The sequence below is a fragment of the Dendrobates tinctorius genome, unplaced genomic scaffold, assembly GCF_039654945.1.
Source record: "Dendrobates tinctorius isolate UK_male_01 unplaced genomic scaffold, ASM3965494v1 ptg000154l, whole genome shotgun sequence".
In the NCBI taxonomy this organism is placed as follows: Eukaryota; Metazoa; Chordata; class Amphibia; order Anura; family Dendrobatidae; genus Dendrobates; species Dendrobates tinctorius.
The window spans coordinates 20438248-20726605 of record NW_027361821.1 but is presented as its reverse complement, the minus strand read 5'-3'; the positions used below and the strand labels follow the sequence as shown (position 1 = coordinate 20726605).

The following is a 288358-nucleotide window of genomic DNA, read 5'->3' as shown; positions in this document are numbered from 1 at the left end:
TGGCAGAGGCAGACAAGGAGAAAACAGCATTTACCACTCCAATGGGTCTCTGTGAGTTCAATTATATGCCATTTGGGCTCTGCACTGCTCCAGGAACATTTCAACGGTTGATGGAGTGTTGCCTGGGACACATGAACTTTGAGACGGTCCTGTTGTACCTGGATGATGTCATTGTTTTCTCCAGGACCTATGGAGAGCATCTGGAACACCTGGCTGAAGTATTTGAAGCTTTGTCCAATTTTGGCCTGAAGGTGAAGCCTTCCAAATGCCACCTCCTGAAGCCTAAGGTACAGTACCTTGGTCACGTGGTCAGTGCAGAAGGTGTGGCTCCAGATCCTGACCAGGTCATGGTCATCCGGGACTGGAAGAAGCCAAGCAACCTCCATGAGGTACGCCAATTTCTTGGACTGGTAGGCTACTACCGGAGATTTATCAAAGGCTTTACTGAAATAGCTACCCCGATGCAAAACCTTCTGGTGGGGCAGTCCAAGAAAAGCAAGCAGAAGAATTCCACGTTTGAATGGACTGAAGACTTGGAGAAGTCCTTCACCAGATTGAAGATGGCCCTCACCGGTGACGAAGTTCTGGCTTACCCAGATTATGACAAACCCTTTGTGCTGTACACGGATGCCAGCAACGTGAGATTAGGAGCAGTACTGTCGCAGGTACAGAATGGAAAAGAGAGAGTGATCTCCTACGCCAGCAGGAAGCTGCGTCCCACTGAGAGGAACCCGGATAATTACAGTTCTTTCAAGCTGGAGTTCCTTGCCATAGTCTGGGCTGTCACCGAAAGGTTTAAGCATTACCTAGCTTCTGCCAAGTTTACAATCTTCACGGACAACAATCCGTTGACCCACTTGGACACTGCAAAACTGGGTGCCCTGGAGCAGCGGTGGATGGCTCGGCTGTCTAACTACGAATTTACTATCAAGTACCGAGCAGGGCACAAGAATGCCAATGCGGATGCGCTATCCAGGATGCCTAATCTGCCAGATGCAGGAGTAGATCCAGAGGCTCTGGAAGAGATAGAGTTGCCTCCCTTCCACCGACCACTGGCAGCCCAGCGTGCTCAGGGGGTGAGAGACAGGCGGTCTGGCTTAAAGGAGGTCACCCTGAATCCATTGCCCCATCATGACTGGGCCGAAGCGCAGGATAGTGACCCTGCAGTCCGCCAAGAGACAGTCCCTCCAGTACAGTCAGGACCGCTTCATCAACATGACGTGTCATCTACGGAGCCATCGTGGGATCACCCAGCCACTTCCCTCCAGACGTCAGAGTCGGAAAAGTTGAACCCTATATTTTTCCTTTCCGGGAGTTAGCTATGTTTTTGTTTACCGATGCTGACAGCTGCAGTCAAGCTGTCACCACGTTATACTGTACTTTCATATTTCTGCCTGCGCAATACTGCTGTGTGACTTGTACATATCAACTCCCTGTGTGGAGAAAACTTTGTCATTCTTTGCCTCTTGTTATATACAAATACGCCCATTAACACTTGCTCTGCCTCCTGCTCGTCACTGCATCCTACGCACCTGCTAGTATCTTACAATTGGCATAGTTTTGTTAGTTTTTGCCCCCGGTGGCCGCTGGGGTTATTACAACCTTGGTGGCTGCTAATGGGTTTTTGCCTCCGGTGGCCGCTGGGGTTATTACAACCTTGGTTGCTGCTAATGAGTTGCCAACGGTGGCCGTTGGGGTTATTACAACCTTGGTTGCTGCTAATGAGTTGCCCCCGGTGGCCGTTGGGGTTACTACATGTGTAAATTAGCCAGCAGGTGTTAACCCTCCCATCCTTCCTATAAAAGGGTGTCAGGTGCTCTGGATCACTGTTGATGATACTGGTCATTTCCTAACCAACCTTGGAGGAGAGAGGAGCTACTGGGAGCAGTGCTTTGCAGCTCATCTAGAGCTATGGTGTTTCAGCTGTTCAGTTGGAAGCTGGATCTGGGTGCCATACTCTGTTGCCTCAGGAGCATTGGGAACAGAGAAAGCTAAGTTGTTTGTTTTCCCTGTTTGTTGTTTTCCCTAATGTTATATTAGTACAGCGGTGGGACCAGTGTCCGCATTAGCCAGTTCCCTAGTAAGGGATAGGTGCAGGGCTAGCGAGGGATTCAGGTATCCTGGTCGGTGACAGGTGAAGAGCCTGTGTTACCTCCTCCGACGCCTCGCGCCGTCCCCTGTCTGGCTTTACAGGGTCACGGGACGTCAGAGGCCCGCGCATGTGCGCTTGCCCTTCCCCGGCCGCTGGGCATCCAGGGAGCACGTGACCCGGTGGCTCCGCCCCATCATGGCAGCGCCCACCGGGTATTTCTGCTTGGCATCTTGGAAGGTAAGACGCCTGTTTGTCTTTGTCTGTGGCGCTTGCTGTCCCTGCGCAGCGTCACCCCCGGCTCTCAGGTCCCTGCGCACCTCCGGTGCTGCGCTCTGCCCTCTGCCCTGTCCTGTTTCTCTGTGCTATTTGTTCCTTCTCCATTCTCCCGTCCTACCTTCCTCTCCTGGTTCCCTGTTCGCCATCCTGTATTCTCCGGTGCCTGCTTCCCGCCTGTACCACTGCCTCTGTACTTGTCTGCCTCCTGCATATTGTGCTTCTTCCCCCTATCTTGTTCTCTGCCAGAACCCTTAGGTCCAGTGTCTCCTAATCCCCTTGTGTCCTTCTTCCATTCCAGCTATTTGCTTCGGCTCTGTCCTGTTCCTTCCCGGTTCCACAGCCTGTTTCCTCCTGCCTTGTGTCTACTCAATCCCTCGTATACCCTCCCACGCTCTGATCTGCTCTCCTGTATACTCCCCGGGTAATCCCTTTTGGTTCCGGCTGTCGTGGTTCCATCTCCCTTGGGCCTGCCCCTATCACTCCCTGTATAGGGGGTGGTCATCACCTGGTCCGCTCGCCCTCGGGGGCTCTGGAGCCACAACCCAGAGGGTCCACTCTCGGGTTTCTACCTAGAACCCTAACAGCCTGTATAGGGAACGTTAGGAGTGTTCAGGGACACAGCCTCAGGAGAGTGCATGAGGTGTCCACGTCCCCGTTCCCTATTATAGGGCCCACTGTTGTAACTGTGTCCCCGGTGTTCCCTTGTTTGTCTTGTCGTTCTAGTTACTGACCTGCTGGTCACGTCACACAGGACAAGTCACTACATGACATTGGCAGGATGCAGTCCACCAGCACGGACGTGGCAGACCAAGGAGTTGGGTTCGGCCCAAGGCCCAGCATATCATTGGGGGCCATGTTGAATAATCTGCTAAAGTACACCGGCAGCAAACCATTCTGTGGAGCTGGACCGAGCGGATACGGTGCATGAAGAGAATGTACCCGATGACCCCTGCTTTAGAGACTGAGGTGGCCATTATAGCCTTAGATGGGGAAGCCCGTGACTCAGTAACGCTACGGACCCCTAGGGAATGCAATACCTTCAGCAAGGTTCTGCAGATCCTAGATGAGACTCATGGGGACCCGACTGATATAGGGGAACTGAGGACTCGCCTGTTCAGCCGTATGCAGAGGGAGGGTGAAACAGTGACCCAATATATGAACGATTTGCAAGAGCTACATACCACCATTGTTAGGAAGGACGGTGTGCATAGATGTAACGTGGTGAGACCTCTTAGTGACTGGACTGTGTGAAACCCTGACGAAGCAGGCCCTGCGGGAGCGCGTATGAGTGAATCCTCTCTTGACATTTTCTGAAATAGGGAGTGAGGCGCGCATGCTGGAGCAGGAGCAGGGGGTGGCAGTCCCGGTGGTGAAGGTTCAGTGCACCGAAGCATCTGTGAATGCGGTGGCTGAGCCCCAATGGGTTGAAGAGTTGAGGAAAGAATTGCAGGACATACACGGATAGTTGGCGGAAGTTAAGAGGCTGAAGCTCTGGCAAATCGCTCTGTGGCGGGGCCCCGCCTGATCCCAGAATGTACCGACAACAGCGACCCTTCAGCTTTTATGAATGTGGGGAAACAGGACACCTGGCACGAGAATGTCCATGGCGAAGGAGGAGCCAACCCCGCCGCCCGTTAAACTAGAGGGCTCTGAGGCGAGTGACGCCGCTTGGAGCCAGAACAGATACGGGCGAGTAGTGGAAGTGCCACAAATTTAGTGTCTACGTGCCCGATCTAGGCAGAATTCGAGGGGCATGCTGTGCAATGTTTGGTGGATACAGGCTCTCAACTACCATGCCTGAGGCCTATTTCCGACACCACTTCCCTGAAGCTAAGAGACCCGAATGGGGACCCATGATAAAATTGACGGTTGCCAATCATGGTTGCTTGGATGCAGGTATCTCTGTGGCAAAGACCTAGGATGGAGGGGTGTGGTCCTGACTCAAGGAGAGGTGAGCAGTGAACACACGGTCATGTTAGGGATGAATGTGCTACAAGAATTTGGAAGTCTCCTTTTTAATGAGCCCTCCCAAGAAAATCTGAAGCAATGGAGCTCCCACACCCCTCAGAGGAAAATCTTCCAACAGTTGCTGCGGGTAGCCCAAGCCCAGGAGTCATGCAGAGGGCAAATAATCCTGGAGCAGGTGCAGGCTGAGCTCACTCAGTCTCAGGTGCAGCAAGTGAAAACCCTCTTGGGATGATATAGAGAAGTGTGTGCCCATCACGAGGATGATTTCAGTTTTACCACAGCCATCACTCATGAAATTCCAACCATAAGAGAACGTTACCCGCAGATTCTCCCACAGCTGTATCAGGAGGTGAAGACTATGTTGGAAAACGGTGTTATTCGAGAAAGTCAAAGCCCATGGGCAGCTCCAATCGTATTAGTGAGGAAGAAGGACGGCACTCTGCGGTTCTGTGTGGATTATTGGAAGCTTAATGCCTGTACCGTAAGGGACTCATATCCGCTTCACCGCATTGAAGAGTCTGTTAGGTGTCGGGTTCCTGCAGCTGCACAGCGGGAATCCAAAGCCTTGCATTCAGTGGTTTCCCATTCTCCATGGACCTCTCAGGAGCCTGCACAGCAATCTCGGCGTCCCAGATGCTTTGCTCAGACCAGCTCTGTAGGACTGGTTGTTGCTGCCACCTCTGGGTCAGCAATAGCAGCGCAGGTTGTCCTGCAGCAAGCCACTCCAGAGGCTAAGTCCTCTCGTCCCGCTACTGGGCATGTTCGCGAGACGATCTCCCATTGGAGATCGGGAGACACGTGCTCAGGTCCTTCTCCTGATCTGACTGGTCCATCTCAGAGATCTGGAAGGTCCCGGCAGCGCACGGCTATAAAAGGCCCGCATGGCCGCTCGGCCATGCGCTAGTATAGACCCTTCTTGCTAGATGTGTGAATGGTGATGGATGTATGATTCTGGTGACTGACTTATTAAGATTCCCCTCCCTCTGATATTATGCATGTGGATAGGGAACTATAGAAAGAGTCAGCGCCAGTCAGTGGCAAATCTCAGGCCACTGTGCACACCGCACCTCTACACTAGCGTCCGGTGGTGTCTCGTCTCTCACGGCACTATCGCATAGCGGCTATGTCTGCCGCCATGCTGCATTCAGCAGCACTTACCGGCGTCCGCAGTAGCGACGCCCCATGCACGGTAGGTCTAGACGGACACCGTCCCCTGTCTTGGACCCTGTCCTGTGACCTGATACCGTGCATGCAATTACGCTGAGACCTGTGAGTCTAACAGGCTCGGTGTTTATGTTTGTTACAGCGCCTCTGTGAGTTAACAGAGTCTGCTCTGCGCACATCGGGTGATGTTGAACCCGTGAGCATTATACCGCCATATAGTGCGTCTGCCATTGTCTAGCAGCGGTTTTAACACCTACTGCACGGTGGACCCCGGGTGGCGAATGCACTTTCTATTTAATATTTAGTGCGTTCCGTCGTCCCTAACATTATACTAGCGCCAGGGTCTGGCTAGTAATGGCGGACCAACAGCAGCTGCGGCAGTACATTCGGCAGCTGGAGGGCAGGTTGGCGGCTCTCGAGAGTCCCACCTCAGCTGCGAAAGCTACTGCGGCCGCTGTTCAGGCAGTCGCAGAGACTGTCTCACGTATGTCCATGCTCACACCGGCACTGACATTATCCCGCCTCCCGCTGCCCGACAAGTTTTCAGGTGACAGCGCCACCTGTAGGGGATTCGTGAGCCAGTGCTCTATTCAGCTTGAGCTACTGGCCGCACGGTTCCCTACAGAGCGGGCTAAGGTGGGGTTTATTGTCTCCCTCCTGTCGGGCAGGGCGTTAGAGTGGGCTACGCCATTGTGGGAGCGTGATGACCCCGTGGTTCTGAGCGCCGCTCAGTTTCTCACATGCATTAAGCAGGTCTTTTTGGGACCATGGGTCACTCACGACACCTCTCTCCAACTATTAGCCCTAACATAGGGGTCCCTCGGTCAGTCATTACGCCGTCCGATTCTGGACATTGGCTTCCGAGCTGGAGTGGCCTGATAAGACATTCGTCCCTGTGTTTTGGAGAGGGTTAGTGGAGCATGTCAAGGATGCTCTAGCAACCAGAGAGGTCCCCACAACTCTGGAGGAGTTGATTGCCATTTCCACCCACATTGATCTCCAGTTTACGGAGCGCGGGCTGGAGCGTGTGCAATCCAGGCAAAGGGTTATGTTGGCTCCCACCTTCTCCGAACCGCTAAAATTTCCCGCTCATACCTTCTGAACCTATGGAGGTCTCTCGCGCCGGTTCCAAGCCGCGTCCAGTGCGGAGCTCCGCACGTTGCTACCAGTGCCGGCAGTTTGGTCACTCGGCTAACACGTGTTCACTGCATTTGAAAAAACGATCACGTCCAGTGGTCGTAGGTGGGAGTCTATCAGATATGAATCCTTTCTCTCCCAAACCGGTGTTCCGTGGGACCTTAGATAACGGAGCTTCCACCTGGGAGGCAGAGGTCACCGTGGATTCCGGGGCAGAAGGGAACTTTATGTCCTCGTCCTTCGCCCAAAAGCACACTATTCCGCTGGTGTTACTGCCCCAACCCTAGACCATCAGGGTGGTTAATGGTGCACCTTTACCATCTCAGGTCGCCCACCAGACAGCACCACTCGGGCTCTCAATCTCACCATCCCACCGTGAGATTTTGTCCCTGTTCATTTTGCCAGATGGCATCGACCAGGTGCTTCTCCGAGTTCCCTGGCTCCGTTGTCATTCCCCTCATATTGATTGGGCATCGGGAAATATACTGGGTTGGAGCAAGGACTGTGAGGGAAGATGCCTGAGGGGCAGTGTTCAGGTAGCCTCCACTGAAGTGCCGCTGATCTCTCCGCGCTTCCCAAACCATACCACCAGTACGCGGACGTCTTCTCTAAAAAAAAATCTGCGGAGACGCTTCCGCCGCACCATCCTTACGATTGTCCGATAGATCTATTGCCAGACACAGAACCTCCTAGAGGCTGCGTGTATCTATCACTCCCCGAGACGGAGGTTATGTCTCAATATATCCGGGAGAACCTGGCAAGAGGTTTTATCAGAAAGTCGGCGTCGCCGGCTGGTGCAGGGTTCTTCTTCATGCAGAAGAAGAGTGGAGAGTTACGTCCCTGCATTGACTACAGAGGTCTCAACGCCATAACAGTTAAAAACAAGTACCCTCTTCCATTGATCTCTGAGTTATTTGACAGGTTGCGAGGGGCCCGGATCTTTACAAAATTAGATCTGCGGGGGGCGTTTAACCTGATCAGCATTCGCGAAGGAGACGAGTGGAAGACAGCCTTTAATATCAGGGATGGTCACTATGAATATCTGGTCATGCCCTTCGGCCTCTGTAATGCGCCTGCTGTCTTCCAGAATTTTGTTAATGACGTCTTCCGCGATATGCTCTCTATCTCGGTGGTGGTCTATCTGGATGACATCCTCATCTTTTCGCCAGATTTGACCTCCCACTGGAGAGACATCTGCAGGGTCTTCGACCATCTGCGGGCGAACTATGTCTTTGCCAAGCTGGAGAAGTGCCAGTTTGAGCAGGAGTCCTTGCCGTTCCTGGGCTACATCATCTCGGCCCAGGGGTTGGGTATGGATCCTGCCAAATTGCAAGCGGTAATGGACTGGCAGGAGCCCTATTCACTCAAAACGATGCAGCACTTTTTGGGGTTCGTCAACTATTACCTCCAGTTCATTCCCCACTTCTCCACACTGGTAGCTCCTCTGGTTGCCCTCACTAAGAAAAGAGCTAATCCCAAGGCTTGGTCAGAACAGGTCTCCAAGGTCTTCTCGTCCCAGAAGACCTATTTTGCCAGCGCTCCCATCTTACACCGTCCCGATGTGGATAAACCTTTTATCCTAGAGGTGGATGCTTCTTCCGTCGGTGCAGGAGCAGTCCTTTTTCAGAAGGATGTTCAAGGTCGGAAGCATCCCTGCTTTTTTTCTCCAAAGACCTTCTCACCGGTGGAGAAGAACTACTCCATCGGGGACAGGGAGCTGCTAGCAATGAAGTTGGCTTTTTCCGAGTGGAGACATCTGTTGGAGGGAACCCGGTTTCCCTTCCAGGTGTATATGGACCATAAAAACCTGGTCTATTTACAAACGCCCCAGCGCTTGAACTCTCATCAAGCTAGGTGGTCGCTCTTCTTCTCCTGCTTCCACTTCACCTTGCACTATCTGTCTGGAGAGAAGAACGTCCGTGCGGATGCTCTCTCTCGCTCGGTGGTTTCAACGGAGGAAGCAGAGGCTGAGCCTCAGCTAATTCTCCCTACTGAGAGTTTCAGGACTGTGGCCCCAGTTGCTCTCGAGTCAGTGCCGCCGGGCAAGACCTTTGTCCCTGCTCAGCTACGGCCGGAGGTTCTCGCGTGGGCACATGCGTCCAGGGTGGGTGGTCACTTTGGCAATAAGCGGACCACAGAACTCCTGGCAAGGTATTATTGGTGGCCGCACATGGCCCGGGGCACGAAGGAATACATACAGGCATGCGTCTCGTGTGCGCGGAACAGGTCCTCTAGACAGAGGCTGGCTGGGTTACTGTATCCTCTGCCGGTGGCAGACAGACCTTGGGAGATGGTTGGCATGGATTTTGTGGTTGGCCTGCCCAAGTCTGGTGGCAGTACGGTCATCTGGGCGGTCACTGACCATTTTTCTAAAATGGTGCATCTGGTGCCACTCGCGCGGCTGCCTTCCGCTCGTGGTCTTGCCACACTGTTCATAAAACATGTATTCCGTTTGCATGGCATGCCGGACAAAATTGTTAGTGACCGAGGACCCCAATACGCGTCTCGGTTTTGGAGGGAGCTCTGCAGTCTACTCAGTATTGAGCTAAATCTGTCCTCCGCTTATCATCCCGAGACGAATGGGTTGGTTGAGAGAGCCAACCAAACTCTGGTCACGTACCTGCGACATTTTGTCTCTGCCAGGCAGGATGACTGGGCATCCTTACTACCATGGGCTGAATTTGCCCTGAATAATGCAGTGGCTGATTCCACTGGTCAGACGCCGTTCCTTCTTATTTACGGCCAGCATCTGCGCATCCCTGTCCCGATGCCAGTGTCCTCCACTGATTCCAGGGTGGCAGACTGGGCAGTGGAGGCTCGCGACATTTGGGATCGCACCCAGGTTGCTATTCGAGCCTCTAAAGAAAGAATGAGGGCGTCCGCCGACACACATCGGCACCCCGCTCCAACCTTTTCCCTCGGTTTCTTGGTGTGGCTCTCTGCACGAAATATCAAGCTGCGGGCCGAGTCCACCAACTTTGCCCCGCAATACATAGGACCTTTTAAGGTTCTCGAGCGAATCAGCTCGGTGGTCTACCGCCTGGCTCTTCCACCACATTTAGCCATCTCTGATGTCTTCCACGTGTCCCTTCTCAAACCAGTTCACATGGCCCGGTCCTCTGAGTCATCTGCCGGGTCATCAGACTTGTCTTCGGTTGAGTTTGAGGTTAACGCCACTGTGGGATGCCGGATTGTGCGTGGCAAAAAAATTTATTTGGTGGACTGGAAGGGTCGTGATCCAGAGGCCCGGACCTGGGAGCCAGTGGAGAACATCCACGCTCCGCTCCTGATCGCAGCCTTTGAGCATAGCGAGGCTCAGAGGGGGGGTAATGTTAGGCGTCGGGTTCCTGCAGCTGCACAGCGGGAATCCAGAGCCTTGCATCCAGTGGTCTCCCATTCTCCACCGACCGCTCAGGAGCCTGCACAGCAAACTCAGTGTCCCAGATGCTCTGCTCAGACCAGTTCTGTAGGACTGGTTGTTGCTGCCACCTCTGGGTGAGCAATAGCAGCGCAGGCTGTCCTGCAGCAAGCCACTCCAAAGGCTAAGTCCTCTCGTCCCACTTCTGGGCATGTTCGCGAGACAATCTCCCATTGGAGATCGGGAGTCACGTGCTCAGGTACTTCTCCTGATCTGATTGGTCTATCTCAGAGATCTGGAAGGGCCATGCGCTAGTATAGACTCTTCTTGCTAGATGTGTGAATGGTGATGGATGTATGATGGATGTATGATTCTGGTGACTGACTTATTAAGATTCCCCTCCCTCTGATATTATGCATGTGGATATGGAACTATAGAAAGAGTCAGCGCCAGTCAGTGGCAAACCTTAGGCCACTGTGCACACCGCACCTCTACACTAGCATCCGGTGGTGTCACATCTCTCACGGCACTATCGCATAGCGGCTGTGTCTGCCGCCACACTGTATTCAGCAGCACTTACCGGCATCCGCAGTAGCGACGCCGCACGCACGGTAGGTCTAGACGGACACCATCCCCTGTCATGGACCCTGTCCTGTGACCTGATACTGTGCGTGCAATTACGCTGAGACCTCTGAGTCTAACAGGCTCGGTGTTTATGTTTCAGCGCCTCTGTGAGTTAACAGAGTCCGCTCTGCGCACATCGGGTGACATTGAACCCGTGCACATTATACCGCCATATAGCGCGTCTGCCATTGTCTAGCAGCGGTTTTAACACCTACTGCACGGTGAACCCCGGGCGGCAAGCGCACTTTCTATTATTTAATATTTAGTGCGTTCCGCCATCCCTAATAGAGTCCCTGTCTGCTTTAGGAAGAGTGAAGTATCTCTCCACGCTGGATCTGACCAGCGGATAATGGCAGGTTCCCATGTCAGATTAGGATCGGGCAAAGCTTTCATACTAACCATGCAGTTATTTGAGTTCAATCGGGTGCCCTTTGGCTTGGCCAATGCCCCCGGGACGTTCCAATGGCTGATAGAGAGGTGCCTGGGCGACCTAAACTTTGAAGCCACCTTGATCTACCTGGATGACATCATTGTTTACGCGGCTTCGTTCGAAGAGCATCTATGGCGCCTAGAGCAGGTACTCAGTCATCTCCAGAAACACGGGTTGAAAGTGAAACTGCAGAAGTGCCATCTATTCCACACCCAGATCGAGTACATGGGGCATGTAGTCTCAGCAGAAGGCGTGAGGCCTTCTCGGGAAAAGATCATGGTCGTACAGGATTGGCCTACTCCGGAAACAGTGAAAGATATTCGTGCATTCTTGGGCCTGACAGGATACTACCATTAATTTGTAAAGAACTTTGCCCGCCGAGCCCGGCCACTGCTGGACTTATTGAAAGGAGCGCCGTCCAGTGCAAAGAGTTGGAAGATCCACTGGCAAGAACTGCAATAGAAGGCTTTTCAAGATCTCAAGAAGGCATTAACCGAAGCCCCTGTCTTGGCCTACGAGGATTTTACTCAGCCGTTTATTCTCCACACTATCGGGAGTTTGCACGGACTGGGAGCTGTGTTGTCTCAGGTGCAGGACGGAAGAGAGTGTGATCGCATACGCTAGTCGGTCCCTTCACGACTCCGAACATAATCCTGACAACTACAGCTCCTTTAAGTTAGAGCTGCTCACGTTGGTGTGGGCTATGATGGAGAGATTCGCGGAATATCTGTCGGGCTCCGAAGTCTTAGTACGCACGGACAACAACCCGTTGGCATATCTAGAAAACCCCAAATTAGGGGCCCTAGAACAGCGATGGGTGGCCAGAATGGTGAATTTCAGATATAGAATTACCTACAAGAGAGGAGCAGAGAACAGCCATGCCGGCGCCCTCTCCAGGATCCGCCAAGCTGCCCCCGGACTGAGCAGAGATGAGGAATTGGAGAATGAAGAAATTCAGCGTTTCAAAAAAGACAATGTATTTGAGGTTATGGTTCGCTGTTATCATACAGTGGTGTAGAGAGGTCTGGCCCAATCCAGCACTTGTTCATTTTTATAAGAGTCAGCCTGTCAGCATTGTCAGTTGACAGGCGGATGCGCTTATCTGTTATAATTCTACCAGCAGCACTAAAAAATTCAACCAAAGAGAGGGAAGCATATATCATTTAAGTAGAGCAGACATTTTATTAAAATAACCATTTTATTTGATACATCATAAAATTAGTACTCATAATAATAGTCAAAAACAGAGGATTTGTAGATGCAAAAAATAGCTACCAGGAGTGAAATAACTAGAGACTCAATTATGTGATGGAGGTACAATGGTTATGTGCACCAAATATATATCCTTATTCAGTAAAAAGTTACAGTAACTCATACATTATCTTAGGTAGATATCCTATAAAGTTAACTATATCTCCATACAGGAGATTGAAGTAGTCAAATGTATTGCCATGAGGCAAGCATAAGTTTAAAGCCCTGGTTAATGAAGCTCACGGACTCATAGGTGCATAAAGCAATGAATGCTAGATGTGCAGATTAAGACCAAATGGTCACAAAAGGATGGCAAGAATCTAAGTAAACATGGCAGCTAATTCAAGAATACCTGACCAGCTGGTGGCAGAGGCTCCCCGACGTGCGTTTCGCGTAGGCTTCTTCAATGGGGGCATGTGTAGATGTCGGGTATTGATGAGTGGTCAATTTATAGTCCTGTCTGATGTTAAGCTGGCGGTTTGTAATGGCGCTCGTTTCACATTGCCGGGGAGTGATGTCAGACGACTCAGTGTCCCATGTGACCAACCCACAATTCCCATGCCCGACGCATCAGAGTAGGGGGAGGAGTAGGCCAGGCTTAGGACGCGTTGTCATGGTGACACACTGGCCGGCCATGATGACGAGCGCACACCGCCAGGAGGAGTGTGGGAAAGGAGGGGGAAGGAACATATTAGCGTTACCGCTGTGATAAATAATACATAGAAAAAATACTCTCCTAAAGAGAAAGAAAAACACTGCCACATAGTACAAAATGTGATCTTAAATTATATCGCCTGTGAAAGAGATGCGATAAAATATAGTGATGTGCCTAAAGTGCATTGTGCCAATGTGACTGTATCTAGTGAAGATATGTTTTTGTTTTTTTAAGGAAAAAGCTACAAATTGACTGTTGTATTGTATAGTGTTAAGAGGCAAATATAGACCCCAACAATAAATGCATTAAATATTACAGTGCATAATAATTCAAGAGAATCTATGTGCAAAGAAGTATATTATCTCCTATATTCATGGTTTACAAAACCAAGTAATAGTGCATATTACATAAAATAATATAAAGTGCAGTTTACATTATTATCACAAACAGTTATTATCTCAAACTGAGCAGAGATGAGGAATTGGAAAATGAACAAATTCAGCGTTTCAAAAAAGACAATGTATTTGAGGTTATGGTTCGCTGTTATCATTCAGTGATGTAGAGAAGTCTGGCCCGATCCAGCCCTTGTTCATTTTTATAAGAGTCAGCCTGTCAGCATTGTCAGTTGACAGGCGGATGCGCTTATCTGTTATAATTCTACCAGCGGCACTAAAAACCCGCTCTGACAGAATGCTAGCAGCAGGGCAGGCCAGGACCTCCAAGGCATAGAGAGACAGTTCATGCCACATGTCCAGCTTGGATAGCCAATAATTAAAAGGCACAGAGGAATCCCGGAGGACGTTTGCATGATCTGCAAGGCACTCCCTCACCATCTTCCCAAACATTGCACTTCTTGTGACAGCACCCCTTGCTTCTGTGGCATCACGATGGGAGGGTCTGCCATTGTTCCCCTGCCTGAGCTGGTTGTACAACAAACTCTGACATCTGCTGCCAGCGTTCTCACATGGGAATTTTTTTTGTAATTCTGCAACAAGGGCCCTTTGGTACGGCAACATTTTTGTACACCTCTCTGCCTCTGGAAGAAGAGATTGAAAGTTCCCCTTGTAGTGTGGGTCTAGAAGTGTCACCAACCAGTAACCAAAAATTTTTATAATGCGAGGGTCATGGGAAACAGAGCGCAACATAAAGTCAGTCATGCGTGCCAGACTGCTAACAGGCAAGACTTCTGTGTCCTCACCAACAGGACTACTGACTATGCTGTCCTCCTTTTCCTCATCATCCTTATCCTCCTCCTCCTCCATGTCCTCAGGCCATCCCCGCTGAACAGATGATATGACAGCTGTGCTTGTAGTACTGTCTATAGCGCATGAAAGTAGCTCCTGTTCTTCCTCCTACTCATTGTCTACCAATCCACGTTGTGACGACATGAGCCTGGGATGAGTGTATGGTTCCTTGCTTCATGTCCTTGTGCTCTGCCTGCAATGCATCCTCTTTAATTGTGAGCAGAGTGGTTTTCAGAATGCTGAGAAGTGGGATGGTGACGCTAATTATGGCATCATCGCAGCTCACCATCTTGGTGCAGTCCTCAAAGTTCTGGAGGATGGTACATATGTCTGACATCCATGTCCACTCCTGTGGTCTTTTGTGTGGAGTCTCAACTGAATATCGACAGCCTTGATGATGCTGGTAGTCAACAACTGCCCTCTTCTGCTCACAAATCCTTTCCAACATATGCAGTGTAGAGTTCCAATGCGTGGGGACATCACACACCAGTTGATGAGCCAGAAGCTGCAAATGCTGCTGAAGCACGGCAAGGACGGCTGAAGCTGTAGCTGACTTTCTAAAATGGGCAGACAGATGGCGCACTTTCACTAGCAGATCCGGCAGCTCCGGGTAGCTTTTGCGAAAACTGTGAACCACGAGGTTAAGCACATGGGCCAGGCAAGGTCCGTGTGTGAGCTCACCTTGCCTCAGAGCTGCCACCAGGTTCCGGTCATTGAAAAATATATATCAAGTGGGCACCATCATTAAATAAGTTAAGAGAATATAATAATATGGGATCACTAGATGCATGAAACCTATACCAGAGCAATAAGATAAAAAGAGCATGCATATAATTAGGATCACCACACCAAATGACAAGAAAAATATCCAATTTTATTATGTACAAAACCAGAAGGACAGTACACAATTAAAAACACTTAAAAAATGCATTGAATCAGGACAACCATAATCCAGTCAATACAAGACATTAAACAACCACTGGCCGCAAGTATGGGTATAGTATAAAAACCATATAGCCTGTAAACATACTGCTGATATAGCCTCACAGGATGCCAAATGCTTTATACACGATAATGTGGAGAGATGGAAGCATTTAATGTTATAAGCCCACAGAGAATTAATCATAATGGGTCCCAAACTCCTCTATCCCTCATATAGGACAAAAACTTTTGTAAAAGGACGTCTCTGGGCTAGGTAGAATAAGGTGGACTAATACATCACCGCAGGTCAGTCAGTCAGGATAAAGGCAAAGTCACCCCGTCATATAGGAAGCAGTCGGGCAGCCAAAGTGGTGTGAGAATAACCCACGCGTTCCGACACCTAAAGTGTCTCTTTCAAGGTTAGCTGTATCTGGTTCTGTCAAGATCGACAATTTAACCCTGAGTCATTAGCTAAAAACAATTACCAGCTGGCAGCCGGCGGCAGGAGATAAGCGGGCGGCATTGTGATCACGCATATTCAGTCACCCGGAAGTGTTCATAGGCTGGCGGCCGGCGGCAGAATGTCAGCGGGCAGCATTCAAATCGCTCATATTCAATCACCCGGAAGTATTCATGGGCAGAGGTCCATACATGGACTGCGCCTGCGCGCCCACAACGTGAAAGCACTAAGCGTTTACAATGGCATGTGATGTAGAAACCGGAAGTATCCGGATCAGAGTCATACTTAATACTGCGCTTGCGCAAGTGATCATAAATTCATATTTATATATGCAATCGCTCATATTCAATCACCCGAAAGTATTCATGGGCAGAGGTCCATACATGGACTGTGCCTGCGCGCCCACCACTCCAGACCAGGAGGGGGAACTCTGAACCAGGATTCAGGGGAGGGGTGCCCTCTGAGGGCCAAGAGGAAGGAGTGGTGAGATAGTCTGCGGAGGGTGAAGTGTGCAGACGTGTGGAAAGAAGCTGGAGGTTAAGCTAGGAAGGAGAGCTCCCTCAGATGAGAGCGCACGAACTGGAGCCTGGTCTCCACGGCTGTACGGATACTAACGGTCCTACAGCAGATACCAGAGGAGTAGGAGGCTGTAAATGCCCTATTCCCATCTAAGGCTTGAGGCACAACAGCAGCTTTGATAGAGAGCCAGGACTAAAGAGGAGTCCCCGAGAGAGGCTACAGATGTCTGCTGTGCAAGTGAGGTTCTTGGGAACATCTGACAGGAGGAACTCTAGAGTAACTAAGTACTGGAGTGCTTCACACCACAAGGCGCTAGGAAGGAGACTGCACAGCTCATCTCTGAGAGAGAATCCCTGAGTTGCTTCCAGGCTAGCCTGCTCCGTTACCATCTGTAATCAGGACCCTGGACTGCAGTTATCAAGTAAAGGTACAGAAATTGCATCCCGTTGTGTCTTGTCTGCTTCCTACCCTTACGGCACTCCTACATCACCGTGCCATCCACCTCTACACTGCCCTGGGACATGCCTGTGGAGGGCTATACCATCACTGCTGCACCACACCATCTGTCCCAGCGGAGCTGTCTGCAGTGTCGGCTTAACATCTCCCTTGCCGAACACCACAGGTGGTGTCACAAACTATTCCATTCCATTAACTACAATCCCATTACTTGGGCGCCCAGGGCCACGGTCCGGGTCACCGCTGCTGTGACACATTCCCCTGACACCGGCTCAGTACCGAGTACCCCACAGCCCTGGGAGGGATTTGGCGTCACGAACAGGATACGGAGCCCGGTATCCCCGGGTCCGTGTGCCATAGACTGTGTTTGTGTAAAAGACTGTGTGAAATTGGCGCCAGTTGCCGCCATTGCCGCGCTGCTTGGCGCGCGCGGGAAGAAAGAGGCAGGCCTTCGTGGGTGGAGCCTGCCGCAGAGCGCGAAGAAGTGAAGTGCCGAGCGGGAAGAGAGGACAGCGCACAAGAGGAGGAGGAGCTGAGGCCTACAGCCCAGAGCGTCGGGCCTGTGAAGCGGCCGCCGGTGAGCTCACACAACCCCCGGCCCTGGCTAATGTTAACTAGGGGGGGGAGAAGATGTCCGCGCCAAACGGCGATGAAGCGGCAGGCGCCGTTGCCAACCCCGTGGTACCACCAGGAGAAGCGCCCGCCGCAGCGGTCCCCATAATGCCCTACATTCCGGGAACGGCCTGTCTACCGCAGTACTCAGGTGAGTCGCATACCCTGAGTGAATTTAAAGAGAGACTGTGCAGTTTGTTTAAAGTATACCCTCTGTCTGAGAGCCAGAAAGTGAATATCCTGATTGGACAGCTAACGGGTGCAGCACAGAGAGAGGTGAAAGCCTGGCAGGATACTGATAGAGACTGTTGCAAAGATCCTGGCCAAGCTGAGGAGCACCTTTGACATCCGCTGAAATCAAGATGAGGTTCTTTTGCTGTAAACAGAAGGCGCAGGACAGTATCAGGGACTATGCTCTCAACCTGCAGGAGGCGCTGCGAAAGTTGATCCTGACAGCGTAAAGGAAGAAGATAAACTGTTGAAGGAGCAGTTCATTGAAGGACTCCTATCCAGTACCAACAGAGGACAGTTGCGTATTATAACCTTGCAAAACCCTGATCTGAACTTTGCTGATTTTAAGGACAGGGCTATTCGGGTACTGCAGGAGTCCACTGACAGCCGTCCAGCGCCCCCTAGGTACCTAGCGATCATCTACCATTGGGAAGCAACCTCTTTTCCTTCCATCCCTGTGGAGGCTGATGCACAGACTCTGGATAAAGATCCAACTGAGGAGCTGCGTCTTCAAGTCCAGGAGCTGACCAAAGGGATGGCTGCACTTACCAAAACCGTGCAGTCCCTACAAGTGTCCTCCAAAGAAAAGGTCCAGCTTGCTTCCAGTCCAGAGGATGTCCCGTGGCTCCGGAGGAGGAGAACCCCACCACTTCGAAGAAGGAACAACGATCGCTATGACCAGGACGGACGTCCCATCTGTCGTCGCTGCTACAAGTCAGGTCATCTTGCCAGGTACTGTCCTTTAAACGAGCAATCCCTGGGGCAAAGGGCCAACCCCCAGGAGTAGGATCCCCAGGCCCAAAGAACTGGAGAGCCAAGCATGTGGGAGGGAGACCAATCCTTCCTGTGGTGATTGACGGCATCCCCATGAACGCTTTGCTGGACACTGGCTCCCAGGTGACCACTATGCCGTACATTCTGTACAAGAGATATTGGGCTGATTCAGAGCTTACCCGTGGCCCAACTGTTTAACAGACAGTAGTTGCTAGTAATGGTCAGTCTTTACCGCAGATAGGATGTAAAAAAATTACTGTCAAAGTGGGGCGGGTAGAGCTAAAGTCTTAAGGTTTAATAGTTGTTGATATTGACCGATATGAATGTAATCCCATGATGACTCTTGGTACAAATGTAATTGAAAACTGTCTGTCCGAGGTTATTGTCTTGTTGCAACAGGTGGCTGAGACTGCTGGTTCCGGAGAACGAGTCCTGCAGAAGGAGATCCGAGCCCTGATGCAAAGGCAACAGGTAGAACTCTCTGGCGGAGAGATTGGCAGCGTCAGAGTGAGTGATGCTTTTCCCATTGCAATACCCCCCAGATGTGAAATGTTGGTTTGGTGTCGGGCAGCTATAGGTCTTAGAGGGAGAGATTACCAGGCGTTGGTAGAACCAGTATACTCCGAGAGCAGGCCCACTGTCCTGACAGCCAGAGGGGTGGTTGACGTACGAAAGGGGATAGTACCTGTATGCCTTTTGAATTGTGGGGAAGAGGAAGCCACAATACCTCGGTACGCCACAGTTGCTAAGCTACTCACTGTTAATAACTCCTTGCAGGCAGCAGAACCCTTGGTCTCATCCGATCAGGTGGAGGGCAATGGCTCTGTGAAGCAACCAGATGAGTGGTGTCAGCAACTGCGGGTGGGAACTGACTCTACACCTTCAAACCAGAAAAATGGGGTTTACAGAGTGACACAAGAGTATGAGCGGGTATTCAGTAAACACCCACTAGATTTTGGGCAGGCAAAGGAGGATCAACATCATATCCCCACGGGAGACCATCCACCCATAAAGGAGAGGTACAGACCTATACCCCCAACACAATACCAGTATGCTAAGAGTATATTGAGGGAGGTGAAGGAGGCAGGGGTCATCATAGACAGTTGTAGCCCCTGGGCAGCTCCAATAGTGTTTGTAAAGAAAAAGGATGGTACCCTGAGAATGTGTGTTGATTACAGGAAAATTAACAGCATTACACATAAAGATGCCTACCCATTACCTAGAATTGAGGAATCATTAGCTGCACTTAAAACTGCTAATTACTTCTCCACCTTGGATCTCACCAGTGGGTATTGGCAGGTTCCCGTGGCAGAGACAGACAAGGAGAAGACAGCATTTACCACTCCAATGGGTCTCTGTGAGTTCAATTATATGCCATTTGGGCTCTGTAATGCTCCAGGAACATTTCAACGGCTGATGGAGTGCTGCCTGGGACACATGAACTTTGAGACGGTCCTGTTGTACCTGGATGATGTCATTGTTTTCTCCAAAACCTAGGAAGATCATCTGGAGCACCTGGCTGAAGTGTTTGAAGCTTTGTCCAATTTTGGCCTGAAGGTGAAGCCCTCCAAGTGCCACCTCCTGAAGCCCAAGGTGCAGTACCTCGGTCATGTGGCCAGTGCAGAAGGTGTGGCACCAGATCCTGATAAGGTCACAGTCATCCGGGACTGGCCGAAGCCCAGCAACCTTCATGAAGTACGCCAATTCCATGGACTGGTAGGCTACTACCGAAGATTCATCAAGGGCTTTACTGAAATAGCCACCCCTATGCAAAATCTCCTGGTGGGGCAGTCCAAGAAGACCAAACAGAAAAATTCCACCTTTGAATGGACTGAAGAGTTGGAAAGGTCCTTCACCAGATTGAAGATGGCTCTCACAGGTGATGAAGTTCTGGCCTACCCAGATTATGACAAACCCTTTGTGCTGTACACGGATGCCAGCAACGTGGGACTAGGAGCAGTACTGTCGCAGGTACAGAATGGAAAGGAAAGAGTGATCTCCTACGCCAGTAGGAAGCTGCGCCCCACTGAAAGGAACCCTGAATAATTACAGTTCTTTCAAGCTGGAGATCCTTGCCATAGTCTGGGCTGTCACCGAAAGGTTCAAACATTACCTAGCCTCTGCCAAGTTCACTATCTTCACGGACAACAACCCATTGACGCATTTGGATACTGCAAAACTGGGTGCACTGGAACAGCGATGGATGGCTCGGCTATCGAACTATGAGTTTACCATCAAGTACCGGGAAGGGCACAAGAATGCCAATGCTGATGCGCTGTCCAGAATGCCTAACCTACCAGATGCTGGAGAAGACCCTGAGGCTCTTGAAGAGATAGAGCTACCTCCCTTCCACCGGCCACTTGCGGCCCAGCGTGCTCAAGGAGTGAGAAACAGACGGTCTGGCTTGAAGGAGGTCACCCTGAACCCATTGCCCCATCATGATTGGGCAGAAACGCAAGATAGTGACCCTGCAGTCCGTCTGGTGAAAGAGCTGCTGACCCGAGCTGACTCACGTCCAGAGTCAGATGCTCCTGAAGAAACTCAGCAGTTGTGAAAGGAGAGAGGCCGGCTGTTCATTTATGAAGGGAAGATGTGTCAAAGGAGTATCAATGCCCGCACTTATGAGCTGGTTTGGCAGGTGGTAGTCCCAAAGAGAGAGGCATCAATGGTCCTGGAAGCATGCCACAATGGAGCTGGACACTTCGGATGGAAGAAGTTGGAAGTATTGCTCCAAGAGAGGTTCTACTGGGCTGGTATGAGGAAAGCCATTGAGAGGTGGTGCCGGGAGTGTGGACAATGTACCGTAACCTGCGCAGAAAGGATCGGGACAGCCAGAGAGCTCCTCTACAGCCAATCATCACCAAGCAGCCCCTTGATTTGGTAGCCCTGGACCATGTGAAGCTGGTTCCAAGCCGGTCAGGCTACATCTATTCAGTTACCATTGTGGACCACTACTCAAGATTCCTGGTAGTTGTGCCTGTCAAAGATCAAACTGCTAGGACAGCAGCCAGAGCATTCCAACAGCACTTCTGTAAACCACATGGGTATCCTGAAAGAGTGCTGACAGAGCAAGGTCCAGCTTTCGAGGCAGAAGTGTTCCTAGAATTCTGTAACCTGTATGGTTGTAAGAAGATCCGGACAACACCGTATCACCCACATACCAATGGCATGTGCAAGAAGATGAACCAGGTAGTGATTGACCTCCTGAAGACTTTGCCCTTGGAGGAGAGGAATCTGTGGCCAGAGAAGTTGCCTGATCTGGTGGACCTCTACAACCATATCCCGGTGAACTCCACCTACTGTACGCCAGCCTACTTAATGAGAGCAAGACCTGGTAAACTGCCTATTGATTGGACATGGAAGTCCTTACGCCCAAAGTAGCGTCACCAGATGCTGATTGGGATACAGAGAGGCAGCAACAGTATCGAAGAGTTTGGCCCAGGAAAGGGAAAAGCAGGAGAAGCTTTACAATCAAAATGCACCTGCGATCCCTTTGTCGCCGGGAGAGCAAGTCTTGAAAAGAAAGAGAAGGTTGCACAAATTGGATGATCAGTGGGAAGCTGAACCTTATACCATTCTGCCCTCGAATTTTGATAATACTAAGGTATGCCTTGTGAGTAAAGATGGAGGAGAGACCTCAGCAGCGATATCGAGAGATCACTTGAAGTTGTGTCCTGACCAGTTGAAGGAAAGAAAAGAAGAACCAGATAACATCCAGTCCATAGTGGAAGAAGAGAAGGTCAGTACCGTGCTTGGGGAATTCCCTGCAAATTGGACTAAAGTGAACGATGCTATAGTGGTGCCAGTGTTGATATTTCCTCAAGTGGTAGCACAAGAAGTGACTCAAGAAAATCAGGTAGCAGATGCCACACCAGCAGTGGAGCCAGAGAACCCTCGCCCTGCCAGTGGTGAATCTGCCATACCCCTGGTGAGCCTAAGAGTCGATAGGAGAATGCTACCCAGTTTGCCCACACTAGGGTTACGCAGTTCTACCCGCACCACACAAGGCATACTACCAGTTAGATACCGTATATAAAGTAATGTAATTGTTGAAATTGTGTAAATAACTGTTTTTCAAGTTTTGTGCCTACAGGTAATCTGTAAGAGTTCCCTTGGCGTTTTCTTGTTTTCTTTATGGACACTGAACCACAGGACTTGTGTGTGGTCAAAAACTTTCACCATTTGCCCAGGAATGGACCATGGACATTGATGCTGGACTTATCATCATAGGACCATTTTTGAGCTCTTGGTTTTTTGTACATTTTTTCCCTTTTTTCAAATCTTGTACAAATTATTATTGTTCAATTGTTTACATGTTCATGTTTTCTTTTGTTCAGCCCAGGAGTGCTGACTTGCACTAGGGGGGAATGTGGCGCCCCAGGAGTTTGGTCACCACAGTGGCTTTGCCTTCCTCCAGGGGAGGGTAATGCCAGGCTTGGAGGCAATGATGAGTCTCTCTCGCAGTCAATCCATACATGCAACACAGTTCCACTCCAGGCCAGCAGGGGGAACTCTGAACCAGGATTCAGGGGAGGGGTGCCCTCTGAGGGCCAAGAGGAAGGAGTGGTGAGATAGTCTGCGGAGGGTGAAGTGTGCAGATGTGTGGAAAGAAGCTGGAGGTTAAGCTAGGAAGGAGAGCTCCCTCAGATGAGAGCGCACGAACTGGAGCCTGGTCTCCACGGCTGTACGGATACTAACGGTCCTACAGCAGATACCAGAGGAGTTGGAGGCTGTAAATGCCCTTTTCCCATCTAAGACTTGAGGCACAACAGCAGCTTTGATAGAGAGCCAGGACTAAAGAGGAGTCCCCGAGAGAGGTCCGGGTCACCGCTGCTGTGACAAATTCCCCTGACACCGGCCCAGTACCAAGAACCCCACAGCCCTGGGAGGGCGACCCACTTTCACGTTGTTGGCGCGCAGGCGCAGTCCATGTATGGACCTCTGCCCATGAATACTTCCGGGTGATTGAATATGAGCGATAGCAATGCCGCTCGCTGACCTGCCGCCAGCCTATGAACACTTCCGGGTGACTGAATATGCGCGATCACAATGCCGCCCGCTGATCTCCTGCCACCGGCTGCCAGCTGGTAATTATTTTTAGCTAATGACTCAGGGTTAAATTGTCGATCTTGACAGAACCAGATACAGCTAACCTTGAAAAAGACACTTTAGGTGTCGGAATGAGTGGGTTATTCTCACACCACTTTGGCTGCCCGACTGCTTCCTATATGACGGGGTGACTTTGCCTTTATCCTGACTGACTGACCTGCGGTGATGTATTAGTCCACCTTATTCTACCTAGGCCAGAGATGTCCTTTTACAAAAGTTTTTGTCCTATATGAGGGATAGAGGAGTTTGGGACCCATTATGATTAATTCTCTTATCTTATACCCCTGATGATGCTGTGCGGCCAGCCAATCACTGCACGACCACAACAAAGATGACTGCGGCGTTCCATAGCCTGGCACACAATCCCAGAAATGCTCAGTGCTCACCGAGTACAGTGATACTCGGGTGAGTAACGAGTAGTGGCGAGCACGTTGGCTCATCACTAGTTGTCAGTAGTTTATAGAATAAAAGAGTAATTTACATTTTACTCAAAAATATACCTATAAAGAGAAAAATCAGACAAACTGAAAACTTTGCAGTGGTCTCTAAATTTTTGCCAGAGCTATACTGTATATACGTGTGTGTTTGTGTATATGTGAACATTTTTTTTGTTCTTGTTTGATACTGTAATTGTAAAGAGAAAAATCAATCAGGTTCTTTAAGGCTGAGTTCACACGTGGCGTTTTTTTCGCGTTTCCGCGGCGGTTTTAACTGCGCGATTTTGCCACGAAAACGCAAAAAATAAGCATCCCATGCATTCCTATGGGATTCTGCAATGCTGTGCTAGTGCTGCGGTTTTTACTGCGGCGGAATCGCTTCGCGGTGAAAAACGCAGCATGCTCATTAATTTTGTGGAATCGCGGCGATCCCGCACTCATAGGAATGCATTGTTCCACTTACTTCCCACATGTGGCTGTGCACACCATGCGAAAAGTAAGCAGAACAATTGCGGATGGTACCCACAGTCCGGAGGAGAGGAGACTGTCCTCCGGGCTTTGGGTACCATATCCCTGTAAAAAATAGAATTTAAAATAAAAAATGGTGTTATTCTTACCTTCCGACGTCCCGCGCTGCCTTTCCGCCTCTCTCCACGCTCTCGTTCCCAGTAATCCTTTGCGAAAATGCCCACGATGGCTTCCGTACCCGCGGGATCGCGAAGTCTCGCGGTCATTCGCGTGACGTCATCGCGAATGACCGCGAGACGTCGCGATCGCGTGAGAACGGACGTCATCGCGGGCATTTTCGCAAAGGATTACTGGGAACGAGAGCGTGGAGAGAGGCGGGAAGGCTGCGCGGGACGCCGGAAGGTAAGAATAACACCATTATTTATTTATTTGTATTATTTTTTACATTTTATCTTTTACTACTGATAGTGCATAGGCGGCCTCAGTAGTAAAAAGTTGGTCACACTCGTCAAACACTATGTTTGACGAGTGTGACCAACCTGTCAATCAGTTCTCCAAGCAATGCTACAGATCGTTTGGAAAACGCTAGCATTTTGCAAGCTAATTACGCTTGCAAAATGCTAGTTTTTCCGCGGGAAAATCGCAGGAATTTAAAATGCGATTTTCCCGCGGAATGGAATTCCGGAACTCTTGCGGTAATTTCCGCGAGAGTTCCGCTACATGTGAACTTAGCCTAAAGGGTTATTCTCCAAATAATCTATCTCTGATCCATAGGATTCAACTGTGGTAGGGGGCCAGGATTGGGGGGTGGTCCACTGCTTACCACGTCCGGGCGACAGACACCAGGCGAAGCAAGGACAAGATGGAGGCAGAGTTCAGTTGTAACAGTTCCGGATTTTATTCGTCGTCCTCCGGACGACCACAACCACGCACTGCAGCCTCTTTATAGTTCTCCGTCATCATGCCTGGGTACCTGCACCTTTCCTCCAGTCGAAGTAACGTCCCTCGCGGATCTTTCGCTGGGGGTGTCCTAGACCAATCTACCGCCAGCGCTTCACCTGCTCGAGGTCGTCGTCCAATCGGTACCCCCGGGCCTCGTCTGTCCTGCGGTTCTTGATGTCAGGGCCACCCCCCTGACTGTCTCTTCCCGTCAGTCCCCTGGTCGAGCTCTCCACCATTGTCAGTCTTCTGCTCCTGAGCTCCTCCCGGGACTAGATCTCTCTGGAACCCACTCCTGTTCGATTTATCTCCCTCCTTGGGAAATCCCCTCCTGGGTTCCTGTCTCCCCGCACCCCATGACCAAGCGGTTTCTATAGCCTTAAGCTGCTGTCAAGTCCTAAACTACGCTCCCCCTGCCATCTTGTGGTCAAATCCAGGTATTGCACTCCCTTTTCTATCTTCCCCAGTTGTTACCCTTCTGTCATTGCCAATCCCCATCTATAGTGCACAAACCATCCCTTCTCCCTCCAGTCAAGTCCATCCATCAAGTCACCTTCCCCACACATGGTTGGCCTCTGCTCTCTCCAATATCTATAGAGCTGCTGAGCACTGCGCTCGGCTGCTTCCATCAGTTCCATAGACAATGAAGTCAGGCATGTGCCTCTCCAATCTATTCATGGCTGAGCTGCAGTCCTGTTCTCAGTGGTCAGTCCCCCAAAAGCCAGTAAGTAATCCTTTATCATTGGGACTGGGGATAACTTGATTTATTTGGGGAGTAACCCTTTATCAGATACCAAGATGGTATAGATACCAGACTTATAATATATACATGGTTGGGCACAGCAGAACCGAATACTAATGGAGATGAATGTCTCCATCTCAGTAGCAAAATATAAATATACTAGATGTATGCCTGATGCTATCGCATCGGGAGGCCAGTCACATCATGATGGGGGCAGCTTCGTGGAGCTGGGGGTGGCGGTCGACCCACTTCCATGCAGGCACAACCGGCAGGAAAGACGGTGTTTTGCGGCCTGTGCTGGAGATGGTGTGCAGTGCCACCAGAGGGTGGCTGCACCCCATCTCCAGCACAGGCCTCAAGGCACGGTCTTTCCTGCCGGCTGTGACTGCACGGAGGTGGGTGGGCAGGCAGCGGCGGGATCCGGCACGTGTGGTCAGGCGGTGGGTTCTGGCGGGGGTCTGGCAGCAGCATCCCTCTCATTACTCCCCCCTCATTACACCCTCTCTTTATACCTCCTTCATTACACCCCTCTCATTATATCCCCTCATTACACCCCTTTCACAGCCTTGTGATTGCAGCGGCAGCCTGGATCCGAGCGGCCGCTGGGATCCCAGCGGCGGTCGGGATCGCAGCGGCGTTCGGGATCGCAGCGGCAGCTTGGATCCGAGCAGCATTTGGGATCCCAGCGGCGGTCGGGATCGCAGCAGTGGCCTGGATCCGAGCGGCCGCTGGGATCCCAGTGGTGGTCGGGATCGCAGCTGCGTCATGGATCCGAGCGGCATCACTTGGGTGTTCCAAAATGGCGGTCGGCGTACTTCTGGTGCGGCGCAGTGGATTGTGGGATTCAGGGACATCCAGATGGAAGTGGATGACAGACAATTTAAGGCAATTATATATATATACACTCACTGGCCACTTTATTAGGTACACCATGCTAGTAACGGGTTGGACCCCCTTTTGCCTTCAGAACTGCCTCAATTCTTCGTGGCAGAGATTCAACAAGGTGCTGGAAGCATTCCTCAGAGATTTTGGACCATATTGACATGATGGCATCACACAGTTGGCGCAGATTTGTCGGCTGCACATCCCTGATGCGAATCTCCCGTTCCACCACATCCCAAAGATGCTCTATTGGATTGAGATCTGGTGACTGAGGAGGCCATTTGAGTACAGTGAACTCATTGTCATGTTCAAGAAACCAATCTGAGATGATTCGAGCTTTATGACATGGCGCATTATCCTGCTGAAAGTAGCCATCAGATGTTGGGTACATTGTGGTCATAAAGGGATGGACATGGTCAGCAACAATACTCAGGTAGGCTGTGGCGTTGCAACGATGCTCAATTGGTACCAAGGGGCCCAAAGAGTGCCAAGAAAAAATTCCCCACACCATGACACCACCACCACCAGCCTGAACCGTTGATACAAGGCTGGATGGATCCATGCTTTCATGTTGTTTACGCCAAATTCTGACCCTACCATCCGAATGTCGCAGCAGAAATCGAGACTCATCAGACCAGGCAACGTTTTTCCAATCTTCTACTGTCCAATTTCGATGAGCTTGTGCAAATTGTAGCCTCAGTTTCCTGTTCTTAGCTGAGAGGAGTGGTACCCAGTGTGGTCTTCTGCTGCTGTAGCCCATCTGCCTCAAAGTTCGACGCACTGTGCGTTCAGAGATGCTCTTCTGCCTACCTTGGTTGTAACGGGTGGCAATTTGAGTCACTGTTGCCTTTCTATCAGCTCGAACCAGTATGCCCATTCTCCTCTGACCTCTGGCATCAACAAGGCATTTCCGCCCACAGAACTGCCGCTCACTGGATTTTTTTTCTTTTTCGGACCATTCTCTGTAAACCCTAGAGATGGTTGTGCGTGAAAATCCCAGTAGATCAGCAGTTTCTGAAATACTCAGACCAGCCCTTCTGGCACCAACAATCATGCCACGTTCAAAGGCACTCAAATCACCTTTCTTCCCCATACTGATGCTCGGTTTGAACTGCAGGAGATTGTCTTGACCATGTCTACATGCCTAAATGCACTGAGTTGCCGCCATGTGATTGGCTGATTAGAAATTAAGTCTTAACACACAGTTGGACAGGTGTACCTAATAAAGTGGCCAGTGAGTGTAGATCTATGTTTTGTGGTGTGGGGGCCCAAATAGAACTTTTGCTATGGTTCCATGTGAACTCTAAGTACGTCCCTGCTTGCAGAGCGGCAATAATGAGGGCAATCTGGCCTGTTTCTCAGAGCCTGAAGCTCCGGGGGGTTCCCCTCATCATAAGTGACATGCTGGGCAGGGAGGGGCCCCAAGCTGTCTGCGTCCGCACCTGATTCACATCCAATTGATTCATTTATCTCTAGTGGTAACATATATACTTACTTTTACCTTTTAGACTTCAGAAGCCTTGGAATAGATTCATCCTGAGAAAACGCACAACATCTCGCTTCACATGTCGTGTGTTTAGCCCATTTATAGTAAATATCCAGTTTATTGGGCCTTTTCTTCACCTATTTTGGGCTTAATGTGTTTAAAAAAGCTCTCATAAATATTTCCACCAAAGCAGATGTTTAACTAAAGCAGTCACGTGTACTGAGTTGCTATGGTGTGATGCGAGCTGTCATAATCAACCGGATATTTTTATGCCCTCTTGTCCAAAGCTTCCTGTGAAGTTCTGAAGGTCAGCAGCATGCTTTAATGACCTTGGCTGCCTTTTATATGAAGGCACAGCTGAGTCACTTGTATTTAGATAGTACAGACCCGAGTGGCTTCAGTTCCGAGAAGGAACCCCGCTGCCATTCTCAGCTATATATTACAGTCCTACTCTTTCTGTCTCAATTTTTGTAAAGGTCTAATTTTTTTTAAGATCTTATATGACCATGCAGAACCCTTGTAAGCATCTTGTTAAGTATTCAATCTCACAAAACCCCTTCACTACACAGCGATTTTCTGTTTTTTGTTTGTTTTTTCTTTCTCTCTTCTTCCAAAAGCCATAACTTTTTTATTTTTCCGGCCATATAGCCATAAGAAGGCTTGTTTTTTTGCGGAACAAGTTGCACTTTTGAACGACACCATTCATTTTATCATACAGTGGGGAAAAAGGTATTTAGTCAGCCACCAATTGTGCAAGTTCTCCCACTTAAAAAGATGAGAGAGGCCTGTAGTTGACATCATAGGTAGACCACAACTGTAAGAGTCAAAATGAGAAAACAAATCTAGAAAATCAACTTGTCTGATTTGGCAAGATTTATTTTCCAAATTATGGTGGAAAATAAGTATTTGGTCACCTAAAAACATGCAAGATTTCTGGCTCTCATAGACGAGTAACTTTTTCTTTAAGAAGGTTCTCTGTCCTCTACTCATTACCTGTAGTAATGGCACCTGTTTGAACTTGTTATCAGTATAAAAGACACCTGTCCACAACCTCAGTCACACTCCAAACTCCACTATGGTAGTTGCATCTCCCACCAGGGCAGTGGGGATACTCAGAACCAGGCCGATTCTTAAAAGGGAAGTGTCACGGCAGGAGTAACCCAGTCCGTGGCCTTGGGCGTCCAATAAAAGGGGATATTTACAAGGGATAAGAGTTTGTAATAAAGTGTTCGTTATGCCACCTGTGGTTTCTGGTCAGAGGTGACCAGTGCTGCAGAGCAGACCCTCTGGGACTGATGGTGATGCAGCAGAGTTGATACAGCTCTCCACAGGCAGAGCTTTGTCCCAGGGCAATTGTAATATGTTCAAGATAGTAATGATGTAGTATTTGGCAAGTGATGTAGCAGTGCTGAGTAGGTGACGCAGGAAGAATGCTCACAGTTCTTGTGTACATGGATACCCACTTGGCACTGTGTCCTCCAGGTGAGGGGTCCAGCAAACTCCCATGTAGATCAGGATACACCTTCACTTCCCAGTGATACCAAACATGTGTATTTTTTTAATCTTTTTTTAAATAGTTTTATTTTTAATTTGGCAAATATATATGAAATATATGCCCATAATGTTCTTGTAAATAGTAGAAGGACATGTTGATGCAATAAGGATGTCACTCTCTCAGAGCTGTCACTCAAAATAAGTAAGGCAATCCTATGGCAGATAATAATAAAGTAGAGCCAATACTGTCAGTGATCAATATTTGTCCCAATATAATACATGGTACGGTACTTCAAAAAAAATGTGAATCAATTAGATGTGTGTTATTGTATGTCCCAGAAAAAAGAAGAGATCTATGACATGATAAAAACTTCAAAGTTTATTGAAAAAAATTATAAAAATAAAAAAAATGACATAAAACAAGGAATGCCTTTAGAGGACATCACATACTTGCAGTCAGTGAAGGGCAAAAGGGTAACAATGTTTTGAACTTTTGAGTTTCAGGCTCCATATCTCACTATCCACTACTGCTTTGATCTTGAGACTACCATCATTTTATAGACAATCATCTTGGATATCTCATACATAAATTTGACTTGTAACCATTTAGGATATGATTAGTTATGCAGATTCTTGTCATGTCACTGCATTGTTACTGTTTTGCTGCTGGTGGTGGTAAAATCTTTTTCTTCCTGTGTACTACAAAATACATCCTGTTCTCGCATTCTCTAAGAGTCAGTCTGTTATTAGGTTGATTCTCAAGTAAAAGGTCTTTGGTTTGAATCGATGAGGGGCTATGAAGACAATTTCCCAAGAAAAGAGAAACAGCGTCATGCAGCTCATCGATACTGGTCTGTTTTTTTGCAATTGATATAATGAGAGGTCAGCTCGTGGTTCCGTGCATGTTGGACTTCTATAAACTTCAATGGTGAGCTGGCATTATCTTTCTCTGTTTTCGGAGTCCAGAGTAACGCTTGAAATGGTACCCAAGGATGAGCCAGACTTGTCCAAGTCCACAATTCTCTTCCCGATATCTTGGCTGATTTCTTGAGACCTTCCCATGATGCTACCCAAAGAAGCAGTGTGTTTCAGGTGTGCATCAACCCCTTTCTGCCATATGACGTACTATCCCGTCCATGTGCCCTGAGACTTAATTCCCATGGACGGGATAGTACGTCATCATAGATCGGCGGCGCTCACGTGGGGAGCCGCCGCTAATCGCGGCCGGGTGTCAGCTGACACCCAGCACTATGTGCTAGGAGAAGTCACGGACCGCTCCCGGCACACTAACCCCTGGCACACTGCAATCAAACATGATCGCAGTGTACTGGGGGCATAGGAAAGAATTGCGCAGGGAGGGGGCTCCCTGCGTGCTTCCCTGAGACCCTCGGAGCAGCGTGATGTGCTCACGTTGCTCTGAGGGCCTCCTCCCCGCAGGCCCCCGGATCCAATATGGCCACGGGGCCTTCGGGGTCCTGCAGGGTGGTGGCTTTCTCAGTGCCTGTTGAGAGCAGGCGCTGAGAAAGCCTGCTGCAGTGCCTGTGAGATCGCTGATCTGACACAGTACACTGCAAGGTGTCAGATCAGCGATCTGACACAATACAGTAATGTCCCCACCTGGGACAATATAATAAAGTAAAAAAAAAAAAAAAATCATGTGTAAAAATAATTTTTACAAAAACCCTAAATTAATTAAAAAAAAAAAATTCACTAATTATTTTTATTGTAAATAAAAAAAACAATAAAAATACACATATTTAGTATCGCCATGTCTGTAACGACCCGCTCTATAAAACTATCCCATTACTTAACCCCTTTAGTGAACACCATTAAAAAAAAAAACAAGCCAAAAAAACAATGATTTATCATCATACCGCCAAATAAAAAGTGCAATAACACGCAATCAAAAAGACAGATATAAATAAACATGGTACCTCTGAAAATGTTATATTGTCCCGCAATAAACAAGCTGCCATACAGCGTTATCAGCAAAAAATAAAAAAGTTGTAGCTCACAGAATAAAGCGATGCAAAATAATTATTTTTTATCTAAAATAGTTTTTATTGTATAAAAGAGCCAAAACATAAAAGACATAAATGAGGTATCGCTGTAATCATACTGACATGAACAATAAAACTGCTTTATCAATTTTACCACATGCAAGGCAGTATAAACACCCCTCCCCCAAAGAAATTCATGAATTGTTGGTTTTTGTTCATTATGCCTCACAAAAAACGGAATAAAAATAAAAAGCAATCAAAAAATGTCCTGTGCCTGAAAATGGTACCAATAAAAACGTCAACTCTTCCCACAAAAAATAAGACCTCATATGACCCTGTGGGCCAAAATACGGAAAACTTATAGCTCTCAAAATGTGGTGATGCAAAAAACTATTTTTACAATAAAAAGCATCTTTTAGCGTGTGACAACTGCCAAAAATAAAAACCCGCTATAAATAGTAAATCAAACCCCCCTTTATCACCCCGTTAGTTAGGGAAAAATAATAAAAGAATGTATTTATTTCTATTTTCCCGTTAGGGTTAGGGTTGGGGCTAGGGTTAGGGCTAAAGTTAGGCTAAGGGTAGGGGCTAAAGTTAGGGCTAAAGTTAGGCTTAGGGTTGAGGCTAAAGTTAGAATTAGGGTTGGGGATAAAGTTAGGGTTAGGGTTGGGATTAGGGTTAGTGTTGGGATTATGGTTAGGGGTGTGTAGGGGTCAGGGTTGGATTTAGAATTGGGGGTTTTCCACTGTTTAGGCACATCAGGGGCTCTCCAAACTCGACATGGCGTCCGATCTCTATTCCAGCCAATTTTGCATTGAAAAGTCAAACGACGCTCCTTCCCTTCCGAGCTCTGCCATGCGCCCAAACAGTGGTTTACCCCCACATAAGGGGTATCAGCGTGCTCAGGAAAAATTGCACAATAACTTTTAGGCTGTGTTCACACACAGCGTTTTTTTAGCGGTTTTTACCGCGGTTTTCACTATAAAACCGCTATAAAACCGCTAAAAATAAGGTGTACAGTCATTTCTATGCATTTTGCACTTTTTGTGCACATTGATGCGTTTTTTACCGCGAAAAAACCGCATCGCGGTAAAAACCGCAGCATGCACATTAATTTTACGTTTTTTTCCGCGGTTTAGGCTTCCCCCATGCTTTTAGAAACCGCTGCGGTAAAAAACGCATCAAAAACGCATCAAAACCGCGCAAAAAACGCACAAAAACCGCCGTGGAAAAATAGGTGCGGTTTCTGGGAAGGGATTCTGGTTTTTGTGCATGCAGAAATTTTCTGCAACGTGTGCACTTAGCCTTAGGGTCCAATTTCTCCTGTTACCCTTGGTAAAATAAAACAAATTGGATCTGAATTAAATTTTTTTTAAAAAAAAAGTTACATGTTCATTTTTTTAAACATTCAAAAAATTCCTGTGAAGCACCTGCAGGGTTAATAAACTTCTTGAATGTGGTTTTGAGCACCTTGAGGGGTGAAGTTTTTAGAATGGTATCACTTTTGCGTATTTTCTATCATATCGACCCCTCAAAGTGACTTCAAATGTGATGTGGTCCCTAAAAAAATGGTGTTGTAAAAATGAGAAACCGCTGGTCAATTTTTAAACCTTATAACTTTGTAACAAAAAAAAAAAATTGGTTTAAAAATTGTGCTGATGTAAAGTAGACATGTGGGAAATGTTACTTATAGGGATGAGCGAGCATAGTCGTGGGTATTCGGTACTCGGCGAGTAGTGAAGTACTCGAGGTACTCGGAACATATTTCACTACTCGCCTCGCACTACTCGGATCTCCCGCCCAGCATTTGCCAATCACAGTAATGCCGCCTTCTTACTATGATTGGCTGACCGCCCAGCGTCATAACCTATGAGTCATAGCCTGGCTCTATCTAAGCCCTGCTGCTGCCATTTTCTGCACATTGCATGCAGAACACAGCTAATGTAGGGAGAGTGTGAGCACCTGCTAGAGAGAGTTGTTTGCTTGTGCAAATCATCCAGAAATCCTCTGTAAAACCCAAAAGCTCTTTTCAGAGCTGAAAGTATAAGGTCAGTGACAGAGTAGTGACAGTTTTCCCAGCTATTTTTGGGGTCTCATTTACCCCTGCAAGGCAGTTTTTTTGTGCTGTTGTGGTGCTGTGTTCACAGCGAATAGGACGCACGCACGGTACTGCACAACTGAAACGCAGCCAGCACCGCTGTCTTGCGTGGTGACTGGGGTGCGTAATCTCGCCTTAAACCTCTGGGCAATTTTTTAGTGGCAGCACCGCTGTCTTGTGTGGTGACTGGGATGCGTAACCTCGCCTTAAACCTCATGGCAATTTTTTAGTGGCAGCATCGCTGTCTTGTGTAGTGACTGGGGTGAGTAATCACGCCTTAAACCTCAGGGCAATTTTTTATTGGCAGCACCGTGCTGCTGCGGTGCTGTTTGTAAAACACAAAGCAGTACTAGGCTGTAGTGCTACCTTCCACAAAGCACTAACTGCTCCTTGTTCCCCAACATCTGCATTGTGAAGGGACAGGGACATGGACGTGGGGTTGTCATTGGTGCCCAACAAGGCACAGAGTCTGGGAGACCGAAGAAGGTTGATGCATCTAGGTTCCTGGCGAAATTTCCCGGTCTGGAAAATAAACGGGTCTGGAAGCCAGAAGAACAAGAGCAGATACTGTCTTGGATAGCTCATAAGGCCTCAACGAAATGTTCTAGCAGCACCCAATTGTCCATGACAAAACAGTCTACTATCCATACAGGGAATGCTGGGTCATCCTATTCTCAACCTGTTCCTAGTTCATCACCTGGTCAGGAGTCACAGGAAACATTTGACCCCAACCTTGGTCACTCCAAGGATCTGTTTGATCCATTTCCTTTCGTTGCCACTGGCCTCTCAAGAGGAACGTGAGGGGGTATCGTCTGTTGATGATGGCCAAATATTTGAAACCCCACGGCGAGAAGAAAGCCACTTTCATCCACATGATATACCGGGTGAAGAGGTGGAGGCTGATGGCGATAACACAGTTGCCATCTGGCCAGTTGCCAATATCAACACGGAAGGAGGATGACAAGGACGACGAGGTGGTCGATGATGAGACCACCGATCCGACCTGGACCGTTGGCACGCATAGCCAGCACAGCAGCACAGAGGAAGAAGGTGGATACGTCGCATCAACAAAGGCACCAAGGGCTACTGGTTTGAGAAGAGTGCAAATTGTGTCAACTGTTGTCAAGAGCAATCCCTCTGTGCTCCAAGTCAAGGCAAGGGTGCGTTCAGCCGCTGTCTGGAAATTTTTTTCCGATAGTCCTTCTGAACCAAATGTTGTCATCTGTAGCATCTGCCATACGAAGCTGAGCAGAGGCCAGGGAAAAGGCAACCAAAGCACCACCAGTATGCAGAAACACATGGCAGCCAAGCACCCTAGTCAGTGGGCTGAACAACAGGGTACCAAATCAGTGTCTGCGACTGCAGGTCAAACCACTGCCGTGTCGTCTGTGATACATCCTTTCCAATCTGCTGGACAGGAAGCAGGTGATCCTCATACCTCTTGCTCACAAGCTGCGGTTGCACAGACACAGGCCACAACAAGCTCATCCACTTGTTTGTCCCAGGAAAGCGTCCAATTGTCCATGCCCCAGATGTATGAAAGGAGCTGTAAATATCAAGCCACGCACCCACAAGCACAAATACTGAACGCGCACATTGCCAAGTCGCTAGCTGTGGAGATGTTGCCGTTTAGGCTTGTGGGGACACAGACTTTCCGTGATATTTTGGCTGTCCCACGATACTCTGTTCCCAACCGGCACTATTTTTTCCGGAGTGCCGTCCCCGCGTTACACCAGCACATATTAAACAATCTAAAGTGTGCACTCACTAACGCCATAACCAGGAAGGTACATCTTACAACAGACATGTGGACAAGTACTGTGGCCAGGGACGATACATCTCTGTCACGGCACACTGGCTCAACCTGGTGGAGGGTGGGACAAAGTCTCAAACTGGACCATCACATATCCTACCCACGCCACGAATAGCGAGCCCAACCTCAATCAGGGTTTCCACCTCATCATATACATCCGGTCTCCCCTCTTCCTCCTCCTCCTCCGCTTTGTCATCCCATGCTGAATTACCCTCCACATCACTCCCAAGTTGGGAGCTGTGCAGCAGCGCATCGGCAAAGCGGCAACATGCTCTGGTGAAGCTGATCTGCTTAGGTGAAACACCACACACTGCAGCAGAGCTGTGGCAAGGACTAAAACAACAGACCGATCAGTGGCTCTCCCCACTGCAACTCCAACCTGGTCTGGTTGTCTGCGACAATGGGCGCAACCCGGTGGAGGCTTTAAAGCTTGGGAAGCTGGTACACATGCCATGCATGGCTCACGTGCTGAACCTAGTGGTGCAGAAATTTATAAAGACATACCCTGACTTGCCGTACCTACTTGAGAAGGTGCGCCGCATTTGCGCCCATTTCCACCATTCCTCAACCGCTGTTGCCGGTCTTGCAGCACTTCAAAAGCAATTTAATTTGCCAAACCACAGACTCATTTGCGATCTGCCAACACGGTGGAACTCAACATATCATATGTTGGCAAGGGTAAGTGAGCAGCAGAGGGCGCTTGCTAAATACCAGCTTAAACATGTCTGTCACACTGAGGCTCAGCCAAGACACATAACTGTCGAGTGGGTTTGGATCGCTGATATTTGTGAGGTGCTTGACACCTTTGAGTACTGCACCAAGCTTGTGAGAGGAGATCAGGCTATTATCAGCGTAACCATCCCTATGCTATGTCTGCTGAAAAAATTGCTGCACAATCAAAAAATGTAATCTTTGCGTGCCCAGCAGCTGGGTATGGAGCAAAATTTCACAATGGGTGATCCTACCCAGCCCAGCCAATATCATTAGGTAAGATTGGGTGATTGTCAGAGACACCGCACTACACTTGCTCATAGAGAAAGTGCGCGTGTTCTGAGTACAGAAGCAGTGCTAAAAGTTACCTGGGGAGCAGGGCAGCAGAGATGACCAGGCGTGCTTCAAGCTAATAGTGTCAGGGTCCAGTCAGCGCTGGAAAGTAAAGAGGCACAGGACCTGCGGACACTGAAAAATGAGCAAGCTGGCACAGGACCTATGGTCATGTGACTGCAAGGGGGCGGGGCTTAGCGTCCTGCTTTCAGATATGACAGGACACCATACAACAACTCAGAGTCAGGCAAAACGGAGGTCACAACAGTACGGGCAAACGAGGTACAGGAGGGACAAACAGATGGGTAGTCAGACAAAGCCAATGGTCATACACAAGAGGGCGACGTGGTACCAAGGGGACAAGCAGAGAGTCATACACGAAAGGTAGCGCAGTACAAGAGGGTCAGGCATAACTCGTAACAGGGACAGAACCAGATCACAACCAAGCAGGCAACAAGTTATCAGGCACAAGGCACACATATACAAGAGGTCACTTAACTGAGCCGAGGGCAGGAGTATAACTGACACCGGACCCAGGTCCAGTGAGCACTAAATAGCCTCCTTCTGCCAGAGAGAGGCAGCACAATTAACCCATAGTCTAACCAGGATGGGTCAAAGTGAAATCCCGTCCTGGATCATGACAGTGATGATGATGAAAATGAGGAGGGAGAGGACCTCTTTTTCAGTGGTACCGAGGGGACACCTCATGCTACAGAGGGGAATCCCAACCCCAGCTTCATGTCTGTCCAGCATGGGTGGGCTGGAGAGGTGGAGGAGGAGAGCCAGTGTGAGGAGAGGATGGGTATTGTTCCTCCTTCTGGGGTCACAGAAGATTTGCCTCTTTGCAGCTTGGCACACATGGCACACTTCCTATCTGACTGTCTGTGCCAAGACCCTCGCGTAATCCACATTTTCAATAGCAACCTATACTGGTTGTCCACCTTTCTAGACCCAGGGAAGAAGGACAAATTTCCTTTGCTACTGTTGCAGTCACCAAGGGGTTTCACAATGGAATCCTTCAAGAAGGCCGTTGTCGATCATTTGATGGCAACAGCACCCTCAGACACCACTGCTGGCAGAGGTACCAGCTCTGTGCAACAGCATGCATTAATGGGGAGAGACACGCCAAGCAGGTCCAATGGAGGTGGTGGTAAAATGTCCACAAACTAGGCCATCTTCAATAAACCGGCTCATCACCAAGGACTAACTGGAACAGTAACAATGTCAGGGAGGGAGAAGTTGAACAAGATGGTCAACGACTATCTAAGTGACCATATCTGCGTCCTTTCTGACACTTCTGTTCCATTTAATTACTGGGAATCCAAGCTGCATAGTTGGCCAGACCTCTCCTTATATGCCTTGGAGGTGCTGGCCTGCCCTCCTGCTAGTGTGATGTCAGAGCGTGTTTTCAGTGCCACTGGGGCAATCATCACAGATACACGCACACAGTTGACTACAGAGAATGCAGACAGGCAATTTAACAAGGACTGGATTTCGCAACAGTATTTAAGCCCTCCAGATGACAGTATCCCAACCTAAAGTCACCCAAAACGTTATCTTTTTTAAAATTGGTGATCAGTCACGTCCATTCCTTCCCATACAATCCTCTTGTAACGCCGGTGTGTTTGTATTTTGCTTCCCCGACATTACTCTGCATGTCTCTGCATTAACCCTTTGCTCCTTTCCCCATAATTAGCAGGGATACTGTTGTCTGTTACCTTTATGGATGATGCTTAGTTCACTGCTCCGCTGCGTAGCTGTACATGCGTGTGTGGCTCCGCTGCACTGCATGACCACCCGTGTGTGCGGTTCCTGGCTGTCGCTGTGGAAAGCTATCTGTGGATTTCTCGGTCCTCTGCACTGTGTATGGCTTGCCACGTGTGTTCAGGCTTGCAGCTCTCGCCAGGTGTCCTTTGCAATGCTGATTAGTGTCTGGCTTTGCTTAGGGTGCGCATGGCCACACCTCCCCTGCTTTTATGAGTTCCTGAACCTAGCTATGTCAGTTTGTGTGTTCAGCTCCTGCTCTGATTCTGATCAGTTCTGGGGGAGCTGATGCTCTTTGTCCCTGTCTGAACTGTGTCTTGTATCTCAGCCTGCTCTGGGTTCATAATATCCAGATTACCTTTCCTGGAGGCTGCTTATCCAGGTCTGTCCATGTTGTGTCTTGTTCCCTGAATCCTGGATCTGCTCCTGTACCTGACCCTGTCTGAAATGTGTCTTCTGTGTGATGTTCCTGAGGTCCTTCCGTGTCTTGAACCCTGTGCCCAGTGACTGTGACTCTTTGCTACCTGACTTGCTGTGATTTAACCTGGGTTCATCTTGGAAGTAGGAGTCCGGGGTATCCGCTGAGTTTCTGCTACTCTGTGCTCAGCTGGTTATTCGGTGCCATTCCCTGCCGGTTCCAGTCCAACCCGGCGGGGTTTGCACCAGACCGCTTGGGTTCCTTTCTAGGTCGCTACCAGATGTCCGGAGCCTGATGACCACAGCCTGATGTCCGGTGTCTGACGACCTCTTCCAGATGTGCTGTGTCCGCCGCCAGATGTCTGGATCCTTTGCTTCCCTGCCTGATGTCCAGAGCCTGCCGATTGCTGCCAGTGGTCCGGAGCCTGATGTCTGGAGCTGATGTCCGCAGCCTGATGTCCGGAGCCTGTCGATCGTGGTCAGATGTCCGGAGTCTGATGCTAGTGTGCTGATGCTCTGAGATCTGAGACCTGATGTCCTACCTGAGACCTGATGTCCTGCCTGGTGTCCTGATGTCCTGCCTGGTGTCCTGATGTCCTGTCTGGTGTCCTGATGTCCAGTCTGTGTTCCTGATGTCCAGTCCGTGTTCCTGATTCCCTGCCTGTGTCCCGATGTTCCGCCAATACCCTGAGGTCCACCTTAAAAATGTCACCTTTTCTGTAAACAGATCGAATATCTGAAGCATATTGTTTCCGCTGAAGGAGTGAGGCCTGCCCGTGAGAAGATAGCGGCGGTACAGGACTGGCCCACCCCAAAAGATGTTCGAGCCTTTCTGGGGCTTACTTGATATTACCGAAAGTTCGTGAAAAATTTTACTCGCATCGCCAATTTGTTGTTGGAGGAGTGCCGTCTGGTGCGAAGAATTGGATCATTCAGTGGGGAAGTAGCCAGGAGGAGGCCTTTCAGGCTTTGAAGATGGCCCTGACCGAAGCTTCAATCCTGGACTACGCAGACTTCTCCCAGCACTTCAGTCTACACATCACCGGGAGGGGAAAGAACGAGTGATTGCCTACGCAAGCTGATTCCTCCATGACTCTGAACTGAATCCCGATAACTACAGTTCCTTCAAATTGGAGCTGCTGACGCTGGTGTGGGGAGATGACCGAAAAATTTGCTGAATACCTGTCGGGGTCTGAAGTCTTTCTTGCGAACAGATAACAATCCTCTGGCTCACTTGGAAAATGTCAAACTGGGAGCCCTGGAGCAAAGATGGGTGGCCCGTATGGTAAAGTATCGGTACAAGATCACATATTGGAAAGGGGCTGAAAATACACATGCCTATGCTCTGTCCCAAGTGACTCACGAGCGACTGGAGCGTGACCGGGATGAAGAGTTGGAGGCAGAAGAGATTCCTGGTTTCCGAGACTTCGCCAAATTGTTGGTGGCAACACAGGGACAGATCGGCGAGGCATCTGGAGAACGGGTGCTGGGGCAACCTCGAGATGACTGGGTGCAGCTGCAGCAGGAAGATAAGGAACTGGCTCTGCTGAGACAGTGGGTGGCGTTGAAGTGGCTCCCCAGCTGGAATGAAAGAGGTGCTTTGTCCCCGGGGGCTCTGCAGATCCTTCGACAGTGGGAAAGGCTTCAATTAAGAGATGGCTTGCTGTATCGAAAAGTGCAGTTGATGCGGGAACTGGGGATCACCTGGCAAGTGGTACTCCTCAAGAATCTGGTCAGCATAGTGGCTACGGAAGCTCAAGAGAGAGGGTCTCACTTCGGTCAAGAGAAGACGTTCCAGTGGTTGCAGAAGCTGGTCTATCACCCTCGCTTTAAGACTGGTGTAGAGGAAGCCTGTCAGCGATGCCGAAACTGCAAACTGGCTAAAACCCTGGAGCAACCCCAGAGCAAAGGGCCCCCACCCAGACCATCGTGACCTCTGCTCCCTCAGAATTGTTGATGATCGACTACCTGACTGTGGGCCAGGCTCTTCTCAGATACGAACATTGTCTGGTGATGACTGATCACTTTACTAAGTTCGCTGTGGTGACTCCAACCCCAGGATCAGACTGCTGAGTCGGTCACACAGGCTATCTGTCAGGACTTCACCTGGGTGTACAGTTGCCCGAAGAGAATCCATTCTGACCAAGGTGCCTGTTTCCAAGGTCAGGTGATGGAAGAGCTACATCGTCCGTATTAAATCGAAAAGTCCAGGACAATGCCCTACCATCCACAAGGAAATGGAGCCTGTGAGCGTTTCAACCGGACGCTGATCCAGATGTTGAGGATGTTAGAAGAAGACAGAAAAGTCCGTTGGCCTAACTATGTAGCTGAGTTGGTGTGGGTGTACAACAACTGAGTGCACAGCACAACTGGATGGATACACACCATACACCTTGCTATTCAGCCCGGAAAGTATGAGAAATTACCAAGCTGGAATAGGACCCTGAGGAGGGCTACCCACAGACAGGGGTGTCCATCTGGGTCCGTGAACATTGACACTGTTTACAGACATTGGTACAGACCATGTTTCAGAAAGTTGAACACCATGAGGTGATGCCCCTGCGAGGGACAGCTCTCAAGACCGGAGATCGAGTATTGGTTCAAGACAAACGACCCTGAGGCAAGTACCGGAGGGAGAAAACTCCATATCGAGTGAAATGCCGAATTGGATCCGATTGCCCTATCTATGAGGTTCAGGCTGAAGGGGAAGAAGGAGCTCCTACCCGAGTGGTCCATCAAAGCATGCCTTTCACAAGATCGCAAACAGGAAGAAAAAGAGCCAACTGTCCCTGGAATGCCCCCTTCTACAGCTTACGACTGGGAAGAAGAATTCTCTGACCCACCACTCATTAACCCGGAGGAGGTACAGGAGTCTGAAACTCCCGAAATGGCTGCTCCACTGAACTTGGATGCGTCGCCGCCCTCGCTCACTCAACCTGACTTGACTACCCAACCTGACTTGCGCTGCACGGAACGGTCAACAGTTGGAATACCACCCAACCGTTACGAAAAAGAACAATTTATTTGGCAGTGAATGATCCAAGAGATGGAGGAATGTCAATGGTTGCTGCCAGAACTCTCGCCCGTGGAATGGCGAGCTAAAGGAGAAGAGGAGTGTAAGGAGGAAGACCAGCCTGGGGGTACCTGTCCTGCGCCAGGTCCGGAACCGCTGAGGCTGCCTCCCCTGTTGCCCGGGGGGAAAGAATAAGGGACCGGACCAACCTAGTGACCCGGGAGATGGAGGTGTGGCTAAGGGGCAGTGCACGCAGAAGCAGTCAGTTTTGGCGCAAACGAGGGGTGCGCAGCAAGCTGAGAAGGGTGCTCTGTTTCTTGAGCACCAACACCATACAGGGCTGCGTTCCTTGACTCCCGTCATCAATAGCGGAAGCCTGAGAGAGCAAGGTGTAGTGGGCTCCATGATCGTGAGTACCACACACGTGCCGGATAGAGAGAACCGGATACTGAACCGACGTTGGCAGCCTACCTTGCCGGACTTTACTTTTCAGCCCATTTTGGACCCTGACAGTGATGTGGTTTTGTTGACTGCGGCTGCATCAATTCATGGACTAGGGGCTCAGCGGAAGGTGCCGGAGACAGACCACTGCCACCAGAGCAAGGACCACCATTGCCTACAGAACCTCATCGGACAAGGACCGTGATAGCCTTTGTTAGCGCTACTGACTTCCAAGCATCATCCCCAGCCTCAGAGACTCCTGACATGATAAGTGTTTAAAAAGTACCACAGTTACCCTGTTTATGGTTCATTAACTCAGCATATTCCTTGCAATTGAACTGTTTATTTTCCAATTAATCACTTGTCTCCCTGCGTGGAGTATCCCCTTGTTAAATTGAAACCGTTAACCCTTGTTCTGTCTCTCATGAGTCACTGCTTCCCGCAACCTGCTCACACAATCCCAAAACATCAGCTATCCAACTCCGTGCTTTACAGTAGGAATGGTGTTCCTTTCATCCTAGGCCTTGTTGACCTCTCTCCAAATGTAACGTTTATGGTTGTGACCAAAAAGTTCAATTTTGGTCTCATCACTCCAAATTACCTTGTTCCAGAAGGTTTGAGGCTTCTCTCAGTGCTTTTTTGCGTATTGTAGGCGAGATACTTTGTGGCATTTGCGCAGTAATGGATTTCTTCTGGCGACTCGACCATGCAGCCCATTATTCTTCAAGTGCCTTCTTATTGTGCATCTTGAAACAGCCACACCGCTAGTTTTCAGAGAGTCCCGTATCTCAGCTGATGTTGTTTGTGGGTTTTCTTTACATCCCAAACAATTTTCCTGGCATTTCTCACAGGTCACAGGTGAGGATGTTACCTTTAGTTGCCATTCAAACCCATTTGTGTCAACTTCTGTGCATGTTATCAGGCCAAAATCACCAGGGTATGTAAACTTTTGATCAGGGTCATTTGGATGTTTTGGGTTGTCTTTATGATTTAAAAAGAGAAAACACAGTAGTTTGACAATAAATGGCTTCACCCTACCACTAACCATGAGTGGAGAAAAAGTTTTGGTGTTATCATTCACAATGATTAAGGTAGCATGACCGCTGAAACGCGCAAGATTTTAAATGCACTTTAAGCCTGTGACTGTCACTGGTATGAATTACCCGTTTTTGTGCCTCTGGATATAAAGATGGATTTTGGACTTATGTGCTTTTTAATGAAAATGGAATAAAAGTTTTTTTATGGATAGCACCCTCGCTGGACTTCTGCTTCACCTATCATATTCTCTGAAAAAAAGGCCAAGAAAGCAAAAATTCTGCCGGGCTATGTAAACTTTTGAGCACAACTGTAACTCTCTGTTTTAAGGGCACAAAAATTAAAATGTAAAAATTGCTCAATTTTCCAAATTTTCGCCAAATTTACAATATTTTCACAAATAAATGCAAATCATATCGAACTAATTTTACCATTATCAAGAAGTACAATATGTCACAAGAAAACATTCCCAGAATCAGTGGGATCCGTTGTAGCGTAAGAGAATTATAACCACATAAAGTGACACTAAGAATTGTAAAATTTGGCCAGGTCAAGAAGGTGAAAACAGGCTTGGAGGTGAAGAGGTTAAATGCCTGTACATCAGAAGTAACTTGTCCCAGAGAAAACAATATTTTCTTTGGCTGAAAAAAAGATGTAGATTTTACTGTCTTTGACTTTTCATTTGGCCTTTTTTCATGCTTCTGTCTTCTTTCTATTTTAGTGGAGGAATAAACTGAAAGTCCCAAGTGTAAAACATGCTAGGGGGAATATATGATTGCATAAGGTCTAGTCACTCGGAGTCTGTTCCCCAGCCCCCCTCAGTCACATAATGAAGTGTTGTCCACATTTCACTCTTGGTGCTAAATAGGAAATGTCTATGTGTTTTCAACTCTGCAAGCTTATATCTGGTAACCAGCTTTTCCAATCTCTGCTCTGAATCCACTCCTGTGTCTCCATTCAATGTCAGCAAGCAGTTAATCCTGAATGCTATCTATGTGTTTTCAACTCTGCAAGCTTATATCTGGTATATAGTTATTTCAACTTACTCTGCTTGTCCCCTTATGTTGTGAGGTCAAGAAACTTTTCAAAGTGCTTTATGATCCATGTAGTGCTGGACATGTGTTTATTTGACCACAACATTTTATTGGGTCCTGGTGTCTCAATTTAGTGTGATTGATTAACGAGCAGAGAGAGCCACAAAAAAAAACAAACCAAAAAAAAACTTAGCCTTAACCTCCTATATATTCAGACCTAGCTAGGGGGAGCATTTATGCAGGGGTGGCATTTATGCACATGTAATCTAAGTACATGTATCAAAGTACTTCTGGCAGTTATAACATGGCAGTTAGACAGAGCAGGAGACAGGTAAGACATTTATATACATCTACTCTCTGTACATTTGGAGTACAACAAATATATACCATATGCATTTGTGTAATTTTTATCCTGGCCGCTGCATTCACACACATCCACCGCCCTGGCATTAACTCTCCACACTCCATCCATATTGGCCCCTCGCTTCTTTCCTCTCCTATGTATAGCACTCATGCTCTTTTCACATTGTTAAATTGCACAGATCCAGCCAGTCCCACCATTCAACACCAGAGACGCTCTCACAAATCACTTAACCATCTGCTCACTCTTTCTATCCTCCTTCTCCTAGTTGCAGGAGACATTGCTCCCAACCCTGGTCCCCCATGTTATAGAAAGTCAAACCCCCCCACTGCTACACTCAGAAACCCCTCTAATCTTATTAATATTCCCTGCATGCCATCTGTCTCTCTTAATTGTGCACTTTGGAATTCTCGCTCAGTGTGTAACAAACTCTCCTTCATTCATGACTTCTTCCTTTCTAATTCTCTTAACCTTCTGGCTCTTACTGAAACCTGGATCCAGCAGTCAGATACTACCGCTGCTGCTGCTCTTTCATACGGGGGGCTACACTTCTCTCATACCCCAAGATCAGACAATAGAGCTGGTGGAGGCGTTGGTCTGCTCCTATCACCAAAATGTACCTTTCAGGTTATCCCTCAAGTACCCTCACTTGTCTTCCCTTCTTTTGAGGTCCATGCCGTCAGACTCTACACCCCCTTCTCCATGCGAGTGGCGGTGGTGTATCGTCCTCCCGGCCCCTCCCATCAGTTCCTGGATCATTTTGCCACTTGGCTTCCACATTTTCTCTCCTGTGACATCCCTACCCTCATCATGGGAGATTTCAACATCCCCATTGCTCTTCCCCTCTCCCCATCTGCTACTCACCTTTTATCTCTAACCTCCTCATTTGGCCTTTCGCAGCTTACTAATTCTCCAACGCATGAAGACGGAAACTCCCTCGACTTGGTCTTCTCTCGGCTTTGTGCAGTGGATGATTTTGCAAACTCCCCTCTCCCGCTCTCTGACCACAATCTTCTTTCATTCTCTATAAAGAACTGCCAGGCTGCTCAGGTCACCCCCACTGTCCAGACTTATAGAAACATACAGGCCATTAACACCCAGAAACTTCTGAAGAACTTGCAGTCTTCATTGGCCCCTATCTCCTCCCTCTCATGTCCTGATTCTGCATTGAAGCATTACAATGAAACACTTCAAACTGCCCTGGATGAATTTGCACCCCCTATAAATAGAACACCACAACGCAGACGGCGACAACCCTGGCACACGGTGCAAACACGTTTCCTGCAGCGGTGCTCCAGGTGCGCCGAACGTCTGTGGAGAAAATCCAATCTACACGAAGATTTCATCCATTTTAAGTTTATGCTTAGAACATACAACACTGCCCTTCACCTCTCCAAACAAACCTATTTCAACACCCTCATCATCTCACTGTCCAATAACCCGAAACGTCTCTTTGACACTTTTCATTCTCTACTCAATCCAAGAGTACAGGCCCCAACCACGGAGCTCCGAGCTGACGATCTGGCCAATTACTTCAAAGAAAAAATTGACCAGATCCGACAGGAAATTATCTCCAAATCCCCTCATACCATGCACTGTCCTCCCTCCCCCACTGCATCTAACTCACTCTCTGATTTTGAACCAGTCACAGAAGAAGAAGTAAGCAGGCTCCTTGCATCTTCTCGCCCAACTACTTGCACCAGTGACCCATTTCCGTCACATCTCCTCCAGTCCCTTTCCCCTGCTGTCACCCCTCACCTAACTAAAATATTTAACCTCTCTCTCTCTTCTGGTATTTTTCCCTCATTTAAGCATGCCATCATACATCCACTACTTAAAAAACCATCCCTCGACCAAAACTGTGCCGCTAACTATAGACCTGTCTCTAATCTTCCCTTCATCTCTAAACTCCTGGAACGCCTGGTCCACTCCCGTCTTATCTGCTATCTCTCAGAAAACTCTGTTCTCGACCCTCTCCAATCCGGTTTCCGCTCTTTACACTCCACTGAAACTGCCCTCACTAAAGTCTCTAATGATCTGCTAACAGCTAAATCAAATGGTCATTACTCCATGCTAATTCTCTTGGATCTCTCTGCAGCATTCGACACTGTGGATCATCAGCTCCTCCTCACTATGCTCCATTCCATTGGCCTCAAGGACACCGTTCTCTCCTGGTTCTCCTCCTATCTCTCCGACCGCTCCTTTACTGTTTCTTTTGCCGGTTCCTCCTCCTCTCACCTTCCCCTTACTGTTGGGGTTCCTCAAGGATCGGTTCTAGGCCCCTCCTCTTCTCCTTGTACACTGCCCCTATTGGTCAAACAATCAGTAGATTTGGTTTCCATTACCATCTCTATGCTGATGACACCCAATTATACGCTTCTTCTCCTGACATCACGCCAGCCTTTCTAGAAAACACTGGCGATTGTCTAAACGCTGTGTCTAATATCATGTCCTCACTATATCCGAAACTGAACCTGTCAAAGACTGAACTCCTTGTGTTTCCTCCCGCTACTAATGTACCTACACCCGACATTGCCATTTCCGTCTGTGGTTCCACTATTACTCCCCAGCAACATGCCCGCTGTCTTGGGGTCATACTTGATTCCGAGCTTTCCTTTGCCCCCCACATTCGATCACTGGCTCGCTCTTGTCATCTGCACCTCAAAAACATTTCTAGAATTCGACCTTTTCTTACTTTTGACTCTGCAAAAACTCTTACTGTTTCTCTTATTCATTCTCGTCTCGACTATTGTAACTCTCTTCTAATCGGTCTCCCTCTTACCAAACTCTCCCCTCTCCAATCTGTCTTGAATGCTGCAGCCAGGATCATATTCCTCACCAATCGTTACACCGATGCCTCTACCTTGTGCCAGTCATTACACTGGCTACCCATCCACTCCAGAATTCAGTATAAACTTATTACCCTCACCCACAAAGCCCTCCATGGCTCAGCACCACCCTACATCTCCTCCCTTGTTTCAGTATACCACCCTACCCGCGCCCTCCGTTCTGCTGATGACCTGAGGTTAGTATCCTCAATAGTCAGAACCTCCCACTCCCGTCTCCAAGACTTTACACGTGCCGCGCCAATTCTTTGGAATGCACTTCCCAGGTCAATACGATTAGTCCCCAATCCCCACAATTTTAAGCGTGTCCTGAAAACGCATTTATTCAGACTGGCCTATCGCCTCAACACATTAACCTAACCTATCCCTGTGTGGCAGAGCCAAAAGTTTTACCATAACCAGGTTCCCAGCATCATGTTCCAACATGCTTTATGCATCCATTAGCCCTCTGTGTCTGTACTGTTACACACTTAACATTATGGCTGGTCCATACAATCAGGGCAACTGTTACCACCCACCTTTCGTGTCTACCTCTTTCCTCATAGACTGTAAGCTTGCGAGCAGGGCCCTCACTCCTCTTGGTATTTGTTATAATCTACTGTATGTGATTATTGTTATGCTGTAATGTCTATTGTCTGTACAAATCCCCTCTGAAATGTAAAGTGCTGCGGAATATGTCGGCGCTATAAAAATAAAATTTATTATTATTAATTTATTAAATGTCTATGAACATGCTTTGTAAATTGGGATGTAGGACCATGGACACTGCACACAGCTGAGACCTGTATGTTACTGTTCCCTGCTGGGCTGTGCCACAATTAATCAAGCTTTCTCATTTTTTTGTTAATTGTCAGACCCCAATAAAGTGTTTTATTTTTTGGCTTTACTCCAGGTCTGATAATTTCACAGTCTAGAGTTTGATGTTCACACAGCACAAGATTGGAAATGGACTACGAAGGGGAACACATAGACCCCTGTTCCTATGTCTCTTAATATCTGGAACAGTTAGGTGAACTCTAACCCTGTGCGAGTCTGCAACACTTTTCATTTCAATTAAAAAAACTAAGTAATTAAAACACAGTTTGACACTACCTTTTCTTCTTCAAGTTTTATTTTTTCTACTTTTTGTTTAGAAAAATAATATATTGTAACAATATTTAAATTATGTACAGGGAATATGTCAGCAGGATTTCACATGCCAAATTATTTACATGCTCATGTAGCTCTTTCAAAGACAAGTCCAACAACACCTTTACATGGCCAGTCAGTTCCTCCATTACGGAGAAATCAGCGATTGAATTGATATGCAAATGACTTATCTGAAGCCTCTATCACTGCAGCTCTATTCCGCACCCAGTGCCGCCATATTTTGCTTGGCTGATGGCTCCTTTGCTTGAAGTCACAAATAGAGAGGTTGTGCTCGACAGGGAATAGAGCTGGAGTGACAGAGGCTTTGGATCTACAGACATATTTAGATATCAATTTAAACTCTGATTTTAGAGGCAAATTCTCAGGGAGATCAGTGTCTGACCCATAGATCTTAACAGCTATATTGATTTCTTTGGAATAAAACATTGGATTGTAGATATAAAGGTATCATTTTATTCATTTTTCTATGTCCTACATACCCATATAGATGGCTTAGAAGGGATAATCCTACTGACAGATTCCCTTATAGAAGCTTCAACCATGGTCAACTTGCTTGGTTTTAAGTAGCTGAGAATTAGTCATCTAGACCAATCATAGAATAATTGGGCATATAGCATTGACAGCTAACCAGAAAAAAATCAAAATATACCATATTTTGCGGTTTATGAGATGCATCCCAAATTTTGAGGAGAAAAATAGGAAAAAAAAACTTTTTTAAGCCCTTAACGACCGCTGATTCGGCTTTTAACGGCAGTAGTTAAGGGTACTTATGCCTCAGCGCCGCTTTTTAACGGCACTGAGAAATAAGTGTATAGCGCCCCCCACAGTCAGAATTTCTCCGGGGTCTCAGCTACCGGGGGTAGCTGAAACCCCAGAGAACATTATTCGGGTCGGTTTTTACCGACCCCAGTGTTGCAATCGCCGTTATTAACGGAATAAATGTGACCACAAAAAGTTTGATTTCCCATTTTATTTCTCTCTCCTGTAATGTGAGTGCACATCAGAGACGAGAGCAATGGGGTCCCCCAATCCCCCCCAGTACTTCCAGTGTACCTGCAACCCACCGTGAAGTCCCCCGTGCCGCCGGTGTCTTCTTTCGGGATGATGTGCAGTGCGCCCGCTGAGTTCTGCCAGCCGGCACCCGGTAACAATAGGGTCTACCACAGTGATCAAAATGAAGAAATAGGAAAAATGTCCTATCACAGTGAGGAAAATAAAAAATAGTAAATCAAACCCCCCTTTATCACCGCATTTTATTTCATTAAAAATAATAGAATAAAAAAAGTATATTCCCATTTTTCCATTAGGGTTGGGGTTGGGCTAAAGTTAGGGTTGGGCTAAAGTTAGGGTTAGGGTTGGGCTAGGGTTAGGTTTGGGATAAAGTTAGAGTTGAGATAAAGTTAGGGTTGGGGCTAGTGTTAGAGTTGGGCTAAAGTTAGGGTTGGGCTAGTTTTAGGGTTGTGGTTATGGTTGGATTACAGTTAGGTTTGGGATTAGGGTTAGAGGTGTGTTAGGATTAGGATTGTGGTTAGGGTTATGGTTAGGGTTGGTATTAGGGTTAGGGGTATGTTGGGGTTCCTGCCATCTGGCTTGGGGTCTGTGCATACATCTTCTGGTAAGCTTTGCCCTTGTATATTAATGAGACACTCCACTTTAGGATTACATTTTTTTGCTATATTTGTGCTCAGATTTACTAAGTTCTGAGCTATGCCTACCAGTGTAATCTTCACAGCTTATTTTCAATACCACACTATGTATATATATTAGTTGTGCTATTACTTGTTATGATGCTTTTTTCATGTAACCCCTTGTTTGGTGTCTGTCTTGTCCTATTGTAATTTTTTACTTTTTATAATATTGACTTGATAATATTCTAATAAAATATGTACTTTTTTACTCTACTTATTTTGATACTTTGTTCTCCTATTTTTTCCTGAACTCATGGAGTTAAAAATATTTTTCTCATGGTGGCCTACTACTTAGCAATACCGTCATCTACATTGAGAATGCTACTGGGTTTTCTTTTGAGTATGTTGGGGTTAGGGTTGGAGTTAGAATTGGGGGGGTTCCACTGTTTAGGTACATCAAGGAGTCTCCAAACGTGACATGGCGCCACCATTGATTCCAGCTAATTTTGCATTCAAAAAGTCAAAACCGTGCTCCCTCCTTTCTGAGCCCTGCCATGCACCCAAACAGTGGCTTTCCCCCACATTAGCTTGCTCAGGAGAATTTGCACAACAAATTTTGTGGTCCATTTTCTCCTGACACCCTTGTGAAAATAAAAAAAATGGTTTCAAAATAAGTTTTTGGTGAAAAAAGTAGTGTTCATTTTTTTCTTCCACATTGCTTTAGTTCTCGTGAAGCACCTGAAGGGTTAATAAACTTCTTGAATGTGGTTTTGCGCATCTTGAGAGGTGCAGTTTTTAGGATGTTGGCACTTTTGGGTATTTTCTGTTGTATTGACCCCCCAAACTCACTTCAAATGTAAGATGGTCCCTAAAAAAAATAATTTTGTAAATTTTGATGGAAAAATGAGAAATCGCTTTTCAAATTTTAACTCTTATAAGGTCCTAATATAAAAAATTATGCTTCCATAATTGTGCTGATGTAAAGTAGACATGTGGGAAATTGCATTTATCAACTATTTTGTGTGACACCATTCTCTGATTTATGTGTACAAAAATTAAAAGTTTGAAAATTGCAAAAGTTTCCAAATTTTTGCCAAATTTCTGTTTTTTTTCATAAATAAATGCAAGTTACACTACCGTTCAAAAGTTTAGGGTCACTTAGAAATGTCCTTATTTTTTAAAGAAAAGCACAGTTTTTTCCAATTAAGCTAGCATTAAATGATTCAGAAATATACTCTATGCATTGTTAATGTGGTAAATGACTATTCTAGCTGCAAATGTCTGGTTTGTAATGAAATATCTTTATAGGTGTATAGAGGCCCATTTCCAACAGCCATCACTCCAGTGTTCTTATGGTTCTTTGTGTTTGCTAACTGTGTAAGAAGGCTAATGGATGGTTAGAATATCCTTGAAAACCCTTGTGTAAGTATGTTAGCCTAGCTGAAAACAGTTTGGCTGATAAGAGAAACTATAAACCTGACCTTCCTTTGAGCTAGTTGAGAATCTGGAGCATTACATTTATTGGTTCCATTAAACTCTCAAAATGGCCAGAAAAAAAGAACTTTCATGTGAAACTCGACAGTCTATTCTTGTTCTTAGAAATTAAGGCTATTCCATGCGAGAAATTGCCAAGAAACTGAAGATTTCCTACAACGTTGTGTACTACTCCCTTCAGAGGAGAGCACAAACAGGCTCTAACCAGAGTAGAAAGAGAAGTGGGAGGCCCCGCTGCACAACTGAGCAACAAGACAAGTACATTAGAGTCTGTAGTTTGAGAAATCGACGCATCACAGGTCCTCAACTGGTAGCTTAATTAAATAGTACACGCAAAACGACTGTCAACGTCTACAGTGAAGAGGTGACTCCGGGATGCTGGCCTTCAGGGCAGAGTGGCAAAGAAAAAGCCATATCTGAGATTGGCTTATAAAATGAAAAGATTAATATGGGCAAAAGAACAGACATTGGACAAAGGAAGACTGGAAAAAAGTGTTATGGACAGACGAATCCAAGTTTGAGGTGTTTGGATCACACAGAAGAACATTTGTGAGATGCAGAACAACTGAAAAGATGCTGGAAGAGTGCCTGACGCCATCTGTCAAGCATGGTGGAGGTAATGAGATGGTCTGGGGTTGCTTTGGTGCTGGTAAAGTGGGAGATTTGTACAAGGTAAAAGGGATTTTGAATAAGGAAGGCTATCACTTCATTTTGCAACGCCATGCCATACCCTGTGGACAGCGCTTGATCGGAACTAATTTCATCCTACAACAGGACAATGACCCAAAGCACACCTCCAAATTATGCAAGAACTATTTAGGGAAGAAGCAAGCAGCTGGTTTTCTATCTGTAATGGAGTGGCCAGCGCAGTCACCAGATCTCAACCCCATTGAGCTGTTGTGGGTGCAGCTTGATCATATGGTAAGCAAAAAGTGCCTATCAAGCCAAACCAACTTGTGGGAGGGGCTTCTTGAAGCATGGGGTGAAATTTCTTCAGATTACCTCAGCAAATTAACTGCTAGAATACCAAAGGTCTGCAATGCTATAATTGCTGCAAAGGGAGCATTCTTTGATGAAAGCAAAGTTTGAAGGAGAAAATTATTATTTCAAATAAAAATCTTTTTTCGAACCTTGTCAATGTCTGGACTAGATTTTAAATTCATTTGGCAACTCATTTGATTAATAAAAGTATGAGTTTTCATGGAAAACACAAAATTGTCTGGGTAACCCCAAACTTTTGAATGGTAGTGTATATCGAAGAACTTTTACCACTAACATGAAGTACAATATGTCATGAAAAAACAATCTCAGAATCAATGGGATACGTTGAGGCGTTCCAGAGCTATAACCTCATAAAGTGACAGTGGTCAGAATTGTAAAAATTGGCTTGGTCATTAAGTACCAAATTGGCTCTGTCACTAAGGGGTTAATAAAATGGTGGTGCTTCTTGCAATCCATGCGTCTTATTGCTTACTGGGTTTGGTGGCTGCGGTGAAGCAGGGTCCCAGAGTAGCTGCTGGCATAGGCAGGAGTGGGGCGATGCTGCAGACCCCAGACTGAGAGAAAGGGGTGTTCGGATGTGCGATGCTGCTCATAAACCATGGAAGTATGGGGGCACCGTGCTTTCACAAAATGTTGGCGGAGCTCCTGCACCACTAAACACCCACAGTATCGCACCTCCAAACACCCCCTCATCCCAGCCTGTGGCCTGCAGCAACGTGCCACTATTTCCTCCTCCAGCAGCGACCCTATGACCCTGCTCCACAGTAGCCGATATGGTATTTTCGAATTATAAGACTCAACCCAATTTTCCCCCCAAATTTGGGGGAAAAAAGTGCATCTCATAGTAGAAATTATTTAAATTTATTTGCATTTTGCAGTTAAAAATAAGTATTTGATCCCTCTGCAAGCAAGACTTAATAGTTGGTGGCAAAACCCTTGTTGGCAAGCACAGCAGTCAGGCGTTTTTTGTAGTTGATGATGCTTGTGCACATGTCAGGAGGAATTGTGGTCCGCTCCTCTTTGCAGATCATCTCTAAATCATTATGATTTTGAGAATGTCGCTTGGCAACTTAGAGCTTCAACTCCCTCCATAAGTTTTCTATGGGATTAAGGTCTGGAGACTGGCTAGGCCACTCCATGACCTTTAATGTGCTTATTTTTGAGCTACTCCTTTGTTGCCTTGGTTGTATGTTTTGGGTCATTGTCTTGCTGGAAGACCCAGTCACTACTCATTTTGAATGTCCTGGCGGATGGAAGGAGGTTGTCACTCAGGATTTTACGGTGCACGGCTCCATCCATTTTCCCATTGATGCGGTGAAGTAGTCCTGTGTCCCTTAGCAGAGAAACACCCCCAAGACATAATTTTTCCACCTCTATGCTTGACAGTGGGGACAGTGTTCTTTGGGTCATTTCTCTTCCTACAAACACGGCTAGGTGAGATAATGCCAAAGACCTCAATTTTTGTCTCATCTGACCACAGCATCTTCTTCCAATCACTCACAGAATCATCCAGGTGCTCATTGGCAAACTTCAGATGGGCCTGCATACATGCCTTTTTGAGCAGGGGGACCTTGCGGGCACTACAGGATTTAAACCTTTATGGCGTAATGCGTTTGCAGTGGTTTTCTTGGTGACTGTGGTCCCAGCTGCCTTGAGATCATTAACAAGTTCCCCCCATGTAGTTTTAGGCTGATCTCTCCCCTTCCTCATGATCAAGGATACCCCACGAGGTGAGATTTTGCATGGTGCCACAGATCGATGCCAATTGCCAGCATCTTACTTATGGTTTTGTAGCCCATTCCAGCTTTGTGCAGGTCTATGATCTTGCCCCTGCCATCCTTATAAAGCTCTTTGTTCTTGCCCATGTTGTAGAGGTTAGAGTCTGACTGATTAATTGAGTCTGTGGACATGAGTCTTTATAAAGGTGACTATGTAAGACAGCTGTCTTTAATGCAGGTAACGAGTTGATTAGGAGTGTCTAACTGGTCTGTAGGAGTCAGAACTCTTAATGGTTGGTAATGGATCAAATATTTATTTCTCACTGCAAAATCCAAATAAATTTATATAATTTATACAATGTGATTTTCTGGATTTTATTTTTTGATATTCTATCTCTTAATGTTAAAATTAACCTACCCTTAAAATTATAGACTGTTCATGTCTTTGTCAGTGGGCAAACTTACAAAATCAGCAAGGAATCAGATACTTATTTCCCCCACTGTAAGCACAGAGTCATGGGTTCAATGAGAACAAAAGTGCACAATACCCATTTTTTATACCCCTTCCTTTGTGCCTGAAAAGGATCTGCACTCATAATGGTCCCTTGTGCTAACAGGGGAAACGCGACGAGACTAGGATCTCAGACATGTTATTACTGGGTTCTTTCTGATGGTAATTTCATGTTAAAGTATATTTAAGTATAAGAAGACTTTGGTGAAGTCTCAGATAAGTACTCCATTTTTATTATGGTCTATTTATTTATTTGCTTAAGTGACTAAATTATAAGAAAGTACTGAGGAACTTCTCAGGGGCATCCATCATTGAGTTTGGTGATCCTATGACTCACTAGGGTGCCAAGCTCCACAGTTAGGTAGGGAACAGCTCCTTCAGGGTTTTATTAGGTTCTTTAGATGCTATTGTGCACTTTTGTTGTCATTGAACCCATGACTCTTCTTTATTTCTCTACCTTTTTGTTTCCCCTTATTTATTTAGATTTTTTTCCTTGGAAAATTAAATATTGTTGTCATCGAATTAACACTTGATTTAGTCTGATATAATTTTTTTATTTTGATTTCTTGTCTGCTTACTTTAGAAATATTCTATGTACAGTGGGGAAAAAAAGTATTTAGTCAGTCAGCAATAGTGCAAGTTCCACCACTTAAAAAGATGAGAGGCGTCTGTAATTTACATCATAGGTAGACCTCAACTATGGGAGACAAACTGAGAAAAAAAAATCCAGAAAATCACATTGTCTGTTTTGTTTTCATTTTATTTGCATATTATGGTGGAAAATAAGTATTTGGTCAGAAACAAGCAATCAAGATTTCTGGCTCTCACAGACCTGTAACTTCTTCTTTAAGAGTCTCCTCTTTCCTCCACTCATTACCTGTAGTAATGGCACCTGTTTAAACTTGTTATCAGTATAAAAAGACACCTGTACACACCCTCAAACAGTCTGACTCCAAACTCCACTATGGTGATGACCAAAGAGCTGTCAAAGGACACCAGAAACAAAATTGTAGCCCTGCACCAGGCTGGGAAGACTGAATCTGCAATAGCCAACCAGCTTGGAGTGAAGAAATCAACTGTGGGAGCAATAATTAGAAAATGGAAGACATACAAGACCACTGATAATCTCCCTCGATCTGGTGCTCCACGCAAAATCCCACCCCGTGGGGTCAGAATGATCACAAGAACGGTGAGCAAAAATCCCAGAACCACGCGGGGGGACCTAGTGAATGAACTGCAGAGAGCTGGGACCAATGTAACAAGGCCTACCATAAGTAACACACTACGCCACCATGGACTCAGATCCTGCAGTGCCAGACGTGTCCCACTGCTTAAGCCTGTACATGTCCGGGCCCGTCTGAAGTTTGCTAGAGAGAATTTGGATGATCCAGAGGAGTTTTGGGAGAATGTCCTATGCTCTGATGAAACCAAACTGGAACTGTTTGGTAGAAACACAACTTGTCGTGTTTGGAGGAAAAAGAATACTGAGTTGCATCCATCAAACACCATACCTACTGTAAAGCATGGTGGTGGAAACATCATGCTTTGGGGCTGTTTCTCTGCAAAGGGGCCAGGACGACTGATCCGGGTACATGAAAGAATGAATGGGGCCATGTATCGTGAGATTTTGAGTGCAAACCTCCTTCCATCAGCAAGGGCATTGAAGATGAAACGTGGCTGGGTCTTTCAACATGACAATGATCCAAAGCACACCGCCAGGGCAACGAAGGAGTGGCTTCGTAAGAAGCATTTCAAGGTCCTGGCGTGGCCTAGCCAGTCTCCAGATCTCAACCCTATAGAAAACCTTTGGAGGGAGTTGAAAGTCCGTGTTGCCAAGCGAAAAGCCAAAAACATCACTGCTCTAGAGGAGATCTGCATGGAGGAATGGGCCAACATACCAACAACAGTGTGTGGCAACCTTGTGAAGACTTACAGAAAACGTTTGACCTCTGTCATTGCCAACAAAGGATATATCACAAAGTATTGAGATGAAATTTTGTTTCTGACCAAATACTTATTTTCCACCATAATATGCAAATAAAATGAAAACAAAACAGACAATGTGATTTTCTGGATTTTTTTTTCTCAGTTTGTCTCCCATAGTTGAGGTCTACCTATGATGTAAATTACAGACGCCTCTCATCTTTTTAAGTGGTGGAACTTGCACTATTGCTGACTGACTAAATACTTTTTTTCCCCACTGTACCTATATTGTATTATTTTAAGATTCAATAATAAAGATTACATATTAGTGATCTAGTCACCAAGCAGACCACAAGTGTACACAAACGCCTCTGTCATCTGTCAATTTCACTCCTAATTTCACTCTCATTGGGGAAAGACCTTCTTGCATGATACTCCATCTAAAGGGCCGTTTATTTGGAAACAATTATAAAATGACAAAACAAAAGTTTTACTCATTCACCCTGAATTATGATAAGGTGTTTTAAACAAATTATTAATATTAATATATTTGGTATACAATAGAAATTTCCATTTATTCAATATTTTATTTCTCAAATTACACTGTGATAACAAAGAAATTGGCATTGCTATACACCAAACTTAGACGATAAATGCTAGCTCTACTTATGGAAAATATGTAATGAATGGCTATTTTGTTTTTATACTGGGGTATTGTCTAAATATCATTTCACTCGTGTCCTCTGTTAAATATAAGTATAGAATGTCTGCATTATTATTGTATGTTATGGATTTTCCACCTATATAAGTGTAACATTCCTACCTCCGGAACATGGAATTCAGACGATGGGTGACTGTCGCAATGACCACAGCTTTCATACCCAGCTTTAAAAAAGGTTAAAAATATCTTCACGTATGACAGACATTAAGTCTCACATGGTGTGTCACTTGGCTGAATGTTTCTACTTTATTGCATCTCGTCTATACCTTTTTAAAGGGGCTCAGTTATCGAGAGTGAACTGTAATCTAAGATTCCTTTTTTTATTACAAGTGCGGTAGAACAGAAATGATCACCTTTCAAAGGCTGTTCTCTGTAATCTCCCATCAAGGTTACTATGTTACCGTGCTTGAGTTTATGCCTTTCCTATTTTCTCCGGTTACTGATCCGCATATTGTTGACATGGGAAAATACAACAGCAAAATGACCCAGGAATTTCTAGGATACCAGTGGGATGTTTTTACCAGCGAGATGTTGATACCAGTAGTCAATCCATCTACCGTAACTTATAGTTGGCTTATCCAGGAACCTCAAGTGCTTTGACTGCACAAGTCACGGTCTTGTATGTCATGCGAACATTCGAAAGGTTATATAAAGCTACTGTATGTAAATGTACGGTATGTGTATAGAAGAAAAGGCATGAGCTGAAAAAATGATTACAGCCCACAAGTTTTCAGAAATACTGAACACCAGACTTTGAAACCATGCTTCCCATACAGTAAAACAACTCAAATTGCAATTAAAAATGGTCTTCTAGATGGATGATTTTTTCAAAGAAAATGACCGTTATGAGTAGCATATGTCGCAACTGATAACACTGGTCAACAGCATTTTTGGTGCCAAAGATATTTCATCGAATTTAGGGTATTTTTGGGGTGCTGATTCTGAATATGTCATCAGTTTTGCCAGATTGGCTCAAGTTTTTGAGATTTTTGGTATCTTATTTATAGCACTTGTTGGTAAATGCGACGCATCATCTCATTAATTTCTTTGGATTAGTACTTGAACTGAGCAGTTCTCAATATAGTTTTGTGTTAATTAGTGTTCTAAAAGTTTGTTCATAGCTTGATTTTTGCACTAACTTTATGTTGTTGTCTGTTTTCCAGTGAAAAGCATGAACTCATCATGAAGAAGTTGTCTTAACGATCCAGACTCATTCTGTTACATTTGTGGTGAATACACACTGCCAAAACATAGAAGAAACATAACAGACTTCGTAAAAAAAGTGTATTTTGCCTATTTTGGGGTTATGCTTGGGGACCAAGACAAGTTTTGGGCACCACACATAGTGTGCAAAGCATGTATCGAATTATTACGAAAATGGAGCAAAGGACAAAGAAAAAGCTTCAAATTTGGTGTTCCAATGGTGTGGAGAGAGCCAAAAAATCATCATGATGACTGTTATTTATGGTAAACACAGGTACAGGCACATCTTCACAATGAGGGACAGGCCTTCTTGCAGATTCCATGTTACTCCCATTTTCGTTTCTTATGCTTATTGAATCCTTGCACTTGCACTGCACAGAAATAACAGTCATCATGATGATTTTTTGGCTCTCTCCACACCATTGGAACACCAAATTTGAAGCTTTTTCTTTGTCCTTTGCTCCATTTTCGTAATAATTCGATACATGCTTTGCACACTATGTGTGGTGCCCAAAACTTGTATTGGTCCCCAAGCATAACCCCAAAATAGGCAAAATACACTTTTTTTACGAAGTGTGTTATGTTTCTTCTATGTTTTGGCAGTGTGTATTCACCACAAATGTAACAGAATGAGTCTGGATCGTTAAGACAACTTCTTCATGATGAGTTCATGCTTTTCACTGGAAAACAGACAACAACATAAAGTTAGTGCAAAAATCAAGCTATGAACAAACTTTTAGAACACTAATTAACACAAAACTATATTGAGAACTGCTCAGTTCAAGTACTAATCCAAAGAAATTAATGAGATGATGCGTCGCATTTACCAACAAGTGCTATAAATAAGATACCAAAAATCTCAAAAACTTGAGCCAATCTGGCAAAACTGATGACATATTCAGAATCAGCACCCCAAAAATACCCCAAATTCATTAAAATATTTTGGACACCAGAAAAAAAAATTTTTTTCGTTGACCTGTGTAATCTGTCATGAGAATTTGATCTAGATAAAATGTTGATCTCAAATTAGTGGGTTTTTTTTAGACGTTTCGTTGTAGCTGCAGCGCAAGTCTTTCCTTACAGTAGTGCAGCAATGAGGTCCCTGATAACTTATGTATCTGTTCCAGAAAATCCCTTACATCAGTAAAAAGGCAAGGATGGACCTGTTATTGAATGGTCAGGGATATCATCTCCGCTGGACACAACAGAATCACTCTGCTCTGCTACGTTATCAGTCTGTGCCTCCTGATACTTTGGTGCCATCAACAACAACTGCAATGAGTGTCTGAGTCTGGTAATCAAACCATAATGAGCAAGGTGAATAAATAGAACTTGATGCTATGTTGGGATAAAACTGCAATGCATTTTGATTCAAAACTGAGGAATGTTTTTCAGGCATAAAAATGATTTATTTGATTGTAAATAAAAACTAATCCTTGCACCTGTCTTTAGGGATATTTGCCAGAGCAACTCATGACCCAGCTCTACTGTTTTCTACGATCTGCTATAATGCCACAGCATGCCTCCTGATATATTCAATGCTGCTACATCACTGGACTCTGCTACATAGCTACAGTGAGTCTCCTGATCCACTCTGCTCTGCAGCCTCCATAGTTCCAACTAGACCACCATGCTTCACCCATGTCATCAGTCCATGCTGCATTTCAAATGCTCCTCCAGACCAAAGGCTTTCAGAAACCAGCTCCCTAGGAAAAATAACATGTTTTTTGCCCAAAATACCTACATATCAATTAAATAATACCATAGTATGCTAATTTTTTTTATTCAAATATTTTTCAAATGATTATTCTTCCAACACTATTGAACAATTCAGATAGGAGAAATTAAGCTTTTTTCTGTAACTATTCCAAGATATGTGGTAAAAAAATGACATTGCATGTAATAATTGGTTTAAAATTTCACTCTAGTGGCAGAATTGTAGTCATTCAAGTACAACACAGTGAAGCTTAACCCGTTCACCCCCAAGGGTGGTTTGCACGTTCATGACCGGGCCAATTTTTACAATTCTGACCACTGTACCTTTATGAGGTCATAACTCTAGAACGCTTCCATGGATCCCGGTGATTCTGACACTGTTTTCTCGTGACATTTTGTACTTCATGCTAGTGGTAAAATTTCATTCAAATAACTTGCGTTTATTTGTGAGAAAAACAGAAATTTGGCAAAAATTTTGAAAATTTCGCAATTTTCCAACTTTGAATTTTTATGCCCTTAAGTCACAGAGATACTGCACACAAAAAACTTGATAACTAACATTTCCCAAATGTTTACTTTACATCAGCACAATTTTGGAAGCAAAATTTTTTTTTGATAAGAAGTTATAAGGGTTAAAAGTTGACCAGCGATTTCTCATTTTTACAACACCATTTTATTTTTAGGACCACATCACATTTGAAGCCACTTTGAGGGGTCTATATGATAGAAAATACCCAAAAGTGACACCATTCTAAAAACTGCACCCCTTAAGGTGCTCAAAACCACATTCAAGAAGTTTATTAACCCTTTAGGTGCGTCACAGGAATTTTTTTGAATATTTAAAAAAAATGAACATCTAACTTTTTTTCACAAAAAAAATACTTCAGGTTCAATTTTTTTTATTTTACCAAGGGTAACAGGAGAAATTGGACTGCAAAAGTTATTGTGCAATTTGTCCTGAGTACGCTGATACCTGATATGTGGGGGGGACGACTGTTTCGGCGCATGGCAGAGCTCAGAATGGAAGGAGCGCCGTTTGACTTTTTCAATGCAAAATTGGCTGGAATTCAGATCGGACGCCATGTCACGTTTGGAGAGTCCCTGATGTACCTAAACAGTGGAAACCCCCTACAAGTGACCCCATTTTGGAAACTAGACCCCCCAAGGAACTTATCTAGATATGTGGTGAGAACTTTGAACCCACAAGGGCTTTACAGAAGTTTATAACGTACAGCGGTACAATTAAAAAATCATATTTTTTCCACAAAAATGATCTTTTCACCCTCAATTTTTATTTTCCCAAGGGTAACAGGACCCTAAAAGTTATTGTGCAATTTGTCCTGGGTACGCTGATACCCCACATGTGGGGGTAAACCACTATTTGGACGCATGGCAGAGCTCGGAAGGGAAGCAGCGCCATTTGACGTTTTTGGCTGGAATTGAGATCGGACACCATGTCGCGATTGGAAAACCCCTGATGTACCAAAACAGTGGAAACCCCCCACAAATGACACCATTTTGTAAACTAGACCCCCAAGGAACTTATCTAGATGTGTGGTGAGCACTTTGAACCCCCCAGTGCTTCACAGAAGTTTATAACGCCCGGGCGTGAAAATAAAAAATTCGTATTTTTTCCACAAACATGATCTTTTAGTCCCCAATTTTTTTATTTTCCCAAGGGTAACAGGAGAAATTGGACCCCAAAAGTCGTTGTCCAATTTGTCATGAGTACGATGACACCCCATATGTGGGAGAATACTACTGTATGGACACACGTCAGGGCTCGGAAGGGAAGTAGTGACGTTTTGGAATGCAGACTTTGATGGAATGGTCTGCGGGTGTCATGTTGCCTTTGGAGAGCCCCTGATGTACCTAAACTATTGTGACCCCATTTTGGACACTAGACCCCCCACGGAACTTATCTAGATGTGTGGTGAGCACTTTGAACCCCCAAGTGCTTCACAGAAGTTTATAACGCTCGGACGTGAAAATAAAAAAATCATTTTTTTCCACAAAAATGATATTTTTGCCCCCAATTTTTTATTTTCCTAAGGGTAACAGGAGAAATTGGACCCCAAAAATTATTTTGCAATTTGACCTGAGTAGGCTGATACCCTACATGTGGGGATAAAACACTGTTTGGGCGCATGGCAGATGATATCGCATGAAGGTGGGAGGCGCCGGACCTGGGACCTGCGATGCCCATCGGACCAGACCACCCCCGGGTGAGTATAATAAAACTTGTTTTTCTCATCTTTCAAGATAAATTGGGGGCTTATCTACAGCATTCTAGAATACTGTAGATAAGCCCCGAAAGGCACTGGCCGCAGCTTATTGCCGAAAAAGGAGGTGACAGGTTCCCTTTAATTGTGCTAATTCTTATATTTACCAGATAATGACCAAGTGCCCTAAATTTATGGCGCATGTTCTTGAACTTTAGCCACACATATAGATAGATTGTCAGATAGCTAGAGATAGATAGATAGATACAGTGATGACCAAAAAGGTAACAATGTTTTGAACTTTTGACTTTCAGGCTCCATATTCTCATCATCCACTACAGCTATGGATGTGAGACTACCATCATTTTACAGACCATCATCTTGGCTATCTCATACATAAATTTGAATTCTAACTGTTTTGCATGTGATTAGTTATGCAGATTCTTGTCATGACGCTGCATTGCTGCTGTTATATTCCTAAAAATCTAAATTTCTACTTTTTTTTATTTTGTTAGTATTTTGTAAATCTACTTTTGGCTCAGGAAGGAGATGGGTTTTATGTCCTGGAAATAAACGTGCTTTGGTCCAACATGTGCACATCAACCTAAGGACAAAAGCAAAAGACCTTGTGAAGATGATGGCGGAAGCTGGTGAGATTGTGTCAAAAATCCACAGTGAAACGAGTAATGTATCAACATGGGCTGAAAGGCCACTCTGCCAGGAAGAAGTCATTACTCCAAAAGAAACATAAAAAAGCCAGATTAATGTTTGCAAATGCACACAGGAGCAAATACCTTAAGTTTGGGAGACATGTCCTGTGGTCTGATGAAACTAAGATTTAAACTTTTGGGCATAATGACCATTGTTACATTTTGAGGAAAAAGGGAGAAGCTTGGAAGCCTAAGAACACTATCCCAACTGTGAAACATGGGGGTGACAGCATCATGTTGTGGGGTTGTTTTGCTGCAGGAGGGACTGGTGCACTTCACAAAATAGATGGCATCATGAGAAACTAAGATTATGTGGCAATACTGAAGCAATATCTCAAGACATCAGCGAGGAAGTTAAAGCTTGGGCGGAAATGGGTCTTCCAAATGGACAATGACCCAAAGCATACTGCCAAAATGGTAACAAAGTGGCTTAAGGATAGCAAAGTCAATGTTTTGGAGTGGACATCAGAAAGCCCTGATCTCAACCTTTTGAAAATTTATAGCCATAGCTGAAAAGGCAGGTGCAAGCAAGGTGACCAACAAGCCTGGATCAGTTACACTAGTTTTGTCAGGAGGAATGGGCCCAAATTCTAACCAACTATTGTGCAAAGCTTGTGGAAGGATATCCCAAACGTTTAACCAAGTCATTCACTTTAATGGCAATGGTACCAAATACAAATGTATGTAACTTTTGACTTTGCAGTAAGTAATATAAATGCCTTAAAACATTCTCTCTCTCTCATTATTCTGGCATTTGGACAATATTAATTGGTGATCCTTATTAATAAGGTAATCCTTATTAACCTATGTATGTGTATATATATATATATATATATATATATATATATATTACTGCTCAAAAAAATAAAGGGAACACTAAACAATACATTGTATTGTTTAGTGTTCCCTTTATTTTTTTGAGCAGTATACAGTATATATATATACAGCTTTGGCAAAAATTAAGAGACCACTGCAGAATTTTCAGTTTGCTTATTTTTCTCTTTATAGGTATATTTTTGAGTAAAATGTAAATTGCTCTTTTATTCTACAGGAAATATATATATCTTTGTACCATGTTAGCCAGTAGATAGAAAAATATTTAGAATATTTGAGTCCACAGTGGTTGATAGCTTTTAATGGCTAACTGAAAAGATGGTAACAAATTGCAAGCTTTCAAGACTACTCAGGTCTCTTCATCAGGCAAGGACTAATACAACATCTGAAGAATCACATATTTATGCACAAAACAGCACAGAAATAATGCAATAGATGAGACAAGTGAAGTGAAGAATTGTCATTATGGGAGAGGGATAAACATAAATTTGAACTGTTCCAATATTTATGTTTATCCCTCTCCCATAATGACAATTCTGCTTCACGTCACTTATCTTATCCATTGCATTATTTTTGTGCTGTTTTGTGCATAAATATGTTGTATTAGTCTTTGCCTGATGAAGAGACCAGAGTAGTCTCGAAAGTTTGCAATTTGTTACCATCTTTTCAGTTAGCCATTAAAAGGTATCAACCACTGAGGACTCTCTATTCTGAATATTTTTCTTTTATTCTATAAGCTACTGACAACATGTCTTCAAATTTCCAAGCACTAAATTTTGCCTTTATTTTCAGAAAATGAGAAATGGTCAAAATAACAAAAAGTGCAGTGCTTGCAGACCTCAAATAATGCTAAGAAAACAAGTTCATAATCATTTAGAAACAACAATACTAATGTTTTAACTCAGGAAGAGTTCAGAAATCAATATTTTGTGGAATAACCATGATTTTTAATCACAGCTTTCATACTTCTTGGCATGCTTTCCACCAGTCTTTCACACTGCTTTTGGGTTACCTTATGCCACTCCTCGTACAAAAATTTAAGCAGTTCTTCTTTGTTTGATGGCTTGTGACTATCCATCTTTTTCTGCATTACATTCCAGAAGTTTTCAATGGGGTCCAGGTCTGGAGATTGGGCTGGCCATGACAGGGATTTGATGTGGTGGCCCTTCATCCACACATTGATTGACTTAGCTGTGATGCATGGCACATTGTCTTGTTGGAAAAATCAGTCCTCAGAGTTGGGGAACATTCCTGAGCAGAAGAAATCAACTGTTTTTCCAGGATAACCTTGTATGTGGCTTGATTCATACGTCCTTCGCAAATATTAACCTGCCCAATTCCAGCCTTGCTGAAGCATCCCCAGATCATCACTGATCCTCCACGAAATTTCACAGTGGGTGCAAGACACTGTGGCTTGTACGCCTCTCCAGGTCTCTGTCTAACCATTAGACAACCAGGTGTTGGGCAAAGCTGAAAATTAGACTCATCAGAGAAGATTACCTTACTCCAGTTCTCTATGGTCCAGTGGCGGATTAAGTGGACCATGGGCCCGGGGCTGTTCATAAAACCTGGGCCCCAGTACCCCCCTTCCCAGGAAAACATTTTCTGTCAAAATTTTGTGGCTCTTCTCACAAAAACACTGCATATGCTGATTTTTAGGTATACAAATTGTAACATTTATAAGACCATAAAAACAAAGAAAAATTACTTTTTTCTCACAAGAAATTGTATTGTATGGTCAAACAATATAAATAATATTAAATATTCCTCAAAATCAACAGTCAAAATATATAATGTGGTATATACTAGCCTGTATTTCTTCATACAAGGTAAACATAAGGCTACATTCACCGTACCACATGTAAGTGCAAATAAGAACATGTAAACATAATATTAAACAATAATTCAACAATATTTATCTATACAGTTGTATATCTGTGTGGGTGGTAGCCTAACAGGAAAAGTGCAATGAGCACAGGCAACAATTTCTTAATGGACTAGAAACTCAGATTTTTTTTGACACTGAAGATCATAAACTGCTCACAGACTTTTTCGGCAAGATTTTTTGGTGCTAAAGTCGTTGATGATTTCTGAGAGGTCTAGACTCTTCAAAAGCTCTTTTTCAATGCTCATTAAAGAGAGATGCTTGAGTCTGTCTTGTCCCATTTGACTCCTCAACTCATTTTTAATTCGTTTAAGTTTTGAAAAGGATCTCTCACCTGTGCAGTTTGAAACCATCATGCATAAATACAGCTAGCTGAGTGCTGCGGTCCGCGTGCGGGAATTGACAGCCATACGGACCGCAGCACTTGCTTTGCTGCGGGTCCGTACGGAAAACCCGCCACCATTCCGCCACGTGTGGACATGGCCTAAAAAGACATTGCACATAAGCTGTAGGCCTACGGCCAATATGCACAAAATCGCCCAACGTGAACCTGGCCATAGGGGACGTGATGTGAGGACCTGAATGGGTTACGTTACATAATGCGTGCAGTGCACTGCTCACTGGTCCGAGGCTGTTCCTAAAGTCTGGGCACCTGGCACCCCTCTTGACCAAGGCCCCCCCTGCCCACCCCCCCATGCCCCCCACATCCACATAAAGTAGGTGAGAGAAAGATGTGGTAGGCAACTAAGGGCTAAAACATGTGTGTCGGCGATCAAGGACGGAGGCCCAGATGTTATGCGGTGTACTCTTAGAGGGTAATCATCAATAGGCAGGAAATGTACTTTCAGTTTATAATATTTAATGAGCAATCAACATAGGGCTAAAATACATGTATAACAAAGAGTGTTTTTCCCCACATCCACATGAGTCAGTCATGACATACCTCCGCCCCACCCTGCTGCGACTTACCCCCAAGTTCGGAGAGGTGAGGAACAGGCAGTGCTGCTGCTGCTGCAACACTGTCCACCAGGCACCAGAGAGTTGTTCTTCCTCCTGTGATACACGGCGTCGGCTGGGCTGTCAGTTGCCGGGCGCCGCTGTATCTATGGACACCAACGAAGGGGAGAGAACAGAGGAGCCGCTGCCAGAGTGTGAGTGGCCAGCGTCACTCTGATGCCGCCACGTGATGCCAGTTGCTGGCCGGAATGAGCGCAGACGCTGCGGAGAGAGGGGAGGAGGATCAGGTGACTGAGCCAGCCATTCAGCGCAGCACAGCCGCCGACAATTGCCGCAACACGCGACTATTGGGGGAAGCTAAAATTGCGCTGCGGCGGCGGCTCCGGATTGGCCCCTGGGCCCCCAAAAAACCTTGGGCCCGTGGCCACCGCCCCATCCGCCCCTATTAAGATCCGCCACTGCTATGGTCCAATTCTTATGGTCTTTGGCTAACGTCAGCATGGTTTTTCTTTGTTTCTCATTGATGAAAGGCTTTTTTTTAGCTTTACATGACTTGAGCCTCTGAAATGCCCGCTAGGGCTGGGGGACTCGGTCCGGGCCTTAGTTAGTTCTTCAGGGGTTTTGTCATGGCAGCGGTGATCTTGTCCATGGCCCTGGGCATCCAATCAAATAAAGATGATGATTTTGGGGAATAAAGATGGGATTTAACGTTACACCACCCGTGGTGTTCGGCAATGGATGGTTTTGGTGACGCTGCAGTTCAGATCCACTGGGGCAGTTGGTGATGCAGCAGAGTTGGTACAGCTCTCCACGGGTAGAGCTATGCTCCAGGGCAATTATAGTGTTAAAGATGTTGGTAATGGTTGTAGTGCAGGGCAGATGAAACAGTAAATTATCTGAGGACACAGCTGAGTGCAGTCTTCACACTTTTACTCACAGTTCTTCCAGTTACAATCCCCAGCTGGGGTGCTGTGTCCATGGGTTGGTGGTCCACCCATCTCTCAGGTAGTTTGGGGTCCACTGTTCCAGAACCCCCCTTATGTTCCTTTCCTGGCTGTCTCTCTGTGCTGGTTCTCACCTCTTCTACCCTGTGCCTTCACACACAGTGTCCCAAGCCAGCAGCATTGGATCCTGTTGGGCAATGTTCTCTTAGTCCTCTTGATCCTATCTGGCTGCCTTTTCAGCGAATGTGTATAGAGTTGGCTGTAGCACATATAGTCGCTACAGCCTCCGCTTTGCTAGATGAGTCCTTAGTTTCTCCACCAGTCTGAGGCCGGTCCCCTACTGCGACGTGGTCCCTCCACCTGACTACAGTCGGTGTGGATTCGGGCGCCACGGGTGGATTCCGCACTTCTCGTGCCCCTAGGACCCTTTCTTTCTCTCCTCCTTTCTCTCATGCAGTGCTTGTCTAGGGATGTGCTCCTCTCTCCTTCAATCCCCAGCACCAACTGCCTATCTCTCTCCAACTGACTCCTGTTTCCATGACAACTCCCTCTGAATCCTCCCCTTCTCTACTTCCCCAACCCATACCCTCTACCTAGTTCCCCATTGGCCTAGAGGGATCTGGTGTTGGATGCTAGTGAGTGGGTAATGGGTAGTGTCCCCTCCTTACCCAAGAGCGGAGTACCACACCTCTGGCTCTAGGAGCCTGTTGTGAACAGTTCTTGCCATGCACTTCACCCCAGCTGCCATTTGCCATTCCTTTTGTAGGTCACTTGATGTCATTCTGCGATTGCTGAGTGACATTCGAAATAAGATGATGGTCATCACTGTCAGTGGAGAGTCGTTTTCGCCCTCTGCAGGTCTGTAGCGTTGTTGTCCTCAATGTCTGCTGCTTGACCTTGTTGTAATGGACTGCCGTCTTAGAAATTTTAAGGATAGAGGCAACATGACGCTCACTGTATCCCTCTGCTAGTAAAGCCAGAATTGAGCCCTTCTTTTCCTCACTCTAGACTTTTCTTTTCAACTTCTGTGGCATGGTTAAAAGTTAATTTTTCATGCCTATAACTTTTAGGATATTACTAGCACTTTTTTTGTCATCCAGCTTGTCCTATTGCAAGAGGTTTGTGAACACCACAGCAGGTTTTTTTTATACTTTTCTTCATTAAATAAGATTTGGTTCAGGTGATCATCTAATCAGAAGCACATTAAGTAGAATAAGGTGTATTCTGGTTGGAATTCAATTGACACTGGAATGGAACGGCTGTCAGACATGTAGAGAAGCTAATTTTTATGAAACTGTGTAGTGGTCTCTTAATTTTTGCCTGAGCTGTAGATATATATATATATATATATATATATGTGGCGCCCCCAGGAGTATGGTCGCCACAATGGCATTGCCTTCCTCCAGGGAGGGTGGTGTCATGCTTAGAAGCAAGGAAGGGTCTCTCTAGCAGTTATCATTTTCATGCAACACAGTTCCCACTCCAGGTCAGCAGAGGGAGCTCTGAACCAGGATTGGAGGAGGATCACGCTCTGAGGGCCAGGAGGGGAAATAGTCAGTTAGTGTGAGGAGGGCAACGAGTGTAGACATGTGGAGAGAAGCTGGAGATTGAGCTGAGGATAGAGTGCTCCCTCACAGTGAAAGCGCATGATCTGGAGCCTGGTCTCCACGGTTGTATGGATACTGAAGGTACTGCAACAGAAACCAGAGGAATAGGAAGCTGTAAATGCTCTATTCCCAACTAAGACTCGGAGGCACAACAGCGACGGGTGAGCCAAGAGAGATAGAGGGCTACAGCTGTCTGCCATACGAGGTAGTTCTAAGAGACAATAAGGAGGAACTTCAGTGTAACACTGTACTGCATGTACCTCAAGCCAGCGCTAGGAAGGAGACTACACAACCCATCTGATAGAGATTCCTGAGTTGCTTCCAGGCTAGCCTGCTCCTGTGCCATCTGTAATCAGAACCCTGGACTGCGTTTGCCAAGTAAAGGTAAAGAAACTTCACCCTGTTGTGTCCTTGCCTCCTTCCTGCAACATCCTCAGCACTACTACATCTCTGTGCCAAACACTGCACCTTCTTCCTAACCCTTTATCTACACTGCCCTGGGACAACAGCCCTGCCTGTGGAGGGCTACAACATCTTTGCTGCACTACACCATCTGTCCCAGAGGACCTGTCTGCACCGTCGGCTTAACACCTTCATTGCCGAACACCACAGGTGGCGTCACGAATCACTCATAAAATTTTATTTCACCACTCAATCCCCTTTTTACATGGGCGCCCAGGGCCACGGACCGGGTCACCGCTGCTGTGACATTCCCCTCTGAAGGACCGGCCCGGTACCGAATACCCCACAGCCCTGGGAGGGCAACCCATATATATATATATATATATATATATATATATATATATATATATATATATATATTCAGTACAGACCAAAAGTTGGACAAACCGTCTCATTCAAAGAGTTTTCTTTATTTTCATGACTATGAAAATTGTAGATTCACTCTGAAGGCATCAAAACTATGAATTAACACATGTGGAATTATATAATTAACAAAAAATTGTGAAACAACTGAAAATACAGTATGTCTTATATTCTAGGTTCTTCAAAGTAGACACCTTTTGCTTTAATTACTGCTTTGCACACTCTTGGCATTCTCTTGATGAGCTTCAAGAGGTAGTCACCGGAAATGGTTTTCACTTCACAGGTGTGCCCTGTCAAGTTTATTAAGTGGGATTTCTTGCCTTATAAATGGGGTTGGGACCATCAGTTGTGTTGTGCAGAAGTCTGGTTGATACACAGCTGATAGTCCTACTGAATAGACTATTAGAATTTATATTATGGCAAGAAAAAAGCAGCCAAGTAAAGAAAAACGAGTGGCCATCATTACTTTAAGAAATGAAGGTCAGTCAGTCTGAAAAATTGGGAAAACTTGAAAGTGTCCCCAAGTGCAGTGTCAAAAACCATCAAGCGCTACAAAGAAACTAGCTCACATTAGGACCACCCCAGGAAAGGAAGACCAAGAGTCACCTCTGCTGCGGAGGATAAGTTCATCCGAGTCACCAGCCTCAAAAATTGCAGGTTAACAGCAGCTCACATTAGAGACCAGGTCAATGCCACACATAGTTCTAGCAGCAGACACATCTCTACAACAACTGTTAAGAGGAGACTTCGTGCAGCAGGCCTTCATGGCAAAATAGCTGCTAGGAAACCACTGCTAAGGACAGGCAGCAAGCAGAAGAGACTTGTTTGGGCTAAAGAACACAAGGAATGGACATTAGACCAGAGGAAATCTGTGCTTTGGTCTGATGAGTCCAAATTTGAGATCTTTGGTTCCAACCACCGTGTCTTTGTGCGACGCAGAAAAGGTGAACGGATGGACTCTACATGCCTGGTTCTCCCACCGTGAAGCATGAAGGAGGAGGTGTGATGGTGTGGGGGTGCTTTGCTGGTGACACTGTTGGGGATTTATTCAAAATTGAAGGCATACTGAACCAGCATGGCTACCACAGCATCTTGCAGCGGCATGCTATTCCCTCCGGTTTGTGTTTAGTTGGACCATCATTTATTTTTCAACAGGACAATGGCCTCAAACACACCTCCAGGCTGTGTAAGGGCTATTTGACCAAGAAGGAGAGTGATGGGGTGCTACGCCAGATGACCTGGCCTCCACAGTCACCAGACCTGAATGCAATCGAGATGGTTTGGGGTGAGCTGGACCGCAGAGTGAAGGCAAAAGGGCCAACAAGTGCTAAGCATCTCTGGGAACTCCTTCAAGACTGTTGAAAGACCATTTCTGGTGACTACTTCTTGAAGCTCATCAAGAGAATGCCAAGAGTGTGCAAAGCAGTAATCAAAGCAAAAGGTGTCTACTTTGAAGAACCTAGAATATAAGACATATTTTCAGTTGTTTCACACTTTTTTGTTAATTATATAATTCCACATGGATTAATTCATAGTTTTGATACCTTCAGAGTGAATCTACAATTTTCATAGTCATGAAAATAAAGAAAACTCTTTGAATGAGAAGGTGTGTCCAAACTTTTGGTCTGTACTGTATATATATATATATATATATATAATAAGGTGTATGTGTGTGGGGGTGGCCATTTTAGATCCAGCTTTATTTTTTTCAATGGGAAGAGGGCCATGTGACACATCAAACCTATTGAGAATTTCACAAGAAAAATAATGGTGTGCTTGGTTTTAATGTATCTTTATTATTTCATGAGTTATTTACAAGTTTCTCTTTGTTTACAGCCATTGACATGTCGCAGAGGTTAACACCTGAGGAACGGATAGAAATTGTGTTGATGTCTGGTGAACGCAGTACCCGGGTCATTGCAGCAGATTTCAATGCAAGACACCCTAGACAAGAAAACTGTCACCATTCCCAATTTATTTAGGTGTATCCATATAAATGGCCCTCCCAAAAAAGTTTGCCTCCTCACTGAGCATAATGTTCTGTGTAAACTGATGGTCCTGTTCCAATTTTTGCTTGCCCATCTTGCAAATTCAGCGCGCCGATCTGGTTCACCAACCATTCCCATTTTATTTAGGTGTATCCATATAAATGGCCCACCCTGTATAAATATATATCTATCTAAAAAAAAATCTTAGACGAAAATATAAATCAATGCAAAATTTGATTCCCCACTACATAAAATATGAAAAAAAACCTCCTTAATCAAAAATGAACAAAGCCTCATACAGTGATGTCAGTGAAAAAAAGAAACAAAGTTGCCACGGCAAAGCAGAGGGAAAAAAAAAAATTAGCCAGTCTTTAAGACCCATTCATTCCTCGTCACTAAGGGGTTAATACATACAGAACTATTGTGTTGCACCTCTGAAGCAAATTTTAAAAAAAGACAAAAATCTGGGTGTAATATCTTGTGCCACCCCATTTCCTCTGGGTGGTTGAACATTATACCTACATCCAGTAGCAGCAGGTGTCCAATAGTTCCAGAAAGAAAGAGAGACAGACAAAGGTGGGGGGAGAGGCAGGAGGAGTGAGGGGAGGCAGGTACCCCAGCTCTGGCAATCAATCAGTCAGATACAAGCTCTGCCCTCCCTCTCCACACACTGCCTGCACTGCCTTCCCCAGGGAGAACCAAGGAGCTCCATACTGAAGAACAGGACTGCACTTTGCAACAGAGACACTAAAAGTCACTGGATTATTGATAATACATTCTGCCAGGAAGAAAGAACCTGCATCACACACTGACACTTCTTAGGAGGGTGAGTAATCTGTCATAGTTGTTGCTGGGAAGTACATTCTGTATTATTAGTACTGAAAAACACGTGTAAGTTTGTTCTGCTAGTAAAAATATAAATCAATAACCATTAAATATGACGTAATGATCAATATAAATACAATTTCTGTGATTTTAAGTTTCACAGTTATGATAATCTTACTGTGGAAACTGCATCCAGTTTGGAACACACGGCTATTATATGAAGCTAAAAGAATGCATTGTATTTTCCTGCTATGACTTTGTGGAATACAGTGTATCAAATTCCGTCATAAAGTTTTATACATTCCATTTGAAACATCTGAAGAAAATACTTTTTTTTATATTCAGAAATGTCTATAAATGGTCAATTGAACTATGTCTTAATAAAATGTACTTTAAAAGGATGTGATGAGACGACACCTACAAATGCTGCATGTAGGGTTATTTAAAAATATACATACATTTTGCAGGGTAGGACAATTTAACGCCTAGTCTGAGTGGTATTTTCACTAGGATAGTAGAGCCATTTAGTTCTAAAATTCCATGAGAAATCTAGTAGTGGTATATGGGGGTCATTTTGAGGGGGGCTCAGGTGGTTGTTACTGTTTTATTCCTCTTTAAAAATTTAAAGGAGGCCTGAAAATTTTATATATATAAAAGAGGTCATCCAAGAAAAAAGTGAAAATCGACACTCACCAGGCTCCGTAGTAAAATCCTTTATTCCATCAATGTAGCAAACAACACGGTAGGAAAGGAGTGAGCGGCAGAATGTGAAGGACAATGGCCGTTTTGCACTGCCAAGGTGCTTCTACAGGTTAAAACCCTATTGTACTTCATGAGGTGCAACTTATATCGGGTCAAGTTGCAATGCCAAAAAATAATTTTTCTTAAACACTTTTTTATGGTAGTATTTGCTTTAACACCCCTACTTTATCTGTCTGATACATTGACTATGATTACCCCATGTTTAGACTTTTGACGGTAGTGAAAGGGAAAATTGTGCTGGATAATTGGATTATATTTTGCAAATTATGCTTCATATGGAATTGCAAATGTGCTGCTAGGGTGTGTTCTGTATGTAAAGCTTGGCTGGTAGAAAATGATTTAATGTTTTAATATAACCTGACATCTAAAAAGTGTCAGTCAGTGTGTAAATCCTGGACAACACAGCACTTTTATGCTACTTAGAATTTCCTGACTTGATGTTATTATCGATTTGTTTTATACTTTGTTGCTTTACTCACATACTTTACTGTAAATTATGTGTACAGACGAGACTGTGGAGTTGCTATGTAGCACAGTGTGTACTAGAACGTAATAACAAGTCTGTTGTTATATTTATAGCATGAAATGACAGTAGTAAAGAATTGTATAGAAGTTCTTATGCTGGAACTCCATCAGACGCCAGGCTTGGCATTTCTAGCAACTTAATATAAATTTATTTTGAAGACAGTTTGCTTTGCAGGAGTTAGTGATTGCATATAACATTGTGGGGAATTTTATGGGATAAAATGGATTTGCCCATTGAATAAAGTGGATAACGTTCACATGTTCTCCCAATACAAAAAACCTACTGATTGACTAAAGTGGGTTTCCAGGACTTTATTATTGGTGACCTATCCTCAGGATAAGTTATCAGCATCAGTGGGTTTGACCCATCACACCACCAATGATCAGCTACATCAAGGGTAACAACTTCATACATTGTGTCTTGGCTGTGAATGGCACCTTCATTTACCGAATATACTCGTGTATAAGCCGAGTTTCTCAGCACATTTTTTTGTGCTGAAAATGTCCCCCTCAGCTTATACACAAGTTAATTATCCCAGAAAGCCGACAGGGGAGGGGTAGTGGCCGGTGACAGAGGCAGGAGCCGGCGGCTGTGGCTAAAGCCTGCGCTGCTGCTAAAGATAAGAGAAATGAATATGAAATGAATATTCACTTCTCTTATAGCGCGCACAGTGACACCCGAAGCCGCCGGTTTCCAGAATACATCCTACTCGCCTTCCTGCGCGCCCTCGCAGCATCTCATTGGTCTCAGTGCCCTCGCAACATCTCGTTGGCACCGGCAGCTCTTCCTGTCCCAAACAATCACATGGCCCCACTTATTAAGGTAATGAATATGCACGCCTCTCCACTCCCATAGGCGTGGAGGGAATAGTCATTACCTTAATGAGCAGAGCCACGTGATCGCTCAGCACAGGAAGAGCTGCCGGCGCCGGTACCAGCAAGATGCTGCGAGGGCACGTGGAAGGTGAGTAGGATGTTGTTTGTTGTTTTATTTTAATAGGAAGCATTCATATAAGAATACGGGATAAGGAGCCATGCATACCAGGACAGCGATAGGGGATCCATGAATACCAGGACAGGATGGAGGAGCTATGCATACCAGGACAGGATGGGGGAGCGATGCATACCAGAACAGGATGGGGGAACCATGCATACCAGGACAGGATGGGGGAACTATGCATACCAGGACAGGACGGGGGAGACAGGATGGGGGAGCCATGTATACAGGGACGGGGGAGTCATGTATACCAGGACAGGACGGGGGAGCCATGAGCCATGCATACCAGGGCAGGGATGAGGGGACAATGCATACCCAGCTTATACTCGAGTCAATAAGCTTACCAAATTTTTCTGTGGCAAAATTAGATACCTCGGCTCATACTCGGGTTGGATTATACTCGAGTATATCCCTTTCTTGGATCGGTCATCAGTATTAAAGTCTTGAAATATCTCTTTTACAGGTGTTCTTCAAGAATTGTTAGCTTCAGATTGTAGAAAAACTTTTTATGGCAGAGATTTAAGAAAAAGTGTCTTGTTGGTATCCCCTAGGCACACTTGACATATGTCTTACCTGCTTTTCCAGCAACCCTTTGGCTACACCACTCTGACTGGCCCACAGAAGAACAGGTGAACCCCCTGGGGCCCCCACCAACCTACATGCACACTTAATGAAATAGTTATTGACAAAGGCAGTATCTCCTCATTTAAAGTGGTAGTCAGTGACTATCCTTAGGATAAGTAATCAATATCAGATCAGTGGGGGTGTGACACCCGACACACTCACCTATCAGTTTGTCATAGTGGCAGCAGGTGCCGAATGTTCAAATTGTCAAATTGTACAACACAAAACTGTCAATGGACTAGTGGTGACTAAGCAGTTGACGGAGTTGGGCTGTGCAGCTCCACTGCCCAGCACATCTGAGCTCCATCGGCATCGGGAACAGCTGATTGTCAGAGGTGTGAAGCATCGCGCCTCCACCAATCAGATATTGATGACCTATCCTAAGGATATGCCAATAATATATAAGTCCCGGGCAACCGCTTTAACAAATTACAAAGTTTATTATATAAAAGTATAGTCAAATGTGTAAACGAGGGCCAGGCAATATTGCATGTAGCTGAAAAATGGGACCCCAACATCATGATTCTGGTGGGCACCTAGCACCCCAGTCCGTCACTGCCCCTGAGATATGAACACCATAGGGACAAGGACTGATGTGACTTTATTCTCTGTACATACTGTAGCTACAGACTTGGGCTAATCTGTGGCTTTTCAATGCAACCTATTCCTATGCATTATGGAAGGAATATTATCACATATATTATGATTACGAGTCTGTACTGAATGGGCCTTATTGTTTCACTTAAAACTTTTAAATTGACTTTTGCATACAAATATTTTAATATCCTACTTGCAGCACATTTACATACCACTCTTCTCCCTTTACTAAAAGTAATATAAGTCCACATAATGGAAATGGATCCTATCAACCACTCCAACCACACAATTGCTCAAAGCCTAGACATACCTAGAACCTTATACCATAAAATCATTGAATCAATGTAACATAGTCATTTCAATTTGAATCGAAAAGTGATTTAAAATTCTTACTTTTAATATCCAAATGGTAATTACAAGCGTTAGAGTGACAGTGATGTATGGCTAACCAGTTATGGTTTGTGATGCCCCCTTCTAGAATGCACTGCTGTACTAAAATAAGCAAATACCTGTGGGCCAACGATCTGATACCTAAGCAATAGTGAAGGGACTATTATATGTGTTCTGTGCTGTTGTAGTAATTAGTAACGCCACTTACAAAGATGACATCAGTGAACGCATAGCCATAACATAATGGCGACAATGCTTTATGAGCCACCACTGTGTTGTTATTTGTGCAGTATCAGCACAGAAGGAATATGTGTACCTCCTGTGTAACTCCTCCGGCTTGTCAGCCAATTCTGCGGGAAGTATTGATATTCTACCAGACATTATTATTATTAATTACTCGGGTGCTGCGAGTCAATTTATTTTACTACACTGAACATTTTATTAGATGAATTACCTGGACTCAGTGTTCAGCGGTTTGGCTCTAGTTAGTTGTAAGATTTAATAACAGAGAATTGGCCGGTTGCCTTCCGTTTCTAAGAGTTGAGGATTGGCACCTAGCTTGTTATGACACATGTAGGGGTATGAGATGTGTTACTGCTGTAAGTAGAGCAATGTTTATGTCAGCAGAATATGTTGATGTGTGAAAAGAAAAATAGTTATTCCCTTTTTTTTCATAAATGCCTCAGGTATTTAGCCCCCTTCATAATTAAGGAACAGTCAGTAACCCATAATCCAAAAGTTTGGACCTGAATTTTTCTGATCAATTGAATCCTTTAGGGGGACAATAGGGGGACAATAGGGAGACTTGGACCTCTTTTGTTAGTGGGTAATATTTAGAAAATTCACCAGTCCGAGGTTATCCACTCTTTTTATAAATAAAAAGATTAGCCCTAGACTGATGATAGCTACTCTCCAAAAAGGAGAGTAAACAAGGGAAGAAATGGTCATAAGCCCATAAGTATGAAATATATATCAAAGATTTTATTGTACAAAACAATAAAAAATAGGGAAATGGACAGAGCAGTTGAAAAAAGTCCCATATACGGAGAGAGGGGACATCACATATATGTATGTGGTATCACAGAAGTAGCATGGAGGCAGTGCAGTAAAAATTCAATAAGTAAATTTATAAATAAATAATGAGGTACGTATGTTATGCACAAACCCATTCAGAGGACCTCTCCTGCTGGACTAGTGCCAGCCCCAACGCATGTTTTGTTGATGAGCCTCTGTCTGTTTTAATCACCTTTTTATTATATTTTTTGTGGCCAGCGCAGCAATCGAAAAAAAGCCGTTTTTGCATTTTAACTTTTATCTTTTTGACCTCTAACATATGGTTAAAACAATTTTATATCTTGACAGACTTTTACAAATACGGCAATATCAAATGTATTTTCCTATTTAAAAATATAGAAATAAAAGGTGATTTAAAGGAAACCTGTCATGTCCTTTTTAGCATTTAAACTGTCACCAGTCATTGTTATTGATACAATGTGTATCACTAACATGTTTTTTTTCATTAAAAACGGCAGTCTAACCATGTGCAAAAAAGCACTTTATATAGCTATATTGTACCTGCTCATTTTGTCATAGGGGTGTGCTTCATTTCATTCAGTCACGGTTGTCGCCGGCCACACGATTTGAATGATATTCCCGGGGCTTTGTCAATGTCACTCAAATCCGCTTTAAAAGATCCCGCATTTGTGCAGTGTATTGTGAAGCCTTGCTTGTTCAGTGTCAATTGGGGAGCCGTGCATGCGCCACTGCTAGCACGACTCCACGATATACTGCACAAGCTCAGGATTTTTGAAAGCAGATTTGAGTGAGGTCAGCGAAGCCCCGGGAACATCATTCAAATTGCGTTGGTGGCGGCGACCATGACTGAATGAAATGAAGCACACCCTATATGACTAAACAAGCAGGTACAATCGAACCATATGAAGTTCTTTTTGCACATCATTACAGCACCATTTTTAATAAAAAAATGTGTTAGGTTGGCTTCACACTTGCGTTGTGTAGCGCTACGGATGGTAGCCTACTTCTTTCTTTCTTCCTCCGTTAAGCCCCACCCACTGCTGCACTCCTTTCAGCTCTGGCTACGTCTGCATGCGTCCTGCGTACCTATTTTTAACATTGGGTACGCAGGCCATGCGGATGTATGATGACCCATCCGCATGCGTCGTTTTGACGCTGCGCCTAGCTGCGCCGAATGCAACAAGTTGCATTTTGTTGTGGTCGGCAGGCGCATCAAAACTACGCATGCGGATGCGTCACATACATCCACATGGCCTGCATACCCAATGTTAAAGATAGGGTAAGCAGGACGCATGCACACATAGGCGGAGCTGAAGGAAGAGGTGCGGCAGTGGGCAGGGCTTAACGGAGGAAGAAAGAAGGAAGTAGGCTTCCATCCGCAGCCCTGGCGAACGCTAGTGTGAAGCTAGCCTTAGTGATGCATATTGCATCACTTACAACACATTGGAGACAGATCACAAGCTAATAAGGACTGTGCTATGGGGAGTAGATTTGCATCGTCTTACTGTAATCTATATATCGGGTTGTTTGAGAGACTGTGTATATTTAATAATGAGGCAGTAAGGCATAACATAATACTATACCATTGTTATATTGATGACCTTTTTTTCTGCTGGAAGGGACGTGACTTCATTGATGGACTGAATAACAACTTTGATCTGTCATTTACTTAACATTTCTCCAGCATAAATGTCATTTATAGACCTGTTGATTTCAGTCAGTCCTGGTGTCACGGGTTTAAGGCGACAGAGAGGAGCCAGAAGAACGCAGTGTCTAATTTCTCCTGCTCCAGCACTTCACGTTTTTATTAAACAGGTGTAAATTTCTTTGGGCAGTACAGGGGTTCATCTACTCTGAGAGCTCCTGGAGCTAAGGCTCTCAGCTGTGCACTGTTATCCACTCCCATCTCCTATATAAACTGAGTCCTGTTAGCACTCATTGTCAGAGCTAGCTTATGCTGCATGGCTGGAGGTTGTTGCTGGTGGTTATTGGAGAAAGGTGTTTGGTGGATTTATCTTTGACTGTTGCTAGGTTTTGAGTGTGTGATAATTCCCTTTCTTCTCCTACTTTGGTTTTAGCCCATCCTCCACTCCCCGATGCATTCCTCTGTTGTTTAAGTGAATACATTTGTATGTTTGGTATTTTTCGTTACACCTGTTCGTGTTACCTTGTTAGTCCGGTTTGTGTACTACGGTATTCTACTACTCCCCTCTTCCATGGGTGGGGAAAGTGTACAGACTGAGGGCGGAGCTAAGTCAACGCACATGGCCCTGGCAACTTCACCATCAGAAGTAACCTGGGGAACAGGGCGAGCTAAGGTGCCCATAACGTTAGGGATTGAGAAGGAGCCCCTGATCCCAGGACACCCGACAACAAAGTTGTGACACCTGGCAAACAGATAAAAACATTCACCTTCTACAAGAAGGTGTATGTCAACAGGTATCTGGATTATAGAAGCACCAATTTCCAGTATGGTTGTATGGCTCCAGGCTTATACAGGCAAAATGTCTAATTGATAAGCCTTAGACTAAGGGCGCATTCAGACGGTACGAGATCAGACCACAATACTCAGTGCATTGTAATCCAATCTCAGACCGATTTGCACAAACATCTGAATGCACCCAAAGGGCTAGGGAACCACCACATTCCAACATAATTTTCTTACTGTATACAATTTGGGTTACAGCATTGTTAGATCTGTCTTGTTGCAACATTGGCATATTCTGCTCAGTGACCATATAGTAGTGCTTAAAAGTTTGTGAACTCTTCTGGATTTTCTTTATTTCTCCTTAAATTTGACCAAAACCTACCTTCAGATTTTGACACGTCCTTAAAGTAGATAAAGAGAACAAAATAAAATTAACGTGTCAAAATGTTAGAGCTTTGTTTTTTTAAATGAGGAAAATGATACAATATCACACTTTTAGGTAAGTGGCAAAAGTATGTGAACCTTTAGATTTAGCAGATAATTTGAAGGTGAAATTAAAGTCTGTTTTACCAATCAATGGGATGACTATCAGATGTGAGTGTGCAGCCTATTTTATTTACCGTATTTTTCAGACTATGAGATGCATCGGACCATAAAACGCACTCCAAATTTTCAGAAGGAAAATAGGGAAAAAAAATTAATGTCAAATGGTGGAGTGGGGTCACAGGAGATGTTCGGTGGTCTGGCAATATGACTTCCATCCCAGGCTGTATTGCCAACTGTTTAGCAATAAGGTTCGGATACGGCTTTAAAGAAGGCACCACTTGGATATGACACAATTTTACTATACAATGATTAATTTAAATGATAAAACACCTGGAATGGCAGATATAATATTACCCTGTTTTGTTAATTAATTTCATGTGAATCATACAATTATTATGAATTATAGTACATAGAGAAATAAGCATCCATACTATACATTACCAAGCATTGTAACATCACTTCTCCACTGGAGGGACCACAGTGTCAGCGAGAAGGAAATACTCTGGTCTTGTCATCACAGAAACCGTGCATCCATGATACCTTCTGGAAATGTCCCTACCTCACTGACACAGGGTCCACCTTTTTAAACACAAAACTCCCAGATCCTCCCCTATTACATCTGTGCAGTATGTTTAGGCTGAATCATCATCAGAATCTTGAAATTGCACAGTACATTGTTGTCTTGATAACAGCACAAGACTTCAAGGTCTGTTTGTTACAGACTACTACAATCTTAGTTTGTTTGCACCAACCAGAGATTCGTTTGCCATTAGCATGTCTCTTAACAATAGCACAATGCATCAGGGTTGTTTTGCTACTGATTATAACCCAAGGTCTGTTTGCCTCTAACAATCAGTGTTGCCTGTCCAGGTCCAACATATGTTGCTTGTTACAAAGTTAACTCTTCATGCTCATAGCATAACGCTCTAAGATGGTAGCATATGGGCAGCATGACTTCCATAATCACCTATTCAGAAAACTGGATACCTATCGTAACCCAGGCACACACGCATACTTGTCTCATGTGTATCATAGTAAGTCCTTGATTATTGATGTCATGCATGACCATTGCTACATGAGACCATCCAAACCTTTCGGTCTCTCTTGTCTTCGAGAATCATACTATTATTGAACACAAGACTTCCTTGTTCAAGCAGCATAAATATTCATTAAAGATATTACACCGTAGTATATTGCAATATATAGTGTTTGGATTCAAATAACCATATTTCATATTTGCAATACATTCCACCCTTGGTCTAATGACCACACTATATCAAAGCATATAAACAATATATTACAATATGTAGGCTATAAGATATCCATATTTTTATTAGCACCACACAGGCTGGTGCAGCAGGTGCGGTCACCTCCAGGAAATCCCATTCCAGGCTGGTGCGTCTGGTGCGGCAGGTTCGGCAGTGGTGCTCGGGGTTCTGCCGGCATCTTGTGAAAGCCCGGAGGGCCCACATATACATGGCTGTGATGCGGTGTCCTCCGGGAAATCCCATCCCAGACTGGTGCGGAAGGTTCGGCAGTGGTGCTCTGTGGTGCAGGAGGCCCGGAGGCCCCGCATTTCCATTGCTGTGATGAGGTGGCCGCTGGGAAAATGGCCACCGGGGGGGCAGCACATGCTCAGATTGAGGTTTTGGCAATGAGATCTCAATTTGAGCATGTGCCTCCCCCCGGTGGTCATTATCAAGGAGGCCACCGTATCGCAGCAATGGATGTGCGGGGCATCCGGGCATTCACAAAATGCCAGTGGAGCCCCCCTCACACCACAGAGCACCACTGCCACACCTGATGCACCAGCCACACCGGCCTGGGAATGGAGTGTGATCATTGCCCGGCAGCGTTGGACCGGGACCGCCGCAGAATCGCCCAACTCCTGCTGTCGCCACAGTATTTGTACGTATATTCCGACTATAAGACGCACCTCTATTTTCCCCAAAAAGTTTTTGGGAAAATAGTGCATCTTATAGTCCGAAAAATACTGTAAATAATGGATCTATTAAAATTTGATCTTCACAACAAATGTTTGTGGAACTGTTTCAAGGCATGAACGAAGGAGATTCCTGAGGTCCAGGAAGAATAGTTGGCAGACACAGATTGAGCTTGAACAGGTTACTAAAGCATCTTTATAAAAAGAGTTTGGACTCCACCAATCCACTGTCAAACAAATTGTGTAAAAATTGAAGAAATGTAGGTGGCAGTGGTTTGGGCCTGATAATCATCTGCTTAACAAGAACCAAATAATGATATACTTGTCATGATCCAGACCGGGTTTTGTATCCTGTCTGCCTTTCCCAGTCTGATCAAGTCAAGGTTTAACTTTTCCCTGCCTCGTTATAGCACCAGGCTGGCTATTTCCCTTCACTGCATCCTGCAGGCGGTGTCAGTTATAGTTTATGCCTATGGTGTGAGTAGCTGACTCTGTCTATACCCTGATTTGTACTTCTGCTGTTGCTGACTTTGCTTGTGTCTGTTTGTTCCCCTCTTCCCGTCCCGACACTGTGTTCCCCAATTCATGTTTTGGACTCTCAGTTATTTGGCTTGGCTTGGTCCCTGACCTGCTTGGACCCTGACCTGCTGATTGTCTCTTGTCTTTGGCATATCTGCATATCTGCTCCTGACTGGTACTGACCCATTTGGCTTGTTTCTGACTCTGTGTTTGTCTATTCCTTTGGTACTGCGCTACAGACTAATATCGACCGGGCTTGTTTGACTATTCTGCTGCCACCTGCTGGTAGCCTCGCAGCTGCACTGCAGGTCTGCTCTTGCTCTGTGCAGTCCTCCCTCCATTTTTTTCCATCTAGTGGAGCTTGCATCTTACTGCATAGCAGAAGCGTGACATAAATAACTGAGCGCAGACAGTTTTCTTTTCTTTGCTCCCCTTTCAATGGATCCGCTTCATACCTTGGTGGATCAGATGTCTAGTTTAACGCAAATGATGCAGGACTTGTCTGTGGAACATAGGGCTCTGGACACATCTCATAACTAACTGCAGAGGGAGCTTTTGGAGACGGTTAAATCTTTTCAGGGTTCTATTTCCCAATCTGTCTGTAAGCACTCTGACAATGTTGATGTTTCACTGCACTCTCCAGAACCTATGGTCTGGCTCCCAGATACCTTCTCTGGAGAAAAGTAGAAATTCCGTACTTTCAGGGAGAGTTGTAAACTGCTATTCTCTCTTAGACCCCGTTCCTCTAGAGTTGAGAGTCAGTGGGTGGGGAGAATTATTTCCTTACTGTGGGAGGGTCCTCAATCGTGGGCTTTCTCTTTACCTGTGACTGTCCCTGAATGTGTGTCTGTGGATAGGTACTTTGAGGCCTTAGGACATATTTTTGATGAACCTGACCGGGTCGGGGTGACAGAGGACACAATCATGGGTCTCTTCCAGGGTAAGCTCTCTGTCGAATGGTATTGCTCCGAGTTCAGTCGATGGTCCACTGAGTTGTCCTGGAACGACTCTGTGCTTAGATGTCAGTTCAGGAAAGGACTGTCAGATCATCTGAAGGATCCTGTGGCTCTCCATCCATCACCCAGCTCGTTGGAGGAGGCTATGACTCAGGCCATCCATATGGATCGGCGTCTGCGGGAGAGAAGTGTAATGCAGTGAGACGTTCATTTGCTTCCTACTAATCCTGATGTTATGCCACAATCTGAACCTATGGAGGTGGGGGCTACCAACCTCAAGCAGGAGATGAGATGGCGATGTGAAGGAAAGTTATGTTTTTACTGTGGATATCCTAGACATTGGAAAAAGGATTGACCCTCCTTCCCGCCGACTAATGAGCTGCCAAGTCTGGGTGATTGTCAAGGAGGTCACCCAGACTCTCAGGTACCTTTTTCCTCATTTCATAAGATATTGTTGGAAGTGGAACTTTGTTGTGGGAATTGCTATATGCCCACTTCAGCTTTCGTGGACTGTGGGTCGTCCATGAACTTTATTGACTCTAACTTGGTGACCAAGTGTAAGTTAGGGACAGATAGGCTGTAGACCCATTCATATTTTGGCCATTGACAAAACACCACTGGCTAAGAATGTGTCACGGTCACGTGTGTCTGGACGCAGATGTTACCGCAAGGCGAACCCATAACACACGTGACCCTGGATACAGCGCCTCCAGTGGGGCGAATTTAAATAATAAAACGTGCAGATGGATACACCGCCTCCACCTGGCGAATTTAGGTATTACAGGTTAATATAAATTCTGGAAACCCCGCCTCCAGTACGGCGAATTTAAATAATAAGGGGGACCTGGGAAACATTAACAATGGTGGGTCCTGCGATAGGGAAAAGGGAATTGGAGACCTCCTGAGCTCCCCTGAGCCAGCGTCCCTGCACTCCTAACGTTCCCTATGCCGGTTCCGCACCGGGCGCCGCACGCGTACCTCAAAGCCCTTGCTCGCCCTGACCCTAAACCCTCACTAGGGAATTGGTTGGTGCGGAAACTAATCCCACCACTGCACTAACAACACACATGAGGGAAAGAGACAATACAGGGGGACACCACTTAGCTTTATGCTCTGTGCTTATGCTCCTGCAACAGAGCCCTCCACCTGCGTGCGCCTTCTCCTCCACCCGGATCCATCACCATAACAGGATCCTTCACCATAGTGCAGCCTTGGAGCAGAGTCCACCACCAGTTGCTGCTGCTTAGTAACAGAGTCCCAAAGATGAATTCAGCTTCTGACATGAAGTCAAGCATGCTTGAGTCCAGCTCAGCAGCCAAGTCCCACATGGTGAGTGCCACTCTCCATAGTCGCCACTCCACCAGTCCATGCAGACACTTCCTGCCGACACCATCACTGCGACCCCACCACGCCATGCCAGCCCTTCGTCCAGACACCATAGCTGAAGCACGTCCCCCCTGGCTAAGCTGCGCAGGACTCCTCCTCAGCTCCATCCTTCCACCAGGCTCTCACCAACTCAGAATCAATGAATGAATGAGTCAATATCACCAGCAGTGATTGCACACCCTGAGACTCATTTATAGAGCCCCACACCTGAATCATAATTACAGAGAACTTTAAACTGAAAACCTAAGGTGCGATACCACTAACCACCACCGGGGACAGTCAAGTCACCTTGGCAACTTGCCAAAAGGAAAAAAAAGTTCACTCTGTGCTTTTAAAACTGTCAGATCACTTCAGATCATGACAGAATGTTATTAAATTTGTCTCGGCGGAGTTTCTCCTCAAGGTGGGTTCCTTGCATCTGGAACATATTTCATGTTTGGTTCTGGACAATTTTCCTGCAGGACTGATGTTGGAAATTCCTTGGTTACAGTTACACAATCCTGTTATAGACAGGGAATCACAGGATATTTTTAAATGGGATCCTAATTGTTCGAAAGGGTTGTCTTGCTACTTTACTTGTGTCATCTGGAGGGTATTCTGGAGTACCTGAAGGATTTTGAAGATGTTTTTTCCAAAAAGGAGGCTGAGGTCTTACCACCACACCGCCCTTTTGATTGTACAATCGATCTGATTCCGGGTGCTAAATTACCTAAGGGGCCCATCTGTACAACCTTTCTAGCCTGGAGCAAACCGCAATGAAGGAGTATATCTTAGAAAGCCTACATAAAGGTCACATCCATCCCTCTGTCTGTCCTGTGGCGGCTGGATTCTTTTTTGTAAAAAAAAAATGGTGGTTTGTGCCCGTGCCTCTATTTTCGTGAATTAAATAAGATGACGGTAAGAAAAACTTATCCCCTCTCACTCATCCCTGATCTGTAAAACCAATTATCTGCGGGCAAGTGGTTTTCTAAATTGGACCTCAGGGGAGCATATAACCTTATCCTTATTCAGGAGGGGGATGAGTGGAAAACAGCATTTCTCACCTCTGAGGGTTTGTTTGAGAATTTGGTCGTGCCCTTTAGTCTCACTAATGCGCCAGCAGTTTTTCAGAATTTTATTAACCATGTATTTTCTGATTTCATTGGGCGCTTTATGGTGGTTTATTTAAATGATATCTTTGTATTTTCATATGACAAACAAGATCACATGGGTCATCTACGTGCAGTTCTCCAGACGTTACGGGAGAACTCTCTTTTTCTAGGCCTGAAAAGTGCTCATTTTTCATCCAAGAGCTGTCCTTTCCAGGGTTCATCTTGTCTGCCAAGGGGTTTCGTATGGACCCTGGGAAGGTATGGGCCATTGTGGATTGGGTGCAACCCAGAGACCTTAAGGGTCTTCAGTGTTTTTTGGGGATTGCCAATTATTACAGGAAATTCATTAAGAGGTTTTCGCAGGTGGTCAAGCCCCTCACTGATCTTACTCGTAAGGGGGCTGATCTTAAAAACTGGTCAGCTCCAGCAGTGGCGGTGTTTTCTTCATTAAAGGAATGTTTTATGTCTGCCCGTTTTGGTCCAACCCGATCCGTCTGAACTGTTCATTGTTGAGGTGGATGCATCGGAGGTGGGGGTGGGGGCGGTGTTGTCCCAAGGACCCGTCACTAACTAACTTAAGACCTTGTGCCTTCTTCTCTAAGAAATTTTCTCCTGCTGAGAGAAATTACGATGTCAGGAATTGGGAGTTATTAGCCATCAAGTTGGCTTTTGAAGAATGGAGACACTTTTTTGAGGAGGTAGTTCATCGGATCACGGTGATTACGGATCACAAGAACTGGTCCTACATTGAGTCCGCTAAACATTTGACTCCTAGACAGGCGAGGTGGTCACTTTTTTTTCACGCTTTCATTTTTCCATCACCTTTCAACCTGGTTCCAAGAATGTCAAGGCTGATGTCTTATCTCGCAGCTTGGATCCAATATCACCTCCCAAACCTCCTTCCTCCATTCTTCAGCACGGGGTGGTCGTGGCAGGGGTGTCCTTCGAATTTGAGAGTGAGATTCATGAGGCTCAGTCTCTTGCCTCTCCGTCATGGCCTGATAACAAGCTCTTTGCTCCTGTTCAGTACCGCTTAAGAGTGCTCCGGGAGTTCCACGATTCTGCTGTTAGTGGGCATCCTGGAATATCGGCCACTCGAAGAGCTATTGCTAGGCTGCTTTGTTGGTCTTCTATGGCCTCTGATGTCGCTGTGTTTGTGTCCTCTTGTGATACGTGTGCCCATTCTAAAACTTCCCTTAACTGGCTGGCCGGGGAATTGGTGCAATTGCCAATTCCGGATAGACCTTGGACTCATTTGTCCCTGGACTTTATCACTGATCTCCCTCTTTCCAATGGCAAAACTGTGATCTGGGTGGTGGTTGACAGATTCAGTAAACAGGTGCATTTTGTACCTTTGGCAGGTCTGCCTAATGCAGAAACACCATCTAAGTTGTTTGTTGAGCACGTGGTGCAGTTACATGGTGTGCCTCTGAGCGTGGTGTCTGATAGAGGGGTACAATTTGTGTCCAAATTTTGGAGGGCTTTTTGTAAAAGGTTGGTTATTTGTTTGACTTTCTCCTCGGCCTACCATCCCGAGACCAACGGTCAGACAGAGAGGATCAATCAGTCAGTTGAACAAATTTTGCTGTGTCTTGCCACATCTCAGCAGGATGATTGGTACTCTTCGTTGCCCGTGGCTGAGTTTGCATTTAATAATCCGATTAATCAGTCCACTGGCACCTCTCTGTTCTTTTGTAACTTCAGTTTTCACTCCATTTTGGTTGATTTTCCAGGCTGGATTCAGGGTGTCCAAAGGCTGATTCGGCAATTCAGTGGTTAGAGGAGGTGTGGAGGGAGGTCCAGAGGAACAGTAGGGAGGCAAGGGCAAATATAAACATTTTGCTGACAAGCGACGGTCTTTAGGGATGGTATTTCTAGTAGAAGATAAGGTGTAGTTGTCTACCAAGAACATATGGTTGAAGGTTCCTTTTGTTAAGCTGGGTCCCAAGTTTATTGGCCCTTACGAGATCATGGAGGTTGTCAACCCAGTTGCCTTTCACTTGCGTCTTCCTCCATCACTTTGGATCCCCAATGTGTTCCATAAGTCCCTCCTGAAGTCATTTGTACCTTCCTCTGTTGGGTCACCATCCCTTCCTCCACCTGTCTCTGTGGATGGTCAGACTGAGTATGAGGTGGAACGGATTGTGGATTCTCGCATGGTCCGCCGTTTACTTCAGTATTTGGTTCATTAGAGTGGTTATGGCCCTGAGGATCGATTGTGGGTCCCGGCGCGATCTGTCCATGCTGATCGCTTGGCCCGGGCCTTACAAGCTCATTATCCTGGGAAGCCTGGAGGTCCGGTGGCCACCCCTTGAGAGGAGGGTACTTTCATGATCCAGGCAAGGCTTTGTATCCTGTTTTCCTTTCCCGGTCTGATCATGTCAAGGGTTAACTTTTCTCTGCCTCGTTCTGTCACCAGGCTGGCTATTTCTCTTCACTGCATCCTGCAGGTGGTGTCAGATATAGTTTCTGCCTACGGCGTGAGTAGCTGACTCCGTGTATACCCTGATTTGTCCTTCTACTGTTGCTGACTTTGCCCGTGTCTGTTTTTTCCCCTCTTTCCATCCCGACTCTGTGTCACCCCTTTCATGTTTTGGATTCTCTGGTATTTGACTTGGCTTGGACCCTGACCTGCTGTTTGTCTCTTGTCTTTGGCATAGCTGCTCCTGTCCGGTACTGACCCATTTGGCTTGTTTCTGACTCTGGGTTTGTTTATTCCTTTGGTACTGTGCTACAAACTAATATCGACCCGGCTTGTTTGACTATTCTGCTGCCACCTGCTGGTAGCCTCGCTGCTGCCCTGCAGGTCTGATCTTGCTGTATGCAGTCCTCCCTCCACTCTATTGCCATCTAGTGGAGCTTGCATCCACCTGCATAGCAGCACCTTGACAATACCATTTCATATGGCACTCATTTATTTCCATTTTGTGTTTGTGATCTGAGTAAAATACTTTTGTAATATCATGGTATTATTTATTTATGTTGCTTATAGAGAATCAATATATTCTGCAATGAAGAGATTGTTACCTCTCACATTAGTCCTTGCCTTAATGGAGCTCAGATTCACACATTCTTTGTCCTGTTTCATATTAAGCCTTTTAACCTACTAGTATGATTAACAAGTCCCTGAGTGCAAATCATATATGGGTTTCAAGATGTACAACAACTTACTTGATGATAGCGGTGCACTGACCATAGGCTGTTTCCTTCATAGCTCTCTGGAAATTTTTTTACCATTGTACCAGTCCACCAAAAATGATGAGACACGACCATGATGGCGTATAACCACTTAGATGTAACTTTATAGATGACTAATAATCTTTTTACGGTAAGAGTAAGCCCTTGAGATTAGCAGATTTTTTTAAATTTGAATTTTCAAATTTTTTCCCCAAAAAATTCAATTAGCGAATCTCAATACTGGAAAACTTGTAATTTCTCAGAACATGCATGTGAGGGAAAGGAGAGAGAGAGCGAGAAAGGTCCCCAATGACCATAAGAGCTTACACTCTTTAGGCGAGAGACTAACACATGAACTGGAGATAGAAAATGACTGTGCCGTATGACCACTGTAAAAGTAGTACCATATTTTAATCCATAAGATGTTATAGCTGCAGGGCATTATGGGAGGGCCCAAGGCAAAGTAAAATGACATTAACCCACTCTTTTATGCTTCAGCTGTGTAGAAAATTGTGCTGGGCAAGTTTTTTTGCAAACCGCAAATCGAATCTCAAAATGTTCAAATTCACACGAAGCCATGATTGTCAGTTAATTCGACTTAAACTCGATCTTCAGTGGATTTATCCACTTGTCTCTAACAGCTGCCATTGCCTTCTGTCATGCCCGCTCTCTATGATCCTGGAGGAACTGAACCGGAAGTCCTTCCCTGATCCTGACCCGGAAGTCCAGGTGCTATGGTGCTATATCAGACCGCCCCTTCCTATGGTCGGGGCCTGGGTATCGTGTTGCTTCCCTGCATGGCTGCTTGGTCTGCTCGGTCGCTCTCTGTATTCTGTGCCCCTGCACTCTGCCCTGTCGTGCGTCTCTGCACACGCTCTGTGCTTGTTCTCTGCCTCGTGCCATGTCTTGTGTTGTCTCTCGTGCCATGTTTGTCTTTGCCTTGCTTTGCCTTGTAGTACTTCCACTGTTATTTGCCTTTGCCTGTTTCGCCATGTCTGGTCTTTGCTATTCTGAGCCTTGTAGTGCTTCTCATGTTTCTCGTCTCTGCCTTGTTTTCCATACTCTGTCCTATTGTGCTCTCTTGCACATTTCCACGCTAGTCTCAAGGTGCTCCCTTGACCCGGCTCTGGACTTCAGCCTACGCTCCGCTGCTAGCTCTGTTCTCGCTCTTACCTGGCTCTGTTTCTGCCTATGTTCCGCTCCGTGTTCCGTACCCTGTCTTGCCTTGTTTCTCACCTAGCCTTGCCTTGTTTCTTGCTTGCCTTGCCTTGTTTCTTCGTGTGCCCTTTGCATGCGCCTGGCCTTCCTAGCCTCCTGCTTGTGCCTCAGCCGTGCCCGCCGTAGCCGTGCCCGCCTGCTTGTGCCTCAGCCATGCTCGTTGGTCAGTGACAGCTGTGTCGCCTGCTATGCCCCAGTCGGGTTCACTGGACTCTTACCCGCCTGTTTGTGCTGCTGCCCGTCCAGCTAGCCAATGCCCCAGCCGTGCTCTCTGTGCATCCTTGCACCCACGCTGTTTCTGCACTGTGCTCTCCATGCTTCTCTTAGCACGCGCAGGCCCTCGCCTGCCCGTGGCATACCTCCCCGTGCTTCTGTAAAAGTACGCGCAGGTCTTGCCATGTCCCCTGTCGTGCCCTCTCGCACGCACAGGTCCTAGCCTGTACTCTGTCCCTGGCGTGTCCTCTGCACGCACAGGACTCTGCTTTTAACCCTGACCCTGGCGTGTCGCTCTGCATGCGCAGGACTCTGCCTTGAACCTTGACCCTAGCGTGCCTCTCTGCACGCGCAAGACTCTGCCTTGAACCCTGACCCTGGGGTGTCTCTCTGCACGGGCAGGACTCTGCTTGAACCTGACCCTGGTGTGTCTCTCTGCACGCGCAGGTCTCTGCCTTGAACCCTGACCCTGGCAGGTCTCTCTGCACACGCAGGATTCTGCCTTGTACCTTGTGCCTTGGTGTGTCTCTACACACGCACCCTGTCTTGTTTGTTGAACTTGGAACCCTGGCGTGTCCCCTACACATGCACCTTGCCTTGCACCTTGTTTTGAACTCTGGCGTGTCCCCTACACACGCACCCCGCCTTGCACCTTGCCCTGGACCCTGGTGTGCCCCTAGCACGTACCCTGCCTGGAATCCTGCCTTAGACCTCGGCATGTTCCCTAACACGCACCATGCCTGGATATCTGTTGTGCCTCCTTGCCTGTACCCTGGTTTGCCGGTTGCCCGGATCCTGCCGATCACCATCAGAGCTCCGGAACCTGATGACCCTGTTGATCGTTGCCTGCTGTCCGGAGTCCGATGCCATTGAGACCCAGGCGTGCCACCTGGCACGTACCATGCCATGGACCTTGGCGTGCTCTCGCATGCACCTTGCCGTGTTTCTTTGTTCTCACGTTTTTGCACTGAATGTTTTCCTGAAGTTGTCTTAATGAAGATACCTTGAACTTAGGTCTTGTCTTGTCTTGCTTCCTGCTTGTCCTTGTCGTCAGACACTCGTACCTAGTGTCTACCTGAGCCGGCCATCTGGTGCCAGCAGTCGTGGTGGCTCACCCCCTTGGTCTTGCCCCTGACACTCCCTGTATAGGGGGTGGTTCCTCACAAGGTCAGCTTGCCCTAGGTGGGTGGGTGCCACGACCCAGAGGGTCCACTCAAAAGAAAAGTCGACTCAGCGTAAGCTGACCTCGTCACACCTTCAGTGTCCCTTTGTAGCTGCACAGGTTGTATTACAGTGCCTTGAAAAAATATTCATGTACCATCAACTTTTCCACACTTTTTCATATTATACCCACTAACTTAAATGTATTTTATTTGGATTTTTTGTGCTGAACAAACACACAGTAGCAAGTATTCGTGAAGTGTACAGGAAATGATATATTGTTTTCTAATTCTATAAAAAATATAAATCTGAATATAGTGATGTGCATTTGATTTCAGCCACCCTGAGTCAGTACTTTTGAAAGATCACCTTTTGCTGCAATTATTGCTGCAAGTGTTTTGGGATATGTCTCTAGCAACATTGCACATTTAAGGATGAATTTTGTCACATTCTCCTATGCAAACTAGCTCCAGCTCAGCGAGATTTGATGGAGACATCTGTGAACAGCAATTTTCAAGTCTTGCCACAGATTCTCAATCGGATTGAGGTCTGGACTGTGACTGGGCCATTCACACACATAAATATGCTTTGGTCTAAGCCATACATTGTATCTCCGGCAGTATGTTTAGGGTCGTTGTCTTGCTGGAAGGTGAACTTACAACCAAGCCTCAAGTCTTTTGCAGTCTCTAACATGTTTTCCTCCAGGTTTGCTCTGTATTTAGCTGCCATCCATCTTCCCATCAACTTTGACCAGCTGCTTGCCTATTGCAGGTTCAGTCTTCCCAGCCTGGTGCAGGGCTGCAATTTTGTTTCTGGTGTTTTTCAACAGCTCTTTGGTGTTCACCATAGTGGAGTTTGGAGTTTGACTGTTTGAGGTTGTGGACAGGTATCTTTTATACTGATAAGTTCAAACAGGTGCCATTACTACAGGTAATGATTGGGGGGACAGAGGAGCCTCTTAAAGAGCAAGTTACAGGTCTGTGAGAGCCAGAAATCTTGCATGTTTTTAGGTGACCAAATACTTATTTTACACCATAATTTGCAAAATAAATCTTGCCAAATCAGACAAGGTGACTCTCATAGTTGTGGTCTACCTATGATGTAAATTACAGGCCTCTCTCATCTTTTGAAGTGGGAGAACTTGCACAATTGGTGGCTGGCCAAATACTTTTTTCCCCACTGTAAATATGAAAAATATTTAGAAAACCATGTATCATTTCCTTTACACTTCACAAATTTATGCCACCTTGTGTTGGTATATCACATAAAGTCCCAATAAAATAATAAAATAAATTTAAGTTTGTGGTTGTAACATGAAAAAAAGTGGAAAAGTTCATGAGGTATGGATACTTTTTAAGGCACTTTAAGTGAATTTTAATGCATAATTTGGAGCTTTAGTTCTCATTAATCCAATTCTTTAAGAAGTAATCTGTGAAATAAAGACTTTAGAAACCCTTTAGGCCACAATACATGCAACTTTTTCCCCTTTGTGACAACAATCAGTGGGAGTCTCTATGGACCCAACAAGTATAAAAGAAATTGATTTAATTGCAATCTCAAGCAATATATTATTCTCAGTAGATGAATAGTTTGGGAATGGTAGGCGGAAAAAAATTCGGATTCTGTTACCAGCTATTAGATTGGGGTTAGCAAGGTAGTCTCTTCAAACATAATCCTCTTTCCAGAATGTGACTTCCGGGTGATCATTTGACTGCCCCAAGTCCTGCTCCAGACATCACTGGCAACATTTGATTTTGTCAGGTGAAGCCATTGCTAGTTAGACACCTTCTTTACAGTCGGCACTACGGGAGAAATAAACCATTCAGATTAATTGCCGCTAAATACAATATCAGCTTGAGTCTACCAGAATAGGAGCTGCTCCTACAGAGGACTTTCTGTTCTGACTTGCAGGAAAAGTTATCAACTAATTATTAGAGAAGATTCGAATTTACATATTAACCAGATAATATGGTTTATATTTAGGTTTCCAGTATTCTACAATATAAACTAAGTTCAGATAACTATAAGTAATGTACGCCTATGAAAAAATGTTAGAGGTCAGATGGAAAATATAAGCCCTTTGAAGTGTCTAATTCTATTACTTAATCTGTAAAGATATATGTCTAATAAATCATTTGGAACTGAATAATAGGATTTTGTTTCTTGTAGAAATATTTGATTCTTTTCTATAAAATCTTTTAATAAGTTTTCTTTAAATTAGCAGCCTGGCAGTCAAAGTGGAAAAGATGTAAGGATGTTAAATACCAAAAATTAGCAGCTATCCAGTATATCTATGTAACAGTAAACATGGATGAAATAGGTGAGCCGTGCAAGCATCATAGCTATGTGTACGGAGCTTGTATGCGGGCACAGAGTCTTGGGGTGTTCTTTTTGAAGGTACACAGACATTCAACAGCACCAAATAATATAGGGATGTTGACTCTGGAAGTATAAAATCCATTAGATCACTCTCCATTTTTCATACAAAGGCACTAAACATTGTTTTAAGTTGAGATCCAAACAAACTAGACAAAAAAATGAAATGAAACAGATATTCAGCAGTTTTTGGAGATTAGAACTATATTATAAAATTCTTTTGCTGTGTGCTATAAGTGAAATTAACTTTATTTTATGAGGCAGTACAATACTGACAATTCCAAATTTATATAGCTTTTGAAACGTTTCTTTATTTACTCCTACTTCTGTCTACATTGAAAATGTTTTGGCTAGCTTGTCCATATTGACAGTACCCTTGGCATCTCAATGCGACTCCATTCATTTGCTGTAATGTACAGTATATGTAACACACAAAGTTTGGCCTCATGAGAGATGTCATTGTCATAGTTACCATGTAGCCCCAGCCTAACCTGAGACAATTATATATCTTGCTGCATCCATGGTCAAAAACATATTTGGGGCGCCTCCTATATAGCTTAACCACTTTGTCACTCAAGAGCATTCCAATGATTTACACTGACTCTGTCTGAAGAAAAGATCTGACATGTGCATGGCCTCATAAAATTGGTCTAAGTGTCATTCAATATTTTGATCGCACTGAAAATATGGCCATGTGCAAATGCCCTAAAATACACTGCTTCCTCTAGCTAAAGATATTTTCAAAAGGATTAAAAAATAATGTAACTTTTTGCTAGAAAATGTCATCATATGTTCAGGAAAAAGGCAGTATGCGTCATTTATACAAACAACACATAAAATATTTGTTGCAGTCTCCAGCACTCAAAGAAATTTTACAACATCCATCCTTTATTTCATGTGGATAAAAAAAATCAATACAGATGATTTAAAATTGCTAGAAAAAGCAGATGCATTTAAAACAACTACACTTAGTTATTGTATCTGTATTTTCTGGGACTTTTTACTATGTCTGCATGTTTTTTTCTAACTACCGTATATACTTGAGTATAAGCCGACCAGAGTATAAGCCGACCCCCCTAATTTTGCCACAAAAAACTGGAAAAACTTATTGACTCGAGTATAAGCCTAGGGTGGAAAATGCACCAGCTACTGGAAAATTTCAAAAATAAAAATAGATACCAATAAAAGTAAAATTAGTTGAGACATCAGTAGGATAAATGTTTTTGAATAGCCATATTGAATCAGGAGCCCCATATAATGCTCCATACAGTTCCTGATGGGCCCATAAGATGCTCCATACAAAATACACCCCATATAATGCTGCACAAAGGTTAATAATGGTCCCATAAGATGCTCCCTAGAATAATATGCCCCATATGCTGCTCCATAAAGGTTATGGCCCCATAAGATACTCCATAAATTATGCCCCCATATGCTGCTCCATATATTATGCCCCCATATGCTGCTCCATGGATTATGCCCCCATATGCTGCTCCATATATTATGCCCCCATACGCTGCTCCATATATTAAGCCCCAATATGCTGCCCCCATATGCTGCTACATGGGTTATGCCCCCATATGCTGCTTCATATATTATGCCCCCATATGCTGCCCTCATAAGTTGCTCCATAGATTATGCCCCCATATGCTGCTCCATATATTATGCCCTCATATGCTGCTCCATAGATTATGCCCCCATATGCTGCTCCATATATTATCCCCAGGGCTTTTTTTGTAAAAAAAATTTGCCGGTATGCAATATTTGCCCCCGACCTCCTCTATGCAGCCCCCGACCTCCTCTGCGCAGCCCCCGTCCTCCTCTTTGCAGCCCCATCCTCCTCTGTGCAGCCCCCGACCTCCTCTGTGCAGCCCCCGACCTCCTCTGTGCAGCCCCCGTCCTCCTTCATACTCACCCTGCTGTGCCATCGCTGAACATCCCTGAATCTTCCATTGTCCAGCGCTGACAGCTTCTGCCTGCCTTCAGCGGTCACATGGTACCGCTCATTAAGCTCATGAATATGCTTCCACGCCCATGGGCGTTCATATTCATGAGCTTAATGAGCGGTACCATGTGACCGCTAAAGGCAGGAAGAAGCTGTCAGCACTAGGAAAAGGAGGATGCAGGAGATGTTCAGGGAGGCACGGGAGGGGTGAGTATGACTTCCCAGCCACCGGCTCCTGCCGCCGCTCCCCCTCCCCCGCTGAAGCACCTTCAGATTTCCGGTACGCCGTACCGTCGCGTACCGGCGCAAAAAAAGCACTAATTATGCCCCCATAATATGCTCCATATATCATGCCCCCATAGGCTGCCCCCATATATCATGCCCCCATATGCTGCTCCCATATATCATGCCCCCATATATCATGCCTCCATATATTATGCCACCATAAGGTGTTCCATATATCATGCCCCCATATGCTGCCCCCATAAGATGCTCCATACATTATGCACCCATATGCTGCCGCTGCTACTGCAATTAAAAATAAAAAAATTACATACTCACCTCTCCGTCGCTGGGTGTCAGGTGCCGGTGTCGCTGCTGGCTCAGGACCTGCCACCTGAGACATTCACCTGTCCTGCATCCATCGCTGCTCAGTGCTCACCGCTATCTGTCATGTCATCTGTTAGTGACGTTCAGGCAGCAGAGGGCATGGCGCGCACTAACCACGTCACCGCGCCCTCTGCTGTCTGAATATCACTGACAGAGGACACATCAGACAACAGCAAGCAGCGATGGAGTGGGAGAAGGTGAATGTAGCCTATACTTAACCCGTCCTGGCGCGATCTCTGCAGCTCCATTCTCCCACTGTCTGCCTTCCTGCCTTCATCGGTCACGTGGTACCGCTCATTAAACTCATGAATATGCCCATATTTATGAGTTTAATGAGCGGTACCATGTGACCGCTGAAGGAAAGAAGGGAGACCGTGGGACAAGCAGGGAGGCTGCAGAGACCGCGCCAGGAGGGGTAAGTATGACCTGACACCCCCGCTCCCCCTCCGACCCCCTGGCATATATGTCTCGAATATAAGCCGAGAGGGGGACTTTCAGCCCAAAAAAATGGGCTGAAAATCTCAGCTTGTATTCGAATATATATGACATAACGAGAAAGTTTCAAACTCACGTTGTCGAGGTAGCTATTTGGGGAGGGCTAAATTAACCCTTCACGGTTGATCCAGTGATTTCCAAATTATTCCACAGTGTTGCTAGCAAATCAAATGACCACACAGAGACTGGGGTCTCTGTACGGGAGGATCGAGGCAGTGTCATGTCGGACACTGTTCACACCAGGGTGTCCGGCAGACAGCGGTAATACCCTATTCCACTACAGTATGGTCATGTCGGACACTGTTCACACCAGGGTGTCCGGCAGACAGCGGTAATACCCTATTCCACTACAGTATGCTCAGGGACTTTGTTGGGTATTCTGTTCCAGTCGGGATAGGGTTAACCAGGTTGTCATGCTGGCGGAGGGCTGGGCAACACCCTTGGTCTTTAAATAGTCCTTCCTGACTATGGGCGTCGCCGACTATAGCTTTTGCCTAGTGCTAGCAATACCGGTCAGCAGTGGTGGTTTTGGAGCGTCTGATATCTGGTGCAGTATATCTCTCAGTTGTTCTTTCTCCTATCTGTTATATATATATATATATATATATATATATATTTGGTTGCCCTTGCACATTATTGTATTCCCTTGTGTATTAACGGTGTGGTGTTTCTTTTACCCCTGTCCATACGTATTTGTGGGGTCTGGTGTCTGGTCCCCTCACTGGGTGGAGGGTGGTGGGTTCAGCTTAGGGCTGGACAGGAGACAGGGACAGGGTGGAGGCCCAGGCAGGCACACCTTCAGTGTAAACCCTGGGTTGAGGGACAGACAGGGTTTTCCCTAGTCTGAGGGACACTGCAGGGGTCCCGGGGTTTTAGCCTAAAGTAACCTAGGCATACCATGACAGGCAGATCACTAAGCCCCTTTATTTTAGTCACATCTTTTATAATCTTTTGCTTAATTATGCAAGGTTCTCAAGTACCAATAGCATAATTTCACTTTATAAGCCAATAATATTGCAAGGAAACCGGAAACTACATATATGTCCGTATCCAAATAGAAAGTAGTATAATGGCATATTCTTCAGAGTTTTACACTCCCGCCTCCCTTATCTTGTACAGATGGGAACAGTCTGGTTTCATGACAGCCCATGCCAATTATAAAAATTTATCTTACAGCAACAAAAATGAAGAAACGAAACCTTCAGAGAATGGATAAAACGAAACTTCAGCTCTGATTTTAGTTTTAACCCTTCACAACGTAAAATTCTGAATGCCACATAGTGGGCTATGTAAATTTGGAGAAAAGATTTTCCCCTTTACCCTCCCAAACCTGTTTTTACCTTCACAACGAGGTCAAATTTTACAATTCTGACCAGTGTCACTTTATGCAGTAATAACTCTGGATTGCTTCAATGGATCCCATGGATTCTGAGAATGCTTTCTAATGACATATTGTACTTCATGATAGTCGTAATGTTTGTTCGATAGGACTCGTGTTTATTTGTGAAAATATCAGATTTGGCGAAAATTTTGAGCATTTTGCAATTTTCAAAATTTTAATTCTTATGCACGTAAACCAGAAAGTTATGTCACACAATATAGTTAATAAATAACATTTGTCACATGTCGACTTTACATCTGCATCATTTTTGAAATATTATATTTTTCTGCTAGTTTAGAAGGGTTAAAATTTGACCAGCAATTTCTCATTTTTCCAGCAAAATTTACAAAAACATTTTTTAGTAACCACATCACATTTGAAGTGACTTTGAAAGACCAATATGACAGACAATACGTAAAAGTGACACCATTCTAAAAACTGCACTCCTCAAAACCAAATTCAAGAAGTTTATTAACTCTTCAGGTACGCAGATATGCCATATGTGGAGGAAAACTTCTATTTGGTTGGCATGGCAGGGCTTGGAAGGGAAACCAGCATGGTTTGACTTTTTGAACGCAAAATTGGCTAGAATCGAGAGTGAACGCCATGTCGCGTTGGAGTACCTCTAATGTGCTGTGAGAATCATGTGGGAATAGTGGATGAGGGCAGGTATATCTCGTCCAGATTCCTTTCCTATGTGGCCTAGTCTGGTCAGTATCGCACCTGCTTACTAATGGCTAATGGGAGGTGGATATAAAAGGATGCCAGGTGGTTGTGTGAGTGTCTCAGCCTGGGAACACAGAGAGCCTGTCTGTGTGAGAGACACACGTGAGTGGAAGCAGTGCCCACTGCAACTGTGGTTTGGCTGGACGGGAGAAGCCCGCCAGTTGGTAGTTAGGTTGTCCATTGTTTAGTTAGTGCCGGACAGGCAAGGATTTGTTTTATGTTTTATTTCCTTTTGCATTGCTTTCACCATTAATAAACCTGACCCATGGTCAGTTACACCCGAATCCCAGCTCTGCGCCTGAGTTTCATGCGGAACGCACGTGACCTTTGACCCCAGCAAAGCCGATCCCGGAGTGTTTTATCACATTGTGGTGGAGAACGCGGACATCACGTTGCAAGCATGAGCATGGAGGACGTGGTGAAAGCGCTGGTACAGTCCACCGCCGTCCAGCAAGAAGCTAATCGGGTGATGATGGGCCAGCTGAAGGAGTTGGTGGACATGACAGCTACCGATCGTTCGCTTCTCCAGCAGGTGGCGCAGCGCCTGGCAAGCCTACAGGAGGTTAATCTGGAAGCCGAGTCGAGAGTGATTCACGTGAGTCGGTACTGGCAGAAGATGACGACCGAAGATGACGTCGAGGCATACCTGACCACGTTTGAACGGATGGCGGTGCGAGAAAAATGGCCGAAGGCACGATGGGCCGGCCTGATTGCCCCGTTTCTTTCCAGTGAGGCCCAAAAGGCTTATTATGACTTAGAGCCTGAAGCCGCGCAGGACTTTGACAAATTGAAAGCCGAGATCTTGGCCCGGCTGGGAGTGACGACCGCTGTCCGTGCACAGAGAGTGCATCAATGGACTTATCAGCCGGATAAACCACCGCGGTCCCAGATGTTCGACCTGATCCACGTGACGAAGAAGTGGCTACAACCCGAGGTGTTGACAGCGCCAGAGATAATCCAGAGAGTCGTCATGGACAAGTACCTGAGAGCTCTACCGCCAGCCCTGAGGAAGTGGGTAAGCCATGGAAATCCTACGACGGCAGATCAACTGGTGGATCTGGTTGAACGTTACTCCGTGGCGGAAGGACTCCGAGACGACGCTACCCCACCTCGTTCTTCATCGTCTCCACGTGGAACCGGTAAGACTGTTCCAGGGAGTAGGGGAGATGGAAAAATCCCTAAGACAGTGGGGGAGGAAAACAGGACTGCCCACACTGCGAGGCCTGAGAGTAACGAACTATGGTCTAAGCAAGGGGCCCGTAAGGTGTTTCCGCTGCCAAGAGATGGGACATATTGCTGCGAACTGTCCGGTCACTACTGAACCCATGCAGTGCGACGTCACAGACTCTAAAAAACGCATGTCTATGGTTGCACGGGTAGTGAGTGTGAATGCCGGTCAAAAGGATGTGGAAAAACACTTGTGTGATTTAACTGTTGATGGCAAAAATGTGGTGGCATTGTTAGACTCGGGAAGTGTGGTGACTCTGGTGGAGGCCAGTCTGGTGTCAGCCCCGACTGGACCATCAGACAAATTTTCTGTAACATGTGTGCATGGAGACACCTGTTTGTACCTCACCACGGTCATATGCATTACTACTTCCTATGGGTCTGTGCAACATAAAGTGGGACTCGTCCCGGCGTTATTGCATGATGTTATCCTGGGCCGAGATTTTCCCCACTTCTGGCAATTGTGGGAGAATCAGTTGATACCCCAGGGTAATAGTGTACATGATTCTTCCCCCAGGGCGCGTGTGGGTCCCGAACCCCTGGAAGAGGTCTCCCCGGAAGACTCTGGGGAAGAGTCTGCGGGAAATGACCTGCAGTTCCCGTTTTCAGTCATGGCGGGTGATACGGAGGAGACTGGGGAAGAGGAGGAGGCCGACAGCCGTCCATCTCCCCGTTTGCCGGATTTAGAAGTTCAGAAAGATGACTTCCAAAGCGAGCAAATAAAGGATCCTACCCTTTCCCAGGCTAGGACAAATGTAAAAGTGATAAACGGGGTACCCGTAGAACCTGGCTCTAGGCTGGCATATCCTTGCATGGTTCTGGAGAATGATTTACTCTATCAGATAGAGAAAAAGGGGGAAGATACGGTGCAACTATTAGTCGTGCCAAAACCCTACCGGCCGCAGGTGCTCGACCTGGCCCACGGACATGTGATGGGAGGTCACCTGGGAGTCCAGAAAACCACCGAAAGGATATTACACTGTTTTGTTTGGCCAGGCATGCATCACGATATTCGTGTATATTGTGAGTCTTGTCCTGACTGCCAAGCCTCTGCACCTAAGCCCCGGTTCTGTAGCCCTTTGGTACCCCTACCTATTATTGAAGTCCCGTTTGAGAGGATTGGGATGGATTTAGTTGGGCCCCTTCCACGGTCTGCACGTGGACACCAACATATCCTGGTCATCTTGGATTATGCCACTCATTACCCAGAGGCCATCCCTTTGCGTAACACGGCCACCAAGACGATTGCCAAGGAACTGGTGCATGTGTTTAGTCGGGTCGGTATACCAAAACAGATACTCACCGACCAGGGGACCCCCTTTATGTCCAGGGTAATGAAGGAGCTCTGCCGGTTGTTACAAATCGAACCGTTACGCACATCCGTGTATCACCCTCAAACAGACGGGTTGGTCGAACGGTTCAATAAAACTCTGAAGCAGATGCTGAGAAAGGTGATAGACAAGGATGGGAAGAACTGGGACTATTTACTTCCGTATTTGCTTTTTGCCATCAGGGAAGTACCCCAGTCTTCCACGGGATTCTCGCCTTTCGAGTTATTGTACGCCCGACGTCCTCGCGGACTATTAGACGTTGCAAAAGAAACCTGGGAGGGTCAGGTCACTCCGTTTAAAACAGTGATAGATCACGTCACACAAATGCAGGAGCGTATTGCGGCTGTTATGCCTATCGTCAAAGAACACATGATACAGGCCCAAGGAGCCCAAAAAAGAATCTATGATAGGGGCGCCAAGATCCGTACGTTTGCACCCGGAGATAGGGTGTTGATCCTGGTCTCCACGGTGGACAGTAAGTTCCTGGCAAAGTGGCAGGGCCCCTTTGAGATCAAGGAAAGAGTTGGTGAAGTAAATTACAAAGTATACCAGGCAGGTAAACGGAAACCTGAACAGATTTATCATGTAAATCTGATAAAGCCCTGGAAGGATCGGTCTGCCTTGTCAGCGGAGCTGGCCCGTCCCATCTGCTCACATACCGTACCGAAGGTACGGGTTGCAGAGACTCTCTCGGAGCGGCAAAAGACTGAGGTCAGGCAGTTTTTACTTCACAACCAAAAGTTTTTCTCAGAAAAACCCGGGCAGACTACGCTAATGAAACATGACATCGTAACGGAACCGGGTGTCACTGTTCACGTGAAGCCCTACAGAATTCCGGAAGCGCGCCGTGAAGCCGTTTCCCGAGAAGTGAAGGCAATGTTAGAGTTAGGTGTCATTGAGGAATCGCACAGTGCTTGGTCCAGCCCGATTGTGTTAATTCCTAAACCGGACGGCACAATCCGGTTCTGCAATGACTTCAGGAAACTGAATGCGGTCTCAGAATTTGATGCCTACCCTATGCCCCGGGTCGACGAGTTAATAGATCGGTTAGGTAAAGCCCGATATATTACGACCCTAGACCTAACAAAGGGGTATTGGCAGATCCCTCTGGCGGAGGCTGCCAGAGAAAAGACGGCATTTGCTACGCCGGAAGGTCTATTTCAGTATGTGTATATGCCGTTTGGACTGCACGGAGCACCGGCGACCTTCCAGAGACTGATGGATCGAGTCCTGAGGCCACATAGGCAGTACGCTTTGGCCTATTTGGACGACATTGTCATTTACAGCTTGGACTGGGAGACTCATCTCCAGAAAGTACAAGCTGTGATTGACGACCTGTGGGAGGCAGGTCTAACCGCGAACCCCAAGAAATGTCACGTCGGGCTAGAAGAAGCCCGGTATTTGGGGTATGTAATTGGGAGGGGTGTTGTTAAACCCCAGGTTGATAAGATTCAGGCGGTTCAGGACTGGCCACAACCTGTCAACAAGAAGCAGGTGCAAGCCTTCCTGGGGATCGCCGGCTATTATCGCCGGTTCATACCCAATTTTGCAGCCATCGCTACCCCCCTGACGGATCTTACAAAAGGGAAAGACTCCGTCATGATTAAATGGAGTTTAGCGGCTGAAGAAGCCTTCCATGGCCTAAAACGGGCACTTTGCTCTCAGCCCGTACTGGTGACTCCGGACTTCCGCAGCGAGTTTGTGGTACAAACGGATGCCTCTGATACCGGTATCGGGGCCGTACTCTCACAATTGAGGGACGGAGTGGAACACCCAGTCCTCTATCTCAGCAGGAAGCTGAATAAACACGAGCAAAGGTATGCAGTCGTGGAAAAAGAGTGCCTAGCCATTAAGTGGGCTCTAGAGGCCCTCAAATATTACCTGGTGGGCCGAAAGTTCAGGCTGATCACTGACCATGCCCCTCTCAAGTGGATGCACTTGAACAAGGAACGGAATAGCCGGGTGACCCGGTGGTTCCTTGCCCTGCAGGCCTACACTTTTACGGTGGAGCACCTCCCAGGGGTACAGATGGGGAATGCAGATGCCCTGTCCCGAGTGCACTGTTTGGCGGGTGTCATTGCTCGACCGGAGTGGTCTGAGCAGAGGGGGGGATATGTGAGAATCATGTGGGAATAGTGGATGAGGGCAGGTATATCTCTCCCAGATTCCTTTCCTATGTGGCCTAGTCTGGTCAGTATCGCACCTGCTTACTAATGGATAATGGGAGGTGGATATAAAAGGATGCCAGGTGGTTGTGTGAGTGTCTAAGCCTGGGAACACAGAGAGCCTGTCTGTGTGAGAGACACACGTGAGTGGAAGCAGTGCCCACTGCAACAGTGGTTTGGCTGGACGGGAGAAGCCCGCCAGTTGGTAGTTAGGTTGTCCATTGTTTAGTTAGTGCCGGACAGGCAAGGATTTGTTTTATGTTTTATTTCCTTTTGCATTGCTTTCACCATTAATAAACCTGACCCAGGGTCAGTTACACCCGAATCCCAGCTCTGCGCCTGAGTTTCATGCGGAACGCACGTGACCTTTGACCCCAGCAAAGCCGATCCCGGAGTGTTTTATCACAGTGCGTAAAGATGAGAAACCCCTACATATGACCTCATTTTGGAAACTAGACCTCTCAAGGAATGTGTAATGTACAGTATAATGATCTGACCTGTCTCTTTAAGAAAGTAAATCTTGTGACTGGAAGGTTATAGACAGGAAGTGGGTTGGGGGGATTTCAGTTTTAGCCTGAGGAGAGAAATGTTATGCTGTGTGCTGGAGGAAGGAGAAGAATAAAATACAGTTAAAGCGTTCTCTCTTGAAGTCCTTATATCTTGTGGACATTACAACTGGCGACGAGGATGGGATCCAATCACCTGCTGTGAGTAACAACCCCTGGTTTACCGCTTCACACGCCAGCGCCACTGAGAGACTCCATTATGGCTGATGTCATTAATCTCTCTCATAACTGGAGAAAATGGCTAAACCGGTTTGAGAACTTCCTGGAAGCTATGGACATAAAAGATGAGAAAAGAAAGAGAGCTGTGTTCCTGCACTGCATGGGCACAGGAGTCTATGACGTATGCAGCACGTTACCTGCAGCAGAGACGGACACGTACAGCAACTGCACCAAAGCTCATACTGACTACTTCAACCTCAAACAGAACATCAGATATGAAAGATACAAGTTTAGGATTGCTAAGCAGCTTCCAGAAGAATCCATAGACACCTTTGTCACAAAGCTAAAAGAGCTAGCACATGGATGTGCATTTACGGATGTACAGTGGGGCAAAAAAGTATTTAGTCAGTCAGCAATAGTGCAAGTTCCACCACTTAAAAAGATGAGAGGCGTCTGTAATTTACATCATAGGTAGACCTCAACTATGGGAGACAAACTGAGAAAAAAAAATCCAGAAAATCACATAGTCTGTTTTTTTTTTTCATTTTATTTGCATATTATGGTGGAAAATAAGTATTTGGTCAGAAACAAAATTTCATCTCAATACTTTGTGATATATCCTTTGTTGGCAATGACAGAGGTCAAACGTTTTCTGTAAGTCTTCACAAGGTTGCCACACACTGTTGTTGGTATGTTGGCCCATTCCTCCATGCAGATCTCCTCTAGAGCAGTGATGTTTTTGGCTTTTCGCTTAGCAACACGGACTTTCAACTCCCTCCAAAGGTTTTCTATAGGGTTGAGATCTGGAGACTGGATAGGCCACTCCAGGACCTTGAAATGCTTCTTACGAAGCCACTCCTTCGTTGCCCTGGCGGTGTGCTTTGGATCATTGTCATGTTGAAAGACCCAGCCACGTTTCATCTTCAATGCCCTTGCTGATGGAAGGAGGTTTGCACTCAAAATCTCACGATACATGGCCCCATTCATTCTTTCATGTACCCGGATCAGTCGTCCTGGCCCCTTTGCAGAGAAACAGCCCCAAAGCATGATGTTTCCACCACCATGCTTTACAGTAGGTATGGTGTTTGATGGATGCAACTCAGTATTCTTTTTCCTCCAAACACGACAAGTTGTGTTTCTACCAAACAGTTCCAGTTTGGTTTCATCAGACCATAGGACATTCTCCCAAAACTCCTCTGGATCATCCAAATGCTCTCTTTGCAAAAAAACGTATCAACAAAATACCCTGGTTTTGTTAACATCTTTTACTAGCACTTGCTACTTACAGTTACATATATTTTACAACAGAGTATTTATGCACGTTTGTCATACTGTGTTCTGTTTCTGTGTCTTAGTTCTTGGGTGGTGTGAACAGGGTCTTATTGACCCGTTCAGTTTTTGTGCATGTGTCATGTGTTTTGAATCCATTGATTTCTTGCTTATGCAAGCTTTGGGAGATCCCTGCCTCTCTCTTTTGGGACATGCATAAAAAGCCATTTTGCCCAGCGAGCCCATACCGGGCAGCACCTTTCTGAACCCTGCTCATGAAGGTATTATTCACATGTTCAGGTTTTTAAATATATTAGATAGGACTGCTCCGAGAAGGGTATGCCTTGACGCGGCGGAGTGGCTTAGCGTACAATTTTTTTTTTTGCAAAAAAACGTATCAACAAAATACCCTGGTTTTGTTAACATCTTTTACTAGCACTTGCTACTTACAGTTACATATATTTTACAACAGAGTATTTATGCACGTTTGTCATACTGTGTTCTGTTTCTGTGTCTTAGTTCTTGGGTGGTGTGAACAGGGTCTTATTGACCCGTTCAGTTTTTGTGCATGTGTCATGTGTTTTGAATCCATTGATTTCTTGCTTATGCAAGCTTTGGGAGATCCCTGCCTCTCTCTTTTGGGACATGCATAAAAAGCCATTTTGCCCAGCGAGCCCATACCGGGCAGCACCTTTCTGAACCCTGCTCATGAAGGTATTATTCACATGTTCAGGTTTTTAAATATATTAGATAGGACTGCTCCGAGAAGGGTATGCCTTGACGCGGCGGAGTGGCTTAGCGTACAATTTTTTTTTTTGCAAAAAAACGTATCAACAAAATACCCTGGTTTTGTTAACATCTTTTACTAGCACTTGCTACTTACAGTTACATATATTTTACAACAGAGTATTTATGCACGTTTGTCATACTGTGTTCTGTTTCTGTGTCTATGTAAAGGCTTAAGCAGTGGGACACGTCTGGCACTGCAGGATCCATGGTGGCGTAGTGTGTTACTTATGGTAGGCCTTGTTACATTGATCCCAGCTCTCTGCAGTTCATTCACTAGGTCCCCCCGCGTGGTTCTGGGATTTTTGCTCACCGTTCTTGTGATCATTCTGACCCCACGGGGTGGGATTTTGCGTGGAGCACCAGATCGAGGGAGATTATCAGTGGTCTTGTATGTCTTCCATTTTCTAATTATTGCTCCCACAGTTGATTTCTTCACTCCAAGCTGGTTGGCTATTGCAGATTCAGTCTTCCCAGCCTGGTGCAGGGCTACAATTTAGTTTCTGGTGTCCTTTGACAGCTCTTTGGTCTTCACCATAGTGGAGTTTGGAGTCAGACTGTTTGAGGGTGTGCACAGGTGTCTTTTTATACTGATAACAAGTTTAAACAGGTGCCATTACTACAGGTAATGAGTGGAGGAAAGAGGAAACTCTTAAAGAAGAAGTTACAGGTCTGTGAGAGCCAGAAATCTTGATTGCTTGTTTCTGACCAAATACTTATTTTCCACCATAATATGCAAATAAAATTAAAAAAAACAGACAATGTGATTTTCTGGATTTTTTTTTCTCAGTTTGTCTCCACCGCGTCAAGGCATACCCTTCTCGGAGCAGTCCTATCTAATATATTTAAAAACCTGAACATGTGAATAATACCTTCATGAGCAGGGTTCAGAAAGGTGCTGCCCGGTATGGGCTCGCTGGGCAAAATGGCTTTTTATGCATGTCCCAAAAGAGAGAGGCAGGGATCTCCCAAAGCTTGCATAAGCAAGAAATCAATGGATTCAAAACACATGACACATGCACAAAAACTGAACGGGTCAATAAGACCCTGTTCACACCACCCAAGAACTAAGACACAGAAACAGAACACAGTATGACAAACGTGCATAAATACTCTGTTGTAAAATATATGTAACTGTAAGTAGCAAGTGCTAGTAAAAGATGTTAACAAAACCAGGGTATTTTGTTGATACGTTTTTTTGCAAAGAGAGCATTTGGATGATCCAGAGGAGTTTTGGGAGAATGTCCTATGGTCTGATGAAACCAAACTGGAACTGTTTGGTAGAAACACAACTTGTCGTGTTTGGAGGAAAAAGAATACTGAGTTGCATCCATCAAACACCATACCTACTGTAAAGCATGGTGGTGGAAACATCATGCTTTGGGGCTGTTTCTCTGCAAAGGGGCCAGGACGACTGATCCGGGTACATGAAAGAATGAATGGGGCCATGTATCGTGAGATTTTGAGTGCAAACCTCCTTCCATCAGCAAGGGCATTGAAGATGAAACGTGGCTGGGTCTTTCAACATGACAATGATCCAAAGCACACCGCCAGGGCAACGAAGGAGTGGCTTCGTAAGAAGCATTTCAAGGTCCTGGAGTGGCCTATCCAGTCTCCAGATCTCAACCCTATAGAAAACCTTTGGAGGGAGTTGAAAGTCCGTGTTGCTAAGCGAAAAGCCAAAAACATCACTGCTCTAGAGGAGATCTGCATGGAGGAATGGGCCAACATACCAACAACAGTGTGTGGCAACCTTGTGAAGACTTACAGAAAACGTTTGACCTCTGTCATTGCCAACAAAGGATATATCACAAAGTATTGAGATGAAATTTTGTTTCTGACCAAATACTTATTTTCCACCATAATATGCAAATAAAATGAAAAAAAAAAACAGACTATGTGATTTTCTGGATTTTTTTTTCTCAGTTTGTCTCCCATAGTTGAGGTCTACCTATGATGTAAATTACAGACGCCTCTCATCTTTTTAAGTGGTGGAACTTGCACTATTGCTGACTGACTAAATACTTTTTTGCCCCACTGTATATGATGAAATTCTAACTCAAGTAATTGTCACCTGCTCATCTAATAACATAAGGCACAAAGCTCTGCAGCAAGATCACTCTCTGCATGATTTACTCAAGATGGCCCATGCTATAGAGATAGCAGATCATCAGGCCACCGCAATGGAGAATGGGGATAATTTACATGTGCATAATCTCAAACATAAAAGTGCACAAGACAAGCAAGCCCCGAAACAGAAGAAATGCTATAGATGTGGACAAGATTTCCCTCACCACCTGAACAAATGTCCAGCTATAGGACAAACATGCAGTAAATGTTGAAAAGGGAACATGCCCTTGCATGAATGGGGATAATTTACATGTGCATAATCTCAAACATAAAAGTGCACAAGACAAGCAAGCCCCGAAACAGAAGAAATGCTGTAGATGTGGACAAGATTTCCCTCACCACCTGAACAAATGTCCAGCTATAGGACAAACATGCAGTAAATGTTGAAAAGGGAACCATTTTGCAGCTGTCTGCAAATCAGCGCACAACAAGTCTCCTCAGTCTATGGCATAGCCCGCAAACATAAAAATGGTAAATCAGGATACAGAAGAAATGTCTGTGGCTGAGAACTATGTGTTCACTACCTCTGCAACTGGTTCAGTGCAATCTCCCTGCATTACACTCACTATCTGCAACACGGATATCGCCTTTACAATAGATACAGGAGCTTCAGTGGATATCATAGACAGCAATGCATATGAACAATTGAAAACAAAGCCAGTCTTACAGCAAGTGCATACTAAAATCTTTCCATATGGATCTAAAACACCTCTTATTACACTGGGACAATTTGACGCTGAACTTAGCTATAAAGAAAATAGGCAGAAAACCACTTTTCACACATTACAAGGATCGGGAGGCTGTCTTGGGTCGCCCTCCCAGGGCCGTGGGGTACTCGATACTGGGCCGGTGTCAGCGGGACGTGTCACAGTCGCGGTGACCCGGTCCGTGACCCTGGGCGCCCAAATCAGTGGGGGAATGTAAATGGTGAAATGTAGTTAATGGAATAGTTCGTGACGCCACCTGTGGTGTTCAGCAAGTGAGATGTTAGGCCGACACTGCATGCAGATCCTCTGGGGCTGGTGGTGTGTTGCAGCATAGATGGTGTAGCTCCCCGCAGGTGAAGCTGTAGCCCCAGGGCCATGTAGTTGCAATGGATGAGGAGAGGCGCAGGCGGTGTAAAGGATGGTACCCAGATGTAGCGGTGCTGAATGGGTTAGCGCACAAATGAATGGAGGACACCGGGGCTTGTAGTTCCAAAGCTTTACTCATAGTCCGTTGTACACACACACAGGTTCCTGCCTCCGGGCCGTGTCCTCCGGGTTAGAGACTCAATCAACCTCCGGGCAAGTTAGGATTCTCCCCTCCAACACTCCGCCAACATGTACCTTTCTGAACGACTCCTCTATAGTGCCTTAAAGTGTGAAGATCTCCTAGTACTGAGTTACACTGGAGTTCCTCCTGACTGATGTTCCCAAGAACTCTACTTGTACGGCAGACAGCTGTAGCCTGCTTCGGGGACTCCCTTCTCCTGAGTCCCGGCTCTCTATCCAATTGCTATTGTGCCCCAAGTCTTAGATGGGAGTAGTGCATTTACAGCCAACTACTCCACCGGTGTCTGCTGCATAACCATAAGTGTCCATACAACCTCGGGGACCGGGCCCCGGCCTTGCGCTGAGAACCTATAGGCAGGGTTCCTCTTTTAACCCACGTCCTCTCTGTTCTCTTTACTCCTTCGTTCCGTACTTGTCTTTCTTTCTTATGGAAGCTTAGGTTTCAGTTCTACGTCTTTCTCCTTCTTTTCCTTTCCCGTGCCAGTTGGCTCAGATCACTGAGGCAGCTGCAGCACTCTTTCCTCCATCCCTTCTTCCAGGGATCCTCACTCCTGTCTGAGTAACTTCCTACCCGACTGACCTTCTGTCAGACTCACCCTCTCATCCTACACTGTCCCACTCTTTTGTGTATCTTAACTCCACCCACCTCCCAGCACATCCAGTGTTCCAAGCAGGGAACCACCAAAGGTGCTCTGCTACCCTTTGAGCAAGGAGCCGCAATGTGGTTGTGCAGAACTACCCTGTTGTGTGGGGTGCGAGTGTTGGAGTGTCGAAAGGAGTTCCCACCTTACCCGGATGGTGGGGCACTACACCTTAGGAGAAGGTGCAGTACCTCTGTGGCGACTGAGCCTCAGGGGCGCCACAGTCTTCTCAGCTATCACACTGCCTTGAAGCTAGGACTGGAATAATCCAGATTATTCATACTATATCCGACCCAGCGGATCTGGATGTACAGACCATGGTGAACAGCTTTCCCTCCCTATTTAGTTGTTTGGGAAAACTTAAGAACTCTCAAGTGCATCTTCATGTAGATGACAGTGTTCGTCCAGTAGCCCAGGCTCACAGGCGTATTCCATTTCACCTGAGAAAAAAGGTAGAAAAGGAACACCAATTGCTCATGGATGAGGACGTTATTGAAACTGTTACTGGTCCCACTCCGTGGGTTTCTCCACTTGTGGTAGTTCCAAAACCAATGACTCCAGAGCAGGTGAGACTGTGTGTTGACATGCGCCTTCCCAACACTGCTATTCAGAGAGAAAGACATATCTCACGTAACAATTGATGACATCATTCATTTATTAAATGGATCAACCATTCTTTCAAAGCTTGACCTCAATAAGGGCTATCGTCAATTAGAATTGAGTCCTGAATCCAGATACTTAACAACATTTTCCACCCATGTGGGTCTCAGAAGATACAAAAGATTGACTTTTGGGGTCTGCTCAGCAGCGGAAATTTTTCAAGACACGATAAGGAGCGTCATTCAACACATTCCAAATGCCTTTAGTGATGACATACTGTTTTTTGGGAAGTTTCAAGCTGAACACAGTTGTGCTCTATATGATATCTTCGAATGTCTGCTCTCTGCTGGACTTACTTTAAACAAAGAGAAATGTGAATTTGATAAAAGTTCATTGGAGTTCTATGGTCACATCTTCTCGGTGGAAGGAGTACGACCTGATCCCAAGAAAGTGGAATCCATCAGAGCAGCCTCAATTCCACTGAATGCCAGTGAAGTGCGCTCTTTTCTTGGTATGGCCAGCTACTGTGCTAGATACATCCCAAATTTGTCAACAATCAGCGCTCCATTAAGGGAACTTACAAAACAAAGTTGTGTCTTTCAATGGTCCCAGGACTGTCAGGCCTCTTTTGAAACAATTAAAAATGAACTCTGCTCAACAACCACCATGGCCTATTTTGATCCAGCTCTTCGAACTGAACTGATTGTGGATGCCAGTCCTGTGGGACTGGGTGCTATTTTAGCGCAATACAAGGATGACAATCAAAGTCCCCACATCATTTCTTATGCAAGCTAAAGCCTAACAAACACTGAAAGAAAATATTCACAACCTGAAAAAGAAAGCTTGGCAGTTGTCTGGGGATGTGAACACTTTCACGTATTTCTCTATGGAGCTCCCTTCACCATTGTCACGGATTACCAAGCTCTCCTTACAATTTTTGGAAATCCCCGAGTTAAAATGCCTGCACGGATCAAACAATTGGGTCTACGTCTACAGGACTACAATTACAAAATTGTTCACAAACCTGGAAAATATAGCAATCCGGCTGATTATCTCTCAAGACTTCCTGTGAATGATGATATACCTGGGCATTCCTCCATGGAAGAATACATATGATTTGTTGCAGCTCACGCCGTGACAAAAGCACTTTCTGTTGATCAGTTTGTGAATACAATAACAAGTGACAAGACACACTGTGCCTTAATACAAATCATCCAAAATCGAAGGTGGCATGAAATTCAAAAGGAAAAATTTCCTGATTCTGGGAATGATCTGAAGGAATTAAAACTATTTTCAAATGTACGTGAGGAATTATCAGTCACTGAAGAGCACCTCATCCTTTGAGGTACCAAACTGGTTAAACCTAAGGCCTTGCGCAACTTAGTCATACAGATAGCACACGAAGGTCATTTAGGAATTGTTGGTACAAAAAAGTTACTCAGAGAAAAAGTGTGGTTCCCAAATATGGATCAATTGGTGGAAGAGAAGATTAGACACTGCTCCAATTGTCAATTAATCACTCCATCATCAAGTTTAGAGCCACTAAAAATGTCTCCGTTACCCACTGCTGTCTGGGAGGAAGTGGCCGTCGACATATATGGACCATTGCCAAATGGCCAATACATTCTAGTAACAATTGATGGATATTTTAGATACCCTGTTATTTAGTTTATCTCTTCAACGTCGGCTAATAGTTTCATACCAGAACTAAACGACATATTCTCTGCATATGGCATTCCAAGAGTGGTTAATACAGACAATGGACCTCCATTCAATGGACATATATTTAAACAGTTTTCTGAATACTTAGGGTTCAGCCACAGGAAAATCACACCTTGCTGGCCACTAGCCAATGGAATTGTAGAACGCTTCATGCGCACTATGGGGAAACAAATCAAAGCAGCTAGTCTGGCGCACACCCCACTGAAACAGTCACTATACAAATTCTTGCGCAATTACTGCAATACGCCACATTCCACCACTAATGCTGCTCCATCTCATCTAATATTCAGCAGAACGCTTCGTATACGGATTCCTGATGTGACCAGCCATCCCCTACCAAGTGATTCTTCAGTGCGATCAACAGATTTCTCTAACAAGCAAGCCATAAAACATTATGCAGACAGAAGGCGAAGGGCACAGCTAAGTGCCATCAAAAGAGGTGATATCGTTGTTTTGCATCAAAGATCAACCAACAAAACCTCAGCTGTATATAGTCTAGCAAAATATAATGTTACTAAGAGAACAGGCAACATGGTCACGGCTGAGTGAGATGGACACTCTATAACCTGAAATTCCTCACATTTTAAAATCATACCGCTGAACAATGGTAATGAACTCCCACCGGTAGAAGATTTGGTACCCGACGGGGGAGAGGGCCAACAGGGGGTAGTTGATCAGTCAGAAATGGACACCTCCAATGAACCCAGACATTACCCTACACGTGAAAAAAGGGCACCTTCGAGACTTATTGAAGAGATGTAATTAAAATGCCTGATTTGGAAATGAACAAATAACACATTGCAGACATATGTCTTTTCTTGGATGTTTTCTTCTTTTCTTTTGTTTTTTTTTCTCTCTCTTTTCTTTTTCTTCTTTTTGCGTTGTTGCCTTGTCAATATTTTTTTTTTTAAGTTGTTAGTATGTTAAAAAAAGGGATGATATAATGTATAATGATCTGACCTGTCTCTTTAAGAAAGGAAATCTTGTGACTGGAAGGTTATAGACAGGAAGTGGGTTGGGGGAGTTTCAGTTTTAGCCTGAGGAGAGAAATGTTATGCTGTGTGCTGGAGGAAGAAGGAGAAGAATAAAATACAGTTAAAGCGTTCTCTCTTGAATTCCTTATATCTTGTGGACATTACAGAATGTATGCAGATGTTTGTGGTGAGCACATTGAAACCCAAGGTGCATCACAGAAGTTTACAATGTTGAGCCATGAAAATTAAAAAAAATCACAATTTTCCCACAATTGTTTTTACCCCCAAGTTATTTATTTTCTCAAGGGTAACAGGAAAAAATGCTCTGTACAATTTGTTGTGCAATTTCTCCTGTGTACCCTGATAGCTCATATATCAAGGAAAACTACTGTTTGGGCGCATGGCAGGATTGGAAGGGAAGGAGTCTTCCGCCCGTTCAGAGAGCCCTTAATGTGCCTAAACAGTGGAAACCCCCCAAAGATGACACCTCAGGGAACTTATCTAGATGTGTAATGAGCATCTTGAACAACCAGGTGCTTCATAGAAGTTTATAACGTTGAGCCATGAAAATAAAAATCAAATTTTTCACACAGAAAAGTTCTTTTAGCCTCAATTTTTGTTATTTTCACAAGGAGAACAGAAAAAAAGGAATCAAAAATTTGCTGCACAATTTCTCCTTAGTAGGTAGACACCCCATAAGTGGGGCAAAACTACTGTTTTGGCAGGACTCAGAAAGGAAGGAGTGATGTTTTGGAACGCAGACTTTGATGGAATGGTCTGCGGGTGTCATGTCACATTTTGATAGCCCCTGATGTGCCTGAACAGTGGAAACCCCCCACAAGTGCCCCCATTTTGGAAACTAGGCCCCTCATGGAATAAATTTAAATGTGGGGTGAGCACTTTGAGCACACAGGTGCTTCACAGAATTTTACAATGTTGAATTGTTAAAATGAAAAAAAAAATGTTTTCCTCAAAAATGTTGTAACCCCGAACTTTTTCATTTTTTCAAGCATAGCAGGAGAATATGGACCCAAAATTTGTTGTGCAATTTCTCCAATATGCTATGTCATCAAAAACTATTTTTTTGATGCATAGTGCACAGCTTCTCCATATGTCATCAAAAACTACTTTTGATGTACAGTGCACAGCTCAAAAAAGAAGCGCCACATTGAAGTTCATATTTTGATGGAATGAGTTGAGGGTCCATGTCACATGGCACAAGGCACCAAAATTTGTCCCACAATTTTTGCTGAATGTGGAAATACCTCATATGTGGCTCTATAGTATTGCTTAGCCATACGGCGAGACTCGAGAGGGACGGAGTGCTATTTTCCTCCTGGGGTGCAGATTTTGCTAGAATAGTTTGTAGTCTCCATATACAGAGCCCTTAAGTGCTAGAAGAGCAAAATCCCCTCTCAAGTGACCCCTTTTTGGAAAATATACCCCTTTGGGAATTTATCTTTATGTATAGTGGCAATTATGACAGCATGTGTGTTTTCCAGAAATAATCACCAGTGGATGTTGCTGAGTGAAAATTGCAAAATACCATTGTAGTGCCCAGTATGTTGTTATACCCAGCTCATGCTTCTGGAGACATGGACCAGTAAATTAGGCGGTTTCTCATCACTACAGAAATGCCAAACATGTGGTTTTGGCACACTGGGGCTCAGAATGGAGAGGGGCATTTGGATTTGGGAGCGCAGAATTTACTGAATTTCTTTTGAGGGGCAAGGAGCCATTTTAATTTTCCAGAGCCTTTGTACTACCAGTAAGGTGGTACATCATCTGTTAACATATGATGGACCTGAATGGGGACTTTGTTGTGAACACTTTTGACCTGGCTTCTGAGTTTGGGCTTCCTCTGGTGGTTGCTGCTGGTAATGGAGCTGGTCTGGCTGACAGAAGTCAATCACCTGAGGAGGATGATTGGAGGTCAGGTGTTACAGACTGGAGAGATTTAAATGAGCAACCTTCCCTCAGTTGTTGCCGGTGAGTTAGTTTTCTTCCTGAGCATTTTGGAAGTCTGCTTGCCTCCTGCTTTGTCCTGCATCTTTCAGATAAGTTATTTGTCTGCTTGAATCTTTTTGCATTTGATCCATTTTTTGGTTTTTCTCTGATTTCTGCTTTGCTAGTGTGAGTTCAGCCTTGTTCCCTGCTGGGACCTGTGCTGGACTCTGTTCCATATGCCACAGCTCATGCCAGCCTTTTCAGTATTTCTAATCCCTTGTTATGGCAGTATCTTTTGTTTTGCGTCCAGTTCACACCAGAGTTCTGATTTAGTGGGGGAGAGGTCATGTGGCCTCAGTATTTTTGCATATCAGACGTGTTGGATTTTTTCTTAGGTCTTTTTGTGTGATTGCACACAGTATTCTTTCTTGTCCTGTGTAGTGGTGGAATAGCTTTCATGCTACTTTTGATCAAAAACAGTATTACTAAAAACTCTGTATTATTTAGATGCACTTTTACTTTTACTTATTTAGTTACAGCAGGGTTTTTGCTCACTTTGTCTTTTGCAGGTTTTAAGTTTTATGGCCAATGTCAACATGCATTTATATGCTGCATGTGTATCAACTCAAACAAAGCTCAATTTTTGTGTTTTTTCTGTCCTGTTCTATCTAGACAGTTTGGGCCCCATCATTTTCTTACTCTATTTTCTGCCTGTGTTTTGTTCCTTATCTTGTCTCACCGGCAATATATGTTCGGGGGCTATCTATTCCTTTAGGGTTCTACTCCGGGGCAATTTAACTTTCCCCTATCTATCTTTAGGCTTAGTTAATTCTTTGGCTGTGCCGAGGCGTCTTCGGTATCGTAGGTATGTCCCACGGCTAATTCTAGTTGTGTTGTCAGTTTAGGGGTCTGCAATCCGCTAAGTTACTGTCACGCGCAGGGTGGCAAAAGTTAGAGACAGCGTGACTGACAGATACCCAGCGGCCCCAAACCCTGGTAGTAAGTATAAAGCGGCTTCTTACCCACAATGTTGCCAGGCAGGAGCGCAGCATTGGTGATGGGAATCCTGCTCCAGGACCTGTGGGGAGAGGGGAGGAGCGACAGAGAAGTGCTCGATGCCCGCAGGACCTGTTACCACGTGACCGTGTGTCAGAGGGGTGGGCGGAGCTCACCGCCGGGCTACAGCAGCGCCGGTCACAGTGTTGTTGAAGGAGCAGCGTTAAATAAATAGTGGTAGTCAGACGGACCGAGGGTCATACACGGGGCAGGCAGTACAGTACAGAAACGGATACCAGAGGAGGGTCAAACGTAGCAGGAGGTCATACACAGGACGGCAGCAGAGGTACGAGAAGGGTGATCACAGGGAGGTCAAATACGGAGCCAGGGGGTCATACACGGAATGGCAGCAAAGGCACAGAATCGGAATCCAAGAGACGTTAACCATGGTCAAACCGGATCAAACACCAAACAAGTATACAGGGACAGGCGAGAGGCACAAACGGAGCAGGGTCGGGCATACTCAAACTAGGAGAATAAACGACAGGGGACGGCTCTCCCCTGAAGCTATAAAAACCCTCCCCAGATCCAAAGAGAGGCTCTCCACATTTACTCCTACACCACCTACCCTGAACTCTAAATAAACCATGACAGTTACCAACCTCTCTGGTTATCTGGTTGCCTAGACTATTTCCTGCTATCCTCCTCGGGTACCTAATCATAACAGGACTTGCTTTTTTGTGGATTGATTTGAAGCTTTCATTGGGAACATTTTACATAAATTTGGGATCACATTTGATCTGTGCTCTTCGCTGAGCACTTACTTTGGGATTTCCATCTAAATGGCACGGCAGGGCAGGGAGATGCCAGGTGTGCAACGCAAAGGGAGGGGTGAGGAAGCTAGTCAAGGGGAGCCCTGTCAGTATGGATAGGGAGAAGATGATGACCCCTCAACACTCACCTTATGCTGAAACCTGTGCTCCCATTCGACTTTGACAGGTCCTTCCCCCCGCCTGACAGGCAATAATGGCTCATAGGCCAGATGGTGTCCACAGTGCCACCATTTGTCTAATTATAAGAAATTTTTCACAGGGGGTTAGTCTGCATCATGTATTTCAGAGATTTACACAGAAACCCCGTTATAAGCACACAGTGCAAGAGTGCATGATAAATGTCTGCTGAGCCTTACTGCGATCTTTGGGAGGCAGAATGAAAAAATCAACAGCAGGTGAAGAATTGCTTTTATTTTTATGCCATTCCTTGTGAGTATAAGTGACTAGACAACTTTACTCTTCGGGTCGGTACGAATACAGCGATACCAGAACTATATAGCTTTTTATGCTGGGCTGCTGTCACACACTAAGGCACTTTTTATTGCAAAATAAAGTTTTTGCATGGTCATATTATGAAAGCTATACTTTTCCTATATTTCTGCCGACAGAGTCATGTTAGAGTTTGTTTTTTGTGGGATGTGTTGATGTTTTTATTGGTACCATTTTTGGGCACTTACCATTTTTTGATCGCTTTCTATTCCAATTTTTGAGAGGCAAAATAAACAAAAAACAGCAATTCTGGATTTTTTTAATGCTGTTTCGCAAGTGGTAAAATTTATAAGGCAACGTTATTCTTTGTGTCAGTATGATTACAGCGATACTACATTATTATAATTTGTTTATATTTTGGCGCTTTTGCACAATAATTTGGAAATATGCTTAGGGTCGCTGCTGAGCTGAAAGGTGAATTTTCCATTCATCTTCAGCTGTTTAGTAGGTTTTTGAAGGTTTTGATGCAAAATTGACTGATATTTTGAACTCTTCATTTTTCTCTCTACCTTGAGTAATGCCCCAGTTCCACCTGCCAAAAAAGTCCCAAAGCATAGCGCTGCCACCATCACCATGCTTCACTGTGGGTATGGTATCATCTTTGTGTTGCCCAGTATTGGCTTTGCAGCAAATATACCTTTTGTGATTTTGGTCAAAAAGTTCAACCTTGGTCTCATCAGGCTATAAAATATTTGCTCTTGGCAGACTTGATGCAGGTTTTGACAAAACAAATCCAACAAGACTTTGATGTTTTTCTTTGTAAGATAAGGTTTATGTCTTGCCAGCCTACTCCAAAGGTCAGACATATCAATAATATGGGATATTGTTACACGCAGTACACTACCAGTACTTGCCAGAAATTCCTTCTGATTCTTTAATGTTGCTGTAGGCCTCTTGGCATCCTCCGGGACCAATTTCCTTCTTGTCTTTTCATCAATACACTGTGTTCCAAATTATTATGCAAATTGGATTTAAGTGTCATAAAGATGTAATTTTTTGTTTTTCAATTAAACTCATAGATGCTATTGTGTATCAGGGCTCTTTGGATCACTGAAATCAATCTCAAACGCCAGTGATAATTAGTTTACCAGGTGAGCCCAATTAAAGGAAAACTACTTAAGAATGATGTTCCACATTATTAAGCAGGGCACAGGTTTCAAGGAATTTAGGAAAGAAAAATGATCTCTCTGCTGCTGAAAAGCATCAAATAGTCCAATGCCTTGGTCAAGAGATGAAAACATTAGATATTTCCCAAAAACTTAAACGTGATCATCGTATTGTTAATGTGGTTGATTCTTAGCACAGACATGTTTGTGCTGATAAAGGCAGAATGAGGAAGGTTTCTGCCAGGCAAGTTCATCGGATTAAGAGAGCAGCTGCTAAAAAGCCATTACAAACCAGCAAACAGATATTTAAAGCTGCTGGTGCCTCTGGAGTCCCTCGAACCTCAAGGTGTAGGTTCCTTCAAAGGCTTGCAGTGGTGCATAAATCTACTATTCGGCCACCCCTAAACAGTGTTCACAAGCAGAAATGGTTGCAGTGGGCCCAGACATACATGAAGACTAATTTTCAAACAGTCTTGTTTACTGATGAGTGTCGAGCAACCCTGGATGGTCCAGATGGATGGAGTAGTGAATGGTTGGTGGATAGCCACTATGTCCCAACAAGGCTGCGACATCAGCAAGGAGGTGGAGGAGTCATGTTTTGGGCCGGAATCATGGGGAAACAGCTGGTAGGGCTCTTTAAGGTTCCTGAAGGTGTGAAAATGACCTCTGCAAAGTATATAGAGTTTCTGACTGACAGCTGTCTTCCATGGTATAAAAAGCAGAAATGTGCCTTCAGGAGCAAAATCATCTTCATGCATGACAATGCACCATCTCATGCTGCAAAGAATACCTCTGAGTCATTGATTGCTTTGGGCATAAAAGGAGATAAACTCTTGGTTTGGCCACCATCTTCCCCTGACCTCAACCCTATAGAGAACCTTTGGAGTATCATCAAACAAAAGATCTATGATGGTGGAAGGCAGTTCACATCAAAACAGCAACTCTGGGAGGCTATTCTGACTTCATGCAAAGAAATACAAGCAGAAACTCTCCAAAAAACTCACAAGTTCATTGGATGCAAGAATTGTGAAGGTGATATCAAAGAAGGGTTCCCATGTTAACATGTAACTTGGCCTGTTAGGATGTTTTGGAGTTAAATAGCTTTTTTGTTCGGTGAACGTGACGTCCTAATGCTGCAAATTCCACAAATGAGCATTTTCAGTTCTTTAAAACATATCAAATGTTTAGAAATTCTACTGTGCATAATAATTTGGAACAGTGCAATTTGAGTTTTTAGTCATTTTGGAGATTATACTGTTATCATTGGGAGGTTTCTTCAATAAAATTCAATGTATACTCTAACGGGTGATGACTTTTATTAGACTGACTGTCATTTGTACGGACTATTTAGGAAAATCAGAGAAAAATATAATTTGCATAATAATTTGGAACACAGTGTATTTGAGGGACATCCAGTTCTACGTAATGTTACTGCTGTGCCAAATTTAAACGTCTTCTTGATGACTGTCTTCACTGTGTTACATGGTATACCTAATGCCTTGGAAATGTTTTGTACTCATCTCCTGAATAATAACTTTCAACAATGAGATCCCTTTGCTGTGTCTTTAAGTTGTTTGCAGATCATGGATTTTGCTGTATAATGTAAGTAAAAAATGTCACGAATATCCTACTAGAACAGGTAAATGGGTTAATAAGAGTCAGTTTGAATGATGGCAGCCATGCGCTGACTGAAAGTTAAGAGTTTAATTGTGATTGGCTGATTATGAACACATCCACATCCCCAATTATAAGAGGCTGTTCACACTTATGCAATCTCATCATTTTAGTTTTATTATTTCTCTTTTCCCCTTTAACATGATTTCTGTCATTTCTCAATGGATTTGTACAAATTATGGGTGACATTAAAGGTGGAAAAAGCTGTGAAATGATTCTTTTTGGTATGATTTGTTTTAAATGACAAAAGCCTGGGATTTTAAAAGATGTGTATAGATTTTTATATATATATATATATATATACTGTATGTGCTTTTTAACAACACATAATGACCCTCATTTATATATACCGGTGCCTTTGCATTAAAGGGAGCCTGTCACCTCTTTTGGCTGCTATAAGATTCAGCCACCGCCTTTTCAGAGCTTATCTACAGCATTTATAATGCTGTAGATAAGCCCCTGGTCCGATTTGAAAGATAAAAAAAGTTTTATTATACTCACCAGGGGGGGCAGTAAGATGCGGTCCGGTCTGATGGGTGTCGCAGGTCACGTCCGGCGCCTCCCATCTTTAGTCTCAAGAAACTTAACTACAAGGATCAATGGTGGTTAATATGTGGTGATTTTGGCTCATCTTTCATCGTTTTTAAGAAATCTCAAGATGGAAGAGGCCAGGAGCCATTTGGTGAGCTGCATTTCTTGCTACATGTTCACAGATTTACCAGTGGAAAAGCCAAACTTCACATGCCACAAATGCAAGCTTGTGTCCCTGTTGGAGGAAAAGTTGCAAAATCTCGAAGAGAGGTTAGCTACGTTGAAGATCATTAAGGAAGGTGAAGAGTTCTTGGACAGAGCAGAATTATCTCTTCATGTTACAGAAAGAGAAGAAATTCGAAGTGCACCTGAAGAAAAAGAGGAATGGAGACATGTGACCCAGAGAAGCAGGAGGATCAGGAGGCAGTCAGCACCCATACTGCTCAGAAACCAGTACCAGGCTCTCACGCAGGAAAACGATGAAGAAATACATCAGGATAAGACTTTGCCAACAAACAGCAACCTTGTACGCCTTCAGAGTCCTCCTGGATGGAGAAAGAAAAATGTTGTGAAGAAGAAACGGAGAGTGGTGGTCATGGGGGATTCCCTGTTGAGAGGAACAGAGGCCGCTATCTGCAGACCGGATATAACTTCAAGAGAAATGTGCTGTCTTCCAGGTGCAAAAATTAAAGATGTGTCTGACAGGATATCAGGACTCTTCAGACCTACAGATGACTACCCATTCCTGCTACTACATGTGGGGACAAATGACACCGCAAGAAACGACCTGGAAACCATCTGCAGTGACTTTGAAGACTTAGGCAAGAAAGTGAAAGAACTGGGAGCGCAGGTGGTCTTCTCTTCCATCCTCCCAGTGGAGGTGGAATAAGATTCCGCAGGTGAATAACTGGCTACGTCGATGGTGCCGTCAGCAACGATTTGGATTTCTGGATCACGGAGTGAACTACTTATACGATGGACTACTTGCTAGAGATGGGGTGCACCTTACGAAGACTGGAAAGCATGTATTTGGAAGTCGCCTTGCTACACTTGTAAGGAGAGCTTTAAACTAGAACAACATGGGAAGGGAAGCAAAAGACCAGAAAAAGCCATAAACCTGACAAATGCTATTGAGAACTCTGCTATTAGAAGTGGAAAGGAAGAACAAAGACGAAAGAATCTAATTAATAAAAACATTGGAGAAAGAGAAACCAATCACAAACTAAAATGTTTCTATACTAATGCACAAAGCATGGGCAACAAACAAGGAGAATTGGAACTACTAACACAGGAAAAGAAATATGATGTCATTGGAATCACTGAAACTTGGTGGGACAATACACATGATTGGAATACAAGACTAGAAGGATACAACTTATTTGCAAGAAACAGACTTGATAAACGAGGAGGGGGTGTCGCATTGTATGTTAGAAACGCGTATATCTGCACAGAGATTGAAGCTTCAGAGACTGGGAGTTCTGTGGAAACTGTTTGGGTAAGAATACAAGGACAGAACAATGGAAAGGACACCATTGTAGGCATTTACTACAGGCCGCCTGTGCAAGCTGAAGATATGGATGAACTCTTTATGCATCAAATGGCCAAGTTCTCCAAAAAATATGACATAGTTGTCATGGGAGATATCAACTATCCAGACATTTGTTGGGAATCTCTCTCAGGCAAAACTAACAGGTCAAGGAAATTCTTATCCTCTCTTGCTGACAACTTTATCTTCCAAAAGGTAAGGGAGAAAACAAGGGGAACTGCTACCTTGGATCTAATCCTTATAAACAGGGAGGAAATGGTTGAGGAGGTAAAAGTGGCTGGGACCCTAGGAGGTAGCGACCATGCTATTTTAGAATTTTGGATAACTAGAGGCGGAAGACCTGTGAAGACTCAGACATCAAGGTTAGATTTCAGAAAGGCAGATTTTAAAGGATTCAGAAAGAGAATTGGAGGGATCCAATGGCTGGATATCCTTAAAGACAAAAATGTCCAGGAAGGATGGGAAATTCTCAAAGCACATTTGTTAACAATTCCGAAAAGAGGGAAGAATAGGAAGCATTTAAGGAAACCAGGATGGATGAACACAGAACTTAAGCACATGCTAAAAAGGAAGAAAAAAATGTTTATAAAATGGAAAGAGGGAGGCATATCTAAAGAAGAATATAATGCTGTCTGCAGAACCTGCAGGGCACAAATCAGATTATCTAAAGCTGAAAATGAATTGAGGCTTGCAAGAGATGTCAAAAGCAATAATAAAGGATTTTGGGGATATGTCAAAAGTAAAAGAAAAGTCAAAGATGCTATAGGATTTTTACAGGATGAAAATGATGAAATGGTAAGACAGGATGTTGAGAAGGCTGAACTTTTAAATTCCTATTTTGCATCTGTTTTCTCTCAGAAAGGAAATGTAACATCAACTGTTATTCACTGTCCTATTAAGGGAATAGAAGAATCCAGGATATCTATAAACAGAAAGATAGTGAGGAAACACTTAGCTAACCTAAATGAATTCAAGTCTCCAGGTCCAGATGAATTACACCCCAGAGTACTGAAGGAGATAGCAGAAGAAATTTTCGAACCCCTCTCCATAATCTTTGAAAATTCTTGGAGAACAGGAGAGGTGCCAGAAGACTGGAGAAGAGCAAATGTTGTTCCTTTCTTCAAAAAGGGGAAGAAGGTGGACCCAGGCAACTATAGGCCGGTGAGTCTGACTTCTATACCAGGAAAGATCTTTGAACAAATTATTAAACAACATGTATGTCAATACCTGGATAAGAATGAAGTGATTAAACAGAGTCAGCATGGGTTTGTAACTAATAAGTCATGTCAGACTAACTTAATTTCCTTCTATGATGTATCACTGATTGGGTGGATCAAGGAAATGCTGTAGATATAGTATATCTTGACTTCAGCAAAGCATTTGACAAAGTCTCTCATACAATCCTTATTGAAAAAATGACTAAGTATGGAATGGACAAGGCAACTGTTAGGTGGATTCATAACTGGCTTAGTGATCGGACCCAAAGAGTGGTCGTAAATGGCTGCACATCCAGTTGGAAGAATGTCTCAAGTGGGGTACCACAGGGCTCTGTCCTGGGCCCTGTATTGTTCAACATCTTTATCAACGATTTAGATGAAGGAATTGAGGGTAAACTGATTAAATTTGCTGATGACACAAAGCTAGGAGGGATAGCTAATACTAGAGAAGAGAGAGAGGATTCAAAAAGATTTAAATAAACTGGAGAAGTGGGCAGCAACTAACAGAATGGTTTTTAACAGGGAGAAATGCAAAGTACTACATCTGGGCAATAAAAATGAAAAAAGCATATATAGAATGGGAGGAATAGGGCTAAGTGACAGCACATGTGAAAAAGACTTGGGTATACTAATAGATAACAGACTGAATATGAGTCAACAGTGTGATGCAGCAGCAAAAAAGGCAAATGCAGTTCTAGGATGTATTAACAGAAGCATACAGTCTAGATCACGTGAAGTCATTATTTCCCTCTACTCCTCTTTGGTCAGACCTCATCTGGAATATTGTGTCCAGTTTTGGGCACCACATTTTAAAAAAGACATCAACAAACTGGAGCAAGTTCAGAAAAGAGCGACCAGAATGGTGACCGGTCTGCAAACCCTGTCTTATGAGGAAAGGTTGCAGGATTTGGGAATGTTTAGTTTGCAAAAGAGAAGACTGAGAGGAGACTTAATAGCTGTCTACAAATATCTAAAGGGCTGTCACATTGTAGAAGGATCAACTTTATTCTCATTTGCACAAGGAAAGACTAGAAGCAATTGGATGAAACTGAATGGGAGGAGACACAGATTAGATATTAGAAAAAACTTTTTGACAGTTAGAGTGATCAATGAGTGGAACAGGCTGCCACGAGAAGTGGTGCGTTCTCCTTCAATGGAAGTCTTCAAACAGAGGCTGGACAGACATCTGACTGGGATGATTTAGCGAATCCTGCTTTGAGCAGGGGGTTGGACCAGATGGCCCAGGAGGTCCCTTCCAACTCTACGATTCTATGATTCTATGATTCTCTCTTTGCTCCATGGGTGACAAGAAGGATACATGAAGTATCCAGGCTTTTTATGTGAATAGGACAGCTTTGATAGGACTCATCACTAGAGCCCAAAAAGTTGGCCAACAAGAACATCTTTGCAACCTGGACTCATGGATATATTTGAGGAAAGTTTAGTTTACCCCACTAAAGTTCTCCAGCCACCACTCCACAGTAAGCTTGGACTGATGAAGCAGTTTGTGAATGATCTATCGAATGAAGGAGAGACTTTTACAGTAAGTACCTCTGTACCAAGTTTCAGGGACTGTCCAAAGCAAAACTGATTTTTGTGAGTCTGAATATTCTTAAACTCATGAAGTACTATGTGTTTTAAACAAAAATGAAAGCTGTTGACAAAAGGGCTTTGGTTCCCTTTAAAGAAGTTGTGAAAACATTTCTAGGTAAGAACAAAGATACCATTGTGGAGAACATTTTGCTGAACATTTTCAAAAGCCTTGTGTTGTCTGATGAATTTGAAGTTACATTTTTACATTCCTATTTGGACTACTTTCCTTAAAACCTTGGTGCCATTAGCGAAGAGCAAGGAGAAAGATTTCATCCGGATATCAAGGAAATGGAATAAACAATAACAAGTTAGATGGAACATGTACATGATGGGGGACTACTGCTGGATGCTTCACACAGAAGATCCACAGGCCTTCTACAGAAGAAAAGGGATCAAGAGAAGCTTTGAAAAGAAAAGGAAAAGGTGCAAGAATTAATCATCAATGAAGATGAAGAATGAATGTTCAATACATTTTTATATATAATACTGTGTACATTTTTGGCTACAGAAAAGATTTTTCTTGTTACTCTCGCTTGTACATAATTTCACACGCGTTTTGTGCAAAACCCATAAGTGATTGTTAAAAATAGAATAGTTTTTTAAATCAGGTCATAAGAAAACATAAAAATAGAGATGGACGCACACCTGGATGTTCGGGTCCGGCAAGTTCAGCAGAACAGTTACAAAAAGTTTGGGTTCGGGTACCAGAACAGTACCCGGACTCGAACCCGGACTCCATTGGCTTGAATGGGGGGCCCAAACATCCAGTGTTTTCTGTGCTGTAATGTGCATGACAGCTTCTGATCACTGGGGAAATCATCCCGGTCAGAGAGCCACGGTTCCCACGCTGACAAAATACAGCGGAAGCACTTAGCTGTGATCGGAGGTATAACCTTCAGTCACTGGTGTCAGCTGATGTGACTACAGCTCCCATTATCTGAAACCTGTTACCGCTAGTTACAGTGAGAGCGGGAGCGGCGGATGGGAGGTTACATTAGCCACTCCTGCGCTTTAAATAAATAAAAAAAAACAGCGTGGGTTCCCCTGTATTTTTGCTAACCAGCCAGACAAAGCTCACAGCTGGGGGCTGTAACCCTCATCTGTCAGCTTCAGCTAGGCTAGTTAGCAAGAATAGAAGGGTCCCCACGCTGTTTTTTTAAAATATTTAAATAAATTAAAAAAACTGCTGGGAGCTGTTATTCTCAGTCTGGTAAGGGGCCATGGATATTGCCCCCCAACCTAAAAATCGCGACCCACAGCTGCCCAGAAAAGGCACATCTATTAGATACACCAATTGTGGCGCTTTGCCTGGCTCTTCCCAATTGCCCTGTAGCGGTGGCAAGTGGGGTAATATTTGTGTGGTTGATGTCACCTTTCAGGTGACATCCGGCCTACAGCTTCGTAATGGAGAGGCGTCTATATAAGACACCTATATCCTATAGTTGTATTGTAAATAAAGACACAGGCAGAATAAAGTCCTTTATTTCAAATAATGCCAGCAAAGAGCAAACAGATGAACAGCAAACTAAGGGCCCCGTCACACATAGCGACGCACCAGCAATCCCAACAACGATATGACCTTGTCAGGATCGCTGGTGTGTCACTACATGATCACTGGTGAACGGCCAAACAGGCAGCTTCACCAGCGATCAGCACCAGCGGCACGCGGGTAACTAGCAACGCATGTCGCTTAGTTACCCGCTGTGTATGTTAGAAACCAGCGCGCTGGTGCAGGGAGCTGGTATCCAAGGTACACATCGGGTTTCTAAGTGGCGCGCGGCACTTAGAAACCCGATGTGTACCTTAGTTACCAGCGCCAGCTCGCTGATCGCTGGTCTCCCGCCTGCCACACGCAGCGATGCGTGCTGGCCAGCGGGAGACCAGTGATCAAAAAAATGTCCTGGCCATTCCAGGACGATCAGCGATACCCGGCAAAACTTGTGACTCAGCAGCGATCTCGCTAGCGATATCGCTGTGTGTGACGGGGGGGTTAAGGCACACAAATCACCACATTAACAGACAAAGCTATTTATCTGAAGTATTGCGGTATATATTTCAGTCAAATAACGGAGGTGCTTGCATGAAAAAACATGAATATTTCAATGTGAAATGAAAAAGGAAGAAATATGCAGCACACACCAATAATGCTGAAAAACTGTGCGTCTTTATTTCACATGAATTCTATCAACAGATATGTGGACATGCAGAACGTTAGAGGAATGCTAGGGGAGGGAGGTGCCGGACAACGGCCATTTCGCGATTACTCGCTTCTACGGGTCCAGGTGTCCACATATCTGTGGATGGAATTCATGTGAAATAAAGACGCACAGTTTTTCAGCTTTATTGGTGAGTGTTGCATATTTCTTCTTTTTTGATTTCACTTTGCTTTATTTCAAATAAGACTAAACACAGTTTTCCATTTTTATTTAGATAAGAGTCAAATCAGCCACACTCAATTTTATTCTTTGAAAGAGGATTCCTTTAATGATTGCAGAGGAAACAACACCAACAAAAAGCGAGGTGCAAAAATATAGCGTATATGTTGTGATGTATAGCCCAATCTACTGTAGGTCTTTCTCAAACAACGCTACACATATGCCTTGACAGTCTCATGTACCATTGCACAGTGGCAGAAATATGGGGTAGTATTGGGGACTTGCACCCTGGCAGCAATAACTCGACTATGCGCTCCTACCTCTTCACCCGCTCACCACACGAACAAGCCTAAAGTCCCCAATACTACCCCATATTTCTGCCGCTGTGCAAAGATACAAATTCCCATCTCCAAAATCCTGTTCCAATATGTAGTGGGTGTAATAATAACAATATTAGCAAATACCTCCAATTAGAAATGTAGTATGGTTGTTTTGATTCTCTGTGTTTCTTTCCTCATCAGCAGGCATTGCGGGACCTTAGGTATCAGTGGTTTACGACCACTAGCAACCAGCTAACTGTCACTTTATCAGTGTACATAACCAAGGTCCTGAAATGCCTGCACATACAGTTGTGGCCAAAAGTATTGAGACCCCTGCAATTTTGTCAGATAATGCTCAGTTTCTTCCTGAAAATGATTGCAAACACAAATTCTTTGGTATTATTATCTTCATTTAATTTGTCTTAAATGAAAAAAACACAAAAGAGAATTAAGCAAAAAGCAAAACATTGATCATTTCACATAAAACTCCAAAAATGGGCCAGACAAATGTATTGGCACCCTCAGCCTAATATTTGGTGGCACAACCTTTAGCCAAAATAACTGCGACCAACCGCTTTCGGTAACCATCAATGAGTTTCTTACAATGCTCTGCTGGAATTTTAGACCATTCTTCTTTGGCAAACTGCTCCAGGTCCCTGATATTTGAAGGGTGCGTTCTCCAAACTGCCATTTTTAGATCTCTCCACAGGTGTTCTATGGGATTCAGGTCTTGACTCATTGCTGGCCACCTTAGAAGTCTCCAGTGCTTTCTCTCAAACCATTTTCTAGTGCTTTTAGAAGTGTGTTTTGGGTCATTGTCCTGCTGGAAGACCCATGACCTCTGAGGGAGACCCAGCTTTCTCACACTGGGCCCTACATTATGCTGCAAAATTTGTTGGTAGTCTTCAGACTTCATAATGCCATGCACACGGTCAAGCAGTCCAGTGCCAGAGGCAGCAAAGCAACCCCAAAACATCAGGGAACCTCCGCCATGTTTGACTGTAGGGACCGTGTTTTTTTCTTTGAATGCCTCTTTTTTTCTCCTGTAAACTCTATGTTGATGCCTTTGCCCAAAAAGCTCTACTTTTGTCTCATCTGACCAAAGAACATTCTTCCAAAACGTTTTAGGCTTTTTCAGGTAAGTTTTGGCAAACTCCAGCCTGGCTTTTTTATGTCTCGGGGTAAGAAGTGGGGTCTTCCTGGGTCTCCTACCATACAGTCCCTTTTCATTCAGACGCCGACGGATAGTACGGGTTGACACTGTTGTACCCTCGGACTGCAGGGCAGCTTGAACTTGTTTGGCTGTCAGTCGAGGTTCTTTATCCAACATCCGCACAATCTTGCGTTGAAATCTCTTCAATTTTCATCTCGTCAATTTTTCTTTTCCGTCCACATCTAGGGAGGTTAGCCACAGTGCCATGGGCTTTAAACTTCTTGATGACACTGCGCACGGTAGACACAGGAACATTCAGGTCTTTGGAGATGGACTTGTAGCCTTGAGATTGCTCATGCTTCCTCACAATTTGGTTTCTCAAGTCCTCAGACAGTTCTTTGGTCTTCTTTCTTTTCTCCATGCTCAATGTGGTACACACAAGGACACAGGACAGAGGTTGAGTCAACTTTAATCCATGTCAACTGGCTGCAAGTGTGATTTAGTTATTGCCACCACCTGTTAGGTGCCACAAGTTACAGGTGCTGTTAATTACACAAATTAGAGAAGCATCGCATGATTTTTCAAACAGTGCCAATACTTTTGTCCACCCTCTTTTTTATGTTTGGTGTGGAATTATATCCAATTTGGCTTTAGGACAATTCTTTTTGTGTTTTTTCATAAGACAAATTAAAAGAAGATAATAATACCAAAGAATTTGTGTTTGCAATCATTTTCAGGAAGAAACTGAGTATTATCTGACAAAATTGCAGGGGTGTCAATACTTTTGGCCACAACTGTAAGGAAACAGAAATAGTGAATCTTAAAATTTCTAATTGAAGGTATTTGCTAATATTATTTATTATTACACCAATTTGTACAGGCATTGCAGGACCTTAGGTCTCCATGGTTAGGACCAGTAGCAACTAGCTACTGTTACACCCGGTCCCCGTCCTGGCTCTGCGTCCAGGTCTGCCGCTGTTACACCTGGCCCCCGTCCTGGCGCTGCGTTCAGTCCTGCCGCTGCTCTCCATTCTGGGCACTCACCTCGAGCCTCACATAGGCAGCAGCCGGCCCCCTCTGGATCTCATGCTGCTGCTCAGCATTCTGTCCTCCCTCCTGCCTCCTCCTCCTGGCGCCCTGTGAGGAGATCTGTAGCTAAGACTATTAGGGCACGCCCGTCGGCTCTCTTGCCTTCTTTAAGGGGATGGCGCGCATTATTCAAAAAATACAATTAACCAATGGCAGCTCACTGGCTGCTATTTCTGGCCTCTCCTCCATAGGGAGAGCGCCGGAGCAACGAGTATCTATCATTGCTACATCTGGTTCTTATGCTAACCTGTCTGCGCTGCATCTGCAGTCTCTGTGCATTGTCTAATGCTCTCTGTTTCCACAGCATATCAGTATCCTGTGTTACCTGGTTATATCAGCAACCATCTGGGCCTAAGCCATCCCGTTCCGCCTACAGCCATCCGAGTCCAAGGACCATGTGAAGGTCACTGGAACCGACTCCTTACCAACTAACCGGATCCAGGACCCAGCGCATTATGGACTCTGCTGTAACTTTTGCTATCCCTTTTGGTCCCGCTGGGACAGCTGCCACGTGTTCGGGGTCTAACTGGAGGAAGCACCTGTGTCCTCCGGGTATTCCATTCTGGCCCTGCCTGAGGGGCTTTACTACGGGTGCCCGGGGCTCACTAGTCACGCCCCCTTTGGAGCCCCTCGGATCGTGGTCCTAAGGTTCCACTTAAAAAATAAAAACGAATGTGAACTTCCCCATCTCTGCCTCCGCTTCCATTCGTTACAGATTGCTCCGGCCATGGAATCCGCTGGACCCCAGAGGCCTCCGACGTTGGAGTTGTGCCAAGAGGTGACCCATTTAAGAGATCAACAGGATAACATTGCGACGTATCTACGTAATTTGTCCACCCGCATGGATTCCCTGCAGAACCCGGCTGCTCCTGATTCATCTAGCAACACCCAGGTACCTGCTGTCATGACAAGCAAGGGCCCCCGCCAGGCGGCTCCTACCCGCTTCCATGGTGATCCCACTCAGTGTCGGGGTTTTCTCAATCAGTATACCCTGCACTTCGAAATCTTGGGGCATATGTTTACTTCTGACCGTGCCAAAGTGGGCTTCATTATGTCACATCTAGCAGGAGAGGCTCTCGCTTTGTTAATTCCATTATGGGAAAGAGGAGACCCGCTGGTTAATTATCTTCAATCTTTCCTAGAGACTTTTCGCAGGACCTTTGATGAACCCGGCCGGGTCACGTCGACCGCTTCTGTCCTGCTTCGCTTACGCCAAGGAACCCTCACGGTGGCTCAGTATGCTGTTCAGTTCCGCACCCTCTCGTCTGAGCTATCCTTTAATGATGAGGCCTTGCTGGCTACCTTCTGGGAGGGCCTATCCTTCTCGGATGTCTTCGGGAAAAAGGAGGCTGAAAAACTTCCCCCCCACAGGTCGTATGACTGTCCAATAGACCTTCTTCCTGGAACATCTCCTCCCCGTGGGAGAGTTTACCCTCATTCCCAGGCAGAGACTCAGGCTATGTCGGACTACATCCAGGAGAACTTGGCCAGAGGGTTTATCCGAAAATCATCATCACCGGCAGGAGCAGGCTTCTTCTTCGTGAAGAAAAAGGACGGATCCCTGAGGCCCTGTATCGCCTACCGAGGGCTGAACCAGATCACGGTAAAAAACAGGTACCCTTTGCCTCTAATTTTAGAACTGTTTGACCGTCTCCGAGGGGCCAGGATCTTCACCAAGCTGGATCTCAGAGGTGCTTACAATTTGATCTGAATCAGAGATGGAGATGAATGGAAAACAGCCTTCAACACCCGTGATGGCCACTACGAGTACCTGGTAATGCCGCTTGGTCTAAGCAATGCACCCGCTGTTTTCTAAGAGTTCGTCAATGACATTTTCAGGGACCTGCTTTACATCTGTGTTGTTGTCTACCTAGACGACATTATGATTTTTTCTACTGACTTGGTCTCGCATCGCAGACAAGTGTGCCTGGTCTTACAGAGGCTCAGGGAGAACAGACTGTACGCCAAGTTTGAAAAGTGCCTCTTTGAACAATCATCTTTGCCTTTCCTCGGTTACATTGTTTCCTCCATAGGATTAAAAATGGATCCGGAGAAGTTATCTGCTGTACTCAAGTGGCCTCGTCCGTCTTGGTTGAAGGCCATACAGCGATTCCTGGGCTTCGCCAACTACTACAGGCAATTCATTCCTAACTTCTCCACCCGAGTGGCGCCCATCTCAGCTCTAACCCGGAAAGGTACAAATCCGAAGGATTGGCCTCCTGAGGCTGAGGAGGCCTTTGTTTTTCTCAAAAAGGCCTTTGCAGTCGCACGTGTTCTTCATCGTCCTAACTCCAATGAACAATTTTTTCATGAGGTCGATGCCTCTTCAGTAGGTGCGGGAGCCGTGCTAACCCAGAAATCGTCCTCCGGGCGAATGCATTCCTGTGGGTTTTTTCCAAGGTTTTTTCTTCCGCAGAGAGGAATTATTCTGTTGGGGATCGGGAATTGTTGGCTGTCAAATTGGCTCTGCAGGAGTGGAGGCATCTTCTAGAAGGAGCTCTTCATCAGGTAGTCGTATAAACCGATCACAAGAACCTTGCTTACCTCCAAACTGTACAAAAGCTGAATCCTCATCAAGCCCGCTGGGCTTTGTTTTTTGCTCGTTTTAACTTTGTTCTTCATTTTTGCCCAGCTGACAAAAATGTCAAAGCAGACACACTTTCCAGAGCCTTTCTACCTCCCGATCAAGAAGAAGAACCGCAGCACATCATTGAACCCTCAAGGTTAGTCACGGTCGCTTCTACTGATCTTGCCCGGCTGCCTCCCGGGAAGACTTTCGTGTCAGCTTCTGAGCGTACTCGTGTTCTTCGGTGGGGTCACTCGTCCAAGTTGGCTGGGCACGCCGGCCAGAGAAAGACTCTGAAACTCATCTCCCGGTACTACTGGTGGCCTGCCATAAGGACATTCTGGAGTACGTCACAGTCTGTCCTTCCTGTGCTCGTAACAAGACGGCCAAGCATCTACCCGCAGGTAGGCTTCAGCCTCTTTCAATTCCGTCTGCTCCCTGGCAACATATTGCGATAGACTTCATCACAGATCTCCCGGTCTCATCTGCCTGTTCTGTGGTGTGGGTAGTGGTGAATCGCTTCTCTAAAATGGCTCACTTCGTTCCACTACCCGGTCTTCCAACTGCTCCTGAGTTGGCAGACCTGTTCATTCAGCACATCTTCCGTCTCCGTGGTTTCCCTCTCCACATCGTGTCCGACGAGTCCAGTTCACCTCAAGATTCTGGAGAGCAGTTTGTAAACTGGTAAGAATTGAACTGGATTTTTCCTCAGCGTACCATCCCCAGTCCAATGGACAAGTGGAGAGGACAAATCAAATCCTGGCTGGATTTCTGCGTCACTTTGTTAACGCCCATCATGACGACTGGGTAGACTTACTGTCCTGGGCCGAATTTTCTTACAACAATCAAGTAAGTGAATCTTCTGGAAAGTCTCCCTTTCGGATTGTCTTCGGATTGCAACCCGGGGTACCTCTTCCCATCTCCGGATCATCTGGTGTTCCAGCTGCCGGTACCTTCTCCGAAGATTTCTCTAAGGACTGGAGGGATACCAAAACTGCTCTGGAGAAAGTCTCCCAGCATATGAAAAGGCATGCAGACAAGAGACGTTTGGATGCACCTATCTTTCGCCCCGGAGACAAGGTATGGCTCTCTTTTAAGTACATCCGGTTAAAGATGCCATCCTACAAATTGGGTCCCCGGTTCATCGGACCGTTTGAGATCTTGAGACAGATCAATCCAGTCTTGTACAAACTGAAGTTGCCCGCTTCTCTACGTGTGCCTAACTCCTTTAATTTTTCTCTCCTCAAACCAGTAGTTTTGAGTCCCTTCTTTAAGGATCCGGGTACCACTCCTGACCCTGTCTCGGAGGATGATGTTTTTGAGGTAAAACATATCCTGGCCGTAAAAAAAGTAAGGGGTAAGACCTACTACCTGGTGGACTGGAAGGGTTTTGGTCCTGAGGAGAGATCTTGGGAGCCTAGGGAGAACATCCAGGCTCCTCTCCTCCTTAAACAGTTCTACGCAGGCTTGAAGAAGAGGGGGTGTAAAGAGGGGGATACTGTTACACCCAGTCCCCGTCCTGGTGCTGCGTCCAGGTCTGCCGCTGTTACACCTGGCCCCCATCCTCGCGCTGCATTCAGGCCTGCCGCTGCTCTCCGTTCTGGGTACTCACCTCGAGCCTCACATAGGCAGCAGCCGTCCCCCTCTGGATCTCATGCTGCTGCTCAGTGTTCCGTCCTCCCTCCTGCCTCCTCCTCCTGGCGCCCTGTGAGGAGATCTGTAGCTAAGACTATTAGGGCACACCCGCCAGCTCTCTTGCCTTCTTAAAGGGGCGGCGCGCATTATTTAAAAAATACAATTAACCAATGGCAGCTCACTGGCTGCTATTTCTGGCCTCTCCTCCATAGGGAGAGCGCCGGAGCAACGAGTATCTATCATTGCTACATCCAGTTCTCATGCTAACCTGTCTGCGCTGCATCTGCTGTCTCTGTGCATTGTCTAATGCTCTCTGTTTCCACAGCATATCAGTATCCTGTGTTACCTGGTTATATCAGCAACCATCTGGGCCTAAGCCATCCCGATCCGCCTACAGCCATCCGAGTCCAAGGACCATGTGAAGGTCACTGGAACCGACTCCTTACCAACTAACCGGATCCAGGACCCAGCGCATTATGGACTCTGCTGTAACTTTTGTTATCCCTTTTGGTCCCGCTGGGACAGCTGCCACGTGTTCGGGATCTAACTGGAGGTAGCACCTGTGTCCTCTGGGTATTCCTTTCTGGCCCTGCCTGAGGGGCTTTACTTTGGGTGCCCGGGGCTCACTAGTCACGCCCCCTTCAGAGCCCCCCAGACCATGGTCCCGAGGTTCCACTTAAAAAATAAAAACGAATGTGAACTTCACCATCTCTGCCTCCGCTTCCATTCGTTACAGCTACCTAACTGTCACTATATCAATGATCGTAACCATGGATGCCTAAGTTCCTGCAGTGCCTGCAGATGAAAGAGACATAGCGAATCATAAAAACTACTTCTACATTTCTAACTGGAGGTATTTGCTATTATTATTATTATTATTATTATTATTATTAATAATAAACCTACTACATATTGGGATAGGATCTTGGAGATGGGAATACCCCTTTAATTACAGTCTGCATGACTTGTTCACAGGTTTACACTATGATCATCAATCCATACCTATGATTTTACTATCGAAAGTCACCTGTGTCATTTATTGCCATTTTTTATTGAAATTCTAGTGGTAGCAAGGTTTTCATCTATCATCAGCAGGATGGTGTTTTGTTGGCTTTATCGCTCAGTATAAATGGAGAGGATATTTTAGTGTTATTGACCTGTCTACTACTCACCAATATTTATCACCAATCCACAGGATAAAGTTGTACTCAAAAGTTTTATACAGTATTATACCTTTACATATAGATCCGTTGACACTTATTTTGCTTTTCCCCATGATTAACAATACAGAAACGTCAGTGGTTGGATGAAAGATGAAAGAGTCCATCTGGATCCCAGAAACTCACTTAGCTTTTATGCACACACACTGATTACAAGCAAACAGGTAACAGGTGAGGATGCTACCTTTAGTAGCCATTCAAACACTTTTTTGTCAACTTCTGTGCATGTTATCAGGCCAAAATCACCAGGGTATGTGAGCTTTTGATCAGGGTGATTTGGATGTTTTGGGTTGTCATTATGATTTAAAAGAGAAAACACAGTAGTGTGACAATAAATAGCTTCACCCAACCACTAACCATGAGTGGAGAAAAAGCTTTAGTGTTATCATTCATATTCTCTGAAAAAAAGGCCAAGAAAGCAAAAAATTCTGTCGGTGTATGTAAGCTTTTGAGCATAACTGTGTACCATAAATTTATGATTGGAGCGGATCCAACCACTGGGATCTCCACCGTTTACAAGAACAAGGGCATGTGTAGCCTATATGAATGTATGCAACCTCTGCTCTATTCAATATTCGTGCTCACAAACGTGCAGTTTCCCACTTAAAGACCTAACCTCTAAATAAGTGATAAATGCTGTTCCTGGGATTAGGATATAACTATATTACCTAATTTCTATTTTAACTAGAACCATCACTAGAATCTGCACAAAACACTTGAATGATCTCTCATTTCCTGTCTTGAAAAGTGTCCAAGCATGTGAGCCAAACATACTAAAGCTGTACTAAAGCCAACTCTGAAGCAAAGAGTCTATTTATTGACATCTGTTTGTTCCGACTAGATAATGGTGAGAAGTAAAAATCACAACAGTATTGCAGTAATGTCTTATTATTTCCACATTGCATTAAAATAAAAGAAATTGGCACTAAAACCGATTATTGCATTTGTACATAGACTTCTTGATGATCAGACATGCAATCTGAGATATCTTTCATGGGGAACAATGATGTACTCAAGATCAACCATGAATTGTTTTATGCAAAGTTATGATTCAGCCACAAAGGCAAGGTTGAATTCAGAGGCGTAGCTAGGGGTTCAGCTCTGGGGAGGAGGGGCGAAACATCTGAGTGAGCCCCTAACAGGAGGACATATCATTGGTGCAACCCACACGGCCGCACATGGGCTCAAGAGGTAAGGGGGCCCATTTCTACCTCCAAAAATGGTGCAATTTTGTATTTTTAGGAGCTCTTGGGCTGCAAAGGGATCATATATTATTCTTGCACAGGGGCCCTTTCTGTCTATGTCCACCTGTGGCCCCTAATCAGGTAATCATGATTATAACAATGGTGGTATAGGGGAACCTCAGTAGATGACCGCCGTGTTATTGAGAATAAAAATCTATACAAAGACCAGCACTGATATTACCGCCTTAGGGTGACATATAGTGGTAAATACCAGTCTTGCAGGACATATAGAGAATACTGCACAGTTATGGATGGTGACTTATTTACAGATGACATTCTTTCTGATGGAGTCATTCACTTTTCCCGTCTTTTCCATCTGGACCAGACTGACATGTCGACTTCTCCAGCCAAGACTCATCTGCAGAGATTAAAACAAAAACACATCTGTCTTCTCACATTTCCAGCAACGTTCACATGTACAGTGCTATGCAAATTAATTGGGACATCAGGCACTCACACCTGTTCAAAGCAGTTAAAACTGGTTTGAATCACTGACTGGTAACCAACTTACGATTTTACTTAAAAAAATGCTTTGTCCCAATTAATTTGCACAGCACTGTAGAATCATGAAATCCTAGAATGGTACAGTTGGAAGGGACCCCCAGGGTCATCGTGTCCAACCCCCCGCTCAATGCAGCAATGCAAGATTCACTAAATCATCTCCATTGAAGGAGAAATCACCACCACTCATGGCCACCTGTTCCACTCATTGATCACCCTCACTGTCAAAAAGTGTTTTCTAATATTTAATGTGTATCTTCTCCCTTTCAGTTTCATCCCATTGCTTCTCGTGTTTCCATGTGCAAATGTATTCCCACCCTGCGCAAACTCCTCCCTCATCCTGATGATACCCCAATGCTGAGCCGTTGCTGCCGTATGTGTCCCTATTACTGCACCTACTGTGTGTTACAATAACGGCTCCTCTTACTGCCTACATAGTAATGCCACCACTGTACACCTTACATCGTAATAATGCCTCCTTTGTGCTCTCTAGATGGTAAAATTGCCCCCTAAAAATAATTTTCTGTGCATGTGCTCTCCAAATTTTGTCCCTAGAAAGTAAAAATTCTCCATGTGCAACTTTGATTGTCACAATACTGAGAGCCCCTGTAACAAAAATGTTTAAGTGCCCACTTAACTTTTAATAATGTCCCCTGAGTTCCCCATGTATAATTCCTCTATATACAGTATGGTAGGCCCACAGCTCCCCTATACAAAGTATGATAATCCCACAGCTCCCCTATACACTGTATGATGACCCACAGCTCCCCTATACACCATATGATGATCCCACAGTTCCCCTATACAAAGTATGGAAGGTCCACAGATCCCTAATATGCAGTATGATGGGCCTGCAGCTCCTGTACAAACAGTATGATGGGCTCCAGAGTTCCCCTATACATATAATGATGTCCCCACTGCTCCTCCAATGCACAGTATATATAATAGTTAATAGCGTTCTGACACCGTTCGGCGCCTGTACAGAGAGCCCCTTTAACTTTATTCCTCCTGGCAGCCTTGCTCTTCCAGTCATAAGGGTTACGCTGGCATGGTTTCAGTCGCCGCTCTGTGTATAGAGAGTGGCAGCTGTAACCTCACCCCGGCACTGACTGAAAGCCACCTCAGCACCATGTGCCACCCATTAGGTACTCTATTGGTGGCCCTATAAATAATAATGGTTCTTAAATGCCCACTTAATATTTAACTGAGTCCCCCAATGTACAGTAGTAATGGCTCCAGCATCACTGATGTGAGCAGGGGGTGGTGTGATGACTCTTTCGGCTTCTCTCAATTATCTTCTAGTGAGTGAAGTCAAACTTATCTAGTGACACGTGGAAATAGGAAACTTGGTCGCATGACCTCCTGATAGCACCAGTGGTCTTGGGGTCTCATGACAGCAGGTGCACCCCATCATGATTTTATGGTCTGTAGTCTCAGAGTGACTGCAGACAATTATCCCGAACCTTTAATAACTTTATAATAATAATAAATTGCTTATTATTAAATTATTAAATAGAATGGAGCTCGTGGTTACTGTATGGTTATACTTGTTAGGGGGCAGACAGATTGACGTATTTCTCATGTGAGGATTGCATCGCAATCCTCAGACTGACCGTCGGCTCTCCACACCTGAGTGTGACAGCTGCATAGTAATCCATCACACTGTCACGATCATGTCAGGAGCGGTACCAGCCAGTCCGAGGATTGCAGTGCGATCCTCACATGAGTTATACGGCCGTTTGTCTGTGCTCTTGTTATACCTTGTTAGACTAATACTGAAATATTAATCTATTATTAAAGTATTATCGAGCTCACAAGTAAAAAAAAATCCCCCTACCTCCCCCCTGTCCCCCTCTCACACCCCAACAGCCAATCCTCTCACATGCACCCCTCAGTGCTCTGTCCCCCTGACCCCACAATACCCCCATCCTCTCACATTCATACCCAGTGCTCTGTCCCCCTCCCCCACAATATCCCCATCCTCTCACATTCACACCCTGTGCCTTGTACCCCCTCCCCCACAATACCCCATCCTCTCACATTCACTCTCTGTGCCCTGTCCCCCTGCCTCACAATACTCCATCCTCTCACATTCACCCCCTGTGCCCTGTCCCCCCTGCCTCACAATACCCCATCCTCTCACATTCACCCTCTTGCCCTGTCCCCCCTGCCTCACAATACCCCATCCTTTCACATTCACCCCCTGTGCCCTGTCCACCCTGCCTCACAATACCCCATCCTCTCACATTCACTCCCTGTGCCCTGTCCCCCCTGCCACACAATACCCCCATCCTCTCACATTCACTCCCTGTCCCCCCTGCCTCACAATACCCCATCCTCTCACATTCATTCCCTGTGCCCTGTCCCCCCCACATAATACCCCCATCCTCTCACATTCACTCCCTGTGCCCTTTCCCCCTGCCTCACAATACCCCCATCCTCTCACATTCCCCCCCTGTGCCCTGGCCCTCCTGCCTCACAATACCCCATCCTCTCACATTCACTCCCTGTGCCCTGTCCCCCCTGCCACACAATACCCCATTCTCTCACTTTCACTCCCTGTGCACTGTCCCCCTGCCTCACAATAACCCCATCCTCTCACATTCACCCCACAGTGACCATGACATGTCTAAACTGAATGAATTTAATAAATTCCATCTTCACTTAGCATGAAGCTTGCAGGCACTGACTGAGGCAGGACCAGGAAGTATCCAGTGTATGCATGCACATCAGAAACTACAGCTGCTGCCGGCCAGCTCCTCTGGTGAGACAGCAGCACCATACACTGCACAGACAGACAGGTTCTGGAACCTGCCACTGTGCAGTCTGCCAGACAGGGGAGCCGGCATTGTGCTGCTCTCTCCCTGACACCTCAGATAATGGCCATTTCTCCCAGTGGGCCCCTTCATGTGACTTGGCCCGGGGAAACAGCCCCCTCTGCCCCCCAGTAGCTACGCTACTGATTAAATTAGATCAGGGACACTGAAGTCATGAAACTGGTCGTGATCACCATAACTATAAATTGGTCTATTACCGCTTAACAACAATGTCCATGTTATCCCACATAAATGTTTCATTGTTGTAAAAAACAAGTATAAAAGTGCATCTTGTCTTATTCTTTTTAGCGAGGACTAGCCCGGCAGAAGGTGACGGCTTCACCAATTGTAAGGGGGTCAGGGCTTAGCCCCTTTAAATGTTGATGCTACTGTTTACATGTACATAATTGCCACGTTTGTATGAGTCGTGTATATAATTGCTATATATTTAATTGAGTCATATTTATGTATCTTTGTATTATATGTAAGTTAGGGACAGTGCAGTTAGGAAAAAGGCCACTAGATGGGGGCACAGAGTACACTGCATAGGAAAACTTAGTTGTAGAACACTTAGAGGTTAATTGTAGGAGTGGTAGCTGGGGAATAAGGGAGAGAAAGATTTCCTGTATACAGTCAGATGCGGGTAGACCCCTGGTGCTGCACAGGTGGCCTTGGGCCTAAGCAGCTTAGCTATCACACAACATTTTCAAGTAGAAGCCCAACCATCCATAGAAAGGATTGGGAGTAGAAAGAAAGGAAGAAGAGTTAAGTGCATGGTATCCGCAGCAACATAGTGAATAAGTTACAGAAGAAGTTTGGGTGCAGAAGAAGTAGAGTGGGTTACTGTAAAAGTGCACGGGCAGGATAACTGTAAGGGGGTGGACGACCCAGTAGATGATATTTCCGAGTCTGGGCTGAAGTCGGTTCCAGGGAGATATATTGAAGTGGCGTTTTCACCCGGCTCCTCATTCCCGTTATATCTTTGTGACCTATTCCTGTGAAGTAGAAGAAGTTAGGGAAAGACAAAGATAATGCATTGCTGGTACTGTGACAGGTGTTCTGGAAGTGTTATGGATGTGCTCTGTCCTGAAGAGAATAAATCCTTTATGTTTAAAGTTGCTTTGGACTCTGCCTCCTGTCTTTTGAATGAAAGGAAGAACGTAGGACACAGCAGGGAAGAAGCAGCTGATAGCACAGTCAGTATGGATTGTGCTGACGTGGTTATTACTCGGCCCGTATTTTACACAATGACTCACCACGGCCTCATTTGCGCTCTGTACATGTTCTAGAAGCCTAGAGTAACGATCTGATAGAATGATGTATGGTAGGGAAAGATGTCAATCATGCCCAATGGGGTGTGATTACGGGAACCGAGGCTTGACTGGTTTGGGGGAAAACAAAACCTCAGCGGACTGGTTTTGGCTAATTAGCATAATACGAGCTGCACTTATTAAAGTTGTTTTTTTTTCAATAAAGAAACATTTGTACAAGATTTTAATGAAATTTTGTAAAGCATAGGCCAATTTAATGTTATAGTAGTATCCAGAAGGAAAAAAGTCGCACTCTACGGGAAATCGTTGAAGTATTTATTGACACTGAATTACATGTCACGTCGGGGATGTGAAGGAGAGTGTGTCAAATGGCTGACTACGGCCGTTTCACGCTACTCGAGCGCTTCCACGGGTCAAAGTGCAGGAGGAAATGACGGATACTTATGCACACCAGTCACTCCTCCTGCCAGCCACTATAATACTCGCAAGTGAGACAAACAAAAAACAAGTGCAGACATATAAAAAGACATGCAATTTGACCCGTGGAAGCGCTCGAGTGCGACTTTTTTCCTTCTGGATACTACTACTGCATTGCTTTGAAGTCAGGCACCCGGGAATCCTGGATGTGAGCTCTCCGCCTGCTGCCAGCCACTGCTCCTATCAAGGTAATAGCGGTGCCGCCCGCTCCCTATTATTGATTCAATTTAATGTTAAGGTGGTTTAAGAAGCTTGGGGACAAGACAGACTATGAAATAAAAAATAAGATTCCTTAAAGAAGCCTTTGCTTCTTCCACTGTTTGCAGCGCTGCTACAGTCCTCTTCTGAGTCATGTGGCTTCTATTCTGACTTACCAGATCACACTGGGGTGAGGTTTATGTGTGAACTGGGAGTTGCTGTCGGCTTTAGTCAGGTTGGTTGTCAAAAATAGCGGGGACCCCACGCCGATTTTTTAAATTATTTATTTAAATAATTTTAAAAAAGCGTGGGGACCCCTCTATTCTTCACAACCAACCTGGCTGAACCTGACAGCTGAGGGATGCAGCCCCCAGCTGTGTTTTATCTGGTTGGTTATAAAAATGAGGGAAACCCCACGTTGTGTTTTCGTTCATTCTGCTCTCCTGCCGGCAGAGCAGGAGAGCAGAATTACAGTCACGGTCAACACCAGCCACAGAGAACAGCGCTTACTATAGTGCTTCTTCCCGGCGCCGTCCGTGTGGTCCTGATGCGGCACATGGTTGCCACACGGGTGCCACACGGAAGTACCACGTATAGCTCCGGTACCGGTTTTTCTGGTACCGGAATTATCTGGATGTGTGAAACCGCCCTAATACTTCCAATGAAGCCGCTGCAGCAGTAATGTAAATCATGTAGCCTGCATTTCAGTGCAATATAAGCATTAAGGCCGGAGTCACTCTACCGTAGAATACGGAGGAGTGATATGCGAGAAAAAATTGCATAGCATTCGGCCCAGTGTTAATCTATAGGGCAGCTCCCATCACCGTATTTTTTCTCAGTAGTATTCGACGTGCATGTAAAGTCGCAGCATGTATATATTTTTCGCGTATATTGTCTGAGACTCACAAATGTAAGTCTATGGGTGCAAGAAAAAATCAGACGCCACTCGGACCATCCATGTAGCCTGAGACAAATACATACACATTTTCCTCATTTCAGCCCATTGAGTAATTTAATTCAATAAGGAAAATCAGTGAGAAATGTAAAGCCATATGAATGTCATACGGATACATGTGTGGGAGAAAATCACATCATTGCATTGCAAACTCATTACACACAGATGACCTTACGGAGAACACTTGTGCCACTCTCGACAGGGAGACTCAGACCGATTTTCCATACGTTAAGTGTGACTCATGACTAAAGTGCGTTGCGTTTTGCATGCATTTTTCCCCACCCTTTTTTCTGCGCAAAAATAAGCATTTTACTATTCCAGCAAAGTAAGGCTATGTGCCCACGTAGCGTTTTTCACGCTTTTTTTCCTGAGCAGAAACACATGCCCTTGCCATGGAAAACGCATGTGCTTCTTGACACGCGTTTTTGACGCGATTGTCAAGCATTTTGACATGCGTTTTTGCAATTACAGTGTATGTATGCGGAATCGCATGAGATTCCGCACAATTAATGAACATGCTGCGTTTTTTTCCGCTAAGCGTTTCCGCAGCAGAAAAAAATGCACCATTAGCACAACTTGTGTGTTTTCCATTCTATTACATTAGATGCTTTTCTTAAGCGTTTCCGCAGCAGAAACGCTTGTCTAAAAGCGCTGCAGAAACGCTTAAAAAACGCAACGTGGGCACACAGCCTATATGAGATTTCTGGAATCTTATGCACATGCTGCTTACTTTCTCCTTGCAGATGTGAAGCAGGTTAAAGTCTTCAACATGTTGATTCTGTCAGCATTTTTGCACTGTTTTTCACTTATTCACATGAATGGGGAAAAAACGCATCAAAACGCACAAAAAAATGCATGTATTTTACGCAGCATTTTTCCTGCCAGCTCTTTAGTATTTGCAGCAGTTTTTTCTGTTTCACCTACCCTTATTTTACTCTATTTTCACCTAACAACATGTAAACATGAATAATATGCTGAGTTTTCTTACTGCTGCTTTTTATCTGTATGCTCTCTGCGGGTGTCAGCATTAGAATATGCAATAGCAATCTTCTCGTATTTTTCCTTTTTTTGCTGTATTTTCCCCTTAATTTGATGCATTTATTTGATGCTTTTTAGTACTTTTTTAGCACAGAAAGTCTTTGATTCTGTACTTAAAAATGCATCAGCGCCTTTACGGGAGTTTTTGAAGCTCCCCATATAAGCTTAAAGGGGGTAAAAAAAAAACACATAAAAAAGCATAGTTGAACAGCATCTTCAGTGCTCGCTCACGCGAGCATATAAATCGGATGATTTCACTCTGAAATCAGTGCGGTTCAGTGCGAGAAAAAATTGAATACCATAAGGACCATCAGTATGGCGTTTGATTTTTAATGATATATTGCAATTCTGTAAGACGGGAAACTGTAAATGGTTCCGTAAAGTATTAATACTGCTGAGTAAAAAAAAACAGATTGCACATGGACAGCAACACAGATGACAGGTAACTAAAAAATCACTACACCTGCTCCAGGAAGCATGAAGATGAACTCTCACTGTTTCAAATGGTTGAACCGTATAATTAAATGCTTTCATTTTGTACTTATGGGACAATGATCTCTAAAACTTTGTTTTAATATGTTTTGATTTGATTAAATGTGTTATTTTCTACATTTTTTTTTCAGCTTTTACTGTTTAAACCCACAAAGATGGAAGAGAAATACAGTTTATTTTGCCTTTTATTCCTGCTCATCATGGATGGCTGCAGATTAGAACATGTTAAGAGTAAGTAACACTGTACTTGTCATTATAGAGCAGCACACTTAGAAGATAATGTCCAATAATGGTTATTGCAAAGATTTTTTATACAGAGCGCTGCTACAATGTACATCCATGTTAGGTAAAATTAAGTGTACATGGTGACATGTGGAGCGCAGCATCAGTTCACAGACAAGTCGTGTGACCAAAAACATTATTGCAATATGTCTGTGGCTTGCTGTCGCACAAAGATATTATAGCTGTGGTTTTGCTGTATATACAATAGACAAATCGCCGACAAGTCACATGCAGTTCACATTCACATGCTACCTGCATTGAAATCTGTGGAACGTGAGTTGCATGTAACCTGCAACCAGCAACAGAAAATCCAATAGGTATCAGGTCACAATAGGAAATCATTAGATGCAATGTCTCAACGCGACAATGCAATTTCAGTGTTGCCTAGTCGAATTCCTAATTACTTGTATCATAATCAAATTTAAAAACAAAAAAAAATACAAAAGCAAAATAAGCAAACACCCTGCAGTAAATGAATAAATAGCAATAGTGCATGAAAATAATATAGGGTGCTTGGTTAACATAATTTTGATCAGAAAAATGTAAAAGCCACCCACCACGTCATGATGACCCTATTTGGGACGGTCTTTACCTCTAGTATAAAAACTTTACCATCTGTCAACTGAAGTAAGGTGAATAAGGGCTCAGAAGGACTGAGACCCGGCTAATGGACATTTGGAACTATATGAATGTAATGTCCAGCTCAAGGAAAAGGGAGACAGCGCCGGTTTTAGGCAAACTGGGACCCTAGGCAAAAGTTTAAAATGGGGCCCCAAATGCTAACAGATTGCACATCACATAGAAGCATTTCTGTTGTATTTACATGCGCTGAGATCAGGACGCTAAATGAGTATGATCGACAATATTGAAGTCATTCGACGCTTGTGTTACACCGCTCCGTCATACTCATCCGGCCTCCGCTCCCACTCCGCAGCCGGCCTCCGCTCCCACGCCGCAGCCAGCCTCCGCTCCCACGCCGCAGCCTCTCTCCACCCGATGGCCACGGCGGTCACCTCTGACGGGCTCGCGGCCGACGCCATCCCTGCATGCAATGCACATGCGCCATAGGCCGCGCCTCCCTGCTGCCTCTTGTGCTCCGGCTGTGCCCTGACCTGGAAGCACCTTCTGACCAATGGCAGTCCAGACGGTGCTATATCAGGCCGCTTCTCCCTGAGGGAGGCACCTGATCGTTGTGTTACTTTGCACACTGGGCCCTGCTTCCTCCTGTGCTCTCTACAGTCTCTTGGTGCCGTCCTCAGTGTTTCCTGCAGCAGCCTCGCAGCCTGTCTTCCGTGTTCGCTAACTGTTATTCTCAGTCCTGCTCCAGTGTTCCTGTTTTCTCCGTCTCCTGCCTCCGGTGTTCCTAATCCAACCTGCTCCAGTCCTGCCGTCCTACTCCAGTCCTGCCGTCCTACTCCAGTCCTGCCGTCCTACTCCAGTCCTGCCTCCTGTGTTCCTGTTCCAGTCCTGCCGTCCTACTCCAGTCCTGCCTCCGGTGTTCCTGTTCCATCCTGTTCCAGGCCTGCCATCCTACTCCAGTCCTGCCTCCGGTGTTCCTGTTCCAGGCCTGCCGTCCTACTCCAGTCCTACCTCCGGTGTTGCTGTTCCATCCTGTTCCAGGCCAGGCCTGTTGATATCACCATCCATTCCCATTTTATTTAGGTGTATCCATATAAATGGCCACCCTGTATTTTAATTGTAGTATGAGATTATATAGGATCAAAGAAAAGGAGGAGATTAAGGGAAGAATTGCAATAGAAATTTTGGACAATTCCTTTAACCCCTTCACTACCAAGGGTGGTTTGCACGTTAACTCCCGGGCCAATTTTTACAATTCTGACCACTGTCCCTTTATGAGGTCATAACTCTGAAACGCTTCCATGGATCCCGGTGATTCTGACACTGTTTTCTCATGACATATTGTACTTCATGTTAGTGGTAAAATTGCATTCAAATAACTTGCGTTTATTTGTGAAAAAAACGGAAATTTGGCGAAAATTTTGAAAATTTCGCAATTTTCCAACTTTGAATTTTTATGCCCTTAAATCACAGCGATACGGCACACAAAAAACTTAATAAATAACATTTCCCACATGTTTACTTTACATCAGCACAATTTTGGAACCAAAATTTTTTTTTGTTAGGAAGTTATAAGGGTTAAAAATTGACCAGCGATTTCTCATTTTTGCAACACCATTTTATTTTTAGGGACCACATCACATTTGAAGCCACTTTGAGGGGTCTATATGATAGAAAATACCCAAAAGTGACACCATTCTAAAAACTGCACCCCTCAAGGTGCTCAAAACCACATTCAAGAAGTTTATTAACCCTTCAGGTGCTTCACAGGAATTTTTTGAATATTTAAAAAAAAAATGAACATTTAACTTTTTTTCACAAAAAAAATACTTCAGGTTCAATTTTCTTTATTTTACCAAGGGTAACAGGAGAAATTGGACTGCAAAAGTTATTGTGCAATTTGTCCTGAGTACGCTGATACCTGATATGTGGGGGGGAACCACTGTTTCGGCGCATGGCAGACCTCAGTAGGGAAGGAGCGCCGTTTGACTTTTTCAATGCAAAATTGGCTGGAATTCAGATCGGACGCCATGTCGTTTGGAGAGCCCCTGATGTACCTAAACAGTGGAAACCCCCCCAAGTGACCCCATTTTGGAAACTAGACCCCCCAAGGAACTTATCTAGATATGTGGTGAGAACTTTGAACCCACAAGGGCTTCACAGAAGTTTATAACGTACAGCCGTACAATTAAAAAATCATATTTTTTCCACAAAAATGATCTTTTCACCCACAATTTTTATTTTTCCAAGGGTAACAGGACCCTAAAAGTTATTGTGCAATTTGTCCTGAGTACGCTGATACCCCATATGTGGGTGTAAATGACTATTTGGGCGCATAGCAGAGCTCGGAAGGGAAGCAGCGCCATTTGACGTTTTTGGCTAGAATTGAGATCGGGCACCATGTCGCGATTGGAAAACCCCTGATGTACCAAAACAGTGGAAACCCCCCACAAATGACACCATTTTGGAATCTAGACCCCCCAAGGAACTTATCTAGATGTGTGGTGAGCACTTTGAACCCCCCAGTGCTTCACAGAAGTTTATAACGCCCGGGCGTGAAAATAAAAAAATCGTATTTTTTCCACAAACATCATCTTTTAGTCCCCATTTTTTTTATTTTCCCAAGGGTAACAGGAGAAATTGGACCCCAAAAGTTGTTGTCCAATTTGTCCTGAGTACGCTGACACCCCATATGTGGGAGAAAACTACTGTATGGGCACACATCAGGGCTCGGAAGGGAAGTAGTGACGTTTTGGAATGCAGACTTTGATGGAATGGTCTGCGGGTGTCATGTTGCCTTTGGAGAGCCCCTAATGTAACTAAACAGTGGAAACCCCCCACAAATGACCCCATTTTGGAAACTAGACCCCCTGAGGAACTTATCTAGATGTGTGGTGAGCACTTTGAACCCCCAAGGGCTTCACAGAAGTTTATAATGCCCAGGTATGAAAATAAAAAAATCGTATTTTTTCCACAAACATGATCAATTAGTCTCCAATTTTTTTATTTTCCCAAGGGTAACAAGAGAAATTGGACCCCAAAAGTTGTTGTCCAATTTGTCCTGAGTACGCTGATACCTCATATGTGGGAGAAAACTACTGTATGGGCACACGTCGGGGCTCGGAAGGGAAATAGTGACGTTTTGGAATGCAGACTTTGATGGCATGGTCTGCGGATGTCATGTTGCTTTTGGAGAGTCCCTGATCTACCCAAACTATTGAAACTCCCCACAAGTGACCCCATTTTGGAAACTAGACCCCCTAATGAACTTATCTAGATGTGTGGTGAGCACTTTGAACCCCCCAGTGCTTCACAGAAGTTTATAACGACCGGGCGTGAAAATAAAAATATCGTATTTTTTCAACAAACATCATCTTTTAGTCCCCATTTTTTTTATTTTCCCAAGGGTAACAGGAGAAATTGGACCCCAAAAGTTGTTGTCCAATTTGTCCTGAGTACGTTGATACCTCATATGTGGGAGAAAACTACTGTTGTCAGGATTCGTACTGGGGTCTAGTCTGTGTTCCACAGCAAGTCTCGCTGCCTTACTGGCTGTGCCACACAACCAGTCTTAACATACAGTTTCTGATCAACTAGTTCTTTTTCGTTCATCGTTCTTCCTCCGTTCTGGTGATTGGCTGCTTCACTGTTTCCTGTGCTTATGTCCCGCCTTTTTCCTATTTAACACTCCACAGGGCTCTCACTCCTTGCCGGTGATTCTTCTGTGGTACGGATTCCTGTCTTCCCTACAGCGCTGTCCGGTACAACCTCTGACAGCCTCCCGGTCTCTCTTTCGTTGAGTACCTCTGGGACTCCAGCTTTCCGCTTTTGTCTTTGCTGAAATCTTAGTATTTTTTGTGTTAGCTTGGGGTTTCGTGGTTTTACCCTTCAGGTTCATTCACTCTTTAGTTTCACTCTAGGAGTCCTCCTTGCTGCTGCTTGTCTCCCTTAGGTTGTCCTGCACTCATTCCACCCTTGGCTTACCCTCACTGTAGCTCCCTGCACTTACGCCGAGGTATGGACCGCCGCCCAGTTGTCGCCCACCGGCTAGGGTGGGACCGGCAAGTAGGTAGGGTCAATGGTGGGTGGAGCTCAGTGGCACCTTCTTCCCCTGCCGTGTGGTGGAATCATAACAGAATCACCGGCCTTCCCTATGGACGCTATGACCTCTTTAGTCAATCAAATGCAGGGTCTTACTCAGCTGGTGCAAGATCTTGCTGCGCAGGTCCAGCGTCAGGAGCAAATTCAAGCAGCTGCCGTTGCAGGGACAACTAATTCTGAGCCTAGAGTTAACTTATGATGAGCCTGACCAAGTCGCTCTGGCCGAGGCAAACCTTACCTCCCTGACCCAGGGTGATCAGGAGGTAGAGGTTTATTGCACCCAGTTTCGTAGATGGAGCTTAGCTACCCGTTGGAATGATCCCGCCCTTCGGAATCAATTTCAGCGGGGCCTTTCACGAGCCCTAAAGGATGAATTGGTACACTACACTCGGCCCCAGTCTCTGGAAGAGCTGATGGCTTTAATGGTCAGAATAGATCGCAGGTTAAGGGCGAGGAGATCGGAGCAGGCAGCAGCACAAGTTTCCGTTTTCTCTAGGGTCACTCCGGCTGTTCCGAATCTGCCAGCTGCCGAACCTATGGAATTGGGAGCCATGCAAGCTACCACAGATCCAAGTCCTTGCCGTCCACGCCACGCACCTGGAACCTGTTTTTACTGCGGAGATCCTCGGCACTGGATAAAGGATTGCCCGCGGCGCCCTGGCACTCCACAGGAATCTTCTCGGAATACACCACCTAGGCCTGTGGGTGGACAGGTAATTCCTTTAAGTTCTAAGAGACTCTTAGTGCCAATTTCTATTGCTTTCACCTCCTCTAAGGGAGAAGGAGTTGCCATGATTGATTCAGGGGCTACTGCTAATTTTATGTGTTATGAGTTTGCTGTCTCATTGGGTATTTCTTTAATTCCACTCGCTCACCCCACTAAATTAGTTGGTATTGATAACACCCCACTAGCAAATGGGGAGATTAGTCTCTGTACTCCATTGCTATCATTTCAGGTTGGTGTACTGCATGTGGAACAGCTGTCATTTTTGGTTATGCATGACCTCCCAACTAGTGTCATACTGGGGCTTCCATGGCTCCAGCTCCATAACCCCAACATTAACTGGGTTTCTGGTGAATTGGAGAAGTGGGGTGCAGATTGTTCACAGAAATGCTTGTTAACACACGTTTGTGGTATCGTCTCCGTACAAGCTTCTCTTCAGAATCTTTTGGGCCAATTCGCAGATGTCTTTTCTATGAAGGAGTCTGAGCGGTTGCCACTTCATCGCTCCTATGACTGTACTATCAATTTGGTTCCCAATTGTAAATTCCCTAAGGGACGCCTATATAATTTATCACCTCCTGAAAGAGAAGCTTTACGTGAATATGTACAAGAGGCTCTAAGAAAGGGGCATATCCGTCCGTCCACCTCACCCCTGGCCGCAGGTTTCTTTTTTGTCAGTAAAAAGGATGGAGGACTTAGGCCGTGTGTAGACTACCGAGGTCTTAATGAAATAACTGTCCGTAACCAATATCCACTACCGTTGATTCCGGACCTGTTTAACCAGGTTCAGGGGGCTCGATGGTTCTCGAAGTTGGACCTGAGAGGGGCGTATAATCTCATTCGTGTAAAGGCTGGCGACGAGTGGAAGACCGCCTTCAATACCCCCGAGGGCCACTTCGAGTGTTTAGTTATGCCCTTTGGGCTGTGCAATGCTCCGGCGATTTTTCAAAATTTCACCAATGATATTTTCCAACATGCTATTGGCCGCTATGTAATCGTCTATCTGGATGATATTTTAGTGTTCTCTCCTGACTGGGACTCACATTTAAATCATGTAAGGGATGTTCTTCAGGTACTCCGCAATAACCAACTTTTCGCCAAGCAAGAAAAGTGTATTTTCGGGGTCCAAAGTCTATCTTTTTTGGGTCATATTTTGACACCCCAGGCCATCACAATGGAGCCGGAGAAGGTAAAAGCGGTTCTTAATTGGGCTCGTCCTGCATCTTTGAAAGCTCTTCAAAGATTTCTGGGGTTTGCCAATTTTTACCGCAAGTTTATAAAGAACTTCTCCATTGTGGTGAAACCTCTCACAGATCTTACTGTGAAAGGTTCCGACTTGGTAAACTGGAGTAAAGATGCAGTGGACGCCTTCACGTTTCTTAAGGAGAGCTTTGCCACTCCTCCTGTTCTTACCCAGCCCGATCAGGAGAGACCCTTTGTTGTTGAGGTTGACGCCTCGGAGGCAGGGGTGGGGGCAGTACTTTCACAGGGGACTTCGTCTTTGACTCATTTGAAACCCTGTGCGTTCTTCTCAAAGAAGTTTTCCCCAGCTGAAAAAAATTATGATATCGGGAATAGGGAACTTTTCGCTATAAAATTGGCCTTTGAGGAATGGCGACATTTCCTGGAGGGGGCCAAACATCCTGTTACTGTCCTCACCGACCATAAAAATCTTGAATATCTCAAAACGGCCAAACGGCTTAATCCAAGACAGGCAAGGTGGGCGTTGTTCTTTTCACGTTTTAATTTTGTGATTTCTTTCAGACCCGGCTGCAAAAACGCCAGAGCAGACGCGCTATCTAGAAGCTTCTTGCCTGAACAACCGTCAAACATCCCATCTGTTCCCATTTTACCTGATAAAGTATTTTTGGCTGCTAATTCCTCTGATTTGTTTGTTGAAGTTAAGCAATTTCAACATCTGTCTCTGTCCGGCTCTCCTGATAATAAATGGTTCGTTCCCTGTCATTTGCGTTTGAGACTGCTGAATGAACACCACAACTCTCCTCTTTCAGGTCACCCTGGTATCTCTGGTACTTTGCAGTCAATCTCCAGAAATTTTTGGTGGCCGACTTTACGCCGGGATGCCACTGCCTATGTCAAGGCGTGTGACATTTGTTCCCGGTCTAAGGTTAACCGCTCACGGCCTTTGGGTGAACTATGTCCTCTACCTGTTCCCTCCAAGCCATGGACCCATCTTTCCATGGACTTTGTTACTGATTTACCTTCCTCCCTGGGAATGACTACCTTGTGGGTTGTGGTGGATCGCTTTAGTAAGATGGCGCACTTTATTCCTTTACCCAAATTGCCATCCGCCAAGCAATTGGTCCCCTTGTTTCTAAATCATGTGGTGCGGCTGCATGGAATTCCTTCTAATATTGTGTCAGATAGGGGTACCCAATTTGTCTCCAAATTCTGGAGAGCTTTCTGTAGTAAACTTGGCGTTTCCCTTGCTTTCTCATCGGCCTTTCACCCGGAGACCAATGGGCAGACAGAACGGGCCAATCAAGCCCTTGAACAATTCTTACGTTGCTATGTGGCTGATAAGCAAGAGACCTGGGCATCTTTTATTGCCCTGGCAGAGTTTGCCATAAATAATAGGGTGAACTCTTCCACAGGGATATCTCCCTTCTTCTGCAACATGGGATTTCACCCTAAATCCAGCTCTTTCTCTGAGGACCCCTCGGACAATCCTGAGGTAGAGATTGTTTCCTCTGATCTGCGGTCAGTTTGGGAGCAACAAAGCAACATCAAAAAGGCTCATGAGTCACAATGCCACTTTGCTAATATGAAAAGGAGGAGAAGTCCTTCCTTTGAAGTTGGGCAGAAAGTGTGGCTTTCTACTAAAAATCTGAAACTAAGAGTCCCCTCTGGTAAACTGGCTCCCCGGTACATTGGTCCTTTTAAAATATCTCAGATAATCAACTCTGTTTCTGTCAAATTGGATCTCCCCCAGGCGATGAGAGTGCATAAGGTATTCCATGTCTCTCTCCTAAAACCTTATGTACCTCCAGTTTGTCCGGCTGACACACCTCCTGCTCCTGTTGTTGTACTTGGTCACCCCGAGTTTGAGGTAAAAAAGATCTTGGATTCCAGGAAAGTTCGTGGGGTCCTGCAGTACCTGGTGGACTGGAAGGGGTATGGCCCTGAGGAGAGGTCGTGGGTGTCTCATTCTGAGGTTCATGCTCCCAGGTTATGTAAGAGGTTCCATATCAATTTTCCTGAGAAGCCTTCCCTGTGTGAGGGTCCAGGGGCCCCTCATAAAGGAGGGGGTAATGTCAGGATTCGTACTGGGGTCTAGTCTGTGTTCCACAGCAAGTCTCGCTGCCTTACTGGCTGTGCCACACAACCAGTTTTAACATACAGTTTCTGATCAACTAGTTCTTTTTCGTTCATCGTTCTTCCTCCGTTCTGGTGATTGGCTGCTTCACTGTTTCCTGTGCTTATGTCCCACCTTTTTCCTATTTAACACTCCACAGGGCTCTCACTCCTTGCCGGTGATTCTTCTGTGGTACGGATTCCTGTCTTCCCTACAGCGCTGTCCGGTACAACCTCTGACAGCCTCCCGGTCTCTCTTTCGTTGAGTACCTCTGGGACTCCAGCTTTCCGCTTTTGTCTTTGCTGAAATCTTAGTATTTTTTGTGTTAGCTTGGGGTTTCGTGGTTTTACCCTTCAGGTTCATTCACTCTTTAGTTTCACTCTAGGAGTCCTCCTTGCTGCTGCTTGTCTCCCTTAGGTTGTCCTGCACTCATTCCACCCTCGGTTTACCCTCACTGTAGCTCCCTGCACTTACGCCGAGGTAGGGACCGCCGCCCAGTTGTCGCCCACCGGCTAGGGTGGGACCGGCAAGTAGGTAGGGTCAGTGGTGGGTGGAGCTCAGTGGCACCTTCTTCCCCTGCCGTGTGGTGGAATCATAACAACTGTATGGGCACACGTCGGGGCTCGGAAGGGAAGTAGTGATGTTTTGGAATGCAGACTTTGATGGATTGGTCTGCGGGTGTCATGTGCGTTTGGAGAGCCCCTGATGTACCTAAACTATTGAAACTCCCCACAAGTGACCCCATTTTGGAAACTTGACCCCCCACGGAACTTATCTAGATGTGTGGTGAGCACTTTGAACCCCCAAGTGCTTCACAGAAGTTTATAACGCCTGGGCATGAAAATAAAAAAATCATTTTTTTACGCAAAAATGATATTTTTGCCCCCAATTTTTTAGTTTCCTAAGGGTAACAGGAGAAATTGGACCCCAAATGTTGTTTTGTAATTTGTCCTGAGTAGGCTGATACCCCATATGTGGGGGTAAACCATTGTTTGGGCGCATGGCAGAGCTTGGAAGGGAAGGAGCACCATTTGACTTTTTCAACGCAGAATTGGCTGGAATTGAGATCAGACGCCATGTTGCCTTTGGAGAGCACCTGATGTGCCCAAACAGTGGAAACCCGCAATTATAACTCCAACCCTAACCCCAACATACCCCTAACCCTAATCTGAGCCCTAGCCCTAACCCTAGCCCTAACCCTAGCCCTAACCGGAAAATGGAAATAAATACATTTTCTTTTAGTTTTATTATTTTTCCCTAACTAAGGGGGTGATAACGGGGGGGTTTGATTTACTATTTATGGCGGTTTTTATGTTTGGCGGCTGTCAGACACTAAAAGACGCTTTTTATTGTAAAAATAGTTTTTGCATCACCACATATTGTGAGCTATAATTTTTCCGTATTTTGACCCACCGAGTCTTGTGAGGTCTTATTTTTTGCGGGACGAGTTGACGTTTTTATTGGTACCATTTTCGGGCACGTGACATTTTTTGATCGCTTTTTATTCCGATTTTTGGGACGCAGAATGAACAAAAACCAGCGTTTCATGAATTTCTTTTGGGGGGGTGCGTTTACACCGTTCCGCGTGCGGTAAAATTGATAAAGCAGTTTTATTCTTTGGGTCAGTACGGTTACAGCGATACCTCATTTAGGTCGTTTTTTTATGTTTTGTCTGTTTTTTGCAATGAAAACACTTTTATATAAAAAATAATTATTTTTGCATCGCTTTATTCTGCGAGCTATAACTTTTTTATTTTTTTGCGGATGATGCTCTATGGTGGCTCGTTTTTTGCGGGACAAGATGATGTTTTCAGCGGTACCATGGATATTTATATGCGTCTTTTTGATCGCGCGTTATTGCACTTTTTGTTCGGTGGTATGATAATAAATCATTATTTTTTGCTTAGTTTTTTATTTTTATTTTTTAAGGGGTTCGCTAAATGGGTTAACTAATGGGACAGTTTTATAGGGCGGGTCGCTACGGATGCGGCGATACCAAATATGTGTACTTTTATTGTTTTGTTTTTTTTATTTTGAAAAAATGGATTTATTGGGGAATTTTTTTTTTTTTTTACTAATTTATTTAGCGATTGTTCAAAATTATTTTTAACACTTTTTTTTTTTTTTTTTACTTTATTACCTTGTCCCAGGTGGGACATCACTGTCCTGTGACAGATCGCTGATCTGTCACATCACAGATCACTGTGACAGATCAGCAATCTGTCACAGGCAGTTCTGCAGACTTCCTCATGCCTGCGCTTTGCAGGCAGTGAGGAAGTCAGCTCCCTACAGGCCCCCGTCGCCATCTTGGATCCGGGGGCCTGTAGGGAAAGAGACCCCCACAGCAGCGCTGCACATTGTGCTGCCGTGGGGGGCTCAGGGAAGCAAGGAGGGAGTCCCCTCCCTGCCGATGCTTCCCTTTAACCCCCGGTACACCGCGATTGCGTTTGATCGCGGTGTACAAGGGGTTAACGTGTCGGGGGCGGTCCGTGACCGCCCCTGACACATTGTGCCGGGTGTCAGCTGTGATAATCAGCTGACACCCGGCCGCGATCAGCGGCGCGCACCACGTGGGCGCCGCTGATCGCTGGGACGTAATATTCCGTCCATGGTAATTAGGTCCATGGTCACATGGACGGAATATTACGTCCATTGTAGGTAAGGGGTTAACTGAGTTATAATGATGCACAAATTATGCATCATCAGATAAATCATTTGAGTTTGTGCATACAATAGAAATAAAATAGGGTTAGGTTTCAATTACATTTGTCAATAATATTCACTTTTAGATTGTTACAATAGCACAAATAGAAATGCGTTGTGTCCTGCAGTTTAGATTTAACCCTTTCAAAGTTCTTGCCCTATGTTTTACATGAAAACATCCATTAAGTACACTGCTAATTTTATGTACAGGAATATAAAGCCTATTTGGATTGTGCAAAGGGTAAAATTGGCTCCTGAAGCACCTGCCTAATTTATTGTAGGAAGAAGGTTTCATTTACAGCTCCAAGAACCAAAACATGGCACTTGTAAAGGTCAACATCATTAACAGTAGGATTACAGGAGGCTCTGCGAGGTTTATACTTCCTGTTCATCCGAGGAAGCTCGTTCATGAACCATCCCTCATGTGATTTTCCTTCGTGGAATATGAGTCAGTTTACATATAGAGGTAGACGGGTAATGAACGTATATGTAAATAATATACCGTTTGGAGTTATGTTTTAGAATGTGGGTAAAACTCCATCATTTCAGAGGAATCTAATAATGAGGGTTCTAAAAACTAAATATTTTGTACTAGTAATCATTTAGATTGGCAGACTATGAACACAATTGACATAACTCTGGAACCATCTGATTATATAAATAGCATAGATACTGTATGTATTAATGTCAAACTGTGTTAAAACTATAATGCCGCTTAGTGCTCAATGGAGTGTAATGTAAAAATACTGTGTGTGTATATAGTAAACATAGTTTCCTCCCTTTTTATGTATAGCAACATCCCTTACATATGGGATTCTCTTGTTGTTTTTGTTCTTTATAGTTTTTGTCTTTATTCCATATAGTTATCTTTCTGTATATATATTTTTATTCACATAAAAAAATTACTAAAATGGTTTTAAAATCTCACATAAATTATAAAAAGACTTTCATGCTGAAAGCATTCAGAGTTTGTTCGCTAGTGAAGGCTGCAATAGCTTTCATGTAGAGTTGACTTGAAATGGACGAATTCCAAGCAGATCTCCTGTGATGCATTATGGATTTGCTAGATAGGCAAGTGTAAGGTAAATCCAAGAATGCAACTAATATTTTTTAAAATATTCTCTTGAATAATAAATAATAATAAATGGGTCTTTTTCGTTATTTATCATTACTTGACCTTATTTTTATAGCTTTGAGTATCTCATTCCTAAATATCTCTGACTTGATCATGAATCTCTGGATGCTGCAGTGACTGCAGCTCTTATGTATTAATACTGTGATCTCGTCTTCCATCATAACAACCCTAAAGGATTTTACCAAAATCGTAATGTGGTTTCAGTTTTTTATATATGCAGAATAAATCAAGTGTGTCAATAGAACTTAATTTTGAATCTGCATTGATTTGCTGTTATTACCCCTTAATCATGACCCCCCCAAGGTTCTCTTTAACGTCTACTGCTGTAAGTCCAAGTGCTGTTGGTAGGACATGCTCAGATGTATCTAATGACCCTGTCTAATAAAGCATCTGACATGTTGTGGCACAGCCCAGTTATGTTGTGCTGAAAATTTCAGCTGTATAGTGTGTCCATAAAGTCACGGTGCACTTTTGACCAGTCACTGGAAAGCAACAGAAAACAATAGAAATGTGAAATCTGCTCCAAATAAAAGACAAACTCTTCCAGTTCCATACCTATTCAGTGCAGTTCGATGTGGGCTCCATTTGTTGCCCTACACACATCCAAACGATAGTGAAGTTCTTGCCACACACGAGTAAGGACTAGAGATGAGCGACTTTGCCTTTTTTAGGGTCGAGTCGGGTTTCATGAAACCCGTCTTTCTCAAAAGTCGAGTCGAACGAAATCGGCCGACTATTGGGAAAAGTCGAAGGTCCGACTGAAACACGAAACCCAATGCAAGTCAATGGGGAAGCAAAGTCAGCAGGGAGTGAGTGGAGGACAGTAAGCACACCTACATGCCGGACCGCTTTTTTAAAGTCCGCAAAATCTCTCTCTCGCTCTCTCTCTCTCCCTGGATGCTGCATACATCATCTCGTTGCCCACAGTGTACGTCCTTGCTCAGTAGCTGAAAAAAGTCATGTGCAAGCATTCTGGGAAAGACGACTTTGGCGCTCGTTTTGCCAACCGCATGGCCGACTTCATGCTTTGGTCGGGTTTCGGTCAGCAAAACCCGACTTTGCCATAAGTCAGCGACTTATGAATCTGGCCGACCTGTTTCTCTCAACTCTAGTAAAGACGACTGGTGTAGCAGAGTGAATAACGTCTGTGATTCTCTGTTTTAAGTGATTAATGTCATTGATATTTTAAATGTACACATGTTGCTTCACATAAACCCAAAAGTAAAAGTCTAAGGGCGACAGATATAGGGATTGTGGTATACGTGTATACTTTCCTGTGACTGGTCAAAAATGCACCATGACTTTACGGACACGCTGTATTTGCACCTAATGACCCTGCCTGATTAATAAAAAATAGATGTACCTTTGACATTGTCTAATAAAACATCCCTCAGACCCTCTCATGGCATACTATTTGCCCTAACAGCATGATTGTGCTACTCTGTGCTCAGCTATGCATGCAGGGGTAAGCATGATTATGCTCTGAAGATCCCAGTGAACCAAAAATGAAATGTGAAGTTTATAAATAGCAATGAATTGGTCAAATTGTGGGTCAAAGTCACTACATTCAAAACCTTTAATGATCACGTTATCCATGCAAATAAAAAGTTCCCATGTTGAAATCTATCTATTTCTGTCAGGATGCACACAAGGGAGGGAAGGCCTGCACCACTGAGGAGGAGCAGTGTGCAGCTGGGTAATGTAGCTTTAGCAGGTAAGAATAAGACAGCACACTCAGCTTTGTGAAGATGGATGTGAAAAGTGACGGAGTGTCGAAGCTGTGGACAAGCTGCTGCTCCACAATGCACTATACAGGAAAATAGTGTCCCAGTCCCAGTGTGCTACCAGGTGTGGAGTGGATGACTCTCACTTGTAGTCCTGAGGCCTCCGCATTCTCCAGGCCTTCATCTTCAGGAGATGCCGCATTCAGGGGACACAGTTCGTTTCAACAAGCAAATATTTACTGGATTGTTCAAGTTCATCAGATTGTAACATGCAATATCGGTCACAACACTTCTTAGTTCATTTTTCCTTAGTACAGTATCTCTTCAGCTTTACTATCCATTCCTCTTGGAATATCCCTATATCTACAGCTCCTGTCAGCCTCAGGGATTTCCCATCCTGTCCCACAGTGCACCCAGGATCCATTACTTTCACATCACGCATTTCCAAGTTTATCATCTCCTGTATGCCAGAAGATATGGCGCTCTTCGTAGTACCTGTACCGATCCTTGATCTCCGGATGTTGCAGGATTGTACTCAAAGGATTTCAGTAAGGCCTCCCACTGCCATGAACGAAAGATGTTTAACTACTGCAACTTGAACTTGACTTTGGTTACTGTACATCCCTATGTGATCTGCAATTAGGAAGCAGATCCCCTTTACTGGGGCTTGTCCCTCCCATTATGAGCTAGTCTCAAACTTTAACTATGTTTGTCCCTATGTCTGTAGCTGACAGATATACTGTTACAAACATTATGCATGGCATTTGCATACATTAAGCATATTACATTTATACTTCCCTATCCCTATTATACTAACAATACTTATCCCACATGATACATTAAGCAGATTACACCTATAATGCTTACCAAATCTTATCTTACCCTATAGTCACTCCCACTTCACATACACAATGTATGCATAAAACGGATGACATGATTTACATAAGGAGATTGTTGTCTTCTGGGGCAGGAATTCAACATTACAGTCCACCACTCTTATAGATGCAGAAAGGGGCAGAAGGAAATCAAAAAGACACAAATGTACAAGAAAGAAATTTTATATCGTGCTTGTACTATATATTAGCAATAGTCATGCACATACCGTGCTTTAAAAAAAATACTGCCCTTGTAGAAAACCCTTTATACACACAAGAAAATATTTTCAATAGTTAGTATGATTTTTTTTTAATGGCTTGATTTATAATTATTTTATTATTGAATAGTTGATTGCATACATTTTATTAAGAGAAAAAAAAGTTTGTTCCAGCGCCTTTAAAAAATTTAATCCTTTAATGATTCCAAAAAAGTTTTCACACAGACAGTGTGCAAATATGAGTGCAAGCGACATGTTTCGATCTATTACAGATCTTTCTCAAAGCTCTGCACTTACTGACATACAGAAACACATTTAAACCCTGCACTTGCCAATCAGGAGGAGCTCAACAGCATTACAGTTATTCTACATGTGTGTGTGTGATTTCACTAACTCTGACTAATAATAGATTCCTGATCTGCTTTGGCAGTAGTGTTTTAAGACAGACAAAATATATAACAACAATATATACATAATAAAATATCCCCTATTAGCTTTAATAGTGAAACATTATTTCGTTGCATTTGTTCATGCCGCTGGGCGCTCTGGTGTTCAGGTAGTAGATCCAGAAGGCTTCACGTGTGAGGAGACGTCTTTTGTCATCTCCTCCACGTTCAGACCTCTGGATCTGTTCTATGCCACTGATTTGGAATGATGCCAGATTGCCTCCATGTGCTGAGATGAAGTGCCTTGCAGCTCCTGATATGTTGCGGTTTAGAGTGTTTTTATTGATATCCCTAAGATGCTCTGTAATGCGCGTTTTTATCTTTCTCGTATCTTTCTCGTGGTGCAGCCTATATATGATAGGTTGCATATGGAGAAATTAATTTTGTATACTACATTTTTTGAATTACAATTGATGTATTTTTTAATGTTAAATTCTTTTGTTTTTTCCTGATTTGTGAAGGTTTTTGTTACTAGCGCATATTTACATGTGGTACAGTTTTTGCTACCACATTTGTAAAAGCCTTGAGTTTCCAGCCAAGTTTGTTTTTTTCTAGAGCTATACATAATATTTGATACATAATTTCCTATAGCTTTACCTCTTCTTGCCACCACATTTACGCCTTCATTTAATATAGCTGCCAAGATTTTATCCTCATATAGAATTGGCAAGAATTTATTTATGATGTGTTTGATTTGTTCAAATTGTGCACTATATTGCAAGGACACATAGGATTTATTATTGTTTTTGTTTTTATTTTTCTTCTCTTGTATTTATTTTCTTCATGGTTTTCCTTTCTAGTGGTTGTGGAGGTTATTAGTTCCTCTCTTATTCTTGTATCTGCTATGTGTTTTGCTCTATTTAGCATCCAGGTGGGATATTTACGTTTTTTAAATTTTTCGGTAACCATAAATTTAATCGCTACAATTTCTTTTATGTCTAATGAACTCTCCAACTGGAACTGCTTTTATTGTATGTTTTGGATGATTACTTGTTGCGTGCAATATAGTATTGCCACTGAGTGTTTTTTTGTGTGTTTTTGTAATAAAGATTTCATAATTTGTACCTTTCAGATTCAAATCCAAAAATATCATAGAGTTAGGATTGTGTTTATATGTAAACCTAATACCATGTTCATTGGTATTGATATATTCATGGAATCTAGGTATGGCAGATATATCTCCGTCCCATATAATTAGGATATCATCGATATATCTGCCATACCAGATTACATGTTCTGCAAAAGGATTATTATGAGAAAATATGACCTCGGATTCCCAGAATGCCATCACTATGTTTGCAAGCGATGGGGAGAATTTCGCCCCCATTGCTACTCCCATTTTCTGCAACAAATACATGCCGTCAAAAGAAAAGAAGTTATGAGTTAGCAGATAGTAAGTAGCTTGGAGAATAAAATTGATTAAATTCTCAGAGTACATACTATGTTTTTTTAAGTGATTTTGTAAGGCATGCATGGCTAATTTATGGGGAATTGTTGTGAGTTCATTTTCCCCTTCACTACTGAGGCCCGAGGAACTCCCTCTTCTGGTGAAGAAAGGTAGTGAGCCTGATTGTCAAACACCTGGGGCTGATGATGATGACTGGCTGAGTGGAGTTAATGACTGGATATAAGGCTGTCGACGCCCTTCTGGCCTGCGGGTGATTTCTCTGTGGACTTCTAGGAAACCAGTCTGATTCCTGCTCATCTAAAGCTAAGATTTCTTCTTTGCCTTTTTGCATTAGTGTTTTGTTTTCCTTGCTTTTCTGGATTCTGCCATTCCCTGCTGGGGTGAGCTGAATCTCCTTTTGCCTGTTGCTCTGTCTTCAGAATATTCCTGAGTACTGACATAGCTTTTTTGAAGCCTAGCGTCTTCAGGGCCTTTTTTACTGTCAGTTTGTTGGCTCTTATTTTCATTGGGGTTTTCACGGATTGCAGACAGCAGCCTTCCTGTCCTTTCCTATCTAAGCTAGCGTGGGCCCCATCTTTGCTCAGTCTATCTTTCTGTCTGTGTTTTGTTCTTTCTTCTTGCTTCACCGTCATTATATGTGGGGGGCTGCCTTTTACTTTGGGGTCTGCTCTGGGGCAGTTTAGATTTCCCTTTCTGTCTTTAGGCTATGTAGTCCTCCGGCTGTGATCGAGGGGCCTAGGGCATCGTAGGAGCCCCCCACGGCTACTGCTAGTTGTGTTGATAGGTTCAGGGGTCTGCAATCCGATAGCTGCCAACTTCTCTGGTTTTCTGGACTTAGCTAGCATTTCTATTTTTGCCTCCTACGGTGACTCAATCATAACAGAATCACCCGCCATACCGCAGATTCTAGGGTACTCAAGAATTGTAAAAAAAAAAAGTGTATATTTTTTCCTCTATATCTCTGAGACCGTAGGGGGAATTTTTTTTTTCTCTCAATGGAGATAAAGCAATTGTCTGATCGTGTGGAGCAGCTCGCTGCGGAAGTGGGGGGAATTTCCGCCTACCTTGCTCATTCACATGCTGCTGAACCAAAGATTCCTACACCTGATGTATTTTTTGGGGATCGGTCTAAATTTTTGAATTTTAAAAATAATTGTAAATTATTTTTTGCCTTGAAGCCTAACTCGTCAGGGAGCTCCGCGCAGCAGGTTAAAATTGTCATCTCTTTGCTGCGTGGCGATCCCCAGGATTGGGCGTTTTCTTTGAAACCAGATGATCCTATTCTGACTAATGTGAACGCATTTTTTCAGGCCTTGGGGTTGTTGTATGACGAACCTAATGCCATTGATCAGGCTGAAAAGACCCTGCTGGCATTGAACCAGGGTCGTGATTCTGCAGAATTGTACTGTCAAAAATTCCGAAAGTGGGCAGTACTTACTACCTGGAATGATAATGCCTTGGCTGCTCTCTTTCGGAAGGGGTTGTCAGAAGCCGTAAAAGATACTATGGTGGGATTTCCTGTTCCCTCTGGTCTTGACGATTCTATGTCTTTAGCCATTCAGGTTGATCGGCGTTTACGCGAACGCAGAGCTGCACGAGAGGTGTTGCCACCTGTTGAACAAATGTCTGAACCTATGCAATGTGATAGAGTTTTTTCCAGAGAGCAGCGTCAGGAGTTCAGAAGGCGTAATAAGCTGTGTTTTTTCTGTGGAGATGCGTCGCATATTATTTCTGTCTGTCCTAAACGCGAGAAACGCTTTGCACACACGTTTTCTATTGGTGGTATTCAACCTAAGTTTCTTCTGGCTATTACTCTGATCTGCTCCCTGTCCACATTTTCCGCCAAGGCTTTTGTGGATTCGGGAGCAGCTCTAAACCTAATGGACTTGGATTTTGCTAAACGTTGTGGATTTCCGATGACACCTCTGCAGACGCCTATCCCTTTGAGGGGGATTGATGCTACTCCTTTGGCTAAAAATAAACCTCAGTTTTGGACCCAGGTGGTAATGCGGGTCGCCCCAGACCATCAAGAAAATTACAGGTTTTTGGTGTTACATAATCTGCATGATACTATTGTTCTGGGGTTTCCCTGGTTACAAATTCATAATCCAGTTTTGGATTGGAAATCTGTGTCTGTGGTGAGTTGGGGTTGTCGGTGTGCCTTTAGTGAGGCTCCGGTGTTTTCCACCTCTCCTCAGTCGCATGATGTTCCTGATTATTTGGCGGACTTTAATGATGTATTTAGTGAGAATGAGTCTGCGTCTCTGCCTCCTCATAGGAGTTATGACTGTGCTATTGAACTGAGACCGGGGTGTAAATTTCCCAAGGGTCGGCTCTTCAATTTATCTGTACCCGAGCACGAGGCTATGCGATCCTATATTAAGGAGGCGTTGGAGAAGGGTCATATTAGACCATCCTCGTCACCCTTAGGTGCCGGGGTTTTTTTTGTAGCCAAAAAGGATGGATCATTAAGACCTTGTATTGATTATCGTGCTCTCAACAAAATTACTGTTAAATATCAGTATCCATTACCCCTGATTTCTGATCTATTCTCCAGAGTTAAAGGTGCTTGCTGGTTTACCAAGCTTGACCTCAGGGGGGTGTATAATCTTATTCGCATTAAGCATGGGGATGAATGGAAGACGGCGTTTAATACTCCGGAGGGACATTTTGAGTACCTGGTGATGCCTTTTGGGCTCACTAATGCCCCTTCTGTCTTCCAGTGCTTCATGAACGATATTTTCCGAGATTTTGTCGATAAATTTTTGATTATCTATCTGGATGATATTTTGATCTTCTCCAAGGATTGGGATTCTCATGTGGAACATATTCGGACTGTGTTCCGGATCTTGAGGGAGAATTCCCTGTATGTCAAAGGATCTAAATGCCTTTTTGGAGTACAGAGGATTTCTTTTTTGGGATTTATTTTGTCCCCGTCAACTATTGAAATGGACCCGGCCAAGGTACAGGCCATTTACGATTGGGTTCAGCCCACTTCTTTGAAGGCCCTCCAGAAGTTTTTGGGTTTTGCTAATTTTTATCGGAAATTTATAGCAAAATTTTCTAGTATTGCCAAGCCATTGACTGATTTGACTAAGAAGGGTGCTGATGTGTTAAATTGGTCTCCGGAGGCTGTTTCTTCCTTTCAGGAGCTGAAGCGAAGATTCACCTCCGCCCCGGTTTTGCGGCAACCTGATGTCTCACTTCCGTTCCAGGTAGAGGTGGATGCTTCTGAGATTGGTGCAGGAGCTGTTTTGTCCCAAAAGGATCCTGTAACATCTAAAATGAATCCCTGTGCTTTCTTTTCCCGAAAGTTCTCTCCATCTGAACGTAACTATGATGTGGGGAATCGGGAACTGTTAGCCATGAAATGGGCATTTGAGGAGTGGAGACATTGGTTGGAGGGAGCTAAGCATCAAGTCCTGGTCCTCACTGACCACAAGAATTTGATTTACCTAGAGTCAGCTAAGCGCTTGAACCCTAGACAGGCTAGGTGGGCCTTGTTTTTTACACGTTTTGATTTTGTGGTTTCTTTTCTTCCTGGAACTAAGAATGTCAAGGCTGACGCCCTCTCTAGGAGCTTCTTTGCTGATTCTCCTGTGGTGACCAAGCCTGCTACCATCTTAGGCGAAGGGGTAGTTCTTTCTGCCATCTCACCCGATTTGAGACGTGCTCTGGAAGAGTTCCAGGAGGACAAACCTGAGCGTTGTCCCAGTGGAAAGTTGTATGTTCCTGACCAGTGGAAGAAGAGAGTGATGTCTGAAGTTCATTGCTCTGCTTTGGCTGGTCATCCAGGTATTTTTGGTACTAGAGATCTGGTGAGTCGGTCTTTTTGGTGGCCCTCCTTGTCTCGTGATGTCAGGAATTTTGTGCAGTCCTGTGGGACGTGCTCCCGGTCTAAATCGTGTTCTCGCTCTAGTGGGTTGTTGATGCCTTTGCCTGTCCCCAAGAGGCCATGGACCCATATTTCAGTGGATTTCATCTCTGATATGCCTGTCTCTCAAAGGATGACTGTTATTTGGGTGATTTGTGATAGGTTCTCTAAGATGGTTCATCTTGTACCACTCCCTAAGTTGCCGTCTTCCTCTGAATTGGTGCCCCTGTTTTTACAACAGGTGGTTCGCTTGCACGGGATTCCTGAGAACATTGTATCTGACAGAGGAGTCCAGTTTGTGTCTAGATTTTGGAGAACTTTCTGTTCCAAGCTGGGAATTCAGTTGTCCTTCTCCTCTGCTTTTCACCCTCAGACCAATGGGCAGACAGAGAGAACAAACCAGACCTTGGAGTCATATTTGAGATGTTTTATTCCTGCTGATCAGGATGATTGGGTTTCATTTTTGCCCTTGGCCGAATTTGCTTTAAATAATAGAGCTAGTTCTGCCACTTTGATGTCTCCTTTTTTTTGTAACTTTGGGTTTCATCCTCGATTTTCTTCAGGGCAGGTGGAGCCCTCCGCCTGCCCAGGGGTTGACACTGTGGTGGAGAGAATGCACCAGATCTGGGACCAAGTGGTGGATAAGTTATCTCTCTCCCAGGAAAAGGCCCAGCGGTTTTCCAACCAACATAGGACCATTGGTCCCCAATTTAAGGTTGGTGATATGGTGTGGTTATCATCAAAAAATATTGCTATGAAGGTGGCTTCTCCTAAGTTTAAGCCTAGATTTATTGGACCTTACAAGATTTTGGAGATTATTAATCCGGTCTCTTTTCGTTTGGCTCTTCCTGTCACATTTAAAATCCATAATGTGTTCCATAAATCTTTGTTGAAGAGGTTTGTTGAACCTGTTGTTCCGGGGGTTGCACCTCCAGACCCTGTATTGGTTGAAGGTAACATGGAATATGAGGTAGAGAAAGTACTGGATTCCCATCTGGCTAGACGGAGACTCCAGTATTTGGTTAAGTGGAAGGGTTCTGGTCAGGAGGATAATTCCTGGGTCTCTGCCTCTGATATTCATGCCAAAAGATTGGTGCGTGCCTTTCATCGGGCTCACCCCGATCGCCCTGGTGGCATGGTTGAGGGTTCGGTGACCCCTCCTCAAGGGGGAGGTACTGTTGTGAGTTCATTTTCCCCTTCACTACTGAGGCCCGAGGAACTCCCTCTTCTGGTGAAGAAAGGTAGTGAGCCTGATTGTCAAACACCTGGGGCTGATGATGATGACTGGCTGAGTGGAGTTAATGACTGGATATAAGGCTGCCGACGCCCTTCTGGCCTGCGGGTGATTTCTCTGTGGACTTCTAGGAAACCAGTCTGATTCCTGCTCATCTAAAGCTAAGATTTCTTCTTTGCCTTTTTGCATTAGTGTTTTGTTTTCCTTGCTTTTCTGGATTCTGCCATTCCCTGCTGGGGTGAGCTGAATCTCCTTTTGCCTGTTGCTCTGTCTTCAGAATATTCCTGAGTACTGACATAGCTTTTTTGAAGCCTAGCGTCTTCAGGGCCTTTTTTACTGTCAGTTTGTTGGCTATTATTTTCATAGGGGTTTTCACGGATTGCAGACAGCAGCCTTCCTGCCCTTTCCTATCTAAGCTAGCGTGGGCCCCATCTTTGCTCAGTCTATCTTTCTGTCTGTGTTTTGTTCTTTCTTCTTGCTTCACCGTCATTATATGTGGGGGGCTGCCTTTTACTTTGGGGTCTGCTCTGGGGCAGTTTAGATTTCCCTTTCTGTCTTTAGGCTATGTAGTCCTCCGGCCGTGATCGAGGGGCCTAGGGCATCGTAGGAGCCCCCCACGGCTACTGCTAGTTGTGTTGATAGGTTCAGGGGTCTGCAATCCGATAGCTGCCAACTTCTCTGGTTTTCTGGACTTAGCTAGCATTTCTATTTTTGCCTCCTACGGTGACTCTATCATAACAGGGAATGTTGGTGTAAAGAGAAATTACATCACAGCTTAACCATGAGTAATTTGCTGTCCACTTTTTTTTTTTAGAGAAGTCATATAGTATATCTCTAGAGTTTTTGATGTAACCCGGAATTGTGACAACTAGAGGCTGTAGAATAGAGTCTATCCACTCCCCCAGGTGCTCATTTTCTGAGCCTATACCTGAGACGATTGGTCTCATTGCCAGTATACCTGTTCCCTTATGTATTTTTGGTTTACCATAGATTATGGGGAGAACAGAGTCAGTAACAATCAGAAAATCTGCTTGTTTTTTGGTAATCACACCCAGATTGAATCCATCCTCAATAATTTCATTAATCTCTTTAATTAATCTGGATATGGGATTTACACTTATTTTTTCATATATTTTTTTGTCAGATAACATTTCCATGAATTTCATTTTATAATCCTCTGAGTTTAACACCACTATTACTCCCCCTTTATCTGACATTTTTATGATTACATTTTACATTTTTTCTAGTTCTAGTAGACGCTTTTTTCTGAGTGTTAGATAGATTTTCTTTATTTTTACAGTATTTCTCATTAATGTTATTATCCAAAATTTTCAGTTCTCTTTCCATAACCTCCTGAAATCTGTCCATGCATTCAGATCTGGTGTTCACCGGGTAAAAGTATGGATTTTTTATATCAAAGTTCTCTGCTTGTTCAATTTTCTCTGGGTTGATGTTTTCATCTTTACATAGGTCTTTTAGTGTTAGAAGAGCCATTTGTTCCTTAAAGTCCATATGACAATATTCATTGGGAGATAATTCCATTTTCGACCTGTGTTCCTTTTGTTCATTCCAGAAGTGTTTTTTTATGGTCAGGTTTCTGATGAATTTATTAATGTCCAAGATGGTAGTAAAAATATTGAATTTTTGGGCTGGCACAAGATTAAGTCCCAAAGAGAGTACATTTATTTGATCTTGCGTTAATTCTTGTGAGGAGATATTCAATACGCTATTTGGGATTATTTTATCCCTTTCTTCTTGTAGCGTATGGTCACATCTGGATTTGTGTTGGTGTTTCCTGCCTCCTCTCCTCTTCTGTTTTTTGTCTGTCGGAAACTTTTATTTTTTTTGTCCCGCACCATCCTCATTAAAAGATGTTTCAGATGTGCTAGAGTTGATATCAGATAAGTCCAATTCTGAGGAAGTAAAAGACACGTGCATTTTATTTTGTGATCTGTTGTGAGACTGGCTGCGTTTTAGAATAGATCTGGGTTTTTTAAAGTTTTTTTCCCATTGTCCCCAATTTTTGTTTTTTCCTTTTCATAATTTCTTCTTCCCGATCCGATACATTTTTACGAATTTGTGTTACTGTGGGTTCATATTTTGCACAGTCTTTATATTTTTCCAGCGTTATTTTAGCCGTGTCAATGTCCTTTTGTATCTCCTGCAGCTTTGCCTCCTCATGTTTGATTATCAGCCTCATGAGGTCCAAAGGGAATTTGCTCAAAATTTCATTCCACTCCTCTCCAAGTTCAGCTGTAAGTGCACTGGTGGGAATTTTTTTTGATCCTCAAGCCTCTGGGAATCATACATTTGTCCACATAGTTGGATAATGTGGTATGATCCCACCAGATTCTTGTCTCTTGCAGGAGGAGTTTTTCCAAATGTGTTATATTTGTTGAAAAATCCAGCGTTTCTCCAGGATCACTTGAGAACACCTGCGCGGCTTTTTTCAGTCTGTCTTTGACATTTGCTGAAGCCATTGCTGAATATAAAGACAGTTTTTTTATGTTTCTAGTCTTACTTTTTGCACACTGTTATATATTATATTATATTTTGTGCTGCATATAGCATATAAGTGGAGTTATGTTAGGAGACCACAGCTATCAGAGTATACTTATATATAAGCATACATTTTATTGGTAGCATTTTTTCTTATAGACATGTTTTTTCTTTCAAACATGTATAGGGTCACTTTGTCTTGTTGCTACTAAGTATTCAAGTACATTGAAACAACTGCTGCTTTTCCTCTCCTAATAAATAATCAGAAAATACACTCAAACATTTTTCAACCTTTAGTTCAGGCTGAGCTCTGGAATATTGATTGGTAATTTATATTGATAACTAATATCAATATCAAGCAATAGGGTAATAAAGGGTCTGCAAATCCAGCTCCTCCATAAAAATGGCGCGTATGCAAGAATTACGTATGGAGTCGCATTGCAACATGTTCTGATGATATATTGGAAATTGAATTTTATTACTTACTAGAGAAGAGCTAGACTTTACATACCATGGATATTGTAGATCCACCAGAGGACATCGAGGTTCAAAAGCCTAAGTGGTCATGCATCTTATATTTATTCTTCTTGTAACATTTCTCTTTCATGTCTGCATACTAGCATATCATTCTTCAGCCTAAACCGTATCATGTGTAGGTATATGCTTCTCAGCTGCTTTCTCTCTTTTCTTGGCATTAGACTCGGAATAAGCTGCCAATTCGTGAAAGGTTTTCTTTCAGCTAAAGTGTTTGGCTGCTTGGTAGACTTCACAGTCAGAGGTGCTGACAGCTTTGGGTTTACCTCCAATTTTTGGATCTAATGGTCCGTTCTTCTGTGGTCTGGTTGATGGAGTATTCCCAGTAGTCACTAATGCGTACAGTGTTCCCTTTAGGCTTGTTCAGGCTCCAGAGACCAGGAACATTATAAACTGATTGGGAGGCCAAAGCACACAAACCAGAGAAGCCACACAAATATTTCACAAGCTTTCTATGCATTGCTTTATATAGTGAACAGTCACGATCATGAGAATCCTGACTATAGCAAAACCATCTCTTAACCGCTGTTGTGCCCTGAAGCTTGAGGATGTAACTGAATGCCGCCTCTGTCACCCCTGTAGATTCAGAGACCTACTGCGTCTTCCAAGACAGAAAGTATCGAATTGGCGAGAGATGGCACCCTTACCTGGAACCATATGGGCTTGTATATTGTGTCAACTGCTTGTGCCGAGAGGTAATATTTCAAAATTATATATTGTGTTAGGGTTTTGATGACTGTTACAAGTTTATGACTGCCATTGTGAACTGTCTCCAATATGTCACATCACAAAAGTCATTTACTAGAATAAGATCTTGTCTAACATTCCAGTTTTTTTAAAAAATATGGTTGGAAACAGTGACTCTGACTTACGGTCAAGCCGTGAGTCAGTGTTCAAGGAGTCCAAGGTCAGAAGTCAGGAGGGTACGTCATAGAAGGAAGAGACAAAAGCATAGTCAGGTAACGTCCCAAGGTCAGAGTACCAGGAGGATAATGGATCAGAGAAGAAGGGGTTAAACAGGCGGATAGTCAGAAAGAAGTCCAAGTTCAGGCAGCAAAAGATCAAGCATACAGAACTCAAGGAACAGAGCGCACAAACCTCACAGGCTGAATGTACATCTGGCAGAGTTCTTAGATACACAGCCTAGATAAGAAGCATGGTAATTAAGTAGAATAATGAACACATGGAGACAGCCGATGCCTCATAGTCTCAGATTAGATTGTTGAGCTGTCAATCAACACATTGACAATATGGAGTGATTTTCTTCAGTATTTTGGACCAGATTTTCATCACTGTTTGGTCAATTTTTCATTTTTGCCATCAGTTTCTTGAGATTTTTTGTCTATGAGAAGTATTTTCTAGCTTCTCATATAAAGCAAACATGACAGTTAGACAGTACAGGGATGATACACAAATGGCATCTGAGTGCTGTCTGATTTTTCACGGATTCACAGATTTGCAATTCCAACTTTTATTTGTGACTCGGATCAAAATCGGACTTCTCCATGTCTATGTACGTATGATATACAAACTTGTGGACAGCCCATAGGACTATACTAGATACAGCTTCTATCCATTAAAAATATGGATACAATTTGTATGTGAAAAACTGATACTGTATTTTAATGATCCTTAAGGGGATTTTCCCACCAACAAAGTTGATTTTAATCAATAGATCTGGGGATAATAATAATTTCCACAACTGGATGTGTTTAAATAACATGTCCCTTTACTGAGATAATCTTATAAATGTCCCCTGTTGTGTACTGTGTAATGGCTGTGTCTCACCATGCAGGAACATGGTCTGATCATACCACAGCTCCTGGGCAGGGGAGGAAGCAAAAGAGAGTATACAGACAGAACAGCACGGGATCACAGCTGATTTTTTCTGTGAGGTAAAGCATTTCTGTTCCTGTTTAAAAACATGTTTTATTCCCCAAAAAGTATCAGCCATTACACAGTACACAGCAGGGGCACATTTAAAAGATTATCTCAGCACAGGAACATTGTTTTTTACAACATCCAATTATGGAAATTATTATTATTCCAAAATCCACTGATTAAAATGTGCTTTGTGGGACAGTCCTTTAAGTCTGAACATGGGATAAATTCTAGCTAATACAGAAGTGAAACATGATTGTGTAAAAAAATACAGAAATCAATTAATATTGATCAGGAGTTTTCTGTTACAGGGTGGAAATGTTTTGTGCAGCAGAGTGAGATGTCCAAATCTTCACTGTAGTAATCCTGTCTATATTCCACAATTGTGCTGCCCTCGATGTCCAGGTATGCTTCATAAAAATCAGATATGTCTGTACTTAAGTTTGCATATTTATTTTTGTCTTTCATTCTGTTAGAAGTGAAATTGTATTTGCTAGGCTGGGCTTACACATGAAGCCTGGAACTATGGCACCACTATCATATTGCGCAACCGATACCCACTGTTTGTTTGACATGTGGTTTGTCAGAGAACTTACTGTTTCTAAAGAGAGTTCGGAGACATTTTTGCAGATTTTTTCCTGTGGAAAAATAAACTGAAAATACTTTTTAAAGCAACATATTTTCCCCAAAGCTCTCAATAAGATGCTGCTGGTAGATCTCTTTGCTTCTGTAAAAAATTCTGCAGTATCATTTACCATAGAGCAACATGGGTTTTTCCACATAGTGTGAAATACCCATTGTTCCCGCCTATTACTGAGTAGCCTATAAAAGGCTCATGCACAGACATGTGAACTTCCTCACAGACTATAATCGGTACAAGTTCTATCCGTGAAAGACATAGATAGCACTCGTACATGAAAAATTGACATCTGAATGTGTTCTTAAGCTAAGTGCACACAAGTGTATAACAAATTGTCAATTTTCATCCAGAAAAAAATGTCATTTGTATTGTCATCCATATGGCATTTTTTGTTATATGTAAGCAGTTATTAATAATAATAATAATAATAATAATAATAATACATTTTATTTCTATAGCGCTGACATATTCCGCAGCACTTTACATTTCAGAGGGGACTTGTACAGACAATAGACATTACAGCATAACAATAATCACATAGATCATAACAGATACCAAGAGGAATGAGGGCCCTGCTCGCAAGCTTACAATCTATGAGGAAAAAAGGGGAGACCCGAAAGGTGGGTGGTAACAGTTGCCCTGATTGTATGGACCAGTCATAATGTTAAGTGTGTAACAGTACGGATGCAGAGGGCTAATGGATGCATAAAGCATGTGGGAACATGATGCGGGGAACCTGGTTATGGTAAAAAACTTTTGGCTGTGCCACATAGGGATAGATTAGGTTAATGTGTTGAGGCGGTAGGCCAGTCTGAATAAATGCGTTTTCAGGGCACGCTTAAAATTGTGGGGATTGGAGATTAATCGTATTGACCTGGGAAGTGTATTCCAAAGAATTGGCGCAGCACATGAATAGTCTTGAAGACGGGAGTGGGAGGTTCTGATTATTGAGGATGCTAACGTCAGGTCATCAGCAGAACGGAGGGCGCGGGTAGGATGGTATACTGAAACAAGGGAGGAGATGTAGGGTGGTGCTGAGCAATGAAGAGCTTTGTGGGTGAGGGTAATAAGTTTTTACTGGATTATGTAGTGGATGGGTAGCCAGTGTAATGACTGGCACAAGGTAGAGGCATCGGTGTAACGATTGGCGAGAAATATGATCCTGGCAGCTGCACTCAAGACAGATTGGAGGGGGGAGAGTTTGGTTAGAGGGAGACCGATTAGAAGGGAGTTACAATAGTCGATACGAGAATGAATAAGAGAAACAGTAAGAGTTTTTGCAGAGTCAAAAGTAAGAAAAGGTCGAATTCTAGAAATGTTTTTGAGGTGCAGATAACAAGAGCGAGCCAGTGATCGAATGTGGGGGACAAAGGAAAGCTCAGAGTCAAGTATGACCCCAAGACAGCGGGCATGTTGCTGGGGAGTAATGGTAGAACCACACACGGAAATGGCAATGTTGGGTATAGGTACATTAGTAGCGGGAGGAAACATAAGGAGTTCAGTCTTTGACAGGTTCAGTTTCAGATATAGTGAGGACATGATGTTAGACACAGCGTTTAGACAATTGCCGGTGTTTTCTAGAAAGGCTGGCGTGATGTCAGGAGAAGAAGCGTATAATTGGGTGTCGTCAGCATAGAGTTGGTACTGGAAACCAAATCAACTGATTGTTTGACCAATAGGGGCAGTATGCAAAGAGAAGAGGAGGGGGCCTAGGACTGATCCTTGAGGAACCCCAACACTAAGGAGAAGATGAGAGGAGGAGGAGCCAGCAAAAGATACAGTAAAGAGCGGTCAGAGAGATAGGAGGAGAACTAGGAGAGAACGGTGTCCTTGAGGCCAATGGAACGGAGCATAGTGAGGAGGAGCTGATGATCCACAGTGTCGAATGCTGCAGAGAGATCCAAGAGAATTAGCATGGAGTAATGACCATTTGATTTAGCTGATAGTAGATCATTAGAGACTTTAGTGAGGGCAGTTTCAGTAGAATGTAAAGAGCGGAAACCGGATTGGAGAGGGTCGAGAAGAGAGTTTTCTGAGAGGTAGCGGATAAGACGGGAGTGGACCAGGCGTTCCAGGAGTTTAGAGATGAAGGGAAGATTAGAAACAGGTCTATAGTTAGCGGCACAGTTTTGGTCGAGGGATGGTTTTTTAAGTAGTGGATGTATGATGGCATGCTTAAATGAGGAGGGAAAGATACCAGAAGAGAGAGAGAGGTTAAATATTTTAGTTAGGTGAGGGGTGACAGCAGGGGAAAGGGTCTGGAGTAGATGTGACGGAAATGGGTCACTGGTGCAAGTGGTTGGGCGGGAAGATGCAAGGAGCCTGCTTACTTCTTCTTTTGTGACTGGTTCAAAGTCAGAGAGTGAGCTAGATGCAGTGGGGGAGGGAAGACAGTGCATGGTATGAGGGCCAGATCGTCAGTTCGACGCTCTGTGGTAGGGGCCTGTACTCTTGGGTTGAATAGAGAATGAAAAGTGTCAAAGAGATGTTTAGGGTTATTGGACAGTGAAGTGATGAGGGTGTTGAAATAGGTTTGTTTTGAGAGGTGAAGGGCAGTGTTGTATGCTCGAAGCATAAACTTATAATGGATGAAATCCATTATATACAATTTACAATACAAAATACATCTCCTTATGTTAAAGAATTGCACTGTATCTGTAAAAGTTGGATTCTGTACAATTGGTCTGTATGGATGGTGTGACGCTAGTCACTTTTCACGGCCAAGCCGTGAGTCAGATTGGTCAAGGAGTCCAAGGTCAGAAGCCAGGAGGGTACATCATAAACAGAAGGAAGAGACAAAAGCATAGTCAGGTAACATTCCGAGGTCAGAATACCAGGAGGCTAATGGACCAGAGCTGAAGGGGTTAAATGCGCAGATTGTCAGAACGAAGTCCAAGTTCAGGCAACAGATCAAGTATACAGAACACATGGCACAGGAAAGCACAAACCTCACACGCTGAATGTACATCTGGCAGAATTCTTAGAGACACAGCTCAGATAAGAAGCATGGTAATTAACTGGAATAATGAACACATGGAGGCAGCCAACGCCTCAAAGTCTCAGATTAGATAGTTTTGCTGTCAATCAACACATTGACAATTTGAAAACTCAGCACGCCCCTATACCTGATTAGATGGCCAAGCTGTCAGTCAAAGCACTGACAACTTCAGCATATCCCTACACCAGATTGGACACCCGAGCCATCAGTAACTGCATCCCAGACACACTGATGGGTGGAAGAGTGACAGATGGGATCCGATTTTTTTTTTTACACACTAGTAGACCTGAATAGGATAATTTCGTCATATACAGAGTAGAATAGTGTATACTGCAATTTTTTTCACACAGACGTTCGACCCATGAAACAAAATGGTCATCTGAATAGCCCAATTGAATAATATTGGTCAGAGTACCGTCAGTGTTTTTTCATGGAAAGGACTCAGACTGAAAATACGGTCGTGTGTATATGGTCTCAACCCCTTTCTGCCATATCACGTACTATCCCATCCATGTGCCCTGGGACTTAATTCCCAAGGACGGGATAGTACGTCAAAGCGATCAGCGGCCGCTGATCGCGGCCGGGTGTCAGCTGATTATCACAGCTGACACCCAACACTATGTGTCAGGGGCGGACACGGACCGCCCCCGACACGTTAACCCCTGGCACACTGCAATCAAACACGATCGCAGTGTACCGGGGGTATATGGAAGCATCGGCAGGGAGGGGGCTCCCTCCATGCTTCCCTCAGCCCCCCAGAGCAGCGCGATGTGCAGCGCTGCTCCGGGGGTCTCCTTCCCTGCAGGTCCCAATATGGCGGCGGGGGCCTTCGGGGGCCTGCAGAGAGCCAGCTTCCTCAGTGATTGCAAAGTGCAGGCATGAGGAAGCCTGTGCAGCGCCTGTGTCAGATCGCTGATCTGTCACAGCGATCTGTGATGTGACAGATCAACGATCTGTCACATGACAGTGATGTCTCCCCTGGGACAGTATAATAAAGTTAAAAAAAACGTGTAAAAATAATTTATAAAAAATCGCTAAATAAATTAAAAAAAAAAAAAAATTCCCTAATAAATTCATTTTTTGGAAATAAAAAACCAAAAACAATAAAAGTACACATATTTAGTATCGCCACATCCGTAACAACCCGCCCTATAAGACTGTCCCATTAGTTAACCCCTTTAGTGAACTCCTTAAAAAATAAAAAACAAAGCCAAAAATAATGCTTTATTATCATACCGCCGAACAAAAAGTGCAATGACGCGCGATCAAATAGACGGATATAAATATCCATGGTACCGCTGAAAACGTCATCTTGTCCCACAAAAAACGAGCCACCACACAGCATCATCAGCGAAAAAATAAAAAAGTTATAGCTCGCAGAATAAAGCGATGCAAAAATAATTATTTTTTATATAAAATTGTTTTCATTCCATAAAAGCGCCAAAACATAAAAAAAGACATAAATGAGGTATCGCTGTAATCGTACTGACCCGAAGAATAAAACTGCCTTAGGCCTCTTTCACACTTCAGTTTTTTGCATCAGTCAAAATCCGCCAAAAGGACGGATGTCGGATCCGTTTTAGTACTGATGACAACGGATGCCACCCGTCCGTTTTTTTGACGGATCCGACAAATGAAGAATTTTAAAGGAATCGCAGCCTGGAAAAGGAGAGAGAGACAGCAACTTTTGGCGGATCCGCAAAAAAAACGGATGCAACGGACGGCAATCCGTCACAATCCGCCAATAATGGAAGTCAATGGGGAAAAAAACGGATCCTCAAAAGAAAATTGCGGATCCGTTTTTTTCAAAACCTGGCGGATTGTGACTGATTGTAAAAAACTGAAGTGTGAAAGAGGCCTTATCAATTTTACCGCACGCGGAACAGTGTAAACGCACCCACCAAAAGAAATTCTTGAAATGCTAGTTTTTGTTCATTCTGCGTCCCAAAAATCGGATTAAAAAGCGATCAAAAAAGTCACGTGCCCGAAAATGGTACCAATAAAAACGTCAACTCGTCCCGCAAAAAATAAGACCTCACATGACTTGGTGGGTCACAATATGGAAAAATTATAGCTCTCAAAATGTGGTGATGCAAAACTATTTTTACAATAAAAAGCATCTTTTAGAGTATGACAGCTGCCAAACATAAAAACCCACTATAAATAGTAAATCAAACCCCCCCTTTATCACCCCCTTAGTTAGGGAAAAATAATAAAATTAAAAAAATAAAAAATTAAAAAAATGTATTTATTTCCATTTTCCCATTAGGGTTAGGGCTAGGGTTAGGGGTGGGTTGGGGTTAGGGTTGGAGTTAGAATTGGGGGGGTCTCCACTGTTTGGGCACATCAGGTGCTCTCCAAATTCAACATGGCGTCTGATCTCAATTCCAGCCAATTCAGCGTTGAAAAAGTCAAATGGTGCTCCTTCCGTTCCATGCGCCCAAACAGTTCCATGCGCCCAAACAATGTTTTACCCCCACATGTGGGGTATCAGCCTACTCAGGACAAATTGCAAAACAACTTTTGGGGTCCAATTTCTCCTGTTACCCTTAGGAAAATAAAAAATTGGGGGCAAAAATATCATTTTTGTGGAAAAAAATATGATTTTTTTATTTTCACACCCGGGCGTTATAAACTTCTGTGAAGCACTTGGGGGTTCAAAGTGCTCACCACACATCTAGATAAGTTCCGTGGGGGGTCTAGTTTCCAAAATGGGGTCACTTGTGGGGTCACTTTGTGGGGTCACTTTGTGGGGTCACTTGTGGGGTCACTTGTGGGGAGTTTCCACTGTTTAGATACATCAGGGGCTCTCCAAAGGCAACACGACACCCGCAGACTATTCCATCAAAGTCTGCATTCCAAAACGTCACTACTTCCCTTCCAAGCCCTGACGTGTGCCCATACAGTAGTTTTCTCCCACATATGGGGTATCAGCATACTCAGGACAAATTGGACAACAACTTTTGGGGATCAATTTCTCCTGTTACTCTTGGGAAAATAAAAAAATTGGGGACTAAAATATCATGTTTGTGGAAAAAATATGATTTTTTTATTTTCATGCCCGGGCGTTATAAACTTCTGTGAAGCCCTTGGGGGTTAAAAGTACTCACAACACATCTAGATAAGTTCCTTGGGGGGTCTAGTTTCCAAAATGGTGTCATTTGTGGGGTGTTTCCACTGTTTAGGCACATCAGGGGCTTTCCAAACGCGGCATGGCTTTCAATCCCAATTCCAGCCAAAAAAGTCAAATGGCGCTGCTTCCCTTCCGAGCTCTGCCATGTGCCCAAATAGTGGTTTACCCCCACATATGGGGTATCAGCGTACTCAGGACAAATTGCACAATAACTTTTAGGGTCCTGTTACCCTTGGAAAAATAAAAATTGAGGGTGAAAAGATCATTTTTGTGGAAAAAATATGATTTTTTTAATTGTACGGCTGTACGTTATAGACTTCTGTGAAGCCCTTGTAGGTTCAAAGTTCTCACCACATATCTAGATAAGTTCCTTGTGGGGTCTAGTTTCCAAAATGGGGTCACTTGTGGGGGTTTCCACTGTTTAGGTATATCAGGGGCTCTCCAAACGTGACATGGCGTCCGATCTGAACTCCAGCCAATTTTGCATTGAAAAAGTCAAACGGCGCTCCTTTCCTTCTGAGCGCTGCCATGCGCCGAAATAGTGGTTCCCCCCACATATCAGGTATCAGTGAACTCAGGACAAATTGCACAATAACTTTTGCAGTCCAATTTCACCTGTTACCCTTGGTAAAATAAAAAAAATTGGACCTGAAGTAATTTTTTTGTGAAAATTTAAATGTTCATTTTTTTTAAACATTCAAAAAATTCCTGTGAAGCACCTGAAAAGTTAATAAACTTCTTGAATGTGGTTTTGAGCACCTTGAGGGTGCAGTTTTTAGAATGGTGTCACTTTTGGGTATTTTCTATCATATAGACCCCTCAAAGTGACTTCAAATGTGATGTGGTCCGTAAAAATAAAATGGTGTTGCAAAAATGAGAAATCGCTCGTCAACTTTTAACCCTTATAACTTCCTCACAAAAAAATTTTGGTTCCAAAATTGTGCTGATGTAAAGTAAACATATGTGAAATGTTTCTTATTAAGTATTTCATGTGCCATATCTCTGTGAGTTAAGGGCATAAAAATTCAAAATTGGAAAATTGCAAAATTTTCAAAATTTTCGCCAAATTTCTGTTTTTTTCACAAATAAACGCAAGTTATTTGAATGAAATTTTACCACTAACATGAAGTACAATATGTCATGAGAAAACAATGTCAGAATCAGTGGGATCCATGGAAGCGTTTCAAAGTTATTACCTCATAAAGGGACAGTGGTCAGAATTGTAAAAATTGGCCCGGTCATGAACGAGCAAACCACCCTTGGGGGTAAAGGGGTTCAAGAAATGTGATTGGACGTGTGGACTTTGCCCATTCAATAAAGACAAAAAGACTTGATAGTGTGAACCATTCTTTGAGGCAAAAACCTTTTGGAAGACATCAGAAGACATTTTATCGAGACTAAAGAAGCTAGAAAAGGGGACAAATGCATGACTAAAGGCCTAGGTGTACTCAGTCCATGGTTGAACAACATGTATGCAAATTGAGAAAATTAAGGACTGTTGCTACTCCCACTAGGAGCATGTGTTCTCTTTAGACTTTTCCAAGAGAATGATTAGCAATTCTGATAAAGGTGAGAAAGATCTCAAAGGCTACAGCAAAAGATCTTTAGAAGATTCTACTAATTGCTAAAACTTTTTTTCACTTGTCAAATGCACAACTTTATGTTGGAGAAAAAAAGAGCATTGTACACCAACAACAAAACCTCATACCAACAGTAAAGCATGGTGAAGGAAGCATCATGGTTTGGGATTGTTTTAAGGCTTGGACGTCTTGTACTCAATGAGTTAACAATGAATTCAAAAGTGTTTGAAAACATTGAGCCAAAACAAGATACAGTAACAGCTAAACCATTTAATATATAGTCAACCCCAGTGTTCTCGGCCACACTGTTTCTGTTTATTTATCCTTGTCCTTAAATTTGTTTTCCAGACTCAGAAAACCCCTGTATAAAGACATATTTTGGTTAAAAAACAAACAGTGCTTTATTAACCCTCCTCAGGCCCAACGCTGAGTCTCCTCCATTGTTCTGTTGTTGTCTGCAGTGCTGACATCCTGTCGACAGTGCTGCAACCAGTCAGTAAGTTCAGCAAATCTTGCCTGGCTAAACAGCATAGGCCGCTCAGATTCGCTGTGTGTACTGATTGCAGTCATGTCTTCACTGCAGAGAATAACAGACATTGAGAGCTGCGGTGGAGACTTGGCACTGGATTTGGGGAGGGTGATTACAAACCAGCTTGTTTTTTTTTAAATACAAACTGCACCTGGAATCAGGGGTTTTCTGAAATTGAAAGACATCCTTAAGTAGCACAGTGTAACTTTAATTTTAAAGTTAAAGGCAAAAGAAGTTAAAAAGTTAAAGGCGCACGCCCATCAAAGTTGTTGTTCTCTTATATATTGCAATCATCATATTATATAGCACTGTGTACTTGCAATTGCTTGTTTTGCCTTTCTGCTCAGTTAATTTTATTTTTTTCTATTAGGTCTATGACATCACGTGATTAAAAACAGACTAGCTGAATGCTTCTAAGCTATAGAGGAACAGGAAGTCTCTTTTTCCTGCATGGGTCACCATTAGAACTGCAAAATCACTGGCAGGAGGAGGAGCAGAGCACCTAGTTCAGGAGTTGAAGACGAGGTAGATCAGGGCTGCCAGGGACTCTGTAGTGATGTAATATTGTAGTTCTTGTGACTTATGTGGGGAAGGTGACTTGATGGTCAGACTTGACTGGAAGTAGGAGGTGACGATTTGTGCACTATAGACGGAGATTGGCAATGACAGAAAGGTAACAGCAGGGAAAGACAGAAAAGGGAGTGCAGTACCGAAATTTGACCACAAGATGGCAGGGGGGAGTGTAGTTCAGGGCTTACGGCTATAGAAACTGCTTAGTCATGGGGGGCTGGGAGATAGGAACCCAGGAGGGAAATTCCCAGTGAGGGAGGGGATAAATAGGACAGGTTGGGGTTCCAGGCTAGGTTAGTCCCGGGAGGAGCTCAGGAGGAGAGGACTCAGGACAGAAGACTGAGAACGGAGGAAGAGCTCGACCAGGGGACTGACAGGAAGAGACAGTCAGGGGGGTAGCCCTGACACAACGGACCGCAGGACAGACGAGGCCCCGGGGGTACCGATTGGACGATGACCTCAGGCAGGTGAAGCGCTGGCGGTAGATTGGTCTAGGACAGCCCCAGCGAAAGATCCGCGAGGGACGTCATCGCGACTGCAGGAAAGGTGAAGGTACCCGGGCCTGGAAACGGAGAGCTGTAAACATGCTGCGGTGTATGGCTACGGTCGTCAGGAAGACTGCCAATAAACTCGGACCTATTACAATTGGAATCTGCCTCCGTCTCGTCGGTAAGCAGTGGACCACCCCCCCAATCTGGGCCCCCACCACACTTATGCGGGGTAAAGATACTTCCTGTTCCTACATAGAGTTTAGAAGGATTCAGCTAGTCAATTTTTAATGGCATTATGTCATTAACCTAAAGGAAAAGAGAAGAATTAACTAGGTAGAAAGGCAAAATGAGCAATTGTAAGTACACAGTGCTGTATTATATGATGACTGCAATATATTAAGAGTGTAAAAACTTTGATGGGAGGAGGAGTGTGTCAGGATCCTAGGACTTTCCGGTCTGTTTTGAATGAACTTTTGCCCTTGGTTAAGATGGAGTTTTCGGTCCTGTCGCATCACTTCCTCTTAGCTGCCCTTAGTTAAGATGGAGTTTTCGTTTACATCACTTCCTCCCCAGCTGCATAAAAACCCGCCCCTAAGCACAAGCAAATCGCTTGAGTATATTGATTCTTGGTGTGCTCCTGCCCTGCCACTCTCCCAGATCTTGTGACTCTGGAACAACTCTGCTTCCTGCTTGAAACTTCACCTCTCTGGACCTCTGGATACCGCTGGACTTCTGGCTACCGTACCCGGTTAGTGTTTGTGCCCACTGAAGGTCCCCTTACTGGATCTCCACCGGACTCATCATACCAGAGGCTCGCTACAACTGGACTTCTGTTTGCTATACTGGTTAGTAGCTGTTACCCGGATGTCCGCTGAACATTATCCTGCTGGACATTTGTTATACTCTGGACTTTGCCTGCAATACCCAGTTATATTCCGTACTCAGTGACTCTTAATAACTTACCATCCTTGCTGAACCTTTTGCTATGTGCTGCTGTATGTCTGTGCTCTGAACCCGTTACGTATTTCCACGTTTATTGTGCACAATTATATATAAATCACTTGCTTCACTAAGCGTGTCTCTGCCGTCATTGCCCTACGCCATTGAAGTCCTTATACCATACATAAGTATTATATTATACTCAAGCCCTTTTTAGAGGACTTCGCTGGGGCAATGTCAGAGGCACGATTAGATCAGCTATACTCCATGATCCACTCCTTACAGCAGGACATGGATGCTGTGCACGCCAGGCTTGGAGATATCGAGGGACGGCTGAATCATAACCACCAGTTCCTGGGTACAGCTATGCAGGAGCTACAAGGCAAGGTGGAGGCTCAGGTGGCCGACCGTACCTCGCCCGGATTTGCTCCCAGTATGCCTAAATTACCTCCCTTCCGCTTTAATGGTGAGCGCAGTCAGTTCCGTGGCTTCATTAATCAGTGCATGCTATTCTTTGATGTGAATACTGACTATTACCGATCGGATCGATCTAAAGTATTGTGCATAATCATGATGCTGACTTCACGTGCCCTGGCCTGGGCTAACCCGATGATTGAGACCAGGGACGTGCGGTTGAACTGCTTAGAGGATTTTCTAACAGCTATGGCACTGATGTTCGACGATCCGAACCGCCGTAATACTGCTGAAACGGCTCTCCTTTCTTTACGGCAAGGCAAGCGGCCTGTGATTGAATATGTCACCGACTTCAAAAGACTGGTGGTGGACACTGACTGGGGTAACAATGCGTTGTTGTCGGTATTTAAAAAGGGACTGTCCGGTGCCATCAAGGACGAGTTAGCCCGTGCCGAATCACCCGATGATCTTGACCTGTTCCTTCAACACTGTGTGCGCATTGATACCCGTTTAACAGAGCGCAGACAGGAAAAATGGGCAGCACTTAACCGGGTACCTGACTTTCCGTCACCTACCAGGGAACCTGTTCCTAAGACACCACGAGAGCCTGCGGAGGTTCCCATGCAAGTGGACTCTGTACAAAACCGAGAGAACCAGGAACGCCGCGAACATCGGCTCCGTGAACGGCTATGTTTTTATTGCGGCAAATCAGACCATTTCCTTATTGACTGTCCAAGGTGTCCTAATCGTTCCAATAAGATCTTGGCAGCTGTAGCCGAATATGATAATACCGACATAGAATCCGAAGCCTCCGAAGCTAGTTCCCACCTGGATGCGGTATTTCCCTCCACAGTACTATCCACTGCAGCTAAGGACTCTGAAGGGAGATCCACCCACTGCTCGCTCCCTATACAAATAAAATGGAAGAAACAGCTAATTCCTACGGCTGCAATGATTAACTCTGGGGCTGGGGGGAATTTCATGGATCTCTCTTTTGCTAGGAAACACGGTATCCCGTCTCAACAGAGAGCATCACAAGTTACCATGGAAACCGTGGACAGGTCCCCATTGACTTCCGGACCCGTGGATAAAGAGACTGTACCCCTCGAATGTATGATCAAACCAGGTCAGCAGCAGACCCTTGTCTTTATGTTAATTTCATCTCCACATTTTCCAGTCATTTTAGGAATCCCCTGGCTTCGGGCTACCAATCCAGTCATCAACTGGGAGACAAAAGAGATTTCCTTCCCATCCCAGACTGCTCCTGCCGTAAAACCAACTGAACCGGCTCCAACAACGCATGCTATGGAGGACAATGTACAGGTACCCGTTCTGCCCCCGGTCTATCATGACTTTCTTGACATCTGCAATAAACAGAATGCTGATCAGCTCCCCCCACATAGACCTTACGATTGTCCTATAGACTTATTACCCGGAGCGGAGATACCGTTTGGACATGTGTACCCGTTGGCGGCCCCTGAACTACACGCCCTAAAAGAATATATTGATGAGAATCTTGCCAAGGGTTTCATTCGTCCCTCTACCTCACCCGCAGGGGCACCCATCTTCTTTGTAAAGAAGAAGGAAGGAACTCTGCGCCCTTGCATAGATTACCGGGAGCTCAACAAGATCACCATCCGGAACCGGTACCCATTGCCCCTGATCCCCGAATTATTAGAAAGGGTCCAACAGGCTACAATTTTCACCAAGTTAGATCTCCGAGGGGCGTATAACCTGCTCCGTATCCGTCCAGGGGACGAATGGAAGACAGCATTCAGGTGTAGATACGGACATTTTGAGTATTTAGTTATGCCCTTCGGCCTTTGCAACGCCCCCGCAACATTCCAACACTTGGTGAACGATATATTCAGGGACATTATGGACCAGTTCATGGTCATCTACCTGGACGATATTTTGATTTATTCTAATTCTTTACAGGAACATCAAGAGCATGTCAAGACGGTCCTTGCTCGCCTACGTGATAACCGCCTGTACATCAAGCTTGAGAAATGTGAATTTCATTGTACTAATATTCAATTTCTAGGGTATGTCATTTCTCCACAGGGTCTAAATATGGAAACCAGCAAGATAAAAGCAATACTGGAATGGCCGGTACCGGGTACCATCAAAGAGGTGCAACGATTCGTCGGATTTGCCAACTTCTACAGGCGTTTCATCCGTAATTTCTCAGAAATTGTCTGCCCTATTACCGCATTAACCAAGAAGGGTCAGAGGTTTGTGTGGTCCGTCCAGGCTCAGGAGGCTTTTGACCATCTCAAGGTTTGTTTTACATCAGCACCAATTCTGATTCACCCAGACCCCTCACTTCCATTCCTTGTAGAAGTCGATGCCTCTGATTATGCTCTGGGAGCAGTTCTGTCCCAGAAAACTGGGGACAAAGCTTTACTGCACCCATGTGCTTTCTTTTCTCGACGGTTGTCCCCTGCGGAGAGGAATTATGATGTTGCAGACAAGGAGTTGCTGGCGATCGTGTCTGCTTTCAAAGAATGGCGGCACCACTTACAGGGAGTGGCACAACAAGTGGTGGTACTCACAGATCACCGCAACCTGGAATTTCTGAAATCTGCCAGATGTCTGTCCCCACGGCAAGCCAGGTGGAGCCTTTTTCTTAATCAATTTAATTTTGTTGTCACATATCGACCAGGTTCCCGTAATGGAAAGGCTGATGCCTTATCCCGTCTCCACACCTCGGACCCTGTGCCTTCATCATCATCTCAAACCGTGTTGTCTGATTCCAACTTCATCGGAGTGATCCAGGACCAGGACTTATGGAAGGACATCAAGCAGGCCTATGATGGTGATGTATTCCTTGCTGCCCCCCCGAGCGACGTGGCACTTGTTCTTCGGAATAGTGTGTGGTTACGAGAACGTCGCCTGTATGTCCTGGAGGCTGTAAGACTTCGAGTCCTTAAATTGGTTCATGACTCCACGGTGGCAGGACATAGGGGGGTACAAAAACTCAGGAGTTCTTGACCCGGTTCTTCTGGTGGCCTACCTGTATGAAAGATGTGAAAGACTACGTCACATCATGTGTGATCTGTGCCCGGTGCAAGGTCCCTCGTATGGCTCCTACAGGCCTCCTCCAGCCTTTACCCGTGCCGTCTCGCCCCTGGGGGTCCATCTCCATGGATTTTATTGTGGATCTGCCTCCATCAAGTGGCAGCACTACTATCCTTGAAGTGGTAGACCGGTTGACCAAAGCCGCCCATTTCATCCCCTGTACTGGCCTCCCCTCGGCCGCAGAGACTGTTGACCTGGAAGTACGGAACGTATTTCGTTTACACGGGGTCCCGGATCAGATCATCTCTGACCGAGGTGTTCAATTCACCTCTAGGTTCTGGAAGGGGTTTTGTTCTGCACTCCAAATTAATGTGTGTCTATCTTCTGCCTACCATCCTCAGACGAATGGACAGACGGAACGGACCAACCAGACCCTGGAACAATACCTGAGATGTTACGTGAGCCATCTACAGGACGATTGGGTGAAGCTCCTTCCTCTGGCAGAATTCTCCTACAACAACACCCAGAGTAGTTCCACGAAGGTAACACCCTTTTTTGCAAACCTGGGTTACCATCCAAGTGTTCTGCCTAGGTCACCGGTCGCAGTCCCTGTACCCGCGGTTGGAGACAGGGTGACGGAGTTGCAACGAGTTCAGGAGGTCCTGAAAGACACCTTGACAACTGCTCAGCGACGTTACAAGGACTCGGCAGACGCTCACAGGTGACCGGCACCCACGTACCAGGTAGGGGACTCTGTTTGGTTGTCCACCAAAAACCTGAAGCTTGGTGTCCCTTCACAGAAGCTGGGGCAAAAATACATCGGCCCATTCAGGATCTCCGGGATTGTGAACTCCGTGGCCTGTCGGCTGAAGTTACCACGGACTATGAAGGTACACCCGGTCTTTCATGTTTCTCTGCTCAAACCGGTAACTCCTAATACCTTTCAGGGACGTGTTGTACCACCTCCTCCCCCGGTGATGGTAGATGGCCAAGAAGAATTTGTCGTTGAGGCCATTCTCGACTCCCGTCTCCATCGGCGACGGCTGCAATACCTGGTTCGCTGGCAAGGCTATTCACCCGAGGACGACTCCTGGGAACCCGTTGACAACATCAACGCATCTAGGAAGATTGCTCAGTTCCATCGGAGGTACCCGGACAAGCCCGGTCCTGTTCCGTCCTGAGGCCGTTTTTTGGGAGGGATGTACTGTCAGGATCCTAAGACTTTCCGGTCTGTTTTGAATGAACTTTTGCCCTTGGTTAAGATGGAGTTTTCGGTCCTGTCGCATCACTTCCTCTTAGCTGCCCTTAGTTAAGATGGAGTTTTCGTTTACATCACTTCCTCCCCAGCTGCATAAAAACCCGCCCCTAAGCACAAGCAAATCGCTTGAGTATATTGATTCTTGGTGTGCTCCTGCCCTGCCACTCTCCCAGATCTTGTGACTCTGGAACAACTCTGCTTCCTGCTTGAAACTTCACCTCTCTGGACCTCTGGATACCGCTGGACTTCTGGCTACCGTACCCGGTTAGTGTTTGTGCCCACTGAAGGTCCCCTTACTGGATCTCCACCGGACTCATCATACCAGAGGCTCGCTACAACTGGACTTCTGTTTGCTATACTGGTTAGTAGCTGTTACCCGGTGCCCGCTGAACATTATCCTGCTGGACATTTGTTATACTCTGGACTTTGCCTGCAATACCCAGTTATATTCCGTACTCAGTGACTCTTAATAACTTACCATCCTTGCTGAACCTTTTGCTATGTGCTGCTGTATGTCTGTGCTCTGAACCCGTTACGTATTTCCACGTTTATTGTGCACAATTATATATAAATCACTTGCTTCACTAAGCGTGTCTCTGCCGTCATTGCCCTACGCCATTGAAGTCCTTATACCATACATAAGTATTATAGAGTGCTTCTTTAATATAGCATTGTCCACTTGATAGATTGAGTTATGTGAAGTGGATTGCTAATCTTATCCTTTCATAAGTTTGGACGACACTAATGGGCATTTTTGCACGTTGTGCTTTCTCTTTTCGTTTGGATACCCCTAATTGTCAGCACAACATTTGTAACAATAGACACATTAGGTAAAAAGTCCATAGATACAATTATCAGGAAAGGACATGACTTATCTTTCTACCATTTAATAATGTAATTACACTTGCTATTTTGTAAGGTTCATGCTACCTACAAAATGTATTCTTTATCTACACAGATTTACACTTTCCAGATGCTCATATTTTACCCAGGTCTGGGTCACTCTAGTTTAGACTCTTTTCCATCTTGATATTTCTATTTGCCAACTCTTGTATAAATAGAGTTTGTCTCTATTTTTTAACAGCCTCACGCTATAACTTCCCGAACTTGATTTCTTTCACAAAATCGTGATGTATGATTGTGTTTATGTGCTGTGTTCTTTTTTTGTAATGCCAGACTCACATGAGCAGAAAGTCTTGCTTTTTGTAACCCAAGACGGTGTGCAATTAGTAGAGATGGTTTGCTCCTTGGTTACTTATTTTTTAGAAAAACCGGGCTAAGTTCTCCACTCTATAAAACATCTCTGGAGTATTTTTATGTCTTCTCTGCATGTGGGGGAAATAACACCATGGGAATGACATAATTCCTATTATGATAAGGACTATATTTACAACCGGGCACAGTGTAGAAGTGCCAACATGTGCCAAAATCCACGATCTACAATGGTTTCAAAGGTTCATGCTGTGTGAGAGTATTTTCGTTGTGAACTTAAAATTATATGGAAAATGCAAAATTCAAAATGTGTTATTTGTTGTCAATGCATTTTGAATGGAAAATAATTCCACAATAATATGATCTAACTGTGCCCAAATATAACTTGTGATCTAAGAAAGGTTAAAGGGGTTGTCCAGCCTTAGGTTACAAATATGCAGTCATTCTATGTGACTGCCCTGCACACTGTGAGGATTCACCGGCGCTGGGAGTGTTCGGTCATGTGACTGCAAGTATGCAATTTTCAAAGCCAGATAACCTGTAGAGAGTCAAATATATGTAAGTGTATTAGAGGAATGAAATATAACTTTTATTTGTCAATTAAAATAGTTTTTTAGATATGCAAATAAAAAATAAATATATATGACAAGTAAAAGTTATATTTTATTCCTCTAACACGCTTACATATACTGTAAGTATGCAATTTGCATACTTTGTGTCATGATCCAAGGTGGATCTGACAAGTAAATGGACAAAGTGAACTTTTTTTTCCTTTGGCTTGGCGCCAAAGTGGGTTGATTGCCCCCGGTAGCCATTAGAATTATTACACGTGGTGTTGTTTGTTCTAAGTTGCCCCGGTGGTGGTGAGTGGTATTACACTTTAGTTTTAATGTGCACGTATTACAAATCAGATGTGAGGCTCTATAAAAGAGTTTCAGGTGTGTTTGATGATCGTTGGTGATATTGATAGTTCGTCATTTGGGAAGCAGGCCTGGGTGATGAAGGAGCTGAATGAGAGTCCTGGGCAGCCCAGCCAGAGAGGTTGAATCAGCTATGTAGTCTGCAGGGAGTGCTGGCATGGATTGGTGGAGTCCAACGATGTGGTCTGCAAGAAGGGCTGGCATGACGTGGTGGAGTCGCAGTTTATGGTGTCAGCAGGAAGTGCTTGCATGGCTTGGGCGACTATGGTGAGAGTTGCACTCAGCATGCTGGACTTGGTTGCTAAAAGCTAGACTCAAGCATGCTGGACTTATTGGCAGAAAAGTTGGACTCAAGCACGCTGGACTTTTTGGCAGAAGCTGGACTCATCTTTGGGACTCTGTTTACTGGGCAGCTGCAACTGGTGGTGGACTCTGCTCCAAGGCTGCACTAGGGTGATGGATCCGGTTATGGTGATGGATCCGGTTGGAGGAGAAGATGCACGCAGGTGGTGGGCTCTGTTGCTAGGAGCGTACGCAACAGAGTAAAGCTAAGTGGTGTTCCCCCTGTATTGTCATTTCCCCTTATGTGTGTTTAGTGCAGTGGTGGGATTAGTTTCCGCACCGACCAATTCCCTAGTGAGGGTTTAGGTGCAGGGCGAGTCAGGGTTTGAGGTACGCGTGCGTCGCCTGGTGCGGAACCGGCATAGGGAATGTTAGGAGTGCAGGGACACTGGCTCAGGGGAGTACAGGAGGTCTCCACGTCCCTATTCCCTATCGCATGGCCCACCATTGTTATTGTTACCCAGGTTTCCCCTTTATTATTTAAATTCACCTTACTGGAGGCGGGGTTTCCAGACTGCTGTATATATAACGTGTATTACCTAAATTCGCCAGTTGGAGGCGGTGTATCCAGCTGCACACTTTATTATTTAAATTCGCCCTACTGGAGGCGGTGTATCCAGGGTCACACATGTTCATGGGTTTGCCTTGCGGTACTCGCTGCGTCCAGACACACGTGACCGTGACACTTTGGCCACATTCTGACTAGACTGTATCCGGCCTCACTCAATACACTTGCATTGAACGAAGCCATGCACGTCTAGTAGGCATGTGACAATATACTGTATATGCAAATCAAATATTGAACCTACACTAGTGTCCATCCTGTCAAGTATCCCAGGATCCGCACTGTCTGAACCCGCACCAATATCCTTCCTGTCAAGTATCCCAGGATCCGCACTGTCTGAACTGCACCAGTGTCCATCTTGGTAAGTGTCCCAGGTTCTGCACTGTCTAAACCTGCATCAGTGTCCAGTCCTAATGCAGGTTTACCTCCCGTCTGGCTCTTTCTGCCGACATTAGCTGGTGTGTCCAACACAGACTTGGCCCTCTCCTCCATCTCAGCTTCTTTGCCATCTCAGATCCAGTGCCTAAAACAACACTCACACTCCTTGTAGAAAATTGCTCTACTTCTTGGAATGGAGGGTCCCATCACAATCCTGGCAACGGCACCTGTGCCACCGTGGTTTTTAAAAAACTTTCATGCCACAGGCCACTTGCAAGACATAGCAAATTGCCTTCCCTCAAACAGTTGGGAAAATAGGTTGGTGAAAAGAATTTACTTGTTATCTTCTACACCTGCTGTGGCTCATTTCCAGCTAAACCTTTTGTGCCTGGAGTTTGATTCCCATAATTTTACACTTAACCCCCACTGATCTAAAAATAGAGAATTACTTTTTCCAAAAGATTTCACTACTCCATTTGATGGCTGATATGAAATGACTAATCCAAATACAGGAGACTTTCGAAATTGCGACTCTTTATATCGTGGTATTGACAAACAGTCTGGTTTGCAGTCCAAAATAGCATCCATGAAGGCATTTTTTAGTAGGGAAATTACCGTAGCTTTCCCCGAGAGGCTAAGGCTGGTTCTTCTACTATACAGTAACTTTTGACTGTTATGATAGAAAACATGATATCTCAGCACAAGAAAAGTAATCTGAGGGTCAGAGAGCTTCTGTACTCTATAAACAATCAGTGCAATCCTGGGGGCATGCCTTTTTATGTGCACATCACCCCCATTACAATGAAATTGCAGTGTGCGGCTGGTTGTAATGGCATCAGGGCCTGCTGAATCCCCTATGTCTGCCTGCGGAATCCCCTATGTCTGCCATTGTATTACTCCTGTGAAGTCCAGTCATAGGATGGGCTTTATAGGAGACTATCAGTTTTCCTATACACCACAATACTCATTTATAGCAGTATATAAAACAATGGATCAAACAATCGCAGGTTAAGTTAATAAAAAAGTAAAGGAAAAAGTTTTAAAAAACAAACAAATATAAATTTTTAAATCATCTCCTTGTCCCAGTTTAAAATTAGATAGATATAGAAATAAACCTATTTGGCATTGCCACATGTGTAAAAGTCCATTCTAAGCATAAAAAGATTTAAATCATATGGTAAATGCAGTAAAGACAGAAAAATTCAAAACGTCAAAAATGATATTTTTCAGCCACCATAGTTCCCTTATTAAAACTTATGTACTCGAAAATGGTACCATTAAAAGTAGAGCTTGCCAAGCATAAAATAATCTCTTGTGCAAATTCACTTTTGAAAAAATTAAAACATTCCGAGTAAGGAGGGCCAAACCTGATCAACAAAGTTTGGGGTCCGTACTGAACACCTAGTGTCTGTGCAAGGACCCCGAACACGGACATCTCCAGGAAGTCTGTATTACGGTTCAGGTTCGTTCGGCAGCCCGAAAATATTGTGTTTCTCATGCTTTCATCTGTGTGACAATGCGATAAGCAACGGCTCTGATCAGCGTTAAGTTAGTTTTTGCTAGTCAGAGTGCTTCGGTTCCCACGCTGTTATATAGATGGCAGCGTGTGAGCCAGCAGCTGTGACTTTCTCACGAACACTGATGTCAGTGAGGTGCGTGTATCAGAGGAAGGTGTTGTACTTTGGACTTAGCAGGTACAGAACTATCAATGAGTGGGACGACACTGGAAGTCGACTGTGCACCAGGATGAATGGGTGGAGCAGTATACACAACACTGGAAGTGCATTGTGCAGCAGGCTAGATGGGCACAATACACAAAGCTGAGGCTACACTGTTTTCTGGGCAGTACCAGCAAAATTAATCAGGTTGTAAAGAGAAGATTATTAGTCGATGTATGCACTAGGTCAGTTGCTGCGAACGTAGGCACGTGTGCCAGAGATGGCACGCAGAGCCCTCCTGGTGGGCATGCACGCCATGTCCTCAGGACTAGAAGACAGCGGCGGGGGAGGGGGAGCAGCAAAGCAGCGGGTAACAGGAGGCAGGAGTCAGCTGCTGCAGCTAACTCCTGTCCCGCTGCTAAAGATAAATGAATATTCACTGCACTGGCAATGAATATTCATTTCTCTTATAGTGTGCACAGTTTCAGCCACAGCCGCCGGCTTCCAGCAGCTGCTGGGCTATCTCTGGTGCCCGCTCATTAAGGTAATGAATATTCACCTCTCTCCACTCCCATAGGCGTGGAGAGAGGTGAATATTACCTTAAAGAATGGGAACACGTGATTGCTGAGCCGTAGCTGCTGCTGACACAGGAACAAGATGGTGCTAGGGTGCACAGGGAGGGTAAGTAGAATGTTTTTTTAAATGCTTTTCTCATGGGAGCAATACATATGTAAGGGGTGTACCGGGGCCATGTGATGCTCCACTCCCTTTCCTCATATATTGCCTTGTATATAGAGATACTATTTATATGTGTATTGTTGTCTTATAATTATATATTGTATTTTAGGGATAGCATAGTAATCTTATTAGGCCACTAGATGGGGCACACTATAGCTCAGTAGCAAAAGCCCTGTAGATAGTTCTCATAGGAGTGTAAGATAGAGGGTTTTCCTGGTCCTAGCCAGTAGGGCCTTGGAGCCCGTATAGGGCAGACATCTCCGTAACGTTTAAGCAAAGAACCCAGCTGTCCAGGGCCCAGTGGGCCAGAAGTGCAGTCGTAGCAGCAGTGGTGACAGCAGTGATGGAACAGAAGCCACAGCAGAGGTCACAACAGTGCAGGGATGCAGGTCGCTCAAAAATGTGGCAGCTCACTGCATGGGCAGATGCCCTCATGTCCGGGGTGAAACGGATGAGGGAACTCCTGAATAGGGAGGACACTGCAGTACCGGATGAGACGTTACGACCCGATCACATACTGAAGGATGTAGGAAGGAGTACAGGGAAAATGAAGAATGTGGACTGCATGGAACCCTATGCTCATGTTGTACCTAGTAAGGATGCGCTGTGAAAATAAAGAAGTAAAGTTCTACGTTTTAAGCTGCAACTGGACTGTGTAACTATTTGTGCACAAATGACCGGAGGGAGTCTTAAGCAGTATTGAGAAGACCCTGAAGGTGCGGAGAGTAAAGAGGCAAGTACACTGACAATGGGACATTCTTTGTATATGGCGGGAGACCAGGGCACGCAAGAACAAATATTGTTGGCCATGACTGTAGCCCTGGTGCTTCCTCACACATACAAGGATAGGGATGAGGAACCATGCATGCAAGGATAGGGATGAGGAACCATGCATGCAAGGATGGGGATAAGGAGCCATGCAAACCAGGATGGGGATAAGGAGCCATGCATACCAGGATGGAGATAAGGAGCCATGCATACCAGGATGGGGATAAGGAGCCATGCATACAAGGATAGGGATGAGGAGCCATGCATACCAGGACAGGGGTTAGGATCCATGCAGAAAAGGATGGGGATAAGGAGCCATGCAGACAAGGATGGAGATGAGGAACCATGAATACCAGAATAAGGATTAGGGGACAATGCATACCCGGCTTATATGCGAGTCAATAAGTTTCCCCAGTTTTTCGTGTCAAAATTATGTGCCTTGGCTTATACACGAGTATATACGGTATTGGCTTATTTTTTTAATGTGAGATCACTATACTGTATAGAATACTATGTGAGCACATTATACAGTATGAAACACTACGTGGGGCCATTATATAGTATGGAGCATCATGTGGGGCCATTGTACTGTATGTAGCTCGTGTGGGGCCATTATACAGTGTGGAGCATCATGTAGGGCCATTCATGATAAAGGGTTACAATTGCAAAGAGGTTGTAAAAACAAGCAACTTTGCAATTTTACTTTTGATTAAAAATCATTTCCATTCTCAAGAACAGATCTTCACTACAATTGGTGGCTAGTATCTTAGGATTTGAGTGTAGGCCTTACAAGCTCTTTGATACAGGAAAGATATATACTGTATCTTTGTACCAAGTTAGCCAGTAGATAGAAAAATATTTAGAATTGAGAGAAATTAAGGAATTTGCTCTTCAGACCTTCTGGGGGCACCACACAACACAGAACCAGACCCCAATCAGAGGACAATAAAACATTCATACTCCTTATCTATGAATTGTTACAATATTTATGTTTCTCCCTCTCCCATAATGACAATTCTGCTTCACGTCACTTGTCTTATCTATTGCGTTATTTTTGTGCAAATTTGGGCATAAATATGTGATTCTTCAGATGTTGTATTAGTCTTTGCCTGATGAAGAGACCTGAGTAGTCTCAAAAGCTTGCAATGTGTTACCATCTTTTCAGTTTTCCATTAAAGGGAATCTGTCACCTATTTTTTGGTATATAAGATGCGGCCACCGCCATCAGGGGCTTATCTACAGCATTACAGAATTTTATAGCTAAGCCCCCAATGTAACCTGAAAGAGAAGAAAACCGAGTTATATTATACTCACCCAGGGGCGGACCGGGTCCGGAGGGTGTCGCTGTCAGCTCCGGCGCCTCCCATCTTCTAGCGATGATGTCCTCTTCTTTGCTTCCCATCGCAGCTCTGGCGCAGGCGCACTGCTCTGCCCCATTGAGGGCAGAGCAGAGTACTGCATTGTGCATGCGCACTGCAGTACTCTGCTCTGCCCTCAACAGGGCAGAGCAGTACGCCTGTGCCGGAGCCGCGACAGGAAGCAAAGAAGAGGACGTCATCGCTAGAAGATGAGAGGCGCCGGACCGCGACACCCTCTGGACCCGAACCGGACCCGGACCACCCCTGGGTGAGTATAATATAACTCGTTTTTCATCTCTTTCAGGTACCATCGGAGGCTTAGCTACAGCATTACAGAATGCTGTAGATAAGCCCTGATGGCGGTGGCCGCATCTTATAAGCCAAAAAATAGATGACAGATTCCCTTTAAAAGGTAACAACCACTGAGGAGTCTCAATTTAAATAAGCCCTTTAATATTGACTCTATAGTGTTCTAATTTAAAACCTCAGTATTTAGGGCACTTTGTGAAAAATAAGTGGGTTTTGTATTGCAGTACATATTATCCAATGTATCATGCTACAGCGCAGATGCTGCCACCTGCCAATATTCTATGCATTATGTAAAATAAGATCAGTGATCTGTCACAAGCCCATACAGCTGAATATGTTATCAGAGAACCACATGAAGCCCTGCCCTGGGGCACGAGAACGTCAGTAACTGAAAACTGCAAGTATAGATTAAACAACAACCACAAGATGGATTTCCTCAACCAAGGTATCATTTTAATCTGTATAATGGCTCCAAACTGACACTATGTGTAGGTTACTGAGCACAATCCTGCTAACAGGTTCACTTTAAGGTTCTAAAGCTGTTAGAAAAAGCCCCACCCCATTTTTTATATTTATTTATTTATTGCACATGTGCCGGCTGATGAATATTCTCATCATCATACACTTGCTCTTGCTGCATACGATGAAGAGAGTAGTACTCTCTCCAGCCAACAGTAACATTTTTATCACCAGTCACAGCTACTGGCTCACACACTATCATCGGGCCCCCCATTCATTTGAATGGGTTTCGAGTTTGAGTTCAGGTGGCATTCTGGTACCCGAACCAAACTTTTTGAAAATATACGGCCAAACCCGCCAGATCCAAGCATCCACAGGTTCGCCCATCACTAGTTACAAGTCTCAGCCTGTTATTTGTAGTTCGAATCGTGGTTGTAAATTATACCATTTATTATGCCACTAGATTATGGCCCGATGCTATCGCATCGGGAGGATGCGATAGCATCACACCTCTTGCCATGTTAACCCTCAACACACACACTCCTCTCACCTTTCACCATCTCCACTCACTCTTTCACTCCACATACGACCCCTTCTCTCACTCCGTCTCTCATACTCACGCTGTCATCGCCGCTGCTCCACGATCCCCGACATCTTCTTCCGCCAGCGCCATCCTGGATCCAGACATTGTCCACGCCGGCGACATGTTCTTGCGGTGACGCCATCTTGAGTATCGTGAAATCCCGCGATACTAAAGATGGCGTTGCCGGAAGAACATGTCGCCGGCGTGGACGACGTCGGGATCCAAAATGGCATCGGCGAAATCTCGCGAGTTTTCGCCGACGCCATTTTGGATCCCGATGTCGTCCTCACCGGCGACATGTTCTTGCGTCGACGCCATCTTGAGTATCGCGGGATTTCGCCGATCCAAAATAGCGTCGCCGCAGGAACATGTCGCCGGCGTGGATGCTGTCAGGATCCAAAATGGCGTCGGCGAAATCTCGCGAGATTTCGCCGACACCATTTTGGATCCCGACGTCCTCCACGCCGGCGACATGTTCTTGCGGCGATGCCATCTTGACTATCGCGGGATTTCGCCGATCCAAAATGGCGTCGCCGCAAGAACATGTCGCCGGCGTGGAGGACGTCTGGATCCAGGATGGCGCCGACGGAAGAAGATGTCGGGGATCGTGGATCAGCGGCGATGACGGCGTGAGTATGAGAGACGGAGTGAGAGAAGGGGTCGTATGTGGAGTGAAAGAGTGAGTGGAGATGGTGAAAGGTGAGAGGAGTGTGTGTGTTGAGGGTTAACATGGAAAGAGGTGTGCGGTGACGTCACCGGTTACAACTGGACGGAAGTTGTTACAACCGGAAGCTGCTTAGAGCATTTATTATTATAGATATACTAAATTGGAAAAAAAAAAAAAAATATTTCCAGATTTGGTGCAAAAAACCCCCCACAATAATGTCATTTTTTGGGGATTTTTATTTTCATGACTGTTATTGTGCAGTAAAAATGACCTGTCAACATGATAGGTAAGTCTATTATGGCCATAGAAACATTTCAAATTTTTTTATTGGTGGAAATAAAATTTTAGAAATTTGTAAAAACAAAATACTTTTTGGTTTATTTTTGTAATCAATGTAACTGTGTGAGGGCTTGTTTTTTGCATATAACATAGCTGACATCTGTCATGTGTGAAGCCATGTCAGCTTCTGAGCCGGCTCTACCAACTTCCATCTGACCTATGACTTAGGGCAGAGTCAGACTGCCGTATAACTTGTGCGAGAATCGCAAGGCACTGCACGGACTGGCCCAACACCTCTCTTGACCTGAGCAAGACAGCTTGATGGATTACTATGCAGCTGTCAAGCAGAGGTCAGGAGAGCCGACAGCCAGTATGAGTTTTACGATGGGATTCTGGCACGAGAAATACGCCAGTCTGACTCTGCCCTTAGAAGTATATCCAATATTGGGAAGGGGTTAAAGAGAGAATAATTTAGGAGCTTGCAGGAATTATGCCAATTTGCTTCCATTAATCTAAAAAATGGCACTGCCGGTATACTCACCACATACTTGAGTATTTACATGAGCTAATCTTTTATGTTATCTATCTAAATTTAGATTTCTCCCTAGAACTTTTCACAGTGAAAGCAAACACTTTTACTTTATATGGAGAGTATGAAACATTCTGCAATTTCCACAAATCAAGCTTGCAATGAACAATTATAACCTAAGGGTACTGTCACACTTAGCGATGCACCAGCGATCCCGACCAGCGATATGACGCGGTCAGGATCGCTGGTACATCGCTAAGTGGTCGCTAGTGAGCTGCCACACAGGCAGATCTCACCAGCGACATCGCTGGGGATGGGGGTCGCTACTTACCTTTCACACTAGGCGATCCTGCGTCCTCCCGCCCGTGTCTACGCGTCGCTCGTCTCTCCACAGGAATCACAGCAGGAAGCGCCCGATGAGAAACGGTCCAGGACGTTCTCGCGCGATCAGCGATAATCAGCGGGGGAGTGGTCGGATGTAAGTATCAGACATAGCGATGTCGCTAGCAATATCGCTGTAACGTCACAAAAAACAGTGATGTTATAGCAATGTTGCTAGCGATATCGCTTAGTATGACAGGCCCTTAACTGAGCTGTAAGATACCTGGGACACCGGTCAAGTCAGCACCTGGTGATCAGAGTAAGACTTTCATAGCAATGTGAAAACAGAAATTTTACATATAAATAAACAGCATTCAAGTCACTAAAATCCGTATGTTGGTTTATGAAAACTGATAACAGTATTCTAAAAAATAAATGGAAGACATGGTTGTTATTATTATTATTAGTAGATTTAGTAGTAATACAGTATTATTATTATTATTATTTTTATTATTATTAATAATGTTATTTCTATATCACCTAATATAGGTCTTTAAATACATCCTTTCACCCAGATTTTATACCTCAATCTATACCTCAATCTAATGACATTTATGTAAAGGTGCTTTAATGCTGAATAAATTCTTACCTTTCTTACAGAAATATGGTTTGCTGTTTTAGAGAAATTCATAGCTAAATTATAGGCTAATGAGTTGCAAGTGCATTGGACAGGCACTGATCTTACAACTCTCCTGATTCTTTTCCCTGCCTGCTTCCTGTCTCTGGCTGACAGGTCCCTGAAACATTAGTGACGTGTTACTCATAAATGTCATTTGGAGGGGCTTTAGAACATTTAAGTTACATTTTTACATTAGATTTCCCTTGTAACTGGGGCTGCCATGTTAACCTCAGTTACAGGGATAATCCAGCCTTCCTTCTGCACTGCAGTGCTGATCTTGGTCAGGTAGGCCCCAGCAACAACAGTTCCCATCCAGGAATTAAATGATCAATGGATCCGGAGGGCAAAGCGCTGTCAGCACTTCCTAATTTGTATATACCATCTCTGCCTCTCTCTAAGGAAAGTCTGGCCATCTATGACAGCCAGATCTCCACTCCTGCATCTACAAGATCTTATTCATCATCTTAAGGGCATGTCACACTAAGAGATATCGCTAGCAATATCGCTATAACTTGTGACGTTATAGCGATATTGCTAGCGATATCTCTGTGTCTGATACTTACCAGCGACCCGCTCCCCCGCTGGTTATCGCTGATCGCGCGAGAACGTTCAGGACTGTTTCTCGTCGTCAGCTTCCTGTGGCGCTTCCTGCTGTGAGGACGAGCGACGCGTGGAGCCGGGCGGGAGGATGCAGGATCGCCTGGTGTGACAGGTAAGTAGCGATCCCCGTCCCCAGCAATGTCGCTAGTGAGATCTGCCTATGTGGCAGCTCACTAGCGACCACTTAGCGATGTACCAGCGATCCTGACCGCGTCATATCGCTGGTCGGGATCGCTGGTACATCGCTAAGTGTGACAGTACCTTTACTGTGCAGTTAAGTTCTGAGAAAAATGTAAGAAGTGTCAGTCAAAATAATTCTATGACTTTTCTCATATTAGCAAAGAAGATTATATTTTTCAGTAGTACATGGATTAAGGTTTTACTTTAATTTTTTCGGATTGTGGTAAAAATCTGGTGGTATTTAAACCTTCCTAGGCAACCAACTGTGAGGGGAAACTGATTCAGAATTGGAGTGGAGCCCTCTGCTTAAAAGTGCATCATTATGGCGGGATCCCTCAAATTGCCTGTTTTGTCATTAAACAGAATTATTGATCCTTTGAATAGAATGGGTGAATTGATTAACCTATTTTTCTCATAAATTTACCTAATCAGATTCAAAAGCATGGTCAATTATTATAGCAACTGTAGGGATTTAACTCGCTCAGGAGCCATGGGAATCAATCAGAAGGCACGTTCCTTTAAAAGTTCATAGGGTTTATTGCTCCATAACCCATAAACCAGCACATAACATAAGGAATAACCTTTAGCTCAGGCGAAAGCAAGTATAAGTGTCCATTATTTCCGTCTCAGTCCTGGAGCCTCAGCAAACACAGGAGGCTTATCCCTCCTCGCATACAGCCAATATACACAGGCCTCACCAGGTCAGCAGCCTCAGCACGTGGTGTTCAGGAAAGTAGCACACCTTCCTCCACATAGGCCTGCCGGGACCTTCCACATGGCCCAATCAGATCCATGCGCTCTCATGTGACCAGACCTCAGGTACCTTATATGGTCCATAACCACACCCACAGGTGATCACATGGCTATGACCTCACTAAAGGTCCTATTACACACAGCCACACATATACTTTATTATGACACTCTTAAACACACCCCTGGGTGGGTTTGTAGGTAACCAGGACCGCCCATCTCTCTAGTTACCTGAAGACTTCTCCCTGACACATTGAAACAACACATCAGCAATATCATTGCTGATCCACACATAAGTCTCCATCTCAAGGCCACCCACCTTAAGATACATAACGATCCTTCAGCATCCTATACCTATTACCACAATGGATATGCCTGTAGGCCCGTGCTGAGACACCCTCACAGTGCCCTCTAGCGGACATAGTGGTCATTACACCACATACCTCCCCCCTTTGTTCAAACTTGTGGGGTTGAACACATGACATCACCCAGGGATCTCGAGACTGGGCACCCATGTCACCTTGCCCTACAAGTCGAGAGGACCATCTCCGTCTGTTTCAGTAGTCATACTGCATCATATTTACGTTAGGCCTCCCCCGCCCCCAGCGGTCAGTATCTCGGCCTTGGGCTTTGGCCTTCCCATCAATGTCCATCAGCGTGACCAGACACTCTTTAGTCTCCACCTGTCTGCAGTGCTCTCCATCACCCGACCTTTCTCTCACTGGCCGGCTCTCCCGGTTCGTACGGTCATGAGTCCCACGTCCAGTTGGGCTAACTGGTTGGTCTGAGTCTGACCCTCTGTCGCTTCGTCCACCACCGGGTCTCGTGCCTATGCTACTAAGATTAGAACGGCCACTTGCGGACTCTCGACGTTCTTGACTTCGACAACCTGTCCTTTCATTATTTGGAGGATCCCTTCGGGTCCTTACACCTTGGGCTGGAGGTGGATGCCATCTGACGTTCTATATCTGCTTATTCAAATGCAGTCGGTCCTGTCTTAGCTGCGCAATCTCCTTCAGGTACGCTACCCGATATTCCAGGAGCATGCGAAGGTTCCCAATGCTTTCCATCGAGCCAACCACAATGACTGGAACCATGTCATCTTCAACAGCTACTTGGATTTCCCCAGCAGGTGGGATCCTCACTCTCTTCACATTGGATCGATTTACCATCTCCTGCATCACCTTTCCAAGTCTGCCAATGACTTTCCCCACCAGATTTCTGGGTACCGGAATTATGTCTTCCACAAAGCCCAGCCGACTTTGAGCTTCCCTCGCAAGCTTCAGACGTCGAGCGGCTTTCCTATTACGCACCACGAGCATCTGATTCGTGCGGATACATTGTAGGTGCATCTCCTTCACGACAGCCACCCTTCTCTCTGTGTCTTCCGTTTTTGCCAGTATCACCAACTGGTCTGTCTCTGGTGCCCAGTTCACACTATAGACCTTTACTGCCTTTTTAAAGGTCTCATGCACACCCTCGCTGGCACATGCTTCTCGCACGTCTTCGGGTACCTCCATCACGCACTTGAAGGTCGTGGACTTGCTCTCATCCTGGACAGATGGCTCTGGGTTTACCACGGACACTTCCCTCAAGATATCTGTCACGACCGGGTGACTGTCTTGTGCAGCTCTTGGCTCACCATCTTCCTGAGATTTACAGTCTTCAGGACCCTTTTTCAAGATGGGCTTTGGCAGTTCTGCCTTGTTATCACTCGGGCCCGGCCACTGTACATCTTCGTCCCAGCTCTTCTTCCGCAGAAGACCTTTTCTACTCCTCTGAGTTCTTGCAGAACTTTATCCCGCTCCTCTGCCAGGTAGCGACGCTCATCCTCTCTCCGGAGAATCTCCTGTTGATGCTTCTCTTGGGCCTCTCTGAGGACCTCCATATCTTTCACTATAGCTTTTTTCATAGTTTGATACGCTGACAGGTGACCTCTGAGCTCATAGACTTCCTTCTCCAGCTCATCCACTCTGTGCTCAGCTGCTTGCTTTAGGACTCCTTCCCGTTCGAGATGTCTTTCCACTGTCTCCTTTATCAGCTGTATCTCACGATCCTGTTCTCTTTTGGCCAGCACGTGTCTCACCACTACCTCTTTAATTATATCGTCAAAGGGTACCACTGGGTCAGTCACACCAGTCGAGTGAACCCTCCAGTTACCGTCCAGCACCAATGTGTCTAGTCCAGTCGTCTCATCTCCCAGCCCACCATCCGTCATGTCACGAGACGTCAGGTCTGTATGTTGGGCAGATGTACCTTTTCTTCCGGTCGGTTCTACCTCTGACCTGTCCACTTTAGGAGGCGTCACCGTCTCAGTGTCTGCTGGCCCAACAGTCGAAACGTCTTCATCGTCCAACCATACGTCATCAAATAAGACAAAGTCTCGACCCCTCTCAAAGGTATGCACTAAGTTTGGTGGCATACTACCACCTTGACACTTCCCCTTTGTCATCTCAATCATAACTCTGTCCACCAAATAATTCACAATGACCCCATGGTCGCAGCGAACCCTGATGTTTTTCTCGGTCAGAGATAAAACGAGAGGAGTTCCTGTCAGAGTCACCTGACTCTTTGAGTCCAGCCTACCAGGGACTCCTTCCTGGTGCAGCATCACGGTACACACCTGTGGCCCCTCGTTATCAGGAAAATACATGCCGCACTCCTCAAAACTCATACACACACACTGCGGTTCCCCAGACATACCCACTGAGGCAACCAGTGCTGCCATTTCCTGAACCACCCCAATTTGGGTCGCCACCCCCTCCTGGGACTCCACCCCTTTTTGGGTTACCACCCCAATTTGGGTCACCGCCCCCCTCTGGGACTCCACTTCTTTTTGGATTACCACCCAAATTTGGGTTACCTCCCCCTTCTGGGACTCCACCCCCTTTTGGGCTACCACCCCGATTTGGGCCACCGCTCCCTTTCAGAATTTCCCCATGTCCGTTATACCGGTCTTCTCAGACCACCGTTCACACAACACAGTTTGTCTCTTTTTACGATACCACACAAGTCTTTGTTGGCACCACCACAGCTCCTGCTGTCACCGATCACCGACACCACACCAGTTCCTTCTGGTGCTGCCACAGCTCCTGCTGCGCTGTCTTCATGGACCTGCCAATCCACCGGAAGCCACTTGTCCCCTTCGTAACCCCGCCGAGTTACCGGAAGCCGCTTGTCCCCTTCGTAACCCCGCCGAGTTACAGGAAGCCGCTTGTCACCTTCTTGCCCCCACTGAGCCACTGCAGACTGGGTTGAGAAAAGAAGAAAAAAAACACCACACAAAAAACTCACGTGTCCTGTCTGTGTGCTATTCAGGACGTACCGTCTCCACCTGAGACCGTCCAACACACAAGGCGCACCGGGTGCTATTCAGGGAGCGGCCCTCCTCTCAGGGTTTGCCAACACACCGGCCTCACCAGGTCCAGGGGCTCGGCGGGTGCTCTTCAGGAAATCCGTCTCCGCCTGAGACTGCCCAACACTCACGCCTCCCCAGGTCCAAGGTCATACCACGTGCTCCAGGGAGACGATTCTTCGCCCAGCACTGACCCTCCAGGACCTTGCTCACTGACTCTGGTCAGTACCACATGGATTCCTGTCCGTTACCTGCTGGTGTCAGCCACACAGGTTCTCGGGTTCCTCTTATCCGCAGAGGCCCCCTAGCACAATTCACAGTCTCTTTCTCACTGACCCCGGTCAGTATTACTCACGATTTTCCACGGCCGCCTGCTCTCCTGACTCAGAGCCACCAGTACGGTAACATGTGCTTCTTGGAACCGCTGCCCACATTCTCCACCAGTTGTAGGGATTCAACTTGCTCAGGAGCCACGGGAATCAATCAGAAGGCACGTTCCTTTAAAAGTTCGTAGGGTTTATTGCTCCATAACCCATAAACCAGCACATAGCATAAGGAATAACCTTTAGCTCAGGCGTAAGCAAGTATAAATGTCCATTATTTCCATCTCAGTCCTGGAGCCTCAGCAAACACAGGAGGCTTATCCCTCCTCGCATACAGCCAAAATACACATGCCTCACTGGGTCAGCAGCCTCAGCACGTGGTGTTCAGGAAAGTAGCACACCTTCCTCCACATAGGCCTGCCGGGACCTTCCACATGGCCCAATCAGATCCATGCGCTCTCATGTGACCAGACCTCAGGTACCTTATATGGTCCATAACCACACCCACAGGTGATCACATGGCTATGAACTCACTAAAGGTCCTATTACACACAGCCACACATATACTTTATTATGACACTCTTAAACACACCCCTGGGTGGGTTTGTAGGTAACCAGGACTGCCCATCTCTCTAGTTACCTGGAGACTTCTCCCTGACACATTGAAACAACACATCAGCAATATCATTGCTAATCCACACATAAGTCTCCATCTCAAGGCCACCCACCTTAAGATACATAACGATCCTTCAGCATCCTATACCCATTACCACAATGGATATACCTGTAGGCCCGTCCTGGGACACCCACACAGCGCCCTCTAGCAGACATAGTGGTCACTACACCACACAACATACAGGGCCACCATCAGGACTTTACTGCTCTTAGTGTTTATTGGGCCCAGTGAGCAGACATAAAGAAGGGGGCCTAGACCAAGTCCAGGCCCTCCCTCTTGTGTTTCTGCTCACTGGGCCACAGGGTATATAAAAGTAGTGAGTGCCACTGCCTGTGTGCACATCTCGACGCAGGGAGGCTTCCTGGAGCTGCACAGAACATCCGTACAGATCCAAGGGAGTCCCTCCACCTCTTCTGTGATGCGCTGCTGATGGCACGTATGCGATGATGTCATCACGTATGCACCAGTATGTAAGCGTGCCACTCTCTGTGACACCAGAAGCAGAGCTGCACCTACAGGGTATCGTATGAGAGGAAAGTATGAAAAACTTTTTATAAATAAAATGAATTAATTGAGCTTGGGGCAAGAAAATGATGATGAATTGTGAGCGTGGGTCAGAGAACAGTGAATGATGATGTATTGGGGTGGGGGAACGCAAATAATGATAAATTGGGGGTGGGGGACAGCAAATGATGATTGATGGTTGGGGTGCGGAGAATGAATAATGATGAATTGGGGCAGAGGAAGGCACTTTACATATATGGGGAGCTGGAAGTACAGAGTGGGGGCATTGAGGATGCAGGAATGTGACTGGTGTCGAATTGGGGGAAAGAGTACAGTTGCTAAATACCATATATTTATTGGGTGGGGAAAGTGGCTATTTATAGTTAGTGGGGGCACAGTGGTGGATTGCAATTTATATTTGGAGTAGTGGGTTGCATAATAACTAATTATATATTACTGGTGGGTGCACATCTGTATTCAGCTACTTAGTGTAGAAGTTAGGGAAAAAGTGGTGAATGTGCTCTGGAAGCAGTACTCTAGATAACTGTGTGCTATTATCTGCAGATACGAGTCCTGGCTGCAAGAAGTGGTGGTGGTCTGCTCTATATGATGAAGAAAAGTGAAGATGAAGGACTTTAACTAGAGACATCACTAGTGAGTCAGTGTGTTACCTGTACACTGACACTATACACTGTATATTATGTACAGAACTCCTGTGTGTAATGTCACTGGTGATCCCTGTATTACCTGTATACTGACACTATATGCACAGAACTACTGTGTATAATGTCACTGATGATCACTGTTTTACCTGTACACTATATACAGAGCTCCTGTGTATAATGACACTTGTGGTAATATTAGAAATAATTGTGTTTTTTTTTATTAATGATCAGTATTGTAGTATTCAGTCACTATGTGGTGGTAATATGTGGTCTGGTCCTGGTGTAGTGGTATTTGTTTCCTGTATGTGGTATTATTTGGTCACTATGTGGTGGTGATATGTGGTCTGGCCATGGTTTGATGGTATATGTCCCTTGTGGTATTATTGCTCATTTTAAAATACGTATGTGACACATTCCCTTAAAGAAAAATAAATACGAATATACCTAAAAACAGTATTTGATATTTTAAGAAATGTTTAATAGGTTAGAGTAGTGAAGGGTCCAGCCAAAAGAGTCAACCTTGTTGTGGCAGCAGGCGTAAAAAATTTTTTGGTCAAAGCAAAAGCTGATGGCTATGAGTCTGATCTGGTGATCGATGGGAACTGTTAATGTGTGATTGGTTAGGTTGCGGTGCAGAAGTGAAGTTTTTCCAATAGTGGGCTGTCTTATTGTGGAAGATTTGAGGGATGGAGGCGGAGCTGGGATGGAATCTAAGTGGAGTCTCAAGGGGACCAAAAAATTACTGGTGGTATACCTGCTAACTAGAGATGAGTGACTTTGCCTTTTTTCGGGTCGAGTCGGGTTTCATGAAACCCGACTTTCGCAAAAGTCGGGTCGAATGAAATAGGCTGATTATCGTGAAAAGTCGAAGGCCGACTGAAACACGAAACCCATTGCAAGTCAATGGGGAAGAAAAGTCGGCAGTGAGTGGAGGACAGGAAACACACCTACAGTGCCCATTTTAATGCCAAAAACATCAATTCTTATTACTTAAGCTTGTCAACCTTAATTTACTTTATAATAATAGCTAGGCATTGAAAACTGGGGGTTATTTGGCTAAAGTTGTGGGGGGGGGTAGGGCTGGCTCCAGATTTTCATGGGCCCAGAGTGTCAATGGGCTCCTTTAACACATGCCACAATTCATGATCCTCTGATACGGCAGAGAAATAGTGGTATAGTACAATGAAAAATACTTCACTTCTTACATCACATGACTGATATTCATTTTAAATTCTCCAATAGCTCCAAAAACGGACTGTATATTACGCCATACAGTATTATGGCCACCGCATAGTGCGCTATACAGAGTAATGAGGCCCATATATTTCTCCATACAGAATCATTAGTCCCATATAATGTTCCATACAGTATATGATGAGCTCCACATAATGCTACAGTATATGTTGGTCCCCATGGATGAAGCTCCACTGTCTTATGGGCCCAAATAATGCTCCATATATAATGGGCCCCATTTGTAATGCTCCAGTGTATAATGGGCCCTGTAAATGCTGCTCCAGTGTCTGATGTCCACCTTTGGAATGCTCCAGTGTATGGTAGGCCCCATATATCATTCTCCAGCATATAGTGCTCCCCAAAAATTGCTCCCAACCTTTAAACCAATTAAATAAGTCTGCTCGCTAGGGAATCCCTGTACTAGTCTGGACTCCTCGTCGTCCCCATCTTCCATCTCTCTGCACTTGGACTGTTTAGGCAGAGGGCATACAGACGTGATGTCATCGCGCTCTCTGACCAGAATGTCACTGTCAGGAAAAGCGGAAGACGTCACGGCGGTGGAGCAGGGAAAGGTAAGTATTTCAACTTTGCAAGTGCTGTGATCCTGAGCAAGCAGGGGGGCCCACTCGTTGGCGACGGCACTGGCACAGGGCCCCTCATAGTACGGCGGTGTGTCTGACGGCGGGTGGGCCCTCCCACCCCACCGGCAGAGACACTTTGGTGGGCCCTCCCACCCCACCGGCAGAGACACTTTTGTGTACTATAAGGGGCTCTGTGCCAGGGCCGTCGCCCATGGATATGCCCCCCCACCTGCTCAAGGAACCTGCACTTTCATCTGCATCTGCCTCTTTGTCACCGTTTAAGGTGGTATAGTATGCGGAAAGGGGAACCTGCGTTTCATCAGGGTCAGATTCTGGCTGTGTAGAGTGAGAGGGGAATGTAGTGGTCTGGGTCAATGTACCAGCAGAATCATCTAGTAGTGGCTGGGCATCAGTGCACTTATGGCGCCCCCAGGAGTACGGTCGCCACAGTGGCATTACCTTCCTCCTAGGGAGTGTGATGTCATGCTTGGGAGCAGCGAAGGATCTCTCTAGCAGTTAAACCAACCCAAAACACAGTTCCCACTCCAGGCCAGCAGGGAGAGCTCTGAACCTGACTACTGAGGAGCTGCTCTCTGTGGTCGGAAGGAGGGAAGTAAGGGCAGTCTGTGAAAGGAAGGTGAAGTGTGTGGATGTGAGAAGGGGAGCTGGAGGATGAGCAGAGTTAAGGCTCACTCCTAGCTGGAGTGTATGGTCCGGATTCCGGTCTCCGAGTTTGTAGGGACACTGACGGTCCTGCAGCAGAAACCGGAGGAAGTAGCAGCTGTAAATGCTCTGTTCCCAACTAAGGCTCGGAGGCCCCAGCAGTGACTTGTGTGAGCCAGAAGGAAAAGGCTACGGCTGCCTGCCATGCGAGAAAGTTTCAAAAGAGAGTCAACAGGGGGATCTTCAGTGAACTCAGTACTGCGAGTACCTCAGATAAGCGCTAGAACGGAGTCCACACTACCTATCTGTAGAGATAGAATTCCTAATTTGCTTCCAGGCTGACCAACTCCTTCTCCATCTGTACTCTGGGTGCTGTACGGCACTTACCAAGTACAGGTAAAGGAACTGCACGACTGTGTCTGTCATCTTTCTCCTGCGCCTGGCGCACGGCTCTGCTACATCCTGCACTGCACACCATCTACCAACTCTTTCATCTGCCCTGCGACTACGGCCCTACCTGTGCAGGGCTTCTACATCTTAGCTGCACCACAACATGTGTCCCAGAGAAGTGACACTGCAGCGCTGGTCAATCTGATCAGAAACCACAGGTGGTGTCACGTATCATTCACCTATAAACGTTATTCACCCCTTTGCATGGACGCCCATGCCCACGGACCGGGTCACCACCACCGTGACACATCCCTCTGAGACACCGGCCGGGTACCGATTAACCCCACTGCCCTGGCTGGCCGCCCACACTCGATGTCAGATTCATATTGGACTGGGGAATTCACGATTTGACTTGATAACCCAGGCATGGTATATGGGAAAGAGCTACATGGACTAATGTGAAGTGTGGCCTGCTGCATCATTCACTTTTGGTGGGGGTGAAGGACACAAGGAAAGGGGTTCTTCCTGACCAGGAGCCAGCACTTGACGACTCAGTGCTTGCATTTTTTGAAACTTCAGAAGAGGAGGGCATATTTGCTGGAGTCTGTTTCGGCAATGTAAGCCAAAACCAGTTCTTAATGCTCCGGCTTTAAAAGCGGTTAACCTACTCCCAGAAAAGGTAGCCTTCCAGGCATTCCGGAGCCAGACCATGACGCAGGCTCAACACCTCCTGCCTTAGCTGCTATCGTGCTTTTGCCACTACCAGCAGATGCACCACCACCATCAGTACCAGCTGGCACCCCCACGCCCACGTCCGCGGCCTCTTCCACCATACTTCCAAATTTTGGAGAAAATGTACCCAAAATAACATCAGAGATATGGTACTGTATCAGAAGCGTACAGCTCTATACAGTCAAAGGATAATTATCAATCTCCCTATATATTTCATGAGTCACACAGAGACGCTCACAGGCTCAGTATGGATTAGACAAGAATATAAAAAGTAGAAAAAGGGTACAGTATCATCAGATACCAGGTATATATAGTATAGTTTAAACATTCTAAATCTCCGTATATATTTCAGGAGGGAGACACAGATGCTCTCAGGCTCAGTATAGATTACAACACAATATAAAAAGCCGTAAAACGGTAATGGATCTGAAGCGTTCAGCTGTACACAGTGTAGGGGTCATTGTCAATCTCAGTATTTATTTCCACAGTCAGAAACAGACTCTCACTTGGTTGGTTTGGATTAGACCAGAATATAAAAAGCAGTAAATGGGTAATGTATCACAAGCGTAGAGCTGTATACAGTGTTGGGGTAATTTTAAATCTACATATAAATTGCAGGAGTAACCCACAGACTCTCACACGCTCAGGATGGATCACACCACAATATAAAAAGAAGATCCGCAAGAAATAATCACACATGTGGGCCAATGTTCCAGGTGTCAATGATACACTTAGAGTGGTGGGTGGAGGAGGACTTCCTGGCAGAAAGGGTACAGTATCACCAGATACCAGGTATATATAGCATAGTTTAAACATTAAAAGTGTACGTCTATATATCAGGAGTAGTGTTGAGCCACCCCGCTAGAGTTCGGTTCGTCGAACAGGAGGCAAGTTCGTCGAATGTTCATCGAACGTTCGACGAACACCGTCGAGCCCCATTGAAAACCGTGGCAGGCAAACACACATACAAACACATAGAAAACAATTACAAAACACCTTAAAAGTTGTCCCAAAGCAGACACAATGCTCAGAAGACAAAAATAACATATGGAAAAGGGCAACTACATATAGAAAAGAGGTGGAGGAGTAAAAGGAGGAGGAGGAGACACAGATATAGGCATGTCATGCCCTTATAAAGTCAAGAAAGGCTGGACTAAAAATCTAAAATAAAAAAAAATCTAAAATTCTAAAATCGAAGACTATCATATACCGTTGGACTTCCCACCATAAATTATGCCAACTGCCGATCGGGCGGCGTTATTCCCACGGCCTTCCGAACAGCGTCCATGAAGGCAAAGTGTTTGGTTTCCGGGGGCAGTATGGTTGCAAAGCTGAACCTTAAAGGAATGTCCAGAAGGGCACCACCAGCAGTGGAGCCTGCGGCTTAATTGGACTTCACAAGGGTAACCTCAACCATGCCAGCTACGGAAAAGATGGACAGATTGCAAGCTTTGTCGATTCTGTGGGTGGTGGTGCGTGGCCGTTTTTAGTTCTGCTAGCGATTTGCCAGCTTAATTCCATTAACGAACGAGACGCCGGCATGACCCCGCGGTCCGCGTCCAGCTTACTAGAGGGACACGCGAGGCTCTGGCACGCGAGATCGAGCAATAACAGGTCTGTCACTCCCTTACATGTCTGGGGCTGCATGCGCGCTACACTGAAAGGACCAGCGTGTGTCGCTTACAGGTGCGGATAACCCGCTGAACCCCGTTAGTGATGGGAATCTGGGATTCCAATTCTTCCCCGCGAACGAGGATTTCCCAGTAAGTGCAGGTCAACCGGAATTCCGGAATTAGGCCTAACCGCCATTCCAGAAAGAATGTGAAAAAATTAATTGTCCAAACCACAGGTGCTATAGCTTGCTTAACAGCTGGGCTCCTCTGCTGAATAGCACGCAGTTCTTACATAAACAGGCGGCATAGCTTGGTTCACAGGTGGGCAACTCTGCTGAGTAGCAAACAGTGCTTACATAAACAGGCGGCATAGCTAGGTTCACGGGTGGGCTCCTCTGCTGAGCAGTAGACACAGGTACTATGCCCAAAGTATTGCCTAGGCTAAATGGAGTTAAAAAATGGTTCTTACATAAACAGGCGGCACAGCTTGGTTCATGGGTGGGATCCTCTGCTGAGTAGCAGACAGTGCTACAAGGTCCAAAAGGATTTTCTGGACAAGATGCGGTAAAACATTATTAGAAACACACACGGTGTAGCTCCTTGACATGTGCATTACACCGCTGGCTACCAGACACCGCTACTATGCCATGAAACTGTCTATTAACATTGAAAACCATTATTAATGTGAAAATAAAGTTACGCTTTTGGTGAATGAACCGTTCTCGAACGGAACCTCGAACAGTCGAATTTTAAGGAAAGTGTTCAAGTTCGACGAACGGCTCGAACACCGCCCAAAACAGCTCAAATTTGAACTTGGCGAACAGGTCGACTTGAACACCGCTCATCTCTAATCAGGAGGCAGACTCAGACGGTCTCAGGCCCAGTATGGATTCGACAAAATTGTAGAAAGTTGATAAAGGGTACAGTATCACCGGATAACAGGTATATATGTAGCATAGTTTACACATTAAAAATCTATGTCTATATATCAGGAGGCAGACTCAGACGGTCTCAGGCCCAGTATGGATTCGACAAGATTATCAACTTTCTACAATCTTGTCGAATCCATACTGGGCCTGAGACCGTCTGAGTCTGCCTCCTGATATATAGACATAGATATTTAATGTGTAAACTATGCTACATATATACCTGTTTTCCGGTGATACTGTACCCTTTATCAACTTTCTACAATCTTGTCGAATCCATACTGGGCCTGAGACCGTCTGAGTATGCCTCCTGATATATAGACATCGATTTTTAATGTGTAAACTATGCTACATATATACCTGTTATCCGGTGATACTGTACCCTTTATCAACTTTCTACAAAGGGTACAGTATCACCGGATAACAGGTATATATGTAGCATAGTTACAGTAGTACACAGTTGGGGTATTTTTCAATCTTCATATATATTTCCGTCTCAGTAAGACTCTCCACAAGAGGAAGCGAGATGGATACAAGTACAGACGGAAAGTCGAGTGATTGCAGAAATTTGGGCATTACTAATCATGGGAAAAACTCCCGGGAGAATTCTCAGAGGCGAAGCTGACCCTCAATTACTTTGTGGAGACAGTGAAAACAGATCTTGTGAAGAAAGGTTTGCTGTATCGCAGTACCGTGGATCCCATCACTGTTACTCATCTCCATCAAATTGTGATCACAGGGAGAGATGTAGACATTGTCCTCACTGCCTATCATGATCTGTCAGGTAACTTTGGAGTGCAAAAGACAGAAGCCACAGGCCGTAGGCGATTCTATTGGATTGGCATGAGAGGACACATTTAAAAATGTGGGCAGGAATGTCACACGTCTGTGAGTAGGAAAACCGTGAAAGCTGATGATAAACCACCACTGCATCTCATTGTGAGTCGACGTCCATAACAAATGGAAGCCATTGATCATCTGAAGATAGAGCCCAGCAGGACAGGGCATAGCTATGTCTTAACTAGAGTTGAGCGACTTTTGGTTTTTCAGGGTCGAGTTTCGTTTCGTGAAACCCGACTTTTCCAAAAGTCGGGTCGAGCAAGATCGGCCGATTATAGGGAAAAGTCGGGGTCGTCCTGAAACACGAAACCTAATGTAAGTCAATGGGGAATAAAAGTCGGCAGTGAGAGGAGGACAGGAAACACACCTACAGTGCCCATTTGAATGCCAAAAGCATCAATTCTTCTTACTTAAGCTTGTCAACCTTAATTAACTTCATAATACAAGTTACGCACTGAAAAATGGGGGTTATTTGGCTAAAGTTGTGGGGGGGTAGGGCTGGCTCCAGGTTTTCATGTGCCCTGGGCGAAAGAGCACCCCTTTAACACATATCACAACTCATCATGCTCCGATACGGCAGAGAAATAGCGGTATAGTACAATGAAAAATACTTCACTTTTTACATCTCATGACGAGGCCCATCTATTTCTCCATACAGAATCATTGGTCCCATATAATGTTTGAAACAGTATATGATGAGCTCCACATAATGCTACAGTATATGTTGGTCCCCATGGATGAAGCTCCACTGTCTTATGGGCCCAAATAATGCTCCAAACATAATGGGCCCCATTTCTAATGCTCTAGTGTATAATGGGCCCTGTAAATGCTGCTCCAGTGTCTAATGTCCACCTTTGGAATGTTCCAGTGTATCGTGGGCCCCATCTATCATTCTCCAGAGTATAGTGCTCCCCAAAAATTGCTGTCCCAACATTGAAAAGAATCAAATAAGTCTCCTCGCTAGGGAATCCCTGTACTAGTCTGGACTCCTCGTCGTCCCCATCTTCCATCTCACTGCACAGTATTTCAACCTTGCAAGTGCTGTGATCCTGAGCAAGCAGGGGGGGCCCACTCGTTGGCGACGGCACTGGCACAGGGCCCCTGATAGTACGGTGGTGTGTCTGATGGCGGGTGGGCCGAACCTGCACTTTCATCTGCAGCTTCCTCTTTGTCACCGTGTAAGATGGAACTGTATATGGGAAGGGTAACCTGAGTTTCATCAGGGTCAGATTCCGGCCGTGTAGCGTGCGAGGGGAATGTAGTGGTCTGGGTCAATGTACCAGCAGATTCATCGAGCAGTGGCTGGGCATCAGTGCACTTGTGTCGTCCCCAGGAGTACGGTCGCCACAGTGGCATTACCTTCCTCCTAGGGAGTGTGATGTCATGCTTGGGAGCAACGAAGGATCTCTCTAGCAGGTTAACTGATTGGGCGGCGTTATTCCCACGAGTCATGACCCTCCAAACAGCGTTCATGTAGGCAAAGTGTTTGTTTTACGTGGGCAGTATGGTTGCAAAGCTGAACCTTAAAGGAATGTCCAGAAGGGCACCACCAGGAGTGGAGCCTACGGTTAAATTCGACTCCACCTGGGAAACCTCAACCATGCCAGCTACAGAAAAGATGCACACATTGCAAGCTTAATTCCGTTAACGAACGAGACTCCGTCATCCCCGCGGTCCGAGTCCGGCTTACTAGAGGGACACGTGAGGCTCTGGCACATGAGATTGGCCAATAACTGGTGTGTCATGCCCTTACATGTCCGTGGCTGCATGTGCGCTACACTGAAAAGGCCAGCGTTTGTCGCTTACAGGTGCAGATAACCCGCTGAACAACGTTAGTGATGGGGAACACTGATTACAATTATTACCCGCGAACGATGATTTCCCAGTAAGTGCAGGTCAACCGCAGTTCCGGAATTAGGCCTAACCGTCATTCCTGAAAAAATGAAAAACTTACGTGTGCAAACCACAGGTGCTGTAGCTTGCTTAACAGCTCGCCAGCCGTTCTCACGCCCAGTATGGATTACACATGATTGCACAAAGGTGAGAAAGGGTACCGTATCCCCGGATAACATGTATGGATAGCGTACACATTCAAAATATATGTCAATACATCAGGAGGCAGGCTCAGACGGTGTTAGGCCCAGTATGGCTTGCACGTGATTGCACAAAGGTGAGAAAGGGTACCGTATCCCCGGATAACATGTATGGATAGCGTACACATTCAAAATATATGTCTATACATCAGGAGGCAGGCTCAGACGGTGTTAGGCCCAGTATGGATTGCACGTGATTGCACAAAGGTGAGAAAGGGTACCGTATCCCCGGATAACATGTATGGATAGCGTACACATTCAAAATATATGTCTATACATCAGGAGGCAGGCTCAGACGGTGTTAGGCCCAGTATGGATTGCACGTCATTGCACAAAGGTGAGAAAGGGTACCGTATCCCCGGATAACATGTATGGATAGCGTACACATTCAAAATATATGTCTATACATCAGGAGGCAGGCTCAGACGGTGTTAGGCCCAGTATGGCTTGCACGTGATTGCACAAAGGTGAGAAAGGGCACCGTATCCCCGGATAACATGTATGGATAGCGTACACATTCAAAATATATGTCTATACATCAGGAGGCAGGCTCAGACGGTGTCAGGCACAGTATGGATTTGACGGCCCAGACTACACAGCGGAGGAGCAGGGAGAGGTAAAGATTGCAAATGCTGGGGCCCTGCCCAAGCAAGGGGGGCCCACTCGTGGGCGTCGGTACTGGCACTGGACCCCTCATAGTACGGCGGTGTGTCTGACGGCGGGTGTGCACCACCACCGTCAGAGACACTTGATTGCACTATGAGGGACCCTGTGCCAGTGCCCGCGCCCAAGAGTCGGCCTACCCACCTGTCCAGGGCAACAGCGCTCGCACGGTGTCGTGCGCTAGGTGGTGACCCCGGCCATGGGGGGGGGAGGCAGCACAGTTAGGGAGTTTTAGAAAGTGGCATATGTTGATGTTGAACATTCAGCTGATGCAAAAGGCGAAATAGGTCAAGTCCCAGGAAGAGGTGGACCAAAGCAAGCCATTTTTCTGTCACCCTATGTGTCATCAGGGGAAGGTGGGACAAAATCCTTGGAAACCCATGCATGGTTCATTTTAATGAAGGTTAGATCATCCACATTTTGGGGTGACAGACGGGTCCTTTTTTCTGTCAGGATTGATCCAGCTGCACTGAAGACTCTTTCCGATAGCACACTTGCAGCTGGGCAAGCGAGCTCCTGTAAGGCATATTGTGCCAATTCAGGCCAGGTGTCCAGTTTAGCGGCCCAATAGTCAAAGGGGAATGACCTGTGTGGGAGAACATCGATATGGGAGGAGAAGTAGTTTGTAACCATAGTTGACAACTGCTGTCTCCTGTCACTTTCCATCGATGCAGTATTACCAGTTGTGTGAGCGGTACTTGAAAAATCAGTAAACAACATTGTCATGAAACCCCTGTCTCCAACGCCACTTCTGCTGTGTGCACCATGAGCACCTCTGCCAAGCTGCCCCCGGCCCGTACGGCTCGTGTGAGAACCATCACCGCTGCTGTGTGCTGGGAATGACTCAAGCAACCGATTTACCAGAGTTGCTTGTTTATTAGCCAATATTAGGTCAAGGTTCTCCTGTGGCATGATGTTTTGTAATTTGCCTTTATAGCGTGGATCCAGGATGCTGGCCAACCAGTAGTCGTCATTGTTCATCATTTTGGCAATGCGGGGGTCCCTTTTTAGGATCTACAAGGCATAATCTGACATGTGGGCCAATGTTCCCGATGTCAATGATGCACTGCGAGTGCTGGTTGGAGGAGCACTTTCTGGCAAATCCACATCCCTCCAGTCACACACAAACCCTGTACCAGACCTTGCCACGCCAACATTTTCACTTGCCCCACGAGATGCATCCTCCTCCCCTAAGTAATCATCCCCATCATCATCCTCCTCCTCCTCTTCTTCCTCCACCTCGTCCAGGAGAGGTCCCTGAGCAGACAATGGCTGAATGTCATCAAGGATTCCCTCCTCCTCTTCCTCATCAACATTGGCTGCAGACGCAGGCTCCTTAAGGTGCGTCAAAGTTTGCATGAGCAGACGCATAAGTGGGATGCTCATGCTTAGGATGGCGTCGTCTGCGCTTACCAGCCGTGTGCATTCCTCAAAACACTGAAGGACTTTACAGAGGTCTTTCAGCTTCGACCACTGCACACCTGTCAACTCCATGTCTGCTCTCAAAGTGCCTGGCCGTGTATCCTCCCACAAATGCATTATGGCCTGCCTCTGCTCGCACAGCCGCTCCACCATGTGCAGGGTGGAGTTCCACCTTGTTGCAATGTCGATAATGAGGCAGTGGTTGGGAAGGTGGATCAATCGCTGCAGCTTCTGCATACGAACGGAGTGTACAGGCGACCGGCGGATGTGCGCGCACAGTCTTCGCACCTTCTGGAGCAGGGCTGTTAACTCCGGATAATTTTTGAGGAAGCACTGCACCACCAGGTTCAAGGTGTGAGCCAGGCAAGGTATGTGGCTGAGTTTCGAAAGGGCTATGGCTGCCACAAAATTACGGCCGTTATCACTAACTACCTTGCCTGCCTCAAGATGTACACTGCCCAGCCATGACTCAGTTTGTCGCTGAAAGTACTCGGCCAGCACCTCGGCGGTGTGTCTGTCGCCCAAACACATCATCTGCAACACAGCCTGCTGACGCTTTCCACTAGCTGCTCAATAGGGGGACACCTCGTGTGCAACAGTGGCAGCTGCAGATGGAGTGCTCGTACGACTGCGCTCTATGGACGAGCTTTCGCTTCTGGAGGAGGAGGAGGGTCGAACGCCTACAGCCAACTGTTTCCTATACCGTGGGCTAGGCAGCACTGTCCCACCACCGCTGTCCCCTGTGGACCCTGCATCCACCACATTAACCCAGTGTGCAGTGATGGACACATAACGGCCCTGGCCATGCCGACTGGACCATGCATCAGTTGTGAGGTGCACCTTTCCACTCACTGACTGCTTGAGTGCATGGACAATGCGGTCTTTTACATGATGGTGGAGGGCTGGGATGGCTTTGCGAGAGAAGAAGTGGCGACTGGGTAGGTCATAGGGTGGTACTGCATAGGCCATGAGTTCGCGGAAAGCTGCGCTTTCCACCAACCGATAGGGCATCATCTCAAACGAGATTAGTTTGGCAATGTGGGCGTTCAAACCCAGTGTACGCGGATGAGAGACTGAGTACTTTCTTGACCTACTCATAGTGTCTGGGAGGGTGAGCTGGACTTGAGAGCTGCATATGGTGGAAGTAGCGGTGGACAGGGCGGACTGAGAGAGGGTTGATGATGGTGATGGAGTTGGTGTTCTTTCTGATGGCCTAGATTCAGTATTTCGTTGATATAACAGTGGGATTCCTTGACTGCTGTGGCCTTGCAACGACACCTCAACATTTGCTGCTGTGCTAACCGGTGGGCTTACAGTGGGGGAAACAATGTAGCGTTGCTGACTACCTTCTTTGTGATCAGTTGCACATGTGGCACTTGAGGTTTGGTGTTGTGTCCACGCTTGCAAGTGCATGCTGGTTAAATGTCTAAGCATGCAACTGGTATTCAAATTTTTCAGATTTTTCCCTCGGCTAAAGGTCTTTGCGCACTTCTTACAGATAACCTTGGCCTGATCATGAGGATTTTGTTCAAAAATGTGCCACACTGCACTCTTCCTACTTTGGCAGACATTTTGCGGCCTAGCACGCTGTGATCTTTTGACCCTCTGGACAAGCTGTCCAGCAACTCTTTTGATTTTTGGAACCTGTCTTTGGAGTGCTCCGGGCCTGCCAGATAACAGCTGTTGCGATGTCGATGTCTGCTGTGGATGCTCCTCATCTGAGCTATTGGAAGCAGCACCCTCTTCCCCCAATGGATGCCAATCTGGGTCAACAACTGGGTCATCCATCACCTCCTCTTCAATGTCATGTGCACCTTCCTCTGTGTCACCGTGTATGGTGGTATAGTGTGCGGGAAGGGGCACCTGAGTCTCATCAGGGTCAGAATCTGGCTCTGTACACTGCGAGGACAATGTAGTGCTCTGAGTGAATGTACCAGCAGAATCATCTATCAGCGGCTGTGCATCAGTGCACTCCATGTCAGATTCATCTTGGCCTGGGTAATTCACCATTTCACTTGATAATCCAGGCATGGTATGTGAAAACAGCTCCATGGAGTAATCAGTAGTATGGCCTGCATCATCCTTCAATCTTGGTTGGGGTGAAGGACACAAGGAAAGGTGTGGTTCATGAACATGAGCCTCCAATGATGACTCAGTGCTTTTATTTTTTACAACTTCAGAAGAGGAGGCGATAGGGCTGGAGGCTGAGTCAGCAATGTAAGACAAAACTTTTTCCTGAAGCTCTGGCTTTAAAAGCGGTTTGCCAACTCCTAGAAAACTAAGCCTTCGAGGCCTTGTGGAGCCATACCATGACGCAGGCTCAACACCTCATGCATTCGGTCCTATTTTGCTTTTGCCACTACCATCAGATCCACCATCAACACCATCATTACCAGCTGCCAACCCCCGCCCAATTCCACGGCCTCTTCCACCAGCCTTCCTCATTTTTGGTAGAAATGTAGACAAAATCCAACAAACTATATAGTAATGTAAAACAAGGTACAAGGTGTCTATAGGACAGGGGAGATTTTGAATTTCTGCAGACACTTGTGGACACTGGACACTTTTGGATTGTGTGAGGCCCACTGAATATCAGAGCGCTATGTCACAGGCTCGATGGCACAGGTGTGAAAAAAGTGACTACAGGATAAGGGAGATTTTGAATTTCTGCAGACACTAGTGGACACTGGACACTTTTGGATTGTGTGAGGCCCACTGAATATCAGAGCGCTATGTCACAGGCTCGATGGCACAAGTGTGAAAAAAGTGACTACAGGATAAGGGAGATTTTGAATTTCTGCAGACACTAGTGGACACTGGACACTTTTGGATTGTGTGAGGCCCACTGAATATCAGAGCGCTATGTCACAGGCTCGATGGCACAGGTGTGAAAAAAGTGACTACAGGATAAGGGAGATTTTGAATTTCTGCAGACACTAGTGGACACTGGACACTTTTGGATTGTGTGAGGCCCACTGAATATCAGAGCGCTATGTCACAGGCTCGATGGCACAGGTGTGAAAAATGTGACTACAGGTTAAGGGAGATTTTGAATTTCTGCAGACACTAGTGGACACTGGACACTTTTGGATTGTGTGAGGCCCACTGAATATGAGAGCGCTATGTCACAGGCTCAATGGCACAGGTGTGAAAAAAGTGACTACAGGATAAGGGAGATTTTGAATTTCTGCAGACACTAGTGGACACTGGACACTTTTGGATTGTGTGAGGCCCACTGAATATCAGAGCGCTATGTCACAGGCTCGATGGCACAGGTGTGAAAAAAGTGACTACAGGATAAGGGAGATTTTGAATTTCTGCAGACACTAGTGGACACTGGACACTTTTGGATTGTGTGAGGCCCACTGAATATCAGAGCGCTATGTCACAGGCTCGATGTCACAGGTGTGAAAAAAGTGACTACAGGATAAGGGAGATTTTGAATTTCTGCAGACACTAGTGGACACTGGACACTTTTGGATTGTGTGAGGCCCACTGAATATCAGAGCGCTATGTCACAGGCTCGATGGCACAGGTGTGAAAAAAGTGACTACAGGATAAGGGAGATTTTGAATTTCTGCGCACACTAGTGGACACTGGACACTTTTGGATTGTGTGAGGCCCACTGAATATCAGAGCGCTATGTCACAGGCTCGATGGCACAGGTGTGAAAAAAGTGACTACAGGATAAGGGAGATTTTGAATTTCTGCACACACTAGTGGACACTGGACACTTTTGGATTGTGTGAGGCCCACTGAATATCAGAGCGCTATGTCACAGGCTCGATGGCACAGGTGTGAAAAAATTGACTACAGGATAAGGGAGATTTTGAATTTCTGCAGACACTAGTGGACACTGGACACTTTTGGATTGTGTGAGGCCCACTGAATATCAAAGCGCTATGTCGCAGGCTCGATGGCACAGGTATGAACAAAGTGACTACAGGATAAGGGAGATTTTGAATTTCTGCAGACACTAGTGGACACTGGACACTTTTGGATTGTGTGAGGCCCACTGAATATCAGAGCGCTATGTCACAGGCTCGATGGCACAGGTGTGAAAAAAGTGACTACAGGATAAGGGAGATTTTGAATTTCTGAACACACTAGTGGACACTTTTGGATTGTGTGAGGCCCACTGAATATCAGAGCGCTATGTCACAGGCTCGATGGCAAAGGTGTGAAAATAGTGACTACAGGATAAGGGAGATTTTGAATTTCTGCAGACACTAGTGGACACTGGACACTTTTGGATTGTGTGAGGCCCACTGAATATCAGAGCGCTATGTCACAGGCTCGATGGCACAGGTGTGAAAAAAGTGACTACAGGATAAGGGAGATTTTGAATTTCTGCAGACACTAGTGGACACTGGACACTTTTGGATTGTGTGAGGCCCACTGAATATCAGAGAGCTATGTCACAGGCTCGATGGCACAGGTGTGAAAAAAGTGACTACAGGATAAGGGAGATTTTGAATTTCTGCAGACACTAGTGGACACTGGACACTTTTGGATTGTGTGAGGCCCACTGAATATCAGAGCGCTATGTCACAGGCTCGATGGCACAGGTGTGAAAAAAATGACTACAGGATAAGGGAGATTTTGAATTTCTGCAGACACTAGTGGACACTGGACACTTTTGGATTGTGTGAGGCCCACTGAATATCAGAGCGCTATGTCACAGGCTCGATGGCACAGGTGTGAAAAAAGTGACTACAGGATAAGGGAGATTTTGAATTTCTGCAGACACTAGTGGACACTGGACACTTTTGGATTGTGTGAGGCCCACTGAATATCAGAGCGCTATGTCACAGGCTCGATGGCACAGGTGTGAAAAAAGTGACTACAGGATAAGGGAGATTTTGAATTTCTGCAGACACTAGTGGACACTGGACACTTTTGGATTGTGTGAGGCCCACTGAATATCAGAGAGCTATGTCACAGGCTCGATGGCACAGGTGTGAAAAAAGTGACTACAGGATAAGGGAGATTTTGAATTTCTGCAGACACTAGTGGACACTGGACACTTTTGGATTGTGTGAGGCCCACTGAATATCAGAGCGCTATGTCACAGGCTCGATGGCACAAGTGTGAAAAAAGTGACTACAGGATAAGGGAGATTTTGAATTTCTGCACACACTAGTGGACACTGGACACTTTTGGATTGTGTGAGGCCCACTGAATATCAGAGCGCTATGTCACAGGCTCGATGGCACAGGTGTGAAAAAAATGACTACAGGATAAGGGAGATTTTGAATTTCTGCAGACACTAGTGGACACTGGACACTTTTGGATTGTGTGAGGCCCACTGAATATCAGAGCGCTATGTCACAGGCTCGATGGCACAGGTGTGAAAAAAGTGACTACAGGATAAGGGAGATTTTGAATTTCTGCAGACACTAGTGGACACTGGACACTTTTGGATTGTGTGAGGCCCACTGAATATCAGAGCGCTATGTCACAGGCTCGATGGCACAGGTGTGAAAAAAGTGACTACAGGATAAGGGAGATTTTGAATTTCTGCAGACACTAGTGGACACTGGACACTTTTGGATTGTGTGAGGCCCACTGAATATCAGAGAGCTATGTCACAGGCTCGATGGCACAGGTGTGAAAAAAGTGACTACAGGATAAGGGAGATTTTGAATTTCTGCAGACACTAGTGGACACTGGACACTTTTGGATTGTGTGAGGCCCACTGAATATCAGAGCGCTATGTCACAGGCTCGATGGCACAGGTGTGAAAAAAATGACTACAGGATAAGGGAGATTTTGAATTTCTGCAGACACTAGTGGACACTGGACACTTTTGGATTGTGTGAGGCCCACTGAATATCAGAGCGCTATGTCACAGGCTCGATGGCACAGGTGTGAAAAAAGTGACTACAGGATAAGGGAAATTTTGAATTTCTGCAGACACTAGTGGACACTGGACACTTTTGGATTGTGTGAGGCCCACTGAATATCAGAGCGCTATGTCACAGGCTCGATGGCACAAGTGTGAAAAAAGTGACTACAGGATAAGGGAGATTTTGAATTTCTGCACACACTAGTGGACACTGGACACTTTTGGATTGTGTGAGGCCCACTGACGCTGTATGATGTGAAAAAATGCACGCTCAGTACCTCAGCAGGACAAAAAAAAAAATTGGGATTGCTTTTAAAAAAGCAGTTTGCAGAGCAGTGGGTAAACAGCAATGCAGCTGTCAGGAAGCCTTAGAAGGCAGCCTAACAACCAACACCGCTGATCCACCACAATATAGCCTCCCCTTGCACTGCACACACAGTGACTGGTGTGTTGTACAGGCAAAATCGCTAGCAGCAGAAGCAGTTTTTTTTTCTTCTTCCCTGCCTAACGCTCTCCCTACAGAATCAGCAACCTCTCCCTATGCTAAGATCGGCAGAAGTAAGATGGCGGTCGGCGTGCACGCCCTTTTATAAGCCCTGTGACGCCCACCAAAGCAAGCCAATCACTTGCATGCCCTTCTGAAAGATGGTGGTGACCCCTGCCTATGTCATCACGTTGCCCACAGTGTCCGTGGATCCTGATTGGCTGAAAAAGAGCGCAAAACAAACTTTTGAAAAGCGACTTTGGCGCGTAAGTCGCCGACCTCGTGGCCGACCTCATCCTAGGGTCGGGTTTCGTTTCATGAAACCCGACTTTGCCAAAAGTCAGCGACTTTTGAAATTTTTCGACCCGTTTCGCTCAACTCTAGTCTTAACCATCATCTATCAGTTCACCAAGTTTGTATTGGCAGTCCCAGTGAAGGATTTAACTGCCCAGACTACACAGCGGTGGAGCAGGGAGAGGTAAGTATTGCAAATGCTGGGGCCCTGAGCAAGCAGGGGGGCCCACTCGTGGGCGGCGGTACTGGCACAGGGCCCCTCATAGTACGCTGGTGTGTCTGACGACGGGTGTGCACCCCCACCATCAGAGACACTTGATTGTACTATGAGGGGCCCTGTGCCAGTGCCGTCGCCCAAGAGTGGGCCCACCCACCTGTCCAGGGCAACGGCACTCGCACGGGTGTGTGCGCCAGGTGGTGACCCCGGCCCTGGGGGGAGGCAGCCCAGTAAGGGAGGTTGAAAAAATGGCATATGTTGATGTTGGACATTCAGCAGCTGAAAATGGAGGAATTGGAAAAGTCCGAGGAAGAGGAGGACAAAAGCGAGCCATTTTTCTGGCAACCTACGTGTCAGCAGGGGAAGGTGGGACAAAATCCTTTGAAACCCATGCATGGTTCATTTTAATGAAGGCTAGATCATCAACATTTTGGGTCGACAGACGGGTCCTCTTTTCTGTCAGGATTGATCCAGCAGCACTGAAGACTCTTTCAGATAGCAAACTAGCAGCAGGGCAAGCGAGCTCCTGTAAGGCATATTGTGCCAATTCAGGCCAGGTGTCCAGTTTACAGGCCCAATAGTCAAAGGGGAATGACCTGTGAGGGAGAACATCGATATGGGAGGAGAAGTAGTTTGTAACCATAGTTGACAACTGCTGTCTCCTGTCACTTTCAATCAATGCAATATTACCAGTTGTGTAAGCGGTACTTGAAAAATCAGTCCACAACATGGTCATGAAACCCCAACGCCACTTCGGATGTGTGCACCACGAACACCTCTTCCATGTTGCCCCTACAGCTCGTGGGAGAACCATCATCGCCGCTGTGTGCTGGGAATGCCTCAAACAAACGGTTTACCAGAGTTGCTTGTTTGTTAGCCAATATTAGCTCTAGGTTCTCCTGTAGCATGATGTTTTGGAATTTGCCTTTATAGCATGGATCCAGGATGCTGGCCAACCAGTAGTCGTCATTGTTCATCATTTTGGCAATGCGGGGGTCCCTTTCTAGGATCTGCAAGGCATAATCACACATGTGGGCCAATGTTCCAGGTGTCAATGATGCACTGCGAGTGCTGGTTGGAGGAGCACTTTCTGGCAAATCAACATCCCTCCAGTCACGCACAAACCCTGTACCTGACCTTGCCACGCCAACATTTTCTCTTGCCCCCTGAGAAGCATCCTCCTCCCCTAAATAATCATCCCCATCATCCTCCTCCTCTTCTTCCTCCACCTCGTCCAGGAGAGTTCCCTGAGCAGACAATGGCTGACTATCATGAAGGCTTCCCTCCTCCTCTTCCTCCTCGGCTGCAGACGCCTGCTCCTTAATGTGCGTCAAAGTTTGCATGAGCAGATGCATATGTGGGATGCTCATGCTTATGATGGCGTCGTCTGCGCTTACCAGCCGTGTGCATTCCTCAAAACACTGAAGGACTTTACAGAGGTCTTTCAGCTTCGACCACTGCACACCAGACAATTCCATGTCTGCCCCCAAACTGCCTGCCCGTGTATCCTCCCACAAATGCAATACAGCCTGCCTCTGTTCCCACAGCCTCTGAACCATGTGCAGGGTGGAGTTCCACCTTGTTGCAACGTCGATAATTAGGCAGTGCTTGGGAAGGTGGAGCAATCGCTGCAGCTTCTGCATACGACTGGAGTGTACGGGCGATTGGCGGATGTGTGAGCACAGTCTTCGCACCTTATGGAGCAGGGCTGTTAACTCCGGATAATTATTGAGGAAGCACTGCATCACCAGGTTCAAGGTATGAGCCAGGCAAGGTATGTGTCTGAGTTTTGAAAGGGCTATGGTTGCCACAAAATTCCGGCCGTTATCACTAGCTACCTTGCCTGTCTCAAGATGTAGACTGCCCAGCCATGACTCAGTTTGTCGCTGCAAGTAGTCGGCCAGTACCTCCGTGGTGTGTCTGTTGTTGCCCAAACACATCATCTTCAACACAGCCTGCTGACGCTTACCTCTAGCTGTTCGATAGTGGGACACCTCATGTGCAACACTGGCAGCTGCGGATGGAGTGCTCGTGCGACTGCACTCTGTGGATGAGCTTTCGCTTCTGGAGGAGGAGGAGGAGGAGGAAGGTCGAATGCCTACAGCCAACTGTTTCCTATACCGTGGGCTAGGCAGCACTGACCCACCGCCGCTTTTCCCTGTGGACCCTGCATCCACCACATTAACCCAGTGCGCAGTGATGGACAGATAACATCCCTGGCCATGCCCACTGGACCATGCATCTGTTGTGAGGTGCACCTTTCCATTCACTGATTGCTTGAGTGCATGGACAATGCGGTCTTTCACATGCAGGTGGAGGGCTGAGATGGCTTTTCGAGAAAAGAAGTGCCAACTGGGTAGGTCATAGCGTGGTACTGCGTAAGCCATGAGCTCGCGGAAAGCTTCGCTTTCAACCAACCAGTAGGGCATCATCTCTAACGAGATTAGTTTGGCAATGTGGGCATTCAAACACTGTGTACGCGAATGAGAGGATGAGTACTTTTTTGTCCTACTGAGAGTCTCTGGTAGGGTGAGCTGGACTTGAGAGCTGCATATGGTGGAACTAGCGGTGGACATGGCAGACTGAGAGAGGGATGGTGATGGTGTTGGTGGTCTTGCTGATGGCCTAGATTCAGTCTTTCATAGCAATAACATTGTGATTCCCCGACTGCTTTGGCCTTGCGACGACACCTCAACATTTGCTGCTGGTGGTGTGCTAACTGGTGGGCTTACAGTGGGGGAAGCGATGTAGCGTTGATGACTGCCTTCATTCGGAGCAGGTGCACATGTGGTACGTGAGGTTTGGTAGTCCATCCACGCTTGCAAGTGCATGGTGGTTAAATATCTAAGCATGCAACTGATATTCAAATTTCTCAGATTTTTCCCTCGGGTAAAGGTCTTTGCGCACTTCTTACAGATAACCTTTGCCTGATCATTAGAATTTTGTTCAAAAAGTGCCACACTCTTCCTACTATGGAAGACATTTTGAGGCCTTGCACGCAGTGCTAATTTGACTGTCTGGCCAAGCTGTCCTGCAACTTTTTGGGTTTTTGTAAACCGTTTTTGGACTGCTACGGGCCTGCCAGATAACAGCTGTTGCGATGTCGATGCTTGCTGCGGATCCTCCTCCTCCTATTCTGAGCTATTGGCAGCAGCACCCTCTTCCCCCAATGGATGCTAATCTGGGTCAACAACTGGGTCATCCATCACCTCCTCTTCAATTTCATGTGCACCTTCCTCTGTGTCACCGTGTAAGGTGGTATAGTAGGCTGGAAGGGGCACCTGAGTTTCATCAGGGTCAGATTCTGGCTCGGTACACTGCGAGGACAATGTAGTGCTCTGAGTGAATGTACCAGCAGAAAAATCTAGCAGTGGCTGTGCATCAGTGCACTCCATGTCCGATTCATCTTGGACTGGGGAATTCATGATTTGACTTGATAACCCAGGCATGGTATGTGAAAGAGCTCCATGGAGTAATCTGTAGTGTGGCCTGCCGCATCCTTCACTTTTGGTAGGGGTGAAGGACACAAGGAAAGGTGTTATTCCTGACCAGGAGCCTCCACTGACGACTCAGTGCTTTTATTTTTTGAAACTTCAGAAGAGGAAGCGATAGAGCTGGAGGCTGTGTCAGCAATGTAAGTCAAAACTTGTTCCTGAAGCTCCGGCTTTAAAAGCGGTTTACCTACTCCCAGAAAAGGGAGCCTTCGAGGCCTTGTGGAGCCAGACAATGACGCAGACTCAACACCTCCTGCCTTAGGTGCTATTGTGCTTTTGCCACTACCAGCAGATGCACCACCACCCCCACCACCATCAGTACCAGCTGGCAACCCCCACCCACTTCCACGGCCTCTTCCACCATACTTCCTCATTTTTGGAAAAATGTACCCAAAATACCACCAGCTATATGGTACTGTAAAACAAGGTACAAGGAGTATATAGTATTGTGGAGAATTTGAATCTCCCTAGAGATTTTAGGAGGCTGAACTATTATCTCAGGCCCACTATAGATTACACCTCAATTTAACAGGCTGAAATTGGCTGGTGTATGACAAAGTACAAGGTGTGTATATAGTATTGTGGAGAATTGGAAGCTCCATAGAGATTTTAGGAGGCTGAACTATTATCTCAGGCCCACTATAGATTACACCTCAATTTAACAGGCTGAAATTGGCTGGTGTATGACAAAGTACAAGGTGTGTATATAGTATTGGGGAGAATTGGAAGCTCCCTAGAGATTTTAGGAGGCTGAACTATTATCTCAGGCCCACTATAGATTACACCTCAATTTAACAGGCTGAAATTGCCTGATGTATGGAAAAGTACAAGGTGTGTATATAGTATTGGGGAGAATTGGAAGCTCCCTAGAGATTTTAGGAGGCTGACAATGATGCTCTCAGTCCAAGTATGGCAGCAGGCATCCTAATAAGCAGGCCTGCTGCACACAAAAGTGTGGAAAAATGAACGTTTGGTAACTGTGCAGAAAAGAGGAAGAAAATTATTTTTGCTTTTAAAAAAGCAGTTTGCACAGCAGTGTGCAAACAGCAATGCAGCTATCAGGGAGCCTTATAAGGCAGCCTAATAACCAACAGAGCTGAAGCACAAAAAATATAGCCTCTCCTGTCACTGCACACAAACTGTTGTGTTGTACAGTGGAAATCGCTAACAGCAGAAGCAGTTTTTTTGTTCTTCTCTGCCTAACGCTCTCCCTTATTCAGAATCAGCAGCTGCAACCTCTCCCTAATGCTAATATCGGCAGAAGTAAGATTGCGGTCGGTGTGCATGCCCTTTTATAGCCCCTGTGACGCCACACAAAGCAAGCCAATCACTTGCATGCCCTTCTCAAAGATGGTGGTGACCGATGCCCATGTCATCGCGTTGACCACAGTGTGCGTCCTCCATCATTGGCTGAAAAAGGGCACTGGAAACATCATTTGAAACGAGACTATGGCGCTCTGGTCGCAGACCTCTTGGCCGACCTCGCGCTGTGGTCAGGTTTCGTTTCATGAAACCCAACTTCAGCGAAAGTCGGCGACTTATGAATTTGACCGACCCGTTTCGCTCAACTCTACTGCTAACACATCCTAATCAGTGAAATGTAAATTAGCTGAAAACTTTCTTCATTTGCCCCCAGGAGACATTTCACTAAATATTAAATATTGATAATTATCAGACATGTAATAAAATACCTTTTGGAATTCAGGCGCGTAGGTAAAAGAGGACATATCTGCTTCTAAACGATTAATCCACTAAAAGAGTATATAGCAGCTTATAAATGGTTGATGTGACTCTCTTACTACATAGTATACATAGTGTAGAATCAGGATCAGCTAAACCATGCCGAGAAGATTATTTAGATTACTTCCTGCTGCTTCTATCTTCCTCCTCATGTTGCTTCATACTAAACAATAATCTATCTTAAATTCTGTCTTTCATAACTTCATCCAGCATGAAATAAAACATTAGCTTAAATCTTGCCTGTGTATTTATAGTTGATACCAGAAGTTTACATACACTATGTAAAAAGACACATCTGTATGTTTTCTCAATATCTGACATAAAATCAGAATAAACCTTTCCCATTTTAAGTCAACTAGGATTACCATAATTATTAATATTTGCCAAATGCCAGAATAATGAGAGAGAAAATTTTTAAGGTATTTTATTTCTTACTGCAAAGTCAAAAGTTGACATACACTAAGATTACTATTCCTTTAAACAATTCGGGACTGCCCATATGATGATGTCATGTGTTTGGAAGCTACGGATATGTTTTTTGGCAACATGTGAGTTTATTAGAGAAACACCTGTGGATGTATTTTAATGCACACCTGAAACACACTGCTTCTTTGTGTAGCATCATGGGAAAGTCTAAAGAAATCAGCCAAGATATTTGGAAGAGAATTGTGGACTTGCACAAGTCTGGTTCATCCTTGGGTACAATTTCAAGAAAACTGAAGGTGTCTAGTTTATCTGTACAAACGATTAATATGCAAGTAAAACAAGATGGGAATGTCCAGCCATCATACCGCTCAGGAAGGAGATGGATTCTGTGTCCCAGAGATGAATGTGATTTGGTCTGACATGTGTATATCAACCCAAGGACAAAAGCAAAAGACCTTGTGAAGATGATTGCAGAAGCTGGTAAGATTGTGTCAATATCCACAGTGCTGTATCAACATGGGCTGAAAGGCCACTCTGCCAGGAAGACGCTATTACTCCAAAAGAAACATTAAAAGCCAGATTAATGTTTGCAAATGCACACAGGAACAAAGACCTTCATTTTTGGAGACATGTCCTGTAGTCTGATTAAATTAAAATTGAACTTTGTGATTTGGAGGAAAAGGGGAGAAGCTTGCAGACCGAAGAACACCATCCCAACTGTGAAAACACGGGGGAGACAGTATCATGTTGTGATGTTTTGCTGAAAGAGGGACTGGTGCACTTTCCAAAATAGATGGCATCAAAGATGGAAAAGATGATTATGTGGCAATACTGAAGCAACATCTCAAGACATCAGCAAGGAAGTTAAAACTTGAGCAGAATTGGGTCTTCCAAATGGACAATGACCTGAAGCATACTGCCAAAATGGTAACAAAGTGGTTTAAGGATAACAAAGTCAATGTTTTAAAGTGGCCATCATAAAGCCCTGATCTCAATCCTATTGAAAATTTATGGACAAAGCTGAAAAGGCCGGTGCGAAAAAGACGACCTACAAACTTAGATCAGTTACACCAGTTTTGTCAGGAGGAATGGGCCCAAATTCCAACCAACTATTGCGAGAAGTTTGTGGTAGAATATGCCAAGCGTTTGACCCAAGTCATTCAGTTTAAGAGCAGTGGTACCAAATACTAATGAAATGTATGTAAACTTTTGACTTTGCAGTAAGTAATAAAAATACATTGAAACATTCTCTCTCTCTCTCTCTCTCTCTCTCATTATTCTAGCATTTGGCAAATAATAATTATGGTAATCCTAAATGACCTAAAATGGGAAAGGTTTATTCCGATTTCATGTTAGACATTGAGAAAAACATGCATATGTGTCTTTTTATATAGTGTAATGTGAACTTATGGTTTCAACTGTACATGCTGCACATTTTCAGGGTTCCCCCTCTCACAGTGGTAACTTTCAGCTCAGATGTACGAAAGTGACACACAGCTGCCAAAATGAGAAACTGACGCAGTGAAGGGCTGAACTCCAGCTCACTCTAGTCTCTCTCCTTCATAAGGAGCTTTTATTACTAAATTAAAGAGGAAGTGTTTAACTTGTATACACTGCTCAACATTGAAAATGCAACTTCAAGAAGAAAAACTCGGTGTTATGAAAAAGATACAATTAGTTGACATGTTAATGATATGCAAACTATGAAAAAATGGAAACAACATTTTTAAAACATCTTGATTTATCCAGTATCAACTTTGAGTGCCTTGTACAGAAACACATGTGGTTACACGTCTTGGGATGTTATCAATGAGGATATTCAAGGTTGTCTGAAGAATGATATGCCATGGTGAATGCACTTGAGCAAATCATCAAGATCTGCTGCTAGCAGCTCCTTTTGCAATTATTGATCAATGATGTCCCAGATGGAAGACAAGTCTGGAGATGTCACAGGCCATGGTAGCACTTTTAAGCCAAGTAGGCCGCAGTGACCGGTTATGCTCATTGACCATGCATAACTGTCTCCTGCTTCTTAACTTTGTAGGACATTGTCAATAAAATTTGAGATGATTACTAAATGATTCATGTGGCACTGTAAAGCCATGCAGTTTTTCTATGTGTGACACATTGTTGGCTGAAGACCAGTATTTGACCACTTTCCGCCCTCTATCTTAACTACTCTTAGGTCACATTCTTTGCCTACTCCATTAGTTTAGTCCTTGGATTAAGTGAATTGATTGCATGTAAGGCACATACGAGAGGAAGATAGATCTGCTTAAGAGGCTCTGTGTGTAAAACATGATAGAGAAAATGTGCAGTGCAGTAATACAAAAAGAATAATTGCAAAGATTGACAGTTCTTGATTCATAAACAAATAGAAAAAAATGAACAAATCACCCTGACAAGATATATAAAACCCTGGAGAAATATGGTCTGTTTGCTGTAGAGCATTAGCTGTAAACCAGTTCTAGCCAGGGCAGTTTCTAGGGAATTTTGCCAACAGGGTGAACATCGAAAAAGCGCCCCCCCCCCCGAACATTAACATGCTGAATACTTTAGATAAACTTAGATAAACGTGTCCTCATGTCACTGTTATTAGCGGCAGCAGGTGTAGGTTGATAGGAGTAATAGTCCCAAAAGCCTCCACGTGCTGTCATTGTTCTCACCTTAATATAATGCTCATCATTCTCCCCTGCTCATGCCGATCGCCGGCAGAGCAGGGGAGAATGATGAGAGCTGTCTTCAGCACCCGCTGCCGGAAAACAGTGCTTACTGTAGCGCTTCTTCCCCGGCGGCCTCCTGTGTTGTACTGATGTGGCACATGGGCGGCACACGGTTGCCACTCGTGTGCCGCAAGTATTACACACTCAGTCACGGATATCTCTGGTACCGGTTTTTCCGGTACCAGAAATATCAGGACGTGTGAAACCGGCCTCACACACAGTGACTCACAGACCCTGCGCTATCAATCTGCAAATTGCAAAGATTGCAGTGTGTGAACAATGTATGTAAGACATCCATCTCTATTCTAGGAAACAATGGTTTTCATTTGGGATGATAACGTATGAGAATAACGAGAGTGGCTCCTGTCCTCACCAAACATCTGTGAGCCGGTAATGGTCTATCATCATCTATAGGAGCCAGCGCAGACTTCTGTGTGCAGCCTCCGACCCTCTCCTGTGCCATTACATCACTCACCCCCCACCAACCAGGACATGACAAGTAACATCAGCGAAGCCTCCCAAAATCACTGGGGCAGACACTGGGGTATATACACATCACTGGGGCAGACACTGGGGTATATACACATCACTGGGGCAGACACTGGGGTATATACACATCACTGGGGCAGACACTGGGGTATTTACATCACTGAGGCAGACACTTGGGTATACACACATATTCCTGAGCATGCTCGGGTGTCCTTCGAGTATTTTGGCGTGCTCGGAGATTTAGATTTCGTCGCGGCAGCTGCATGATTTGTGACTGCTAGACAACCTGAATACATGTGAGGAATGCATGTTTATTAGGGAATTCTCACATGTATTTAGCCTGTCTAGAAGCCGCAAATCATGCAGCTGAGGCAAAAAAACTAAATCTCTGAGCACGCCCAAATACTCGGAGACCACCGGAGCATGCTCGGGAAAACCTGAGCAAGAGTATACTCACTCATCACTAATTATCATGGCTGAAGGACTGTAGAACATCACTCCTCCAATTAAATAAGATGTGAACCCTTTATTGTGAGGATTAGGGGGAGACCAAGTGGGTGAATCAACTCTACAAGTCCTTTGTTATAGTGTTAAAACTCCTTTAATAAAATTTTCACTGCAAAAAATAATCTCTAGCAGTATAAGGTGTTAGGTTTTATTTCAGTTGATCTACAGTGTTGGATTATGACATTAAGTGAAATGCAAAAAGACATTTCAGCTACCGATTTGTATTCTCCTTTAAAGGGAACCTGCCAGCATGATTTTGCAATGTAAAGACATGGTTGTAATGACGCTGTAATACTGATTAATTTGTTACTTTCGATGAAGAAATCTTTTTTTTTTGTTCTACTTTAATCAGCAGTTGAAGTTATCTTCTAATTAGATTTCGGTGCACAGGGTCGGGACTGTGCACTGGGTCTTCTCCTCATGCCTCTAATGATTGAATAATAAGTCACTGATATTACACTGAGCAGCCTCCTGTTCAAAATCTGCCGCCTGCGCTGTCATGGCCATGAGCGGCGTGTGCGCAAATTGATTTCCCAGCTTGTCTACAATAAATTGGTGCCATAGGCGACACATGCACAGATTGACATTTTGGCTCAATGACTTGACATTTAAAAACGACTGCGCATGCGCCACTAATGGCGCCAATTTTTTTTATATACCTCCAGGAAATCAATCTGTGCACATGCTGCCCACGGCAATGATGCCACCAAAACCTGATTTCAAACAGGAGGCAGGTAATTAAAAAATCACTGACCTGTCCTTCAAACACCAGAGCAGGTCAGAGGGGCCGAGGCAGGAAGAGAAGACCCAGTTTACAGTCTAGCCCCTGTTCACCTATATCTCATTGGAAGAAAACTTCAATTGCTTATTAAAGGAGAACAAAAGGGAACAAAATTCTTCTTCTAAGGTATCAAATTGATCTGTATAAAGGCCATGTCTTTACACTGCAAAATCGTGCTGATAGATTCTCTATAAGTCAGTGAGTGGAAAACTGAACAACCCTTAATGTTTACAACAATGTAATATTTGGTATTTTGGGTGCAGGAGATGTTGTAATTTATAATCGTGCATATTTATTTTAAAAAGTAATTTATATGCAGGCATGTCAGTTCCAGTTATTCTTGCGGATGCTAATAAATTGTTATTTAACCATTTGAAGCATCCAGAATGATGCTGTCAGTGGTTAAGCACCAAACAGAGAAGAGAGAGCCGGTTAAAACCATGTTTAGAAAAAGCAGCTACATACTGTTAATGCACCCACCAGTTCTGATCATATATTTGATTTATCTTCAGAGAGGGAAAGAACGTAAGCAGTTAATATGTTCATGCATCACCACTTTGGAAACTATTTTCTAGATGTGACTAATAATTTTTTATAGGTGACATTTTTATTAGGATTTAATAGCAAGACAGACCTAAAAATGTCCTGTAGTTTGCTATGTCATACTAACCTAACCTATAGACCTAGGTGCAGGCACTTTCTTATTTTTTCAGGTACCCAAGAGCAGAAACTTGTACACTCACTCATCCAGACAACCATGAACTGCTCACCTACCTACATGTCATGAGACACCTATGCCCAGAAGCTTAAAAAGTCATTCAACCAAAACACACTGCCAGAAAATCACCAGCTTGTACAGAAATTATCAGGTATTATGAAAATAAAGGTGCTTCTGCTTTCCTTTTCCACAGGAGATGGGATGTTGTCCTGGGAGCACCATGAAACAGAGACATTACGACAGCCAGCTAATAGAGAAGCAGTAAGTATGAAGTGATGCATCATTCTATGTTGATATGTAGAAGACGTATTCAAATGAACTTGTCAGGTCCCCCATGACCCTAGAACCACCATCATTTGTGTCTGCATATATAAATACCAGTTCCTGTATTACATTACACACACAAACTCATCTTTAGAAAAAGTACTGTATTTTTCGGATTATAAAACGCTCCGGAATATATGCACCCCAAATTTTAGGAGAAAAATAGGAAAAAAAATTTTGCATTGCGGGCACATAATGTGTGGCTCATGGTTGTCTATTTGCTTGGTGCATTACCACCATGTCTAGGAAATGGCTATGAAGACCAGGTCTCAAGATAGTGACTGTTCTTAGTAGCTCTGCACAGAAGAGTAAATCTGGTTGAGCAATACCATTCTGGAAATGGGAAACTGAATAATAGATGATACTGCCATTAGAGGAGTGCTTACAGCTGGATGAGATAGTGTGAAGGGAGTATTTCATGCAAAAATACCAAATAGGGGTAAAGTTGGAACTCATAAATGTAGGTATACTGCCAATAAGAAGGGATCAAGCGCTAACAGGATACTTCAGCAACCCAGGCCAACAGCAGCACTGTGCTTACAAGCTCTTTTGGAAAGATCTTCTAAACACTGCACATAGTTGACTACTACCTCTAGACTGCAACCTATGCAGTGAGCCAGTGACAATAAAATAAAATATAAAAAAAAATTGTTTTTAAGAATGGAGAGGATTTGTAATAATAGGTAAATGCAAAGGACCAGAGATTACATGTGGGAAAGTATCAGAGAATAGTTTGGAGATGTATGGAGGAGAGAGATTATTGACAGCCATGTAACTCATTGTTAGTAATTTAAACTGAATTAGATGGGAAATTGGAAGGCAGTGAAGGGATTGGCACAGGGTGAAGGTGGAGGAATAAAGAGGGGAGAGGAGAATTAATTCGGCAGCAGCGTTAATGACGGACCAGAGAAGGAGAGGGAGAGTGTTATTTGGGAGGCCACACATAAGGATATTGCAGGAGGTGGTAAGGGCTTGGATGTGCATTATGAAGGACAGAGCAGAGTTTAGGGTTTCACTGATGTGCAAATTGCCTCTTCAGAGAGAAAGAGGACTTGAACTCTATAGCGCCACCTGTTGGTAGTAGCGATCCTGCAAGTCACAATCAACCCTTTAACGAGTCTTGAAATATGACTTAGGATAAAAGCCAAATCAGAATCTCAATTTGCAGACACGGTGTTTCGAGCTATTGGCCCTCGTGATTCCAAAGTATGAGAACTGATTTGGCTAGGTGAGAGGCTCTGAACTGAGGTCTAAGGGGTAAGGTTTCTCCTTGTGGAGAGTGACACTGAGGCAGCGGACTGGTAATACAGGGGAACGTGTAATGTCATTATTATGATAGATTGATCAGATAGGGGAGTTGAGTGAGATGGGGAAAGATGGTGAATTTGGTTTTGTCTACACTGAGTTTTAGAAAAAACTTTAAACACTTTGGGTACACGGGAACAACTTTTTTAATGTGAATGAGTTTAAGATGCACAGTTTTTTTATATAAAATGTCTTTTTGTGCTTAAATTCATATAGCGCCATTCTTATCAGCGTTCTTATGACCATTCATCTGGCTCAAGCGCTTTGAGACAGGCAATGAATGCCCAAAAACACCCTAGTACAAGAAGTAACCGTGGAGTTGTCGCTGACCCTCAACAAGCTTCAGGAACTATTGTACAGATAGTATTAAACAACAACCACAAGCATGGCAAAGGTATGCAACCAAATAATGTGGGATAACGTGACTTTTTAATAGCTACATTTTAAATTATGTCTTATAAGTTATGAGAAACAATAAATATTTACTGTCACGGGGCAGTAGTGGGAAAACAGGGGACGAGGAACCTGGGCCCCTGAACAGCCCCTCAGGCTAAGGGGGTGCCCTGACTTTCCTTAACTTGGGGGTACACTTGATGGTAGTGAGGCCGAAGTCACTGACCTGTCCCTATCTCCTGTTTAGCCCTGAGTTAAACCCCCAACCCCCTCCCCAGTAGGTGAGACAGGGAAAAAAGTGAACTGCACCAAAAAACAAAGGTAAGATAAGCCAGACACCTCAGGGTTAAATCAACTAAAAAACAAAACTTAGCTTTATCTGCTGCAATGCACCAAGCAGCAGAGTAAGGCACCAGATTAGCATTCAGCAGAAGCACCACTGCTCTCAGCCAGCTCCTGTCTTGACCACGGTTGGGGTATCCAAAATGAAGTGTATCACCAATACCAGCTGATGCCTCAGGTGACCTATTATAGGAAAGTGGGAGTGGTCACCAGACTCAGACTAACCTAACATGTAGTAGCACCAGCGGCCACCAGGGGGAAAAACTAATATTAACCCCCAATGACCTGAAAGGAAAAAAGTTTTTATAAGAGAATCCAGAATCTGACACAGATCCAAAAATAGATTGTGACATTTACTGTGTGAATGCAAATGTATTTTATGCACATTATTTGTAAGAAATAATGTAAAAATTGTATGAACTAAAGATGTCAGCATGTTTTAAAGATCTTGTATGAAAATTTCCATTGACACAGAGATAAAAAGAAAAGGTGGAAGTAAAATAGATAAAAAAAAAAAGTGCAGATATTAATTATGTATAAACCCAGTATTTTTGTTGGTCCTGGAAATGATGAAATCTTTTCTGTTAAATACGTTTGTTTAAATCATTTAAGTAGAGCTTCAGAAAAAAAGCTAAATATACAATATATAAAGAAACACAAAATGATTATTTTTCAAACTTACAAACTGTTATATATACAGTAAAAGACAGTTATAAGAGGTGGCATAATACTATAAAAGGTGTAATTTTGGCCAAAACTAGCAAATGATTTCAGTAGCAGAATTTATAACATAATGAAGGACTGTCAATGCCAACCTGTTTGTTGGTGTCAGAATAGGAAGTTACAGTAATCTATATTTCAGTAAGACAGGTGGTGGAGCGAGGGTTTCTGCAAAAGCAGAGTTATGTAGTATTTGTAAAATTCGTGTTTGGAGAGAATTGCAATATTCCATAATATTTTAGATGGACCTTTTCAAATGAGAAGGCTACTTCAGGTATGATTTTAGATTGTGATGGAGGAAAATATTTTGGTTTGTTTGTCTTAAAAGGGTTGTCTAGGACATTATGCCTTTATGTTTGGTATCTTTGTAATTTATCTTTTAATTAGATCACACATCCGTTATATTACTGTATATTCATTACAGGTACTTCTTGCCTGATCAAGTGCGGTATATCATGCAAGTAAGTTTTGCTTGCTTTGGACATTCCCCAAATGCTGCAAAGTGACAATGTTTTCCAAAATTGAAGTATTAATAGTTAATTTTTATAAATTAATAAAGTACAAAGTGAATTAACTAAGGAAAAATCTAAATCAAATCAATATTTGGGTCCATCACATTTTGCCTTCTAAAGAGCATTAGCGGGTAAATTGTTCCAAGCATCTTGGAGGACTAACCACAGATCTTCTGTGTATGAGGCATGGGTAACTCCTTCAATCTCTTCATGTAATCCAAGACAGACTGGATGATGTTGCGATGAGGGCTCTGTAGGTGCCATAACAATATTTCCAGGACTCCTTGCTCTTCTTTGCACTGAAGATAATTTTTAATAATATTAGTTGTATGTTTGGGGAGGCTGCTGTACAATACATTTGGAGCAGTCACCCTGATGGTATTGCAAGTATCTCTTTAAATTTCTCAGCATTGATGGTATCATTAATCTTGATCAAATCGCCAACTCTATTTGCAGAAACACAGCTTTCCAGCCCTGTGGTGACTGATTTTGACTCATCAGTCCAGAGCACCTACTTTCATTTTTCCGCATCCCAATTCCTATGTATTGTGTGTAGTTTTTGGGAGCAATTCTTTCATGAAGTCAATTTCTGGCCAGATTTCTCCAAACATTAGATGGGTGTGGCTGGGTCCCACTGGTTGCAGCCAGTGCAGAGCTGATGGCACTGCTGGACATCTCCCAGTTTCAAAGGGACATAAGCATGAGGTCTTTCATCTGTTGCACTAAATTTCCTTGGCTGACTACTGCATCTGCAGTCTTCAATATTGTCCATTTCTTAATGTCCTCAATTCTGAGAAATACAGGCAAAAACTTATCCACCAGACAACACCAGCAGAAAGCTGTCTTATTGGCTCAAAATTTATTCTGCAGGATAATGACCGCAAAACATACAGCCAGTATTATTAAATAACATCTTCAGCAAATAAAAGAACAAGGAGTCCTAATAGTGATAATTTGACCCCCATAGAACCCTGATCTCAAGGTAATTCTCCCGGATGTTTGCGACAACATGCTTGCAGAGTTCCTTCAAGCACCATGTACAAGGGTAGGGCGGTCATGTCAATTATTGATGTCAGGCTGCTGCAATGTAGATATGTGCTGGCTCCACTAGATGGCAGTAGAGAGGACGCAGACCTGCACCCAAACAGAGCAAGATTGCAATGCAGCAGCCAAGCTACCACAGGTGACAGCAGATTAGTCGAACAGCAGGCCGAATAAAGCAACACACTGTAGCGTAGCACAAAGTGGAATAAACAAACTCAGGGTCAGAGGCAAGCCGAGAATGTCAGTAGCGGTCAGGAGCGGATAAGACAAACAACAGAAGCAGGTCAGAATACAAGCCAAGTCAGAACCGGGAGGTCAATACACTAAAGGGGAACACTGAGTCAAAACGGGAAAAGGGGAAAACAGAGACACGGGTTCAGACAGCAAATGCAGGAGGACAAATCAGAGCAATCAGAGTCAGCTACAGCAGTCTTAGGCAAAACTATAACCGACATATCCTGCAGGAAGAAGCAGCAATAAATAGCAAACCTGAACCCAGACTGAGGCTGAGAAAGGTTAACCCCTTCATGACCAGACCGGGAAAAAGGGAAAACAGGACTCCAACCCCGATCTAGATCATGACAGTACCCTCCTCTCAAGGGGGGGGCACTGGACCCCCAGGTTTCCCAGGATACCGTGCAGGTAACGCCCGAACCAATCGATCAGCATGAAATGATCGTGCTGGGACCTAGGATTGATCCTCAGGACCATAGCCCCACTAATGGACCAAATACTGCAGGGAACAGTGGACCATGCACAAATCCACAATCCATTCCACCTCATACTCCATCTGCTCATCCACAGAAACCAAAGGCAGAGGGGATGGAGACCCAGCAGAGGAAGGTACAAATGACTTCAGGTGAGACTTATGGAACACATTGGGGATCCACAGCGACAGAGGTAAACGAAGGCGAAAAGCAATTAGATTGACAACCTCAATAACCTCGTAAGGAGTCAGGACCTATAAACCTGGTACCCAGCTTAGTGGAAGGAGCTTTCAGCCGAATATTCTTGGTAGACAACCATACCTTATCTCCCACCAGGAACATGGGTCCCATGGGTCCTGTACATCATCGCTTATCAACAAACTGTTTGTTTGCTCTGAGCTTCCCCAATGTTCCTATGGACCTCCCTCTATACCTCCCTCAGCCGCTGAATGACCGAATCAGCCCCAGGACACCCCTATTCCAACCTGAGATGGGGATGAAAGTCAATTACAAAACAACAGAGAGGTACCCGTGGACTGATAAATATGATTATTAAAGGCTAACTCAGCCACTGGTAACAAAGAACACCAATCTTCCTGCTGGGACATGGCAAGACACCGCAAAATTTGTTCAAGAGACTGATTGGTCCTCTCTGACCATTTGGTTTCGGGATGATAGGCCGAGGGGAAAACCAAAGTAATACCTAACCTACAAAGAGTTTCAGCATTAAGCAGTCCCACCAAAGGTACAAAATTCACCTGTTTACTGAATCTGTCCACCACCACCCAGATCACAGTTTTGCTATTGGAAGGAGGGAGATCAGTGATAAAGTCCATGGACAAATGAGTCCAAGGTCTATCCGGAACTGGCAATAGCACCAATTCCCCAGCCAGTTGGTTATAATGTCAGGCTGCTGCAATGTAGATAGATGCAGGCTCCACTAGATGGCAGTAGAGTGGACGCAGACCTGCACCCAAACAGAGCAGGATTGCAATGCAGCAGCCAGACTACCATAGGTGGCAGCAGATTAGTCAAACAGGCCAAGTCAAGCAACACACTGTAGCTCAACACAAAGCAGAAAAAACAAACTCAGGGTCAGAGGCAAGCCGAGAAGGTCAGTAACGGTCAGTAGCGGATAAGACGAAAGACAGAAGCAGGTTAGGATACAAGCCAAGTCAGAACCGGGAGGTCAATACACTAAAGGGGAACACTGAGTCAAAATGGGAATGGGGAAAACAGACACACGGGTTCATACAGCAAACTCAGGAGGACAAATCAGAGCAATCAGAGTCAGCTATAGCGGCCCTAGGCAATACTATAACCGACATAGCCTGCAGGACGCTGCTGCGATAAATAGCAAACCTGAACCAAAACTGAGTCTGAGAAAGGTTAACCCCTTCATGATCAGACCAGGAAAAAGGGAAAACAGGACTCCAACCCTGGTCTGGATCATGACAATTGATTTAATTTAGATTTCTCTTTTGTTAATTAATTAATTTTGCATTTTGATAATTGATAAAACTAAACTTTTATGACTTCTATTTTTGAAAATATTACAAGTGCAAAAATATATTTTCCACCAATTTGGTGCTGTAACTAGAGTTGAGCGACTTTGGTTGGATCGGGTTTCATGAAACAAAATTTGTTTCAGATGAAACTGGTCCAACTAGGGCAAAAAAAGTCAGAGTTTCGTCTGAAACCCGACCCCAATGCAAGTCAATGGGAAATAAAAGTCGGCATTGAGCCGATGACATTCATCCACTCAATGCCGACTTTTATTCCCCATTGACTTGCATTGGGGTCGGGTTTCGGATGAAACTCCGACTATTTTTGCCCTAGTCGGACCAGTTTCAAATTTTGCTTCATGAAACCCGATCCGACCAAAGTCGCTCAACTCTAGCTGTAACATGATTTAGATATAAAACATGATATTCAAAAAGAACCTTCCAATGCGTGAAGTCTGTCCTGGGGATATGATATGCACATGGCTAGGCTAGGACTGGTGCAGAGAAGAACAGGAGAATCACCTGGAGGGCCACCTTCATGTTTTATGAGCAGCAGTTGGCACAATAGACTTGATTCACTATGTACAGACAAAGTCAGCATCTTGTCATTCATTTTTTCATTGTATTTTATATATATAAACATAGGTCAATTTTTCATTGATGGTAATGTTAAATTGGCATGTAGCTGAATAGTGGGCCCCCAGAATCAATGTTACTAATGGATCCTTGGCTCCACAGGTGTCGGTGGCCCAGGGCAGTCACAGACTACTGATGTGGCCACTTGAACAGGGTTCTGCAAATGAAGCTCTATTGAGAAGAAATTGTTGTAGATTTAAAGATCGCAGATTTGAATCACTTCACCAGTGTTTAGATGTATTTTTATTAGGATTGAATAGGATAAACTGATGGCAAACAACTTTTTTTAAATATCTGGTATGAAAACTGGTGAAAAGAAAAATTGAAGTATTTGCCCAAAGCAAATGAATTCCATGTCTCATCGTAAAGGCCCTTTGTAAAAGGAAATCAGTGATTTGTTTGGTTGCCAGATGCAATTATTCCTCTTTTTTATTGCACCAATATTGATACTTTTCCTCTTGTTTATTGAAATGATTGTAGTTGGTTTTTCTACATTCATTCGTTCACATGAGGGTGGTCTTAACTTTTTCAGTTATTGAAAAAAATTGGCTTAGTATTGCTGTTGATGCTTCATGTTGATGAATACCATGTCATATTAGTCAAGGTATTTGGCAATAGCATCTATTCTAGTATGCCTTTTTGCTAAACAAAGAATATTAAGTAAGACCGACTGGCATAACTTGTATGATGATTATCAACCTGTTTTTTATTTATCATTTTTGGAGAAGATTTCTCCTGGACCACTATGTACTTGCTATGATGAAGGATGTTTTAAAAAAAAGAATTGTTCCCTTAAATCACCGAACCCTTTCTGCATCTTAATTTTATATCATAATAAATTTCTTCAGGGCATTGGCAGGTCTCAGGCAACATCTGTTTATATTTGCCTTGTTCCTTGCAGTATGTGTCTCCAATGGGAAAACATACTCCCACGGAGAGTCTTGGCACCCTAGCTTGCGAGCCTTCGGAGTGGTGGAATGTGTGCTGTGTACATGCAACTTCACGAAACAAGAGTGCAAGAAAATTAGCTGCCCAGAGAAATACCCTTGTAAATATCCTCAGAAAATAGATGGAAAGTGCTGTAAGGTGTGTCCAGGTAAGTCAAGAAGTGGTAAGCCAAAAAGAACAGTAGTGGTCAATTAATAATGCAATAAACAGTGGTTGGTTTACAGTTTCTAAGGCCAAAATTAGAAGTGGAACAATCAGAGGAAATGTATAATAGAAACGCATCACCACTTTTTTTCATCACCTCCTGGTTTTGGCTTACAAATACTGATGTAAATTACTGACCAAATACTGAACGTGTGAACATGGCCCTACTATAATAAGTTATAATGTAGTGGCAAGCTAAAGTCTTCATCCATGTAACCTTACATGCCTTGGCATGTAATCAATGAGGTTATCAATGGATGTCTGAGGAATATTCTGACATGTTGAATGCACTTCGGTAAATTGTCAAGATCCTCTGCTGGCTGCTCATTGTGCTATTACTGACCAATCACATCCTAGATGTGCTCAATGGGAGACAAGTACAGAGACGCTGCAAGCCATGATAGCTCATTTAGGCCTGGTGTTGTTTGGTTGATAAATGGCTCCTGGGAGACTTTGAGAAATGGCTGCATCACTGGTTTCATGATTGATTCATTCAGTATTGTTAATTGGACATCACTTGCCAAGCTTAATGCATCAAATAGTGTCTGAACAAACCATCACAAACAATTTTCATGAGATTGGGTTACGAGCAATAAGTATTCCATTGACCACATTCCTCATCAAAGGCTATCATGGTGCAAAACAATATGAAAATCAAGAATGGAATGGAAATCTATTCTCTTCAGCAAATAGTCCAATTTTCTTTTGGTTGCATAGTGAGGATGGTGTGGAGACTTGGGCAATGCCATAAAAAGGCCTTCACGAGTTAATCTCACAATGGTCCTACTCCCTGATTTATGGTGTTGGGGGCATAATATTTAATAGCTGTGTAGTAGGGTGACCGGCTGGGGGGGTGATCCTCTTACCGCCGCGAACAGACTGAGACGGAGACTGAAGTGCGTCCAACAGGTCCTCTTTATTGGCCATCCTCTTGACGACTGCAGCAACATACAGCAGCAGCTAGACACTCTCTGCACACAGGCCGGGTACCTTCGATTCCTTCTTACTTCTGTATGACGACCCTCGCGGCTCTTTCACTGCAGCTGCCGTAGGCCTACCAGTACAGCGCTTCGCCTGCCCGAGTCCATCTTGTGGTACCCCCAGGCTCTCTCCGTCTACGGCTTCTCTTGTCAGGGCCACCCCCTGACTGTCTCAGATGTCAGTCCCTTCTGGAGCTTCACCACTGTACTTCTCTTCCTACGGTCTACTCTTCTCCTCAGCTCCTCTCCCTGGACTGACCGCTTCTAGAACTCTCTACCTGCTTTTTATCCCCCTCCTAGAGGATTCCTCCCAGAGTTCCTGTAACCCTGCCCCCCATGACTGTGCGGTTTCGTAGCCATAAGCTGATGTTAAGTCAATTTCTCACAACTCTCTCTACTCCCATCTTGTGGCCAAACTGTAGTACTACACCCATCTCTCCTATCTCCAGCTGTCTCCCATCTATAAATGCAACAGTCCACCTAAAGCACACTATACCATTACCTTCCCACTGCAGACAGGTCCATACGTCAGTCCACCTCCCCTACACCTGGACCCCTCTTTTCTTCATTCCAGGTACATTAACAGCGTACATTGATTTGATTGGGGAACTATTGGCACCGCCATTTCTCTGAAGTGCTGCTTGTTCTACTGTGAGCAGCCTGCGTGGCCTAAATGTCTTTCAGCGTCTCCGGACTTGTCTCCTGTTAAGCACATCTGGGACGTCATAGGTCAACAATTTCAAAGGGAGCTGCCGGCAGCAAATCTTGATGATTTGCCCAAGTGCATTCATACCCTGTTTCCCCGTAAATAGGGCGCCCCCCGAAAGTAAGGCATGCTAGATGGAGCACTGTGCCTTCTAATATAAGGCACCCCCCGAAAATAAGGCATACCTTGTTCTGTGCATGGGGCATGCAGTTGTGTCTCACTCCCGCTGTCCCCGCTGTCCGGTGCCCTCCGGTGCCCGCCACTGCAGCCGCGCTGTTCACAGGAGTTAATCACAGCCTCGGAGCTGTGTGCCGATCTCCACCCATGAGCCCTGCGCCAATCACAGCGCAGAAACCATGGGCCAGCTGACGTCATCCATAGCCTCTGATTGTTCCTGGGCTGTGATTGGCCCAGGGCTCCTGTGCTCTGATTTGCCCAGGGCTCCTGCACCACCAAAGCACTGAAAGCAGCACCACGGAGGAAACCAGTAAGAAAGTGAAAGTGTGTCTGTGTCTGTGTATGGGTGTGTGTGTGTCTGTGTATGGGTGTGTGTGTGTGTCTGTGTGTGTGTGTACGGTACACACATGGGAGGCTGCAGTGGGATACTGTGATAATGGGAGGCTGCAGTGGGATACCGGGATGATGGGAGGCTGCAGTGGGTTGATGTGGGCTGATGGGAGGCTGCAATACTGTACTGTAGAATGATGGGGGCTGTAATGGAATGATGGGGGTGCTGTATTGGGGACTGTAAAGGGATGATGAGGGCTGCAATGGGATGATGGGAATATTTGGGGCTGCAAAATGATGATGGGGCTGCTACGGTAAAGGAACTGCTGTGGGTGATTGTTACGGTAGCGGTACAGTGTCCAGAAAGTGTGTGGGAGCCATTTTAGAGCCCTTATGTTTTGTGGCCCTGTGTGGGAGTCAAGCAATTACAGTACCGTACCGTAGTGTGTTACTTTGATTTGTTGTCTGCTTTTCTGCTAAACGGTCTATATGTCTGACTACTGGTTTTACGCTACAGAACGTTTCTTATGTAAGGGTACAGCACACTGGAATGTTTCTCATGAAAATAAGACACCCCCCCCGAAAATAAGGCATGGTGCAACTTTCGGAGCAAAAATTAATATAAGACGGTGTCTTATTTTTGGGGAAACAGGGTAGTGGCAGGACATTCCTCAGACAACTATTACTAACCTGATTGATAGCAGCCAAGGCCTGTGTTTACTGCATATAGTACCGATACTCAGATACTCAATACTGAATAAATTGAGACGTTTTGAAAATGTTGGTTCCTTTTATTCATTATTTGCATATCATTATCTATTGATCCTGTGACTTCCAAAATTCATCAACTTTTCATTGTTAATGTTCTTATTTTTAATTTTGTGAAGTGTTTAACTACTGTATTTTCACTTATTGTCACCTAATGTCATCTTAGGGCTTCTGTAGTATAGCCAATTAGTCACCATCCTGAACTACAAGTAGTATCTGAGCATGGACAATCATTAAAGGGAACCTGTCACCTGTTTTGGCCGCTATAAAATGCAACCCTTGCCTTTCAGGGCTTATCTACAGCATTCTATAATGCTGTAGATAAGCCCCCGATCCGATCTGCAAGATAAGAAAAAAGTTTTATTATACTCACCCGGGGGGCGGTCTAGTCCGATGGTTATCGCAGGTCCGGGTCCGGCGCCTCCCATCTTCTTGCGATGCCGCCCTCCTGCTTGTTTCATCGCTTCCGGTATCGAACTTCTGCGCAGGCGTACTTTGAGGGCAGAGCAAAGTACTGCAGTGTGCTGGCAGTGGGCCTTTCTGACCTTTCCTGGCACCTGCGCACTGCAGTACTTTGGTCTTGTCACGCTGCTGCTATGCAGGTAGATGAAAGCTCCACTAGATGGCAATAGAGTGGAGGGAGGACTGCACACAGCAAGAGCAGACCTGTAGTGCAGGAGCGAGGCTACCAACAGATGGCAGCAGGATAGTCAAACAAGTCGGGTCAATATTAGTCTGTAGCGCAGTACCAAAGGAATAAAGAAAGACAGAGTCAGAACCAAGCCAAATGAGTCAGTACCAGTCAGGAGCAGAAATGCCAAAGACAAGAGACAAATAGCAGGTCAGGGTCCAAGCCAAGTCAAATACCAGAGAGTCCAAAGCATGAAAGGGGGAACACAGAGTCGGGATGGGAAGAGGGGAACAAAATAGACACGGGTAAAGTCAGCAACAGCAAACGGACAAATCAGGGTATACACGGCGTCAGCTACTCACGCCATAGGAAGAAACTATAACTGACACCGCCTGCAGGATGCAGTGAAGAGAAATAGCCTGCCTGGCGTCAGAACAAGGCAGAGAAAAGTTAACCCTTAACTTGATCAGACCGGGAAAGGAAGACAGGATACAAAACCTGGCCTGGATCATGACAGGTCTGCCCTCAACGGGTCGGATTGGGGGCTTATCTACAGCATTATAGAATGCTGTAGATAAGCCCTGAAAGGCAGTGGCCACATCTTATAGTGGCCAAAACAGGTGACAGATTTGCTTTAATCTACACCGAGCCAGTCTAATGCTCTTTACTATCACTACATAATTACTATAGTTGAACGGCCAGTATATATCTGTCATTATAACATCCTACCCAAAAAGTATTAATACACTGGCGGACACAGACCAAAAAGGACCCCTGTGCAAGAACAGTATATGGGCCCTTAAGGCTGTGTGCCCATGTAGCGTTTTTTAAGCGTTTCTGCAGCGCTTTTAGACAAGCGATTCTGCTACAGAAACGCTTAAGAAAAGCATCCAATTGATTTTTAATGAAAAACGCACATGTGCCAATGGTGCGTTTTTAACCGCTGCGGAAACGCTTAGCGGTTAAAAACGCAGCATGTTCATTAATTTTGCGGAATCGCACGCGATTCCGCGTACCATCAATTATATGGGCAAAAACGCTTGACAAACGCTTAAAAAAGCGCGTCAAAAAACGCATGCGTTTTCCCAGGAGCAGGGTGTGCGAATCTGCTCAGGTTTATTCTGCTTCAGAATCGCTACGTGGGCACATAGCAGTCCAAGAGCTCATCATAATGCAAAATTTCACCTGCTTTTCAGGTGGAAATGGGCCCCCTTACATCTTGAGCCCCTGTGCGGCTGAACAGATTGCACCAATGATATGTCCGCCCCTGGTGTAATGTACTAAGAGGGAGCACTACTGCAGAGAAAGAGTCTATATTTCTTCTCTTCCTTCCTGATAGTGAGCGGGCCCAGTCAATCCTTTACAAACCTTAAGAATCCTTGGAGATGATGCATTTCCAATAGCCAATTGAGAAGTGTGATGAGCAGCCTTTGGCTTGTTGCAGATTGTATATACTAAAATGTACAAATCGTACTGTAAAAACCAACACATAGTGCTCGAAGCCTCTTCAGTTTACACAAAACATACCGCTAATGTATGTAAAGGCTGTGGAATTAATGAAACTATAGAAATGAGTAAAATAAATAACTAAATCACTTCTTTATTTTTTAAGACTTAACCCTTTATTTTTCAGAAATTCAGTGGTGCAGAAATACTGCACAACAGTTAGCTGTAGATATCGTATTAATGTACATTCTAATTCAATATTTTGGATAAATTGTAGCTTATTTGGCTACAGAGAATGTCAAATTCTTGATGACTTTCCATGGGTCAGCTAGAATCCATGCCAAGATTTTGTGCTAATATAAAGGAATTATCTTTCTTCTATTATCATCCATTGGCACGTTATACTACTTTCATGTGGACCCAAGATTGACACTGGTTACTGAGGTCACAAAATTTTGTCCATAAAAAGCAGCTCACTAATGGCTTTCAATTATCCCTAGTCATATAATTCTATATAAAATAATTGTACATGTGTATTTTTAGTTGTCTTGACTTTGCAATAACAAAAAGCAATAAAAAAAACTCCTGTTTGTATGAAATAGTCCATTTTCTGCAGCTTCCGAAATGATACTATGCAATGCTACTCTAGCACCTGATAACTATATTTGACCATTACTATATATTTGTAGATTATGCAATTCGAGATAAAGGGAACCTGTCGCTTTGAATAATGCCGGAGTCACACTTGCGAGAAATATGGACAAGTGCTATGCGAATTAGGGGGACTTAGCCCATATGCTGTGCAGATGTTCCTGTATACAATTCAGGCTACTTGCTTGTGGCGTTCAGTATACGCTGTTCCTGCTTGGATTTTGCATCCTGCCACTATGTGTTGGATGGTTTCTGAGGTTTCTTTGCATAGTCTGCACCTTGGGTCTTGTGTTGTAGATTCCTGCTTCTATGGATCTGGTACTTAGTGCTTGCTCTTGTGCAGCTATAATTAGTGCCTCTATGCTGTCTCGAAGTCCAGCTTTCTCCAGCCATTGGTAGGATTTCTCCATGTCAGCCACCTCCATTGTCTGTTGATGGTACATCCTATGCAGCGTCTTGTCTTGCCATGGTGCTTCATGTTCCTGTTCTTCCATCCAGATTTGTTGTTGGTGCTGCCTTAGGCATTCTCTCAGCATCCCATCTTTTTTGCCATTTTTCTGATGTGTTCCTGGATACTCCTTGTTTCATTTGTGATGATGGCTTGGATGCTTATTAAGCCTCGACCACCCTCCTTTCTGTTGGTATACAATCTTTGGGTGCTAGACTCAGGGTGGAGACCTCCATGCATTGTGAGGAGCTTTCGTGTCTTCACATCTGCAGCTTCCACCTCTTCTTTTGATCAGCACACTATGCCAGCAGGGTATCTGATAACAGGCAGGGCATATGTATTGATGGCACGGATATTGAGCTTCCCATTGAGCTGGCTCTTCAGGACCTGTCTTACCCTTTGATGGTATTTGGATGTTGATGCTTTCCTTGCCTCCTCATCATGGTTACCATATCCCTGTGGGATGCTGAGGTACTTGTAGCATGTCTGTGCATCTGATATGTGTTCTGCTGGTAATTCCAATCCATCAGTTTTGACTATTTTGCCCCTCTTTATTACCAACTGGCCGCACTTCTCCAGTCCGAAGGACATCCAGACATCTTCGCTGTAGATCCTTGTCAGGTGGATCAGTGAAATGCTGTCTCATTCGTTTTTCACATACCGCTTGATGTCATCCGTGTAGAGGAGGTGGCTGATGGTGCTTCCACTCTTGAACTTGTATCCATAGCCAGACTCTGTAATTATCTGACTGAGGGGGTTCAAGCTTATGCAGAACAGCAATGGGGACAGTGCATCACCTTGGTAAATGCCGCATTTGACGGTCACTTGTGCTAGTTGTCTTGAGTTCACTTTCAATGTTGTTCTCCTTAGCGCCATTGAGTTTCTGAGTTTCTGAGTTTCACATAACGAACGGAGAGCTTGCACAATAACCTCAAAGGACCCCGCAGGCGCACTCTCCTCTGCCCTATTGTCAGCAGAGCATTAAACAGCACTGTGCAAGGGCATTGCGAAGTCATTTGAATGAGGCTACAGCACAGGCGCAAGATTTCGGTTCGCCATTCACATCACTCACAACTATGCGCTTGCACATTGCTATTTTATGCTCTGTTCACAGTAGGGCAGAGCAGAGTGCGTCTGCGTGGTCCTGTGAGGCTACTGCACAGGTGAGTGCTCTAGGTTTACTATGTGGATGACGCATCATATCAATCAAAGCAGGAGGACACGATTAGGAGTAGAGAGGAGAAACGTACGCCGCAGCAAAGACGCCTATCGGACCGGACCACTCTTATTTACATACAGCGTGGGAGCATATCAAATGGGGGCATACAGGGGGAGTCAGGAGCTGACAGACTCATTTGTGGAATGCAGCACAGGAGCAGTTAAAGGTTAAAGGTGGTGGCATTTGTTCATAGGCTCAAAAACTGGTGACAGGTTCCCTTTAATATTGTTTTGAGAGCACTTCTAAGCTAACTTACTTAGTTGTGGAAATCTTTGATAAGTATTCGTTTGTCTGTTTATTATAACAGAGGAAATCGCAGACCCCCAGTCAGGAGACAAAGACTACCTATGTGAGGACACCATCCCTGTCTTTGAGTCTGTGTTGCTGGAGGAAGGAGAAACAATCAGGAAAATAGCAGTGGTGATAGAAGAGCCGCCTGTGGCAGAAATTCACGTGTGGATAATCCAGAAAGGTAATGAGTGACTAAGACATTTGGAAACTGCCCTTTCGGGATACAGCATTCATAGCCAACCATGACAAGACACAATTGCTCCATTCCATCTAAACACAATGAACCCTTGTATTTGGTAGGTGTTCTGCGCCAGTTTTACAGAGAAAAAATGTCTAAGGACGAATTTGAAGACCAGCAGGAATTTAAGCAGATAACACGGACAACAGCAAGTAAGTTAGCAAATGAAATAATGCTTGAAGCTTAAAAAGCTAAATATTTTTGGTATATGCATTTACATGCATGTATCAATTTTCTAACATTTACATCTAGTGTAAGTTTAGACATTGCAGAATAATATATAACATCAGATTTGCTGAAGATTTTCTGCAAATTTCACCTTATTCACCACTGTGGAAATTTGACAGTTCCACAGCAATTTCTTAAATCTGCTATGAACAATTTCAGAATAAAATCACTTTTTTGTAAGTTGAAGGTCCATAAATAACTGAAATACAAATATTACAAAAGTTAAATGATTATAAAGCTTAGGATTAGTTGCTAAGGCTGGTAATTTTGTCAGCTACTGTTCGTAGTTAAAGCTTGCTGTCCCGTAGTGACTTGTCCTGTGTGACGCGACCCACAGGTCGGTAACTAAAACGACAAGACAAATAAGGGAACACAGGGGACACAGTTACAACGGTGGGCCCTATAATAGTGAATGGGGACGTGGAGACCTCCTGCACTCCCCTGAGGCAGTGTCCCTGAAAACTCCTAATGTTCCCTATACAGGCTCTTCACCTGTCGCCGACCAGGATACCTGAATCCCTCACTAGGCCTGCACCTATCCCTTACTAGGGAACTGGTTAGTGCGGACACTGGTCCCACCGCTGTACTAATATAACATTAGGAAAAACAACAAACAGGGAAAACACACAACTTAGCTTTGCTCTGCTGCAATTGCTCCTAGCAACAGAGTATGGCACCCGGATACAGCTTCCACCTGAATAGCTGATACACCAAAGCCCTGGATGAGCTGCAAAGCACTGCTCCCAATAGCTCCTCTCTCCTCCAAGGTTGGTCGGGGAATGAACAATATCATCAACAGTGATTCAGAGCACCTGACACCTTTTTATAGGAAGGAGGTGAGGGTTAACACCTGCTGGCTAATTTAACATGTAGTAACCCCAGCGGCCACCGGAGGCAAAACCCATTAGCAGCAACTAGGTTGTAATAGCCCCAGCGGCCACCGGGGGCAAAAACTAACATTAAACCAGAGGCTTGAAGAAAAAAAAGGTTATATGAGCCAGATCTACCATAATCCAAACATGGATTGTGACACTTGCCAAACACATAACTATAAGACGCACCGGACCATAAGACACACCTAGTTTTAGAGGAGGAAATTAGGAAAAAAAATTGAAGCAAAAAATGCAGTCAATTCTGTACTTATTATCGCCTATCCTGGTATGCATGGCCCCCCTCATCCCTATCCTGGTATGCATGGCTCCCTCATCCCTATCCTGGCCGGTATGATTGCTGTCATCCCTATCATGGTATGCCGGGCCCCCATCTCGACCTAGTATGCATGGCCCCATCCCTATTCTAGTATGCAGGGCCCCATCATTAACCTGGTATGATTGCCCCCATCCCGGTCATGGTATGCATGGTCCCATCTTTATCCTAGTATGAATGGCCACATCCTGGTCCTGGTATGCATGGTCCCATCCTTTCTTTATCCTGGCATGATTGGCCCCATCAGAAAACATTAAAAAAACAAACCATTACACACACCTTCCCTGCACGCCCTCGCAGCGTCCTGCTCCGATGCCAGCAACTGCTTAATGCTTGTAATCAGCGCATGGCAGGGATATCATGCACTGTTTGAAAACCAAAGGACAGCTGCCAGAATACTCAATGGTCTGCAGTGCAGGCTGGGACTGTGTGCGCGCAAAGCAGTAAGTATTCATTGCTCTCTAGCGTGCACAGTATCAGCCGGAGCCCTCCTGCTGCTGCCGGCGGTCAGGTGTGCCGGTACTTATGAGAGGTGAATATTCTATAATGAATGGAAGCAGAGATGGTGAAGTTCACATTCATTTTTTATTTTTAGAGTGGAACCTTGAGACCACGGTCCGGGGGGCTCCGAAGGGGGCATGACTAATGAGCCCCAGGTATCCGTAGTAAAGTCCCTCGAACAGGACCAGAATGGAATACCTGGGGGACACAGGTGCTACCTCCAGTTAGACCCCGGACACGTGGCAGCTGTCCCAGCAGGACAAATGGGTAACAGATATAACAGATCTGATGGAGCTGACCGGCAAACACCGGGTGTGCATGGTGAAACTGGCACAGATGAGGAAGGTCAGGTTCCGGGTAGATGATAGGAAGCTGGCTCCAGTAACCTTGACGCAGTCCTCGGGTTCGGATGGCGAATGGCGGAACGGGATGGCATTTAGATAGATACTGTTGTCGTCTGAGATAGTTGAACACAGATCACTGATACTCTGTGGAGAAAAACATTATGAGCAAGTGCAAATGGATTGCTAACACAGGGCAGACAGAACAGAGACTGAACCAGATGTAGTAAGAGTAGATACTCGTTGCTCCAGCACTCTTCCTATGGAGGAGCGGCCAGAAATAGTAATCAGTGCGCTGCTATTGTATAATTGCTATTTTCAAAAAATTTGCGCTGTCCCTTTAAGAGACCAGAGGGAAGCGTAGTCGCGTCCTAAGCACTCTCCCTGAAGGCCTGCTGGCAGCATGCCAGGAAGTGGGGGGGAGAGAAGCAACAGCAGGACGCTGAGAGACAGACAGAGCATGAGGATCCAGGCAGGGACCTCGCTGAGGTACAGGGGCAGCATGGAAAGCAGAAGCAGGTGAGGGACCAGAACAGGGAGCAGCACAAGAACCGGGTGCAGGGCCAGAACCAGGACAGGGTGTAGCATATTCATTTCTCTTAAGTATTTGCACACGTGACCGCTGGCAGCAGCAGGAGGGTTCTGGCTGACACTGTGCATGCTAGAGAGCAATGAATACTCACTGCTTTGTACCCCCACAGTCCTGGTGTGCACTGCAGAGCATTGAGTATTACAGCAGCTGTCCTTCAGCTTGCAAGCAGTGAATGACGTCCCTGCCATGCGCTGCTTACAAGCATTAAGCAGTTGCTGGCATGAAAACTGGATGCTGCAAGGGCACGCAGGGAAAGTAAGTGCAATGGTTTGTTTTTTTAATGTTTTCTGATGGGGCCAATCATACCAGGATAAGGAAAGGATGGGGCCATGCATACCAGGACAGGAATGGGGGCGAATCATGCCAGGATGCCATTAAAGAAAAATGAATATTCATTTCCCTCCACGCCCATGGGTGTGAAATGCAGTGAATATTCATTTCTCTTTAGCAGCGGGCACAGGAGTTAGCAGCAGCAGCCAGCTCCTGCCTCTGTGACTTGCTGCTCCGCCGAAACCACTCCCTTACCTCCCCACCACAGCCAGAGCCGATACATCCGGACTATAAGACGCACCCTCCATTTTCCTCAACATTTTTGGAGGAAAAAAGTGTCTTATAGTCCGAAAAATACGGTAGATATTGGCTGTACATACAGCAGTCTCTCCCGACTCCCTGTGACTCCCCCATACAATAAGTGCTCAGAACAGCCAAGTGTTCATGTATTTTCAGCGGAAAGAGAGAACACAACTTCCCTGAAAACTAAAATATCAAGTGATGACAATCCAACTGCCCAACCCTTTTATTTCCTAAACTTCGGGGAGAAGAGTTTGGAGACCATTAGACATCAGATGATCAGTGGTTCTACCTACTTCATTCAAAAGTGTATGGGATCTTACAGTGACATGTAAAAGTTTGGGCACCCCTGGTCAAAATTACTGTTATTGTGAACAGTTAAGCAAGTTGAAGATGAAATGGTCTCTAAAAGGCCTAAAGTTAAAGATCATAGAATCGTAGAATCGTAGAGTTGGAAGGGACCTCCTGGGCCATCTGGTCCAACCCCCTGCTCAAAGCAGGATTCGCTAAATCATCCCAGTCAGATGTCTGTCCAGCCTCTGTTTGAAGACTTCCATTGAAGGAGAACTCACCACTTCTCGTGGCAGCTTGTTCCACTCATTGATCACTCTAACTGTCAAAAAGTTTTTTCTAATATCTAATCTGTGTCTCCTCCCATTCCGTTTCATCCCATTGCTTCTAGTCTTTCCTTGTGCAAATGAGAATAAAGTTGATCCTTCTACAATGTGACAGCCCTTTAGATATTTGTAGACAGCTATTAAGTCTCCTCTCAGTCTTCTCTTTTGCAAACTAAACATTCCCAAATCCTGCAACCTTTCCTCATAAGACAGGGTTTGCAGGCCGGTCACCATTCTGGTCGCTCTTTTCTGAACTTGCTCCAGTTTGTTGATGTCTTTTTTAAAATGTGGTGCCCAAAACTGGACACAATATTCCAGATGAGGTCTGACCAAAGAGGAGTAGAGGGAAATAATGACTTCACGTGATCTAGACTGTATGGTTCTGTTAATACAGCCTAGAATTGCATTTGCCTTTTTTGCTGCTGCATCACACTGTTGACTCATATTCAGTCTGTGATCTATTAGTATACCCAAGTCTTTTTCACATGTGCTGTTGCTTAGCCCTATTCCTCCCATTCTGTATATGCTTTTTTCATTTTTATTGCCCAGATGTAGTACTTTGGATTTTTCCCTGTTAAAAATCATTCTGTTAGTTGCTGCCCACTTCTCCAGTTTATTTATATCTTTTTGAATCCTCTCTCTCTCTTCTCTAGTATTAGCTATCCCTCCTAGCTTTGTGTCATCAGCAAATTTAATCAGTTTACCCGCAATTCCTTCATCTAAATCATTGATAAAGATGTTGAACAATACAGGGCCCAGGACAGAGCCCTGTGGTACCCCACTTGAGACATTCTTCCAACTGGATGTGCAACCATTTACGACCACTCTTTGGGTCCGATCACTAAGCCAGTTATGAATCCACCTAACAGTTGCCTTGTCCATTCCATACTTAGTCATTTCTTCAATAAGGATTGTATGAGATACTTTGTCAAATGCTTTGCTGAAGTCAAGATATACTATATCTACAGCATTTCCTTGATCCACCCAATCAGTGATTCCGTCATAGAAGGAAATTAAGTTAGTCTGACATGACTTATTAGTTACAAACCCATGCTGACTCTGTTTAATCACTTCATTCTTATCCAGGTACTGACATACATGTTGTTTAATAATTTGTTCAAAGATCTTTCCTGGTATAGAAGTCAGACTCTCCGGCCTATAGTTGCCTGGGTCCTCCTTCTTCCCCTTTTTGAAGATAGGAACAACATTTGCTCTTCTCCAGTCTTCTGGGACTTCTCCTGTTCTCCAAGAATTTTCAAAGATTATGGAGAGGGTTCAAAAATTTCTTCTGCTATCTCCTTCAGTACTCTGGGGTGTAATTCATCTGGACCTGGAGACTTGAATTCATTTAGGTTAGCTAAGTGTTTCCTCACTATCTTTCTGTTTATAGATATCCTGGATTCTTCTATACCCTTAATAGGACAGTGAAGAACAGTTGATGTTACGTTTCCTTTCTGAGAGAAAACAGATGCAAAATAGGAATTTAAAAGTTCGGCCTTCTCAACATCCTGTCTTACCATTTCATCATTTTCATCCTGTAAAAATCCTATAGCATCTTTGACTTTTCTTTTACTTTTGACTTATCCCCAAAATCCTTTATTATTGCTTTTGACATCTCTTGCAAGCCTCAATTCATTTTCAGCTTTAGATAATCTGATTTGTGCCCTGCAGGTTCTGCAGACAGCATTATATTCTTCTTTAGATATGCCTCCCTCTTTCCATTTTATAAACATTTTTTTCTTCCTTTTTAGCATGTGCTTAAGTTCTGTGTTCATCCATCCTGGTTTCCTTAAATGCTTCCTATTCTTCCCTCTTTTCGGAATTGTTAACAATTGTGCTTTGAGAATTTCATTTTTCAAGATTTCCCATCCTTCCTGGACATTTTTGTCTTAAAGGATATCCAGCCATTGGATCCCTCCAATTCTCTTTCTGAATCCCTTAAAATCTGCCTTTCTGAAATCTAACCTTGACGTCTGTGTCTTCAAAGGTCTTCCTCTTCTATTTATCCAAAATTCTAAAATAGCATGGTCGCTACCTCCTAGGGTCCCAGCCACTTTTACCTCCTCAACCATTTCCTCCCTGTTTATAAGGATTAGATCCAAGGTAGCAGTTCCCCTTGTTTTCTCCCCTACCTTTTGGAAGATAAAGTTGTCAGCGAGAGAGGATAAGATTTTCCTTGACCTGTTAGTTTTGCCTGAGAGAGATTCCCAACAAATGTCTGGATAGTTGAAATCTCCCATGACAGCTATGTCATATTTTTTGGAGAACTTGGCCATTTGATGCATAAAGAGTTCATCCATATCTTCAGCTTGCACAGGCACAGTAAATGCCTACAATGGTGTCCTTTCCATTGTTCTGTCCTTGTATTCTTACCCAAACAGTTTCCACAGAACTCCCAGTCTCTAAAGCTTCAATCTCTGTGCAGATATACGCGTTTCTAACATACAATGCGACACCTTCTCCTCGTTTATCAAGTCTGTTTCTTGCAAATAAGTTGTATCCTTCTAGTCTTGTATTCCAATCATGTGTATCGTCCCACCAAGTTTCAGTGATTCCAATTACATCATATTTCTTTTCCTGTGTTAGTAGTTCCAATTCTCCTTGTTTGTTGCCCATGCTTTGTGCATTAGTATAGAAACATTTTAGTTTGTGATTGGTTTCTCTTTCTCCAATTTTTTTATTAATTAGATTCTTTTGTTTTTGTTCTTCCTTTCCACTTCTAATAGCAGAGTTCTCAATAGCATTTGTCAGGTGTATGGCTTTTTCTGGTCTTTTGCTTCCCTTCCCACGTTGTTCTAGTTTAAAGCTCTCCTTACAAGTGTAGCAAGGCGACTTCCAAATACATGCTTTCCAGTCTTCGTAAGGTGCACGCCATCTCTAGCAAGCAGTCCATCGTAAAGGTAATTCACTCCGTGATCCATGAATCCAAATCGTTGCTGACGGCACCATCGACGTAGCCAGTTGTTCACCTGCAGAATTTTATTCCACCTCCTTGTTCCATTGCCATCCACTGGGAGGATGGAAGAGAAGACCATCTGCGCTCCCAGTTCTTTCACTTTCTTGCCTAAATCTTCAAAGTCTCTGCAGATGGTTTCCAGGTCGTTTCTTGCGGTGTCATTTGTCCCCACATGTAGTAGCAGGAATGGGTAGTCATCTGTAGGTCTGAAGAGTCCTGATATCCTGTCAGACATATCTTTAATTTTTGCACCTGGAAGACAGCACATTTCTCTTGAAGTTATATCCGGTCTGCAGATAGCGGCCTCTGTTCCTCTCCACAGGGAATCCCCCATGACCACCACTCTCCGTTTCTTCTTCACAACATTTTTCTTTCTCCATCCAGGAGGACTCTGAAGGCGTACAAGGTTGCTGTTTGTGGGCAAAGTCTTATCCTGATGTATTTCTTTATCGTTTTCCTGCGTGAGAGCCTGGTACTGGTTCCTGAGCAGTATGGGTGCTGACTGCCTCCTGATCCTCCTGCTTCTCTGGGTCACATGTCTCCATTCCTCTGTTTCTTCAGGTGCACTTCGAATTTCTTCTCTTTCTGTAACATGAAGAGATAATTCTGCTCTGTCTAAGAACTCTTCCCCTTCTTTAATGATCTTCAACGTAGCTAACCTCTCGTCGAGATTTTGCAACTTTTCCTCCAACAGGGACACAAGCTTGCATTTGTGGCATGTGAAGTTTGGCTTTTCCACTGGTAAGTCTGTGAACATGTAGCAAGAAATGCAGCTCACCAAATGGCTCCTGGCCTCTTCCATATTGAGATTTCTTAAAAACGATGAAAGATGAGCCATGTCGGCGCGCGGTTTTCCGATTTCCTCTTTTCAGCTGCAACAGCCAAAACCCAGTGATCGTTGAGCTCGCGGAGACTCTTCACTTATCCCAGAAGGCACTGGGAATATGCAAATGATCTCCTCAAGACTCTTCCCCTTCCCCTGACAAATTTTCTTTTCCAACCTTCCCGCAACCTGTGCTCCTTAGTTTTCCAGTGTCTGTTTACGTTGGGATATGGAAGGGCAAACACCCACAAAATTACCCTTTTCACCACAGAAGAAACACATTCCCCTTTACGTCGAATTACCATTGGACCAAGAGAACGTGCCGCCCCATCCAACTACATGGGTTCCTTGGTTGACTCAGACCCAGGTTCTCTTGACTCCGGGCGCTTTACAGATAACCCTTGATAGAACTGGATATGGAGAGTGGGCTCATTCCATTTAGTATTAGTGGACCACCTTCAAAACAATCAGCAATACTACTCCACCGGCCAGTCTCCCTGCCAAAGTTAACATAGCGTAGACTCGGCCAAAGAGACGCAGTCATTCTTCAACCATTGTCACGCCCCCCCACCTGCGCCGTTACTTACCTGCGCGATCCCGGGCGCACCTCTCGCTGCGCTCCGGCTCCACGGCACGTCCCCGCTCCCGACATCCGGCCTCCTCGACATCGGTCCTGCGCGCCTGCGCCCGGCGTTCCACCCGGCGCTCAGGCTGATGGGACCTGTGATGCAGTGGCTCCACCCCCAACATGGCGGCGCCCATCGTCTATTTCTTCCCGGCGTCTTCCCAGGTAAGACGCCTGTTTATCCTATGCGATGACATTGTCCGTTCGGCCAGCGCTCACTCATTCTTCAGGCCCTGTATCGCTACTTCTATTCTCTCTGCCGGTGCTACCGCTGGTAGCCTCTGTGTACTCCTCCTGTCTATACTCGGTGTCCCTGTCTTCCCGGCTCCTCTGTCTCCCACCATGCTACCATCTCTGGTAGGCCCTCTGAGTGTCTCCTGTCTTCGAGTTTCTTTGTTTGTCCTTCCTGAGGTCCTTGCCTGCTGTATTACGATATATCTCTCCCTCTCTTGCAGCCTCCAGCTTCCTCCAGTCCCGTGTGCTCCCAGTCCCTTAGTCTCTCTCGCTCCGTGGTCTCTGTTACCTCCCCCTGCTGTTGCATCTCGGACTCTCTACCTCTGCTTTTCTGGTGCCTACCCAGTCATCCCTTTGGCTCCGGCTGTCACGATTTCATCCCTTGTGGGCCTGCCCCTAACACTCTCTGTATTGGTGGGTGGCTAGACCTGGTCAGCTCGCCTGCAGGGGCTCTGGAGCCGTGACCCAGAGGGTCCACTTCCGGGTTGTACTAGTGTTCTCCCCTCATCATAGCACAACCGTAACAACCATCCAAAGTGACTAAGAGTCGGCTGGAAGAGAAAATGAGCAGGCTTCAGGTTCACCCTGAAGGAGTGAAATTACAATCCCCACCAATTGCTCCTCAGTTCCAGAGTAAGGACGTAACACTTAGATTATAGTTTACAGGCCTCCCTGAACACAACAAACTTGTCTCAACCCTAGAGAACCTGTCAGGCAAAGCAATCTTGGGCTCCACCTGGGACTGCCTGTGAATACCGGTTCCCAGACCAGCCACGTTTGGGTGTAGTGTAACAACAGAGCGAAGATCTGCCACCTCCAGGCATAGCATGATGGATAAAAAAATAGTATGGGCCATTGTTAATGTCACCACTCTGTTGATGGATTACCTGGGGCCATGGGGTTCCTTCGCTGTCCATAACGCTAGGGGCGCCCTAGCGATCCCTTCTTCCCAGATTACTTCTGAGGGTGAAGATGCCGAGACCGTGTACCTTGCTGAACTCCTAAATCAGCCCTATATCCGTGGGCAGTAAGAGTGTATGTATATACACAAACCAGACTAACAAGGGAGAACGTTTAGAGATAAATGAAAATACCTATCATACAAATATACACTCACGGACAACACAGAGGAACAACGAGGAGAACTGGAAGGGAAACCAAGCAGGAGAGAATGAGGTTTTGCACATAGCTAAAACACCAAGCAACAGTTACAAATCAGCACTCCAGACACCTCTACCAATAATAGACACCTCCACTCCACACCAGGCAGTAAAAATCTAACATTGTCAATCCAGATTGCCAGAGGCAAGTATATATAGGAGACGGGCGTGACCGATACGGAACAGCTGAGATCATCCAAGCAGGAAAGCTTCAGAGACTCTAAGCTGAACAGTTTAACACCTGCACTGCTAACAGAAACCTGCACAATTTAATATGAATGAGAGGTGCTTCTAATCAGTGCAGTAGTACGTGAAATTAAACGCTGCGTTCTTCTGGCCCCTCTCTGTCACGGTAAACCTGTGACATATACACTGTGTGTAAAATTATTAGTCATCATTTTTATCTGGATTTTCTAACTCCAAGCAGTATAAACCTGAATGCTTATTGGATGAAGCAGATCAGGTGATGTGTATTTGTGTAATGAGGAGGGTGAGACCTCAAGATGTACAGAATTATTAAGCAGCTTGTATTCTTCAGGTAAAAAGGGTAAAAAAGTGATTCTGAAAAATAAAAAATTGTTACAATTCTTACATATGAATGCAGCACTCTTAAAATTGCCAAGATATTGGGATGTGATGACAGAACCGTAAAAAGTTTTGTTGCAAATAGTCAATAGGGTAGCAAAAAAGGTGCTGAGAAAAATAAGACGCACATTAACTGCCAAAAATTTTAGAGGAATCAAATACAGTCATAAGTTTGGGAACCCCTATTAATGTTAACCTTTTTTCTTTATAACAATTTTGGTTTTTGCAACAGCTATTTCAGTTTCATATATCTAATAACTGATGGACTCAGGGTGCCCATACTTTTGCACCGGTCAAATTTTGTTTAAATGCAGATTGCACATTTTCTGTTAGTACAATAAACCTCATTTGTATCTAGAAATATAACTGAGTCCATCAGTTAATAGATATATGAAACTGAAATAGCTGTTGCAAAAACCAAAATTGTTATAAAGAAAAAAGGTTAACATTAATAGGGGTGCCCAAACTTTAACATATGACTGTATAAAGCGATCGGGAACCCATTATCCTCCAGTGCTGTCATATTCCAGAATTGCAGCCACACTGGAGTGCCCAGAAGTACAAGGTGTTCAATGCTCAGAGACATAGAAAAGGTAAGGGTGGATGAATCCCGGCCACTGAACAAAACACAGAAGTGGAAACATCCTCAAGACTGGGCCAAGAAATATCCGACGACAGGACTTTCAAAAGTTTCATGAACTCATGATAGTGACTCTTAATGGACAAAATGGATGGACCTGTGGCTGGATCAGTAATGGACACAGACCTCCACTTCTAGTCAGATGCCAGCAAGATGGAGGTGGGTTCTTCTGTGGGCTGGTATTATTAAAAATGAGCTAGTTGGACCTGATCAAGTTTAAGATGTACTCAAAATCAACTCTTAAACCTACTGCCAGTTTTTAGAAGACACCCTTCTTCAAGTAGTGGTAGAGGAAAAAGTCAGCATCTTTCAACAAAACCATGCTTTTCTTGCAGGACCATGCTCCAGCACCACATTGGTGTCCACTGCTTGGCTGCCAGTAATGGCCTTATAGATGAAAAAACAATGACATGGCCCCTTCCTCACCTGACCTAAACCCTATTGACAACTTGTGGGCTCTTCTTAAAAGGGAGATTTATGGTGAAGGAAACCAGTCACCTCTCTGAACAGTGTCTGGGAGGCTGTGCTTGGTGCTGCCCAAATATTGATAATTACCAGATTAAGAAACTTACTGACTCCATGAATTGACAGCTTATGGATGTTATTGAAAAGAAGGGCGGCTATATTGGTCACAGATATATATATTTTTTAGTTATCAAAAATTTATTTTTGTACATTTTGAGTGGTTTGGTTATTATTCTAACTGTAACAGATGAAAATAAACAATTGAGATGAGAAAATTTCTATTTTTTCATTTTGTTGTATAATAATTCTGCACACACAGGTATTCTAATATGAAAAATAAAAACTCACTTTTACTATCCTAAATTTTCAGGTTTCAGGTTTATTAATGGGTCGCCCTCCCAGGGCTGTGGGGTACTCGGTACCGGGCCGGTGTCAGGGGGATGTTTCACAGCAGCAGTGACCCGGTCCATGGCCCTGGGCGCCCAAGTAATCAGGGGTGTTGAATGGTGGTTTGTAGTTAATGGAATAGTTCGTGACGCCACCTGTGGTGTTCGGCAAGTGAGATGTTAAGCCGACGCTGCATGCTGATCCGCTGGGACTGATAGTTTGGTGCAGCAAAGATGTAAAAGCTCCCCACAGGTGAAGCTGTAGTCCCAGGGCAGTGAAAAAGCTGGATTAAAAACACATGTGACATGCACACATATGAACAAGTCGGTAGGACACTGTTCATACCACCCACTGACTCAAACACAAACAGAGAGCACAGAATGACAATTGTGCAGAAATATCTTGCAGTAAAACATATACCAGTAGTCAGCAAGTGCTGATAAAAAGATGATAACAAATACAGGGTATTTAGTCGATACTTTTTTTGCAAAAAAATGTATACCAAGCTGCTCCACCGCGTCAAGGTAACCCCTATTGAAGCAGTCCCTATCTAATGTATTTAAAACCTGAACATGTGAACAGTGTCTAAATGAACAGGATGAAGACAGGCGCTTCTGTTGTCTGCACTTGCAGACAACTGGTATATGTTTTACTGCAGGATATTTCTGCACAATTGTCATTCTGTGCTCTCTGTTTGTGTTTGAGTCCCAGGGCAGTGTAGATGTAGTTGGCACGGGGATGTAGCAGTGTCAGAAAAGTAGGAAGCAGACAGAGACACAGCGGGATGCAATTTCTGTACCTTTACTGGATAAATGCAGTCCAGGGTTCTGATTACAGATGGTACCGGAGCAGGCTAGCCTGGAAGCAGTTCGGGGATGCTCTCTCGGCAGATGGGCTGTGCAGTCTCCTTCCTAGCACTTATTCGAATGAAGTACTCCCAGTACTGAGTTACACTGGAGTTCCTCCTGACAGATGTTCTCAAGAACCTTACTTGCACGGCAGACGGCTGTAGCCTATCTCGGGGACTCCTCTCTCCTGAGTCCCGGCTCACTATCCAAGCTGCTGTTGTGCCCTCAAGTCTTAGATGGGAGTAGGGCATTTACAGCCTCCTACTCCTCTGGTGTCTGTTGCAGGACCGTTAGTATCAATACAACCGTGGAGACCAGGCTCCAGTTCATGCGCTCTCACTGGAGATGAGCCTTTCCTCTCTGCTCAATCTCCGCGCTTCTCCACACGTCTGCACATGTGTCCCTCCTCACACTACCTGACCACTCCTTCCTCTTGGCCCAAAGGGAGCACTCTTCCCCTCAATTCCGGTTCAGAGCCCCCCTGCTGGCCTGGAGTGGAACTGTGTTGTATGCATAGGTAAACTGCTGGAGAGACCCTTCACTGCCTCCAAGCCTGGCATTACCCTCCCTGGAGGAAGGCAAAGCCACTGTGGCGGCCATACTCCTGGGGGCGCCACATTAACCTTTTGGATTGACAGCACTGTAGTTGTTCAGTAATAAAATTAATAATCAAAAACACAATTTGCACACAGTGTAGCTTACATTATTCAATAAAGGCTGTTTCATTAAATATATCAAGCTCGCTGCCATTTTCAGCAGTGATATGTGAGCCAGGTATATAAATGTTCGTATCCTGTAGTATATTTTTAACAATTCATGTTGCAAATCTTTCTAATTGAGTCTGAAACCTCTAAGTTATTACTTGCTTATTTAATTTTAGGCCAGTGGAAAATCTTCAGTGAGGGTGAAGCTCAGATTAGCCACATGTGTGAAACTCGAATTTGCCGGACAGAGTTGGAAGACTTGGTGAAGGTTCTGTACCTGGACAAGACTGAAAAGGGTCATTGTTGAGAGCAAAAATATTGAACGGGAAGAGAAAACCAGAGGCCGCCTAAAGACATTGGATTTGTAGCCGGACTGCAAGCTGATTCTGCTTAAGTCAACATTGTCGCCAAACCCAGAATGTAGGGACTATTAAGCATGGTGTGTTGAAGAGAAGTAACTGGCAGATCCACGTCTGTAGGAGTCTGTGAGCAGTTAAATGCTTCCTCTTATGCCTTAGAGGGTTGGCATCAACTACTTAAAAAAACACAGGTCACTTCTTTATGAGAAAAAAAATGTTTATTTGGAAAGTTAAAATTAATGGAATAAGCATAACTTAATAAAAGAACGGAAGGCCCATAATGTAGAAAATACAGAATTCGTGCCTATGTGCCTGCCTGAATATACCCATGAGCACAGCTGGACAGTTGGCCGAGTGAAGCATTTAATAAGAAGGTGACACATTGTATTGGCACTGGCACAACTATGTCTGATTTTACCACTAAATTTGGAGTTTGTTTTTCACGCAACCTTAATTATGGAAAGGTTTCCATTCTTGCCTTCAACACTTTACTGAGTTTCCATTGTACAAGTTTTGTGTTGCAGGACAATCTGACATTATTATAAATGTAAGAGTTTTTCCTATCAAATAAATCACAATTCTAGGCCAAAGCTACTTGGATTAGCTTTGCTAGGATCAGGCAGGTGTAATTGTTTTTCCAAATGACTCTAAATGCCACTATGAGTGTAGTGATTAGAAGTATACAGTGTACTGGAGCAAATAAACCACCAATTTCCAAAAAAGTTTCAAATCGTCAGTATTTATATATGTTTTTAATACTTTTTCCTTACATGTGGGGATATGTAGTGTTTGCAAAACAGGCTCCTCCAAAATATTTGTTTATTTGTCTGTTTTGCTGTAATTTTTATTCGCAGGTAATAAAGAAATAATAGTTTTAGCAAGTATCATTTGCAAAGTCACTTCACTCTTAAGTAGTTCAACTTATTAAAATTGTGTTTGACCATTTTTGTCAACATGTTTCAAGGGTGGCCAAACTCATGTTAAGGCTATGTTCACATGTTGCATTTTTACTGCATTTTTTTTTCTGGTACACAAAACCTGCTCTCTTGGCAGTAAAGAAGTTGCTTACGAAAAGCAGGTTTTGCTGCATTTTTTGATGCATGTTTCAGGTTCCCAAAGTTCAGTTTTGCTTCAACCACAGAAGCTTGAACAGCGGTCACCAATGCAAGACATATGTGAAAGCATAAAACCATTTTTGGGTAAAAAAAAAAAAAAAAAAAGGTAATTTGATGTAATTATTTAGTGGAAAACAATTTTTATGTCTGAAAAAGGTGACTACTAGTGATGAGCGAGTATACTCGTTACTCAAGATTTCTCAAGCATGCTCGGGTGATGTCCGAGTATTTGGATGTGCTCGGAGATTTAGTTTCTGTCGCTGTAGTTGCATGATTTGCTGCTAGACAGCCTGAATACATGTGAGGATTGCCTGTATGTTAGGAATTCCACACATTTATTCAGGCTGTCTAGCAGCCACAAATCATGCAGCTACAGTGACAGAAACTAAATCTCCAAGCACGCCAAAATACTCGGAGATCACCCGAGCATGCCCGGGAAATCTTGAGTAAGGAGTAAACTCGCTCATCACTAGTGACTACTCTGAACAAAAAAGTTCACATGAGTGCATGAAAAAAATCACAATTAAGGCTGGAGTCACACTAACCTGCGCAAAATACGGCCAATATTTTACATGCATAATACGGATGAATGACCCCCTAAACAGTGCTCCGTATGTCATCCGTAATCAAGGTGTGGTCGCGTATTTTGCGCATGTCAGCATCCGTATGTAATCCGTGTGGCATCCGTATGGTGGGATTTTCTCGCCGGCTTGCAAAATGGACATACAATGGAGCCCTATGACAGTTTTAATAAAGAAATGAAAGAATAGATATACACACATAGAATGCATATATATATATATATATATATATATATGTGTATGTATTCTATGTGTTTATATCTATTCTTTCGTTTCTTTATTAAACCTGTCAGTGTGAGTTTACTGTATAGCGCACTGAATTGCCGGCTTTGCTAAAAGACACCTGGTGCGTATTTCTCGCAAGTCACATGTGTGGTCCGTGTGTAATCCGTATTTTTTGCGCACCCATAGACTTGCATTGGCGAATTACGGGCGTAGTACGCTGACAATCGCAGCATGCTGCGAGTGGCACGGAGCGTAGGATACTGAGGAGAAATATACGGCTGGTGCGAGAGACCCCATAGAGAATCATTTGTCCGTGTGTAATGCGTGCTTTTTGCGCCTCTCACTCTCCCGTATTCCTCGCCAGTGTGACCCCGGCCTTAGGCTCATTCACACGTCAGTATTTGGTCAGTATTTTGCATCAGTGTTTGTATGCCAAAGCCAGGAATGGAACTTACCAAGAAAAAAATATAATTGAAAGAGTCTGTTCTTTGTTTTGGAGACACTCCTGGTTTTGGCATACAAATACTGATGAAATACTGATCAAAAATACTGATGTGTGAAAGAGGCCTTAGGCCGGGGTCACACTGGCGAGGAATACGGGAGAGTGAGAGGCGCAAAAAGCACGCATTAGACACGGACCAATGATTCTCTATGGGGTCCCTCGCACCAGCCGTATATTTCTCATCCGTATTCTACGGTCCGTGCCAATCGCAGCATGCTGCGATTGTCAGCGTACTACGGCCGTAATATGCCAATGCAAGTCTATGGGTGCGCAAAAAATACGGATTACACACGGACCACATGTGTGACTTGCGAGAAATACGCACCAGGTGTCTTTTAGCAAAGCCGGCAATTCAGTGCGCTATACAGTAAACTCACACTGACAGTTTTAATAAAGAAATGAAAGAATAGATATACACACATAGAATACATACAGTGGGGAAAAAAAGTATTTAGTCAGTCAGCAATAGTGCAAGTTCCACCACTTAAAAAGATGAGAGGCGTCTGTAATTTACATCATAGGTAGACCTCAACTATGGGAGACAAACTGAGAAAAAAAAATCCAGAAAATCACATTGTCTGTTTTTTTTTCATTTTATTTGCATATTATGGTGGAAAATAAGTATTTGGTCAGAAACAAGCAATCAAGATTTCTGGCTCTCACAGACCTGTAACTTCTTCTTTAAGAGTCTCCTCTTTCCTCCACTCATTACCTGTAGTAATGGCATCTGTTTAAACTTGTTATCAGTATAAAAAGACACCTGTGCACACCCTCAAACAGTCTGACTCCAAACTCCACTATGGTGAAGACCAAAGAGCTGTCAAAGGACACCAGAAACAAAATTGTAGCCCTGCACCAGGCTGGAAAGACTGAATCTGCAATAGCCAACCAGCTTGGAGTGAAGAAATCAACTGTGGGAGCAATAATTAGAAAATGGAAGACATACAAGACCACTGATAATCTCCCTCGATCTGGTGCTCCACGCAAAAACCCACTACGTGGGGTCAGAATGATCACAAGAACGGTGAGCAAAAATCCCAGAACCACGCGGGGGGACCTAGTGAATGAACTGCAGAGAGCTGGGACCAATGTAACAAGGCCTACCATAAGTAACACACTACGCCACCATGGACTCAGATCCTGCAGTGCCAGACGTGTCCCACTGCTTAAGCCTGTACATGTCCGGGCCCGTCTGAAGTTTGCTAGAGAGCATTTGGATGATCCAGAGGAGTTTTGGGAGAATGTCCTATGGTCTGATGAAACCAAACTGGAACTGTTTGGTAGAAACACAACTTGTCGTGTTTGGAGGAAAAAGAATACTGAGTTGCATCCATCAAACACCATACCTACTGTAAAGCATGGTGGTGGAAACATCATGCTTTGGGGCTGTTTCTCTGCAAAGGGGCCAGGACGACTGATCCGGGTACATGAAAGAATGAATGGGGCCATGTATCGTGAGATTTTGAGTGCAAACTTCCTTCCATCAGCAAGGGCATTGAAGATGAAACGTGGCTGGGTCTTTCAGCATGACAATGATCCAAAGCACACCGCCAGGGCAACGAAGGAGTGGCTTCGTAAGAAGCATTTCAAGGTCCTGGAGTGGCCTAGCCAGTCTCCAGATCTCAACCCTATAGAAAACCTTTGGAGGGAGTTGAAAGTCCGTGTTGCCAAGCGAAAAGCCAAAAACATCACTGCTCTAGAGGAGATCTGCATGGAGGAATGGGCCAACATACCAATAACAGTGTGTGGCAACCTTGTGAAGACTTACAGAAAACGTTTGACCTCTGTCATTGCCAACAAAGGATATATCACAAAGTATTGAGATGAAATTTTGTTTCTGACCAAATACTTATTTTCCACCATAATATGCAAATAAAATGAAAAAAAAAACAGACAATGTGATTTTCTGGATTTTTTTTTCTCAGTTTGTCTCCCATAGTTGAGGTCTACCTATGATGTAAATTACAGACGCCTCTCATCTTTTTAAGTGGTGGAACTTGCATTATTGCTGACTGACTAAATACTTTTTTTCCCCACTGTATATATATATATATATATAAATATATATATATACACGCATTCTATGTGTGTATATCTATTCTTTCATTTCTTTATTAAAACTGTCATAGGGCTCCATTATATGTCCATTTTTCAAGCCTGCGAGAAAATCTCTCCATACGGATGCCATACGGATTACATACGGATGCTGACATGCGCAAAATACGCGACCACACCTTGATTACGGATGACATACGGAGCACTGTTTAGGGGTCTGTCATCCGTATTACGCATGTAAAATACTGACCGCATTTTGCGCAGGTTAGTGTGACTCCAGCCTTAAAAATGTAACAGCGGGGGGAAATAATTTGGTCTGCAATAGTCTACCTAATACATTGGCAGAGCAGTGAGTTTGCAGGACATGGCTTACTTTTACACTTTGGTCAGCCCTTGTGTTGATCAGACATTGTGCAATATCACACCTTGGTCGGCCAATGTTTACTTTGCACACATCACTAATTTAATAAAACCATTAATTTAATTAAGCCATTCTCAGGTGGGGGGAGCAAGGCATGGTTTAAACTTGGGAAAATCACAAAAAAAATATGTTTCACATACTGCTGTACCTGTTTTTTTTCACTAAAAACGCAGCAAAACCTGACACCTGCATTTTTGCTGTGTTTTTACATTTAGGCTATGTGCCCACAGTGCGTGTTAAAACGCTCACTCTAAACCGGACTCCTTCCCAGAAATCGCGCGTTTTTTTCCGCGCAATTTCACCGCGATTTTACCGCGATTATGATCGCAATTTTGCAGCGATTTTCGTGTGCGATATTCAAGCACTTTCCAAGCGATTTGAAGCATCGCTTGGAAAGTGATTGACAGGTTGGTCACACTCGTCAAACATAGTGTTTGACGAGTGTGACCAGGTTTTTGCTATTGAGGCCGCCTATGCGGCATCAATAGTAAAAGATAGAATGTTAAAATGCTAAAAAAAAATAAAAAAATCGGGGTATATTTACCTTTCGGCGTCCCGCGCTGCATTCCCGGGCCTCAGCGTTCCCAGTAATGCCTTGCAAGACCTGTGATGACGTAGTCTCGCGTTGCTATAGCGATCTCGCGAGACCACGTCATCACTGGACCGTGCCGCAAGGCATTACTGGGAACACTTAGGCCGGGAATGCAGCGCGGGACATCGGAAGGTAAATATACCCCGATTTTTTATTTTTTATTCTTTTTTTTACAGGGGTATGGTACCCAGGGCCTGGAGGACAGTCTCCTCTCCTCCACACCGTGGGTACCAACCGCACATGAGACGCTTAACTTCGCGCTTGGTGGGCATAGCCACATGCGGGAAGTAAGCGATTCTCATGCATTCCTATGGGTGCGGAATCGCGGCAATTCTTTGCGATTCCGCACAAAAGAATGAGCATGCTGCGATTTTTTCCGCGATGCGATTCCGCCGCGGAAAAAAGCGCAGCATTAGCACAGCATGTGCGGAATGCCATAGGAATGCATGGGGGGCGTTCTGTACACGATTTTTAAACGTTTTCGCTGCGTTAACGCTTAAAAATCGCTACGTGGGCACACAGCCTTACTCATTGCTTTGTATGGGTAAAAAATACTGGAAAAAAGCTGAAAGAAGTGACAGGCTGCAGCTTTAAAAAGCGCAGTAGTTTTCCAATTCAGTCAGGAAAAAACAATGTGTGCATGAGATTTCTGAAATCTAATAGCTTTTGCTGGTACTGTAAAACGCAGCTTAAAATTTGCATTAAAAAAACGCAACGTGTGAACATAGCCTAACAACTGCTATTGTGCTCAGAATGCATGTCACCCATAACATCCCCCACCCCACCAAGTCACACCCGTAGGGTTTTAAATCCTGATAGATATATTTCTTTGTAAGATGTAAACTTCCCGAAGCCATATGACATGTGAAGTACATGGGATAACTGCGCTGGATCCTGAATATCTTAAAAAGATTAGGCTAATTTCCAATGGCTGTAGTAAAAATCTGTGCCGTCACACTTGCAAACTGCAGATGTGACTGTCACCTTGTGCAGCACAATGTGCTGGTCTGCACATGGGAGAGGTAATGGATCTGCCTACTGTTTACATGAAATAGGCTGGTTCATTAATTGAAACACACTAGCAAATGATGCAATTTTTTTCCACATGGACCTGGCGTCCATGTGGAAAAATCCCCATGCGCACTGGCACATAAGCTAACATTGGTCCATGTGCTGTCTGTGTGATCTGTTGTAAACATGGACCATGAACGTACCCTTAGGCCATGTTCACACGTTCAGTATTTGGTCAGTATTATACATCTGTATCTGTATCCAAAATCAGGAGTGGGTGATTAATACAGAAGTGGTGACGTATTTCTATTATACTTTTCCTCTGATTGTTCTACTCTTGATTTTGGCAACAAATACTGATGTAAACTATTGAACGTATGAACGTGGCCTTAGGCTGGTTTCACACTTGCGTTTTTTTGCGCTGTTTTTTAGCGCAAAAAACATGCGTTTTTTCCCCTATATTGTACATAGGTGTGCATACACATGTGTTTGTACGCGTTTGTATGCGCATGCGTTTTTTTGTAGTGTGCGCTCGGGAGCACAAAATGCATCCTGTTGCATTTTTTGTGCGTCCGACTTGCTTAAAAAAAAACGCATGCTCAAAACACCCATTATAGTCTATGGGTGCGCATACGTGCGCATTGTAATGAGCATGTATGCGCAAAAAAAGCACCAAAACCCACAAAAAACGCACACAAACGCATGATGCATTTTTTTCATGCGTTTGTGTGCGCAAAAAACGCACAGCAAAAAAACGCAAGTGTGAAAGTAGCCTTAGACTGTTACACTAATTTGTCTGAATGTACAACACAGCAAGTGTAAATAAAGTTTACATCAGAATTACGAAGCCTAAAGAGCTTTATACAGTATGTCTTCATTCAGTATTGGAATGTTTGAGGAACTATAGAACTGTATCTTGTGAACCACAAACATTTTGTAAATCTTGATGGCCTGATGCTATCAACCCTATTTGTAAATCAAGTTTAAAGGAAACTTGTCATGAGACCCAAGTGACAGATTCAATTTAAGAGGATTTTTACCGAAAAGCATAAAAATCTAAATTTTAGTAATATTTGTTTTTCACTTTCATAAATTCTGGCAATTTAGTTGATAAGTTACATAAACTATAACATTGCTGTAGCTAATTTTGCAAAAGTAACTAACAACAAGGGTGCATTCAGACGTCCGTATAAATTGGTCTGAGATCAGACTGATTGGTGGGTCTCCAAACCCGAGCATAACAACTTAACATACTTCTATGAGGCTGTCACGTTCAGGTCGGGAGACCCGCCAATCAGTCCATGCACTGCAGTCCGATCTGGGACCAATTTATACAGATGAACTCATGAACTTAGTAATGTCAGAAGGTCAATTCGTATCAAAGTGGCAGGTTTACCACCACTTGCTGAAAAACAAAAATCAAAATGACAACCAATATACAGTAGATCAAGAAACTGTTATCCCTTTTATCCCTGTTAGGCCGGGGTCACGCTGGCGAGGAATATGGCCGAGTGAGAGGCGCTAAAAGCATGCATTACACACGGACCAATGATTCTCTATGGGGTCACTCGCACCAGCCGTATATTTCTCATCCGTATTCTACGCTCCGTGCCACTCGCAGCATGCTGTGATTGTCAGCGTACTACACCCGTAGTACGCCAATGCAAGTCTATGGGTGCGCAAAAAATACGGATTACACACGGACCACACATGTGACTTGCGAGAAATACGCACCAGGTGTCTTTTAGCAAAGCCGGCAATTCAGTGCGCTATACAGTAAACTCACACTGACAGGTTTAATAAAGAAACGAAAGAATAGATATAGACACATAGAATACATATATATATATATATATATATATATGCATTCAATGTGTCTATATCTATTCTTTGGTTTCTGTTAGAAACCCTGTCATAGGGCTCCATTATATGTCCGTTTTGCAAGCCTGCGAGAAAATCTCGCCATACGGATTACATATGGATGCTTAGATGCGCAAAATACGCGACCACACCTTGATTACGGATGACATACGGATCACTGTTTAGGGGTCATTCATCCGCATTACGCATGTAAAATACTGACCGTATTGAAGCGACAGTGCTCCTATTCGACCATGCTCCACTCATTCCATTTGGGTCTGCCAGTGCCAAGTGCTAAGCTTGACTTTTTCCAGTAGCTCCATGCAAATTTAATAGAGCGGCGGTCGGGCATCTGACCTACAGCTTCATTTTGTAAGGGGATAAAAGTTCCTCATCGGGGATAAAGATTCTCCAATTTGCTGATCGGGACACACAGTAATCAGCAAGTTTTTTCCCAAGGAATCTGATTCACAGAGAAGATATTCTACACAAAATTATGGTCCCTTGTTATGTTCTGGAGTTCTTCTAGTCCATGAAAAAGAGCATAAAAAATGTAATATGTAGAAAATAAAAAAATCCTTATACTCACCTCACCTCTCATCTCTCTTCTGATCCCTGTCATGAGAGCTGAAATCCCTGGACCTCTCACTGTGAGCTGGGACTACCGGCTCCGATAAGGCCCAGGAGAGTTCTGCATGAAAGGTCCCATGAAAGGTCATACTATACGTGTATGTGAACGACTGCCGCGACAGCGATCGGAAGATGTGACAATAACTAGGTGATGGTAATAGGTGATGGTGGGAAACAGAGGGTCTGGAGAAGTTACAGTTAAGGTGTGTATAAAGATTTTGAAATGCTTTTTAACCTTTTGATGGCGCTTTATGGTTGAGAAAATTTGTTGAATGGAAACAAATTAATAAAATTGGGCATTTTAGCAATGTAAATTCCATTCAAATTTATTTGCTCATGCCTAGACCTATCCATTGGATTGGTCATAACTTATTTTCGCTGGACAACCCCTTTAATAAAACACTGGGGAGTAGTTTAGACAAGGGTGAACATACAAATCCCCTTAAAAACAAATTTAATAGATATGCATTAAAAAACACCTTCCCAGTGAATTTTTTGGCAAATGCCACAAATGAAAAAAGAGAGGCCTAATCTGAAATGCTGCACAGCCCTATGATACAGCTATCTGATACCTTCCTGTCTGTGGCGGTTGGCACCCTAAAGTATGATTTTGGCGCCCCCACTCAACGAGGGCTGTCCCTCACTCCCCTACCAGTCCCTGATATGACAGGAGGGAAAACAATAACCAGATAGTGCAGAGATGAAACAATCAGAATGCCATAGAGCTAATGCAGGATCTCAGGCAAATGATATACAAACATTAAAAACCAAATATATCCACATCATGATATCCTATGACCCGAAAATATGCCACACGGCATGCAATGAGTACCAAAAAGGCCCCACCTCAAGGGTATACAGTTAGGTGAAAAAGGATGAAAGTGGTCACTTATCATGTGTGGAGGAACCCCGACGCGTTTTTCCACCTGTAGAGGTTCGTCAGGAGGTATGACCGATAATATTGATGTCCATGACTGATACCAGGATGTTGCTTGATGGTATCAGCAGTCAAAAAAGGGTGGATTTAAATAACCACCATGATTATTCCATGCTGCAATAAGCCCCACCTAATATCCAGTGGTCAAATCACATAAGAAGAGGCAGATATGCCGACCCCAATATGCAAATATAACAGTGATAAACTCACATGGACTAACGCAGCTACATACCCTGAAAGCCAGCGTGTATCACATAATAGAGAGACAGAGCGTCACTTCCGCTGCTGTGATATGAAGCGGGCGGGAAAAACTCACAAGGGCCCGGCGTGCACTCCACAGTGGAGCGCATCCAAGATGGCGCGGGACCTTCCGGTATACTGATATCACATCCACCCCCAAGCATTACCATGGAGAAACAAGCCGCTCATTCACCAGTAGAAAACAAAGATGGCGCAGGACCTTCCCGTTTGAGGATTTCATATCCGCCCTCAAGCGTTACCATGGAAAGGAGAAAGCTGCTTGCAGGACCCAAACCGCGCTAATGATATAAAACAGAGCAGTATACAGGGACCTTTCTGAAAAATGACCTCACCTCAAAACGAGACACGGGCTGATAAGTTTAGCACACTGTCTCCCGTAACTTAGAGTAGCAATCATGTATAAAAAAGAAGAAATAAACATTCTGTGTTTCAATGATATATGAATAATGCTGATCAGAATATTCCAATTTTAGAGGCCAACGCATATTGGAGCCAAAAAATAAAAATTCTTATAGTAAATACGTAATAGAGATTGTCATATGATGCATAGATATTACTATACAATGTAGTATATGCCTTGCAAGCATAGTCCAATATGCCATAGAGATAAAGACCCCATCAATCAAATTCAAGTAAAGCACATTAACCAATCCAGGACAGTTTCTTTATATAAAACAGGCATATGACATGCATTCATTCATACCACCAGGGGAGAGGGACTGCAGCCTGAAAATCCACTCACACTCCCATCTCAAAATAATATTATCCAAATTTCCTCGACCTCGTTCTTGGTTTGATTAGTTCAATCATGTTGAAGGTGATGTCGCTCGTGCGGCCCGGATGCACCGCATTCATATGTCTGGCGACCGGGGTATCTCGCTTATTTTTGATATCCCCCAGGTGCTCTCCCACTCTCACCCTCAATTCTCTAGTGGTCTTACCCACATAATCCAAGGGACAAGTGCATGTAGCTTTATAAACCAAGCCTGTTGATCTACAGTTCCCAAAGTCTCTAATGCAGAAGGATTTTCCACTATACGAACTCGTGAAGATTTTACATTGCAAGACATTCTTACATCTGGAACAGTTTCTGCATTTGAAAAAGCCCAGGGGCTTCCTGTCCAGCCAAGTACCCAAGATCTTTCCTGACTTCTATACCAGGAAAGATCTTTGAACAAATTATTAAACAACATGTATGTCAGTACCTGGATAAGAATGAAGTGATTAAACAGAGTCAGCATGGTTTTGTAACTAATAAGTCATGTCAGACTAACTTAATTTCCTTCTATGACGGAATCACTGATTGGGTGGATCAAGGAAATGCTGTAGATATAGTATATCTTGACTTCAGCAAAGCATTTGACAAAGTATCTCATACAATCCTTATTGAAAAAATGACTAAGCATGGAATGGACAAGGCAACTGTAAGGTGGATTCATAACTGGCTTAGTGATTGTGTTACTCACTGTTACTCGGGACACCGTACTAGGCAGAGCGAAGTTCTCCGGAGTGGACCCTCTGGACCGTGGCACCGAGGGACCCTGAACGAGCGACCAGGTGTGGCCGACCCCTATACAGGGACCGTTAGGCGCAGGTCCGGGGGTTCGAATGCCACGGTAGCCGGAACCAAGAGGGGCGGCTTGGAATAGATCTGGTAGACTGGACTGGAGCTGGACTGCGAGCTGGAACCCGGGTTGGTGCGGCTTGTGATGGACAGCAGGTAAGGAGTCGGGTAGGCAGTGCTGGAGCAGGTACGGAGACTGGGCCGGAACAGGTACAGACCCAGGACTGGAGCTGGTATGGACCCAGGGCTAGGACAGGTACGATCCCGGAACTGGAGCAGGTGTGGACTTAGGACTGGAACCGGTACGACCACAGGACTGGAGCAGGTGCGGACACAGGGCTGGAACAGGAACGGACACAGGACTGGAACAGGTGCGGACACAGGACTAGAACAGGAACGGAGACAGGACTGGAACTGGAACGGACACAGGACTGGAACAGGTGCGGACACAGGACTGGAACAGGTGCGGACACAGGACTGGAACAGGAGCGGACACAGGACTGGAACAGGAACGGACACAGGACTGGAACAGGAACGGACACAGGACTGGAACAGGAACGGACGCAGGACTGGAACTGGAACGGACACAGGACTGGAACTGGAACGGACACAGGACTGGAACTGGAATGGACAAGATAGATTAGCACAAGGAGCCTGATGACAGGCGAGCGTGCGGACCCAAAGGTGCTGAATGAACAACAGCGGTCAGGCGCCTCCATTAAGGGAGGACGACCTGATATAGCAGCCGCTGTGCTCCCATTGGCCCGGCGGCGCCCTCAGGGCAGGGCGCCGCCGGAGGCCGGGTCAGATGGGGAGAGCTGACCACGGCCTACGGCGCATGTGCGAGACCCGCGGTGACGTCACCAGCTGCGGCCGCACAGAGAAGGAAGCCGGCGTCGGGGCTGGGAGGAGCGCGGCTGCCGGACGCGGTAAGTATGGCTGCGCGCGCTGGGAGACCTGACGGGGAGCGTGGCAGGGGGCCCGGGGGCCGAAACGGCAGTGCCAGGGGCCGTGACAGTACCCTCCCCCTCACTCCGCCCCCTACTGCGGTTGGCAAAAAATCTCCTGAGAATGCGGGGAGCGTTGATGTTCTCCCGGGGTTCCCAGGATCTCTCCTCAGGACCAAAACCCTCCCAGTCAACAAGGAAAAAGGTTCTCCCTCTAACTCTCCTCATGGCAAGAATATCCCTTACCTCGAAGGTGTCATCCGAACCCACCGGGAGAGGAGCTGGAGCAGGAGCCGGATGAAACCGATTTAGGACCACAGGTTTCAGGAGAGAGACGTGGAAGGTGTTCGGGATACGGAGCGAAGCAGGCAACCTCAACCTGTAGGCGACTTTGTTGACTCGTTCCAGGATCTCAAAAGGACCAATGTACCGGGGGCCCAGCTTGTAAGAGGGTAGTTTCAGTCGGATGTACTTGGACGATAGCCAGACCTTATCCCCAATGTGAAACGGTGGGGGGGTCCAGCCTTCTCTTGTCTGCGTGTTTCTTCATTCGCTCGCTGGCTCTCTTGAGGGCTGCGTTGGTCTCGGACCAGATCTCAGAGAATTCCTGGAACTGGGAATTGGCTGCCGGTACCTCGGAGGCTGGGGTGACAGGAAGAGGTATGTTAGGATGTTTTCCAAATACTACGAAAAAAGGTGATTTGGTAGAGGATTCGCCAGCATGATTATTATAGGCGAGCTCCGCCCATGGAAGCAACTCAACCCAGTCATCTTGATGGGCGTTGGAGAAATGCCGAAGGTATGTAGTCAGCGTCTGGTTAGTTCGTTCCACTTGCCCACTGGTCTGCGGATGATAGGCAGATGAGATATCCAAGGATATGTCCAGAAGCTTGCAAAGCGCCCTCCAAAATTTAGCCGTAAACTGTACTCCACGATCTGACACAATTCGTTGAGGAAGGCCATGTAACCTAAAAATCTGATGAACGAAGATCTTGGCTAAAGCAGTTGCGGAAGGAAGGCCACTTAACGGAAGGAAATGCGCCATCTTAGAAAAGCGGTCCACGACCACAAGGATCACCGTACAGCCAGACGAGCGGGGAAGATCCATGATAAAATCCATGGCGATACTTTCCCAAGGAGACTTCGGTATCGGTAACGGAAGCAGCAGGCCAAAAGGAGAACGACGAGGTATCTTATTCCTTGCACAAGAAGAACAGGAGGCGACGAAGTCCGCCACATCCTGACGAAGAGTGGACCACCAGTAATACCGTGTTATGAGGGCCAGGGTTTTCCTGATTCCGGCATGGCCAGCCACCTTGGAGGAATGACCCCATAGAAGAACTCTCCTCCTGACGTTCTCTGGCACAAGAGTTTTGCCCGGGGGTGGAGACAGCAGCGTCAGCGAAGCCACTGTGATTATCTTCAAGGGCTCGATAACATGGGAAGGTTCCTCCCCAGATTCACACGGCTGAAAGACCCTGGATAGGGCATCGGCTTTAGTGTTCCTGTCTCCGGGCCGAAAGTGCAGCTCAAAATCAAATCGAGCAAAAAACAGGGACCATCTAGCCTGTTGAGGATTGAGTCTCTGGGCGGACTGGAGGTAGGCTAGATTCTTGTGGTCAGAATAAACAACAAATGGGTGGACAGCTCCTTCCAGAAGGTGACGCCACTCCTCCAATGCCAGTTTGATGGCCAATAACTCGCTGTCGCCAATCGAGTAATTACACTCAGCTGGGGAGAAGGCTCTGGAGAAGAAACCACAGGGACGTAGGCGGCCCGAATCAGTTCTCTGGGATAAGACAGCCCCGGCGCCAGTCGAGGACGCGTCCACTTCCAGCACAAAAGGTTTGTCGCTCTCTGGACGGATCAAAACGGGAGCCGTGGAAAACGCTTGTTTTAGCGACTGGAAGGCCTCTTCGGCTTCGGGTGTCCAAGAATTAGTAGGGGTCCCCTTACGGGTAAGGGCAGAGATCGGCTTGGAGAGTGAGGAAAAATGCGGAATGAATTGCCGATAGTAGTTGGCGAACCCCAAAAAACGTTGGATGGCTTTTAAGCCAACTGGACGAGGCCACTTGAGAATGGCGGAGAGTTTTTCAGGATCCATCTGCAGTCCGGCATCAGAGATGATGTAACCCAGAAAAGGTAGTGAGGTCTGCTCGAACAGGCACTTCTCCATTTTGGCATATACAGTGGGGAAAAAAAGTATTTAGTCAGTCAGCAATAGTGCAAGTTCCACCACTTAAAAAGATGAGAGGCGTCTGTAATTTACATCATAGGTAGACCTCAACTATGGGAGACAAACTGAGAAAAAAAAATCCAGAAAATCACATTGTCTGTTTTTTTTTCATTTTATTTGCATATTATGGTGGAAAATAAGTATTTGGTCAGAAACAAGCAATCAAGATTTCTGGCTCTCACAGACCTGTAACTTCTTCTTTAAGAGTCTCCTCTTTCCTCCACTCATTACCTGTAGTAATGGCACCTGTTTAAACTTGTTATCAGTATAAAAAGACACCTGTGCACACCCTCAAACAGTCTGACTCCAAACTCCACTATGGTGAAGACCAAAGAGCTGTCAAAGGACACCAGAAACAAAATTGTAGCCCTGCACCAGGCTGGGAAGACTGAATCTGCAATAGCCAACCAGCTTGGAGTGAAGAAATCAACTGTGGGAGCAATAATTAGAAAATGGAAGACATACAAGACCATTGATAAACTCCCTCGATCTGGTGCTCCACGCAAAATCCCACCCCGTGGGGTCAGAAGGATCACAAGAACGGTGAGCAAAAATCCCAGAACCACGCGGGGGGACCTAGTGAATGAACTGCAGAGAGCTGGGACCAATGTAACAAGGCCTACCATAAGTAACACACTACGCCACCATGGACTCAGATCCTGCAGTGCCAGACGTGTCCCACTGCTTAAGCCTGTACATGTCCGGACCCCGTCTGAAGTTTGCTAGAGAGCATTTGGATGATCCAGAGGAGTTTTGGGAAAATGTCCTATGGTCTGATGAAACCAAACTGGAACTGTTTGGTAGAAACACAACTTGTCGTGTTTGGAGGAAAAAGAACACTGAGTTGCATCCATCAAACACCATACCTACTGTAAAGCATGGTGGTGGAAACATCATGCTTTGGGGCTGTTTCTCTGCAAAGGGGCAAGGACGACTGATCCGGGTACATGAAAGAATGAATGGGGCTATGTATCGTGAGATTTTGAGTGCAAACCTCCTTCCATCAGCAAGGGCATTGAAGATGAAACGTGGCTGGGTCTTTCAACATGACAATGATCCAAAGCACACCGCCAGGGCAACGAAGGAGTGGCTTCGTAAGAAGCATTTCAAGGTCCTGGAGTGGCCTAGCCAGTCTCCAGATCTCAACCCTATAGAAAACCTTTGGAGGGAGTTGAAAGTCCGTGTTGCCAAGCGAAAAGCCAAAAACATCACTGCTCTAGAGGAGATCTGCATGGAAGAATGGGCCAACATACCAACAACAGTGTGTGGCAACCTTGTGAAGACTTACAGAAAACGTTTGACCTCTGTCATTGCCAACAAAGGATATATCACAAAGTATTGAGATGAAATTTTGTTTCTGACCAAATACTTATTTTCCACCATAATATGCAAATAAAATGAAAAAAAAAAACAGACAATGTGATTTTCTGTTTTTTTTTTCTCAGTTTGTCTCCCATAGTTGAGGTCTACCTATGATGTAAATTACAGACGCCTCTCATCTTTTTAAGTGGTGGAACTTGCACTATTGCTGACTGACTAAATACTTCTTTTCCCCACTGTAAATGATTCTCCCGAAGGCGCTGAAGAACAAGGCGGACGGTCCTCCTGTGAGACGGAAGATCTGGGGAGAAGACCAGGATGTCATCCAGGTATACTACGACACAGGAGTACAGGAGGTCCCGAAAGATTTCATTGACGAACTCCTGGAACACCGCCGGGGCATTGCACAGACCGAAGGGCATCACCAAGTACTCGTAATGGCCGTCACGGGTGTTAAAGGCGGTCTTCCATTCATCGCCAGCACGGATGCGGATGAGGTTGTACGCCCCCCTGAGGTCCAATTTGGAGAAGATGCGGGCCCCTCTGAGACGGTCAAACAACTCCGGGATAAGAGGGAGCGGGTACCGGTTCTTGATAGTAATGCTGTTCAATCCTCTATAGTCGATACAAGGGCGCAGAGAACCGTCCTTCTTTTTGACAAAGAAGAACCCGGCGCCCGCAGGAGACGAAGACTTCCGAATGAATCCCTTGGCGAGGTTCTCCGCGACGTATTCAGACATGGTTGCGGATTCCGCAGGAGACAGGGGATGTATCCTGCCCCTAGGAGGAGTAGAACCAGGGATTAACTCGATCGGGCAATCGAAGGACCGATGTGGCGGGAGAACCTCCGACTCCTTCTTGTCGAACACGTCGGCATAAGCCCAATAGGCTGAGGGGAGTCCCGAGAGCTCCTGAGGTGGGCGGGTGGGAACGACCGGATGAATTAGGTTCAGACAGCGACCATGACAAGGATCTCCCCAGCGTAAGACCTCCCTGGTCGACCAGTTGAGTACCGGCTGGTGTGTCCGTAGCCACGGGAGGCCAAGAAGGATGGCATGAGACAGGTCGGGCAACACGTAGAAGGCCACTTTTTCTCGGTGGAGAGCGCCGACTTGTAAGACAACTTCCTCCGTGACCGCGGTGATGGATTCCTGTAGCGGTCTGCCGTCAACGGAAGCAAGCAGCCGGGGGTTCTTCAGAGTGACCATGGGAATGCGATACTTATCCACCACTTCACGCCGGATGAAGTTGCCTGCTGAGCCCGAATCCACATAGGCCACCTCGGACCCACGCCTCTCCCCTGAAAGTAAAAGAACAGAAAGTGTAAGGGGCTGAGAGGCTTCATAATCACCTAGGACGACCTCTCTTACCTGGCCTAGGTGGAGGAGTTTCCCGGTCTCACAGGACAAGAGCAGATGAAGTGGGAAGCGTTTCCGCAATATAGACAGAGACCCTGCTCCCGTCTCACCCTCTGACGTCTCTCAGTTATCCGGACCCAATCTACCTGCATAGGCTCGGGAGGCGCAGTATGTACAGGACCGGGCGAGCGTGGGCTAAAGGGCCGACTAGTGGTCGGAGCAGGCCGAATGGGTCTCCTGTCCCTCGCTGATTCCCGGGCGCGCTCCTGAAACCGGAGGTCAATTCGAGTGGCCAGGGAGATGAGGTCCTCGAGGGTGGTAGGAGTATCCCGCCCCGCTAACTCATCCTTAATTCTGCCCGACAACCCCCGCCAAAAGGCCCCGACCAATGCCACGTTATTCCATCCTAACTCTGAGGACATGGTGCGGAACCGAATGGCGTACTGACCGACAGTAAGGGAACCCTGGTGGAGGTTGAAGAGTGATTCCGTAAGCGAGGCTATTCGTCCAGGCTCATCGAACACCTTACGAAAGGTGTCCAGAAAAACCGGAATACTAGAGACTATGGGATCGTCCCTCTCCCAGAGCGGATTTAGCCAGGACAAGGCCTCTCCCTCCAGATGGGACATGATAAAGGCCACCTTGGCTCTATCGGAGGGATACTGGTGAGGCTGGAGCTCGAAATGCAAGCCACACTGGTTTAGGAACCCCCTACACTGTTTGGGGTCCCCACTGTACCGGGGTGGTTTAGCCAAGCGAGGAGAGGGAAACGGAGCGGGATTAGGGAGGGCGGCTGAGGCTGCGGCGGCGGACTGGAGATCTCCCAGGCGACTGTCTACCGAGGCCATATAGGACAAAATATGGGACTTAGCGTCCCGCTGCTGGCTCAACTCCTGCTGGAGACTAGCCAGCTGAGCGGCATTCCCGGGATCGGCTGCCTGAAGGGCGGACAGACGGGACTCCATGGACTTCATGACCGACATGATGCGCCCCTGGTTCTCCCGTAAAAAGAGCAACTCCTTTTGACCGGGAGCAGAAATTCCGGCGGGATCCATGGCCTGACCGCACTGTTACTCACTGTTACTCGGGACACCGTACTAGGCAGAGCGAAGTTCTCCGGAGTGGACCCTCTGGACCGTGGCACTGAGGGACCCCGAACGAGCGACCAGGTGTGGCCGACCCCTATACAGGGACCGTTAGGCGCAGGTCCGGGGGTTCGAATGCCACGGTAGCCGGAACCAAGAGGGGCGGCTCGGAATAGATCCGGTAGACTGGACTGGAGCTGGACCGCGAGCTGGAACCCGGGTTGGTGCGGCTTGTGATGGACAGCAGGTACAGAGTCGGGTAGGCAGTGCTGGAGCAGGTACGGAGACTGGGCCGGAACAGGTACAGACCCAGGACTGGAGCTGGTATGGACCCAGGACTAGGACAGGTACGATCCCGGAACTGGAGCAGGTGTGGACTTAGGACTGGAACCGGTACGACCACAGGACTGGAGCAGGTGCGGACACAGGGCTGGAACAGGAACGGACACAGGACTGGAACAGGGGCGGACACAGGACTAGAACAGGAACGGAGACAGGACTGGAACTGGAACGGACACAGGACTGGAACAGGTGCGGACACAGGACTGGAACAGGTGCGGACACAGGACTGGAACAGGAGCGGACACAGGACTGGAACAGGAACGGACACAGGACTGGAACAGGAACGGACACAGGACTGGAACAGGAACGGACACAGGACTGGAACTGGAACGGACGCAGGACTGGAACTGGAATGGACACAGGACTGGAACTGGAACGGACAAGATAGATTAGCACAAGGAGCCTGATGACAGGCGAGCGTGCGGACCCAAAGGTGCTGAATGAACAACAGCGGTCAGGCGCCTCCATTAAGGGAGGACGACCTGATATAGCAGCCGCTGTGCTCCCTTTGGCCCGGCGGCGCCATCAGGGCAGGGCGCCGCCGGAGGCCGGGTCAGATGGGGAGAGCTGACCGCGGCCTACGGCGCATGCTCAAGACCCGCGATGACGTCACCAGCTGCGGCCGCACAGAGAAGGAAGCCGGCGTAGGGGATAGGAGGAGCGCGGCTGCCGGACGCGGTAAGTATGGCTGCGCGCGCTGGGAGACCTGACGGGGAGCGTGGCAGGGGGCCTGGGGGCCAAAAGGGCAGGGCCAGGGGCCGTGACAGATTGGACCCAAAGAGTGGTCGTAAATGGCTGCACATCCAGTTGGAAGAATGTCTCAAGTGGGGTACCACAGGGCTCTGTCCTGGGCCCTGTATTGTTCAACATCTTTATCAATGATTTAGATGAAGGAATTGAGGGTAAACTGATTAAATTTGCTGATGACACAAAGCTAGGAGGGATAGCTAATGCTAGAGAAGAGAGAGAGAGGATTCAAAAAGATAAATAAACTGGAGCAGTGGGCAACAACTAACAGAATGTTTTTTAACAGGGAAAAATGCAAAGTACTACATCTGGGCAATAAAAAAGAAAAAAGCATATACAGAATGGGAGGAATAGGGCTAAGCAACAGCACATGTGAAAAAGACTTGGGTATACTAATAGATCACAGACTGAATATGAGTCAACAGTGTGATGCAGCAGCAAAAAAGGCAAATGCAATTCTAGGATGTATTAACAGAAGCATACAGTCTAGATCACGTGAAGTCATTATTTACCTCTACTCCTCTTTGGTCAGACCTCATCTGGAGTATTGTGTCCAGTTTTGGGCACCACATTTTAAAAAAGACATCAACAAACTGGACAAGTTCAGAAAAGAGCGACCAGACTGGTGACCGGTCTGCAAATCCTGTCTTATGAGGAAAGGTTGCAGGATTTGGGAATGTTTAGCTTGCAAAAGAGAAGACTGAGAGGAGACTTAATAG

At 45.0% G+C, this 288358-nt stretch overlaps 1 protein-coding gene across 1 annotated transcript; it reads left to right on the top strand.

The window, feature by feature from the left end:
* Positions 1-73297: 73297 nt before the first annotated feature.
* On the top strand, positions 73298-268727 carry CHRDL1 (chordin like 1). Its single transcript, XM_073547654.1, has 10 exons — positions 73298-73458; positions 146814-146913; positions 172917-173029; positions 174527-174620; positions 237678-237745; positions 239330-239507; positions 245874-246068; positions 253788-253952; positions 254072-254161; positions 267668-268727. Exons 2-10 carry the CDS (start codon positions 146838-146840, stop codon positions 267796-267798), a joined length of 1110 nt encoding a protein of 369 aa, XP_073403755.1. The 5' UTR covers positions 73298-73458; positions 146814-146837; the 3' UTR covers positions 267799-268727.
* The last annotated feature ends 19631 nt before the right edge of the window (positions 268728-288358 follow it).

What these genes read in the sequence shown, in the direction of transcription:
- CHRDL1 (XM_073547654.1), top strand. Translation starts at nt 146,838, where the DNA reads ATGGAAGAGAAATACAGTTTATTTTGCCTTTTATTCCTGCTCATCATG. An exon ending in CAACCACAAGCATGGCAAAG is followed by an intron (nt 239,508 to 245,873) that starts GTATGCAACCAA and finishes TGTTCCTTGCAG; the next exon opens with TATGTGTCTCCAATGGGAAA. An exon ending in GTGCTGTAAGGTGTGTCCAG is followed by an intron (nt 246,069 to 253,787) that starts GTAAGTCAAGAA and finishes TTATTATAACAG; the next exon opens with AGGAAATCGCAGACCCCCAG.